Genomic DNA, 231,785 nt, shown 5'->3' on the forward strand with positions numbered 1-231,785 from the left:
AGCTCTGACCGCCCCATCTGGCCCCCGGCCCAGCTCCCCGGAGAGGGGCAGGGGCCCGCACCCGCAGCGCACACTTTCTGCTGAATAAAGTGTTTTAAGGGAGTTGTTGGCTCTGGCTGCTCCTGTGGGGCGGAGGGGCTGCACGAGCAGCAGTTCTGGAGAGCGGCTGCCGGGGCTCCGCTTGCCCCGGGGGGAGCCGGCAGACAGGGGGGAGCCAGGGCCACAGTCACATCTTTATTGGATCCAAATGTACAGTACACACCTGGCCGTACAGGCTCCAGCCAGCCCGGACTCTCCTCCGCCCCTTCCCCAGGCACCCAGCTCCTGTAGGGGATAGGAGGCACCCATGCCCGCCTCGGGTGCCCGCTCCCATGGCACTGGGACTTTGGCCGTAGAGAGAAATCCTGGGGCAGTGGGGGAGGGCCCAGGGGGCATGAGGCGAGGGGCCTGCCCCGGAGCAGCCGTGCAGGGGGAGAGGTGGTGGCTAGCAGGCTGGGGGTCTGAGGCTCACACGCGCAGGAGAACATGCCGGGCGCCAGCCATGGCAGGCTCCGGTTCCAGTGTAATGCTGCAGGCAGCGCCCTCCACGGAACGGGGCTGAGGGCGCTAGGGGTGCGGCTCCTCTGCCCAGCACAAACAGCTACACACACTGTACAGGGGAGGTCGGGGAGAGGCTCCCGGGCAGCACCCCGCTGCCCAGGTAGTGGTTCCTTGGCTGGTGGCGGGTTGGGCCGGGAGAACGGAACGAGGGGCTATGTACAGGGGCCCACGCAGCCACGCGCCGCGGCTGGGGACAGAACCACTGACCGTCTGGGAGTGGCCACAGGGCGGCGCTGCTGCGTGGGGGCGGGGCTGGGGCAGGGGCATAGCCGGAGCCGCGCTCTGCCCCACGCGGGGACACTGGCAGCGTGGGGGGCAGGGGCATAGCCGGAGCCACGCTCTGCCCCACGCGGGGACACTGGCAGCGTGGGGGGCAGGGGCATAGCCGGAGCCACGCTCTGCCCCACGCGGGGACACTGGCAGCGTGGGGGGAGGGGGCACAGCCGGAGCCGCGCTCTGCCCCACGCGGGGACACTGGCAGCGTGGGGGGAGGGGCACAGCCGGAGCCGCGCTCTGCCCCACGCTGGCAGCACGGGGGGCCAGGAATGGCACGTGCTCAGGTCCCGTGGGCAGACTAAGGACACTTGCGCTGGCTGGTCCCCGGCCCCACGTCCTAGCCAGGGGAGCCACCCGCCGGGGGGGCCAGACCTCACAGCTTCTTCTCGCGGGTGGTGATGGTGACCAGCTGCTTGGCGGCCTTGGCGATGTCGTAGGCGCACTGGATGACCTGCTGCGTCAGGAGCTGGTAGTCCACGGGCGCGCCAGGCTCCGGCGGGATGGTCTTGCGGCACTCGCTCTGCAGCCGGTAGGCGCTGGCATTGAGCAGCCGCAGGGAGCCGCGCACCGTCTCCAGGGCTGGCTTCTGCAGCAAGGCAGAGACAGGCCTTTGGGCTCCACTGCCAGGCAGGGGCGCCGGGGGATGGGATGGGGCGCAACCCCAGCCACACGGCCACACCTGGGCACAGAACAGGCGTGGCCGGGGAATCAGGCCCCTCTTACCTTGGGGAAGAGCGAGGCCATCTCGGTGACGGCGGAGTGGATCTTCTCGGAGCAGGGTACGAAGCTGGGGAGAAGGCAGAGCCGTTAGGCCTGGCCCAGCCATGGCACTGCACGAGCCCCACCCCCAGTGGGGCGCCAGGTGGCTCCAGCTCCCGCACCCAACCCCCAGCCAACACCAAGTGGAGGAAATGCCCCTAGCAGCAGCTGGGAGCTGGAGCAGCCTACCCCAACCCCCGGGCACAGCACCTCCCCACAGCAATGCAGCCACTTCTGGGGGATGGGCAGCCTGAGAGAAACTGAGGCAGAGCCCTTAGACCAACCAGAACTGCAGGGGGTCATGGGCTGGCAGGATCCAGTCCCCAGTCTCTCCCCCACCATGAGGAACTTGGGAACCTGGGCAGGAAAGGGGGGCCCAGCTCTCTAGTGCCTATGGCTCTGAACACCCCCAGCCCCAGTTCAGCCCCTGCCTGGCCCTACCTGTCATGCTTGAACTCCTGGGCAGCCCGCAGCAGCTCCTGGATGTTCTTGGTGACCTGCTCGGTCTTCAGGATCACGTCCTCGGTGCTGGGCAGCCCGGGGTCCAGCTCCCCGTCCAGGGCCTCCAGCTCGTGGTGGAACTCGTCGTCCTTCCCCAGGTCCAGGAACCGCTTCCCGTCCATGCTGCAGGGACGGAGCTGGGTCAGGGGCAGCAGGCCACGAACCAGGGCCATGGGAGGCGTTCACTCGCCAGGAGACCTGCCCCAGGCTGCTCCAGGGCCCTTGCGTCGGGGGCTGGGCACCAACACTGGCTGGGATTCCCAGCGCTCTGCCCGCCAGCATGGGCACTGGGCCTGGAGAGCAGCCAAGTGCACCACGGCCCCGCCCCTCCCCACCAGGCTCCGCCCCTGCCCAGAGCAGCAGCTCCCTGGCCCCGCCCCTCCCCACCAGGCCCCGCCCCTGCCCAGAGCAGCAGCTCCCTGGCCCCACCCCTCCCCACCAGGCCCCGCCCCTGCCCAGAGCAGCAGCTCCCTGGCCCCGCCCCTCCCACCAGGCCCCGCCCCTGCCCTGAGCAGCAGCTCCCTGGCTCCACCCCTGACCTGAGCAGCAGGTCCCTGGCCCCGCCCCTCCCCACTAAGCCACGCCCCTCCCCTGAGCAGCAGCTCCCTGGCCCCCCGCCCAGCCATGCCCCTGACCTGAGCAGCGCCTCGCCAGCCTGCGTGTTGTCATAGTCGCTGTCAGTCCCACTGCCGTGCCGGTCTAGCTTGCTGGTCTAGAGGGGAGAAGGGGCAGCGTCAGGTGCAGGCTCCACCCTCGGCTCCCCACGGGGTCCATGACACCCCTTCCCCCCATTGGTAGGCTCCTGGACCCTCCCCCACGAGGCTGGGGAACCCCGCAATGGAAGCCTCGTCATGGGGCTCCCTGTACAGAGCCCTCCCCTGCCCCGCGCATAGGGCTGGGATCTGCCCCAGTGTTGGGCACAGGGACAATGCGCCCACCCAGCATTGAGGGCTTAACCCCCACTCCAGTCTGCCCCAGGGCCGGTCCCTCCCCCCCGGTTCAGAGGGAATACATCACCATGTGGCGGGCGCCGTCCTGCGTGCCGGAGAGCAGCGGGGAGGAGGGGGGGAAGGGCACCGAGGAGGCAGACACCCCCTTCCGGATCTGCAAGAGGACAGGGCGAGTTGGGGCGAGTGGGTACGAAAGGTGCCAGCCCCCCAGAATCACAATTCCAGCCGCTCCCACGGACAGACACCCATTGGCGCACACGAGGCACGGCTGACTCCCAGTCGATGACGAGTTCCCCCCGCTCCACAGCGTCCGTCCCAACCGGCTGCACCAAGGCTCCAGCTGGCAGCAGCCCCTCGGGCCCCGCCCCACTAGGGGGTCCCAAGCTAACCCCCACCCAGTGCGTGACTGGGCTGCCCACGCACACCGTGGCAAGAGGGCACCCCCAGGCCGGGCAGCAGGGCTCGAAGCTAAACAGGGGCTTCCCTGGGGGGAGACACGCGCCGGCAGGGCATGCAGACTGCAATGCACGCTTCTCCAGCGCCACAGGGCCAGTGCCGGGGCCGGGGGGGGGGGCGCTCGCTTCTCCTGACACAGGCACAGGGGGCCGTGTATTGCACGAATAGCAGGGGGAGCACGACCCCCACAGGAAGCCAGTCCCAGGGTCCCTCCAGCCCCCCCGCCCCCTTACCCGGTACACGCTGGCCGGGATGTGCGTGGAGTACACAGCTTCATCCTCCACCTCCTGGTGACACAGCAAACGTTACCCCCAGGCTGGCGCCCAGCGACGCCCCCCAAAGCCCAGGCTGCTGGGCGCTGCCTCACAACAGTGCCCTGCCCCACCACCAGCGGGGCTGCACCAGCCCCCGTGCCCCAGAGTGGTGAGTCGGTCCCACGGGCGCAGAGTCCCCGCAGTCAGCGCCATGCCCAGCACCCCGTCTGGCAGGCAGGCAGAGCACCGAGGTTCAGCCCCCACGTGCCCAGCCTGTCCCCCTCAGATGCCGCCGTGGGGAGTCCAGCTGCCTTGTGGCCACTGACAAGCAGCATCAGCACTCGCTGTGCGGCCCAGCACGGCACAGGCCCCGTTCACACAGAGCTGGGATGAGGACCCAGGAGTCCGGGGGCTGGTCCTTCTGGGCCATGCTGCTGTCAAGAGGGCCCTGATCTCGCAGCTGGGGACCCAGGGGAACCCCTGTTTGGCCCTGCATGCTGGCTGGCTCCCCCCAGGCACCCGGTGGAAGAGACCTGGAGCGGGAGCCTGAGCCACGGAGCAGGGCGGGGGGCTCCGGGCCCCAGGCAGCAGTGCGCAGAGCTGCAATGCCACCCAGGTGAGGAAAGGGGTGCCCGGGGGTGCTGCAGCAAGGGGACACCCTGGGACAGGCGTGGCCCTGACCCCCAGGACTCACGCTGGAGTGGAAGGGCTGCAGGCGGCCGACCAGCTCGTCCACGGGCTGTCCGAAGGGCTTGAGAACAGAGCCCGGCTCGTACATGGAGAAGGCCTGTCGGTCGCGCCGGTGAGCTGCTGCCGTGGCCATGCCATGCCCATGCTCCGAGCGCTCACTGGGGGCCGGCACTGCATGCCCGGGGCCCGGCTGCTGCCGCATCTGCGAGTTCTCCGCCTGCAGCTTGTGGATCTGGAGGGATGGAGGAGCGCATGGTGGAGACGCCGGGACCATGCCCAGACAAAGGCCCCCCGCCCCAGGACCCCACAGACACCCCCCGGCACCGCAGTCATGCCCCTTCCTGCCCCTGGCACCGGGCCCACAGACATGCCCCCTCTCATGGCCCCTGCACCATAGATACACCCCCTCCCCCTGCCCCGGGCCCACAGACATGCCCCCTGCCCCTCCCCCACACACCCCTGGCCCCTGCACCAGGCCCACAGACATGCCCCTCCTGCCTCACTCCCAGCCCCACAGACGCCCTCTCATGGCCCTGGGCCCACAGACTTGCACTCTCCTCCCCTGCCAGCACCAGATCAACAGACACCCCCTCCTTCCCAGCCCAAAGACACGCACCCCCAGCACTGGGCCCAGACACACCCACTCTCCCTGGCTCACAGAAATCCCCCTTCCCCCCCAGGACATCCCCCCTCCTGCCCCAGCACTGGCCCCACAGACACGCTCCCTTAGCGGGATTGACCCCAACTGGGGGTGTCAGGCCGGGGCCACCTTGGCACCTAAGTCCCCGGTAAGCTGCGTGGCCCCCACCTAGCCCAGCCCCCCACCTGCCGTGGCTGGGGCACCCCTCCCCCCAGCCCCAACTCTGCCGTGGCCCAGACCTGCCGAGGCCGGGGTGACCCGGCCTGGCCCCAAGTGTGACAGGCACAGCCCAGCCCAGGCGCTGCAGCACGGAGAGCGCGCCGGGGGGAGCCCTCTCTCCTCGCCGGAGCCCCCTCCTGCCCCCCAAACCCGGAGCCCTCACCCCCGCACCCACTCCGAACCCCTCGGCCCCACCCCCGCCACACACCAAAATTCACTCCGCAGACGGGCGGGAAGCCGGCGGGACGGTGCCCGGCACTAACCTCACGCTGCAGCCGGCTCAGCTCGTCGCTCAGGCTGCTGTTCACCTTCATCAGCTGCTGCACCTTGGCCTCAGAGGCTGCCAGCGCCTTCTTCACCTCCAGGTACTCCTGCAGCGTGAGGGGCCCGTCCGACAGGTCCGAGGAGTCCATGCTCTGCGGGGACAGCGGCTGAGCAGGGGGCCCGCGCCAGCCACCGCCCCCGGCCCGCCCCGGCCTGGCCCCAGCCACTCTGCCCCTCAGCCATGGTGCCCAGTCCTGGCCCTCGCCTTGTGCACCACACTGGCACCGCAGGCCACCTGCCAAATGGGGCCTGTCCAGGAGCAGGGCCATGGCACAGCAGGCACCCACCAGCTCCTCCCCCCAGGACCCGAGCTGCAGTGGCTTTGCCCGCCCCACGGGTATCCTGAGGGCAGCAGGGAGCAGGGTCCCCAGTGCCATCCCTGGCTCCAGGCATCCCGTGCCCGCCCACAGCCCCCTCCAGAGCTCACCACCCAGTGGCCCAGGTCCAGGCAGGAGCCAGGAAGAGAAGAGGCCAGGAACCTGGGCCCAGCCTGACCCGACTCCAGCAGCTGCCCCAGCTCGGACCCACCAGGACACCTAGAGATGACCCAGCTTCCTTTCCCGAGCAGCGGGAAGGAGCCCCTGGGGAGACTGATTCACGGTGTTGATACACTAGCTGGGGCTGCTCGGGGGGGTCGGAGTGGGTGGGGACCCCAGGGCTGGGGTAGCAGGGGGCTGCGGGGGAGTGGGACATTGCACTCCATATGATTCTATGAAAATATGCTAATGAGTGTTAATATGATGTAACTGGAATATGCTTCATGCAAAAAGGTGTCTTGTAAGGAATCATTACAAAGCTTATAATCTACTGAGTGTGGTTATCATATTTGTATGAATGTATCATTCTTGTATCTGAAACTAGAAATATGAAATTTAACTCTGAGGTCCTATTGTAATTATGCAAAGTGTGGGCCATTCATGGTGGTTTGCAATCTTGAGGGCTCCCATCAACCAGGACAATTGACTATGGATGGCTCTGTTTGCTTGCAGGCCTTCCTGTAAGCCAGGCTGGGAAGAATGAAGGCTTGGGGGGTTGCACAGGACATGCGACCATGTCACCTGGTACTGAAATCCATCTTAAACCTGGTGATTTTCCATTTAGGAGGAGGGGTGGGGACCCAGAGAGTCAAAAGATTCCCGCCTTGTGCCAAAGCTATTTTAGGGGTGGAACAGAACAAAGGGGGCTGCAGTCATGAGAAATCCCCTAGCTACCACCTGAGATGAAACAAGGACTGTACCAGGGGGAAGGATTGGACCCAGACTAGAAAGGAGTCTAGTCTGTGAAAGAAGATTATTGGAACATCTCTGAGGGTGAGATTTCATCTGTATTCAGTTTCCTACTGTATTAGGCTTAGACTTGTGTGGTTTTGTTTTATTTTGCTTGGTAATTTACTTTGTTCTGTCTGTTATTACTTGGAACCACTTAAATCCTATTTTTTATACTTAATAAAATCACTTTTTACTTACTAATTAACCCAGAGCAAGTAATTAATACCTGGGTGAGCAAACAGCTGTGCAGATCTCTCTCTCAGTGTTCTAGAGGGCGAACAATTTATGAGTTTACCCTGGATAAGCTTTATACAGAGTAAAACTGATTTATTTGGGGTTTGGACCCCATTGGGAACTGGGTGTCTGGGTGCTGGAGACAGGATCACTTCTTAAGCGGTTTTCAGGTAACGTGCAGCTTTTGGGGGACGTGGTTCAGACCTGGGCTGTGTTTGCAGCAGGCTGGCGTGTCTGGCTCAACAAGACAGGGTACTGCAGTCCCAAGGTGCCAGGGAAAATGGGCTCGGGGTAGTCTCAACACATCAGGTGACAGTACCAAGGGGGTCTCTGCGACCCAACCCGTCACAGGGAGCCCAGGGCTGGGCTCGCAGGGGGCTGCGGGGCGGATGGTAGGGGTGCCCAGGGGGGCAGCGTGGGGGCTCACCCGGGCACGGTTGTTGCGGGCAGCGCTGCGCAGCGGCTCCTGGTCCGTGTCCTCGTCAGAGGCAACACTGTCGTAGTCGTGCTGGTCGTCTGGGTCACTCTGGCTCCGCACCGGGTAGTCGACGGCGTCTGTGGGAAGACGAGGGTCTCGGTGTCTCAGCACCCACAATGCACTGGGGCAGGGAGCCACAGCCAGCCAATGCCAGCCCAGTGCTGGGGCACCACAGTCATGCTGCCCCCCAGCCGGGTTGCCATGGCAAGGAGAAAGCCTCTGCCCAGTCCGCCTCTCCCCCCCGGGCAGCTGGGACGCCACCATCCTCCCTGGCCTCCCCCTCCCCCACTCACCTGTGGGGCTCACCAGGCTCTTGCCCTGCTGCCGTCGCTTGGCCTCGCTGAGGATGTCGATGATGAGGGTGGCAAACTCCCTGGCATTGAACCGGGCAAGCTTCTGCCGCCCCTGGCGGAGGAAGAGTGGGTGAGACGGGCTGCAGCACCTCTGGGGCCTGCCGCTCTGTTGCCCTGGCCAGATGCCCTGCACCGAGCACCCAGGGCAGCCTCAAGCAGGGCTGGTCAGGCTGATCCGGGGGCAAGACAGCGAGCACACCCGCACTGCCTGAAGGGGCTGTGGGTCGGGAGTGAGGGGCACTGCAGAGCTGTGAAAGGGGGAGCCCAGGGCAGGCAGAGGGGGGCACTGCAGAGCTGGGATCATGCAAAGGGGACCCTCTGAGCCCCTTGGCCCAAGGCCTGGGCCCCCAGACCCAGGGGCACGGGGGAGGTGCCAGGCCCTAGGAGTTGGGGTTGGTGTGACCCTTATCCCGGTCAGGGGCAGGGAGCGCCAGCCAGAGCGGGGAGCGGCATACCTGGTTGCGTGTGGCGGAGTACTCGGGGTTGACGGGCAGGAAGGGCACAGCGCTGCGCTCTGTCACCAGCGTGCTGTGATTCTGCGTCGTGAGCCAGACTGCAGGGAGCAGACGGGCAGCGGTTACCGGGCACCTCGATGCCCCTGCCCCCACCCACACTCACCCGGGACGCAGGCCCAGCCCCACGGGAGCTTGACACACTGGACCGCAGCACTGGGGGGAAACAGACCCAGAAAAGGCCCGGACCAGCCCAGGCAGCGAGCCAGGGATAGAGCAGGGTTTGAACCCAGGAGTCCTGGTGACCTCGCTATCTCTCCCGGCACTCCCAGTCCCTCCAGAGAGCCCCGCAGCCAGCCCCAGAGCTGGCCCATCCAGGCTGCTGTCGCGCACCCCCTGGGGTGGGCTCAGGCACCCCCCACCCCCTCCTGCCAACTAGGAGCACCCATGCAGCTGGGGGCATCCCCAGAACGGCAGGAGCCCCCAGCACAGGGAAGGGGAAGCCCCACTGCTGAGTCAGGCAAATGCAAGGCCCCAGTGCCAGGGGCATCTGGAGCCTGGGCCAACTTGCCCAGAGATGGGCTCCCCCCTCTCTGCCTGCAGGGGGCTGGACCCCTCCAAAGAAGCCACTGAGAGCTGGGCTGGGACTCGCCGCACGGCCGGGAAGGAGCCCCAGAGTACAGGCTGCTGGCTCAGCCCCCAGCCACGGCCCAGAGAGGGCAGCGCATGCCCCGCAGCCGCTCGCGGAGCAGAGGGATGAGTGGGCACTCCCGGTAGCCTGGGCACGGCTCCAGTCTGGCACGAGCCATGCAGCGATGTGGCAGCACCATCGGGACAATGCCAAACCCCGAGCGTGAGCTCTGGCCGGCTGCTCCAAGCACGGCCCCATGGCAGCCCAGCCAGGCTGGGGGCTCACTGCACCCCTCTCCCGGACACCCCGCGGCACAGCTCTGCTCAGAGCCCAGCGCCCGTCCGCCCCGGGTGCCTGTGGGCACAGCTGTGCTGTTGGGAAGCTGGGGGTGGGGGGGAGCGCGGCCCAGCCGACAGCCCTGCCCCATGGCAGTCGGCCCTGAGCATAGAGCAGCAGCCAGGGCTCTTCCGCCGAGCGGTGCCAGCAGCCTCCATCCGGGCAATCGCCTGCAGGGCACCCTGTGCAACCCCCCCCAGCCCCGAGGGAGACAGGCTCCCGGGGACCATGCGGGGCAAGGGCAGGGGCTCCGCCCTGGAGAGACCAGCCAGCCGCAAGCCCGAACCCAGAAATGCTCCCAGCCTCCCCCCACCTCCTCACCCCACCAGACACCCGCCCACCCCAGCGGCTGCTCCCAGCCCCCGGCCAGGGCCCTGCCGGCTGGGGCCTCCCGGGGGAAGGATCAGCAGGGGTGCAGCCAGCCACTCCCCGCGTGGGACCCCCCCAGACCCACCTCGAGTGCTGCCCAACGGCTGCCCGGCCCCCGCGGCCCTGCGCAGCCCACGGCCTGCTGAAGGAACTCCAGCAAGGAGCCCCCCTGTCCAGCCCAGCCGGCAGGCGGGCGTCAGCGGCTGCCAAGGAATGAGGAGGGCGGGCCCAGCTCCCGGCTGCGGGGCGGAGGGAGCCAGCTGCTCTGTGTCTGAGCCACATCCCCAGCCAGGCCCCAGCAGCGCCCGCCTCCCCCGCGCCCGGGAAGGGCCGGCCCCACCGCTGCGCAGCAGCGACCCTGGCTGGCTTGTGGCACCCTGCGCCGGGTGCTGGCACCATGGCCTGCCCTATCCAGTTCCGGGCCCTCCAGCGCCCGACCCTGTCACAGCACCCCGGCCAGCTCCCGATCCCCACCGCCGGCTGCTCACACAGCGGAGCTGTCGGCCAGGAGCAGCGCTGGGCTCCCCCACGCAAGCCGGCGGGCACTGGGGGCTGCACGGGGCAGGGATCCCTGTGGACACTTGGTCCTGACGAAGGCATTTTGTACCAGCCTTGCCCTCTCCGGTCACTAGCGCCCAGCCCAGCACCTCTGCCCCCTCCAGTGCACACCAGGCCGGGGAGGGGCGGATGGTCTCTGGGGCCCGTTGGCACCACCTGGGCAGACCGCTCTGTGACGGGGGCCCCGCACTGTGACCCCCAAGCTCGGGGCAGCAGCATCTGTAGCTACATCACAGCTGTAGCCCCCCAAAGCGCCCCCAGCCGAGTGACCCTGGAAGCCGGGGGCAGCACCAGGCCTGGCTGGGCACGTCTTGGGGCTGCGCTGGCAGCATTCCAGGCCAGACTCAGCCGGGCGAAGCCCCGGGCACTGGGATCCTGCTACCCAGACACCGAGGGATCCCCGCCTGCGCCTGGCAGAGCCGCCGACCCCTTGGGAGCCCAACGGCCAGGCAGAGCCGAGGAATCTGCCAGCCGGCCATGCTGTGCCAGGGAGGCGGCCGGGGGAGTGTCTTCTGGTGAATCGAGCCTGGGTCTGTTCCCAGCTCCGCTATGGGGGCACCTGGGGATAGACCCATCCCGATGGACACCTCTGCTCCCCTCTGCCCTGCCAAGCACCGAGTCCAGCACGCGAGAGCGCTGGGGGGCAGCTTTCTCCCCAAGTGCCCAGGGCTGCACCACGCGCAGTAACACGCCCGCCCCCGGGAGATCCCAGAGCCGCACGCCCCCTGCACCAGCCAGCCAGGGACAGCAAGGCCCTGCCCTTGGACAGGAACGACAGGGCTGGGGCTGACAGCCAGACCCAAGCTGGGCTGGGCGTGGGGGGGGGGATGAGGAGTCTGGGCACTCCCTGACACTGGCTTCCATAGGGAGTGGGCACCTCAGCACCCATAGGAGCAGCCCCACACATGGCACCCCAGGGCCCAGGCTACAGCATGGGGGGGCTCCTAGCTGGGAACAGAGCCTGGGCCAAACCCATCCCTGGCTCCCCAAAGCCCCATCCCCCCAAAATGCAGCGCCAGCATCATTCCACCCCCCTTCCCCAGCATTGCCCCACCCCCGGCCTGGCATCGCCTGCCCCCCCAATGCACCGGCATCACCCCCCTCCCCTGGCATCACCCATTTGCTCCCACCCCAGCATCGCCCGCCTTCCCTGATGCACCACCATCGTTCACCCTCTGCCCCCACACTGGCTTCACCCCCCGCCCTGGCATCGCCCATCCCCCAATGCACCGGCATCATCCCCCGCCCTGGCATCACCCGCCACCCCCCCACACACGCACCAGCGTCGTTCTCCCTGCGGTCCACCTCGTCATACACGTCCATGGCCAGCTCCTCGAAGAGGCGGTTGCTGAGCTGGAAGCAGAGATGGGCGGGTCACGGGAGGTGGGGGCAATATGGGGGGGGGTGGAGTCGGAGCAGCCCCTCGGCTTGGCAAGCTCCAGCCCCCTCGGCAGCAGGGCCCCATGGGGGGTGGGGGGTTCCCAGGGGTTGGGATCAGCCCTGTCCCAGGGCAGCTGGTCTGCGAGAGGTGGTGCTGCAGGCCAGGCCAGGCCAGGCCTGCCCCCCAGCCCCACAGCGGGGCCCAGCCCCCAGCCCCACTTACCGCCTGTAACTTCTTCTTCGCCACTTTCGCCAGCTCAGACAGGTCCAGGCTGCACATGGCCGGGGCCGGGGGAGACAAAGCAAGAGGGGTCACTGCTGGGCCGTGCCCCCTGCCAGCCGACGCCCCACAAACCCTCAGGCAATGGGGTGAGCCGCATGGCCATAGATGGCATTCAGCTCACCTAGCCACGACATACCGACCAGGCACCGTGGTGAATGGCTAGTCCTGGGGCACAGGCAGGGCGATGTGGATCAGGAAAGGAATAGCAGGGGGCTGCGGGTCGGAAGTGAGGGGCACCGGCCGGGCTGTGCGTGGGTGGGGGATCCCAGGGTTGGGAGAGCAGAGGGCTTCAGGTCGGGAGAGAGGGTCACCGGCAGGGCTGTGGGTAGGTGTGGGGGGGTCCCAGGACTGGGCTAGCAGGGGGCTGCAGGTCGGGAGAGAGGGTCACCGGCAGGGCTGTGGGTAGGTGTGGGGGGGGTCCCAGGACTGGGCTAGCAGGAGGCTGCAGGTCGGGAGAGAGGGTCACCGGCAGGGCTGTGGGTGGGTGTGGGGGGGTCCCAGGACTGGGCTAGCAGGAGGCTGCAGGTCAGGAGAGAGGGTCACCGGCAGGGCTGTGGGTAGGTGTGGGAGGGTCCCAGGACTGGGCTAGCAGGAGGCTGCAGGTCGGGAGAGAGGGTCACCGGCAGTGCTGTGGGTGGGTGGGGGGGGTCCCAGGACTGGACTAGCAGCGGGCTGTGGGTTGGGAGAGAGGGTCACCGTCAGGGCTGTGGGTGGGTGGGGGGGTCCCAGGACTGGGCTAGCAGGGGGCTGCAGGTCGGGAGAGAGGGTCACCGGCAGGGCTGTGGGTGGGTGGGGGGGTCCCAGGACTGGGCTAGCAGGGGGCTGCAGGTCGGGAGAGAGGGTCACCAGCAGGGCTGTGGGTGGGTGGGGGGGTCCCAGGACTGGGCTAGCAGGGGGCTGTGGGTTGGGAGAGAGGGTCACCGTCAGGGCTGTGGGTAGGTGGGAGGGTCCCTGGACTGGGCTAGCAGGGGGCTGTGGGTTGGGAGTGAGGGGGACCAGCAGGGCTGTGGGTAGGTGTGGGGGGGTCCCAGGGCTGGGCTAGCAGGGGGCTGCAGGTCGGGAGAGAGGGTCACCGGCAGTGCTGTGGGTAGGTGGGAGGGTCCCTGGACTGGGCTAGCAGGGGGCTGTGGGTTGGGAGAGAGGGTCACCGGCAGTGCTGTGGGTGGGTGGGGGGGTCCCAGGACTGGGCTAGCAGGGGGCTGCAGGTCGGGAGAGAGGGTCACCGGCAGTGCTGTGGGTGGGTGTGGGGGGGTCCCAGGGCTGGGCTAGCAGGGGGCTGCAGGTCGGGAGAGAGGGTCACCGGCAGTGCTGTGGGTGGGTGTGGGGGGGGTCCCAGGACTGGGCTAGCAGGGGGCTGTGGGTTGGGAGAGAGGGTCACCGGCAGTGCTGTGGGTGGGTGGGGGGGTCCCAGGACTGGGCTAGCAGGGGGCTGCAGGTCGGGAGAGAGGGTCACCGGCAGGGCTGTGGGTAGGTGGGAGGGTCCCTGGACTGGGCTAGCAGGGGGCTGTGGGTTGGGAGTGAGGGGGACCAGCAGGGCTGTGGGTAGGTGTGGGGGGGTCCCAGGGCTGGGCTAGCAGGGGGCTGCAGGTCGGGAGTGAGGGGGACCGGCAGGGCTGTGGGTGGGTGGGGAGCCCACACCATGCCCCCTGCTCTCCCCCTCTATCAATCCCTTCCTGCCACTATACAGACTGAACCAGCTGGGGGCACGTTAAGGCCAGACCCAGCGGCAGGGGCCGCCCAGCCGGGTCCCAGCGGCTGGGGCGCGTCGCACCCGGACACTAGAGACAAGAGCGGAGGGGACAATACCTCTGCGCCGTGCCCTTGGGGCGCGCCCTGCACTCCGGAGAAGGCAGCGGAGGGGAGAACAGGATAAAGGAGGGCATTAAACGCAGTCAGAGCAGGAGTGGCATGCCACGCCCACAGCCACGCCCACAACAGGCATGGTCACGCCCACATAGGCCACACCCACAACTGTCATAGCCACGCCCACACCAGCCATGCCTGCCCTGCCCCACAGCCCCCAGGCAGCGCTCTCACAGGCAGACACAGGGGCTTACAGCCACCAGTCTGCCCCACGGGCAGCGCCCATGCCAGGGACCACTCAAGAGACACACACAGGGGAGCAGAGTGGCAGGCTTGGCACTGGCCACGGGAACCAGAAAAGGGGGCACTGGGTACGGGGGGCCTGCAGGGGCCCCCTTCTCCTCCAGCGCTCCCTACAGGCGAGTCCAGCGCCTACCCCAGCTGCAGCCCTGCCAGGAGGCCCTGGACCCTCTGCCTCCCCGCGAGGAGGCTCCAGGCCCCAGTCCATGGGGAGCTGGACCGTCCCTGCCACAGTCCAGCACTTGCCAGACCCTAGGCGCTGAGGGGGGGAGGCATGATGCTGCTGCGTCTCCTGTGCACAGGGGCTGGGTCGTTCCGGCAGCATGGGGGTGTTGGCAATGCCCCTTGGCAGGACCCCAGTGGGGCCAAGGCCTGGGGCACCGTGGAGACCGAGTGTCCCCGTGCCAGGGCAGGGCACTCAGGGGCAGGGAAGCCAGGTCCCAGACTGTCGACCCGACCCAGCATGCACCGAAGGTGCGGGCTAGCGGAGGAGGGGAGACCCACGCTGCTGCCCCCTCCCCACCCCGTGCGGCTCAGGCCCCTCGGCGGCTGAGTTGATCAGTGGGAGCAAGGTGCAATTCCGGCAGTGCCCACAGGGTGGCGGAATTTCCACCCTCACATGTGGGGGAGTCTCCCAGCAGCGGGGCAGGCGGGCGCTCACCTGTCTGCCATCTGCGGGATGATGTAGTGCCCGTTCTTGTGGTCTGGAAAAACAACGGGACCGACGGTTAGCTGGGCGCTGCTGGCCCGGAGGCAGAGCCCCCCACTCCCAGCTCCAGCAAGAGCCCCCCATGGGCCCCATGCCAGCCCCACACGCAGCACCCGCCTACCCCACTGCTCACTGTGCCCCAGCGACACCCGACACCCCCCCCCGGCTCGCATCCCTCCCCTTCCTCCCCCTGTTCACATCCTTCCCTGGGGCGTGGCCCCTCCCCTCCAGCTCACCCCCCCCCGCCAGCTCCCTGCCCTCCCCGGGGCGTGGCCCCCTCCCCCCAGCTCTCTGCCCGCCCAGGTCTCCCCCCGGCCCCTGCACTCACCCGGCTTGCGGCCGCACAGGTAGAAAGCAAGCCGGTCCGTCAGCTCGTACTGACACTCCACCAGCCGGTCCGCGAGCTCGTGCTGGGCTGCCTGCCTGCAGGGGGAGGGCAGAAGTCAGACCAGGAGCAGGGCAGCCAAGCGTCCGCAGGTCACCCGCTGCGGGCACTGGCTCAGCTGCTTTGCGCTTGGTGTAAGGCTGTGGCCGGCAGAGGCTCCAGGCTCCAGCAACCCACGCGGACGCCCCTGCACTGCCCTTGGGCTGCTGTAATCACTGGACAGGGTCTGTGCGAAATCTCTCCAGGGCAGCCAGCCGGGGTCCCACTGCCAGGCAGCCCCTGGCACTCACCGGGCGTAGTCGATGGGAGTCCTGCCGTTCACATCGGGTGCCCCAGGGTCGGCACCGTACACCACCAGCAGCTCAGCCTGCAGGATCTGTCCAGCCTTGGCAGCAACGTGCAGTGGGGTGGTGCCCTTCTCCTAGGGCAGGGCAAGGGAGAGTCAGACAAGGGCAACTGGCACATCGCACCAAACCACAAGAAGGGCACCAGGACCGGGCTAGCAGGGGGCTGCGGGTCAGGAGTGAGGGGCAACGGGGCTGGGAATAGCAGGGGGCTGCAGGTTGGGAGTGATGGGCACCGGGGCTGGGAATAGCAGGGGGCTGCGGGTCAGGAGTGAGCTGTCCCATTGCCAATGAAAATGGAAACCACAGGGTGCCTGGCTCTCAGGGCCCCCTCACTGGCCGCTCTCTTTCTAGGGAGCCTCCCCCAGGCCCCACATGGTCACGGGTCTCTGTCCCTCCCGGAGCAGCCATAGCGCTGGGCACTAGCGGGCAGTGCAGCACCGGACTAGAGATTGGCCTGGCCTGGGGCTGGCGTCGGGCCTGAGACGAGGTGCCCCCTGCTGCAACAGTGAACCGGGAACCCAGCACCATGCCAAGCTTCTGCCCCCCTGGCGCCCAGGCCTGCCCTAGCCACCTGGTGGAGGGGTCTCAAACACTCGGCCCACAGGATTATTTCCTGCAGCCCGCCAAGCTCCCCACCCCATGCTCCCCCTCCCCACAGCATGCCATGTCCCCACTCCTCTGCTTACCTCCAGGCGCTTCCTGCAGCCAAACAGCTGTTCGGCGGCACTTAGCACATCCCAGGAGGGAGTGGGGAGGAGCGGGGAGCCCTGCGCTCAGGGGAGGAGGTGAAGAAGAGGCGGGGCCGGGGCAGGGATTTGAGGAAGGAGTTGGAATATGAGCAGGGAGGGGGCGGAGTTGGGGTGGGGACTTTGGGGAAGGGGTTGGAATGGGGACGGGGAAGGAGTGGGAAGAGGCAGGGCAGGGGCTGGGCGGGTCAGTGGTGCAGCCCTCGGGCCGACATACTAGTCCTCACGTGGCCCTCGTGGTGATTCGAGTTTGAGATCCCTTAGTGCCAGCACAGGAACGGAGACCTGGCATCACCACAACCCCCCGGCCAGACCTCTGCTGCCCTCCTGAGCCACCCCGGCCCAGAGCCCGCGCCCCTTCCCCTCCCCGCTGCAGGGCAGAGGCACCCGGCCAGGCCTCACCGGGTGGAAGAAGCTGGGCTGGGCGCCCAGTGAGAGCAGGCGCAGACAGGTCTCCAGGTTCCCCGTCCGCACGCTCGAGTGCAGTTGCTAGAGGAGACACAGCGGAGCGTCAGCTGCCCTCCCATCCCACCGGCCTTCTGGGAACCTGCTGGACCGCCCCGGGGCATGGCACCCACCCCCGCCTGGCCCCAGAGAGGAGCCCTGGGAGGGGCTGGGGTAGGGGAGGGTCTCAGGGCCTGGAACAGCACCTGCTTCGCTTGGAGGGGCAGGGCCGGGCAGCGAATGGCACTTGGGATCCAGGCCCGCTGGTTGCTCCATGCCGAGCCGGGGTGAGGAGAAAACCTGGCACCCCCCAGCCCGCTGACGGGCTGCCCCAGCCCAGGGCCCAGCAGGGCTTGGCTCTGTTCACAGCAGCAGCTGCCCTCGGATGGTCTCAGTGAGGGAAACCCACATGCACAAGGGGGCAGCCCCAGGCACCCTCATAACACTGCATGACTCGAACCTGGGCCCACTGGTGCCCAACGCATGAGTCTCCAGTGCCAGTCCCACCCCAGCGCCCACTGGAGGGCACCGCCCTGCCCCCAATAGTGCCCAGCACGGCGGGCTAGAGGGGTGGACATTTTCCCACCACAGCTGGGCATTCCCCTTTGGGATCCAGCCCCGGTGCTCAGCACTACCCCCCCAGGCCCCCCGGTGCCACGCCTGCTGCTCGGGCCCCTACCTTGCTGAGGTCCTTGGCCGTGACGCCGTCGTCATCACGGCAGGGCAGCTTGTGCACGAAGGCCAGCATCTGGTACTTGGCCCGGATGAACTCGGACTTGGTGGGGCTGGGGAGAGAGGGGACAGGGTGAGACCGCGCCGGGCCAGCCCCTCCCCGCCCCCCCGGGGGGGACACTTACTGCACTTTGTCCTGAGGATTGGCCTTGCGGCGCCCGCTCTGCACCTGTGCCGGGTCCAGCAGCGAGTGCTCCCAGATGGAGTTGGCACCGTTGCTGGCCAGAGTGTGCACCATCTGGGGAGAGACGCACCGGCTCAGCGCCGCTTCCACCACGCACCCCTGGCCCTCAGAGCTGCCGCCGGAGAGCCAGGGCTGGGCTGGCAGGGGCCCCGGGGATGGAGGGAGGGGCGCCAGGGCTGGGCTGGCAGGGGCCGCGGGGCGGGCGTGAGGGGCCCCAGGGCTGGGCTGGCAGGGCGGGAGGGAGGGGCCCCAGGGCTGGGCTAGCAGGGGCTGCGGGGCGGGAGGGAGGGGCCCCAGGGCTGGGCTAGCAGGGGCTGCGGGGCGGGAGGGAGGGGCCCCAGGGCTGGGCTAGCAGGGGCTGCGGGGCGGGAGGGAGGGGCCCCAGGGCTGGGCTAGCAGGGGCCGCGGGGCGGGCGTGAGGGGCACCAGGGCTGGACTGGCAGGGGCCGCGGGGCGGGCATGAGGGGCCCCAGGGCTGGGCTAGCAGGGGCCGCGGGGCGGGAGGGAGGGGCACCAGGGCTGGGCTGGCAGGGGCTGCAGGGCGGGCGTGAGGGGCCCCAGGGCTGGGCTAGCAGGGGCTGCGGGGCGGGCGTGAGGGGCACCAGGGCTGGGCTAGCAGGGGCCGCGGGGCGGGCGTGAGGGGCACCAGGGCTGGGCTGGCAGGGGCCGCGGGGCGGGGCGTGAGGGGCACCAGGGCTGGGCTGGCAGGGGCCGCGGGGCGGGCGTGAGGGGCACCAGGGCTGGGCTGGCAGGGGCCGCGGGGCGGGCGTGAGGGGCACCAGGGCTGGGCTGGCAGGGGCCGCGGGGCGGGCGTGAGGGGCACCAGGGCTGGGCTGGCAGGGGCTGCGGGGCGGGCGTGAGGGGCACCAGGGCTGGGCTAGCAGGGGCTGCGGGGCGGGTGTGAGGGGCACCAGGGCTGGGCTGGCAGGGGCCGCGGGGCGGGCGTGAGGGGCACCAGGGCTGGGCTAGCAGGGGCTGCGGGGCGGGTGTGAGGGGCACCAGGGCTGGGCTAGCAGGGGCTGCGGGGCGGGTGTGAGGGGCACCAGGGCTGGGCTGGCAGGGGCCGCGGGGCGGGCGTGAGGGGCACCAGGGCTGGGCTAGCAGGGGCTGCGGGGCGGGTGTGAGGGGCACCAGGGCTGGGCTAGCAGGGCGGGTTACACAATAAAAATAACGTGAACCAAACCCCAGCAGCGGGAAGGTGGGGGAGGGGCGTTGAGGCCAGCAAGCCATGGGCACGAACCCACTGGCGAGGCAGGGCCGTCCGTCCGGGAGGGGACCAGTCGCGGCTGCTGGAACGCGGAATAATCCCAGCACCAGCCCCACCAACCTGCCGCTCCCAGAGACGCTGCATCAGGCAGCGCACCCACGGGCAGTGCCAGGCAGGGGGAGCCGCACAGACCCCCAGCGCCCCTCCCCCCGCCCATGGGGCTCGGGGTGCCCCCCCCCGGGCGCTGCCCACACCCACCTGCAGCAGCGGGGAGGGCCAGGGGCTGTGGCGCAGATGCTTGACGATGGAGATGTGCCGGCCCAGGCTGCGGTGGATGCTGCAGCATTCGTCGCAGATCAGCACGCCGCGGTTAATGGAGGCCCAGCCAGGGTCTGCAGGGGCAGGAGATGGGTCAGACGCCCCTCCTGCAGGCCTGGCACACGCCAGTACCACGGCCCCCACCGGGGACACCTGCCAAGGGCTCGGTGGCTGGCCCAGCCTGGCAGGAGGGGACCTTCCTCATGAGCGCTTGGGCCCTCGCCCCAAAGGTGAGGAGACCCAGGGTGGGCACTGGGTAAATGCCAGCCGGGCACTCGGCCACAAAGGCCTAGAGCACTCCAGACAAGCTGGTGAGTAAGGGATAAATGCCCTGGCTCTGAGAGGGGGGTGGGTTAGAGCGGGGGGCCTGGGAGCCAGGACTCCTGGGTTCTATCCCAGCTCTGGGGGGGAGCGGGGTCTGGTGGTTAGAGCAGAGGGACTGGGAGCTAGGACTCCTGGGTTCTACCCAGCTCTCACACTGACTCAGTGTGTGACCGGGGACAAGTCCCATCTCAATGTGAGGTTTAATTAGGGTTTGTGAAGCACCAAGGGACTCACAGCAGGCTCCAGATCCCCAGGGTGGGTGGCCAGCAGCCAGAGCAGAGCCCCGACCCCCGGAGCTGGAGCAGGCCCAGGGGGCAGCTGCTTGGGGCGTGTCACTCTGGGGTGGCACAAGTGCAGCGAATGGGCGGGGGGCCCCCAGGGGGCTCCAGCGGACAGAGCGTGGGAGAAGCTGGAGCATATGCCAGCGGGGGAGCACCAACGCCCCTCCCCCACGTGCAGAGCCCAGACAGCCCCAGGCACTGCCCCCCCCACCCCAACCCCCATGCTGCTCTGCTATTCGCCTCCAGGGGCACCTACCCCTCCCACCCTGCTGTCTGGGGGTGTCAGTCACCCGTCCCTGCCCAGAGCTTCCCAGGGCCCATCTGGCTGCTCCCCGCCATCGGCTGCCATGGGGACGGTTGCTAAGGTTTCCCTAGCTACAGCTAAGGGGCTCAGGCGTAGCTAGGGAAACCCTCAGGTTTCCCCTAGCAACCTGGCTCCAGGCCTGGGGCGGCCTGGGAGCAGGGACTGTTCATCCTGCCCAGGGCCCGCTCCCATGCGGGGGCCAAGCTGAGCCATGCCTAGCCCAGCCGGGGGGCAGGGCAGGCACGGAGCCAGGCAGGGAGCAGCGTGGGTCTGCAGGGGCGTCAGGCCCGGGAAAGGGGGGCACTGGCTTGGGTTCTGCAGGCCCGGGGGACGAGCCCTGCACACCCACCAGTGGGCACAGCGGGCACCCACCCATGGCCAAGCCGAGCAGAAGGTGCCAGCCCCAGGGCAGCACTCGGCTGGGGCTCCCCGCTGGCTCAGACAGGCCTTTGGTTTTCCACCATCACTTCCAGGAGCCTCCCTGGAAGGCCGACCCTGCCGGGGCCCCGGGGCTTGTGGGGGGTGCGGTGGAGGGTACAGAGCAGCCCCCGCTGCCCGACCCCAGTGCACAGCCAGGCTCCCCGAGCTGCATGGCCACAGGAATTATATACTCACCAGCCATCCCCGGGGGCACGGAGGGGCTGAGTGCGCATTCAGGGACGTCCACGCAGCCCGCCAGCCACCAAGCAGGAGCAGCCCAGTGCCCCCTGGGCACAGCTGGCACCGCCTGGGACAGGCCCCCCATGCCCACTGTGGCCCATCCCCTCAAACCAGCCACTTGGCTACTGGTGCCTAGTCACAGGCCAGGGCTCAGAGCTGCTTTGCTCGAGCACCTGCCCGAGTTAAATCCAGGGGGCTGCTGCAGTCGCAGCCCCCCAGGAGCTGTGTGCTCTCAGCACCCCCCCCCGCCCAAGCTGCCTGCTTCCCCCTCCCTGCCCCGCCAGGGGGCTCAGGGCAGAGACACAACTGGCTGCAAGGTCGTGGCGGGCACAGGGATTGCTGGGAGCCCCTGCCCCGTTCTCAGGGCCCGTATTCTCCATGGACACACAGGGGTGACCCCCCACTCGGCGCACACGGTACCCCCCGGGGCAGACGAGTGACTCACTGAACTCATGCCCCTCACAGCAGACAGGGGGGAGCGCTCCCAGTCGGGCCTGCACCCCAATCCCAGAGCAGCTCTGCCAGCTCAGAGCACAGCCGGCTTCACGCCCTCCCCCACCCGGCAGCCTCCCACACACAGAGCTATTCCCGGCTCCTCGCCCACGTGTCGCTCCCTCAGGGCCGCGCCAGGTGCCGGGGGGCCCCCAGGCAGCATCAGCATCACAGAGCAGTGTGGGGAGCCCTGGGTGCAGGACGCAGCGCACTGGGGGAGCTCTCAGCAGCTGGAGAGAGGGGATGGCTCCCAGCCCTGTGCTCGGACCCCGGTACCTGCTTTTTGTGGGGAAAGAAACCCGCCTCGCCCCTGCCCCCAGGGAATACACGGGGAGGAACGGGCCAGCAGCCCGGCCCCTGCCCTCTCCCCGGGCCCCTGGGATCAGCTCCACCCCACTGAGCTCTGCCCGGGCGAGCCGATGGCCAGCAGCAGTAGTATTCCCATGTGCCTGGCGCACATGGCACCAGGCTCCCAGCTGTGCCCGACCACCCCCCAGCAGGCCAGCCCCGAGGCCCAGGCTCAGCGCACCTCGGCTGGACAGCCAGGGTAACCCAGTGCCTGGGAGCCAAGCACCCACCGCTCCGCCAGCTGCCAGGGGAGGCCAGCGGGCGGGGGCCACGGAGCAGACAGCCCGCCCCAGGGTGCTGTACCACTGCCCCTTCCCAGGGGAACAGCCCCATTGCCCCCTCCTGCCCCTGCCCCACCCCAGAGCCTTCCCGTGCCACGCTCGCCCCACAGCCCGCATGGGAACACCAGCCCCTCCCCCAGCCCAGCCGGAACGGAGCCCTTTGTCCTGGCACCAGCACTCGGCCCGAGAACAAAAGGCCACTTGAGATGCCGAGCACTGCGGCTCAGAGCCCACTCCCCTGCCCCCGCTCGGAGGGGCACACGGCCCGCGCCACGGGGAGCCCAGCCTGGCTGCAGGGAGCACCCGCCCCAGCTCTCTCACACGCGGCAGGGCCGGGCATCAGCTCCGGCAGGCACCCCCCGGGGCAGGGCAGGGCACGAGCAGGGTGGCCCAGCATGGGCACCGAGCATGCAGCTGCTCCCCCAGGGTCCACGGTGCTGTGCACTGCCCCACTGAGCCAGGCCTAGGGTGGGGGGCACGGAATCCACCCTCCCAGCCCCACAGAGGGGCCCTCTTCGACCACTAAGGGGCACGCAAAGGCTCTGCCGGTGCCCCTCAGTCCCGACCCCCAGCCCAGCTCTGCCGGTGCCCCTCACTCCCGACCCGCAGCCCCTGCTAGCCCAGCCCTAGGCTCCTGACCCCAAGCCCAGCCCTGCCGGTGCCCCTCACTCCCGACCCGCAACCCCTGCTAGCCCAGCCCCGGGCTCCCCCAGCACTGCTGGGGCCCCTCACTCCCGACCCGCAGCCCCTGCTAGCCCAGCCCCAGGCTCCCCACCCCGCCCAGCCCTGCTGGCGCCCCTCACTCCCGACCCGCAGCCCCTGCTAGCCCAGCCCCCGGCTCCCCACCCCGCCCCGCCCTGCCGGTGCCCCTCACTCCCGACCTTTCTTTGGTGTTTATAGGGGGCCTGCCCCATGGTGGGGGCTTTCAGGCACTGTGGGAGGAGGAGACATTTACTCTGCCCCCAGGCAGTTCTGTGCTGGCGGCCGTATGCCAGGCCGGCCCAGCTGTGCCCGGCACGGCCCCTGGAAGCCTCCCGGCTCTGCCGCCCGGCCTTGATTCCTGCAGCCTGCGTCAGCGCCGCCCCCACCCCCGCCAGCCCGCTGCAGCCCCACGTCCAGCGGGGAGCAGAGCAGGTTCCCGGGGGCGTCCCCTGAGCCTCCTGGGAAGGGGGTGGCAGCCAAGGGGAGTCCCTGGCTAGGGTGGCGCCGGGGGCTGCACCCATGGGGGGTCTCCCTAGGACACAGGGCAGGTCACACGGGGACTGTGGGGGGGGGCGGCCACCTCCCTCGGAGCCAGGCCAGGGGTCGCAACAGCTGCGGCAAGGTCCCTGGGAGAACTAGAGCCAGGGCCAGGCCCCGCCTGCCACGGCATGTGCGTGTGCCCTGAACACCGCCAGGGGCCTCCCCCTCATGCTGTCCTGTGCGGGAACCTCCCCCAGCTCTGCCCCTGCCCCCAGAGCCCTGCCCCACGGCCCCTCTATCCCGGCCCTGCCCTACAGTCCCTCCATCCCAGCCCTATCCCCCCCAGCCCCGCCCCACAGCCCCTCTATCCCAGCCCCGCCCCACAGCCCCTCTATCCCAGCCCTGTCCCCCCCCGCCCCACCCTACAGCCCCTCTATCCCAGCCCTGCCCCTCAGCCCTGCCCCCGGAGCCCTGCCCCACGGCCCCTCTATCCCAACCCTGCCCCCCCAGCCCCGCCCCACGGCCCCTCTATCACAGCCCTGTGGCCCCCAGTCCCACCCTACAGCCCCTCTATCTCAGCCCTGCCCCCCCCCAGCCCTGTCTTACGGCCCCTCTATCCTCGCCCTGCCTCTGCCCCCAGCCCTGCCCCTCAATCCCACCCCACAGCCCAGCCCCCACAGTTCTGACAGTGCCCCAAAATCCCAACCCACTACCCCCTCCCACACACACCCAGCTGCTCCAGTCTGCAGGACAGCACCGGTGGAGCCCCCATCTCTGTCCCTTCCCGTGGGGCCCAGTCTGGCCGCCCTCCCCAGGCTCTGGGAGCTGGAGAGACATGTTATGCAAATGCTGCTTGCAAAGTTCAAACCAGCCATTTGCAAAGCAAAGGGGGGTGGTCTGAGCTCAGCCTCTGCCAGGCTGGGGGGCAGAGCAAGAGGAGGTCAAGGTTTCCCGCAGCCCAGCACCCTGCACAGGCAGCCAGCCAGGGACTGAATTGGAGGCAGGAGCTGCCTTAGGCCACACACAGGCTGGGGGGGAGGAGGCCGCGCCCAGGGCTCCCCCACGGCCGGAGAAGCGCAGGTGACGGTGCCCTGCCTGGAACTCTGCTCAGCGGGCGGGTGGCTCCGGCCCCCAGCCAGGCCTGCATCTGCCCCGCGCTGCTGCACAGGAGAGAGTCACAAGCCAAGGGCACAGTGTCCTCGCGAGAGCCAGAGCAAGGGGGAGGCTGCCCTTCCATGGCCCCCCCAAGCCCCGAGCGCAGCCCTTGGGGTCCTGACAGAGCTCTCCGGAGCAGCCCACGGACCCCAGCACATCCAGACAGCCAGGGGCTGCCCCAGTCCAACACGGGAGCCCAGGGGAAAGACCCCAGCCCAGCTCCCGCGCTGCCATCACCCCCCATCCAGCCACACTGCCCACACTGACCCCCGCCTGCCCTTGGCCCCGTCGGCACCTTGCCCAGCGGAAGGCAGCTCCACGCCCCACAACCCAACCCAGCCCAGAACCATGGTGCACCTGCGGCTAGCACGGGCTGGGCACAGGGGAAGCTGCGGCCCCAGCTCAGAGCCCCTTGCTGGGCTCAAATCCCAGTGAGTTGGGCCAGTCAGATACAAGCCACAGGGGCCGTCCGCAGGCTCCCGGCACAGCCACGGGCCCACCCACCGCCGGGCAGGCCCACCAGCCACTGGGGAAGCCGCTTGTTTGGGCACTGGGCCAGAGCCCCCGTGCTCTGCCCCACCCAGCCCAGCCCAGCAATCTGGCCAGGAGCCAGTGCTGGAACCAGGCCCCAATCCTGGCAGAGAGGGAGCTTTGAGAAGGGACTGGCAGGGGTGGCCGTGACAGGCCTGACTAGCCCAGGACAAAGCCTTCGCGGAAGCCCAGCCGGATCCCAGAGCCCGGCCGGCGCTGGGCTGGGGGAAGAGGTTTGATCTGGTCATGGGAAGGAGCTAAATTCTTCATGAAGGAACCTGAGGAGGGAGCAGTGCCAGTGCCAGCCCCCCCCCCCCCCAGCTCTGCAATGCATCCAGACCCACTGGCTTGCGGGAGCGCCCACGGGAGGCTGGCGCCTCCCAAGTGTTTGGGGGAGGCAGGAGCCCACGAGCCAGGCTTCCCCTGGGCACAGGCTGAGCCCCAACCCCCTTCCCGGTGCACCAGCCAGCATGCCACCCAGCCCCCCCGTCGGCAGGGCTCCCCGAACGGGCCGGTCGCAGGGAAAGGGGAGCCCCCCGGGACACAATAACACAGGTGCACACCCAAAGCGGCACAGCCCTGACAGGCAAAGCCAGGAGCCCTTCGCCCTGAGAGAGGGGGATGGGCCCCCGGGGAAGGGCCAGGAGCCCTGCTGCTCCGGGCGGGGTGCCAGACAAAGCCCTGGGATAGTGCAGGGGACATTCCTGCCCCGTCAGTCCCCGCCCCAGGCCAGGTGCTCTGCCAGGCTGGGAACCCCTGTGCTGGGGCCAGTCCGGTCTCTGCCCCCGGAGAGCCATCTGCCCTGCTGCCAAGGGGGTTCAATGCTCATGAGCGCGGGGGCCAGAGGAGCCCACCCGAGTGAGGCAGCTTGGGGTCGCCACTGGCAGAGGGTCCTAGCGATCAGCCTCCGATATGCCTGCGGCTGGGGAGGCTCAAGCCAGGAGGTTGCAGGGCTCAGGCTGCGTGGTCTGGCCAACGTGGGAGATGGCCACTTGGCCGGCTCACCAGTGGGAGAGAGGGGCAGCCCCGCCCAGCCAGACTCACACCAACTCAGCGGGGAGGGACGGCCCACAGAGGCAGCCAGGCCTGGGCCCTCCCAGCCTCACAGCCCTGCAAAGACGCTGTGGGGCAGGCACTGATCATGCAGGGAACCCCCCTGCCAAGCCACACTGGATAACAGGCCGGAACGGGGGCATAGTGGACACTGCAGGACTCCTGGGTTCCACCTCTGGCTCTGCATGGGCTGCCGCCTCTGCCGAATGGGGACGGGGCCTGGCCTGCCGGGGTGCAGGGGGTGACAGGACACCCAGCCCTCCACGAGGCCTGCAGCCGAATGCCAGGGGGTGGGGGGCAATAGCCCAGGCTCTCAGCAGCGCCTCCCCCCAGCCCTGGCACCGGGGCCCAGGGCCGAGTTCCCCTGTTGTCCCTGCAGAGGAAGCTTGGCTGTTGCGGATGGAGCAGGCCCCCCCCATGCTTCCTTCCTGGCTGCACTGGAGAGGAGCCTGGCCCATGGACCGGCCCCAGCTGCGCTGCTGACTCGCCATGCCCGGAGCACCCAGGCAGCATCCCCCAGCCCTGCCCCCAGCCTCTGCCCTGCTCACCGGGGTGGGGGGCAGAGCTGCTGGGCGAGCAGCATGTGGGGGGGTCCCAGAGCTACCTGGAAGGGGTACGGAGGCCCCCGTCAGTATCAGGCAACGGCCAGAGGACGCAGGCCTCTCCTGGCTGTCTGCAGAGGAGGAGCATGAGGGATGAGGCAAATGCCCTGCGCAGCCAGCGTGTCACGCCCCCCCGCAGGACAAGCGTGGGCACCTCGCAGGCATGCAGATGCACAGGAACAAGTGGCCTTGGCAGCAAGACCAGCTGCATCTGTGTCTCTGGGCTCGCGGCCGCCACCGTGAACAGAGCGCGCTGCCATGGGGGACTGCGGCCAGGAGCCCCCGGCCCGGCATGGCCAATCCCACACCTCGCCTGGGATCTCCGCTCGGGCTGCCCAGGCCACAGCGCAGGGGCAGTAGGGACCCCCAGGGGCCAGCAGGCAGCTCCCTCTGCCTGCAGTAGGATCCCGGAGATCACCTCTGCCACCCCGCAGGGGAGACGATGCTGGTCCCATGGTCACCACCCTGAGCCACTGGAAACATGGCCTGGCCGTAGCTGGAGCTCCCTGCCCCAGCCTGCTCACGGTGCTACCCAGCACCAGGACAGCCAGGCAGGCCCTGGGCACCACCTCCTCCTGTCCGGCATGTCCATGACAGTGTAGCCGGAGGAGGAGGAGGAGGTCCCAGCAGGGGGTGTCCTCTTCCCACCTCACCACATCTGGCAGTCGGCAGCGCTGGGCACCTGCTCAGGAGCCCCCAGAGCCCCCCACTCGTGCACACCACAGGCCCGTCCTAGCCAAGCACGTGCTCCACGTAGCACAGAGGAGACAGGGTAGGGCCCCCGCACCCCACATCCCACCTCTGCTGGGGGTACCCAGGCACCAGCAAGCTCATGCTCAGGAGTAAGGTTGGGCCGGGGGTTCAAGTCCTGCTCCCCCAGGGAGTTGCCGTGTGTGTTCCCAGCTGTACGATGGGGTACAAGCCCTGCTTGCCAGGGGGCAGGAGAGATCGCAGGGGACTGTGTAAGTACCAGAGCCAGCAAGGGCCGCAGTATCCCACTGAACTGCAGGGGCCAGCGGGAACATTCAGCACCCCGGGGTGCCCAGAGGGACCCTGCACCTACAGAGGGCAGGGCCTCTGTTGGTGCTTACTGGCCTTTTCCAGCTGCCTCGCCGGGAGGGGAACTGCCTCTGGGAATGGGAGGGGGCAACACACATGCTGTGCTCTAAGTGGGCTGGGAACGCACATGCCACTGTGCCTGGGTGCCAAGCACTCACACAGCTCCTGCCCACCCCGAGGCCAGGCTCACAATGGGCGCACACACCCACCTCCCGCCGGGGACGCGCTGGGCCCCCCTGTCTGCAGGAAGCAGCCCCGCCGGATTTTATAACTCATTTCCTCACGTGGATACGGATTGAAGGAACTGGTTCCCAGTTCCACAGCGAGGAATCCCTGCTGCGCTCGGCCCTGGCGTGAGACACTGGGGCACGACTCCAGGGCCACCCCGTGGTGCTCTGTACCACCAAGCACTGCGGCATGCATCTCCACCCCTTCCCACCCCACACACGCCCTGGCACACGTGAGGCACCATGCTAACGGGAGATCTTCCTTCCCATCCATGCCAGGCCTGAGCTGGCTAGCTGGCGCTCTCGCAGGGCCTAGGACCCTCCTGTAGCGAAGGGAAGGACCCCCAAATCTCCATTGCCATAGGGGACTATGCTTCCAGCTATGCCCCATTGGCAAGGCAGACCCTCTGGCCTGGGGCCTGCGCCGCCGTGGCTTGGAGGCAGCGTCGCAGGAGGGGAGGTACCACTAGCAGCTCCGACCTGGTCTCTCATGACACGCCGCGCTCCGGCCCAACGCCTGGCAGTGCGATGAACGGACAAACGGACACGCTCATTCGGCACGAGGCCTTCGGATACCACAGTCCTTCCGATGACCTCACTGCTGTTCGACTGCCGGGCCCCACAGCAGAGAAATGCACCTTCTCTCCCAGGCCGGGGCCAGCGCGAGGAGCCAGTGTCGGCCTGATTCTGCCCCGCCACGCTCCCCCGACCCAAATCCACGCCGGGGAATCCTGCCTGGGAGACTCCTCGGGGCTGGGGGGCACCGTTCGGTTTGGAAAACACGAACAGGGATCCGCGTCCTGCCCCAGGGAGCCCCTAGGGGTGGAACCCACCAGCCAGCCCAGCTGCTGGCCCACCCTGCAGACGGCACACGGGCAGCAGAGCCCCATCCCGGGGTGGGGCTGCCAGAGGGGCAGGTGCGATGGTGCCCGGGCTCTGCTAGGGCTCCCACCCTGGCCACCCCCTGCAGCCCAGTGTCGGGGGAGCGAGTGCCCAGGACAGCACTGGCAGGGGCATTCACCGGGAGCCCCCTCCCCAGAGACCCCAGCTGCTCTGCACCCGAGCCGAGCCGAGCCAAGGGGGGGCTCCAGGCACCCCCTTGCCCCGCCCCCCGAGAGCCCTGCACCAGTGGGGAGCGGCTTGCGGGGGGGTCTGACACCCTCTGCCCCTAGCGCACAAGCTCCCGCCCCCCCCCCCGCCAGACCGAGCGGGGCCCCCCGCGGGGCCTGCCCCCCGGCTCTGCCCAGCCCCCCGGCGGCGGACGAGCCCGTGCGCGCAGGCCGGGCCGGGGGAGGCCCGGAGCCCTCACCTGGGGCGCTGCAGTCCGCGCACACCTCGGTCCGCGGCGCCTTCCGGGACATCCTCAGCGGCGAGGCGGGCAGGGCCTTCTGGGCCAGCGTGGGGCCGGGCCGGGCTCTCCGGGGTCCCGCCGCTCCCACGGCGCAGCTCCTGCAGGAAGCGGCGCAAGCCCGGCCCCTGCGCAGGGAGGGGTTCGGCGCAGGCTCCCCCCAGGCCCGGCCTGCCGGAGGAAATGGAGCGGCGAGCGCACGGGGGCGCAGCGCCGCGCAGCCACGGCGCGCAGGGGCGGCGGGCAGCGGGCAGCTGCCGGGCTGAGCTTCGCCCTGGCCCGCCCCGGCCGGGCCGCCGGGACTCAGGGGCTGTTCCCAGCTTTGGTGGCAGCGGGGCTAGGAGCCAGGACTCTTCTCGCCTTCGCTTTGCCACTGCCCGGCTCCCTGGCCCGGGGCGAGTCACACCCCAGCTACTTTGTGCCTCAGTTTCCCCATCGCACGCTGGAGGCCATGGCACTGACCTGCCTGCGCAGGGCCTGCTTGCTGGCTCCTCGGCTGCCTCCCTGCAGCAGCCGGCGCTGTCCAGGGTTCTCTCCTCCGGCCTGTCCACTTCCCTTGTTCCCCACCTAGGAGCCTGACCCCCACCGCTCTGTGACCATTTATTTGCTGTCCCCCCTTCAGCGGTTTCCTGGCTCCGTGCCCCCCCCCCCCCCCCGAAGGCGAGTTCTTTGCTCGGGTTGGCCCCGCCCACTCTTCCAGGATTTCGGAGGTGGGGCTGCCTAGCTGGCTGCTCTCCCCCATTGCCCTCCGTGCGTGGGGAAAATCCTCATCCCCATCTGTAAAGATGCCACCTTCTCCTCCTTTACACCCTCTGTGGTGCGACCCACAGACCCCCGATCTAGCACCGGCTGCAATGGGGCTGGCAGGGACTTCTGCACACCACCCCCACCCCACCACCGGGCCTGGCCTCTCTGACACCCGGAGCAGGCGCTTTCTGGGGCAGGAGGGTCTCTGTCACTTGTCACAGCCCCTCGCACAACCGGGCCCTGACCTGGTGTAACGCCGACAGACCTTGGGTGTTGGTGGGTGGGATCGAACCTGGGACCTCTGGAGCTTAGTGCAGGAGCTAAAAGCCAGCTGGCTGTAGAGCAGACTCATAGGCTCTCTGGTCTTGGTGCCACCAGATGGGACAAAACACCACACCCAGGAGGTGTGCGGGTTACCCTGGGGCTTGGTTTTGCAGCAGATGATGAAAGTCACCCAGTCTCTGCCTGGTCCCTGAGCTGAGCTGTCTTCCCCTCCCCCTCGCTCTTATTCTCCCCCCCCCCCCCCCCAATGCCTGGGAGAGCTTCCTAAGTGTCCTCCTCACATTTCCTCATGCTCTCCAGGCCTGGCACCTCACACCCAGGGCTAGTTCTGCTCAGCAGCCGCCTCCAGGTCTGGAATCCAGATAAGATAGTGGAGGAGGAAGCTACACAGGGAAAGCTGAGAGTTAAAGTGGAATTGGGTTTCTCTCCCCCCACCCCACACCGCAATAGCTGGCTGGTCCACCCCGCCGCTCCCAACCCCACTACATTTTGGGAGTCAGGAGCCGTGGCTCCAAACCCAGAAGCCAGCTCTGCAGCTTGGGCCCTGCTCTGAAACATCCAGGGGCTTTGCCTCCAAAGCATCCATCTGTGCCACTTCCCATGCGCAGCGCACAGCCCAGCCTCTGCCCACCTACGCGCCATCAGCGGGGAGAAGCCTGGTCAATACATGGGCCCGGGCTCTACTCTGGGGGAACCCACTCCCCTGCGGCTGGCTCCCAGCCTCATGCCCGGGGGCTGCTCACAGCTGAGCTTTGGTACTTAACCGTCCATTCCCTAGTCTTTAGAATGAGGGGCTGCCCTCTTAGGTGCCAGCCCAAGCCTGGTGGGCAAGGCCCTCGGCCCCTGCGGACGGAGATCATCAGGCAGGGTGCACTGACGCTGCCTTGGGGAGGTGTCTGCGATAAAGGCTTGCTTGCGGCTGGAACAGCATGCAGCCTAGGCACACCGTCACGGAGATCTGTACTGGGCCAGAGCGCAGGGCACCGGGCTGCGAGTCAGGCGGCCTGTGTGTCATTCCCAGCTTCACCACTGTCCTGCTGGGTAACCTTGGGCAAGTCACTTCCCCTCCGCCCCTCCCTCCCCCCGCCCCGTGTCTGCTCTGTACAGCTCTGTGGGGCATGTTCCGCACCCAGCACAATGGGGCCCTGAGCTCAGCTGGTGCTTGAGGCAAATAAGTCTGAAACAGCTGCTCTGGGAGTCACTGGCTGAGAGGCTGTGGCCTGGGTTAGCTACAGAATCATAATGGCTCCTTCTGTCCAGAAAAGCCAGGACCCTAGAACACACATAAATAACACTAGTGAAATCTCTGTGCACGTTCGGAGTGGGAACAATTCAAAGCTCCAGCCTGATTCCGAGCCATGCTGAGCTCACCTCCCTGCAAAGAGATGCGTGACCCTGCTCTTGCCTTTCTCTAGCACCTTGGTGCCAATGGTGAGCTGGCTGTACGTGGGGAAGCCAGTGACAGAGGGCATTCACCGGGGGGGACAGGACAAGTGCCGTTAGCTTCTCCATTATCCCGTCCCCAGGATGAAGGGCGGGGTTGTAGCCTGGGTGCTGAGGCTAAGACAATAAACCAGGACATTTTTGCAGCACTCCAGATTTGATGGGTGTCTACATTACCCTCCATATGTATGTATGTGAAATGCCACCTCACCCTGCCACTTCTGGGGTGGAGCATGGCAGCTGCTGAACAATGCAAAGGAAAACTACATAACAGGGTGAAAAATGCCAACCCCAGCTGGGCGTGCGGGGGCTGTTCTCGGAAGGCTGAATGTCGCATTGTTGTGGCTCTGCGAGTAGCACCCCTGTTGTGCTGGGCTCTGCACGTAGGAAGCTGCAGCCCCTGCCCTGCAGAACTTGCAGACTGGACAGGAAAACAAGGGTGGGAGAAAGGGGTCTGGGGAGCACAGTGAGCTGGGCCCTTGCTAGGAGGGGCGGGTTGAGACTGGAGTTTGGAAGGTCACTCCAAGCACAGGGGAAAGCATGGCATCACCTGCAGGAGAGCAGGGGCCTTTGGCTGCCTGTGGAACAGAAAGCTGCAGCAAGTTACAAGAAATAGGAATGGAGTTGCTGACAAAATCATCAATTACAAGCTGTTACATAAAGAGTTGTAAGTGTGGGATGCGGGAGGGGAAGGCTTAAAGCTGTCACTTCTCTAGATGGCCGTTGTGTAGATGGATAATGTATCTAGGTGTCTGGGAATAGAAATATTCAGCCTTTTTATAGTTTAAACTTTATAGCTGAATTTGTTTATAGTAAATATCTTTTGAGAGACAGAAACACGAAACTCATAGGGATCTGGGGCAAAAATTGGGGATTGGTCCTGCTTTGAGCAGGGGGTTGGACTAGATGATCTCCTGAGGTCCCTTCCAACCCTGATATTCTATGATTCTATGAGAGCCAGAAACGTGTGTCCTACAGACCCTGCTGCTTCCTGTGTCTGTCTGCCCCAGTCCCGTCTGACATCATCCCGACCTGCCACTCCTGCAGATGCCTCCGTAGCCCCTTTGCTGTCTCTGAGTTGCCCCAGAAACGTGGGTGTTCACGCTGCAGAGAGGAATCCCACCACAGGGGCACTCACCTGCAGGAACAGGTAGTGTGGCCCCCCCAGGCCTTTGTCATAAGAACGGCCAGACTGTGTCAGACCAATGGGGCAGCTAGCCCAGTGTCCTGTCCTCTGACGGGGCCAGGGCCAGGTTCTGCAGAGGGAATGAACAGAACAGGGCAACTATCGAGTGATCCAGCCCCTGTTATCCAGTCCCAGCTTCTGACCGTCAGATTTAGGGACACCCAGAGTGTGGGGTTATGTCCCTGCCTAGCCTGGCTAATGGACCATCCTCCATAGACTGATCTAATTCTTTTTTGAACCCAGTTATACTTCTGCCTTCACAGCACCCCCGGCAAGGAGTTCCACAGGTTGACCGTGCGTTTCCTTTCCTTTGTGTTAAACCCATTGCCTATTCATTCCATTGGGTGACCCCTGGTTCTCGTGGTATGTGAAGGGGTAAATAACACTTCCCTAGTCACTTCCTCCACACCAACCATGATTTCATAGACCTCTGTCGTATCCTCCTTAGTTGCCTCTTTTCTAAGCTGAAGTCCCAGGCTTTGTAATCACTCCTCCTATGGAAGCCATTCCAGACCCCTACTCATTTCTTTTGCCCTTCTCTGTCCTTTTTCCAATTCCAAGAGATCTTTTTTTGAGATGGGGTTACCAGACCTGCACATAGTATTCCAGCTGTGGGAGTGTACTATGGATTTATACAGTGGCATTATTCCACTTTATTATCTATCCCTTTCCTAATGGTTCCTAACACTGTTCGCCTTTTTGACGGCTGCTGCACATTGAGCAGACGTTTTCAGAGAACTCTCCACAATGACTCCAAGATCTGTCTTGAGTGTCACAGCTAATTTAGACCCCATCATTTTGTAAGTATAGTTGAGATGATGATTTCCAATGTGCATTACTTTGCATTTATCAACACTGAATTCCATCTGCCCTTGTTGCCCAGTCACCCAATTTTGGGAGATCCTTTTGTAGCTCTTTGAAGCAAAAGAGTAACTGTTTGGAGGTAACCATCCTGAGTAATTTTATATTGATTGCAAATTTTGACACCTCACTGTTCACCCCCTTTTGCAGATCACTAATGAATATGTTGAACAGCACTGGTCCTAGTACAGATTTTTTGGGGACCCCCCTATTTACCTCTCTCCACTGTGAAAACTGACCATTTATTCCTACCCTTTGTTTCCTGTTTTTTAACCCATTACTGATCCATGAAAGGACCTTCCCTCTTCTCCCGTGATGGCTTAGTTCACTTAAGAACCTTTGGTGATGAACTTTGTCAAAGGCTTTCTGAAAATCTAAGTACACTCTATCCACTGGATCCCCCTTGTCCACATGCTTGTTGACCCCCTCAAAGAATTCTATCAGATTGGTGAGGCCTGAATTCCCTTTACACAGTCCATGTTGACTCTTCCCCAACAAATCACGTTCATCTGTGTGTCTCATAATTCTATTCTTTACTATAGTTTCAACCAGTCTGCCTGGTACTGAAGTTAGGTTTACTGGCCTGTAATTGCCGGGATCGTCTCTGGAGCCTTTTTAAAAAATCACTGTTACATTAGCTCTCCGCCAGGCATCTGGTACTGAGGCGCATTTAACCGATAGGTCACATACCACAGTTAGTCGTTCTGTGATTCCATATCTGAGTTCCTTCAGAACTCTTGGGAGATACCACCTGGTTACGGTGACTTATTACTGTTTAATTGATCAATTTGTTCCAAAACCTCCTCTACTGACAGACACCTCAGTCTGGGACAGTTCCTCATTTTTGTCACCTAAAAAGAATAACTCAGGTGTGGGAATCTCCCTCACAACCTCACAGATGCAAAAAATTAATGTAGCTTCTCTGCAACAGCCTTGTCTTCCTTGAGTGCTCCTTTTAGCACCTTGGCTGTCCAGAGGCCCCACTGGCTCTTTGGCAGGTTTCCTGCTTCTGATATACTTCCAGAAAAAATTCCTTTAATTTTTGTGTCTTCTGCTAGTGGCTCCTCAAATTCTTTGTTGGCTTGCCTTTTTATACGTTTACATTTGGTTTGCCAGAGTTTACACTCCTTTCTCTTTTCCTCAGTAGGGTTTCATTTCCATTTCCCCATCAATGTGACCTGCTCTGTCACGCCTGTAGATTTTGTACCCTGACATTACTGTCTCCCACTGATGACTGTCATTCCACCAAGTTTCTGTGATGTCTGTTATTTCAGTATCTCATTTAATACCAGGCCCTCAAATTCACCCATCTTAGTATTTAAACTTCTAGCATTTGTACACAAGCACTTCTAAAATTTGTTAAAATGTAGTTGTCTGCCTTCATGTGATGTAATCGAATGGGACTCTTTTTTGTTTGACTGTTTCTCTTCAGTTCCCACCTCTACTTTATACTTCCATCCTCTCCTCTTAACGAGGATGCAGAGTATCCCCTTTAATAAATCCTCCCTTAATGGATGTCTGGCAAACCATGTGCTCCTCTGCACCTATCGGCTTTCCCCCAGCCCTTAGTTTAAAAACTCCTCTGTGACCTTTTAAATTTTCCATGCCAGCAATCTGGTTCTGCTTTGCTTTAGGTGGAGCCCATCCTTCCTGCATAGGCTCCTCCTTTCCTAAAAGGTTCCCCAGTTCCTAATAAACCCAAATCCCTCCTCCAAACAGCACCGTCTCCTCCCTGCATGGAGACCCTGTATGGAGACAGCTCTGCCTGTCTGTCTGGCCCTGCGCATGGAACTGGAAGTATTTCAGAGAACGCTGCCATGGAGGTCCTGGACTTCAATCTCTTAATCTAGCGGCCACCAGGACCTCTCTCCTACCTACACCCTGCATAGACGTGACCAGTGGCTCCTCCCAGCACTTCTGTCTCAAGAAGTCCACCAGACAGATCTATGTGCAGTGCTGGGGAGGAGCCAGTGGTCGTGGTACAGGGGGGTACCAGTGACATAGTGAGAGGTCCTGGGGGCCACACTGAGATTGCTAGGTCAGGTGAAAGCCCAGGACCTCCATGTGTCTGACAGGAGGAGCGGGTGTGACACAGGGCCCTTAGGCGAGGACATGGGGATGGAACCTAGTGCCCAATGACCCAGCTCTGAGATGGGGCCCCTGGCTGCCACCAGGGCACTGAGGGGATGTTGGCCGGGGGGCACGGTCACTGCAGGCCCAGCCGAGGGGCTGCAGGAGCCAGGGCAGGCAGGGGGCTGGGGCAGGGCCATGGGGCAGGGCAGGGCCATGGGGCAGTACCGGGGAGAAGCCAGCGCAGCCCCCGGCCGAGGTGGGAGGAAGATGAGCCTGGGGCCGGGCTGCCCAGGTCCCGGAGCGCCCCGCAGCGCCGGGGGGCAGAGAGCCCGGGCCTGCCCCCGGCCGGGCGGGGAACTACAGCTCCCATCAGGCCCCGCCGCCAGGCCGCTGCACGGAGCTCGCCAGCCGGCGCCCGGCGGGGCTGGTCCCGGAGCGGGGCGGGGGCCATGCCGGGGCCGGGGGGCCCGCTGGGGCTCGGGGCCCTGGGGCAGCCCGCGCCGGTCCCTGCCGCCGCCGCCGCCGCCTGCGCTCCGGGTGGGCGCTGCGCGGCGCGGCGCGGCCGGGCGCTTCCCTTTGTGTGCGCGGGCGGAGCGCGCAGCGCTGCCCGGGGCCCGGCGCTCGGCGCGGGAGCGCCCCCCTCTCGGGGAGCCCCGGAGCCGGGCCCGGCGCGCCGGAGGTCCCCTCCCAGCCACATGCCTCCGCCCCGCGCCGCCGGCAGCCCTGCGCCCAGCCCCTCGCCCCTGCGCCGCCGGAGCCGGCGTGCCGACAGCATGATCGCCGCCGCCGCCGCCGCCGGGCCGCGGCCGGAGGGCAGGTACCCGCTGCACCGCCTGGTCTGGCACAACCGAGCCCGCGAGCTGGACCGCGAGCTCAGCACCCAGCAGGTGGGTCCAGCCGGCGGGGCGGGGGCAGCGCCGGGCTGGGGGGCACCGAGCCCCCCCCGCGGCTCAGGCCGGGACTGTGCTGGGGGCAACGGGGCTAGTGCTGGGGCCGCGGCGGGGGGGGGGGGGAACTGATGCAACAGAATCGCCGCCCCCCTTAGCAGCAGCATCTCTGGGAACGTGTCTCCATGGCAGGGCTTCCCCGGCTCCCCGGCTGCAGCCGGCAGGGCCCTTGCTGGGCGGCTGCAGGCAGCCTCCCACTGCAGTGGGTCTGGGCGAGGGGGAGCGGGGTCTTTGCCGTGGCGGGCTGGCCCGTGGCCCGCTAGGACTTGGGGTAGGTAACAGCGCAGTGGTGCCAGAAGGGAGGCGAGGAGGGGGCTGGGGATCCTGCTGTATGATTTGACCCTCCCCCAAAAGCCCTTCTCCCCAGAAACTGTCCCTGGCCCCTCACCGGGGCTGGGGGATCCAGGGACTGGCTGTCGTGCCATGGCAGCACCAGCCTGGAAAGCAGCCGGCAGAAATCCCCAAGCAGCAGGCAAAGCACGGCAGGGTGGGTGTCCCAGAGCGCTGGCTTTTTGCACCCTGGGGTGCTGAGTATTTGTAGAGAGGTACGTCCCGGGGCCAGGGTGCTCGAGGCCTAAGGAAAGGGGCGCAGAGCAGGGTGCCAGCTTGGGGCCAATTGGTTCACCTCTATCGGGAGCCCAGCCACTGAGATGGCTCAGCACCTGGCTCATGGCCTGTGGGGGATGGTGGCTACCGTCGGTGATGCTCTGCCACCTTTTTCCATCCAAACGCCCCCTGGGTTTGGGAGCTTGTGACTGCCTAAGGGCTTTGTGCCTGTGCCCATCACCATGGGACCAGAGCAGTTCCCGCGTCAGTCGGCTGGCTCAGCGAGATCCCAGGGCACATACATTCCCTCTGGCCTCAGAGCATGCAATCCCTCCCAAGGATCACCTTGCACCCGAGGCTGCGATTTGCCTGGCCCTACAGGAATCCACACCCAAATCCCAGGGAATTGCAGTGGAAGCTGGTCACCTAATTTCCTTGGACTGGGTTGAAACTTCCAGAGTGGGTGTTAACGACTCATTGAGAGCTGGGGGTGCTAGGAGCAGATGAGCGCTAGGCCGCGGGCCCCTCGTCTTCCTTTCCTCTCCAACCTGGCGTGGGTGGTTTGTTATAGACACTAAATATATGTTTCACCTCACAATTAATCTGGAGTAGCTGGAGGTGCAGTTGTCTCTGCTATGGTGAAAACAACACCTGCTAAGAGCAAGGACATGGACTTTGGGAAACGGGCAGTGTGCGTGTCAGGACTGCGTTCCAGCACGGCTTGTCCTGGGCACGCTCTGGTGAACACATTTACACCAGGCAGAGAGTACGAGCTCCTGGGGCTGCTGGCCCTGGCAGATAATTAAGCTGGGTTTCCACAGTGTCAAAATATGAATTTACCAGCTTGGGGGGGGGGGCGGTTCTTTGTCACTGTTATTCAACTAATTAAACCCCCCCTCCCCCAAGCAGTACAAAGCTGTCTCCCTTACAACAATAGTATGGTGTTGTGGGGAAAATGGCAAACCCCAGGCAGTTCTGCATTCGGGCATCCCAACTTCCTCCTTTGCCTGCCCGCCCTGTGCCAGGGCACAACTCCCTGTGGCTGAAGTTGTGTGAAGTGTGTGACGATGCCTGAGTTTGCAGACCCTGCTGGTGCCCAGGAACCGTGAGCCAAGAGCGCTCAGCACCTTGCAGGATCAGGTCCTTCGTTGTTTTTACAATGAGACGTACAACCGCCTCTGACGCATCTTCTTCCGGCTGGGATATTTGCTATGGCTGCAAGGCTTTTCTTTACCTTGGCTGGCTGGTGCCACACCCGTCTGTATTGTAGCAGGCAGCTGTGGAGAGATCCTGGCCTAATTGTGATTTGCATGGAAATGGAGCGGCCACGTATGAGCTCCTGTTTTCTCCACTTTCCTGATCGGAGCAGCCTGTGGGGGAATCTCCTGCGTTTTATTTCTCTTGTAATTCAGGGTCATTTTTAGCAGCAGCTCGGGGAGGCGGAGATCTCGGCTAAATTGACAAAGTGTGTGCTGGCCATTTCCCCGTGCCCAGAACGGACCGGACGAGCGTAGAAATAGGAAGGGGGATTTTTATGCCCCGCTTGGTAACTTATGTCTTTGGAACATCTCGGTGGCTTTTCCTCTGAAGGAAAAATTCTCCAAGATGCACGAGGTCTCTCCCCATTGTCTGAGATGTGGCTGGAAGAGGCAGCAGTAAAACCAGGTTTGGTTGGTAGGAGCTGCCTGGGCTGGAGGTTGGCTTAAATGCCCTGCCCCTGGTGCCCACGAGAGCCCTGTGAAGTGCCTTGCTGGAGGGCTCGGGGTGCAGCTCTCAGGCCCAGGCAGCCCACGGCTCTAAGCCGGGTAGCACCAGCGGCAGGTCCGAGCAGGGTCTCTGGTCCACGGCGGCTCTTGTGATCACCCTGTCTGACCTCCTCCACGTGCAGGGCAGAGACCCTTGCCCAGTGTTGCCTGCATCCTGTCCAGAACGTCGGGCTGTGCCTCCCCTGTCGAGACATCTGGCCTCTCCCAAAGCACAGCCCACCGTACAGCCCCCCGGCCTCACTCCAATCGCTCAAGGGCAAGTGGTCCTTCCCGTACCAGCCTGCCGCAGGGCAACCTGCCTGCTCCGTATCTGGCACTTCGCTGGGCTCCTCCAGGAGGCTACAGCCTGCATGCCGGTAGCGAGCATTACCGCCAGCAGGGAGGGTGCAGGGTGGGGCCCACGGAGCAGTTGTTTGGGGCAGGGGCTGCGTCAGCTGAGTCCTGGCTGCACCCCCGGCGAGCTGCATTTTGTCAGGTTAGGGCTACCTTAAATAGGAGCAGCCCAGACCCTGCCTAGGCAAAGGTCCCTCTGGAAAGGAGCCCCAGACATTGTGGGGGGCAGGGAGGCAGCTCACACAGACCGGCCCCTGGAAAGGGGCTGCCATGGGCATTGCACTTCGCAGTCCGGCAGGAAGAGGAGAGCGTGGTGTGCTGCCCGCGGGAACTCTCTGGTTCTCAGGTTCTGCACAGGTCATTCCTGGTGTCGCAGTCAGCGGCGAGAGTTGTGGGCTGACTCCATCCCCTCCTAGCCAGGCCCCAGAGACCCCCCTCCCCCAATACAGAGGGAAGGCCAGTGCTGGCTGCTGGAGCCTAGCTTGGCTACAAAGCCAGAGCCAGACCCAGCCCAGGGCAGTAACCGAGATCTGAGCCCCAGTGTGCCGGGCAGACAGTGAGATCCGGTCCCAGCCCCAAGGAGCTTGCAATCTAATGTATCACACTAGCAATGAAAGGCCCCAGCCAGCCAGCCGGGTGAGCCCAAGGGATGATTAGCACCCACTCCTTGGGGGTGGGGGGGCTGAGGCCCAGACAGATCCAGCCCAGATTCCAAGAGCTCAAGGTCCGAGAGATGTGGCTGAGGTCACACACGTGGACCTGGCATCACGGTGGTGTCACTGGCAGCACAGACAGAGTGCTGGCATCTCACCCCCTGTGCCCTCTGCCCAGCTCTGAGTGCAGCGGTGAACACCCGGCTCGGGGCAGCCAGGGCCCTGGGATGGTGCCTGGGCATCACCGCAGCCAGGCTGAGCTGGGTCCGGGAGGCTCAGGGCAGAAGATACTCACCAGCGGGGATGAGCCACGCCAAGTCTCTGCCCCAAGCCTCCTTCCAGCTCACCCATGTTTGGGCCCTGGCCCCCCGCAAATGGGACATAGCCGTCTTGGCCCTGGCTGCCCCTCTCCGCGGTCGCTGGCAGGGCTCACCTCAGAATTCGCAGCTCCCCGATTGCTCTGTGCCAAGCCCCGGGTCAGGGGGACTGTTCACACTCTCCTGCTGCCAGCATGGAGCCAGGACTGGGAGGGGTCTGGGGCAGCAGCAAGGGAATCCCCTCTCCATTGCTCCGGAGAGCCCTGCTGCCTCTTGGCTATGGCAAAGCCAAAGGATCCGGGTGGCTGCTTGCAAGACCAGCCCTGGCATTCCTGTCCCACGGATTCCCTGCCCCAAGGCAAGCCCGCCCCCTGGGAAATCCCACAAGGCGTCTGGAGCATGTTTCAGACCCCGATACGTGGCAAGGCACCAAGGGGTGGGGAAGGGAGCAGAACATGGAGCTGAGCCGAGGGCACATTCAACTCTTGCTTGGACGGGTCAGCCAGTGGGGTCGGCCCTGGAGCCTGAGTTCCCCGGGCACAAGCAGCAGCGAGCCAGGCCTGCACTGGAAGAGCCCTGCTCTGTCAGCTCCAGGGAGACGTCACGGGGCTACACCCGCACCCTGGGCAGAGCTTCTCTTGGCCAGCTGAGGGGTGGGGACCAGGGGCGCAGCTCGACTCACCAGCGGCAGGTTCTGGCTGGCACTGAGGGATGGGCTGGGCTGGAGCCGGCTGGCACGGCCACTCCAATTGGGTGGAGCCAGGCAGCGCCTGTGGATTGAACAGTAGGAATCACAAACAGTTCCTCTTCCCCCCTTGGCACTGCCCAGCTGGCACCAGGGCAGCTCCGAGCGCCCATCAATGGAAACTGGCATCTCAGGCTGCAGGATGAACTCTGTAGTAACCCCTCCCCATGCCCTGGTCAGCACTCTTCCTTTTTCCTGGTGGGCACGATGATTGGTGCCCTCTGAAGCCAGCTGCCCGTTGGCAAAGTCTGGCCCTTAGCAGCCCTGCAGGAAGGCAGAGTTGGTTCAGCGTGCGTAGGGGGGTCAGCGGGGAACTGCATCCCAGCCCCAGGGCCCTGGGGTGGGCAGGGCAGTGGTGTCTGGGCTCATGGCTCTGGACAGAGCCCCCGGCTCTCAGGGTGATGGGGCTGTTATGACCATCTGGGACAAACAGCAGCCCCCCCGAGGAACCCTGGCCCGGAGGTGCAGTGAGTTGTTATGAACAGTCCCAGCTCCCCCATTCTGCTGTCTGCCCAGCTGGGCAGTTGGGCTCCTCCAGCAGCCCCTCGCCCTGCAGCCCCGCGGGCGTGTGGGGAGCCAGCAGCTAATGCCCGATGAACAAGTCACTGCCAGGCTTGGGCCAAGCCAAACGCAGCCACGGACGAAGGAGGCAGGCTGGCCGTGCAGGGCGTGTAACTCCCCCCCGCCCTCTCTCCGCGGCCATGGCCTGCTGAGACCACCCTTGTGCAGCGCCTTCTCCCCTGCAGCCAAGATTGCCGACCCTATCTGGCCACGCCAACCTGCTTTGCCGAGTGCCATCCTCCTGGTGCCTGGGCGAGAGACGCTGCCACTCGCCAGCCACGAGCAGGGTCAGGAGCCATGCAGCTGCCTCAAGGCCTCACCCCTCCCCCTCCCAGGCAATGGGAGCTGGGTGCTGCACAGAGCCCCAGCCTGGGGACCAGGCAGCAGCACTTGGGGCTGGCCGCCCAGGTCCCGAAGGCCTAAGCGGGGTCCTCAGCAAACAGGCTGAACGCAGCAGCAGTGGGAGCAGGGTAGTCATGGGCGGCGCTGGGTGGGGGAAGTGCCGGGCCATGCATGCAGGTGGGGGCTGCTGCAGGGAAGTGGGGATGGCCTGGGAGCGGAGAGCTGGCTGGGTGGGAAGCCTGGGCATTAGCTTGTGCTTCCAGCCAGTCACATCCTGATCGGTCACCCTGGTGTAAATGGGGTGACTCTGGATTGACACCCAAGGCACCAAGAGCCAGCTTTGGTTCCTGGTCCACAGTGAGGGGCCCGTGTCCCATCCCTTCCCTGGGGCAGCACCCCACTGGACCCAGCCCCCAGGAAAGCCCGGCTCCCGCAGCCAGGGGTGGGGGGAAGCTGCATTAACCAGCTCCCAGCTGGAGGGCTGGGGTGTGTGTGTTTTCTTTAATTAGTTAGAGCCCTTTTCATCAGAGCAATTAAGAGCCAGCAAGCGATCACCTTGGAGAGCGTTTAATTAACACGTCAGCTCCTGCTACACTGGAGGTGCTGCTTCCAGAAGCGGTTTTGTTTCTGGGGCACTCCCTGGCAATGCCTGGGTCTCAGTACTGCGGGCCAGGCCAAGGGGCAGCATGCGCTGTGCCCCTCCGGCGGGACAGCTACATTTGCCAGGCCTCTGCCATCCAAGACGGGCAGGGTGGAGGGGAGGCCATGGCTGGGCCAGGATTGGCTCTGGGAGCTAGGGCTCTGGCACCAGAGCTGGGCTGGGAGGGACAGTGTGGGTTTGGGGGGCTCACAGGAGCAGCACCTGGGGGTGTTAACAGCTGGATCCAGCTGGCATGTGAATGGGAAGCACCGAGGCAGGAACCAGGGCATGGGGAAGTCAGACCTGAGCATCGGAGAGCCCGGCTGCCCAGGCGGGGCGAGGCTGAGACCCCTTGCGGGCTCCTCCCTCCCCCGTGTTGTGATTGGGGCACCCCCCGAGGTGCATGGCAGGGGATGGCTGAGCTCTGCTCCCTGGGCAGGATTGTGAGAGACGCCCCAGCGTGGCTGGCAGCGAGGCTGGGGCAGCTGCTGAGGATGGGGAGGGAGGGGTTTGTGCCAGTCCTCAGTCCCTGGCACTGAGCTGGGGGCTCCTCTCCTGACACAGCCCCCCAGAGTGCCAGGGCACGGGGGCAGGGCAGCCTGGCAGAAGTGCAGCTGCCCCCCCCACCCCCCCGGGGGTTACAGTTTCTCTCAGCAACAAGAATCGGCCCCTGGGAGCTAGTGTCTGGCAAACGAGTGTGGGGCAATTAGCTCTGGTGGGGGAGGGGTTCCAGGGAGAGTCGTCTCCAAGCAACCTGGTCCCGCCCCCCAATGCTCCTAGGGAGCCTCCCTGTGGCAGAGCTGCCAGGAAAAGTGGGGCCCCACTCACCCAAGTCAGGGACTTGGCTCCCCCCCGCCAATGCTCCTCATTCCAACCCACAACCCCCCGCTGCTCCCGGGGGCGGGGGGGGGACTCCCACACTCCAGGCCTCCTCTCAGGGCCCCTGTGCCTCTAGCCAGGGGGGCTGGAGGAGACGGTGGCCCAGAGCCGCTAACTGCCACCTCCAGACATTCACCCCCATCACATCCAGCCTGGGCCCAACCCAGCACAGAGCGGGGCCCTGGCCGGCTCCTGCTGCAGACCCAGCTGGGCCTCCCTTCCCACTCCCCACAGGCTGCAGACCCAGCCCAGCGGGCAGGGCACGCTCAGGAAATAGCTGGCACCTGGGAGCCCGGCCATCTCTAGCCAATGGGCTCCCGGCAGCTCACCTGGCCTGGCCCAGAGCCCTGCAGGCCAGAAGCCATTAACCCTTTCAGCACCGCACAACACCATTGTGCCCGTGCCTCGGGGCGGGCAGCAGAGATGGGCCCGGAACCCGCAAGCTCCAGGCAGCGGGGGGCTGGGGTTGCCGTCGGGCCCATCTCTCTGCAGCGGCTGGAGGGGTAAAGGCAGGGCTGCCCCGTGAGCAGGGCTTGCTGTGCCTGCAAGTGGGGGTGTTGCTGGGCCCCCCTTCACCCCGGGGCCAGGCTCTGCAGGGAGTGGGGCTCCCCCCCCCCCCGGCTCTCACAGGACCCCCTCTCCTGTGCCTCCTAGCCCTGTGGCCTGGCACCCCACCCCATCCCTAGCATGGCTTCTGGCATGGCACTCACAAGAGCTGCCGTTCTCTCCCCCCACCAGGGCTTGGACGCCAGCCCAGCTGCCCCTTGACCCGGCAAACCCAGCTTGTCATCTCCTCAGCTTGGCATGTGCCTTTCATGCATGGCCTCCTCGGCAGCCGGGCGGGAAGTGGATGTGACAGGCACTCCCCTGGGTTGCCGCTGGGCTTTCAGCGGGAAGGGCTGGGGGGGGGCAGCGGGGGATGGGAACGGAGCTGCCCGCAGAGTGGGAGCCTTGTGCTCGCGGGCACAGCGGGCGGTGGGACGCAGGGCAGAGATGGGGATGTGTGCAGGAGGAGCCCCTGGCTGTCCCCATGCTCCAGGCCTTCAGCCACAGCCTGGGGCATGCGCTGAGCTCCCAGCCAGTCCCAGCGGCAGGGCCCATGGTGCAGAGCTGGGCGGTGAGTCCAGCCAGGCACCTCTGCCAGGAGTGGGGGCTGGGCCTCAGGGGGTAGGTCGGATCCCACTTGCCCCTGCCGCACGCCCTCAGAGCAGGAGGGGAAGCACACATGGCCTGAGGTGTGGTGATTGGCACGTCTGGCTGGGCCTGACGTGATGCATACCACAGCTGGAAATAACACGCAAGGGGGCACGTGAGGGCAGGGTAGAGCATGCTGGGCACACAGGGACGTGAGCTGCCGGGCAGCAGTGCCGGGGTGACACGGGGCAGGACCGGGGATGCGACACAGAGCCACAGTCTCATTGGTCACAGATAAAGGCCGGTGGATTTACTGAGGGAGGCCGGGGGCAGTGACAGGCTGCATTGGCTCAAGTGCATGGCTCAGACTCACTAGCTTGTCTCTCCCCAGCAGAAGCTGGGCCAATAAATGCTATTAACCCTTCCACCTCGCTCCTGTCCTGGGCCCAGCACAGCTGGACGCCCTCCCCAGCTCGCTACCTAACTGAGGGGACATCAGCTCGGTGCTTGGGCCAGGTGTGTGTGTGTGGGGGGGATGGAGCCCCTCCAGCAGGGTGCTGGCTCGAATCCTGCCCTGCAGCCCACCTCCAAGGAACTCAGGGGCTGCTAGCCCAGTGCTGTCCTTCATGCCCCGGAGCTGCCAGCATGACCAGTCCCTCCTTGGCTGACCCAGCCAGGGCCGAGGAGGCTGAGTGCCCTTCTCCGCTGGAGGCAGGGGGAGATGTGCTTTGCGGGGGCACCCCACCCCCAATATCTCTAGCTGTGCCCCACAGAGCTCAGCTTTTCCCCACCTGGCTGGGCTGCCTGGGGGTCATGGGGATAAAGGCCGGTGGCCCCCTCACTCTGAGCCCCAGAGATCACACTCCCCTGGCCTCGCTGGGCATGGGGAGAGAACAGGCTCATCTGGGCAGCTGCTCCCAGGATGGCGCTGCTGGCACGGACTGGAGCATTCACTCCCTGCCCCAGCAAGGTGCCCCGTTGTCAGTCCTCCCGCCCGCTGTCGGGATTCCCCCGCCACGTCCCCCTGCAGTGCAGGAGGGAGCCCCCAGGGCCCAGGCCAGAGCCGGAGCTGGGGAAGGCCTTTGGGCCCAGGGGGGTCACTCACCCCCAGCCCTATGGGCTGCACTTGTGGGCCTGAAGCCTCTCTCCCCTGACTTTCACCAGCACAGGCTGCAGCTGCCCGGGGGCTGGTCAGGTCCCAGCTCAAAGTCAGGCCCTGGGGGGAGGTGGGGATCGGGGGCTCAAATTTCACGCATTCCAGGGCTGCCTTTGAATGGGCTCGGGCTCAAACCGCTTGGCTCCTGGAGGCAGAACTGGGGGGATGTCCATGGGGCCTGGGTTGTAGCCCGTTTACCAGGCCCGGTGCTGTGTTGGCCAGAGAAGCAGCCAGCCCAGGGCACCGGGGTCTCACACTGGCTCATCTGCATGGGGCTCCCCCCACAAAGAACAAACGGCACCAATGGGCGGATGGCTGGCCCTGGCCAGAGGAGCCTGCGCCCCGAATTCCCAGGCCAGGGCCTCTCGCCAGCCTTCCTTGGGCAGCTATATGCCCTCCCCCACCAGACCCAGCAGGGCCTACACCCCTCCCCCCCGGAGCACTGAGACTCCAGGGGCCCCAGGTCCCAGCACCCCACAGAGATGATGACGGCTGGGAGCAGCCCCATCCGGAGCAGCAGCCAGGCCTGCTGGGGCTGCTCCCCCGAACCCTGTCCCAGGATCACCCCCAGCTAAGCCCCTCTCTGGGCTCTCCTGGCAGGTGGACATTGAGCAGCTGGACCCGCGGGGCCGCACGCCCCTGCACCTCGCCACCACACTGGGCCACCTGGACTGCGCCAGGGTCCTGCTCCAGCACGGCGCTGATGTGGGCAAGGAGAACCGCAGCGGCTGGACAGGTGGGCAGGCGGCTCTGGGACGCCGGGGGGAGGCTGACAGCCAGGGCCTGCAGCAGCCCCACCTCTCCTGCGCCGGGGGGCTGGCACCTGGGGACACTGCCGTTTCTAGGCACCAGAGCCAGTTCTGCAGTGGCTGGCACTTAACAGGCAACAGATACCAGTGAGACCAGCTCCATTGCACGGGGGGGTGGGGGGGTGACAGAGCAACCAGGCGCCTGGTGTGAGCTCATGGAGGTCACTGTGCAGTGCAGGTGGGGGCTGAAGAGCGGGAGCACTTGGGCACCCTGCCCTTAGCCGCCTCTGCTGAGCCCCTAGCCCACCCTGGCTTCCCCAGCTCCGCTGGTGCCCCTCACTCCTGACCTGCAACCCCCTGCTAGCCCGCCTGGCTCCCCCAGCTCTGCCGGTGCCCCTCACTCCCGACCCACAGTCCCCTGCTAGCCCGCCTGGCTCCCCCAGCTTCGCCAGTGCCCCTCACTCCTGACTTGCAACCCCCTGCTAGCCCGCCTGTCTCCCCCAGCTCCGCCGGTGCCCCTCACTCCCGACCCACAGTCCCCTGCTAGCCCGCCTGTCTCCCCCAGCTCCGCCGGTGCCCCTCACTCCCGACCCACAGTCCCCTGCTAGCCCGCCTGGCTCCCCCAGCTCTGCCGGTGCCCCCTATCCCAAGCTAAGTTCCCTGTAAGCTGCGCAGCTGTGCAACAGGCTATCAAGGGCCGCACATGCGGGGAGAGGCGTCCCTCCCCCAGCCTAGCCCAGCCCTGCTAGGCCTCTCTCCCCACCGCTGCCCCAGGGCAGCCTGCACCCCAATCCCCTCATCCCTGGCCCCACCCCAGAGTTCTCACCCCCTGCACACCAACCCTGTGCCCCAGCCCTAAGCCCCCTCCCACACCCCAATCCCCTCGGTCCCACCCCCGCCACACATCACCTCCATATTGGTGCACAGAACAAAATTCATTCCGCACATGAATGTAAAAAATTATAGGGAACATTGATCCCAACCCCCAGCCCCTGCTAGCCCAGCCCCTTGTCCGTCCCCCCAGCTCTGCTGGTGCCCCCCAATCCCATTGCACAGCCCCTCTGCTGGAGCCCCTCAGTACCATCCCCACCCAACACAGCAGCCCCAGGGCTCCTGGCAGACATTGGGGAGGTGCTGTATAGGCCTGCAGTGTCCGTTCCCAGCACCTTCCCCCGCGCGTGCAGGTAGCCAGCCTGTGCTCCTGCAGTGGCTCAGGGCAGGTGGGAGGGGGCAGCCCCAGGGGGACCCTAATGGCCGATGCTGTTGCCCCCCTGGCTGAAGCAAACCCGCGGGCCTCACAGAGCTGCAGGAGTCCAGCTCTGCCCAGGGGCACTGCCAGGGGACCAGGCCAGGCGCCTCCCTGGTCTGGGACAGGGACCCTGGCCAGGTGCTGCCCTCCCTGGTGCAGGCTGGGGCAGGGCTGGCTCTCCTGGTCACGTGGGCAGAGGGGACCCTGCCCGCTGCCCCTGATACCCCCCTCTGACCCCCCAGTGCTCCAAGAGGCAGTGAGCACCCGTGACCTGGAGCTGGTGCAGCTGGTCCTGCGGTACCGTGATTATCAGCGAGCCGTCAAGCGCCTGGCCGGGATCCCCATCTTGCTGGAGAAGCTACGCAAGGTACAGCCCCTGCCTGCACCCTCTTCTTGCCCTGGGCCACCGCAAGGAGCCAGTGCTTCCCGGGCCATGGGTCCCCTGCCCGGCCCTGCCCAGCGGGCTTCATATGCCCAGAGCCAGCCCCATGTAGGGGGAAGCTGGCAGGGTTTGCACATGGTCACACCAAGGACTCCTGGCTCCCTGTCCCTGCAGCTGCTGGGTGCGAGGGGATCCCGTGGGTGGCACTGGGTGCCCTCAACCCCGGCCTCTCTCTCCTCTCCCCAGGCCCAGGATTTCTACGTGGAGATGAAATGGGAATTCACCAGCTGGGGTAAGTTCTGGGGCCACCAGGAGGAGGCTGGGCCCAGCCCTTTCCCCCTATTGCTGCCCCCCCCCAAGCCCATAGACGCCCTTCGCAACACCCCAGACCCCCGGTGCTCACCCACCCCCGGTGCTCACCCACACCCTCTCATCCAAGGGCTGCCTGCCTCCTCCCTGTTGGGGACCCCTCCCTGCTGGGGACCCCACTGCCTCTCCCCTCACCTGCTGGGCCCCCCACCCTGCTCCCCCCGAGTGGAGAGCTCTGGCCATGTGGTGGTTTGGGGAATTTTATCTCCTGTCCAAACCTGGCCCCTGGGACCCTGGAGCAATGGGTCCCAGGCCAGCGGGATGCCCCTGCTCACCACCCCACGAGGCAGCGTGACAGGGGTTGAGGGGTGGCTCTAGCCATGGGGGACTTGCCCCTAACATTGCCCTCCCCACAGTGCCCTTGGTCTCCAAGATCTGCCCCAGCGACACCTACAAGGTGTGGAAGAGCGGCCAGAACCTGCGTGTGGACACGACGCTGCTTGGCTTCGACCACATGACCTGGCAGCGGGGAAACCGCAGCTTCGTCTTCCGGGGACAAGGTCGGCGTGGCCCCCGGCACAGCGCGGTGCCGGAAGGCTCTGGGAGCAGCAGGGCCGCAGCCCCCAGCCCTGCCCGAGGCAGCCCGTGGGCACCGGCTGTTGACCATGCACACGCCCATCTCGCTGCAGCGGGGCCATGCTGGCCACTCAGTGCACTCCGCCCCCCAACCTGCCCGCAGCTGGGTGTGCCACCTCTCCCCCTGCACCGCAGCCGGTCGCTGGGCTGAGCCCGTGCGGGAGGTGCCGGGGCGCGTGGTGGGGGAGCCCGCTGGCTGGGCAGTGCTCTGGAAAGGCCCAGCTTAGCCCTGCGGGCCTGGGGCGGGTGCTCTATGCCCTGGCTGCTGCCCGCTCCCCTGGCACGAGGGTCGCAGAGGTCTCATCCTGCTGGCTGGGCGGAGGAGTGAAAAGCCCCGTCTAGACACCAGGTGGCACGAGGGAGACGCCTCCCTGCCGGCTGGCAGCCTGAAGCTGGCAAGCAGACGCAGCAGCGTGGAGGGGGAGCGTGGGGTTCGTGCAGCCAGAGGGGCAGTTATGGATGGGGGAGGTGCTGATGTCTGGGGGCGGGGCAGCCCACCTGGCCCCCTGCTCGCTGCCAGGGAGGGTGGCTCTGCCACACCTGGAGATCCAGCATGGGCACACTCAGGCAGGCCCCTGGCACATGCTTGCACGGCCCTCCTGCACTCCCCCATGCCCCCAGCCCGCACCCCCCACGCCGCTCTGGAGCCCCCCCCAGAGCTGCAGCCCCTGGGGGCAGGTGCTGACGTGGCCTCCTCCCGGCAGACACCAGCGCGGTGGTGCTGGAGATCGACCACGACCGGCAGGTGGTGTACTCCGAGACGCTGGCCCTGGCCAGCCACGACCGCGAGGGCCTGCTGGCTGCCGTGCAGCCCACTGAGGAGCAGGTGATGGGCCGGCTCACCGCACCCGTCGTCACCACACAGCTCGACACCAAGAACATCGCCTTTGAGAGGTGGGCACGCGCCGCGCAGGGGAAGGCTCCGGGAGGGGGCTGGGAGGCAGGCGACTTCTGCTGCAGCCCAGGGGTGCCCCGGGTCGCTGGTTCTGGGCAGGGCCTGGCAGATGGGGGGGGCTGAGTGTGAATCCCCCGTGGGTCTGTCACTCACGGCTGCCTTGTCGCCGTCAGGAACAAGACGGGGCTTCTGGGCTGGCGGAGCGAGAAGACAGAGGTGGTGAACGGGTACGAGGCCAAGGTGAGGGGCAGGGCGGCCTTGCCACTGGCCATGGGCAGGGGGGCGCAGGGCAGCAGGCAGGGGAAGGCAAGTGCTCCCTCCCCAGCTCTGGGAGGGGCAGGGGAAGCCATGTCGGGACCCGACTCAGCACAAAGGCAGGGTCACGCCTTGGCCTCCTCGCCAGCAGGGCTCACCTGGCCCCAGCCAAGGCTCCTTGGTGGACGCAGAGCCACAATGCCCCACGTTTGGCTGCCAACGTTTGGCTGCAGTGGGGCCTGAGCTCCCAACCAGGGCCCCAGTGGCAGGGAGAGCAGCCTGAGGAGCCCTGGTCACAGCGCCCACGTGGGGGGCTGGAGCCACTGCCCCCTCCTGCCAGCCCAGCCCCTGGCGGGGGCACATCTCTGGGGGGCCTGTCAGGCAGAGAGAGCTGCAGCCTCTGGCATTCGGGCTCCTCCCTGCAGGTTTACGGTGCGTCCAACGTGGAGCTGATCACACGGACGCGGACGGAGCACCTCTCCGACCAGCACAAGGGCAAGAGCAAAGGTAAGGGCCGGCTTCAGGGGATGGGCCCTGTTTCTTCCCTAGCAGCCCCATAACGTTCCCATCCGCCTTTGGCTGGGGGAGGCAGGCAGGCCCCGGCGCTGCCCCAGCTGGGGAGCCACTGGTGTCACAGCCCCATGCTTTGTCCCCGTCTCTCTGCAGGCAGCAAGACCCCGCTGCAATCCTTCCTGGGGATCGCCGAGCAGCATGTGGGGCCCAGCAATGGGGTGAGTAGCGGGCTGAGCTGGGAGCGGCTCTGGGACCAGCACAGCCCCAGTAGCTGAGGGAGGCGAGGGGACCGTGTTTGAGCAGAGCAGCCCCAGCCTGGCTGTGCTAACGAGGCCTCTGCTCGTCCCGGCGCAGACGCTGATCACGCAGACCCGGAGCCCCACCAACCCCACGGCCATCACCCCCGAGGAGTACTTCGACCCCAGCTTCGAGCTAGGCAGCAGAGACATGGGGCGCCCCATGGAGCTCACCACCAAGACGCAGAAGTAAGGAGGGGCCCCCGTCAAGAGAGGGAAGGCTGGGGATAGGTGGAACTCACTGCTGCAGGAGATTGGGGCGGAGAGAGCAGGAGCGGGCCGGAGGCTGATCTGGGAGAGAATAGCTGGGCAGAGGCATGGCCAGGGCCCCCCCGAATCTGCCCGGGGTCTGCCTGGGGCTCCCCACATGAGACTGCGGTGCAGGCTTCCCAGACTGTGAGGAGTATGGGCTGTCCCGTGGGGCAGAGGGCAGCACCTGCCCAGTGAGCTCTCGTGGGCAGCCCATGATCTGCAAGGCTCTGTGCTGGGGGACCCTCTAGCTGGGCACAGTGCCGGAGGGGCAGCGCCAGGTAGGGGCCCGTGCTCTTGTGGGCATCTCTTCCCGCTGCAGGTTCAAGGCCAAGCTGTGGCTGTGTGAGGATCACCCGCTGTCCCTGTGCGAGCAGGTGGGGCCGATCATCGACCTCATGGCCATAAGCAACGCGCTGTTCGCCAAGCTCCGGGATTTCATCACGCTCCGCCTCCCGCCTGGCTTCCCCGTCAAGATAGGTGAGGCCGCGCTGCCCCTGCCCTGCCCCAATCTGGCCGCCGGGGGCTCCGTGCACCAGGCCCGGGCCGGTGCCCTCACCCCATGACCAGGGGCTCCCTGGGGCCTGTGCCTGTAGAGCCCAGGTATGACTCTGGCTGCTCTCCTGGCCCTGGCCCTGGAGCTGCCAGCCCCGGATCCCCATGGGGCAGGGGGGGGTGTGGGGCAGGTAGGCATGTGCTGGTCTCCTGGCCCTGGAGCTGCCAGCCCCAGGCCCAGCAGGTGGCACCTCCCTCACTGCGCCCGCTCTCTCCCCCTCCCAGAAATCCCCATCTTCCACATCCTCAACGCCCGCATCACCTTCGGGAACCTCAACGGCTGCGACGAGCCCGTCAGCTCTGTGCGCCGCAGCTCCGGCAGCGAGGCGCCCTCGCCTAGCAGCGACTCCTCCAGCGTCAGCAGCTCCAGCTCCCTGGGTACGCGGCACCTGCCCCGGGGAGGGACCCTGAGGGGACGGGCAAGGCGCCGGGGTCTGCAGTCGGCCCTTAGCACCCCCACATCCAGAGCTAGCTGCGCACCAGCCCCCTGGTCCCCCTCTCCGGCTTTATAAGGGAGGGGGAGTTGGGCTTGTGCACATTAGCAGCCCCCCCCTTTGGCCTGGCTTGGCCCCCCTGTTGGCGACCAGCCAGGAGGCCAGTAGCCGCAGCGCCCCGTCCTGCTGGCACCTGCCCTCCCCTTCCCTAGGGAGGCCGGGCTGTGGGGCCTGCAGCTCCCAGCATGCATTGTGGCACGAGCGGTGTAGATGCAGGTGTAGTCTGCAGGGGATGCATGCTGCGCCATGTCCCCCCCCGGCAGTGACAGGGACATCTGGTCCCCGCAGCCTCCTGCCGGGCCTGTGAGATGGACCTGTCCCTGTTCGAGGCCCCGCCCGGGTACAGCGTGCTGGGCAGCCAGCGGGACGCCATGCGCGAGGAGGACGACGACCTGCTGCAGTTCGCCATCCAACAGAGCCTGCTGGAGGCGGGCACCGAGTACGACCAGGTGGGCTCTGCGCTCCCCCTGCTGGGCGCTGCCGAGAACTGCCCCGGGGCCCGCCAGGTGTCACGGGATGGGAACGGCCTCATCCCAGCGCATGGCTCCTGGGGCTGCCCCTCCTGCCGCAGGGCGCGGTGAGCACCCAGCCTCGGGCGCTGCAGGGGACCAGCTCTCACCTTAGTTCTGTCCCAGCCCCACAGCACTAGAAGAGCAGCACAGCCCCCCTGAGCCCCACTCTGCCTGCCAGCGTGGCCCGGGGCAGCCCCACGCTGCCACCCGCAGCTCATGGCGGATCCTCCCCTGCCCCTCCTTGCCGCTGGCACACACATAGGGCAGCAGCGCCAGCAAGGGGAACAGAGGCCCAGGGGTGCTGCAGCTGGGCTGGTGTTGGGGGCCCTGTGCCCACTGGGATAAATGTCTCCTCTGCTCTCTCTGGCCACGCCCTGGGCTTGGCCTAACCCTCAGCCAGGCCCCGGGAAGCGCCAGCCAGGCTGGGGAGTGGGAGGGGAGGTGGCAGGCGAAGGGTTAATGCACTGCGGCTTCCCCTGCAGGTGACCATTTGGGAAGCTTTGACCAACAGCAAGCCGGGCACACACCCCATGTCCCAGGAGGGCCGGCGAGGAGACAGGTTGGTAAGGTCTGGCTAGTCCTATCCAGGGTCAGGGCTCACAGGGCCTGGTGTTGGAGCCGGGAGGGGGTCGGTCTGTCCTGCACGGCCCATTGGCCCCACGCAGCCTAGCCCCGTGGCTCCGTTCCACAGCTATATTCAGCCCAGCCTGGCAAGGGGACCCTAGCTCTCTCCCAGCGACCTGCCCGGGCCGTGCCTCAGTTTCCCCAGCTGTAACGACGCTGGCCACACTCCAGCTCCCTGGGGACGCCACCAGGGTCATCACACTGGGGCCTTCTGCTCGCCGGAGGCAGGCGCGACCGACAGGGCTCTAGCGTCCCAGCTGGGGGCGGGGAGCTGCTGTGCTCGCTCGCCCACCCGGGGCACTTAGCGCCCGGTGTCCAGGCGCTGGGCCCCGCAGCAGCCTCGGCTCAGCCTTGGCACCCGCATTCCCGGGACCCCCACTCATCTTTGCTCTGTTCCCTGCCCCCCTAGGTCACCCCAGCACACACCTCCCCCGCGGCAGGCCGGCCCCCAGCAGCAAGGCGGGGGCAGCGGTGGGCCCAGCCCCCTGTTCCGCAGCTACGACGAGCAGCTGCGCCTGGCCATGGAGCTGTCGGCGCGGGAGCAGGCAGAGGCGGAGCAGCGCCGGCGGCAGGAGGAGGAGGAGCTGCGGCGCATCCTGCAGCTCTCGCTGACCGAGCAGTAGCCCGGCGCCTGCGACGGGCCCTGCAGCTCTTGCCCAGCTCGCGCTGAGCCGGGGCCCGGCCTGTGGCCGGCGTGGGCCTTCCCTGGGCCGCGGCGGGGTGGCAGGTGCCACGTGAGCAGAGAGGTGCTGGCCCGCCGCAGATGCCATCGAACGGAGCCGTTCAGAGACCATGCCAAGAACACTGCCGGGGGGCACAGGGCTGCCCCGCCAGGAGGAGACTCTGCTGCGTCAGAGGGAGGTGGGAGCCCCGGTGGTGCCGCTTACGGTGCCCTGCGCCCCAGAGGGAGTGGGCTGGCTCCCCATGCCCCCCGGCCTCCTCATTAACCCTCGCCTGCCCTGGGCAGCCCCAATGACCCAGGCCCGGCCAGTGAGGGGCAGAGATTGTGGGCCTGGGGTGGAGTTTACAGAATGGGGAGAGGGCACTGCTCCTGTGGGGGAGGAGAGGACGGGGCTGCGGTGGCAGGAGGTGACCTGCTGCGAGGCAGGGGGCACACCGAGGCCCCTTACTCACGCCCCAGTCCCAGTGGGTGGGTACTCACCAGCTACAGCCAGCTGTAGGGGCTGGCAGAGCAGGGGGTGGAGAGCCCAGGGCTGGGCTAGCAAGAGGCTGTGGGTCAGGAGTGAGGGGCACCAGCAGAGCTGGGGGGCAGGGGGACAGCAGGGGGCTGTGGGTCAGGAAGGGAGGGTGCTAACTAAGCAGTGTGGGGCCCAGAGGCAGGGCCGGATGGGGTGAGCTGCGCAGGGAAGCAGGAACGCTGCTGCATGGTGATACCAGGAGCTGCTTCCCCCCCCACCTCGTGCTGCCTGGACTAGGCCCCTTACCCTGCCCCTCCCCTCCCCTGGCAGCTGAGCCTGTCTGAGCCTCCCGCCCCCTGTGACCCACAGCAAGGGCAGGGCCCTGCTGCACACACTCTCGCCCCCACTGTGGGCTCACAGAGGCCCCCAAGTCTTCTGTGACCCAGGGACACTGCCCAACTCCCCCAGGCCTGGTGCCCAGAGCCCCTCCCCTACTGCCTGGCTGCATGGGGCTTTGGCACTGCCAGCGGCCGGCCCTGACACATTCACACCTATGCCATGTGTGAGGCTGCTGGTGCCAGGCCCTGCCTTCCTGCCTCGCCCCAGGGCTGCCCCCAGGAGCTGGGCCGGGGAACGAGCAGGGCCAGAGATGTGGGAGGCTAGCACCCAGGGAGCCCCTAGGGAGGTGGGCACAGAGCAGGTAACCTCTGCCCTCCATGCTGAACCCACGCCGGCTGTAGGCACCAGCTCCGTCTGCTGCCCTCGCAGCACGCGCCAGTCCCAGGGCTCCGTGGCACCGATACAGCATCAAGTGCACTTAGCCAGGAGCCAGGCCAGGCCTGTGGGCTGCCAGCCGCTTTGCCACTAACCACGGAGCCCCACCGGCCCGGCCCTGCCAGAGGCCACCCGCCCCGCCAGGGCCGTGCCCAGAGCCCGCACCCTCCCCAGCCCCGTGGGGGTGCTGCCCAGGCAGGCCCTTGCCAGCACACTTAGGGTGGGCATTTACCAAAGCCTGCTAGTGGGGGGAGGGGGCAGGGCAGGTGCTGCAGCCCCCACCCCATGCCCAGGAGCCATTCCCCGGAGGAAGCACTGCCCACCCGCTGACAGCCCAGCCCTGGGGCAGCCCACACACCGGGATCCTTTGAGGTGCCCGGCTGGAGCTGACTCCTGAACTATGGGGAGTGGGGGCAGGTTTCTCTGCCTGGACAGCACCTGCACCCCAGGCCGGGGGGTGTCTGCCAACACCATCATTAGGATGGGGAGCCCCCTCCCCACTTTCCCTGGGACAGCCCAGCATAGCATGACTGCCCCCTGCTGGCCCTCCAGCTCTCAAGTGAGCCCACTGAGGGGGGTTGGGGGGGGAGTCAGGAGCACCCCCTGAGCCAGCCATAGGTTCCTGCTGCCAGGCCCTCCCAGCCCACACGCTGCAGCCCCATGGCCTGGGCGGAGGGGTTCCCTAGCACCCCCCGCAGCCCACACTCCTCACACAGGGTCCAAAACCCCAGAGAAACCTTACGTCAAATGGTGCTAAGTCCCCGTGTCCCCCTGCCCCCGAGAACACAGCAGCCCTGTGCTGAGATGGGGCCCAGGCCTTTGCTTGGTTTGCACAGAGGACAGACCTTCTGGCATGCCAGCGCAGGGGCGTGGCCCCGTGTACCCGGCTGGCAGGTCACCCCCCGCCTGAGGGGACCCACCGCCCAGCGAGGAGCCATCTCACTGAAACCGGGGCAGCAGCGGGCGCGTGGCTCCCTCCCGAAGCTGTGACAGGGCAGGGACCTTTTCTTAGTCGCCCACGGCACCTCCCCACACCAACTGTACAGCAGGGGCTGGGGCACGTGGCCGGGGCACGTGGCCACGGCCTGGCGGGTGGGCCCGGCCCACAGGCTGCAATCACGGTGGACGCCAATAAAAGTCTTTAACATTTGTCTCTTAGCAGATGCGGGCTCCATGGGGAAGGGGGCCCCAAGCCAGGGTCCAGCTCCAGCCTGGCTCAGTCCCTGGGGGTGGGACACAGCTGGGCACACGGGTTTGACTTGATTGAAGGCAACCCAGCAGCCACCAGAGCCTTGGCTAACCCCCCCCACCCCATCCCCAGAGACATCTGGTGCAGTTACTGCAGTGCCAGCCCCACTGGGGGTGCACTGCCCACGCAGTGTGCCAGCCACTCAGGAGGAAGGGGACACTGACCGCTGGGCTTACCCCAAATCCCCCTGCTAAATCCCATTTCCCCTGCACACCAAGGTGCCCTCCAGCCCCACAGGCAGATTGGCACAACCCCAGCCCCCTTTGTGCCATGGCAAAGTGCCCTCCTTGGGGTGGGCATTGCTGGGGCCCGTCCCAGCTCTCCCAGAACAGGCCCTGGGAAAGCTGCAGCCGGGGAGTGACGTGCCCCCTCTGGCTGGTGCACGGCAGGAGCAGCCCCCATTGCTCTGCGGGAGGGTGAGCACTCGGGGGCAGGGGGGCTTACTCCTGGGAGCCCCCGAAGAGCATCGTCTGTGCCTCCCGCTCACTAGCCGAGAGGTCATGTGGGTTAGTGGTTAGAGCACGACACTGCTGGGTTCCAGGGGCCTTGCACAACCCCTATCCCTGGGCCTCAGCTGCTGCCTAGGGGGTGGTGGCGGTGGGGACATCCAGGGGGGCTGGCTGCATGCACATCCCCATCTGGCCAGCCATCTCCCCACTGCAGGCAGCTCGGGGGGGTGCTGGGCTAGACCCCGCCCCGAGAGTCACCCACTAGCAAGCTGGCACACAGCCTGGCATGTAGAGCAGGGCTCAGTGCTGGTGGGGTGGCTGGTGCTGTGCTGGGATCCCTGGGGTCACCCGGCTCCCCAATGCTCACACTCCCCACACCAGGGTAGGAGAATGCAGCCATTTATTGCTGAGGGACAGGTACAATACCAGGGGGCCAGGAACCTGCAGGCAACACCCAGCCCCCAGGGCCAAGAAAATCCTGGTTCATTAGCTGGCCTGCCCCATCAGCGGGGAGAGCGGAGTCAGGGCCAGGCTGCTGCTTATGGGCACCTCACCAACGGGGACCCAGGCTGACCCATACATGTAACCCTGGCGGGGCTGGGCAGGGTGCAGCTCCCCAGGTGCCCTGCATGGATGGGGCAGGCTAGGCTGGGGGGGCCTTCTGCAGCCCTCCTGTCCCCTCTGCTTTGAGGCCTTCCAGTTCAGTACCCGCCGGTCCAGGGCTGGGGGGGATTCCCTGAACCCATTGTGTGCTGCACCCCATGGCAGCAGGCCTGAGCGATGCCCTCCCAAGAGCCCAGCCTTGCCCTGGCACCCCGACCATTCAGTGTGCACTGGGAGGGGCCAGCTGCCAGGGCTCAGGGAAAGGGTGGACCAAGGAAAGGGGCCCTCATGCCAACTGCCTGGGCTCCTGTCCCATGCGGTGCCCATCGCCTGGCGTGATTCCCCACTGCACACGCGCCAGGGCCGTGTGCTGAGGCTGTTGGCTGGAAAGGTGCCCACAACTTTCCCACTAACGCGGCTGAGTGGGAAGATGGCGGCTCGCCACAAACAGCCCTCTAGGCTACAGACCAGCTCCCCAGGCCAGGCGGGCCCAGGGGGAGGAGGACCAGCCAAAAGAGGGCAGGGCAGGGGGCCTAGGGGATGGGGGCCCGGCCGGGGAGGGCCAGGCAGCAGGCCTGGGGGAGGACATCCAGGCAGGGGGCCTGGCAGAGGAGGGGCAGGCAGGGCCGACCTGCAGGCCCCATGCCCAGCAAGCCCCCACAGTGCAAGTGATGAGGGTTTGCCCATAAGGCTGGGCTCTGCTGAGCTAGCCACAGAACCCCCTCTCTAACCCACGTAACCACCTGCTGCCACCCCCTTGACCTGGCTGGGGAAGGGGCAGAGATAGCACATTCCAAACACATTCCAGGCCTCCCCCTCCCCTGGAGCATGGGGTCTGTCCCCTCTGCCCCCATGGCCCCAGCCCGGCAGGAGGCTTCCCCACACAAGGAATCAGTGACAGCCAGGGAGGGAGAGGGGGGTCAGTGTCTCTTGCCAGCAGAGGCCCCAGGGAGCAGCCCCTAGAGCCGCGCAATCCACCGCCACCACCAGCTGGGTTCCTCTGCAGACTGCCCCTGGGGCCGGGGGCTGAGGCCTGCTGCGGGGGAGCCTGCCCGCAGCTCTGGGGCCAGGGTAAAAAACACGTCTCCCAGCTCCTCCTCTGGGGGGTTGGTTTTAATCCTTTAAGTAAGGCTGGGTCCGCTGGGGGCTGGCGCCCTGCCCGCCCAGCCCGGTGTGACGGCCATGGCACAGGGGCCGCTAGGCCGTGCCGTTGGTGAATTTGCAGAGTTTGTTCTCCAGGTCAGAGATGCGCTTCTCCTGCGCTTGTACGGTGTGTCGCAGGGATCGGATCTCCTCCAGCAGATCCTCCAGACTGGGCCGCTGCAAGGGGACGAGCAGGGGCAAGGGTCAGAGGTGGGGCCGCTGGGGGGACCCCGGTCCTTCTCTCCCACCCCCAGCCAGTTACCACAATCTCATCCTAATCTGAGCTGCGCAGATGGGCATCGCGGCCCCTTCCCCAGGGCTCCAGAGCCGCCCGAGCCCCAAGCCAAGCTGCCAGGCCCATGGCAGTGCCCCCACGGCTCCCCACTCCGGCAAGGAGGGTCCCAGAGAGGGGCCGTCACCAGGCGAAAGAAAAATTCCATGGCAAACCCCCGCCCATCCAGCTAAACGAGGCAAGAAGCAGCGGCTGTGTCACATCCCACGCAGCGCAGAAGAGACGCTCCTGGCCCTGCACCAACCAGGGTGCAACTGCCCTGCTCGGTCCCTGGCGGGGCAGGAACCTGAGCCCCAGCCTTAAGCAGTGACTGCAGCAGCCAGCAGCTATAGTAGACTCTTATCCCCCTGTGCAGTTCAGATGCTAGAGGGAAGCCAAGACCCCCCGCTGCCCTAGTGTGTGCCTGGCTCTGCAGCAGCAGAGTGCAAGGGACCCGGGCCAGGCCTGCCTTGCCCCCTCCCGCCCGAGCCAGGAGGGGTCAGAAGGAGCGTCCCTGGGGGAGGCTGGCAGCTGGGCACCTGCCTGCAGTCCCGGGTGAGCCTGGCAGGGGGTTGGCAGGCCCTAGGGCAGGGGCGCTCGGGCACTCACCGAGAAATTGGCGTCGCAGGTGGAGTGGCTGCGGCGTGGCCCCACGGGAGGTTTGTTGTCCAGGATGTTCTTCCTGGTGACCTTGAGCTCGCGGTTTTTGACAGGCGTGTAGCCGTCCCGCAGCGAGACGAGGATGGGCGCCGCGTCCTTCCCCGCCAGCCACTCGGCCGCCTCCAGAGCCGGCTCGGGGCCGGGCGTGTCGGGGTACAGGTCGTCCTGGAACAGGTCTGACTGTGGGGAGCGGAGGGGCCCGGTGAGGGGCCGTGGCACGGAGCGCCCAGGTCTTGGGCTGCCTCCCCGCGCCCCCTCGACCCCGCCCCACAGCCTAGCGCCAGAGCTACCCTGCCCTCCCTGCGCCCCACCTATCCTGCCCCACAGCTACCCTGCCCTCCCTGCGCCCCATCTACCCTGCCCCACAGCTACCCTGCCCTCCCTGCGCCCCATCTACCCTGCCCCACAGCTACCCTGCCCTCCCTGCGCCCCACCTATCCTGCCCCACAGCTACCCTGCCCTCCCTGCGCCCCATCTACCCTGCCCCACGGCCTAGCGCCACAGCTACCCTGCCCTCCCTGCGCCCCATCTACCCTGCCCCACAGCTACCCTGCCCTCCCTGCGCCCCATCTACCCTGCCCCACAGCTACCCTGCCCTCCCTGTGCCCCACCTATCCTGCCCCACAGCTACCCTGCACTGCCTGCGCCCCCTCGACCCCGCCCCACAGCCTAGCGCCACAGCTACCCTGCCCTCCCTGCGCCCCACCTATCCTGCCCCACAGCTACCCTGCCCTCCCTGCGCCCCATCTACCCTGCCCCACAGCTACCCTGCCCTCCCTGCGCCCCATCTACCCTGCCCCACAGCTACCCTGCCCTCCCTGTGCCCCATCTACCCTGCCCCACGGCCTAGCGCCACAGCTACCCTGCCCTCCCTGCGCCCCATCTACCCTGCCCCACAGCTACCCTGCCCTCCCTGCGCCCCATCTACCCTGCCCCACAGCTACCCTGCCCTCCCTGCGCCCCATCTACCCTGCCCCACAGCTACCCTGCCCTCCCTGTGCCCCACCTATCCTGCCCCACAGCTACCCTGCCCTCCCTGTGCCCCACCTATCCTGCCCCACAGCTACCCTGCACTGCCTGCGCCCCCTCGACCCCGCCCCACAGCCTAGCGCCACAGCTACCCTGCCCTCCCTGCGCCCCATCTACCCTGCCCCACAGCTACCCTGCCCTCCCTGCGCCCCATCTACCCTGCCCCACAGCTACCCTGCCCTCCCTGCGCCCCACCTATCCTGCCCCACAGCTACCCTGCCCTCCCTGCGCCCCATCTACCCTGCCCCACAGCTACCCTGCCCTCCCTGCGCCCCATCTACCCTGCCCCACAGCTACCCTGCCCTCCCTGCGCCCCATCTACCCTGCCCCACAGCTACCCTGCCCTCCCTGCGCCCCACCTATCCTGCCCCACAGCTACCCTGCCCTCCCTTCGCCCCACCTATCCTGCCCCACAGCTACCCTGCCCTCCCTGCGCCCCATCTACCCTGCCCCACAGCTACCCTGCCCTCCCTGCGCCCCATCTACCCTGCCCCACGGCCTAGCGCCACAGCTACCCTGCCCTCCCTGTGCCCCACCTATCCTGCCCCACAGCTACCCTGCCCTCCCTGTGCCCCACCTATCCTGCCCCACAGCTACCCTGCACTGCCTGCGCCCCCTCGACCCCGCCCCACAGCCTAGCGCCACAGCTACCCTGCCCTCCCTGCGCCCCATCTACCCTGCCCCACAGCTACCCTGCCCTCCCTGCGCCCCATCTACCCTGCCCCACAGCTACCCTGCCCTCCCTGCGCCCCATCTACCCTGCCCCACAGCTACCCTGCCCTCCCTGCGCCCCATCTACCCTGCCCTCCCTGCGCCCCATCTACCCTGCCCCACAGCTACCCTGCCCTCCCTGTGCCCCACATACCCTGCCCCACGGCCTAACGCCACAGCTACCCTGCCCTGCCTGCGCCCCCTCGACCCCGCCCCACAGCCTAGCGCCACAGCTACCCTGCCCTCCCGCGCCCCATCTACCCTGCCCCACAGCTACCCTGCCCTCCCTGTGCCCCACCTACCCTGCCCCATGGCCTAACGCCACAGCTACCCTGCCCTGCCTGCGCCCCCTTGACCCGCCCCATAGCCTAGCGCCACAGCTATCCCACTCCTCCCTGCGCCCCATCTACCTGCCCTGCCCCATAGCCTAGCGCCACATTTTCCCTGCCCCTCCCTGCACCCCATCTACCCCGCCCCATAGCCTAGCTCCCCTCTACCCTGCCCCTTCCCCAGTCCAGGGCTCCAGGAGCCCCATGTCCCAGGAGTCCCGGCCACTAGGGCGCAGCCCCCAGGGAAACAGGGGCTGGGGCCAGGGGTTCCCCCAGGACTCACCTTCCGCGGCACTGTCATGACGATGGGCTCGCACTTCCGCTCGTGCAGCTTGAAGAACCTGGATAAATGGGGCATGTGGTTACAGGCCTGGCCTGGACCCCCTCACCTTCCCATGGCCCAGCCCCCACTCCCTTGCAATGGCCCGGCCTCCCCTCCAGAGCCCCCCAAGGCCCAGCCCCCTGCCCCATGGCAGGGAGCAGTGACTGGCCCTCCCACAGCGAGGCCCACCACCCACTCCCTCAAGTCTGTGCCATGGCCCAGCCCCCACCCCCGCCAGCAGGGCCCCTCGGGGTTATGGGCAGGGCATGGAGGCACCCCCAGGAGCTGAGGGCCCCCACGAGCTGCCCTGGGCCTGTGGGAGGGATCCAAGGACTTGTGGGCAGTAGCTACAGGGGTGTCTGGGCCCCGGCAGCCCCACGTGCCATGGGGGCTAGGGCAAGCCGTGCCCGGCACCCCCTCACCTGGCAATCTCGCACTTGCTGACGTCCAGGCCCCGCTTGGGCATGAAGCCCATGCCGCGCTGCGGCTCCTTGCTGCCGTAGGTACTCAGATAGTGCACGTAGGGCGCCTCGGCCGTGATCTCGAAGTAGCGGATGCTGCTGTCGCCCTGTGAGCGGGCACAGGCAGGGGCATCAGCACTCGGAGAGGGGGCTCAGCCGCAGAGGAGGAAAAGGGACCCGATGGCGCCGGGGAGGGGTAATGCCCTGCGTGCTGGCAGCGCACTGGGTGCGGGATCTGCCCAGGGTACCCGCCCCGATCCCGCCCCCAACCCCCCCGGCCACTCGGGGCACCGCGATCCCGCCCCCAACCCCCCCAGCCTCTCGGGGCACCGGGATCCCGCTCCCAACCCCTCCCGGCCATTGGGATCCCGCCCCCGGCCACTCAGGGCACCAGGATCCCGCCCCCAACCCCCCCAGCCACTCGGGGCAACGGGATCCCGCCCCCAACCCCCCCCCCCGGATCCTGCCCCAACCCCCGGCCACTCAGGGCACCGGGATCCCTGCCCCCAACCCCCCCACCACCACTCAGGGCACCGGGATCCCGCCCCAACCCCCGGCCACTCAGGGCACCGGGATCCCGCCCCCAACCCCCCCCCCCGCCACTCAGGGCACTGGGATCCCGCCCCCAACCCCCCCCCCCCCGGGATCCCGCCCCAACCCCCGGCCACTCAGGGCACCGGGCTGTGTCAGGGCCCAGCCTGGCGCAGTATTACCTTGCCGCACAGGTAGACGATGCTGGAGTCGGGGTCATAGAAGGGGAGCAGCACCCCATTGCTGGTGTCCATCTCCTGCAGCGCAATCGGCTCCTCGAAGTTCTTCTGCAGGGGCGGAGGGAGCGCGGGTGAGGGGGGGACAGGGCGGCCCGAGCTGGTTAGCCACCCACACACACACACGTTAGTGACCCAGGCCCAGGACAGGCCCACCCCCTTCGGGCCCCTGGCACCAAGCAGGGGACAGCTCTGACTCTTGGGCGCTGGCCCGGTTCTCCCTTCATCTCTCCCCAGCCATGAAAGAGGGCAGCCAGTGGGGCCAGCCAGCATTGGGGCCAGCCCGCTCTGCCCTCCCTGGCCTGCCTCTGCTATTCACCCTCCTGCCCCTCAGCCCTGCCCCACAGAGCTGTGTCCCAGTGCCCCCCTCCACAGCAGCAGGGCAGCCCAGTGCCCCACAGGACAGGCCCTGCCCTCCCTCCCCTGCCCCAGAGCATCTGTGCCCCGACCCCTGGCCTGACCAAGCCGTCTCTGCTCACCCGCCTCCCAGGAGCATCTGCCCCCCAGCCCACGCCTGGACAGTCGTGCCCCCACACTCCCAGCATGCACTGCAGTTCTAGCCCCCTCCACTCTCCCCCCATCCCATGCAAATTCACATCACTCCAAGCCCTGGGAAGTTGGCATCATCCTGATGGGACAGCTGTGCCCCCGCTGCGCCCATGACTTGGGGGCATGGTGCCCTGCTCCAAACGGATGCCGCCCGATGAGCATCCTCCCCCGCCGCCACGGGCCCCCTGGCACTCGGAGCAGCCCTGCTGCCTCCCAAGGCCCCCGGGTTTGCGTCCCCAACCCCACAGCTCTGACCCCTGGCCTTGCGGAAGAGCTGGGCCTGCCCTGAGCAGAGCTGCCAGCTGCTGAAACCAATCTGCCGGGAGGGCTCAGTGTGGGGGTGGGACGGGGGGCGCCAGCCCCTCCCCCGGGAACCCAGAAGGCCGCTGACAGGGGATGCAGGAACCTTACCCGTGGCAGGCCCTGAGCTCTGCCCACACTGAGTCCCAGGTGTGGCACTCACAGGGTTAATGACTAGCCCCCTCCGTCCTGCAGAGAATGGGCCTCCTGCCCCCTCCTGCCCCGCGCGCAGAGGCCAGCTGCCATGGCTCTGGGGCATGGGCACTGCCCACGGGGCAGCACAGGGCATGCGTGTGCGGGGCGATGATGCCCAAGTCCCGGACGAGCATCCCATGCAGCCGTGTTACCGGGTCCCACAAGCCCAGCTCCCGCTGACTCATGCGGGTAAAGCCCGTGGTAAAGATGTGTCCTTCCCGCGTGAAGACAGCCCGCATGGGCCTCATTCCTTCGTGGGGGGCAAACCTCTCCTGGGGAAGACAGGCAGCGTGTTACCGGGGGGGGGGCCCAGCTCCACCGCCCTTGGGACCGCAGCGCGGGGGCGAGAGAGAGCCAGGCGCGGTGCATGGGGAGCCCACGCCCAGCAGGACCAGAGGCAGGCTGCGGTGCAGTGTCCAGCAGGGACAGCCCCTTTACCCCAGCCACTAGGGTGCGCTGTAGCAGAGCTGGCAAGGGAGTCGGCCCCGGCCACAGAAATAGAACCCAGGAGTCCAGAGTCCTAGCACCCTCTCCTCTGACCATTAGACCCCACTCCCCTGTCTGAGCCCCCCTCTCATTCTAGCCCTCCCCAGCACTGCAGCATCTGGGGCTGTCCCTGCAGGGCCTGGACCGTTTGAAATGGGGCCAAGGCCCGGAGCGGGGTGCAGTTTCTAAGGCGCCGGGGAGCCCCCCAGGGGAGCTTGGGGCATTTCCTGTTCACACCAGCCAAGGCCTCCCTCTGTCACGCTGAGCAACGGGTCCCAGGCTCCGTGCCGAGCTGTCTCCACCACGCACAGACACTCGCTGGCAGAGCACCGGCTCGCCGCCCCGACAGGCACGCTAGACAAGAGCGGCGGGCAAGGCCTGGGGCGCGCAGCAATCGCCTTCTCCTACCAGGTCCCAGAGCGCCAGCTGCCGCTCACTCATCTTGCTGAAGCCTGTGGTGAAGATCTTGCCATCGGCCATGAAGATGGCTCTGATGGGGCGGGCACCTTCATGCGGCTTGACTTTCTCCTGGCACCGGCGGTTAGAGGGTTACAACCAAAACACAGGCACACACCAAGCTGTTAGTCCGAGGTGAGCCCCCGCATGCAGGGAGCGTGGCACGGCCTTCCCCCCACCCCCTCAGCCCAAATGGAGCAGACACTGAACAAACCCCAGCCATGAGCTGGGCAGTGGGTCCTGCTGGGGTGGCAGGACTGGATGGGCTCTAATCCCCACAGAGGGCACGGACAAGGCAGTGGCAGGGGGATCTTTGCCACCTGGTCCTGCCCTCTACGACAAGAGGGGTCTCCGTGCTCTGCCTCTGGGCTGAGCCTGCCAGCTGTGGGCATCCATCCTGCCCCCTGCAAGTCATCAGCCAGTAGCAGCCGGGAGCTGGTGCCCTGCTCTTGAGCCCCGAGACCAGCCGGTCCAAGATGCCCTCGGCCATGGGGCTCAGGGCCAGTGCTCCGGCTGTGCAGGGCTTGGGTGCGATCATGCAGAGCCGGTGCCATGCACAGTTACAGGCGGGCACAGCTGGGCGTTAGCACTCAGCGCCAAGGGAGGGAGGGAGCTGTGGGCAAGGCGTGGAGCCAGCCTGCTGGGACATGGAGTAACCGCACGGCACAGCCATGCTCCCCTGGGGAGAGGGGCACTGAGGGGGGAAGCTGAGACACCAGGACAGCAGGCCGGCTCCAGCTCCCAGAGGAGAACACGTGGGGCGGGCAAGGAGGGGAGAGGCACAGGTTGCTCAGAGCGTGGGGCGCCCCATGGACACGGTGTTGCTCCTAGCAGCAGCAGCGGGCGAGGGGCCCGGCTCCATGCCCGCCGCCCGGGGCCGGCCCAGGGCCGGAGGCGCTGAGGACTCACCGCCACCACCTGCTGCTTGCGGGGGTCGATGATGCGCACGTGCTTGTCCTTGCAGGTGGTGACGAGCAGGCTGCCGGTGCGGTTCCAGCCCACGTTGTAGATGAGGTCGCCGTGCATGTCGTCCAGCGTCAGCAGCATCTCGCCCGTGCCCACGTTCCACAGGATCAGCAGGTTGTCTCCGCCTGGGGACGGGCGGGACGGGCGTCACTTGGGGGCTGCGCCCAGCCCGAGGGCTGCAGCCCGGGCACCCTGGGGGCCTTACCTGCGCTGAGCAGCACATTGCGAGCCGTGGGGTGCCACGTGATGATGCCCACTCTCTTGGAGTGCCCCTCCAGTGTGACGATGGGCTCCGTGATGTTCCGCATGGGCACGTAGTCGGGGATCTGCCAGACCTGGGGAGCAGGGAGAGCGAGTGGCGGTGAGGCTGCCCTCTCTGCGGGGGTCAGAGCCAGATGCAGGTGCGGGGAGGGGCACCCAGGGGCCTGCGGGGGTCAACGATGCTATGACATTTATGGGCTCAGGAGCCGTAAGCGGCTAAGAGCCCCAGAGCCAATTAACTTCTCCCTTAATCCTCTGGCATGTCACCCTGCCCCGGGCAGCTGTGGAGAGAGGGAACCATGCCTGAGGCTCTCCGGGCCCCTAAAGACACTGGCCTGGGGCCCCCACAACCTGCCCTTCGTCCTCCCCCTCCCTCCCTCGCTGTGAAAGGGAACAGGAGCACATGGGGTAGGAAACCAGGGACCGGCCTTGCTGCACACTGCAGGGGGGGGCAGGCCCCCCAGGGACAGCCCCTCACTAGCATTGCCCTGGGGTGTTGGGGCGATAAGGGCTGGATCCCAGCCTGGCCTGTCTGAGGAGCCCGTGGGTCTCCCATTTCCGGCTGCCCCTGCCACCCCCATGCAACCAGACGCCCCCAGGAACGGCTGGCTGCACTAGGAGGTCTTCTGCCACCCCCGCGGCCGCCTGCTAGAGACAAGGGGGAGCCACAGCCCCCCGAGCAGCGGGTGCTGCACTGGCCCCCCCCCCGGATCTTCTCCCTGCCCCAGCACGGCCTCCCATGTGGCTATTCTTAGGTGCTGAGTCAGGCAGGGAGCGCCGCATCCCCCACACCGGCAGGCACCAGCCAGCCACGTGCCACCTGACTAAAAATAGCCCCCACACTTCCAGTGATTTCAAAAGGAACAGCGCTGAGCCGGAGCACTGCCCCCCCAGCCACCTGGCCCCACTGCAGCCCCCCATCCCCCCTAGTTGCAGCCCCCGCAGCCACCTGGCCCTCGCTGCAGGCCCCCAGCCCTCCTTGCTGCAGCCCCTCCCAGCCACCTGGCCCTCGCTGCAGGCCCCAAGCCCCCCTTGCTGCAGCCCCCCCAGCCACCTGGCCCTTGCTGCAGGCCCCCAGCCCCCCTTGCTGCAGCCCCCCCAGCCACCTGGCCCTCGCTGCAGCCCCCCAACCCCCCTTTCTGCAGCCCCTCCCAGCCACCTGGCCCCCAATGCAGCCCCCCCACGGCAGCAGCCTCACATGCACATTTCTGCAGCAACTCTCCAATGCATTCACCCCTCAGCCCCCGAAATCAACCTTGTCACCCCCCACAGCACCCTCCCCTCCCCTCCAGTACCGTCCCCGCAGCCCATGCTCCCCATTTCCCCCCAAGCCCCCCACCCCGTGAGAGGCCCTGAGCTCAGCCCCCGGCCCCCATACCATGACCGTGGTGTCCTCGGAGGCACTGGCGATGACGTTGTCATTGTGAGGGCACCAGTCGATGTCCAGCACAGGTGCCGTGTGCCCGGTCACCAGGGGATGGTTCTTATCCACGCGCCCTGTCTGGAACACACAGGCAGGGCAGTGAGCTGGGGCCAGCTGGCAGCGCCCTGTGCCTCCCGCCCCTGCCCCACAGCCAGTGCCCCATCGCGCTCTGCCCCGCCCGTGAGGAGCACCGAGCTTCCCGGCCCCCCAGCTGCCGGTACCTGGGGCCACGTCTATGGGCAGCCAGCGCTGGGCAGAGGAACCTGACGGCGGGTGGGCGGAGCACAGCCTCCTCCCCATGCCAGGATACCGGCTGCAGTACCTTGGCCCCTCTCACCATGCCCTGGGCCGGCTCCTGGACTCGCCGAGGGGAGGGGGGCTCCAGTGACTGAGCTGGGGGGTGTCAACACAGATCCCAGTGGGACAGGTGCCCACATCCCCACACAACTAGTGTCCTCGGCACTAACCACCCCTCCCTGGTAGCGCCCTCAGCAGAGGGGCCAGGGCCTGGCTGGGCCCCGCAGCCTGAGTCTCCCTCTTCCCCAGGGCCAGGCAGAGCACAAGGAGGGCTCACCCCCGGGCAGGCTGAGACCGGCAGTGCCCTGCACCCCTCTGGCTTCCCTCCCGCAGTGCCCAGTTGACTCTAGACAACTGCTGTCAGCAGGAGCGTCTGACACACACCCCAGGCCCTACCTCCCTGGGGAGCAGCTAGCGGGTGGCATGGGCACTGGGCAGAGACCACACTGGGAGGCAGGACTCCTGGGTCCCCTTCTCAGCCCCGCGCCCGCTCGCATGCAGGGACCGGGCAGAGCGTGGGGAGATGGCGATGGGCGCACGAGGGCGGGCGGGGTCTAGTCCCGGGCCAGCCTCACCCCAGCGCCAGTCACCCCGTGGCAGGGGCAGGGCGGAGAGGGGACACAGGGCCCTGGAGAGGCGGGCAGCGGAGTGCCACTCTGCAGAGTCCAAATCGCTGCGGCCTAGGCAGAGTGAACGGATCCGGCCTGATTCGGCTCCAGCAGCTCTGACGTCACATGACCCCGAGAGCGTCGGCGGAGCTGCTCCCCGCCGTGCCAGCGGAACGTGCGGGCAGGAGGGGGTGGGGTCAATTTGACACACACCCCTGTGCCATCCTCTCTCAGGCTCTCTCCCACCAGGGCCTGGGGTGGGTGCAGGCGCCTAGCTGGGAGAGGCTCTCATGCATGCTCCAAAAAAGCCAAGGACCCCACCCCAGCTCCCCAGCGCCCCTCCCGCCAGCCAGCCAAGCTGCACTGGGTCAGTAACATCACCCTCTGTGCGGGGGAGGGGGAGACCTGCAGGGCCCTCCCTTAGCATCTCCTATACACTCACCAACCCCCAATTCCCTCGCCCCCGGGCGCTGACCCCAGGCAGACGGGGGCACCCAGCTCCCACAGGGCAGGCCCAGGTTTGTCACTCAGAGCCAGCCCCCATCTTGCCTGGCCACAGCTCCTTCTCAGCCCGTAGATCTCAGAGCGCTGCTTGAAGCAGCATCACTCCCACTGCACAGAGGGGAAACTGAGGCACGAGGCAGGGGACAGGTCTTCCCCAAGGCCCTGCAGTGAGTCAGTAGCAGAACTGGAAATGGAACCCAGAGGTCTGGACTGACAGTCCCCAGCAGGCCACACCTCCTCCCATGGAACAGCCCTACAGTGCCTTCTCCGGTCAGAGCGGGCGGAGGTTTGGACTCAGGACTCCTGGGTTCTAAGCCCAGCTCTGGCACTGACTCACCATGTCCTGTCCCCTCACTAAGCCTTAGGAAGGAGCCCCCCACAAGCCGGCTCTGACCCGCCTGCCCCTTCCTGTGCCCCCCCTCTGCTGTAGGGCACAGCCCCAGCCCCTCCCCTGGCCAGTGAGCTGCACACACCAGGGCAGCGCTGTCCAGCTGGAAACTCGAGCTGTGGAAAGAGTGACCCCGTGGTTTCCTGCTGTCCGCTCGATTGTTCCTGGTATGAGTCACACGTTATTGTGAGCACAGCCTCCCCGCGCCGGACAACTGCTCCAATCCATCTCTGCCCGGAGCCCGCCTGGCCATGGGCAGCCCGGTGTGGGTGGGGGGAGCCCGGTCAAGGTCACGACCTGCGGGTGCTGGTGAATGGAATCCCCGATGCCCAGAAAGGCTGGTGAGCACAGGAGGGGGCGGAGGGGAGTGGGCCCAGAGGCAGGGGACAGGCAGGTGGATGGGGCCGTGCTGGGGACCAGACAGGACAGAGTGAGAGAGGATGATGGCCAGAGCCCAGGAGCTGAGAGAAGCTTGTAGCCCGGGGAGGCGGGGGGCAGCAGGAGCAGGACAATGATCTTACCAGAGTAAAATATCCCAGAACTGCTGGGACAGACCCCGACGCTCAGGGCCAGGGCAGGATTGGGCCCCGTTCTATACCCCCACTGCTTAGCCTGATGCCCACTCCCAGCAGTAGCTCACCCACCTGCCCCACTGACAGGCCCTGTTGCAGTCTGGCTGCCCCCAGCATTGCTCGAGGGCTAGCAGGAGCTGGGCGGGGGGCCCAAAGTCCTGCCCCACCCTCTCTGCTCCTCCTCCTGTCTCCCAGCCAGGCTTCCGGGCTGCTCCCCCCGGCCCCCCAGGAGGAAGGCAGCACGGGATGCACCTCCCCAGCCCTCTTGACTCACCGGCAGCTCCTGCCTGCTCGCTCGTGGTGCCCGAACCGGGGCTGGCTATGAGAGCCATGGAGCTTTCGGACCCTGGGCCGGGAGGCACCCCCGTCCCAGGGCAGGTCACACACACCTCCCTCTACAGCTGCAGAACAAGCCAGTCCCCAGAGCCCTGATGGATTCCCTGAGCAGCCCCTGGCGCTGTGTGCCAGTCACCCAGCCCTCCTGCTGCTACCCACTCCAGCGCCCATTCACGCCCCCGGGGCAGCATGCCCTGCCGGGGCCAGTCACTCTCCAACGGCCGAGTCTGCACCCAGAGGTGCGGGGCCCGAGCCCACCGGCAAGGCACGAGGGGTTCAGAGTGGCTGGCTGGGAAAGGGCACCGTGCTCTTCGAGGGGGCCTACAGGCGCCCCACAGCATGGCAGCTCTTGCCTGCTGGCTCCTCGAGAGCTGCCCCATGTGCTGTGGGGAGGCGGGGGGTTCCCTCGCTAACAAACCCCGCTTGCGGCAGCTGCTGCCTGAAAGGAGCTGCCCTCGGGCAGCGTGGCCAGGCTGTCCCCAGCATCAGAGCCAGGTGCCCGGTTGCTAACTCCCCTCTGCCTGCGAGCTCGTGCCACAGGGGTGAGGGTAGAACCCACCCACGGGCCGCGTAGAGAAAACCCCACAGCCAGGCTCTGCTGCGGGCCCCTAACGAGCCCCATGCACGGCACATCAACCCGGCCCAGTCCTGGCAACGTGGGGCTGGGAGCTGGGCTGTGCTCTCCCGGCCATGGCCCCACAGCCCCAGGCCCCCGGGACAGGGTCCAGGAGTCACCAAGTTTCCTGAGCCTGCCCAGCTCCCTGCCCGGCCGGCTGCCCCGTGCCAGCGCTTGGGGGAGGCCGGGGCAGGACGGCCGGAGAAGCGGGCAGCCCACGATGGGGACTCAGACCAACCCAGCCCCATCGCCATGGCAACGCGCAAGGATGCTCCCAGCTCCAGGCCCGAGACTGCAACAAAGGCCTGGCAGCTGCTCCCGCGTGCCGGCCTGGGGGAGGGGCTGGCAGATGCCCCCCAAACCCGGCACCGCCCCCAGCCAGGCCAGCTGGACTCACGAGCCCGGCTGCCATGCAGAAAGGGAACTCACCGCTCCCTTCTCCCTGCCCTGCTGCTGCTGCTTGGCTCTGCCAGCCAGGGGCCACCACGCAGGCTGGGGCTCTGCACAGGAAACACGTCCCGCCTGGGGCAGCCCCCCCGGCCTGCCCCCCACGGGCCCTGGCGGCTGCCGTGCCCCTCCCCCCAGCAGCCCAGAGCATTTTACACAGCACCCAGCCTTCTCCACCAGCGCCCCACTGCGGGGAGCCCAGCAAGCCGGCGGGTGAGCCCATCCCCTGCCCACTCCTGGCCTGGCCACACCAGCCACTCACTCACCTTGGCCAAGGGCAGCACCATGAAGGCCCCTCCGCCGCCGGACTCCACGATGATGGCCACGAACTTGGGGTTGACAGCGCAGAAGGAGCTGTCCCATGTCACCTTGGACACCCGGATGTCCTCGTACATCTGGTCGGCCTTCACCGGCTGCCCGAAGACATGCCGGAACTTACTCTGGCGCACCACCCTGCGGCTCATGGCTGGCGGGAGATGGGGGGATCAGCGAGGGAGCAGGCCCCCAGCACCATCACTCCCCTCCCTGTCTGGCCTCCCCAGCCATCCACCGGCCTCGAGTCCCCAGGACACAGCAGGCCCCTGCGGGCTCCAGCCCAGCAGAGCTGTGGGGGAGCCCAGGGCCGGACTAGCAGGGGAGCTGGTTTGGGGCCCATGAGAGGAGCTCTCTCTGAATGTGGATTCCAACCTCTCCCCTCCCCAGGCACCTCAGAGGGTCTGGCTGGTGACAGCAAGTGAGCGGGGTGAAGAGGCTGCTTGGTGTCTGTGCCCCATGCCAGGGCCCACCCCACAGAGCAGGTGCTGGGAAGCAGCCTGCAGCAGGGAGTTCCCATAGTGCCAGCCCCCCATCCCAGCTGCAGCAGGAGCTCTGCAAGAACCCTTAGCTGCAGCACCGCGCCTCCATTAGAAGACCAGCAGAGGCAACACCTGGAACTGAGAGAGATGCTGGGGAGCCAGGCAAAAGGGAGCAGGGAGCATCCCTCCTCAGGCTTGCGGAGCTCTGCTTCCCCTGACCCCATCCTCTCTCCTAGGACAGAGCAGAGGGACGGAGCCCAGCCCAGAGAGCAGGTGCAGCCCCATGGGCCTACAGGGCTCTGGATCCCTACTGCCCTGGGTCAGCCCATCGCCCCCATGGTCCCACGGCCACTGCCCTGACCATACCCCAGTCCTGGTCAGGCAATTCCATTCAGACTCCCTACCACCAGGCCCCCCACAGCCTGTTGGATCAGAGATTTTGCATCACTTCCTTCCCCAAACTGCTGGCAGCATTGCTGTGTAGGTATTAAACAGCCACCACATTAGCCTTCAGAGGTGGCTGCATGTGAGTGGTGGGTAGATGGTTTCCCACCCCAACAGTTCTCGTCCGGAAAGCCCAGGGACATGGCCGGGGGGGGCCTCCCTTGTCTGGGTGGATGCAGCCGCAGAGCATCACCGCCATCCTGGCAACTGTGAAAGTGACAATGCTGCCCCCCCAGCCATTCCCTGGGGGTCCCCAACGGTGCCCCCTGGTGGGAAGCGTCAGCAGCACCGTGGTGTTGGAAGGCACCGTGGTGTTGGAAGACAGCATGTCTCCTCAGCAACACCAGCTGCTGCAAGCGCATGGTCCTGCGCTCTGCGCTGGCCTCCTCGGGGCTGGAGCACCCAAGGAAACAAAGTACTGGGTGCTCAGCACCCACCAGCCGGACTTGGGGGAGGGCGGAGAGCAGCGAGCGGGTGAGGGCCTCGGGGAGGGAAAGGAGTGAGGGCAGGACTGAGGGGGAGGGAAGAGGTGGAACAAGGGTGGGGCCTTGGAGGAAGGGGTGGAGTGGGGGCAGGGCCTCAGGGTGGAGCACCCGTGGGGAAAAGTAGAGGCTGGCCCCTATGGCTGGCCTCCCATAGAATTGAGTCAAGGGCAGGGTCTCGGGCCCGATTTCGAGGTGCTCCGCGGCCTGGGCTCAGCGTACCTAGAAGGGCCTATGGCTCCGGGCTGGGCACTGAGGTCCGTAACTCCAGCCCTCAGGCCCGTGGAACTTTCTACCACCGGGGCACAGCCCGGCTGGGCAGCAAACAGAGCGTCCTGCGGGGCCGGTCCCAGACCGCGGAACAACCCCCCAGGAACTCAGGGCCACCCCAAACCTCCCCAGGGGCTCTGCTCCCACCGGCCTTCTCTGACACAAACCCAGAGCAGGGGGGCCGTACGGGAGAGGAGGAACAGGCTGCTCCGCCACTCACACAGCTCTCTCCCTGGGGAGAAGAAGAGAAAGAAGGAACCACGGGCTGTCACTGGACAGCGCTCGGACACTGTGGTGATGAGGGTGAGCCCTGCAGAGCAGGGCAGGGGGCACCTGAGATATGCAGTGGCCTGGGGCTACAGAGGCCACTGGCTCCCATGGTGGGGGGCTGAAAGGGCTGGGAAGGTGGCCACTCGCCTGTAAGCTGTCTGGGCTGTGTTCGTACCGCGCCTGGCACAGGCGGTCTCCGGGTGCGACCGCCACGTAACCAAACACAACAGGGACTGCCAGGGGCGGAAGATGGTACAAAACGGGGGGAGGGCAACCTAAGGGGTGGTCTTTCTGCGTGAGTCTGCCTTGGCGTGCCAGCGTGCTCGCCCGCCTGGCCCTCCTCGTGGCCTGCCATGGCTTTGCCAGGCCTGGCTGCTTAGCCACATCCCATCCCCGAGGGAAGGAGGGAACCAGGATTCCCTGGAAGCCATCTGCTGCCAGGCTGCTGCTGGGCTCCGTGGAAAGCTGGCATACCCAGTCCGGCATGGCCCCACACGGGGCAGTGTCCATCCACCTGCCCCTCTGAACGCTGCTTCCTCTGGGGGGCTGATGTTCTCCGCCAAGACTAATCCATGCAGCAGGCCGAACCCCGGGCTAGGGGCAGCCATGAAATCGGACATTGCTCTCAGCCCCTGGCCTGTCACGCTGCACTGGGGCTCTCTGCCCAGCCCCCTTCCCATACCCTGCACTCCACTCAGGGCCCAGAGGAATAAACCTCCCAGGGACGCTGAGCCACGTTAGACCAGATAATGAACACTCAGCCTTCCGCAAGCTCCTAGTGCCAGCGCGTTGCCCCACGTCACCCCCACTTCGCAGGTGGGGAAACTGAGGCAAGGGAAGGGACGCGACTTGCCCAAGGTCACCCATCAGGCCAGTGGCAGGGCCAGGAATTAAACCCAGGTCCCAGCTGCACGTGCCCTTTGGCCCAGCGGTTCATTCATTCTCCTGTCAGCACTGGGGCGAGTGGCCTGCACAGGCCTGGGCCAGGGGGAATCATGCCCATCTTTACCCCAGGCTCGGCCCCCCCGGACCTAGGCTGAAGGGGCACCTCACCCTACGCAAGGCTGGGGCTGCAGAGCTGTGGGGGGCTCTGCTCTGCCCCCCCAGTGCAGCGTGCGGGACTCTGGGGTCACCCCCAGCTCGCAGCCCAGCCAGCCTCCCTCCCTCCGCACTGAGCACAGGACCCAAGGGCCACACTGGCCGCATGGCACCCGGGGGCCGCGCCTGCCCACGCGCCGACATCCTACAGACACCGCTGGGGGGGGGCACAGTCCCAGCACCAGCCACCCCCCCGCCAGCCCTGCGCCCCTGGCATCCCCACCACACACAGCACCTCCTGCGTCCGCCCCCGCGGGGCCCGGCAGGATCGGGGGGCATGTCGGTGATTATCTGCCCTGCTCCCAATTCAGTCCCGACGGCAAAGCCCCGCCTGCCCCCAGGAAAGGGGCCCTGGGCAGCTCCGCAGCCCGGGGTCCCGCGCCCTCCCCGCGCCCCGGGGACCCTCTGCGGGCCCCGCTCAGCCCGGACGCCGCAGCAGCTGGAGGAGGAGACGCTGCGGCGGGGGACGAGCCAGGGTCACTGTCCTAATATAGACACGTCTCCGCCAGCCCGGGCCTGCGGGGGGGGGCCCGGACCGTCCGCACGGGGACCCCGCGAGCCGCGCCGGGCCGGGCCGAGCCGAGTCGAGCCGGGCCCCCCACCCAGCCGGGCTGCCCGGGTACCGGCTGGCAGCCCCCCCACCCCCAGCCCAGCAGCAGCTGCCCGGCCCCATGGGGCGGGCGCGGGCCGGGGCCCCTCTCACCTGCTCCGGGGCGGCGCGGTGCGGGGCGAGCTCGGCTGCAGCCCGCCGGGGCGGCTCGTCTCGGGCTCCGGGCGGAAATGGACGAAGCGCTTCGTGCGGCTCCAGCCGGCCCAGCCCGCGGCAGCTGCTGCCAGCCACGTGCGGCCGCGCTCGGGGAGCCGACAGCTGCGGGGCTGGCGCGGGGGGGCCGGGCAGAGCCCCGGCGGGGAGGGGCCGGCTGGGCACCAGCTGCTGCCCCAGGGAAAGGGCTGCTCCCCACCGAGCCCCAGGGAAAGGGCTCCCCCCTCCAGCTCCCCCCCCGAGCCCCCCCAGCTGCCCCCCAACTCTGCCCTCCAGCCCCAGGGAAAGAGCTGTCCCCCAGACTCTCCCCAAGCCCCAGGGAAAGGGTTGACCCCCAGTGATCCCTCCCTGCAGCCCTAGGCAGAGACACAGTGGGATGCCCCCCTTCTGGCGGGCAGTGCCCAGCAGCTATGGGGTGTAGGGGGACAGGCTCCTGTCGGGGGGGGGCTCAGGAGGACGGAAGGGGGTGGTCCTTTGGAACCAGAAGGCCCCTGCCTGGCTGGGTCCGCTCAGAGGGTTTGGGTGTCATCCAAACAATCCACTGGACAAACCTAAGAGCAAATTGCTGGTCCCCCCCACTCCCGCTTGTCTGAGTGGGGCCAGCCATGGGGGGGGCAGTGAAATCGTTATAAGAGCCAGCAGATGGGCTGTGGCTTGTGGGCTACAGCCCCGGTGTTGACTGCCGGGACCCCCACTGACAGCTGGAGCTCATGGGGCGGGAGGCTGGATGGGCAGACGGGTGGCAGCAAGCTCTCAGCTCGGCCCCAGAGCAGACAGCCACGAGGGGCCAACGCACCAGACCGTAACGACTTTCCCCTCCCACCTCCATCACGCCAAGGGAAATGGAGGCACAGGGAGCAGGGGAGTGTGACAGGGTCACGGGGGAGCCAGGGGCTGGCAGGAATAGAGCCCCAGAGCCCCACCTCCCCATCTCTGCTCCAACCACCAGGGATGCCACTCGTGCGGGCACATGACCCGAGTTGCATCCCCTGCTGGCTCCAGCAAGCTGAGCACCCAGAGGGGAAGGGGCAGCATCGGGGGCCTGCACCACCAGCCAAGCAGGATTTTGACCCTGCAGGGATGCGTCCCAAGCCCCAGTGGAGGGAAGAGGGGATTGCTGTGGGAGCAGAGGGCAGGGATATGGGGAGCAGCCACTCACCCCTTCCCCGAGCAGCGTTGGGGTCACCGCAGCAGCTACAAAGAAGGACGGTTGCTGGTTGCAGCAGCTCCTCACAGGGAGGGGTGGAGGACACAGCCCAGCACTGACTGGCTGTCAACACCTGTGATGGGCCAACTCACCCATGGGTCCCACCCCAGCAGCCAAGCCCCCCACAAGGCACTGGAGAAAGTGCAAACCCTCCCAGCCAGCCCACAGCCCAAGCATGGCCTGTGAGACCCCATCAGGGCAGCTCCTAGAGCCCCCGAGGCTGGCGACTCTCAGGCCCTGACAGACAAGGCCAAGGTGTGGGGAGCAAATGGAGGTTCAGAGCAGAGCCAGGAGAGAACCCAGGTGTCCTGCTCCCAGGGCCTCTCCCTGGCAGTGCTGCCCTGCACGGGGCTGGGCACTGGTGGGGGATAAGCCAGGGCTCAAAACGTGCCGGGAAGCACTACTCCGGGTCAGAGGGGCCAGGGGGAAGGAACAGGCCCAGGTCCCCTGCTGGGCACAGCACAGCCAGAGCCCTTGGCCAGGGTCCTGGTGCCAAATGGCACCAGCGCAAGGCATTCTGGGAGAGCCCGATGCTACTGGGGCGCTGTCTGCTTGGCTGCAGGCCAGGAGCAAAGCCGCAGGCAACAGCGTTCCCGGCACGCCAGCAAACCCTCAGCCCGGCAGCCGCCCCGGGGGATTAAGGGGATTGTGGGGCTCAGGCCAGCCAACGAGGGAAGCGATGCCCTGGCTACGAGAGTGGCAAGGGCCCTACAAGGGCACCGAACACAGCTGCATGAGCATTGGCCGAGCTGCACAGACCCAGACCTTTGGGGACTGGGTGAGTGGGAACGAGACAGGACGGGCATGCCCCTAAACTCTCCCACTCCCAGCACCTGGCCCGGGCCGGCACTGCTGGCGGAGGGCAGGGTCACCTCAGGAGCTGCGCCAGCCCCCGAGGGATAAGGGCAGAGACCCTGGCCCTCTGCTCAGTAGGGGCAAGGGGACTATGGCATGGAGGCAGCACCTGGGCCTGCCCTTTGCTCTCTCTGCTGACCCTGCAGCAGGTGGCTACTGCAGAGGTGCCCCCCAGGCCAGCAGGGACATGAGGGCCCTGGCTGCACAGGAACCGCCCTTCTCCTGTCTCCCACCTGGCTCCCAGATTGTCCGTGCGGACACCTGTGCTCTGAGAAAAGCCTGATGGCGCCCAGTGCGTGGGTTTCAGCCTCCTCTGGCTCTTGCTGGCCCAGGCAGGCCGCACAGCCGCCAGGGCTGCAGGAAGGCCAGACCTCATGTCCCAGGGTCAGCACAGCATGGGGGAGGTAGGAATGTTCCCCTGATGCCAGCCTGGCATTCAGGGAGCAGGTGAGAGGACAGGGCCATGGGAAAGCCCTGACCACAGCCCCTCTGCCACAGGCACAAGGGAGTGAGTTTGGAGCCAGCTCAGCCCAGCCACCCCCTTCCATCCCACTGCTCTCCTCTGCGCCACCTGTTTGCCAGCCGCTGCAGCAACTCTGGCCCTGGCATTAGCACCGGGTGAGCCAGTGAGAGGGGAGCTGGCCCTAGGGCAGGGGCTCGGGATCTGCCACAAGGGGGCAGCAGGCAGAAGAGACTATGCTGGGTAAAGGGATTTGCTGAGGAAGCTGGACCATGCAGGGTTGTGGGCAGGGAGCCTGGCTGTGAGGGGCCCAGAGTGGCAGGCTGGCCAGGGGCCAGCAGTTTGGGTGGCTGGGGAAGGGGTCTGGCCCTGCAGCTGAGGACCCGGCCCTCACCTGTGGACCCATTGGAAGGAAGCACGGCAGCGGCCAAGGGGAGGGTGAAGGCTGATGCTGGAGGGCAGCCAGTGAGAGGAGGGGCTGATGCCCATTGGGGTGTCGGGGGGGTTGTTGGAAACCTTTTTGCCATGCTAGTGATTTAGTTTGGGGCCCAGGGTGAGGATTGGATGCTGCTTTCTAGTGTAGTGGATTTGTTCTGGTGGACGTTACTTTATATTATTGGCCCCGCCACCGTCCTGAGTTTTTCCTTGCTAACATTGGAAGGTTTTCTCCATGGGGCTGGGGTGCCTCCGTCTCCCCCCACAGGCAGAGCCCTCCAAGGCCTGGGCGACTGCACAGCTGCTTGGCCCACTGTGCCTGCCTGGTACCAAAGGCAGTGACCTGGGAGCAGCCCGCCAGGGAGTTACCCAGCAGCCTAGGGCAGAGAGGGGACGGGAGAGAAGGACCGAGGAACAGCCACTTGGGCAGGAGCCGTTCCACGCCTCCTGGGCAGACCTACGCCAAGAGATTTCACAGAGGGCACCAACGAGCCATCAGGCACCTTGGGGCTGCTGCCCTGGGCCAGATGGGAATGGACTGTTGGGGGGGAGGGGAGGGAGGGAGATCCTTGCTCCGCAGCCACCTGGCTGCGGGGGACACAGGTGCCAAACACAAGGCAGTGGAATCCTCCCAGCTGCCCAGGGTAAAGCTGACAGCAAGGGCCCAAACAGCAGCAGTACCTGGGGGTTAAGGAGGTACCAATGCACCATCCCTCTAAGCTGGCAGCTCACCCCTCTTGCAGCAATGCTGCTTGCCACAGTGCCCCAGCCTTCCTGGGGTGGCAGAGCCCAGGCCAGAGGTACGGGCCTGGGGCATTGCATGAGCCTTGCCCCAAGAGTAAGGCAGGAATTCTCACTGATCTCCCTCCCCAACCCGCTCACCCTTGGTCTTTCTGCCTGCAGCCTGCGCCATCCCGGCTGGAGAGCTCCCGGCCCAAGCAGGCCGGCTTTCCTGGCGTTTCCTTTGTTTCCATGGCAGCACGGGCTGCATTAGCGCTGTGTGGCGGAGGCTCCTTGGGGTGGGTAACAGGGACCTGCCTTTGCCCCCTGCCCTGCCGGAGGGACTTGTCCAAAACCAGAAACAGGCTGACACCCAATGCTCGGGGGTGGGAGGAGAAGCTGCTTCCTGCCCTTGCACAGCTCTTGCTCCACACGGGAGCAGTTCTTTCCCAGCAGCGTCCTCTCGCCTAGGCCAGCTGGTATCGAGCCCACCGTCCTCGCACAGCCGCAGGGGAGGCTGGTCCACGGCGGTGTTCTAGGCCACGTACAGCAGGGAATAGAGCCGGGGCAGCACCCCGGACACACTTCAGGGGGGAGGGGGGGCACAGGCTTAGAGGAGGCCAGGCCAGGCGCTTTGGGTTAAGCGAATCCCCACCAACTCCTTTTCTGGGATGTTTTGTGTGGGAGGCTGGTGTGTGTCCTCAGCCCAACAGGGCCGCCATAGTGCAATCAGCCTGTAGGGCACCTGGAGGACAAACATGAGGACAGAGGCCAGTGCCCAGCGACAAAGGAAAGGAGTAAGAAGGGGAAGGTCGCCCACGTGTGATTTGCTGGGGATGCATTTTGCTCTTACAGCTAGAATCCCAGTCCTTCTCCTTGGTATGCAAGTCCAGACCCCACCAGGCCCCTAACAGGGGCCCTGCAACACCTCAGTGCTTCTTAAGCCTTTGCGTTTAACAGTTTGGTTTAACCACTGTTCCCTTCAGTTCCCTCCTCTTCCCCTTTGATCCACTAGCCCAGTCGCTGCCTTTGGACAAGCTGCAGAAGCCAGACCCCTCCGTGGGCGGCTCCGAGTGCCAGCCGTACCCCAGCTAACAAGGGAATCCTAACGCGGCTGGATCGATGCCTCATCCCTGCAGGATGGATCAGGAAATCAGGGCGGGAGGAGGCAGTGATCCTTTCTTAATTAAACCCAAAGCATGCAAGATAGCTGCCTTGTGCATTTCCTCTGCCAGATCCCCAAGCACGCAGCTCAGCCCTGTGCAGATCCCACCCCTCCCTGACGTGCAGCTGGCTGCCAGGCTAGCAGCGCTGCCCAGAGCTCCCCGGGAAGGAAAGGAACTCACCCGGCTGCAGGAGAAATGTGCATGTCGTGATAGCCAGGGCATCCTGGCCCTTTCCGTGACAAGCTCTCCAGCGCAGCTTGGGGGATGTTAGTTCGGTGTTGGATTGAGAGGAGCGTGCCACGGACTGAAATCACCATCCCCGCCAACTGCTTCTTGGGCGCCTCCCATCCCAGCAGGGACCAGGCCTACCTCTGCTTAGCTCTGAGCTCTGCTAGGGGTGTCAGCTGCAAAGCAATGCAGTGAGGGACAGGAGTTTGGCTGGAACAGTTCCTGTGCTGACTTCTCTAGGGCACCTCCCCCCTAGGCCTAGGTAAGGGCAGTCAGGACTGACGGCAGAGGGCCAGGATTCTCCTCCTTGGTGCACGGGTTACACCCAAGGATTTCCCAGGTGGTGGTGAGGGGAGATGGGGGTAAGGGCATGTTTCAAAGCACTTCACACTGGCCTGCCCCTGCTCCCAGGACTCCTGCCAGTCACAGCCGGTCAAGGTGCTACAGACCCCCACCCCCAGCTCAACCATGCTCTCATGGGGCCACGTGATCTTTTGCACTTCCCCACAGCAGAGGGCAAGGAACCCATGGAGCAAGCTGCCAAGGGAACTGGCGGAGCCCCCATCTCTTGCTGTCTTCACATCAAGACAGGATGCCCTCTCCTGAGAGATCTGCTTTAGCCAGTGCAGGTCACATGAGCTCAACACAGGAGAAACCGGATGAAATTCCACAGCCTGTGTTAGCTGGGAGGTGAGATTAACACGGGCCGTCACGTAACAGAGGCCAGCCTGCCAGTGCCTGGCTAACAGCACCCTGCTCATGCTCACCACCCCTGCCCACCCTGTGAGCAAGATGGCTCATGTTTAAGTCCCATGAATCCCCACGGTACCAGCCCCCCCCCCCCCGGAAACTGAGGCACCCACACATGCTTCATCCTGAAAATAAAAATTTATTCAGTAACAAGAACATTGAATCTGCACGTCCGTGCAAGAGTTCACATTTCCAAACAGCCAAGCACGTGGGTACAAGTCTGGGACCAGGGAAACATCCCAGTGGCGGTGGAAGATCAGGGGAGGGTACAAGACGAAGCGCTGTCCCCCACACCCCAAAGTCCAGAACTCTGTTTCCAGCTGTCTCCGAGCACCTTCCTGGGGCCCCTGCAGGGGAGTCAGCCTGGCTGTGAATTCTGGAGCAAGAATGGTTCCTACAAACCCATGCACGTAAGTCACATTTGTAGGAAAAAAAACAACCAAAAGGCACTGGCACCTGCATCAGTGCCAACCAAGGATCTGGCTGTGCATGGGCTGAGCCCCTCGCTGCCATCCAAAGGCAAACTTGGCTGCTCTAGCCTCCACCCCAGCACCAGCCTCCCAGCTGCAAGAGAGGTAAAGCCTCGGCACCCTTCCTGTCTCCTGCACCAGCCAGGCTCCTGCAGGTTCTCCTTCAGGAAAGGGACGTGGCATTCTTTTGAGCTGGGTCACCCCACATCTTGGGAGCATGTCACTCACTATAAGGGGTAGCGTCACGCGCCCCCCTCCCAGAGAGGCTGCGCAATGTAAGGAACCTGAAACTGTATGCTGAGGCGTGGTTCCTGCCCCCGGGCACGTGCATGGGGGGCGGGGGTCAGATTCCCTGGCACAGCCTGACGGGCGGGGCTCAGGCTCTAGACAAGCGTGTACCAGCTTAAAACCCACATCCTGATCTCGGCTGTAGTCTGGAAGGAAGCCTGAGGTGTCCCAGGAACAGAGCTAAATCCCACCCTGCTGAGAACCAGAACCAGGGCCAACCTCAGCACTCGGATGAATGCCTGGAATATGCCAACACGACTGAGGAGAAGGGGATTTTTTTTCTTTTTTACACGTTTTCTTGAGTGGCTCAAAGAAAGCTATGCATCAATGAGTGCAACAGACCCGTTCACTTTTCACCCACATGCACACACGATCCAGGAGGACTGAACACCAGGGCACCCTCCATGCAAGGCTCGCCTGGCTGGAGCTCAGGGGCAGACGGAATGGCTGAGATATTGTCCAGAAATCAGGGGCACACTGTAAACAACTTATCCTCCAAGAGCTTTGCAAGAGATCAGCGGAACGGCTGCTTTGTAGAGAAATGCCCATCATTGTTTATTAAACATTTGGATCACAACCCCGCTCATCAGTTACGCTGCTCAGCGATGGGGGACTGGAAATGCTGCGTCCCCTCAGCCAGGAAGGCACCTGCTCTGCCCCAACCTTTGTTAGTTCCCAGACAGATCACCTGGGGTATCTTGGCTAGGCCAAGCTGTAACCAAGACAGGCTCCCAGCTCCCATCCTCCAGCCAGAGGCCACCAGTGGGCGGAGAAGCCACTACTCAGTCAGGCTGCGCTGGGCTAGAGTGATGGGTGGGTGGATTCTGGCCTAGCATCCCGGTGCTGTGAACAGGCTGACGGCTTCACGTGGCCCAGCCAGAATAGCTGGGCCCGCGCTTGAGCCATGGGTGCCCAGCACCCCAACAGACCACGGGGAAGGGGCAGGTGCCAGCTCTGTGAAGAAGCCGAGCCCTGCGGCAAGATTCTCTTCAAATGCCCCATTCCCTCCTCCCGCGGGGACGCTTCCTGCAAGCCAGCTGCTGGTTTGTTGGCAGGCTGTGTGCTTGGGATGGCAAATGCAGCTCTGTACGTTTGCCATCCGGCCCTGGGCTGTGGAGAGTGCAAACAGGGCATTTCCCACGGTCGTCCTCACAGAGCAGCCACAGACCCTTCCCAGTGCTCCACGGCACATGGTCTGCATGGGCCGGCGTTTCAGCCACAGCCCCTTGGAAGTTCTGGGCTCCTCTCGGCCACCTGCTTCAACAGGACAATCGCTGCTGCTCCGCGATGAACTCTGCGCAGACCCTGGTGCTGCAGGACTGGCCCTGCTGCCAGGCGCGAGTCCTGGCAGGACCCAACTGAGCTCTGCTCTCAGCGGCTGCAGCTCTCCATGAGTCATGGTCACTGCACATTTCACATCACCCTCAAAACTAGTGTGCGCACAGCACCTTCGATCCCATAACGGTGCCTGGGCAGGGCTCAGCCCCCCCGCGACGAGTGGCTGCTAAGAACACCCAGTGGTTTTGCTAGTTACTTCGGTTCTGGCAGGATGCGTAGCCAGCGAGGTTAACAGAATGCCATCCCCCACCAACAGCCCCCTGGAGGCACCGCCAGGACTGCAGGACGGCGAGTCAGTCCTGTCGCTCTTCTACAAAGAGCAAACTAGTTGTAATTTGCTAGAGGGAACATTTGTGAAATGCGCTGCTATGGCCCACTGGAAACCAGCCGCCAAGGATCAGCTCAGCCCTGCCCTGTGCTCACACTCTAGCAAAACTGGCTGAACCTCAGAATTGGCTCTGAAATACAATCCTGCCATTCTGCAGTGGAAGAGGGTAGGTAATGTTCTCCTGCAACAGGGGCTCTTGCAAGACGGACACATCATTTGGCAGAAGCGGGCAACGGGCTCTCACTTGCTGAGAGGGAAGACCGCTTACAAAGGGAAACCCACTCAAGCATTTGTGCAGAGGCCAATGAACACCACTCAGATGGATTCCGGTGGTTTTGTTTTCCAGTTTACAGAATGTCCTTTCAAGAAAACAATGTAAGAAATAACAAAAGTTATCTAGATAAATACTGTATGTACACAATTTAGGGGGAAAAAGGGAACTTTCAGACAAATCACTGCTCCAGGTTAAGTGTTAAGGTGAGAGCAGAAAGAGGGGAAACTTCATGTAACAATTAAATCAGCCTTCCCGTTTGAGAGCCAGCTGAGTGTGTACGTGAGTGTGGGGAGAATACCTCAGGGAGCACTAGGAAAAGAACAGCCCTGGGTGGGGGAGAGAATGGTGAACAGATGATATGGCCATTAATGCAAAAGGCCCACAGCAGTATTCAAGTAATGAAAGGGTTAAAACCCTACAGAATTGTTTGTTTTAAAAGAACACACGTCAGTTCCCCCGCTCCCCCACATTGCTGCTGTTAAAACGGGTTCTTTTAGATTATGAAATTCAAATGAATTTGGCGGCCCCAGGGTCGGAGCAAAGAAGAGGCTGGCTCTGGGAGGGATTGCTGTTTGAAGTCTCTAACCACACTGGTCACGATCAAGACACCTTGTACATTTTGGGTTTTTTTGTTTGTTTGTTTGTTTTTAATCACATTGGAGCCACTCCCTGGAAACAAACCATGCAATTTTGGGCAAGTTTGTGTTCCATAGTTGGAGCCACAGCGAGAGACTGAAAAGTGCAGCCCAGCCATCAGCTGCCTTTGGGCTACAGACACAAGCCAACCAGACGGGTTTGCGCTGAGGCAGGTTCAGAAGCAATTTGTCACTGTTGGGGAGTTCTAGTTAGCTTGAAGTGGATCAAAAAAAGCCACAAAGAGATCTTGGCACAACCTTCATATTTACACCAGCTGCCACAGCTAGCACCAATTTGTGTGTGTGTGTGTGTGTGTGTGTTCGTTCAAGTTATTTGTGACTTGGTTCCAATCTAATCTAACCCTCAAGATTTCACCACAGAGAGATGAGCCAACTGCCAACAGCAATTGTCACTTACGAAAGGTGTTCTTTGAAAACAAAGAATATTTGAGGTTATTTGAGTTAAAAATAATTAAAAAAAAATAACAAATGGTCTTGCAGTCAGCGTCCCACACAAAAATACAACCCAAATCTACATGCGCCAGGAACAGTAAAATGACAAAATATATAAAATTAACGAATAAAGTGCATGTTCCTTACATATTACACCTGCCCCTTGTATGAACATCAGAGGTTTTGTTTAAAAAGAAGTCCCAGCTGAGGGCTTAGGATCACATGGTATTATAGAACGAATTGCTTGTCCGCTTTTTGTCGTTCGCCTTTTTTAGTCTCCTCAGAGGGTGAGTTCTACCGTGTTGATGTCTAGGTGCTACAGCCAGTCTTTGAGCCGGGAGCCAAGAGTCTAGTACCTTCGTCTGTAGCAGCGAAAGACCCTCTTCAGAGCTAGTCAATCTAGGATCTGTGCTGGGACACAAACTCTGCGGAGCTGAGCCGAACTCTTTGGCATACTGCACCGGCAGCCTCTCCACTGGCTGGCTCTGGGCAATGCACTCAGTTGTTTTAAGCTGCTCTACAAAATGCTCGGTGGGCTTTGGATCCTGGCGAATACGGGGAGAGGAGGCACAAGGCTTTTCAGGTAGGCCTTCCAAGCCATGCTCTGGCAATGCCCCACGCTTGCCTTGGCCAGTCCTGGGGGAGGCGGGCAGCAAGTCAGACCGGGTCAGGCCGGCATGGGAAGAGGCTGACTCCCTTTCGGATAAGTCATCTTGAGAGAGTTCCAGGCAGCCCAGCTTGGCTAAAGATGCCGAGCGTTTCATCTGGGACGGCGTGGTAAGCCCCGCTTGCCGTACCTGGGCCTCAAGTTCCTTCGCACGCTGCTTCACTGAGCCGGGAGTCTCACTCATGTCTTTGATGCTGGGGCTGCTGGAGCTGTGGGGGAGGCCGCAGGGGGGGAAAGAGATGCCCATGGCGTCAGTGTGGTTACTGAGGAAATCTAAGTCCTCGTTGCTCAGCTCCATGAAGGCACCATCACTCGCCCCGCACAGGACGTGCCCGTTCCTTGAGAGGCTGCTCGGTGCCGCTGGCTCATCGTCCGTGCTCGTGCTGTGCTCCATAACGCCCTCCAGATGAACTACGCGTTGGTGAGAAAGGTAATCGAGGCCTGCTAAAGGCGAGTGTGTCACCTGGCCAACGAACGAAGAGGTATCCAGGTTAATCAGTGCTGCTCCGTACTCTTCCTCGGGACTGCCCAAGGTGAAGGTGGCCCGCCCGAGCTCCTTGTGCTCTAGTACTGAAGGGTTAAGCAAAGGCAGAGCATCTGGATGTATAGGTGCCATCTCAGTGCACACCGAAGGGTTCAGGTTTTCATCTACTGGAAGTAACACCGCTGCGTTCTCCAGCACGCCCTGCTCACAGCTGCTGTCACGCTCATGGAGATCAGGTGGCGTGCCCACGTGGGAGTACTCGATAATTTCTAGTCTCCTGGGGAGGTGACCAGGAAGGGCTGGCTCCCCGGAGCCATCCAATGACACCACTGTCCTGCGCACATCCTGCTTGGCACCAGGCTCTGCCAGCAGAGACTCCTGAGCAGGCTGCACAGGGCGAGGAGTGAGTGGTGGCGACAGGTGCGTGTCAGCCGGCGGTTCAGGGCCATGAGGCAGTGCACCCTCGGCTGCTGGGCTCTTGTCACTCTCGTTCTCTCTACGGGCAGGATCCAGCTCCCAGGACAGTTCCTCGGTTTTTCCCTTTGGTGCAAGCTCGGCAGCTGCAGAATCATTCTTGGAATTCTTGCGAGTAGGTAGCAAGCACGTGGGGGGAACGTGCTGGTGTTCTTGCTCCTGTCTCAAGCGCTCCTCGAATTCCAAGGTGGCACGTTTAACAGACCCCGGACACCACTTCGACCCAGGGTTCAGACCCTGCACTCGAGGCTCCTGCTGGTCTTCTGCGGGATCGCTTTCTTCCACATCCGACACACAGGTAGGTGGCTGGAAGGTGGGAGCACCTTCCTGGTCTGGTTTTGGAAGGTCTTTTGCTGTTTCCTGCTGTGCCATGCAAGCTCCTTTGCTCTGTTCAGCCTTGCCAGGGTTATTTTCAGATGCCCAGACCACCTCTACAGGCAACTCATGGGCTGTATTCCTCTTTGGTGCTTGGGCATGGTTGGCTGAGCCCTCCATCTTCTGCTGGCACGGTCCTACGCTCTGGTTGATGGATTCAATTTCAGTTATGATTTCTTTCACAGAGATTGCATTTTCCGAGTGGGATCTTGTGAGAGGGCCCATGATGGTCAGTTCGGAGATGTCCTGCAAACACAGAGAGACTTATTACAAAATGCAGGCAGCCTTGCCAACAACACACCTGCAGTCAGACAGCCTGAACCGCAGTGAACACACATACAAGAAAAAGAAAAAGCCCCCAGTGCTAATGCAGAGTAGTGGGCACCAAGATCTCACTCCAAGCAGAAACGACTGGGGTGCTCACGACTGGAGCTGTTCCAGAGGCGCTCAGGTCTCAATAAAACTTTCCAGCCAGGATTTGCCACTAGCCTAAGGCATTTAGATGCCAAACTAGCTGAAATGCCAGGAGATTTAGGCACCCAACTTCCATGTGCTTATTACTTAACACGCGTTCGAAGGCAAAACTCAGGTCATTTAAAAAGAAAATAAGGATAAGAGTGAGAGTTCTCACCCTGTACAGAACAGGAATGAAGATGACGATGGATTGCTTCAAATCCAGCCGCCAGGATATGTATGCTAAAGGCCCTTGTTGGAGTCTAAACGTTCCACAATTTCCACTGGAGAGTAGCTCGGGATGCTAGAGCAGAGACAGAGCTACCAGTACGCTGTCAATTGTGCCTTGCAGGTACTGGACTGAAATATGAGGCAGAACCAAAGAGGCTCAGACCAATATGGAAAGGAGGCAACCAGTGCTGTACTAACCAGAAGAGAAAACTATTTAAGTAAAACCATTTCCCAGGAAAAAGCAGGTCTCGGACTAACCTAGATCACAGTTAGAACTGCCAGCGGGGTCTGACTGGAGAGAGAACTAGGGCTGATTTCCAGGACCTGCTTTCACTTAGCCCAGCAGAGAAAGGGAGCAGGAATTCAGAATGTTGGGAGTTAAACTACGCCAGCCACATGTCTCCTGGGGTGCACCACCGAGCGTCATGTTTATCACACTCTGATATCTCACAAGGGACAAATTCAACGGCCATTAGTAGCAACTCTTTAAGTGAAAGGTGAGCAGAGAAAATCAGCAGCCATAATAGCCAGCCCTTCAGCTGCTTCGGTAAGAGAGTCTAGATCCCATTCAAGATCTCAACAATTTACATATAAAAAGTGTTCTCTTGGACATAACCCCCTCGAGCTTGCTAAGGACACGGGCTACCCTTCGGCCAGCGAGCTGCAGTCCGAGACGTGAGTGGAGAACTGTCTGCAGCACTTACTACATTTAAAAAATCCTCACTGGAAGATAGAAAATCGAATAAAACTAACAGCTGACGAGAGCGAGCATGCTCTGGAAGAAGCGGCCAGAACGCCACTGCTGATCAGCCACAGCCCATGAAGACACAAGATGATTAGGTCTAAAGGGCTCTAGCTTCCTATCAGAGGGCACCTAACTGCAGTGTCCTGTTAGCCCACCTGTGTCTTGGCCCCCTGAGCAGATGCACTATCGTGCAGACATTACATTCATTTTTTTGGGGAGGGGGTTCATTTACTCATGAAAACGAACCACCGATAGCACTAGTCACCCAATCCTGACCTGCAGCTCCCCTCACTTGTATTCCAGCGCTGGGCTCCGCGCACACAGCTCTGCCAATGCCTTTCAGTCCTGCCCTGCTGCTCCCCCGCCCCCCCAGCTACTCCGAGTCTGGAGACCCCTTCACACACCTCTGCTGGGGCAACTCAGCCCTGACCCGCAGCCCCTCTTCAGTTCTGTTCCAAGTTTTGGATTCGCAGCCTGTAGTTCTGCCCAGGCTCTTCAATGCTGACCTAGGGCTGAAGCCCCTCCCTGCTTTGCTAGCCCAACCATCACTCCCACAGCTCTACCATCATCCCGACCTGCTACCCCAAGCCTGGAGCTTCCCACCCGAGAACGTTGCCGATCGGGTCAGGCAGTTTGGTGGTGTTTATGATGAGGACAAAGAACTGCCCCAGATGCGATTCCCAGGCTAGGGGCACGTGCTCGGAGTTGAGAAGCTCACAGTAGTTGTACTACCACCAGCTTGCTGGTCTCCTTATGCAAAGCTTTACATCGGAGAGTTTATCAATGCAATTGACACATTAACTGGAAGGCCAGAATGTTGCCCGTCTTTCCACTGCATTAACCATACAGCAAGAGAACCATACAGCCATCAGGAACGTTCAAACAGCAGTCCATAGGAAAGCAGCAAGCCGTGGTTACCTCTGGTTGTTCCTCATCTGTGGAAGACTCTTCCGGTGCTGCAGGGGAGTTGCCTGCAGAGCTATGCCTCTGGGTATCTACAGCAGTCTCTGCTGGCAGCGCCTCCGGCACAGACATCTTGGAGACCCCGTTCCTCCCGCCTCCCTGCTCGTCCATCCTCGAGTGGGAACAGGTGTGAGACCGGCTCTCTTGGGACAGCTCCTCAAACTTCTCTAGGGCACTGAGGAAATCAATCCTGTCTGTGGTTTCAGGCTGGGAACTGAGCTGTGGGCTTGGAGAATTCTGATCAGGCGACCCAGGAAGGTCTTTTAAACAAGCCGTGAATTCCTCCATGGGTACCAAATGCACGTTCAGGTCAGTTTTAAGGGCATCTGTCTCTAGATCATCCACGGTCAGATCAGGGAATGCTGTAGCCATCTCCAAAGGCTCTGCAAGTTGCATCAAGGTCTCAGAAGAATGGCAATTATCCAAGGGAAATTCCGACTCATCCAAGCAGCACCCTGCCGGACACCCGTTGATGTTATTCAGGTTCAATTCGTCCTCTATTTGTTCAGCGCGGAAGCCTCTGGCTGTGAACTCCAAATGGATCCTCCTCTCTTTGGCACAAAGCTCCTCGATCGTGTCCGTGTCCTGCTGGAGCAGACGGTCCACGAGTGGCCCCACGGAGAAGACGGGAGATGCAGGCTGGTGGTTGTCATTTGCCGTGGGCTCAGAGAGCTGCTCTGCGGAAGTGGTGATCTCCTTTTTGTTCAGCTCCATCCCGGACTTGCAGATCGGCTGGTGGTGCTCCGAGAGGTCGCTGTCTGAGTGCGACCGCCACAGTTTGTTATGCCGCTGTTTGCTGCGGGAGAAGAGAAACGTTTTAGTCACTGTCAGAAACCACCTGCGGATCACACATGCTTAAAATACAACCCTGGGCCAAACCCAGGTTGGCTTAAGTGGGGGGGCTGCTGCCATGGTAGCCTCTGGGCCAGATGCAGCGGCGACAACCAGTCCCTTCCATTAAACGTGGTCAAAGTTGGTCAGAAAATGAATCCACAGGGGCTGAAGTGGCCTGGTTAGTGCAGTCGGCACTACTCCAGCATTGCGGGCGAGCTGGTGACTGCAGCACGGTAGGAAAACCAACCAATAGGAAGGGGTAATACAAAGCAGGCCTCTGCCCTCTGAACTTTCTGCTCCCCACACCCCCCAACGCCTGCAGCGGCAAACTCTGGCCTGCAGGGAGTGGGTGCCGTTGCAATGGACTTCAGAATATCCATCTGTGTAAATGAGCACAGGGGTGTAAGCCATTTACATGCACGGGCCCCCGTGATTTGTGCGGGCCTCATGGAACTCTGCTGAACTTGGTCCTTTCTTTGACCCTAGATGATGGATAGGTTGGAAGGGGAGAACAAGCTGCAGGGCACCAGCCGGGGGACACTCAGTGGGGTACGTGGTGGGCCTGGAACAAAAGGATGCCTGATTTCCCCTCTAGGCTCCAACACCCCTGGGGCATGCTCTGGTAAATAACTGAGCTATGGAAACCAGAGAACGGTGTGGGGGCTGGGACATCCTGCATGGTTACAGGAGGCCAAAAATAGCATCTTGTTTGCAGGACCGAGGCCCAGGACAGCCACCCCCTCACTGCTGGAAAACATCCTTGGGAGGGTCCCAGCAGTCACACGCTCGAGCGAACGTCAACTGTTGCTGTTCCATCAGCAGCACCTGTTCTGAGACCTGTTGTGTCCGGGGCCCTCACAATGGGGCGATTTCTCCGAAGTGGAACCAGATCAATGAAAACACACAACCAGCCCTGCGCTGCGCTTTAGAGATTTCCCTTCCTCCACTTGCTGCACTTTCACCGGCTCCCCCTAGGAGGAGAGCACACACTGCACCACGCTCAGCTCCCAAGGACGCTGCAGGCAGCCAGCCAAGTCTGTGGATGCCCTACTGCAATCCCACCTCCCAGTCGCCTGCTTGTGTGCAGAGATCCCAGCGAGCGCGGTTTGGCTGCTGAGCAGAGGTACACTGGTTAGCTAAAACAGCAGCAAAGGCCTAACAAGGCTGCACGTTGCTGGTGGGGAATGCCCTACGGCTAGGGGGCCTCACAAAATGACCCAGTGCAGAGTTAGACTGCAGACCCAGCAGTCAGGCACCAAGAGTCAGTGTGTGTGAAATGGGCCAGGACCGGATCCCCTGGGACGGTGGGGAGGGCTACGAAGGGCCTGTGTAGGGCCCCAGTACGGCTGTAAGATACACGCTCTTGGTTCCCGCTGGGCACTGACCCAACAAGCATAACCTGGAGACGGAGAGTATTTTATCTGCAAATATTCGTTAGTGCAATGAAGTAAAGCAGTGACTACCGCTCCTGGCGGTCACCATGTATTCCTTCTGTTTATGAAGGATGTTGGGATCACGGCATGAGCTGGGTCTCAGGAGGTCAGAGCTCCATGGAGGGCTCCCTGCCCGGATGTCCTTGGGCACACTGCTTTGTCTCTGTGCCCCAGTTTCTGTAAAATCCTTCTCAGGCACACTGCCTGTCTGGTTACATGCAAACGCTTTAGGGCCTGGACTGTTTCTCACTATCTTCCCGTGTGCAGTCCAACGCCCAGCACAATGAGCCCTGCTTGTGACTGGACCTTGTCTAGACACTACTGTCACACACATCGGGCAGAGCTTTCTGGGCAGTTCATGCCCCGCCTCTCTAGTGACTGTGTGATGAACTCTGCGCGTGTTTTATTTTGAAATTCAAATCACCTGTTTGCAAGAGCAAACTGGATTTGCCGAGTGTTTTATCTGCCTCCAGCAGAGCCCGAGCCCAGGCAACAGCAATTCTGGGGCACGGTCAGGGTCGAGCAGAGCAAGCGGGTGTGGGCACTCAGGTGGGATCGCTGGGAGCAGCTGCAGTGAAAGTCTCTCATTCCCCGACCTGTGTCTTGGGCTGGAGCTGGGCAGCGTGAAAGGAGCTCTCTCAGGCCCTGAGGGTCAGTCACTTTCTCGGGTAGCTGGTCCCCCGGCCGGTGGCCCCAGGTGGTTTGGTAAAAGGAACGTTCAAGCTGCACAAGGCACAGCACGGCCCTCGGGCTCGGCCCCTGCCGGAACGCACGCTGTGGCAGCGCGGTGCCCAGGCTTGCTAGGAGGGAGAGGAGAGTTTAATGCGGTGAAGGAAAGGCTCTGGCCCTGCTGCTAATGGCTGACAGCTCCAAGGAGCTAAACTTCCCTGCTGCTGTGACAAAAGGAGCTATGGGGCTCCGTGTTTACGGCTGGAATGCAATATCCCGCTTACCACGCCCCCTTCACCTTCCCAACAACCTCGCCAGACAGTCCAAGCACAGGGCTCTCCTCACAAGCCCTCGACTCCACCATCTGAGCGCACTCAGAGAAGTACAGATCTGCTTGTTACCTGCCTTGGGGTAACACAGCAAACAGGCCTGGGGGCAGCTCGAGGGGAGAGCCCAAAGCTGCAACGAAAGAGGGCAGAGAAGCCTTCTGGAGCTGTGAAAGCAGAGAGCAGGTGAGGAGTGCGTGGTGCCCCGGGGTTCTGCCTGCCACTCTGCCCAGCATGGCACTTAGCTTGCCCCAGACTGGTTAGCCTCGTGCACTGAAAGGCCTCACTGATAACCCAATTCACGTCGTTATGCTGGGGACTTGTCCAGAGTGGGCAGAGGCTCGGCAGTTGCATGCCCGGGGTGAGGGTGAGCCACGCGCTGCAGGAGTGAAGGTGGCATTCCCATATTGGTTACGAATAAACTTGTCCATGTCTAGCACAGAGAGAGCAAAGAAGAAGAAATCAAGACTCATCACGCAGAAGTTTCCAGGTGTGCTAGCGGCTGCCAGACAAGCTCACTCGGTCACCTAGATTCGTAGAGGACCTGAGGAGGAGAAGTACTAGCCACACACCAAGCACGATTGGTTTTTAAAGTCTTCTGTTCACCCACGCGCTGCGACGGGAGGGAGCAGCCACATGGCAAACCCTAGAGACACAGCGTGTACGTCCGGGTTCCTCTTTACGGAGCGGGACAGGCCAAACATCTCACAGCTGGATCAGTGTGGTGCTCTGCTCATCTGACACCACCACGCACATTTCCAGGCTTGCTTCATCTTGCTCCGGCCTGAGCTGCACACTGACAATGCTGAGAAAGCTGATGATGTCCTAACGCACTGATAACTGCCCAGGGATTTCATCTGCAACCACCTACCAACAGCCGGTAGCAGAGGAGGGTTCCAGCACCAATACTGCAGCCTGGCAGAACACCAAGTATCTTTTCCTTCCAGCAGGTCAAGTCAGGACATTGTTTAACACCTCCTTTATGGGGACGTCCAGAAAACATGCATTACTGAGGTCTTTTTACTCCTCAGCTGACAGGCCTTGTGTTACAAAATCCCCTGCCATACCTTACCTCCCAGCTGAGCTGAAAATGTCATCCAGGAATAAACACTTGATGTTTAGAGTACAGAGGAAAGGGGCTCCCCCCACTGACTGCAGCAACCATTCCTCAACAAAACGGCCCTGAAGCCAAGCCAGATGTTGGGCAAGCATGTTTCTAAAAGGCAATGGTGATGCTGAGATGATTGGGCCGTATTTCGTAGATGGCAGAGAGGGGGACTGGTTTCCTACTTAGCCATGCTGTAAAAGCTAGTGGAATCATTTGGTTCTGTTGGTGCCTAGCTCAGAGTTTGGAATTGAGTTCTGGGACACTTTTGGCTTAGAACCAGCGTTGGACCAAGCCTCGCCCTAGAGCCCTTATTATGCCACTGGCTGTTCAGACTGATTACTCAGCTCCCCCACCCCCACGGGGAGCTTCAGGGGACTGGCTAAGGCTCCCCATACAAATGGAGCACTCTTCCCAACCCCGCTCCTAAGGTAATGATGAATTTGCGCACCGATGAAGGGGAAGCACTGAATTAATCCAGTGGAGCCACTCATGTGCCTGTGCCTTATTTTATACTATAAGTAAGGTTAAGATTTTGGCATGGGGATTTTTATTAAAATTCACGGGCAGGACATGGGCAATAAACCATAAATCACTGAAGCCCAATGCCCGCACAGGAATGGGGGGGAGGGCAGCCCGAGCCCCGCACAAGGATGGGGGCTGGCAGCCTGAGCCCCCCATGAGGGTGGGAGGGAAGCGGGGGTGGCAGCCAGTGGGGCTGAAGCAGAAGTCACGAGTTCTGTTAAAGGCATGGAATCCATGACCAGATTGTATTCCCCTTTATAGCAGAGTGGAAGCATGTCAGAGACAGCATTCTCAAGCACACACTAATTCTGAATGAGGCAGGAACACAAGCACCTGCCTGCAAATCTGCTGGGCCGGCCACGTGGTCAAGTCAGACAAACGCTCAGGGGCTCTTGAAACACACTGACGGCAGAAAACAAACATAATTAAACCAAGGCCCCGAACCCCAGCGCACATGGTACAAAAACAGGATCAAGGCTGAATGTCAGCGACCACAACACGCAGTCCGGGACTACACCCTGCTGTCAGCACAGCTGTCTGTGGCTTCGTACAGATGGGAAGCAGCTGAGGTTTCTGACGTGTGAGAGCAGCAACACCCAGCTTCCCACACTCCTCTCTGCAGCACCCATACCGAAGGAGGTCCAATCCGCTTGGGTTCAGACCCTTTCCGGTTCTCCTTTCAAGATAAGCCTGGGCCAGAGTGGGCTGGGGAATGATTTTGTGTTTAGGAAACACAGGGCAGGAGACAGATTTGTGCTCGAAATCTTACGGCCAGTTCCTTCCCTGCCCCCGGAGCTCACCTCGCCAGCAGAATCCCTTGGTACTCCTCCAGCTGCCTCATGAAGCTTGGGTTGGGCTTGGTGACCGTGCGGCGCTCCTTCACGTGGTCATACGCTCGGTCCAGGTTCCAGCCGTACTCCTTCATGGCATATGCAATCACTGTGGAGGCCGACCGGCTGACTCCCATCTTACAGTGCACCAGGCATTTTGACCCGTTCTTCCTAGGGCGGGGGAATGGAAAAGGACGATTTAAAAGCCTCCTCTGAACAGCTTAGGAGAGGCAGACACTGTAGGGGGGAGCTCCAAGTTACTACACAGCTCCTTCTAAGCAAGCACTTCCATTCTCAAGGAAAAAGCCTTCTGGAGAACACGTAATAAAAACAATGAACAGATGTAAACAAAATATATCAGGAGTTGCCCATCAGCCTTGGGGGGCCCTAGAACAGGGGTTCTCAGAACAATTGTTTTGGATGGCCTCAAAGTGGGGCCAACCAACCCTTGCTGGTGGCTGTTCTGAAAATTTTTGCAAACCCGAGTCCCTTCGCCCCGGGCTGAAGCCCAGAGCTGGAGCCAGCTGAGCACCCACACTGGCCCCACGTGTCTGCAGAGGTGCTGCCTGGAGCCCCCAGGAGGCTGCATGGTGCAGGCTGCTGATCCCCTGCTGGCAATGCCAGCAAACACCAAGGCAGCTGGGAGCAACAGCTGGCCACATCTGAGAAAAGCTGCCCTAGTAGGTCCTTCCAGCCCTTCAGCGGGATTGGACAAAGATCAAGTCCAAAAGCCACGAGTGTTTCAACTCAGCCCTTTTGTACCAAAAGCCCCTGTCGGCCTCTGACAAACCCAGGTTGAGTGAGTCTATGCAAACCTCCTGGGGTGGTCTGTCTCTGGAGGCGTTTACGGTCTCAGCAACTAGCCCTCATCACCCCCACTGTTATTAGCCCCTGGGAGAGGCGTGGTAACCCTCCCCCAGAGCAGATCATCATTCATAAATTGAATAAAAGGGTCCCCCAAGATACCACATGGGGTCGCAGTATCTGTCGCACCGGGCTATGTACCAGGCAGCTCAGGACAAAGGTGGTTTTGTTTTTCACCCCCTAGCTCTTGTTCGGCGCACAGAGCAGTCTTGGTACAGAGCTGGCCATGAAGAGTTTGCTCCGGCTTGAGAAGGGCTTGCTCCATTGCCAGGAACGCAGGGTTCTGGCTTCAGGCGAAGTGTGAGCGGCAAGCAAGGGCGCACAGGCGGTGATTTGCCTTGTCCAGCACGGACTTCAGCCGTACAGCTTTCAGCGCTCAGATCTGCCCCCGTATTCTTTGCAAAACTTGCATCCTGAAAGGAGGATATTTCTGACACGGACAAGTTTCCAAGGTTATTGCACCAAGGAGCTCGATGTGCTTTAGAAGTATATCTATATATACGCTCGGGTAAATCAGAGAGGCTTAATGATTTGTTGGAGAAGCAGCCATTGTCAATCGGGTCATCATCTCTGGGGCACGGGCAGGAGACAGATACAAACCCCCGCCACAAGAGGGTTAAAGGCAGTCCCTTGTTTGGAAATCCATCCCAGACTTGATGGCAATGCATGCCAATTGCTTCTGTGACCAGCGTCTTCCTGAATCAGATGGCTGCTGGATTTATTATAGACAACCTAGAGAAGTGTTGGCAACCCACTGGCCTCCAGCTACCAGACTAGAAGTGGCCATTCAGATAGGAGGCCTAGCAAGCATCTCGTAGTGCTAATGGATAAGGGTTTTATTCAGAGCAATGTCTGCCTGCTTTGTACGCAGGGAACGATTTGGATTTTGTTCACAGTTATGTTGCTTTCCAGTGTCTGCTGAGCTCTGCTTGTTCCCTTGTCCTCCCAACCCGCCCCACCTGTTTCGCCCACGTGTCAACAAGGCAAAAGAACTCTCTCCAGGAGCGACTAGCTTCTTTGTTACCTGTCTGCCTGGCACCTAGCACAATGGAGTGTTTGGGTTTCCTCGATGCTCTCATAATGTAAACCCCAAGGCTGTGTAACAAGTAACTCCATTCCCCTTTGGCATTAACAGCTGTGTTTGTATGGTTTTATGTCCCCTGACATTTTACAGAAGTTTAACACTTCAGGTGGTTCTTAGTTTCTGAAGCTCCGGAAGCAGCCCTAAGGCACTACAAATACAGGGCAGCCAAGGGGATGACTACACAGCAGCGTTTTTCCATCTTACTACCATGTGCGATTTTTGTAATTCAGACAGAAAGGCCCATTGCACACAGCAACAGCAGGAACTGAGAATGCAGATGCCTTGGTCCTAATGCAGGACAAAGGGTAGTTGGAAAGAGAGAATGGCCAGAAGGAAACATTGCATTACTAGGAGCTTGCTGTATTGTGTTCGTTCTTTAAGTGCAGACTTACTTGGCTTTGGAGATGAATTTGTAAGTGTCGTTCCAATATGCCAGCAGATCTGTAGCCTCCTCATCGTACACCCGGATGTTATGGTACTCGAAGACGCCTGGGAAGAAGTTATCTATTTCTCGAGTGACATTCAGAATGTACCGCACCCTGTGTGGAAACAGAGGGCAGATAAGATTGGACAGTCTCTGCAAGGAAATGGGTTTGCCTTGTTTTGAATTTGTTTGGAGCCAAGCAGTCAGAGTTACAAGACTACAACACAGAGCAAGCCGATTTGGGAGTTAAACTTCAATGCAGGGAGGAAGGGATTGATTGCGAGGCCAGGCTAAGGGTTTGCTGTGGAATTTCTAACTTAGTTTCTGTGGAAGGGACTTTGGTCTGCTATGAATGAAAACCAAACCAAACCAAGACTGGCCGGCCAGCCTGCCCATTCAGCTGCTCTGTATTGCACAGAAGGGCCAGTGGTGGTCACTTGGCATATGCTACAATACAGCTTCATCTCTTCCTGCCAGCTGGAAACCATCCCCCTGGGAGACGCACAATCCCCTTTCCAATCTCCATTCCTATTGGGCCAGTTACCACCAGTGTTGGGAGACTAGGCTGTAAGGGCATTAGCCTGAAGATCCGTGCTCTCGACAACATGGGACCCTCCTAACACACTTCTCTCCGGGGTCTAAACAGGAGTAGCCGCCTTCTTTCTGGGATTTGCACCAGGCCCTTCACTTTAATCCAAGACACCAGACTAGTCTCAGAATTAAGACCACAGCGAGCCAACTCCTGATTGGACCCTCTTGTATTCTGCAGCTGCCCAGAACCCAGAGAAACTAGAAGAGCATTGCCTGTGGTTGGGACAGATTTGGTTCTTCTCCCCAGCACAGACCGTTCTGAGCAGTAAATGGCTGAGGGAAGCACATGGTATTCACATGTTAGACACCCCGAGCCCCTAAACTCATGAGAGATCTGCAGCCTCCATGTCTTAGCAGACAGCAGCAGAGTTTCCAGGGGAAAATGCCCTTTGTCAGGCTAGGAGCAGGTGTCAGGTGGGGAGGACTGAAAAGCGATCAGCTCAGGATGAGGAGAGATTGGTGTAGTAACCTAGCCAAGTGAGAAAGCCAGTGGTTTCCCTGCATGGTCCATCTGGATCGATGTGGCCTTAACCCCAAACCTTACAGAAACGAAGGAGGAACGTTACCCCTTTGAGCTGCAAGATGCTCAGTGCAGCCCCTGCTCTCAGGCAGCGATGGCTGCTTTGACACACACTTGTCGCTTTCTTGCCACCGTGCAGCTGTCTGCCCTGGTTGTGAGGAGTGCCTCCGAGCAGCGCATGCAGGGTTTCCTCCCACCCCAGGAGTGCAGCACGCTGAGCCCAAAGAAAGGCCCCCCAGAGAGCCAGCTCTGTGCTGTCTATTTGGCAAGGGAACTGCAGATCTCGGTTTCCCGTTGCTATGTGACTGTCAGCTGCCTGCACTTGTCGGTGGGATTTCAGTCAAGGTCAGGGCCTCCGAAGCCTTTCCTTCCCTGTCTTTGTATGGGGGATTTGGGGGCTGGGGTGCTACTTTCCAGTTCACTGTTACCATGCCTGGTTTGCAAGCCCTCATTAGCACACAGCAGCAGGAGGTATGGGATGGAAATTTGGTTGTGCAGCGACTTAGGTAAGGCAAGCCTTCCTATCCGTGCCCAGCAGCTTGCATGCAGGGGCCTGCTACACAGCTCAAAGCTGCTTACCCTCTGTTCTGTAAATCTTCCAAATTGGAGGCATTCCACTCAGAACCCTGTGCAAAAAATAAAAAAGGGAGCATCAGAAGGAGCGTACACCACCGGGAGGGACGGCCCCCGCGAGCCGGGTGCGAGCTGCAGGGAGCCAGCGAGCTGTGCAGGGAGGTAGCTGGCCAATCCAGTGCTGTAAACTGGTAAAAGGGAAAAAAATAGTGCTCCTGTCTCACAGCGCAGCCACTTATCTCACTTTACAATCAGACCCACCCTGAATCAACAGGAAGCCCTGCAAGCCAGAGCCAGGTAGAGCCCTAGCTAGCTTCCTGCAAGCCACTGAGAAACCTAGTTCAGAAAAATAAAGACAGGCCTCTTCCCACACAAGCCCCTGCCTCTGACTCTCCTCCATGAAAGAGAACCAGTCTGCAGAGAGAGAGAGAGAACCTCTGAGCCCCTCTCTACATGGGCTCCCACATCAAAGACAGGAGGACAGTTTTTTTCCTCTTGCCTATGTGAGCAGAGAAACCAGCCAGGGAAGCATGTTTTCGCTTCGCTATCTAAGCGGCTTCTCCCTACAGCGCAGACAGGGCCTCCAAGCCAAACTGAGTGTCCACTATCCAAACACTACAGCTTGCGTGGGAAAGAGGACGAAGGCCACCTTGGGAGCCAGTTGCCAAGAGGAGCCAAGGGAGGTGGAAACCTCAGCTGCCCACTTCCCCTGCCTCCTCCTGCAAAGTGGTTTCTGAACTGAAAGGTGGGGAGGGCTAAGTGATGGGCAGGGGGCAGCAGGGGAGGAGAGGAGAGGCAAACGAAGCCAGCATGAAGGAGATGGATGAGCAGCTGCCTCAGAAGCCCAGACACTCTGCAGTCCAGGATAAGAGAGGAGCAGCAAGGTTCCAACCCCTAAAGCATGGGCGGCTGCGTGATTGTGTGCCCAGCCCGAAGAGATGGACATCCCTCCCGTGGCGCAAGCTGCTTGTGCAGTGGGAGCTGAATGGAGCAGAACTGTAACCTGGCCCTGGTGGAAAACAGCCCCACTTGAGGCAGGGTCAGCGGTGCCTGTACCGAGCCATGGTGGTAACTCTGATGTGCCCAGACATTCTTCCATTCAAGACAATGCTGTGCAAATGAAACCCTTCCCAGCACATCCAGCTCGCAGCAAGGCTCATCTATTCCCACTGGGATAGGGTCCTCTGACCTCTCCTGCACGTGATGTAGAAACCTTGGGGAGGTCATTTTTAAACACATCAGTTCAGCTGATTCTCTCCCCAAATGGACATGCACCGTTAAAACGATGACAGCGTCATCACCCGGGGCCAAGGCCAGGCCACTGCGCTGAACAGCATGCTAGGAAGACGAGCGTCTCCCCACAAAGCCCCACGCTTTGGTGCCTGGGACTGGGGATAAAACTAGTAGCACCTGAGCTAACGCCAGGGAGGTCACAAGCCCCATGAGGCGTCAATGAAAAGCTGTGGCTTGCCAGCCCACAGGCTCTCTGCTCTGCCCAAGCCGGCGAAGAGAGTCAGCCTGCCAGCTGCAGCAGAGTCATGGGAACCACGTGGCCCACGGTTTGCTCCGCTTAACAGTAACTGCCTTGTCTGGGTCTCAGATTTCCTCATCCCTCGCTGGGTTCTAACATGGCTCCCTCCTGCTAGTGAGGTGCACCACGCCTTCCAGAGAGTTCACTGCACAGACCTGGCCTCTTCGCTGTATTGTGCTCATGAATGAAATTGCTGGCTGAACCCAACCTTATTGTCCTTTGCAAACCCTGCTACTTCGCTTCCGCCCCTGGGTGCCGCGAGCCATAGAGACTGACTTTGCTGAGTGCTGCCTGGGAGCCTTTCCTGCATGGGCTTGTTTGCATCCAATCCCCACAGCTGTCTGAAGTTGCCTGGATTACATCTGACTACTCTGATGAGCTTGTACGAACTTCTCACTGGAAACCACCCGGGCAAAGCAAGTCCTTAGCCGGAGACACTTTTGCTGCTTAACTGTGGCTGCCTCCCCTCCACCCGCCCACCTTCTCGGAAGCGCTCCCGTTTCAACACACTCGGCCTCCTGAGCTGCTGAAAGAAACTAGCTTCAGAAGGGTGGGAGACGTGGCCTCCTTACTTGGGCCAGACTGGCTCGTTCAAGGAGTGGCGGCTCTGTGTAAAAAACGAGCAGACCTCACGCTAAGCCAACAAAGCTGGGTCCATCCCTTGGGGTTGGGAAATCAAGGGGGGGGCTGGGAAATCAAGGGGAGGGCTGGGAAATCAAGGGGGGGGCTGGGAAATCAAGGGGGGGGCTGGGAAATCAAGGGGATGTGGTAAGTAGCCAGGCCCTGGCAGCGATGAAAGGCAGTGATCTAAGCACAACATTAAAAGCAAAATGTTTACGTGGCCTTAAGTGGATAATCTGCAGGGTGGTTCTTTGTTAGGCTCCTCTGTTCCTGGCTGAGAAATGAGTTCAAAAGATCTCTGCTGTTACAGGAAGTGTAATTCCACCTGTGACTTACACAACCCTTCCCTGCCTGGGTTCCAGTTTGCTTTTTTTGTCACTGCTGTGTCCTCCCAAGGAGAGGTACACCCCGGTGATCTCATACACAGACTCTGGTATGGGATTAGGGATTTGACTGTTACGTGCCAGTAGAAATTGGGAGCGAATTCAGGTTTGCGCGCGGAAATACAGAGCTGAGGTTTGCTTCCCTCACCTGAAAGCTGTGGAAGGGAGCTTCAGCAAGGCTGGATTGATCACATTGTGGACAGTGCGTCCAAGACACCAGCCAGCTCTCAGCCAATAGTACCTCGCTTTATGCATCTGTGAATGCGTGAGCTCTAGGAGCAGCTACTGTTCCACTGATGGGAATGTGACTTCGCACAGAGATCAGCCCACTTAAGGTAAGAGGCATTATTTGCAATTACAGGCCTGTTCTCAGTCACACAGACATCTTGTGATTACCAACGGATTCTACCTTGCAGAGCCATGGTCTTAAGGGCTTACCAGAAAGACATGGTCAAATATCTGCGTGGGACTGTCCATCTGCCCAAGGATCACAATCATTTCATTGTCGATGAACTCCTTGAACTCCCGCAGATTGCACACCATCTGCATCTCCAGCTCCGTGCGGATCTGAGGAGGAGAAGAAAGCTGGGTGAGTTCTTTTTCCGTTTCCCCGGGCAGAATAAAGGGACAATGCTCGTGTTGTGCAGTGCCCTCCATGCTCCCGGTAGCCACCCTCCTCACCCGCAGCGTTCTCCCGCAACCTAGTCCCAGCATGGGCAATGGCAGGCTCCCTGCTCACCTCTTTGGATGTGATGTTCTCCAAGTCTTTCTGCATCATGATCTCCCTTAATTTGGTTTTAATTAACCGCTCTGTACGCTCACGCTCCGTGGGGCTAGGAGAAGGAAGCAACAGCCATTTACTGCTAGGTTGGATAGAGTTGATTCACAGTGGTTTTTAACTGGTTAATGATGCTATGCAGATGCACCGAGAGTGAGACACTGCTGAGAAGATCCCCACCTGGGAGGAATCTAACGCTTTACCTCTGGATCCCCTTAAACCCAGATCAGGTTCACAGCCACACTTTATATGGAACAAACACCGTAGGATGGATCCAGTACTTTAATGGCACGCCATAAAAATCTCTCCAGTATTTTGCAGTTTCAGTGGCTTCAGGCAGCGTATTACCCCTCTGCTAGTCTCCCAGCGTCCCCCTTACCTTTCTTGGAAAGGTAACAGCTCCACACCTCCTTACATGGAGACAGAGTGCAGCTAAGCCTGTGTACATTCCACCAGCCTCTGCTGCCTGTCGCCTTATCGCTGGTTGCAAAAATAGCTTTACTAATCAACCAGGATGGTGGCAGTTGTACTGTAGCTCTGGTGCTCCGAGCTGGCTCACCCAGCATCCAGAGATGGGGCCCAGCGGTGACATCTCACACCTATTCTCGCCGTCTGCAACGCTGCCAAGACAACAAATGCATGGAGGCTTCTGCTTTAGGAGCAACTAGAATTCCTCTCCAGCTGGTGGTTTAGGAGTAAAAGAATTACAAAAAATACCGGTCCTTTTAATCACAGAGCCCTGCCAGGGACTCCATAGGCCCACAGCCTGAGATTTTTCAGTGGAGAAAGGGTGGGTTTTTGAAAACATGAACAAATCATGGCAGACTATTATGCTGGCAGCCTGCCAGAGTCTTGCAGCTCACTTCCCTGTATGTTAAAAACAATCAGGTGTGAAGACTCATTGGCAGCTGAAATGCTCCACATGATTATCCGCTCACTGCTCTGCTAAGACAACTTGAGCCCTGCATGCTGTAACGAAATCTATGGGAATGAACAAAGCGGGCAAGCAGCCTGTGATGGCAAAAAGGCACGTCCTCCGTTCTCCTTGGGGGGAGCGTGGGGACTATAGCAGGAAGGAGCTCTTGAGGTAATGCCATTGCTCTTAGTGCTGCAAGGAGAGGCTACACAATTACTGACAACTGGTTGGGAGCTATTTGTAAGCAGGCAGCTTAGAAACCTGGCCCCACTACCAGCATGGCTATCTCAGTCACTGTCCTGACGCGCGCCACCAGCTAGTGTCCGAGCATGATGCATCTTCCCACCCCGTTCCTCAAGGAGATAAACGCACTCGTCTCTACCCCACATTTAATCATTAGACACCTCGACTGGATCAGCTGCTTGAGGCTTCCCAGCTAAGAGGCCTGAAAGTCTCTGGGCCACGCAGCAAGAACAAAATAAAAACCCAGTTTATGATAAATCAGCAACATGCCCATGTAAGCTCCTGAGCTGGTCTGGAGTTGGAGACAAGCTCCTGGGTTCTACTCCCAACTCTGCCACCAACTCCCTCTGGGGCCTTGAGCAAGTCACTTCACCTTCCCCATCTGTCAAAGGGGATAGTATTGCCCAGACTGAGGGACAGACAGAGCTCTGGAAGTGCAGGGAAAATGCTGAGAATCAGCACTGAAAAGGACACAACAGGGTCCCCATTAGCTAGTTTTCCAGCCTTGATGTTTATTTAATCCAGGATCCACCTATGAATTTGCAATGATTCCTGTTGACAAGGCATGAAACCTGATTCTATGGGGCTGCGTCTCCTCCAGTGGAGGTTTGGTGCTGCACACGGCAGAGCCTCGCTGCCCAGCAGAGATGGGTTTGCTTACACATCCGTGAAGAGGGTGGGGGAGTCGGGCCGATGCGATTGCACATCCTGCATGGTGTTCCATTCGTTGACTGAAGACTGGTCAGAGTTGATGTGGCTCTCATAGTAACTGACCCAGGTGAGGAAGAGGCTCCCTGGGTAGTAGTTGTGACTTCGGGCCACCTCACAGGCCTTGTGTAAACTCTGCAGGGCAGACCTGGAAGAAGCCCCCACACATCAGCATCTCCCCTGAGGACGAAGAACAAACTCCAGAGTCCCACCATTCCCATTCACTACGGCTGGCTGGGCTGTGGGGCAGCACGTCCTGCCTCTGTCACTTAGGACGCAGGTCTGAACCTGGATGCAGTGGTACCCTCGGCCTACAGTTGCCTGGAAAGGTTACTGCTTAATGCAGGGCCTGACTGTAAAGTCAGCTCTGGACTCACACACACAGCAAGGGTCTCCGGTTCTGATTCAAAAGAACCCTGCAAAATGGCAGCTCACGCTCTGACTGCCCTTTGCAACACGTCACAGGAATCATTCTGAAACCTGGTACCGGCCTTTGGAGAGCCACCTCAGCCCTGCCTGTCACGTCACTCACTGCACACACGAGGCTACATGCCCCCTAGAGCTGAAGAAATGGTCGTCTTGATGTTACAGACTCCACCTGCAGTTACTGTACCCATGCAGCACAGCTCCCTGGGTGTCTGAGCAGGCGCCTGGGTCTCGCAAGACACGGGTGACACACAGCAGCACCTGCTTTGTGAAAGCAGAAGCATGTAAAATGCCTTGGCTAAAGGAGCCTTGAGACAGAGGACAGAAAGTCCTTACCACATCGCTTGAACAGACACCGGCTTGAACACATGCACCCTGTTGTCCGTTGATACGCTGAACCCACTGGTGAAAGAAAAACATTGACCCATTAAGAATGACACTTATCATGGAGTCTTTTTTCAGCCAACCACCATTAACGTGTAAGCAGCCAGGACAGAAAAGGGAGAATCCAGGACACAGATCTGTTTGGCCAGTTTCAGCTAGAGGACTGATGCAAATAGCATGGGACAGCTCTGGGCAGGCTCATTTTTAGTGGCGGCTGTTCAGCAATGAAGCCAGGACGCTGGCTGAAATAAAGGCGTTGGTCAGCCACAGAAGCAGCAGTGCCCAGGTGAGCAGTTTACCCAGGCTACATTCAAGTTCAAAGCCAGAAATGGAAACTACACGGTACAGCTGAGCGAGGCAACAAAAGCTGCAAAGGTCATTCATTCTCTGGGCAGTCCGTACAGCTGGCACCGAGAGGAGTTTACAATCCAGGAGGACACTGGGCAATGAAGACATCACACTTGCATTTACACTTAGCAGAATATGGTTGTCCCTACAGGTGCTACACAGCAACACTTGATAGGATCCCTTTTCAGAAGCTTTCACCCCCGTCCCCTCCCCACATAGAGTGAAAGCTTCTTAACAGCAGCTTATGCGCACACATATGTGTAAGCTGCTGCCTAACTGCAAGGCAATTGGTTGTTGTCTCCCACAACAACTGTGATTTGAAGGACAGCCTGAGCTGCCCCTATTGACAATAATTTGAATGCAATTCTACACACTATCCTCTGTGTGCAGCATAATGAACAGAACACAGAACCCCTCTGCTTCCCAGCCAGAATATACAAGAGACACTTACCCGTCCCCATCCAAGTGAATAAGGGTGTCGCTCCACAGAGGCAGGACCAAGCCCATTGTGCAAGTGCTACTGTAATAAGAAACAGAAAGTCAGCCGTTGTGCCATCCGCTTACTCTGCTACTCTTCAGATTTGTACAGCAATGGTTGCAAACCCATTCATATTGATCTGAAATACTGACCAGACCCCCCTCTAACCTGAGTCTTGTTCTCTACAGATGTCCTTGGAAGTGCAAACGCTGTTTGATATGGGCTGTTAACCAAAGCGGTGGTATGCTCGTCCCCCTGCAGCAAGCTTGTCATGTTAGTGTATTCCCAGGGTGAATTCAGAGCAGCTGGCTCTATGCAGGAGGGCAGAGGCCAAGCCACCCAATTTTCAGTCAACTCAAGGTTTTTACACTTTAACAAAAGGAACCGTCCTGATTTCTTTCAGGTTTGTCAGCACAAGTGGCTCATGTCTAGTTGCGATTTTGGAATCCAGGGTTCTCTGTTTTTATTGGTCGTTCAGCCACAGCTGCTAGGAACTCAGGCGAGTGTAATTTCATGCTAGTCCGAATGTCAGCAATGGGAAGGAAGGTACGGTAGGATGTGCACTGCAGCACGCCACCCCCATCTGCAGATTTCCCTGTGTCCCCCACCATGGCTAAGCACAGGCTGCCACAAGAGACACTTATGGGAAATGTCTTTGTTCTTCCAATAGCTGCTATGTCTTTTCCCTCATTTGACTAGCATGCCATGTTTGATCACATGGAAATGCTTTGTCCTCTCTGAAAGAAAAGGGAAACCCTGGGATAAAAGCAGAAAAAGTGATGGAAGAACTGACGGGAAAAAAAACCTGTACGTGTCAGGTTGCCAAGGGGAAAAGCCCAACCCAAATTAGGAGGAAATTGCCAGGTGATCAAAGCAGGTGCTTTCAGGGAGCATCAGAGTCTATTGTCCTGCTCTCCAGTTCTTCACACTGGGTGACTGGAGCGCAGGGGAGGCAAACAGAGACTCAGACTGGACTGCGGACATGCACGCTCACTGCACGTGCGGACGAGGAATGGCCGCAATGCCTGGTCCCCGGAGACAGTCACAGGCAACTATTTCTGTTGACTAAATGAGATGAGCTCATGGAAAAAGGAGTTTTTAAAAGGCTCCCCAAGGTGGCCAGGGTATTTTTAGTGATACTTTTCAGCGAGCATTTACCAGGGGCCTTAGCAACAAGTCTGTATTGAGTTATAAATAGCAAGTGGGCGGGGGGGAGAGGGGGGAGGGACAGCATGACAGTCTAGAACCCAAATAATAGCAAAAAGCTAAAAAAGCCTGCGCCGTGTTTATCTGCGCGTCTGAGACGGGGGGACAGCGAGCCCTCACTTGTCTGCATTCCAGAGGGCAGCACTGGTATGCCAGACCCAAGAGCAAATTCCCCGCTCACAGAATTCTGTGCAAGACCATAATAATTGTGCTAGTGGACCCATGACACGCACCGGGTTTGATTTTCAACCCTGCTGCACACAGCACCAGCTGCGCACGGGCCCCAGTTCTTTTGTCCCCAGTTGCTTCTGAGCCAAGCTTCCCAAGCACCGCTAAAAATTAAGCACAGTGGCTGCTGAGATATCTAAATGACAACCAGGAAGGCGGTGTCAAAGGCGAATGGTTTCAGCCAGCCATGTGATGGCCCCAAGGACTGGTTCCGTGTAACAACTCTGGAGGAATTTTTCTGACATGCATCGCACATAACTCTAAGGTTGGCAACATTCATTCCCATGTGGTTCTATTCAGATGTTCTGGGGCTGATGCACACTCGCTGTTTCCACTGATAACTTCACAGGAAATTAACAGGAGGGCTTAGGACCTGGGTTCCTATTCTCTCCCCTCTTAGCTAAGACTCAGATTGGTTTGTGATGCTTTAGGGTTCATGTCCTCCCACTCCACCCCCTATAAAGAGCCCAGAGTCCTAAGTTTCACCTTTAGGAAGTCTCCGCCCTACAGCAGCTGGCAGGCCTCTCCGTGGCTTCTGGTTACACAGACAGCAAAGACTACTTAGTGGACACATTTTGCAACTGGTCGGAGAGGTCAGCCACAATTTACATAAATAAAGTGAAAGCACTACACCGTGCTGACACACAAATGGCGGGAGAGCGCACACACTGAGTAACCTCTGCCACCAGAGCACCTGGCATTTCCTTCGGGCCCTTTGTTCCCCCACCACAACCGAGCCTCCTCCAGGCGTCGGGGTCTGAGTGCTCCGCCTGACCTGGGAAAAGCATCTATTGTTACAGCTTTTTGTTGTACAGACTCTAGGGAAATCAGACAAGTTGCGGATAAGCAGGGCTTTGGGTCTTGCTGCTTGCTGCATTCAAAACTCCTGCAGCTGCATGGGAGACTGGTTACGCTATTTTTCGGGAGTTCCGAATGCTGCACATCCTCTGTCCCTCCTAACTCTGAGCTGCTTCTCCCTGTCCCAAGTCCCATAGCCCAGGCTCTGCGTTTCAGAGATGCACCAAGCCTCCAGACTCCCCACCATATCCTTTCAAGATATTAGAAGGGAATCTGGGGGCTGGAGAAAGAAAGCGAGTCTAGAGGTTGAAGCAATCTGCCTAGATACCTGTCGTTGGAAGAGAAATCCATTCCGAGGACAATGCTTTCCTCAGTGTCTTGTCTGCCATTGGTTGAAACTACCACCATGTATCTAGTGCGGTTCTGGTACGTACTTTCCAGTCTTACTGCCTAAAGGTCAAGTAGACAAAACAAAAGGTCAGCAGCAAAGCCAGTGAAATGTACAGCTGTGACTTTACAAAGCATCATTCCATGCTGATGTTTGGCACAACAAGCAGCAAGGCCTTTTGCACCAGCACAGAAGACCAGAGCCTCTATGCTGGGTATGCAGTACTGCCGCAAAGAGAGAAATGAGAATCATTCTCTCAGCTCTCTCGGACGTCAGGATCTGCTCCTTACACCCACCAAGCACTTGCCTGCAGACGTGCCCTGTTCATCCAGGTTGCATTCAAACACTATTGCCAGCAGTATCTGGGGATAGCTGCCACAGTCCTCTGAGCAAGTTGGCATAGTTAGTCCTAGGAGGTGCTGCGTGCTCTGAAACTGATGGCACAGAGGGGGCTCAGCACCACGCAGAAGTTAAGTAGCACTTCAGAGAAATGGGTCCTTCCCTGAAGCTATCCTCACTGAATTATGGTAGTTCCGAAAAGCCTCTCGACCAACTTCACAGACAGGTGGGCAGATCCCAGGAGTCTAAATCAATCCATGGTCCCTTGCTGGGCTTCTGAGCCCACACAACTCTGTAACTGTACCCTTCCCTGTGCAGAAATAATGCTCATTTCCTAGAGCTGCGGGGAAAAGCTTGTTTCCGAACTCCACATCCACAGACCAGCGAGGCTGGATGCCATTATGTCTAATTGCTCCCGCCCCCTTCCAGGCATAACCCTTTTTGAGCACAGGGACCCACAAATATACCAAGAGGAACGGACTGGTATCTTATTTAAATCATTTCTTTAAACGATTGACTGACTAGTTGATTCTGTCCCTAAACCCAGCACAGCTGGTGAAACTCAGGCAGCAGCCTTCCCGCGTGCTTTTGACAAGAGCTGACCACGAGAGAGGCAAGTCGGCAAGATCCAGGAAGGCTGCATCACAGAGCCCGGTACAGTAACAAGAAACCAAGAGGAACTACATTCAAATGACCTATGCAAGTCTCCGTAAGATCAGAAGTTGATTAGCTGTGGCGTGCCAAGGGGACGGCACGCAGACAGAGTGCATTTGGCTAGGCCAGGTTCACCTATATGGATCTGTGGGAGGCAGTTCCTTTTGCTTTTAGTGCTTTTGGACTCGGTCCCAAGACATCTGCAGTTATTTTAGTCACAGAAACCCAATTAAAGATAGACTGGGATGCCATTAGGGAGGAGATGTCTTAATTATGATCTATTGGGTGGTGTGTTTGCTTTGGGCAGTCTAATCTCGCCCAGAGTCTGAATGTTTACATTTGCACTGTTACACCGCTTCCTGAACTTTTCAGTGAGCCATGGGGAGCCAATGAGGATGAGAAAAGCCTTGTCTACATGAGCAGCATCAGGGAAGCCTCCCACTGTTGTAGCAGGGGCAACAGCTGGCACAGAGGCATGACTGGCATTTCAGCCACCACTAGACCAGACCTATCCAACACTACAGCAGACTAGAACCACGACAAGGCACCCAGCTTGCAGTGTGACGGGGTGCAGGCAGATTGGAAGACACACTGCATGGAGGGAGAGGTGCTCTCACCCCACTCTACTCGGAAGGAGTCACACCAGAGCCAGCCTGATTTGCCTTCTCATTCCTTAAGAAGGAGGGACATGAGTTTGCATTTCTGCAGGCCAGCCCTTCCAGACGGGATTGCAGCCAAAGGGGGTGACTTCTAGGACTAGCAGTTGACAGCAGATTGCAGAGGAAACAGTTGATTCTGACCCCAAAGAGCAGAGGACAACCAGGGTCTTGGTGGTTCAATTTTTTCCACCCACACTAGGACACAAACCCCATAGGATAAAACAGAGAGAACTGCCTGAAAGTGGAGTGAGCAAGCAATGAATAGCACAATAACCACCCTGTACCCAGGGACCTGTCAGAGGCTCCCGAGGCTTGTCTGCAGCCAGAGGATTAGTGTAATCTAATTTACTTCACTAAACCAATCTAGGTAGCTGTAATTAGCTGTATGGCTTTAATGTAAGACCCTTTAGAGCAGGGCTGACCAAGCAGGTGCCAAAGGTCACATGGCCTCAAGTTGCTGAGACAGGATTTTCATAGGAATGATTATGAGAAACTGACTTTTGAGGATCAGCATTTAATACCCCCGCTCCCGCTGACAGCCAGTGTGGGTGCAACTAGGAGGCAATCTGTTTCGATAAATTGACTGGAATAATCAATAATTAGCTCTGCACTTCTAAACCAGGTGACACCAGAGGATCTCAAAGCAATTCACAAACAATCAGAGTCTCAACTTGCTTGTGAGGGAGCTGCAATTCCCAATCTCCTCCTCCAAACCGGGAGCTCATTCTCGACCAATGGCAGTGATGCCATGATGAAGCACGACAGAATCAGTTGCATCAATTACTACGCACCCCACCGACATGGCTGTCCTAGCAATAGTGGGTTACGCAGAGTCACTGGGACCTCTCACCAGCCGATCCATGCGAGAGGATGTTCTCTTCTCAAATTGAGAAACTGACCTACGTACTGGTAATATAAAATCTATGGCAGCTCTTCCTGTAACCAGGGTCTGTCTTTAGACAACATGTTGTGATTACAACACAGCTTTCCCCTCACCTGCAAGCTTTTTTGACCACAAATGACATCATGCAGTATTTAGCCACCCACATGGAAGCACATTATGGAGGTCCAAAGCCAATACAGAGGCCTTACCCATCACCTGGATAGAGAGTAAAGAAACTTGTAATGCCTACGACAGGACTGTGGGAATTTATAAGCTAGAAATTTGGTTTGGATACAGAACAAGTTTAAAAGCTAGCTGCCCAATTTCTACATTCTTCCACATACTAGAAGGTTCTTGTACAACTTAACCCCTTGCCTTCGTACTACTGGTCTTACACTGGTCTATTAAAGGGCCCAATCCTGCTCCCCTTGAAGCCCCTGAGAAGTCTGCCAATTGCTCCAACAGGACCAAACGCAGACGCTTCAGCTGTCCTCTAAAAAGTAATGCTGCCCCTCCAAAGAGCAGCAGCCAACACACAAGAAGAGAAGTGGGGTTTTATGCTCTTTACATGACAAGTCTCAGCTGAATGTACTATTTTAATGAGTCTCTTACAGCTCTGTGCACCCTTCATTTGTCAGGAATCAATTCAATTCAGATGGACTTCTGACCTCAGCCTCAGGCAAGACACTAGCATTCCGAAGGGAACGCCACACAAAAGGCTGTGTGTGTTCTTAGCCTACCGTCCTTATTCGGCTGTTAACAGGGCAAACTGGTCCCACAGTGCAGAGAGCAGCCAGCAGTACTGCTGAGGAACGCATGCTCAATAGCCACAAGCATTCTGACTTTGGGCCCCAAGCTGCAAGGTGCCAAGGGCCCTCTGGGATGTGAGTGTTCTGCATGCTCATGGCCTTCTGCACCAGGCCTCTGGCTTGTTTGGGCTGGGTTATTCCACATGCAATTGCAAAGTACTTGCCAGTCTCCTTTTTAAACTGAATGTGCTTTGCAGTCACATCAGCTGCTTTCCTGTCACGTGTGTAAGGAAAATCCAGGAGGAAACTACAAACTAGCAGTGCTGGAACATCTCTCCTGGTGCTTGGCTAGCCCTGAGCGGGAATAAACTGCTGTGGCAGATTCAAGAGATGAACCCAGGCAACACAAGAGAGCCCATCAATGCTAATGTATGACAAGAGAGCCAATGAAGATCTTTGAAATGTTTAGATATTGCCAGCCCCTCCGGCCACCACTCTTCTGTTTCTGGAGGCATCCAGGACAAAGTTACTAATGCCCCCACTTCAGTTCCATAGCATCTTTCAACTGAGGATCTCAATGTGCTAACTAACCAACAAGTCTTTGCTTATAACACCACGGCAATATAGGCAAGAGCCATACAGGGATTACTTCCCCCACTAAGGAAATGCAGTCACATCTGGGGTAGTACATGGTAGCTGTTCAACAGCCCACAGTAACACCATGCAATGATGTAGAAAGGGAAGATGAGAACCCCAATGACTACAGGGGGGTATTTCAGGTAGGCTAGATGTAATCAGTAGGGCTCTGTGTCTGTCATGGAGGCTGTAGAAGTCACGGATTCCATGACCTCCGTGACTTCTGCAGCGGCCAGCATGGCTGGCTCTAGGGCAAGCTGCTTGGGCAGCCCTGCTGCCAACGGCAACGGCTGCTGCTGGAGCAGTCCCGGGGACTGCCTGAGCAGTGGCTGGCGCAGCTGGCCCTGGGGACTGCCTGAGCAGCAGTCCCTAGGCGGGCCCCCAGCAGCGGTCCCAGGACGGCCGGAGCAGCTGCTGTGAGCAGCTGGTGCCACTGCCCCCTGTCCCCCCCAGCAATGCTCTCCACACCCAGGCACTCCAACCGCAACAACACCCCACCCCCGCAAAGATTTAGTCACGGGTATTTATAGTACAAGTCATGGACCGTGAATTTTTGTTTATTGCCCATGACCTGTCCATGACTTGTACTAAAAATATCCTTGACTAAATCATAGCCTTAATAATCAGCAATTTAGACACCAGAGTAATGTTCTTAATTCTTATGACAATTGCTACAGGATCTTTAATGACCACAGGTGCTCAGGACATGAGTCACCAAATGTATGCAAAACCCTTGAGTCAAAACATTGTCCAACTCCTTGTCTCACTGGACAAATCAGCGAGCTGACTGCACCTTTCCCTTGTGAACGTCTGGGCTGTAAACAAGTTCCCGGATTTCGATAGCAAAGCCACTGAAATGGATACGTACTGCAGCTTTCATTGGTCACTCTGCAGCACCTTTCAATGGAACCTAGCCACACAGTATCCGTCACAGATTATTTATCATAAATCAAACAGCCAACCTACCAGTCGAATGTTGTCTTCAGGGCGGAGCAGGATGAACATGGCCTGCAGGTGCTGCTGGAGATCCCCTGAAGAAGAGAGGGAAAGGTGAGGACGCACATAAACACTTTTAGTCATGTCCTACCTCCTGGCATCTCAAACATCCCCTGGGCAGATGCTGTCCTGGCTGCCGCTAGCTCCACCTGTCTTTCCACTGAAGTGACTAGCGTCTCTCTCTCTCTCGTCAGCTCTTTCCTCTGTGCCATTACCTGGCCTGATCTTACCAGGCTCTCTGGGTAATGTTTGTCCCTCTCAGCCCTGCTCCAGGACACCTCTGAACACTCCCTTTATGTCCCAGTCCCATTCTAGTCTTGTGGGTCCCACATCTGGGTTGTCCCATTTAGCTCACCCAGCCCCGTGATTGCATTCTGGCTCAGGTAACCCCACAATGTACAATCCACACCTTGCATAGAGCAACCCCCACGCAACAGGTTCCCGGGCTGCCCGCCAGGGATTATCAGGACAGCCATTAATGTTAGCTGGAAATGCGAGCTACTGGTTTATTGGGGGCACTGAGAAAGGATGAAGGCGCTATCCCAGCTGCTCAATACATTAGAAGCTTGTTAATAAGAAAGGAAGTGGAGTAGCACACGTTCCCAAGACAGCAGGCATTCACAAACCAAACCCAGATTAATTCCCGGCCTAAATCTATTCCCTTTGCACTTCCTTGGAGGGAGAATTTGCAGCAGTGCAGCTGCTCAGCACATGGAGAAAGAGGGATGTGTCTCCAGCAAGCACCTCACTCTCTATGAAACATCAGCGAGCAACACAGCCTCCAGAAAGAGACCCTCTCTGCAACAGCCACCTGGAAAAGTCACCTGCAACCCCAGGGAGTGGACCAGCGGCCTGCCAGGGGGCAGCTACCGCAGAGGAACAGGGTTCCATTCTTCCACCCTCTCCTTTCTCACGCAGACGGAAAACTTAGACTAGTTAACCAGCTCCTTAGGGAAGGACAAAGGTTTCAGTGGAGCAAGTGATCAGCATTATAAAGTCTTGTGGACATTAAAGGTTACGGAAACCTTAGTCCAGTGCCTCCTAGTGACAGCATACTGCACTGCCATGCAGGGAATCTGGGGCCCCTAGGTTTCCAAGAAGGCAGGGGCTGGGAGAACTGGAGAAATATTGCAGCTGGTCCTTGGGCGGGTACCTTACACTGCTCCAGAACGGCTCCCCGTCACCCGCAGCGCTGAAGAGATCTAGTGGCAGCATCTGGCCCCCTCCACCAAAAGGGACTTGAATACAAGGGGAAGCTTGGAGCTTGCTCCCAACCTTACAAATTTCAGCATCTGCAGAGTCGGTCCAAGAGCCTGTCCTAGGAAAGTGTTTCACTGGGAAGGAAAGGGGCACTCAGCTGGGCAGGAGAAGCGAGGAGACAGTCACTGGAAGTTTTGAGAGACTGCTGCAGGCAGATTGTTTCCTTAAACAACAAGTAGCCCTGGACACAGATAACAGGGTGAAACTGGCCCATCAATGGGATACACACAACTCTCTGCACCTTCGCCGTTCCTGGGAGATAGATTTCCCTTCGCTCTCAACACTGCAGACTCCTGGCGCTGCCGGTCAGCCATCAGAAATCACACGAACTAGCACAAACTGGTTAAGACGACAGCGTTTTCCCCTTGGGGGAGCTCAGAGTGCCAGCAGTTCTACATCTCCCTTGCTCCAGATGGCTTCTGGAAGGAGCAACGCCTGGAGTCTGATGCCCCTGGCGCACGAGGGCTTCACTCACAATACTCTGTGCCCCAAACCTTTTCCAGATCAGATTAGACAAAACACAGCTACAGCCCCTAGGGTCTTTAACAATCAGCCACTGTTTCATGCTGGAGCTGCAAACTGCACCTAGCAGGTGAAGTCCCTAGGTACCTGATATTGCTAGCTTCCCTCCCAGCTGCTGACTTCAAGGAAAGACAGAGCAAGTTGCCGAGCAGGTTTCTCTCTCTGGGAGACTCTGAGTGGCCACTTGGGGAGAGGTTTTATCCTTCTGATATGGAGGGAGATTTTCTGTATTTCCCCAAATTTCCCTGTTGGCCAACAGCCCACTCAACCCTGGTGGAGGCTTTAAACTTTATGCCAGAGAGAGATACAACATCCCTGGCCAGCTTCACTCCCCTTACATGCCCCATGTGAGCGACGCAAACACCAGCCGTTACACATCCCAAAATGCTGAGCAGGACCTGGGTAGAGGGGTACACCATGTTACCCTGTTATCAGGCCCTGTCGGGCTGGCACCACTGGCATTTCCAGGGCAGCTGCCACATCTCTAACACAACGCCCAGCAGGGCACCGTGGTAACACAGGACTGATTTTGTTTAAACCGGGCTGACAGGTGGGGTACAAGCTACCAGCCAGGATGGGAAATTGGACTTTTCTAACTTTAAGTAGCCACATCACCTTGGGTGTTTACATCTTGGGAAGCCGCACTCACAGAGTCCAAAAGAATACACGTTAGCTCCCTTCACATAGGGGATTTTGCCAGGCACCACCTGGCAGTGTTCAAGAGGGAGCCATCGGCAGAAGCCAAGCGTGGAAGGCTGTTTTCTTAACTGGCCAATCTGCCAACTAGTCAATTTCCCCCTTTTGGGGGTGATGCTACTAAAAAAGCCATGGGGCTAGCATTAAATATTTCCTGTTGTGAAATAATAAATATCTTGTTTGCAGGGACTCCCCCACTCCTGCTTAATGGGGGGGGGAAGAGGTTAGAAAAGCGCTCCTTCTCCATTTCCCTCAGGGCTGGGAAAGAAATCTGCCTGCCAGAATTCTGTGTGCACCAGAGGTTAGCAAGCTCTGGTGTTGAGCCAGGCAAAGGCCAAGAACGGAGATGGAGGTTTTGTTTCCATATACTCCGCTCACCACCAGTGGCTGGTTCACAAATTGGAACCATGTTGTGTCCAAGACTGTACAGCTCAGAGCTGTTCTAACTTGTGCGGTGTAGTTGATTTCACCAGGCAACGATAAAAGCAAGTACTACTTACCTCACAGACATTCTTAACGGTGTGCACAGATATGAAAGGGTATACGTAATACACAGACAGGGAGGAACTGGTTGAGAATTTGAAAGTGGGTGAAAGTGATCATGAAATGATAGCGGAACGGTAGGAGGGAGAACAAAATAAAGAACAGATTTCAAGACGGCAGACTTTAGCAAACTCAGGGAGTTGGTAGGTAAGATCCCACGGGAAGCAAGTCTAAAGGGAAAAACAACTGAAGACAGCTGGCAGTTTTTCAAAGAGACATTATTAAGGGCACAAGAGCAAACTATCCCATGGCGTAGGAAAGATGGGAAGTCTGGCAAGAGACCACCCTGGCTTAACCAGGAGATCTTCACTGATCTAAAAATAAAAACAGGGTCCTACAAAAAGTAGAAACTAGGTCAAATTACAAAGGATGAATATAAACAAACAACACAAGTATGTAGGGACCAGAACAAAACCCAGGTCAACTGACTCCCAATCCAGTGCTCTATCCTATAGGTCACGCTGCCTCCTAGAATACAAAATACAATTGCTGCAAGTGATCTCCCCAAAGCAGGTTTGCCCTTGCAGAAATTTGATCTCTGCAGACTCCATATTCACTGCATGAGTGTTTTCTTACTCAGGCAACTGTACCCCTGACCTAAGACCGCGAACCTTTTGGAAGTCGGCTCTAACACATGGAGTCTGGGCACCAGAGAGCCGTAGTTCTGTTTATGCTGCCACTGCATGATCTAGTTTGGCCAGGATCACACCTGAATTCCATCCAGCTGGGATAAAAGATGATCCTCTCCACACGGTAAAGCTAATAGAGCATATGTCAAGCAGAAACTTGGGCTGTAACTGTGCAGAGTACTTTGGAGAGTGAAAAAAGAGACAGGTCAAGGGATTAGTTCTAAAAGATGCTGGCCCCACTTACATACCACAGACAGAATCACTTAAATCCTCAGCCAGAGAGACTGGCTTTAAACCAACGTTCAGCCCATTATATTTTCTTTCAAAGGCAGGGGTTTCATATGCCCCACCCCAGCCTCCCATAGCTCAGCTACTGCTCCTACGATGGTTTTGGCTGGGGGTGAGGGGAAAGAATTTGCTGACTCCTGACTTCTTCCTTAGAAGTGTTACCATTGGGAGTTGGGGTGTGGTGCATGCGTGGAGACTCTCACCGATCATCTCTTTGGTTCTGCAGGGTGTGCTGCTGGGTGACGTTCTAACAACACGACAGTGCCATGGAAATCGTGGCTGGAACCAACTGAAGTCACCCTTTTGGGTGCTCGTTTTTTTGGCAAGGACAAAGTTGAATCCAGCCTCTCTGGTTTTTGTCTCTGACCCAGAGGAAGTTCAAAGTTCTCAACGTTATATGTCCCCTTGCAGAGATTGTTTAAAGAAAGAAGAAAAAAACCCAGAGACACTGATGCCTGTAAAGTGCCATCCATGAATCAGCACCATGTACGCACTGAGCAACCCTCTTCCCTGCAGCATTTGGGTTTCATTATTCAGAGACTGACTTTTCCAACAAAGGATCAAAACAGAAGACAAATCAAGCTTCAAAGAGGGTGGAATTCTGACTCGCTTCATATTATCATTCGGTACACCAATCTATCTGAATAAAAGACACATTAACATAGACTCCTAATACTTCCCACCACCACTCAGAATTAGAAGGTCTTTATTTTTGCTGTCAGTAAACAAGCTGTTTACAGACCAAGGAGAGCAGTTACTCATCCCAGATAATCCCAGGTTCTGGACGTTATGCACCAATCTTTGCATATGGACCCCAATAAAAAGGTTACTGGATACATTACTAATGCAGGATATCATCCTTTGGGGCAGACATATTTGCACTAATGCACTTTCAATAATGTTACTGGATGGGAAGAGTTTGCATCCTTGGCAATTCAGCTGTTTATGTAGAACCAGTGACCACATCGACGTGCTGTCACAATCGCTTCCCTAAATCACCACTTTGGTGAAAAGAGACTGAGAGCTTTGGATTTTGTTGGGAAGGGATTACTGCACTCAAGTTTATATTACTAAGACCCTCAGGTCTACCAACATGAAGTGTAGCAGCCGTCCGAGATGAAAGCCAAGAGCTGCACTAGCATGGCGCACCATCCCAAAGAGGAGAATTTAAGGGACCAGGCAGTAGGAAAATCCGGGCTGTCAGATGTAAACAGAGGCGGTGTATTTACCTGCATGCTTGTTGCGCCTGTTGTTGATTCTGGGGGTAGACGACCCATTTCCTCGGGGCAGGAAGAGAGCCGCACCCTTCACAGTGAGGAAGCTTTCGCTGATGCTGCAAGGGCAAGAAAACCAATGAGCCAGTAGCAAGGAGAGAAAGCACCATGACAAACAAGGGCCCTGAACAGGGAAGATACTTAAACCCAAACCATTGTGCTGGTGAAGGACAATTAGTTTCTTTCCCCTCTAGAAATACGGCAGGGTTCACAGCATGAACGTAAGTGAGTCATATGTGTAGGGTTATTGAGAGCAATGGTACATAAACAAACTGTAGCATTGCCCTAAGAGGGGTTTTTGATTTGGAAATCTAGACGTCTGGTAGACATTTCCACGTGGCAATATGTATATCAGTGCTTGAAATCCATAATGTAATGGATTTGGTGAATCCTGTGCTTTGTTGTTCAGAGAGATAGCTGATGCCCCATAGCAACAGATGCCTTGCTTTTGTAGTTAGCTGAAGGACCATCAGTCCGTACAACAGATTAATGGACCATAAAACTCTATTGTCTGATGATTCATGATAATTGACTCATGAAGAGACCCAAATAAATTAAAAGCAAAATCATAATGCTGTTACTTTAAGACACCTTTCATTGGCTTGACTTTGCCCTTAAATCAAGTGACATGAAGAATGAAGTGCACTGCTGAAGTAGCTACATAGAGATTGAGACCCTCTTCTGAAAAAGATTTTATGTTACGAAAACTCTGTAAGTAGTCTTCTTTTATAAAACATACATCTGTTATAGTTCATTGAGGAAAACATGATTCTTAGCACCACTCTGCTGGGATTAAGTCATCCTGGTACACAGAGTTTGGGGCACCTGTTTTACTCCGAACTGAAAGGGGAGAAACCCCACAAAAACATTCAAAAGTAGTAAATCCAAAACAACAACGCTAGAGTAACAGGATGAACTATGCACGTTCTAGACAGGATATGAGAGTCCCTGCCATTGTGCACAAAGGCTCCATGCCTTCCATGAGAAACCAGCTTGCTGGGTTCGTTCACGCAAGAGACTAATAGCCTCTTTACGTGCCTTTCTCAAGTTAAATACAACAGTTTGCGATTCTCCTCTCAAAGGCTGGGGTAATGAAATGGAAGTTAAAACAGCACAAAACCCCTCCACATATTTGAAGAAAATGAAAAAAGTTACAAGAAATGGATAAAAGCTAACCCATGCCAAGTTAGCAAGCTTCGCGCATACTTCCTCTTCATAATGGTGGACAGACCAAAGGGCTGTCTTAGCAACCTGATTCATGAAAGCATTTAAGCACATGTGTACAGTTAAGCACATGCTTAAGCCACATTGAGGAAAAAGGCTTTGTAGAGAATTCAGTTGTTATCCAGTGCCAAAGGTCAATGGGACCAGCATGTGCACAAGTGCTTTCCTGAACAGAGGCCTTACTGCTGGATATCCTGACTGCTTTGCAAGAGTAAGTTTCAGTAAATACAAGCCTTCTCATCTCTGCTCTAACGCCACACACTCCCATGGGAAGAGTGGATTGCCCCTGCCCTCGAATGGCACCCGAAGCAGGAACTCTCTTTGTAGAGACATCTCAAGGGAGCACCTGAGCCCAGAGCTCCCTCCACTGTGCTATGCTTTTTCACCCTGGCAGTTGTACACTTCCCCAGGGGCCTTTTCCTTTTAGCCCATGACTTGCCAGCTCTTTAGTGTGCTGGTCCAAAACACCAGAATTTCAAGAGGAAGAAAAATTCTTCCTAGATAAAAAAGAATCAAGAATCATTATTGTGTTAAATTAAAGATGCATCACTGGACATGCAGAACAGATGTTTTCTCATGAAGAAACAGTCCCTCAGATCCTCCCGGGACAAGAATTTTAGTCAACAGCTCTGCTGGCACCATATGACAATTATGTTCTCTACAAAGCCTTTAGGCTACACAATGCCTTGAAGTACACTTTGGACCTACCAAGAAAATATTTAGTTATCTTGAAACCACTTATTTTGTAAAATCCTCCTGCCAGGCCTCACTTCCCCATAACTACATTTTTTCCAGAGTCTGTATTGGCTTCATGCTTCACAGAAGTGTGTTTCTGACTTTGCCACTAGAAGAACAGGTTGCTGAACAAGGCTGCTGACCCACCAGCTAGAGATCATGTGGATAAAGCACAGTTCTCTGCTATGCTGAGCCACTCCATCAAATGAGATTATAGGAGAGCAATAGCTGCTAACGATAAAGGAATTACTTTCCCCCTTCCTCTGCCCACTGCAGCTTCATCTCAAAAGGACTGTCAGACGCGATTGAAGGTTTCCTGCTTCACTAGAAAAAAGTGAAACAGGCACAGACAGTCTTCTCAGCAATCATTTAACCAGCACACCCAGCCACTGATATTGGCCTCCCACTCCACCTGTGCCTGTTTCCCTAGAAGGTTGACTTAACGTGACCATTTATGAAGATACTTTTAGGGGATTAAGACGAACGCACGTGGAAGGCTGGGCAGCTCAAACACTGAATTAAAACCTATTTGCTTATATGATTCAGTCATATCGGTATTAGTCTTCCAGGGACGAGAATGTTCTCCAGCCCTCGTCTATTCTATGGCCCCATGCTCTGTACAGTATGAACAGGGATTCTTGAGGGGAAAAAGGCGGTTGATATTTATCGCTGGGGGGAACAGGCAGAGAAGGAACACACAGTTCAGAATGTTTACTAGATACCATTAAAAAATGGTTTCTGGTATTTCTAGTTCTTACTCCTCTGGGATTGGTGCCTGCCTGAACCAGAGGGGTGCTGCAGAACTACAGGCGTGGAGAGCAGATATGCCATCCTCCTTCAGAGGGTTTGCCACCTTTGCTATTTTTGTGCAGTTTGGGTCAGTGTTTCGGGACAACTCTCAGCCTGCTTAATCGGTGAGAGCTGGAGCGTTAATCCTAGAAGTGCTGCATGGGCCAAGGAGACGTGTGCATGTCTCAGAAGGGAATACAGTCTCCAGTCAGAGAGGCAGAAAGCAGGTTTTTAAGAATGTGGAAAAACAGATTGGTTCTGTGCAGCAGGAAGATCAAGTAACCAGAACCAAGCAGCCGACAGGGCAGGCATCAGTGAAGGTAACAACTCACTCAAAGGCAAGGGGAACTCACAACGATAGAAGCAAATCACATAGTCACTCTATTAAACCATCACATCCCCACCTTTCTCCCTGATTTAATGGCCAGGGAAGAGTTTTTTGCAGCAATCATGCACATCTTATCACAGGTGGCCTTCCACCCAGCCCAATCAATAAATAAAATCATTGATAACTGCCTGCACAAGAGACACAGCTGACACCACCCTACACAGGAGTCAATTTCTAAACAATCCACACAGCTATTGAGGGCAGCAGTGTGACAAAAGGGCAGCTCAGTGTGACCTCATAGGAGGGAGACTCGCTGGTTTCCCAACACTTGCTCTCATTTCATTTGGAACTCTCATTTTTAAAAGGAGAGGCCAGCCCTGACCAATGGCTCGTGAGCTCTCTCCATCCAGTACCATCACATCGCTGCTGAGAATCTCGTTCCTTTCATTTCCTCCCTGACCTCTGTTTAATATTTGTAAGTTAAACCAAGAATGCAGTAAGTTTCTGGAGTCCCATGAGACCAGGACCGTAGTACTGGATGCTACCTTGTTCCACCCTTTTATGGGTCAACAAACGCAGCTCACCAGACCACGATTTGGAGAAAAGTGTCACCAAGACAAGTCACACTTCTGCTTAGAGGCAGAGAATGTGCCCCGTGGGCCAGATTAACAGACTTTTACTTACAGGGCACCAACTGGTCAGTGATTTCCCTTCCCAAAATCCCCCAGAAGGTAAGTGGAAGTAAGGGACCAAAGCACCTTGCATACTTCCTTGTTCGTATTTTAAGGGCTGGCTGTTGGTTACGTTACGAGAATGCTGCTCACTGTGCTTAGAACATGTATTTCACTATGTCGTTGAGGGATTGGCTAAAACTGCACTGTCCTGAAAAGATGATGCTCTGCAAACCAGCCAGCTTAACGAAGGTACTTGGATGCCTTCCCAGGTGCTGGGAGAAACACGCCTGACATTCGTTGGGGTGCTCACGGCACGAAGGAAAAGACGACATGGTCGGGTTAACCAGGCCGCACTCTATTAGTCAAATGGTGTCCAAGGCTCCCGGCAGGGACGGCCCAGGGAAGCCACTCTCACTCTCTGCCAATCCCTGGGGTGCTCCCACCACAGGGGGAGCCAATCACCACACTAGGAGGTTATTGGAGCGCCTCCACTTGCCCATAGGATCCCCCTTTTTTGGGCACCGCCATAAAGCCCATTGGTAGGGCAGTCCCGCTATGGCAGCATCCCTGCCTCTGGTTTCCATTTGTCCCCAGGGGAAAGAAGTGTTGCCCCCCCCATCTGGTCAGGAGATGCCCTCAGGATGTTACCTACTTGGATCCGGAGCCCAAATCAATGACTCCCGGCACTGGAGTAGCCACAAATTGCAACTAAATGACTCACATAGGACCAAGCCGTGCCCTCCGAGGGGGACAATCCTACCCTCCCGGTGCCCTAAACCCAACCCCTAGGTTTCGCTGCAAGGAAGGTGAAAAATTCAGCCTGCCTCAGACAAACCTGGTTGTTTGGAGAAACATCTGTGCCCAGCCACAAGAGTCTGCAGTGACCTAGATAAGGGAGGGAGGGCAGGCGGGCTGACTGCTGGAAACCAGCAAACTGGAAGTGGCCCTGAACACAGGGCTCCAAATCTCATGCCAAATCCCGCAAGAGCTCCAGCTCACCCTGGAATGTGGGGGTGGGAATCTTGAGGGACCTGGCTCGTCCTGGCCTTTTTGCCCTCACCTATCTCGGGAGTCACCAAACTCACCCCTCACCGGGCTTGGGGCCCCCAATGCACAGTTTGTTTTTAAATAGGATGCCAGCCACGCAGCCAGCCACCACTCCCAGGCCATACAAAAACCTACTTCTCCCCACCTGAGATGATGCCCGAGATGCTCGGTGTTATTCATTCGTTACACATGCAAGCTGGCCACAGCTCCAAATACACTGCTAAGGAGAGTCACGTGTTTTCACTGTACTGTGAACAGGTATTTAGTGCTTCCAAAGAACTTTCCATTTCCAAAGCACTTTACCCGCTCTCCTGGCCATCTGACTGGGACACCAAGACAACTCGTACAGCTTCTGCTGCTGCCCCCACTTCCTACTGCATCCCCCCAGCACAAAACAGTGCAAAATGCGTCTTTATGGATGGTGCTTTATAAAGAAGGAAAACAGCTGCTCTAAAGCAAAGCAAGGAAATCAGGGAGGCACCTGGGCTGCTTCTGGCAACATCTAATACCAATAAACCTTAATGAGGCTATTGAGAGTCGGAGGAGAGCTCTCCAGTCAGTTCTGCTTATTCATCAGAGCAGCTTCCTTCCAGCGGGCTTTGTCTGGACCAGCCCTTAGTCAGGCACTTACCAAAGCAGCCCACCTGGCGGGGGACTGAAACAGCCACTATGAAAGGTGCAGCGAGAGGTGGCGGAGGGAAGACTTCCCCTCTCTCCTTATGGCGGCAGGCGCTCTGAACCAAGCTGCTCTGCAAAAGACAAAGCCCCCAGGCTTTGTCAGCTCACTAACCACAAGTGCCGTGGGGCAGTCAGGAAGGGGACCCGCGTGACAGTTTATTGGAAGCAGAGCTTATTGTTCAGAGGTCCTTTTCTAAAAATGGGGATTCCAGATATTTTATATTGGAATACCCTCCCCCACCCTGTGTTTACAGCAAAATGCCAAGTTTCTTTGCTAGTCTATGACATCATTCGCTTGGGCTCTGCAGAAATGGATTGAAAACTGTGGCCAATATGGAGAGCAACTGCCCTGCAAGACAAGAGGCTGCCCTTCTATTTCTGTGCCAAGTCAGGGGTAGCTCTAGGTCACTGTGACAATGGAGTTATGCTGTAACCATGGAGGCCTGTAAGCTGCCGAGCAAGAGAAGATTTCCCTAAAGGCCATCTCTGGGGACACAGCACCGCCTGGCAGAGGAGTCTGGAGGCCAGGGCCGATGAGCGGCCCACGTTGCTGGAGCTGTGCCTGGTACAAGCAGCTATTTCCAGGTAGTTTGTGCTGCAGCTCTCTGCCCCACACACAGGGCTGCCCCTTGCAGCTCCAGAGGGCGGCGGTTAGGATTGTTAGAGAAGGGAGGTAGAAAGCTAGAGGGACTGACAAAGCAAGAGGCGAGTCACAGTGCGTTTACGGCTTTCCCACAAGAAATGAAACAGCCCGCAAGTTAGCATGTATGTTACTGAGTGACAGCATTCAGCAGACAAAGTGCTACGCAGCCCGCAAGTTAGCATGTATGTTACTTAGGGCTAGTCTTCACTGGCAAGCTTTAACGTGGCTTGTGTGGTTGCGGCAGAGCGCTGAGAGAGAGCTCTCCCAGCGTACTAAAAACAACCACCTCCACAAGGGGCGTAGCCAGTGTGTAGCAGACAGGATGGACACAAGGTGGGAAAGGGACGTGGAGGCACTGAGAGAGGAAGGCACTTGACCTAGCATTCTAGGCCACTGGAAAGGTCAGGCAGAGACTTCCAGGTCCCCAGACTCCCAGTCAACTGCCCTAGTACCAGACCACGCTTTCCTCTCAGAAGAGCTACGTCTATTTTGCTACAGTACCTGGCTCTGAACTCACGTGGTGGGCGAGAGTGCATGTGTATTTACTTTAAAATTTACACTCTGCTCTTCCAAGTTCTATTAGGTCTGATCTTTCGACAGATCAATTTCAGTCCTAATGCTCAGGCTCCTTTAATCTACGATTTAAAAAAATCAAGCCGTAAGAGAGGGACTAGCACTCCACCAATGGCTAGGAAGAGCAGCAAGCATCAATCCCAAGCCCCTTCCCAAGGCTGCGGAGCTAGAACGACAGGACAATCCAGGACCACACACAGCAGGATGTTATAATGTACCCGAACGAAGAGAACTGCACGTTGAATGTGTGACACTGCGTGCAGAAGAAATGCAAAGAGAAGCAGGACCAACCAACACGTTTGTCCCCCTGCCCCCAGGTCTCAGTTCCTGTATGGGAAGGGATGAGCCAGTCACAGAGCATTCCCTCCACCTCTGGCTCAACACCAAGCCCATGCAAAGGTGCATTTCCATCACCACTTCAGCACAAAGAGGAAACTATTTTAAAACTAACCGTGGGGGGTGGGAGGCAAGAGAGACAGACGGGAACACGACACCAGAAGTTCTTGGTGTACAGAGGATTAGTCCTGCTCCCAAGGGTATGGCAGTCCCACCAGCTGGCGGGCAAGTTACACCCGCAGGCAGCAGAGGGTCCTTTGTCAGAGCAGCATGGGACAAAGGGCAATATGAGGGTGCATTAATGGCAGTCTGCCCCCGAGGCTACTGCTGTGGTGTGTTCTGCAGGCAACCAGAGCAAGTGCATCAGACTAGAGACAGTGCTCGGCCCACTCACTGCTACACTCCAGACACTCCTATGGCTCCCATCCTAACAGCAGCGAACACCACACCAGCAAGGAGTGTATCCGACAACACAGCTGAGAGGGAGGGGAGGACTATTACCCTCACTGACAGATAGAGAACTGCAGCACAGAGAGAATATGTGACGTGACCAAGCGCACCCAGGATCTGTATGCAGGGAGCTGAACCCATTTCCCACAAGTCCCAGGACAAGGCTGTCCTTCCCCAGGCTCCTGCAACGTCTGAAGGAAGGAAGGAAGGAAATCAGAAACAGACATGGATGTTTTGGAAACAATTCTGCAAGTTTAGGAGATTCCAAACATTGGGCCTCTCATCAGACGTTTGCCAGGACAAAGCAATTTGCTACCCATTTCCCCCTGTTATTGTGGTTTATTTGTTTTTCAGCAACCTTTCCTTCCTGCCCCTCTGTGCTGTGCCCGTCTTTTGAAGCCTCAGGTTTCGGTCACCACCAGAGGAAAGTGACTGCACTAGTGAGTCATTTCGTAGAGCTATTCTTGCGTTCCAGTTGAAGTTTTGCTTGTGGCTCCTTGTCACAGGCACTAGGGGATTTCACGCAAACTGCCAGGCTCCTAGGGCTGTATAAAGCAGAGATAACGCTACGAGGCCCACAGGCTACAAGTGCTTATTAAAACTCACTGATCAAAAGCTGGCATGACAGCAGGCGGAACCACACGAGACTAGAAAATGTGTCCAGGCAGCCCAGCGGGGTTAGTTGACACTATGCGCCTGTATGCTCTAACCCCAGGAACAGAAAACAGACCAAGTGCCGAGCAGCAGACAGGGTGTGGCTTACCGAAAGGGCACTGTGACACGTCTGTGAAAATGGCAACACTAAGGCTGAGGGGAGAACAGGGAAGTGGTATTCTGACAGAAGTCAAGCACTTGCCATTCTGCACTTCTGCAACTTGAGAAACAGCATGGGGGAAAACCAAACCAAGCGTGGGAACCGAGCTCCGACTCACAGATGTTTGACGCAAACTGCTTTTTTAGCAACATCTGCACTAGTACAAAGCTTGAAAACAAAGGAGTTGTCAACAGGCATTTCCTCTGCTGGGAGGTGGGGCTCTCTCCAGGGAGTGAGCGGTGATGAAACAGGCAGACACCACACACTCCAGCGGTGTATACATGGTGGAACAGCATTGCCTGCCCCCTACTCCACCTCAATTAAGTCCTTTTCTACCTCGACATCTTGGCTAACATGGAGGGTATCTGCAGAAGCTGCTCATGGGCCACCAAGCACTCACATACCCTGGTGATGAGATGCCATATGAACTGGAATGGACTGGAAGGGCTCGGCTGGTTTGCGTTAGATTCCCCCTGCAGACCAAAGAACGTTTACAGCAGGAGCAGCCTAGGAGAACTCTCCTCTCATGCATATGTAACAACCCTCCCCAGACAGGGAAAGCGACTGGCCCAAGATCATGATGCAAGCCAACGGCAGAGCTGGTGACAGAAGCTAGGAGCCCTCATTCCCAGGCTTGGGCTTGCACAATTAGCTCGTTCTTAGCCATCTCCTGGGTCTACAGCTGACAAATCCAATACATCACATATCCCTGAGTTCGTTGGCATCTGTCCTTCGCTTCCCTTTTGCAAGCGCAATTGGCTCTGCTGTTTTTCAAAACACAGTCATTGTGAAAAGTGCAGCGCCAACGCTCCCTCCAGCAATCCCTCTCATGAGAGGGAAGCGAAGGGCAGATGTCAAACGGAATCGAGGCCATTAAGTCCTCGGAGGAAATGCTACCAGCCTTCTGGGCCCATCGCCAGAGCAGCAGGGCTGGTGCAGGCCATGCCAATGAAGCACCAGCCACAGGGGCCCTACAACGGGAGCTAGATATTTACCCCTCATGCTCCAGTCCCCCACGGAGCAGCGCACAAGCCCAGTGGTGATGAGTTCTCTGGGGAACCCAGGTGTCTTTCCTTGTATCCTGGCTCTGGCTGGGCCACGTGGCAGATCCCTCATACTCCATGTTTAACAGGAAAGCCAGGTTATTCCCGAACTCCCTCTGTGCTGACACAGATCCGCTCCAGACAAGCTGCTCTCTCTCTTCCACAGGACTCAGTCCCCCATCATGTACAGGCCAGAGAAGTTTTGGGGAGAGGGATCAAGTGACTCTGGAGGGGCCGAGTTCGACACAACACTGCAGCTGCAGAGAACAGGAGAAGCTACACCGGAGGCTAAGCAAAGGGCTCTCATCTCATCAGCACTATCAGAGCTGCTGCCAACAAGGGTGTGCGTGGCAACACCCTTCATTGTTCTACAGCCAGTACTTCAGCCCACGCAGACGCAACAGGTCTCAGCACTGTCCTGCGGACAGCCGCAGCACCCGGCGCATTCCTCCTCCTTTTCACAGTGCCCTGAAATCAGCTGGGTCGCAAGCATGCAGACCCCCGTCAGGTTCATTCCCTTGCAGGCACACATGGAACGTATTCATTAAAGGAACAATAAAGATGGCTTCTTTTAAAACCAGACTCCAGAGAAAGGAGTCAAACTCACTGTCAAATTTCAGCAGCTAGTGCAGATGACGTCAAAGCCTGTACACTTCCCCTTTACCTTGCCTGCCCTCTCCAAGGCTCCTATGAACGAACGAGCCCAGCAATACACCGCCCGCCCCTCCTAGCTCAAGGAAGCAACATAGCAAGTCCCTTCACGTGGGCACAGATTCCTGCTTTGACTCTACAAGGCAGAGAAAAGGTCTGTAAGCCCAAACTCAAAAAAAAAATACAGCTCGCCCACCCTAAATATCTAGAGACATAATACCCTGACCCCCAAGCTGGTGTACAAGAGCTCACTCCTGAACTGGTGGCCAGCAGCTGAGCTGCAATCACATCGAGAAACTTATGGATTTTACATGCGATTCTCCCTCACATCCTCTCACTATCAAACCGTCTGTTGCGTTTCCTGTCAGCCAATGACCTCAAGGTCAAAGAGGAGCAGCTGAGAAAGCGAACAAACTTCCTGACTCTCTCTCACACATTTCCCATGTAGCTCATGGCTTGGCAAGAAGCACTCTAGGAAAAGCCAGGGTTAATACCTTGAACCAGAATTGTGACTGTTGTTTTAGGTGAAATTAGCACCTTGATTATCCTCTTGTCACGGGGGACTTGATGTAAATTCAGATAACAGAATCTCCAATGTAATTAATACATTTCAGGGGATGCGACCTTGCTGTGTAGAATAGGCGGTTTTGTCCAATTCTGCTGTGACATGGTATGAAGTAGAGTATTCAGTAGGCGGCAATATAAGCAACAGGTAATTCAGAAGATGGATGCAAGCTCCCAGAGAGACCAGGCCTGTGCTACAGACTATACTGGTAGAACTACATTGCTCAGGGGTGTGAAAAACCCATCAACGCAGCTACCACCTCTCAGGGAGGTGGGTTAACTACGCCAATAGGAAACATTCTCCGGTCGGCGTCGGAGCATCCTCACTTGCGCCGATGCAGCGTTTTACGTGTAAGCTCAATCTATGGGAAGGCCGACAGGATTCCTTACACAGTGCAAACAACTAGCCATAATAATAACAAAGAAAGGTTTTGGGTTCATAATATTAAAGCCTAAGAGAACCTGGCTTCAAGATAGCAACAATCACATGACTCTGGTCAAAAGTCACTTAATTTGCTTCAGTTTACCCATCTGGAAAATTGAAACCAGTTGTCTGTAAAGTGCCTTGAAAGGCTTGAGAGAGGCACAAAAGCATTGCTCTGACAGCACTCCCAACTCAAATGATTCTTTAGAAAAGGGGTGGATAAAGCAATATACAGCTGACACTGAGAAACTCTGGTATTAAATATTTACAGCAGATGTACAATACCATGCATTTTTTAAAGTAGTGATACGGACTGGAAATGAGGAAGCAAAAGGCGCTTGGTTTATATGATACCATCTCCAAAGACTCTTAGGTCTCCAAGTCAAGAGATTCCCAGACTAAATCCCTACATGATATATTCTTCTAGCTCTATATATTGTTTAAATATCTATGGACTTCTAATATACATACTCAGCCTTGCTAAGCAGAAAAGTTATACCCAAAGGAGTGCTTCTAAGAGTTATTACCATATGCTCCGTGCTTATTTAAATACTTGGTTATGTCCAAGACTAGCTGGCTTTCATTCTCTAAGCAAAGAGATAAGATGTCCCTTCGGTGAGAGTTCGAATGCACTTTAACCAACTTGGAAAAATCTCAAACAGCAGAATTTATTCTTCATGTCAAGGATCAAAAAAGGCTAAACAAACTGCCAGTTTAGTTTTCTTAAAATTAATCCCCATTTTACAATGTATCTTCTCCCTTTCAGGATTAACACAGACAGTCCTGGAGGGCATTCTTTGAATTGTATCTTCATTTCCCTGGTCACTAAAGGTTGAAAGCACAGTTTCCCCACGCAAAGTTTGTTAAAGTTTAACCATCCCTGAGCAGTTTGGTACAATACCTCTGACCAAAACCCATTACTATCACCTCTGCTCCAAATACATTTAATTTTTAAAAATTTGGGCACAAACTTCTCTCTACAAGCGTGTAGCTGCGTGAGATTCCCGGCTCCCCCAGACCTAACCACGTCTGGTCTGGCTAGCAGAGCCCCATAACTTTAAACAAAAGAGACACTGTCGCTTTAAATATTATTGTAACAGAAGTCAAGTGAGACACACTGAGGTCAACATACTGTCCCTCTCCATATTAGTTCAGTCCAGGGCCATCTATATTTAGCCAAAGCATGCCCAACATGACAAGGATGGGAAAAGAACGGAGACCACTGACTCTCCTGAATCAGAGTACTGGCTGCATCCCCTGTGAAAGGGATGATCTGGACATCAGCAAAGCAAGCCCACACAATCCTCCCCTTGCTGGCACAGAGCTGTATTTGTATCTTGTCTTGATTCACACCCTCCCTAAAATCTACACTAGTCCCTAACCCTACCGCACACAAATCTGGCCTTGCACCAACTGATACCATTCAATGGGTGTGATTCAGAACAGGCAGGTTGAGGATCACCGGGACAGTGACGGCTGCTTGAGTCAGAGTTGAAACGTTCAGTCTGTTGGGAATGCAAATAAAGAAGTTTACTGCCTGGGCACCCCTGCTGCATTGGTAGCGGCTTTGGTTACAGCTGCCAGACTGAGTGCTAACAAAGATGTGAGTTGGACGATGCTAGGCAGCAGCAAGGAAAACCAATACGGATGTGGGTCCAAGGAATAAAGTACAGTAAAGTTAGATGTTGGTTTTGGGTTATTTGAATTTAAAAGGGAATCTTGTAAACGCTGCATTTGGGGCCAGTGCAGACCAGACACGCAGCTGAGATGCAGTAGAGGTAGCCTTGTCTGAACTGTTCCCGCCCTTTCACCTTAACTAGCTGCAGCAACAATGGGAGCTCAAGCATGGGTAAGGTCCAGGCAGCCACCAGCACTGTGAACATGGTCATGTAGACCTCCTTCAGCAGGTACGGACAGCATGGTGCTTGTGTTCGTGACAACCTGGCGGTCCATCTGTATGAGTGCTCTCACCATCACTAACATGGGTGCAACTGACCCAGTGGCAGCAATGGTGGGAAAGTTTAGGGGACAGGGAAGCTACTGCACCTTGAGGAAGTGCTATGCCAGAGCCCCAACATGAATTCCCTGAGCTGCTGGGAACGCGGGATAGATTGTAGGAACGACATTTTGCAATGCAGCTGCTGGGAAGACAGGCTGCCTCGGATTACGGCCTCCAAAGAACCTTGCTGGTAAAAACAGAAGTCATGGAGTACTGTAAAAAGGTCACAAAAGTCTGTCCATCTCCACTCAAAGTGATCAAAGTTGCAATTTTAAGGCTTTCCTTTGCAGTGAAGAGAAGCAGACGCTTAGTTACATTTCTAGGATTTTTTTTGGGGGGGGGGGGGGGAAGGAGGAGAGAAAGCGTGTGAGTATGTGTATGTGTAGAAGAGGCTCATGTACTCCGATTCATGAAGTAGCAGGAATTTCATTGTTCAGTGGTTTACCTGTTGCAACGTTTATACTCCCACTGCATTTTCTGTTCTCCACATCCAGCTGGTGCTCACCTGGCCCTACAGCTGAGGCAACCTTTCCCATGGAAACAAGTCAGTTTGGAACTTAACAGCCCATCTGATTACCAAACAGGGAACTACTGATAATCAATATTAATTTACAGTAGATTAAAAAAAGGTGTTAAACAGATTTTCAGGGAGAACGGTCATTTGCCAGACTTCTCTCAGCAGCTCCTGGTTCGAAACTGGGAGTCACCAGGACCTTTGAATGGTCTGGTGATGTAGCCTGTAACCAAGCTACTGGTTTGTTCACCTTCTACGCTGTCATGGAGGGTACTCCAGCTTTGCAAATCTGAGAGTGACTTCACTTTGTGCAACAGCAGATTCCAGTGAAGGGAAACACTTCAAACAAAAATGTTTCTCTTTTAATGTGATTAAAAATAATGCCCTGAAATTATCATTAATTAGCAAAGACAAAACAACGGAAGACTTTCCTTTATTAATGAAGCAAACATTTATTTTATATGTGAAATCCCTACACGGAGACTGTCACTTCACTTTGGTGTCTTAAATTGAAAGACAGCATTTCCTTTGTATTCTTTAGGTCAACACATCTGACCTTTCTGTGTCAAGCAGCAACACGGGTTTATTGTGGATTTAGGAGAGTCTTTGCTCAGTAATTTGTCACTTTCAAATACTAATAGTTTAATCTATTGGATCACGATCAAAAAATAAAAACTAGCCAGGACATTAAAAATCAATGTTCACTGGACTGCCAGAGAGTAGAAAGCAGTAGAGAAAAGGGACTGATAAGCTGTATTTGATAGTACATTGCTATTATTAGGTAGGCAGGTCACTTCTGTTCCCAAAGACCTCATCCCAAGGACTTCTCTGCCCTAAGGAAGTTCGTAAGAATTTTCTCTGCATAGTCCCATGGTGCTAGATGCAGCACAGAGAGGTGGGAAGGATTTTTTAGCTACTGCGGTGTCTAACTGCACTCTGCGTACAAGCAGCGGGCACCACTGGCAACAGCACATCATATCATTAGGGTAGCTAAGCCCGCCAACATTCTCCCAGTGTAGACGCACCCTGTGTGATAACTATTAGGATCCAGAAATCCGTGAGTAAACCTCCCAGTCAGAGGCTGAGATGTACCAGAGATCTGTTTTAAAATGCAAATTCAGCATTGCTTCCCATGCCCCTCCAAGTCTGCATGGCAAGTTTTTCTTGGCAGCAATATTGCCAATTTTCTCTTGGCTCCTTGGCTACGGATCAACTTACCAAGACTACTTCATTCCCGAAATAACTTCCATCACTCACTCACCATGCACCCTTTAAACCAAAGCTGACAGACTGTGGGGTGAATCGCATCGCTGCTGTATTTCGAGTCTCATTAAAGGAGGCTCATGCTGGGATTAGAAAGGGGCTGGAAGGAAGAGGGGATTTCTCCAGAAGAGAAAATGAGGGACCTTCGCCTGGCTCCCAAGCATTGGCCAATGGGTGTGATAAAGATTTAAACTAAAGAAAGTCATTTGCCACAAGGAAGCAAAACAACAAGCATTCCTGTGATTTTCCCCAGAATGCAAAAGAGAAACCCAACGTCTCCCGCCGCCAAAGGTGTAAATAAAGAATCCAGAGAGGAACCTGGGTAATTGTTAGACGCTCCCCTGCAGTTCTATATTCACAATGCGATGGCACAGCTGTAAACTAACTTACTGTTGTGGTCCCCCATAGAATCATCGAAAAGCACGGCTGGAAGAGACTTTAAGATGCCATCAAGTCCAGGCCCTGTGCTGAGGCAGGACCACCTAAACCTAGCCCATCCCTGACAGGAGTTTGTCAGACCTGTTTTTAAAAACCTCCGGCGACGGGATTCCATGACCTCCCTTGGCAGCCTGTTCCAGAGCTTCACTACCCTGAGAGTTAGAAAGTATTTTCCTAATATCTAACCCGAAGCTCCCTTGTGACAGATTAAGCCCATTACTTCTTGTCCTACCATCAGTGGACACAGAGAACAATTGATCACTGTCCTCTTTATAGTAGCCCTTAGCATATTTGAAGACTTATCAGATCCTCCCTCAGTCTTCTTGTCTCAAGACTAAACATGCCAAGTTTTTAACCTTTCATCATAGGTCAGGGTTTCTAAAGCTTTTATCATTTTTGTTGCTCTCCTCCGGACTCTCTCCAATTTGTCTACATCCTTCCTAAAGTGTGGTGCTCAGAACTGTACACAGTGCTCCAGCTGAGGCCTCACCAGTGCTGAGTAGAGCAGGACAGTTATCTCCTGGATCTTACTTATGCCACGCCTGTTAATACACCCCCAGAATGATATCTGCCTTTTTCGCAGCTGCATTACATTGACTCCAATTCAATGTGTGATCCACTATAACCACCAGATCCTTTTTAGCAGTACTGCTGCCTGGCCAGTTATTCCCCATTTTATAGTGGTGCATTTGATTTTTCGCTCCTATGTGAAGTACTTTGCACTTGTCCTTATTGAAGTTCATCTTGTTGAATTCAGACCAATTCTCCAAGGTTGTTCTGAATTCTAACCCTGCCCTCAAAAGTGCTTGCAACCACTCTTAGCTTACCCAAGTCATTAATGAAAACACTGCCAAGTACCAGACCCAGGACTGACCTCTGCAGTAGCCCACAAAATACGCCCTCTCAGTGTGACAGTGAACCACTGGTAAGTACTCACGGAGTATGGTTTTTCAATCAGTTGAGCACCTACCATTCCATTTAGACCCCATTTCCTTAGTCCCCATGACACTCCAGTTAAGGCAGTGGTGCACAAACTTCTCCAGTCACGCCCCCCCTTGCTATTAACAGAATCTGTCCAGCCCCCCCCCCCCCCACCATTACTGCACAGCCAAGGCTTCTTCAGCAGCAGAGCTTGGGCTGGGGCCAGAGCTGGGCTAGGGTTAGAGGGGGAATGAGGGCTGAGCTGAGGCGGAGCGGAGCTGGGTCTGCGAGTGGAGTGGGGTTGGCAGGGGATCTCGCCTGGAGGCAGAGCAGGACTGGGGTTGAATGGGGATGGTGGAGAAGCTGGTCTGGTGGGTGAAGTGGGGCTGGAATCATGGTGCTCCCTCTCCGCCCCCCAAGAGATCTGGCCTGGGCCCTGCACCCCACAGTTTGGGGACCACTGAGTTAAAGACACATCAGCACTTTGATTACAAACCCATTTTTAGGCGTTTCTAGCTCAGCTTAAAAAAACTCCACAATACAGCAAAGCTTAGCTGACAAGGCCTCAGTCATGAAACACTTAACACACATTTTAAGTCTTTTAAAAAGCCTTTGACAAAATCCCTCACCAAAGCCTCTTAAGCAACCCAAACAGTCATGGGATAAATGGGAAGGTCCTCTCATGGATCAGTAACTGGTTAAAAGATAGGAAATAAATGGTAAGTATGGTCAGTTTTCACATAGCAGGGTCCCCCAAGGATTGTTATTGGGACCTGTACTGTTCAACATATTCATAAATGATCTGGAAAAAGGGGGTGAACAGTGAGGTGGCAAAATTTGCATATGATACAAAATTACTGAAGATAGTTGAGTCCAAAGTTCACAGCAAAGAGTTACAAAAGGATCTCTCAAAACTGGGTGACTGGGCAACAAAATGGCAGATGAAATTCAATGTTGGTAAGTGTAAAGTAACACACATTGAAAAAATAATCCCAACTATACATACAAAATAAGATCTAAATTTGCTACCACCACTCAGGAAAGATCTTGCAGTCATTGTGGAGAGTTCTCTGAAAACATCCACTCAATGTGCAGCGGCAGTCAAAAAAAGTGAACAGAATGTTAGGAACTATTAGGAAAGGGATAGATAATAAGACAGAAAATAATATAATGACACTATATAAATCCAGGGTTTGCCCACACCTTGAATACGGAGTGCAGTTCTAGGAGCCGCCGCCCCTCTATATATACACAAGAACAAAAGGTGCAGAGAAGGGCAACAAAAATGACCAGGGGTATGGAATAGCTTCTAGATAAGGAAAGATTGACAAGACTGGGACTGTTCATCTTAGAAAAGAGATGACTAAGAGGGGGGATATGATAGAGATAAAACCATGAATGGTGTGGAGAAGGTGAAGAGGATAATATTATTTCTCCCTTCATATAACACAAGAACCAGGAGTCACCTGATCAAATTAATAAGCAGCAGGTTTAAAACAAATGTAAGGAAGTATTTCTTCACACAACGCACAGTCAACCTGCGGAACTCATTGGCAGGGGATGTTGTGATGGCCAAAACTATAACTGGATTCAAAAAAGAACTAAACTGGTTCCTGAAGGATAGGTGCATCAGTGGCTATCTGCAAAGATGGTCAGAGATGCCACTGCATGCTCCCTTTGGTTGTCTCTAAGCCTGACTGCCAGAAGCTGGGACTGGATGACAGGCGATGGATCACTCGATAATTGCCCTGTTCTCTTCATTCCCTCCAAAGTATCTGGCACCAACCACCGCTGGAAGACAGGACACTGGAAAAGGCTCATTAGTCTGATCCAGAATAACCACTCTTATCTAAGTTTTATGTTACAAGAGTGCTCAGAACTCTGAATTTACAGATTTCCCGATGTTTTTACACCCCCACAAAGCTCAGATGGTAACTTCTGATTTAGGTGCTCTTTGTCTTTTTGAGAAATACAAGGACTTGAGTGAAGAACATTTGAAAATTAGCTATCAGACAGACTCATTTCAAACCACACATTAGAAGTGGAAGGATCAATACAATACTGGATGCAGCTGTGTACTACAGACCTGAAGAGAGCCTCTCTCCCCACCTAGCAGGAACAGAGCATGCCATTAGGAACAGGTCTCCTAAGCAGAAATTCAATTGATTTGAAGCCCCTGAAGACCCATGCAACACGTTTTATAATCTGACACAAGGAGGAAATTAAAGAAATTACTATTGCAATCATGAAATGCTACCAAGAGCTCGGCAATTCAAAGTGAAAACTTGCCCCCTACCCATTGCTAACTTTGGTGTACCTTTCCTTCCAAAGACCCCACCGCCTGATGCAAATTGCTTGGCTTCTTTAACAATCTTGACATTTAAAGAGATATTTTAGCAATACACACCAACACATCCAGACACGCACTTGTCGTACATACTAATAGACTTCACAGCACATACTCACTCTCTGCTCGCATTACCCCCCTAATTAGTGAAGTACATGAGTCTGCATATTCTCAATTTGCTTTCTTGTTTTCCCCATTGCAGAGAAGTGGTAGGAGGGTTAAAGGCGATACTAACAAATGATTTGCTTCCATCACATCTAATTGGTTTTCAATCCTGAAACACACAGAGGAACCCAGAAGTTCTGATTCATCTTTGTTTTCAGATTTTCCCACCTGCTCTCTCATACCAAGAAGGGCAGCAACCCATGCCAGCTAAACAGCCATTTGGGTGCACTCATCACCCCACAATCATGTTTAATTAGCTCAACTACTTTTAAAGAGGGTTTTTTTCCCCTTCCATCATAAAGCCTGGGACTGGCGAAGGGATTAGTTTAATTCTGACCACTCCTGAAAACTGGGCCAACAAATAGCTACTCCTGCTTGTTACTTGCCCATTGAATTTCACAGAGGGCAACTGTTTTGTTTTTTCAATGATAGGGCAAAGGTGACTCTCGTTTTTGCAAAGTCGGAATGATCTACCCCAGTCCCATCTGACCCAAAAATAGTCTCACTGGTTCCCCTGAGACTCCAGCAGTGTTTTACAGTTAGACTACTCACATCAATGCATTGGTGAGCTGCTACATATTCAAGGTGAACATGGACAGTGAACGATATAATCTAAGGAGAGATGATGTCTTTCTGAACTTCTGTTTAAAGCACACATGTAGTCTGCTCTCCTCTCAAGCAATATTTACAATTGCTATGTGTAGGCGGGTGGGACTCACCCTTGTGGTGCCTCCTGCTGGTCGTCCTTGGAAATTAGCTCACCAGCCTCCAGAGCACACTCTGCAGGCCGGTGTCCCGCCTGTCACTGGCCCCCATGTCCCTCCCGGACCCGGTGCCCTTGCCTTGGGTGCTGCCCCCCTGACAGTACCCCCACTCTCTGGGTCTCCCCACCCAGGGGAACCCTCACCCACTATCCCCACCTCACCTCAGTCTTTGGCTACTGACCAGTCACTCTCTAGTCCCCGCTCACTGAGGCTGACTGCAGTACATAAGCCACTTATCACAGGCAAGGGGGGGTTTGGACCTGCTGCCTCTGCCTACCTGTGGGGCCTGTTTAGGCCCCGCACAAGGCCCTGCAGCCTGGGGGATTTCCAGGTGGGAGCTCCCCAGCACCTCTCACCTTCCCCCAGCATACCCCACCTCAGGTTCCCAGGTATGCTCCCCAGCAGCCAGGCCCTTCTCCCTCTAAAGGCAGAGAGAGAGGCCACTCCTGGCTGCCCTGGCCTTCTTATACAGGCCAGCTGCAGCCTGACTGGGGCATGGCCCAGCTGAGGCCACTTCCCCAATCAGCCCAACTTCTAGCCCACAGCCCCAGCCCTCTCCAAGGGCTGGCTTTTCAGCCCTTCAGGGCAGAAGCAGGTGACCACCCTGCTACACTATGCAAAAACCAGAAGGCTTATACAAATCTGATCACTGAAAAGTATGCATCCGATGAAGTGAGCTGTAGCTCATGAAAGCTTATGCTCAAATAAATTGGTTAGCCTCTAAGGTGCCACAAGTCCTCCTTTTCTTTTTGCGAATACAGACTAACACGGCTGTTGCTCTGAAAACTGAAAAGAGTGTTCTACTTAGAAATAATTTTGTACATACACTGAACACACCTCATATTTCTTTTCCCATTTCTTTTCCCACAAAGAGCCTTGGTAGTAAAGATGGGCACTTGCTCCTCTAAGAGCTTATTTTCTACTGCTAACTCCCCATCAGAGATCAGCCTTCTGGTGTGACCAATAGTTCCACAGCAAACAACTATGATGTAAGAAGATGGCGGCGACATCATATGATGAACAGTAGGCTCAGATGGACTCAAGCAAAGATGCTCTATTCAACTTGCAATATTAAAAAAGGAAGATACAGGAGAGTTTGTGTGTGATAGCACAGAAGGATTTCTAAATAGAATATTTTACAAAAAGTCTGCAACAGGATGACCTGATGTGGAGCTTTCAAGACACCTGAATACTTAAGTACAGACAATAGCTTTAGGTGTGACCGAAGGTCTGCAAAGCTTTGTAAATATAAGGTTTTGGAGGTGTCACAGCAATCTAGCAATCCCCAGCTCTCAGAACGCCCTGAGGCTGCGCTGGATCAAAAGATGACGCTGAACTTAATTTGACTTGTCTTCTTCCCACAAGCCATGTCACAAACTTTAAAACAGAGGGATAGGCAGATATGCTGTATTTGCACTTAAAAAAGAAATGTCTGCCTCGAGTTTTAGCCAAGTGTAAACAAAACCCAGAAAAGAGAAGGGTTACTGGGGAGATCAGAGACCAGAAGCACACGATGATGGGACAACACGGATCGTATCAAACCATCATTACAAAATACATATGCAAATGCACGGTTTTCAACATTGACTACTCAAAGGACACAAACATTTGCTTAGAGAAAGAATAAATGATTTGTGGGTTTAGCCTACTAGGCAACTAGAGAGGTTTCAAGAGAAAGCACAAATCTTAACTGGTTAATAATCATCATAAATAAATGAACGTGCCACATGCATTCAGATACTCTGGTGATGAGGATCAGCTAAGTACCTGCACAGACAGAAAGATGCACTGAAGTAGGAGAATGCTGCTGTTAGACACTTCGAAAACTAAACCAATTCATTACTTTCTTATGTCAAGATTGTTAGTTCACACATGTGCCCTACCTCAGAGAATGCTACTGAATTTCCTAGAAATGTACTTTCACCACTGTGCCATCTTACTTAGTCCTCCGCATTTCACAAGGAGATATAGAGACACACACACACGATCTGCTAAGTGCTGCAAGGTTCGTTTCTTGAATTCAAAACTTACAAATGAAAGGAGTGCAGATCCTGTGCTGGGGTCTTAGAGACTGGGCCCCTTTACTACTCCCAATTCGAATGAACCTCTCAGGTGCAATACAAATTCAGAGATTTTAAGGCCAGAAGGGATCATTAGATCATCCAGTCTGAGCTCCTTGATAAGGCAGAACAGAATTTCACCCACTTACCTGTTTATTCAGCCCAGTAACGTGTGTTTGACTAAAGTAAAACAACAAACAAAATAGGATGTACTTCCCACTAATCGCTCCCTGACCAGCGAAACTGTTTTCTGGACTTGGTTACGCCTTTCTTATGCTCTTTATTCCTAATATAAAACCTCTACTTTGGAACAGAGGAGTTGCTCTACACCAGAGCAGATCAGTGGTCCAACCAGTTCCATCTCCCCTAGCTCATCCCAGCGCTGCCAGCCCCAGCTACTCCAAAGGTAAAGCACAATGAATAAACTGCCCAGAGAGTACGTTCTGGTTAGTGACTGGCTTATGACATGAAAGTTTCTCTCTCTCATGAAATGTTTTTTTAATCCTACATGATAACTGGGTGTTTTTATTAGACTCCAAGACCAACTATTCCCAGTTAGCTGTAATTGTTGAATGAAAGCTACAGTACCTATGCGTGTACACACACGTACAGTGCAAAGCTGCCTTTAAACAAACAAATTATGCCATGTTATGACAATAATAAGCCCACAAAAGAAAGGAAATTCAAAGTTAAGGGTGCAGGGTTGACTTAATACCTCTGTGTGGAAAGAGGGTTTTCTGAATATCAGGCTGACTTCACATAAGACTCTGGTTGAAGATGGAATGTCAGACAACTCTGAATTTCTGACTTTGCTCAATGCATAGGTAAGGTGGGGAATGGCCTGCTGAACTAGTTTTAAACCAGTTCAGGTGAATATGGTTCACATGCTGTTGGGTCAGGCCAGCGTGGACGGACAATAATTCTTTCATAACTACCATAGGCTAGGACACAGGATTCTGAACTAACTGACTCTGTTCAGATTGGCCAGATAATCAGCATTTCAACAAAATTAGTCTGAAATTGTTTAAATCCCTTCCAGGAAATACTATTTTAGCCTGAGGTTCTATAATAAAGGTCCAAAGAGGTGCAGTGCTGGGATAGAAGCAGGCAGCCTAAATATTAGCTGGCCCCAAAGGGCCATTCTCTATTGATGGGCTCTTGTCTCTAGAGAAGCAGGGCTAGAATGATAATCTCTACAAGAAAACCAAGTTTTCCTTGGGAGTGAACATTTACACAGCAGCCCGAACAGACCCCAGCATCTCAGAAGCAACTGGCATGGTTCATAGCCCTTCCAAATGTGAATCCGTCTGGGCAGCTAAATATTTAAAGCTAACTATTTACTGCTTGAAAATTAGTTACCCCAGGATCACGGATTTCTTGCTCAAGTCTTGATCCTATTTCAGGGACCCCTTCTGCCTCCCAATGTAAGAACGGCCATAATGGGTCAGACCAATGGTTCATCTAGCCCAGTATCCACTCTCTGACAGTGTCCCACAAAAGATCAGTGAAATTTAAATACACTTCACCTCCAGGAAAATAGACAGGAAGTCCAAGCAGGAAGGCTAGACATGGATAACATCGCCTCTGCCTGAGTTAATGATCAACAGAGTTCTCAGCAGTGTGCTAAAACACACCTATGCAAACGCACTGAGGTAATCGGAAAAAAATATCATGGGGAGAAACACTGGGGAGTGACAGGCCTTTCCCATGCTCTATTTGACACATTAGGATGAGTTATTTATTTGAGCTCATGCTCAAATAAATTGGTTAGTCTCTAAGGTGCCACAAGGACTCCTTTTCTTTTTGCGAATACAGACTAACACGGCTGTTACTCTGAAACCTGTCATTAGGATGAGTGAAAAAGGAAGGAAAAAAGGGAAGAAATTTCACTCAGCTCAGCTGGTATAATCAGAAACAGGCTGATCGTTCTAAGATGCTAGGTAGAGAGCAGCATGGAAATGATGCTCAGTTCACAACTTCTTGCCATGGAGGATGGAGCAGAGAATTATATTGTTGCCCAAGCATCCAGGGAAATATAGTTTGCATGCCGGGAAAGTAATATCGATATTCAGTGCTGATCAAAAGTCTCTACTGAGCTTTTAAATGGGAAAAGATCTAACCAGTCTATTTTGGTTTTCAAACATCCAAAACTACAAGTGACCCTTAGTTCACAAAATGAATTCAACTGCAATTGAAAGCAGCAATTTGAGCTACTCCCTGGAACTCCCTTTCCCTTGAATCTCCATTTGTCTGCAGCTCCCTCTTTAAATCCGAGGTGTCAGCAATTCTCACTATAATGGTAAAATATTTACAAAGATAGAAAAGCAATTAAAGATCTTCAATAGAACTCCACATTTCCCGAGATACAGAAAAGCCTCCAGGATACAGAAAAGCAGCATCCACCTATTTCATGGCTGAACACATGCCTCAACACAAGGAATTACACTGAAGATTAAACTTTACACTACAAAGTTAGATTTCTAGATAAAGGCTTCCTCTTAAGGCAATGGGGAAAGAAAATGAACACAGGATAGGGCCTAAAGTGAGGAGTGGTAGGAAGAAATGAGTCAATAAAATGAGTATTAATTACATTGTGTACAAAATCAAAAGCCCTATTAACAATTTGTAACATCCCTTGTATGTTACACAAATTCTGAAGGAAGCTGGTTACTTTTAAGGGGTAGCACTATCCTGTGTATTCCAATTCTGCAAAGACACTTCATGACTAGGTTTAACCCTTTGCTGAAAGGAATTCTACCGAGAGTTTTAGTTGCCTTTTTCTTTTAAAGCAGAGGTTCTCAACCTGCAGCCCAATCAGCGCACAGCTGTGGCCCATGTGACATCCTCAGGGCCATACAGGTAGTATACATATTGTGTTGGATGTGGCCCACATATCACAGAGAGCTGTATATGCGGCCCACAATGGTAAATAGGTTGAGAACCATACTGTAAAGGATTCCAAAACTCACATAAAACATTTTTGGAGAAACTGGTAGTTCTACATTCCTCCTTTTAGTCTGAAACACAGTCTCTTCAACACAGAGAGTTTAGCTCCCATAACTGGGAACAGGCCAGCATTGAAAATAAAAGTATCATTGAAGATCTTTCTCAGTTTACAAAATAGCAAATACAACATATGTATAAATATTTCCGTATTGTTAAAATGCTTTTATTAGCGCTCTAGCTAGTACTCGTGTCCCCCCTTACCATAGTATCTGGGTAAGGTTTAATCTTTGTCACAGACCCCATGAGGTGGGAAAGTGCTCTTAAGCCAATTTTGCAGATGGAGAACTGAGGCACAAAGACGAAGGGACAGATTTTTCAAAGATACTCAGTTGTCTAAAGCTACAGCTAGGCTCCAAATGGGATTTTCAAAAGCACCCAAGTGCCAAGGGGAGTTAGATGCATCGATAGGCATCTAAATACCTTTGACAATCTGGCCCTAAGTAACTTGCCACTGGAAGTCTGTGGTAGAGCAGGGAACACCCTGACCACTGGACCAGACTTCCTCTCTAAAAAAACAGAAGGCAGAGAAAGAGACCTGGCAGTAAAATTAAGGACAGTTTGCTACCTTCTCAGGGCTGAGTAACATATTTCAAGGACTAATACATGGAATAAGATACCAAAACCTTGTGATTAACCCTAAAGAGTGAGGGCAGACAACAAGTAGAGTGGAGACTGACTTGTGGAGATTACTGTAGGTGTCTTCAGGTAAAAATTCTTGGGCATTTACAGGTCCACCTCATCTACCTTGATATTTCCAATATCTGCTGTGACCACTGGTTGAAATTTTAGGTCCTATACAGGAAAAAGCTAATAACTAAATGTTCCTCCCACTGAGTTCAACAGGAGTAGCAGCTGGCCCTAAATCAAGATACAGTTTTAATGGTGGTATTTTGATAAACAAAAGAGTCTCTTAAATGTTGATTTTAACCTTGTGAATGAGAGATATTCAAGGTCCAGTCCAGCTGACTAAACCACCAACTCAGAGCCTGAACACAGGAATCATTTTTTTGCTGATGCCTGAAAGTCAGAGCCAATTCGCTAACTGCATCTACTTACGAATACACTCACGTAAACGTTCCTGGCATTAGCAATCCAGGTGCTGTCTTTACCATTCCACACAGAGAACAATGTTTTGGTGCAGGAAAACCTTGACGTCTGATTTTGCAGGTAATTGTACAAGGATCTGTGATCTCTAACTGAATTCCTGATTTGCAAAGCAAAACATTTTAATGTAAGAACAATCAGCTGAAAAAACTCCCCACTATCCAATCACAAAAACCACACCATTGTTCCCAGTTTAAAACCCTGTCCCAGATAAATGTGCTAATACAACACTGGGCCCTAGATGAAGGGCCACAAACTCTTTATTGCCGGTTAATCTCAATTTACAGAAGGCTGAGGACAGAGCAAGCTCCTCTGATAACTGAGTTATCACCAACTCCAGGAAAGGAAAGAGTTCGATCCTTCCAAGCAAACTGCAATTGCAGCTGCTCCTGGACACAGCACCCTTGGGCAATCAGACCCTCAGAGACAGGAAAAGTTGAGTTCTCCTTCCCCTCGGCACCATTTTTGCATGCCTCTCTCCATAGATAGTTTCAGATTGTGGGTTAAATATTGGAGTAATGTATATAAATCAAACACATCTATAACCATTGAAATTGTTACCTAGCTACCTAACATAAGCAAGACATTATAAAGTAAATGTTTCAGCAAATACCAGCATTTATCCTGATACAGAAAAACAAAAAACAACAAAAAAAACCCCAACACATTTGCTGCCTCAGATCCCCCAAAGCAGACACTATTTACACAGAGACCTTGGATACACTGTTAGATTCCCACATTCACAGACACAAATGGGAGAGCTGTGATGTTTACAAGCAAAGTTATCAATTAAACAGAATAACTAATTACAAACATCTCAGTGACAAGGATGGAAGGCTTAGAAGGACCTCATTAAACAGACGAAGCTAACAAATACATAGCACCAATTGTTTAGTCTTAAACACAAGGGAGATGCAACAGTGGCCAGTGACCAATTTCTATGACAAATCTAAGAGAGAATACTCATCAAGCTTTATCTCAAATGCAAAGTGTCCAGATTTCTGGTGGAAGCTCTTCACGATAGGAACACTACACCAGCTGGGTTCATGCCAACATTTTATCTAACTATTCTCAAGCTTGTCTTGGTCTCTTCAGAAGATAAAACAGCAGCTGATTTCTTGAAAGAACCACCATGCATGATTATACCACTACCAGTGTCTACCTTGAGACTTGATCCTCCCCTACTACCAACTCCCCCAAAGCCACTATTAATTAATTATTAATTAATAATGCCTATTTGTAGGTGCATTTAAATCAGTATGTACCGCTGGAGGGACTGGTTATTCAAGAAGCTTAGCAATGGGACATGGAGCCTTTCAGTTTGAAACTGGCCAAAACTGGTAGTGACTTGTAATCCCTATCCACCCACGGCTCTTCAACCATAGCACCATCTACTGCTGCAATGGACAAATCTTGCTTCTTAGGGCAGTACACAAGCTAGACTCCAGCTTATGCATTCGAAAAAGAGAGCAGGGGATCTTCAGAGAGGAGGACAGCAGGTGCAAGGGTTGACAGTTCGTATCCCCACACAACTTGCTAGCCATTGGAAAGCAGAGTTTTGGAGGGTGCCACTCCATTTTTTGTAGCATCAGTTGTCCATTATCCTGAACAGAAAGGAGCTAGGACACTGACTATGAATGGATGAAGATTTGGAACAGAAATCTGAGGGGGACACCAAAACATTTACCAAAACCCCAGGTTGTCACAGTGTTGCCATGCATTCCCTTAACTTTATGTATGTTGATGGACTCCTAGCATTAACCAAGTAAGAGTCTGTACTATCAGCATGCAACTAAGAGTTTATCCCAAAGTTTCAAGTTTCCAGGCTGTCCTTGCAGAAAACAGAAGAGCAGCTATAGCCTGGCAACAAAAGTACGCAATCCCTCCTCCCGCTCCTCAACCCACACTTTATAAGAGAACACTCTCGGGTCTCAGAGCCTGGGGTGGTGTGGGGGAGAAGAAAGTTTACAGAAAGGTGAAATTGGAGGTTGATAAATTGTTGCAGTCTAGTAAAGCATGGTAGAAGATAGTAATGAAAAGGCTAATTTGCTGACTGAAAATCCTCTATGGCTATTTTCATAGCATTCCCCGATATCTGATACCCAAGCCTGAAGTACTACAGGAATTTCAGTCTCAGACTTTAAGAGGACAACTCCTTTCTAAAGCTTCTGCTGATACAGGCAAAGACTTTCACCAGTGACTAGTGATTTTGGATGTCCATGTTATAAAGAATCTGATCTTCAGAAAAAGCTGAACACCTACCCTCTGAAAAACCCAGGAGCTTGAGGGAATCTCAAGTTGGGCACCAAAACAGGAGCTACTCAAAGTCACTTGTGAAAAGCTTGGCCATGGTGTAGACTAGACTCCCCATTGCCCTGGATTACTGGCCCTACGTTAAAGGGGAAGTCAGAATTACTAACCAGAAAAGATGTTTAAAAGAAAAAAGCCATTAAGACAAAAACTGTAGGAGTATTTTCTTGCAAACTGTAGAAGACCCTAATCCAAAAGGCAAAGTGAAGAATTCTCCTCCCACCCCACCCCAGGCAGCTGTCCTGCTGTTCCCAAAGACAAACAACATTCTGCATTTCTGACCAAGCCCCCCCCCAACCACATGATTCAACCCATCTTTGTGCTCCTGGGCAAGTGTTTCATCAGCTCAGTTCCTGGAAGGGCAGATACTGTGAGAACACAGAGTCTCCTCCAGCAGGGAAGTGACACAGGCTGAGTCTGATTAAGAAATTCAGCTAAAGAAGGGTAGATTTTCCCTCCCCGCCCCAGACTCCTCCGTCTTCGAGCCGGATCGCCTGCCTGCTGGGGCTGGCATGGATTTAGCAGCAAGTTAAAGAGCTAGCAGCACAAACAAGCTATAACCCCCTGCTGCCGTTCCCGGCCCAGCCACTGGGCCGCCTCTCCGGAGGGCTCACAGCTGCTGCCTTGCGAGCGGGACAGACTTTCCCTGGCAGCTGAGGCTTGCGGGCAGCCCACGCTCGGTTCAGTGTCACAGTGCAAAACTCTGCCGGCCGGAGCATTACCCGATTACTACCCCCCGCCCCGGGACTGGGGCATGGCTCCCCCCGTGCATTACCACCACCCCCCCGGCGACTGGGGCATGGCTCCCCCCGTGCATTACTACCACCCCGCCGGCGACTGGGGCATGGCTCCCCCCGTGCATTACTACCACCTCCCCACCCCCCACCCCCCGGCGACTGGGGCATGGCTCCCCCCGTGCATTACTACCACCCCCCCACCCCCCCCGGCGACTGGGGCAGGGCTCCCCCCGTGCATTACTACCACCCCCCCCACCCCCCCGGCGACTGGGGCATGGCTCCTCCGTGCATTACTACTACTCCCCCCCCCCCCGGCGACTGGGGCATGGATCCCCCCGTGCATTACTACTACCACCTTCCCCCCCCCCCCCCCGGCGACTGGGGCATGGCTCCCCCCGTGCATTACTACCACCCCCCCCGGCGACTGGGGCATGGCTCCCCCCGTGCATTACTACCACCCCCCCACCCCCCCCGGCGACTGGGGCAGGGCTCCCCCCGTGCATTACTACCACCCCCCCACCCCCCGGCGACTGGGGCATGGCTCCCCCCGTGCATTACTACCACCCCCCCCACCCCCCGGCGACTGGGGCATGGCTCCTCCGTGCATTACTACTACTCCCTCCCCCCCCGGCGACTGGGGCATGGATCCCCCCGTGCATTACTACTACCACCTTCCCCCCCACCCCCCCGGCGACTGGGGCATGGCTCCCCCCGTGCATTACTACCACCCCACCCCCACCCCCCCGGCGACTGGGGCATGGCTCCCCCCGTGCATTACTACCACCCCACCCCCACCCCCCCGGCGACTGGGGCATGGCTCCCCCCGTGCATTACTACCACCCCCCCGGCGACTGGGGCATGGCTCCTCCGTGCATTACTACTACTCCCCCCCCCCCGGCGACTGGGGCATGGCTCCTCCCGTGCATTACTACCACCCCCCCCCGGCGACTGGGACATGGCTCCCCCCGTGCATTACTACCACCCCCCCCGGCGACTGGGACATGGCTCCGCCCGTGCATTACTACCACCCCCCCCGGCGACTGGGACATGGCTCCCCCCGTGCATTACTACCACCCCCCCCCGGCGACTGGGACATGGCTCCCCCCGTGCATTACTACCACCCCCCCCGGCGACTGGGACATGGCTCCCCCCGTGCATTACTACCACCCCACCCCCCCGGCGACTGGGGCATGGCTCCCCCCGTGCATTACTACCACCCCCCCGGCGACTGGGGCATGGCTCCTCCGTGCATTACTACTACTCCCCCCCCCCCCGGCGACTGGGGCATGGCTCCTCCCGTGCATTACTACCACCCCCCCCGGCGACTGGGACATGGCTCCCCCCGTGCATTACTACCACCCCCCCCCGGCGACTGGGGCATGGCTCCCCCCGTGGATTACTACCACCCCCCCCCGGCGACTGGGGCATGGCTCCCCCCGTGCATTACCCCCCGCCGCCGCCCCGGGACTGGGGCATGCCGGCCCCCCCGCACTGGCCCCCGGGACACGGCCCCCCCCCGGGGCCCCGCACTCACAGCTGGTTGATGGCGTTCTGGGAGATCACCGCGTTGTCCGAGAAGTAGGGGATCATCCTGGGGCAGGGGCGGGCGCGGCCCGGGCCGGCCCCGAGCCGGCTGCGGGTCATGGGGAGGCGCTGCGGGGCCCCGCGGGGGCAGCCAGCGGACGCGGCGCAGCCCGGAGCTCGCTCGCTCGCTCGGCTCCTGTGCCCGGGCAGCCACGCGCCGCCCAGCTGTGCGCCGGCTCCCCGCCCCCGGCCGCAGCGCGCAGGCGCGGCCCGGCCCCCCACGTGTCGTCCCCCCCCGGGCCAAGTCACGGGGCTGGGGCGGCGGGTAAAGCGAACCCCGCGTGGCTGCTCGGAGCAGGGCGCCTGAGCAAGGCCCGGCCTGGGCTCCAGCGGGGGCGGGGTGCCCGGCGGCCAGGCCCCCCTGCAGCTGGTGCGGGGCGGCCAGGCCCCCCTGCAGCTGGGGCAGGCGCTGAAGATGCTGGGTGGAGACGTTCAGCTCAAAGGGGAGAGCAGGCCAGTAACGCCCGGGGCTTGGCCTCAGCCCGGAGCTCAAACCTGCTCCCCCCAGGGGCATGCCACTTCACGGCTGGGGAGCGTCCACAGCGGCGGGGGCTAGGGCCCTGGCCCCTCCCTGCGACTGGATACCCCACCCACAAGGGCTGATTCTCCCTTCCCTTAGGCAAGTTTGACAGCAATGGCCCACGCCTGATTAGAGGGGAACTCAATTCTTATCTGGGAGCTAGGCGGTGAAGGGGAATAGAGTTCCCTTGTGGGAAGTTAGAAGAGGCTGTTGCACGGTCGTTGTCTAACTTAATGACATTGCTCCTACAGCAGCTAACTGGTAAACTTAATAGAAGTGTATTATTAAATGCCTGAGCAGGAGGCTCTTCTTTTCCTCCAGCAGAGAATTACACATCTAGGCACGAGATTTGTTCCATCACCCCAGGCTGCTGTAGGGGAAGATGGAAACACAAGCACTGTAAGGAAGAGATGAAGGGAGGGTAGCTAGTCTGGTTGTATTAGCTAAGGTGTGAAAGCAGTTATTTGCATAATACCCTCCATGAACATAAGCAGACATTAGTCAAGCTTTATTAACTTTCTTGTACCAACATAGCCCTTTTCCAAATAATTTTGGCAAGTTTTATTAGTTTCTATCTCACTTAATTTCACCACATGATTAATGTGCACTAGCACAAAAGAGAAGCATTTGGCAAGCAGAAAGCAGGGATATTAAAAGCAATATCCAACCATCATTCTGCTAGGTTTCACACACTGACCTATTCCCATCTCCCTTTAATTAGTGCAGTATCAACTTTAACCAAAAAGTAAAATTTCACATCTACGCCATAATGATGGGCACCAGGAAGTGTGTTCCAAGATGCTTTGGGGATAAATCATCATACAAGATGTTTAGAAAAATAAGTTTAGCTACTACCATGACAAGTGTTACAATCTACTAAAGGAAAAACAGTTTTAAAAGACTACTGAAGAGTTTAGATTTCAGAGTAGCAGCCATGTTAGTCTGTATTCGCAAAAAGAAAAGGAGTACGTGTGGCACCTTAGAAACTAACCAATTTATTTGAGCATGAGCTTTCGTGAGCTACAGCTCACTTCATTCAATGCAACTTCATCAGTTTAGACTCAACCTCAAGGCCAAAAGCTGTTCTATACATACAGCTGTACCAATGCAGCACGTCTAGGGAAGATGCTAGGCCAATGGGCGAGAGTTCTCCTGGGGGCATAAAGAAAACCCACCTCCACACCGGGAGAAGCTCTCCCTCTGACCTCACGCTATGCACACAACCGCTTATGGCGGTGTAACTTGTCTGTTGGGGGGTGGTTTAGTCACACCTCTGAGCGACAGAAGAGGTGTAGGATAGACATAGGCTGTAGTACAGACATAGCTTTAGCCTCCAATGTCTAGCAAGAGCCCTGTAACCAGAGAGGACTTTACAACTCACCACCCCACCTCCACTGCTACACCTCTTATTAGGTTATTTAACACCCAGTTAAGCTGCCAGTCTTGAATCTTCTTCCATGCTACAGTTTATGACACCAGGAGTCAGTCCACAATTCGTATTCCCGTTTGGTTTATGCTCAGGATTTTACACTAGTTCCTATTGTGAAATGGAGGCCACGGAGCTTTGTTTCCCCTCTGAAGACTGCCAATGCTGAGCCAACAAAGCAAGCCTTTTACACTCAGCATGGTAGAAGTACCAACAGCATAAGACTCCTCCAAGAGCTGGCAGTAACATTGCCCTAGTTCTTAGTAAAGGCTGAACATCTGTCACCTCCTCCGGGAGGAAGAGCACATTAAGGAAAATATTTCTCCATACACAAGTAAAATAAAAGATCCACAGCATTCTAACTCCCTTTAATCTTCATCTTTTGCTCCCAAGCCCCTGGTGACAAGGCTCCCAGGAGCAACCCAGGAATTCAGGGATTACTTTAAATTAGATGAGAAACATGCTGTCACTGTGTCATGCTCAAATAAATTTATCTCTAAGGTGCCACAAGTACTCCTTTTATTTTTGCGGATACAGACTAACACGGCTGCTACTCTGAAACATGCTGTGAAGTAAGCAAGTTCCCCGCCTGGCAGGGAGTCAGAGGGGTGGCCATCCTAATTCACAGATTCCAAGGTTGGCAGGGAGCACTGCGACCATCTAGTCTGACCTCTTGTATAACAGACCATAGAGCTTCCCCAAAATAATCCCTAGAGCAGACATAGCCAATCTTGATTTGAAAAACTGTCAGTGATGGAGAATCCACCAGGACCCATGATAAACTGTTCCAATGGTTAATTCCCCTCACCATTACAAAGTTTAACTTATTTCCAATCTGAATTTGTCTAGCTTCAGGTTCCAGCTACTGGATCCTGTTAGAAGTCTCTCTGGTAGAATGAAGAGCCCATCATCATTATGTTCCCCATGTATGTTCCTATAGATCAATCAGGTCACCCTTAATCTTCTTTTTGTTAAACTAAAGAGATTGAGCTCTCAGAGTTTAATCACTAGAGGGCATGTTTTCAAATCCTTTCATCATTCTTCCGACTCTTCTCTGAGCCCTCTCCAATTTGTCAACATCCTTCTTGAACTGCAGACACTAGAACTAGACACAGGAATCCAGCAGCGGTCAGATCTGTGCCAATTACAGAGGTAAAATAACCTCTCTACTGCTACTCATGATGCCCCTGTTTATGCATCCAAGGATCACATTTGCCTTTTGGCTACACCAGTATCCCCCTGGGAGCTCATATGCAGCTGATTATCCACCACAACCCAATTAGTTCTATGTATTGGGCAGGGAGAAGAGAATCACCAAGCCTTTTGTCAGGGACAGACTCATGTTATCTTTAACTCTTCAGAGAGCCAGCAGTTTGACAGAAGAACAAAGCAATCGGAAAATCACTTCAGGTACCAGAAATAATTTTTCTATGGGAACTACTCCATGACAGACAAGTAGTATACACAAACTAGGCATATTGTGTCTGCTTACTACACAGCATCAATTATGGGTGTACACTGCAGAGACGCAAGGCACTGACCAGTCACTGCAGTTGAGATGAGCTTATTCTTGGGGGGGCGGGGGAAAAAAGTATGTTGGATAAATTGAATTGTGGACAGAGAGGAGGGATTATAAAAAGTCTTTGTTTTCCTCTTCCTACACTAGAGCAAGGGGCTGGGGGCCATGAGCAGCACTTAACCATTTCAGTATGAGAAAACTGAAAGTGAACAAGTTACTTTTCATCAATAGACACTTAAAAAAATCCATGTGTTAAGATTCTGCTAGCAGTTGAGTGAAGATCCAGAGGAAATAAAGTACACATTCACCCACTGACTCCCCCCAAAACTCTGTCGAATGAAGACAGACTTCCCTCCCCTTTTCTTTTAATGCAAGAAAATGTTAAAAGGTCAAATAAAACTGCATCATAAAAGGCAAGTTATTGGGTTATTTAGAATTTAGAGCATGTAGTAATGCAGATATGCACAAGACAACTTTGGACAGACACTTTGAAGACAAGCAAAGTTCACCTGAAAGGATATTTTTAAAAAGCTGGAGTATGAATAAAAGGAAAATATCTAGTAGGATCTGTCACTGCAAGTCTTTGCTGCAATCTGCATTAACTCATGTGTCTCACTGCACACCCAGGAGCATTTGTATATTAGAGTTTAAGAGTCTTCCAAAGACATTTTAATTTAAGAAGATGCAACACTAGTCAGCTGTCCTCCTGCAAGAGAAGCATTTTGCCAGACTGGAATTAGTCTGTCTTATCGCCAAAGGTATGCAAGTCAGGGCACGAGGGAAGCAGGATCCCGTCAGCTCCTCAGGAGCCTGGTGAGAGGGCCCCATCTAGAGTTAGTACATACCAATGTCCACATACAGAAAACAAACCAGCGCTTCTGTCCCCATGCTAATGAATAATCTACACAGTGCTTGAGTAAGGCTCTTGAGATAATCCATTTAATTTACTAAAATGTCGCCCCAACAGCTGCTAGAAATATCTTAGTATGTTCTGCAAACATTACAAATGCAGTCCCTCCATAGAGTGGAAAAACCAATGTAGTGATTAATCAATCACACTTAACATACGGATAATACATTTCTAAAGGAATTAACCCTGGATTAAAATCAGATATTGCATCCCATATGTGGAGACCAACAATGTAAGAGATGCTTCACCAAGGACATTTCATTCTGAGGATAGTGTAAGGTGTCAGCAGCAATTCTAAAAACTTAAGATTGTACTGAGATCTGCATTACGAACAGATTTCGATGTTATTTCTATGAAAGAAGTTGTATTGTAAAGATTGAAACATCAGCCCCATGGTCAAATCTCTCTCAACATCATGCTACAAGTCAGGACAGTATGCACTATTCAAATAGCCTGTAGGAATTGAAATATGCAGTTCTCATAGCCTACTTTCTTCAGGGTTAGGGAAACAGCCCCACATTTCTTTGCCAAAGTGTTACCCTGGCATTTCAGGGCTCCAAGCAGAAACTGAGATGTCAGCAAGAGATCCTCAGGAGGGGGATGAAAGAAAAGCATCTGAATTTTGATAAACACCATTTTGGTGTTTTTTAAACTTGCAAGACACAGAAGGCTGTTAAAATATATATTAGCGACAGGGTAAAGTTCTTCACTCTAGGTGATGATTCTCAAGTATGCGAAGAGTTAAATGTATTAAAATGCATGGAGTCAAAGCAGTGAGGGGTACTGTTCTAAATCACTAAAATTCTGGAATAAGGTGGGTAAGTATAAGCATCACTGTAAATAGCCCACCCCCCACCCCCCCCGGCAAGGCCAGGATTACATTTTGCAGTTTTAGACGTCTGTGTTTAGCGCTCAATAGCTGGTAACAGGATTATCAGCACACTGCCTGGAGTAATAGGGCTAGGGGCTGTACACAATAGTGGCTCTGGCCTTTTGGCATAACAAACTGCTGATTGTGGCCTCCATATTTATCGGGAATAAATAAAAATAAGAACAACTATAGGCACATACACTTCACAACAAGTGGTTTTGCCCAGCTTACAGAAAGCAGTTCAAGTCTCTCCCACCACTTCCCAAGGCTAGCTCAGACTGGCTTCCATTAGAGTCAGACGGGATTATGAATCTACCATGCAAAGCCTCCGTTAAAAGAATGTTGAGGGAGCCTGGTTAGGCATTCCAAAGTCAGGCAATGCCAGAGTGAGTTGCATGCACATAACACTAAATTGTCTTCTCTCGAAGCAATTCACTATAAAGAGTCCGACCTTATCTTCTATTCTGCAAGTAAAACATGAACCAAATTACAAAATCTCCAAGCATCACGTTCAGTCCTAAATCTGGATTTTGAGGATATCACACTAGAACAAAAAGCCTTTACTCTACCCTCCCTGCACAGTCATAACATACTGAAGCCCCAATCCTGCAAGGAGCTCCATGCAGGCAGACCCTTTGAGTACATGGAGCCAGCAGTCCACCTGTTCGGTGCTCCTTGCATGAGCAAGGCCTCAATTAGTGCACGTGTTAACAGTCAAAATGTTAGGGTTGTTGCCATCAGAAGGAAGATAAATCAGAATGATTAACAAGGATTTAGAGGCATTTGGTGCAGATATAGAGTTTGACACCTTTGAGGTGGAAAAAAGTTTCTTGTGGAGCTGTGGATTCTTGTCAGCGTGAGTGGTCAACATGAGGCATGGGTGTAAACTGATAAAATATTTTCCACCCTTGCCTCGGCCCCTAGTGTGCTGCATATCAGAGCAAACCTCTATTGCACTGTTACGTCCGTGCCCACATTTGTTTGCTGCCTCTCATCAGATGCTAAGATTGCAAGCAGTGTGGGGCACAGACAGGCTTACTACACATGTATACAGTGCTTAGCGCAAGAGGATCCTGCTGGAAGCCCCTCACCCTTTTTTACACTTCTAAGGGATTCTACGGGTGGGTTTTGCAATTAAAACTGCTACTCCTCGCCGTTGCTTTAGAGACAGCTCCTGTGGTAGGGCTCTTCCGCAGGGGGCTCAAGGCTCATGTCCCCTCTGCTGTGCCTGAAGGACTCACTCAGACGTGCTACAAGTAGGCGTGCCGTGGTGTGTGTGCACGGGGGAAGCGGCTGCAGGGAGCCTGCAGTGGCGGGGCAGACGTGAACGGGCTTTGCCTAGTGTAAGAACAAAAGGTGTCTGTGTGGACACCATGCTAGGTTACAGTGAGAGTGGTTCAGTTGTGCAGATCATGTGAAAAGTCTATGGGGGCACCTCTGAACAATAGGAGGGTATGTGCATGAATTTCTGCCCAGGCCTGTTAACAGCAATGTGACAGATAAGGCATTGTAGGACCTAGACTCATTTTTTTTCCACATAAGATGGAATTATGTAAAGTTCTGAAGCTTCTGCTTTACAGAATGCACTCCTCTGCAGAGCCGGGTGAGTTACAGTACGGCCTGTTCCGTCACCTTGAGCATGAGTGTGGAAATATTCCTACGTTGCCACACATCTGTTTCCTGGGTCATTTGTGAGAAGACAAGTTCAAATCAAAACCACCACCATGGCCTAAACGATTAGCTTTGATGTCTAGCAGCAGCACCTCATGCATCAGCATGGCAGGGACGGATACAGAGGCAGCATGTTTGTCTTCTCCATGTTTGTAAGTAAGAGAACGCCAAGTTTTTCTCTGCAGTGAGATTTCAGGAAGGGTACTGACGGCCTTCTAGAAAGAACTGCATGCAGTCCTTACGCACTAGGAGCATGCTTGTTCTCCATGCTGGATTTGAGATAAGAGTAGCGAGTGATGTGAAGGAAGAGGAGCAATGCATCTCTCTGACAACACAACATTGGAACTTAACATTTCTTTTTAAATTGCGCAAAGTATTAATCACACTCCAAACTGTGCATGAAGGACAGCAGTATTTGAGCTGCAGCTCACTTCCCTCCCACCTTCGGCTCAGGTAAAAGGTTTGTTGACTTGTTCCACTGCTTTGTGCCCTAGAGGCCATACAGCTTACAGAGATAAGCAGGGGCTGAAGCTGGGTCTAAGTGAATTAGACACACAAATCAATGACTATCTGGAAAAAGCCTGATGGTAAAGATACAGGAGAATGCAAATAGGCAAAGCCCAATTGTTTAGAGACCCACCTGACAACTTCTGGAGCGGTCCTTCTACCACTCAGGATGGACAAGTCATATGATCAGGCCTATCCATCCCAGGTGTTTACAAACTGTATCTGTATTAAAAACAAAGCCCACAAATGTGACGAGGTTTTCCCTCACCAAAGCCCAAACTGTTTCAGCAGCACAGTGCTCATGAGCCAACCACCGTGTGCAGCGCAGGATGGAGGGAAAGACAGGGCAGGAAGGAAACTCATTCAATTTAAAGCCTTCATTGTGAATCAAAGGCACATGACTCACCGTGGCAATGGTCCTTATCTGTCTATACAGCAGCTATATTACACAGCTAGGGGGACGTAACTCAGTAATTAGTAAGATGTCCTGGTGCATACTGATTAAGAAATAGGTGCTATACAAAACTCCTGTATTTAATCCTGTATCATCTCATTAGGACAGATTCCATTTCTAAGTCTGGTTATCTCAGACGTCAGGAAACATTTACACTTCTGGTTCTTACTCACAATTTTGTAACAGGCAGTCTAAGCCATGCCACTCATCAACACCACTCTAGCTCACTTTGTTTCTAATGGAAGCGTTTTCTATTTGTAATTCAGGAGGTATATTGAAAGCAATGTTCAAGGAAACCTGGTTTCCTGGTTAAAATGACAAAGCCTCCTGGAAACTGCATTCCAAAGCTAAACTCACAGAGATGCCTCCAGCACAGACCTCTCCTGCCCATTCCCTTCAAGGTGGAGAAGGTAGCCTGAGGTTTACATTTTGCTCATTAAGGCAACACCACTGAGAGTTCCATTTTTATTTTCTAAAGTATGTATCTAAGGGAGAGGAATAACCCTAGGGGAATCGTTTCAGTATAGGAAAGGAGAATCACAAATCAGACATCCATAAAGACAAAGGCGAGCATTAAACATCCAGTTTCTCAGTGTCTACTCTAGTATTGAAGTCTCGTATTAAAAGCAGTAGAAGTGAAGATAATGCATTTGGTACTTTTCCTCCAATACAGCTTATTCAAGACAAAGCCACACTCTGCTTTCAGACTCTCCTCTCTCGCGCTCTCCTTTATAAAGGTGTGTTTTTGTTGTCATTAAAAGAAATCCAATACAAAGTCTACGATCACCTGTGTGCACAGAGCCAGAGACGAAGGGGAGACTCATTAGTAAAGCAAGCAGAAACAAGAAGTAATGGTAATAGTAGTATGCGGAGATCTTTAGAAGAAAGCTCCCATATCAGCACAGAGAACTTTATAAGTGTTAAGCAAGTTTCAACACCTCCATATCAGTCAGATAAACACTCCCATACTCCATTTCCAAACAGGCTGCTGCAGCAAAGCGCCTATATGCGGCGGTGGAATTGCAGATGGAGGTACGCTAGCATACATTGGTGTGCGGCGCTCAGGTTTAGTGAGGAGTAGTGTGCAGAATGCAAACACCACTTTCTTTCTGAAACACTCAGTGCCAACTGCCCTGAGTCCTCACCACAGCCTAAGTCACTGCTAGTTACACCCTTTGCTGACTTTAGAGGTGTAATCAGGCCAGAGAGTCATCTTTTGTACCACCACATGAATAAGGATTATTTCTCCAGATCAGCACTTAGCAGGACAAGGGTTTTTTGATTGCTTGTTTGTTTAAATTGGAGCTTCCGTGTCTGCATTTCTAACTCTCAGACCTGATGAAGAGTTAATGGTATATGCACCTTTTGATGTTACCAAATAAAGCATCTTCCTCCAAACAATACATTCTCTTCTGCTGAAGACAGCCTTTCAGACTAGGTTATGTGAATGGGCTATCACCCCACCCTCAGCAATCTTTGTACTGCTATGCTAAATTGTTAGTGTATTCCAAAAAAACAACAAGGAGTCCGGTGGCACCTGAAAGACTAAGGGATTTATTTGGGTAAAAGAAGAAGTGGTTTTTTTACTCACTAAAGCTTATGTCTAGATAAATCTGATAGTCTTTAAGGTGCTACTGGCCTCCTTGTTATTTTTTGTGGGTACAGACTAACACGGCTACCCCGATACTTGACACAGTGTTACCCAAGTACACCATTCCCTGTATCCTCTGAACATTTGTTTCTAATCAGGGATGATTTTTCTTGGGTGGTACCTTTCCCAAATCACAATCCTACACATCAAACCTTTAGGACTAACTCAATCCCTTCTTCTGCCCCATTACAATCCCCACTAACACCCTCATATAAATAAAGCCAGTCTAGATTATAAAAACCCACTTTCCCATGGAACTAAGAGCAAGTGCATGGCAATCATGCCCTGCTTGTGTGTTGGTGCCCATTTCCACCAGCCTGTGTTAGTTTATCTTTTCAGAGTCTAAGCTCTTTGGGGCAAGGACTAAGTCTTTATGAAGCTGAAGAGGAGCTGGCCCTGGGTTTATGTTGCAGCAGTGCCCTCAGAATGGGTATTCTTACGAACAGAGGGCGAGAGAAGTATGGTGCCCCTGTTTCTGCAATGCTACTTCACAAAGCCTTGATTTGGGCTGTGTGTAACGTTCTCTTCTCACCGCTGCATGTAAAGAGAGTGTGATGTGAAACACCTGACAGCAGCACTGCAATCACGGACTCCTCATCCGTAGTTCACGGTCAGGCTGACTATTCATAAAAACAGGACATTATTTACAGGACAAATACATGAAAACTGGATCCTGAATGCAGACACTTGAGTGTTCTATTACATCATGTACCCTACCATTACTTGTAACATCCTCCAATGAGTAAAAATAACTTCCCCAGCTAATTCCATCCCCTTCCCTCCCGCACTCTGCTGCTCAGAATCAAGATGAGCTTGGCTGTTGATTTCTAGTTTGCTGAGACCAAAGTACTGGAAGGCAGTTGCTGGCAGTGTGGTCAATGCTACTACAAAGCCAGGAAGAGCAGCATAAAAGTAGGTGTTCTCACACTGTCCTCACTTTCAATGGTGGCTCATTAAAGTTCATTTTTGGACACTTTTTTTTTTGGGGGGGGGGGGGGGCGGAAGACACGTATGTGAGGGCAGGGGGTGGAAGATGAGCTATTTAAAGCTAAATGGACTTTTTCAGAAGATCAGGCTCAGACGTTGACTATTTAAAAGCTTTCAGTAGGTGTATCTTTAAGGGGTATCCAAAATCAATGCAAGGCTGAAACAAGGTTCCTTGTTTTCTAGCAGCTCAAGCCAATTCTGGACAGAGACATGGACAAGCATCCTGCACTTGGGTTCTGTAAACAGAAACGGTTATTATTAACCCCAACATAAAAATTGATAAGGTAACCAACTGAAATAAGGTTGAGACTTTACTATGAAAGTCTGAATCATTGTAACAGATCAGACTAGTGTTTCCTCTAGTCTAGTACCCAGTCTTCAACAACAGCTGGTGGAAGATGCTTCCAAGGAAGGTCCAAGAAACTTAATTATAGAATAGTCTGCCCATAAGAGAAATTTCTTGCTCCTCCATTAGCTAGAAATTGGCTTATACCCTGAAGCACAGGGGGGTTAGATCTGTTCCAAACATCAGACTTTAAATCTCAACTAATATAAAACTGCAGATATTCTCATTACCCACAAGCTTCCAATCCTTTTTCAAAGCTTGTTAAGATAGGTCATGTTAGCCTCTGACACTCCTGCGGTAATAAGTTCCAGAGGTTACCACTGTCAAGTAAATAAAGCTGACAAAAGGAAATGATTTTGTAAGTTTTCTGGGATCTACACACCTGAAAGGCAATCAGAATAAAATTCAAGGCACCAATTTAGAACCAAAAAAATTTTTTTTTTTTAAATTTTTTTTTTTGGAGTTTTCACAATAGCAGATTTGCAATATCTACAGAAAGGCAAGACTCCATACTACTTAATCAGAATTCTGTCCAGTTTGAGTTTTACATTTTACACCTAGCAAGGAAGTACCCAATTAATTATTAAATAACTGATAGTATTTCACCAGTTGTGTTGCTTAGAGACGATATATTACATCCACAAAATTACAATAGAAGAACGTTAAGGTTGCAAAGGCAAAACTAAACAGTTAGGAAACGCCTTAATTAAGGTTGTCTATGCACCATCCATTTCGTGCACTGAAAGAGGCAGGGGTCCTTTTAAAAAAGGAATGTGATCATATAATTAAAGATCATGTATCATAATGCACACACATGAGGGGGGTCAAATTAAGGTTGTATGGACATCATTGATTCAAGCATTTTTTAAACTCCTAAGTGCTTCACTTTGCACATTTAATGTTCTTTTAACTTAAGACTTTTGGATGTTAAATATTTTATAATTCTATCACCACGGCTCATAGTGAGTTGGATTTCTTCCAGGCATGTAATGTAACAGTGCTTATGAAAAACGGTGCCAGTTTACATATAATCTAACATTAAAAACTAGAGTGCTTCCTAATCTTACCCATCTGGGAGCCCCTGGCAGGTCTCAGCAGCAGAGTCATTAAATTACTCATTTTTGAGGAGTTGCTTTTGTCACTGCCTTTTATCAGGTGGCAGCAGCTCTCCATTCAAGTGTCAGGGACGAGTCTTGCTGGGCTTTGCTTTAGCGCACCCCAATACTCTAGTCACACTCCGCTGTTTCTCTAGACACCCAATTCTTTCCTTTGGCTGCACAGCTTCTCTGCCAAAGGAAGTAGCTCTTGTAGCATCTCCGATCAATCTGTCTTCCATAGAATGGCCAGAAGAAAGCGGACCATCCAGCAATACTTCTAGAGCTTGTTTTTTAAGACACTTTATTGGCTCTTCACACTAACGACTGTTTCTTGGTGAGGTCTCCGAATTGAAAGCTGAAACATTTACATGAAATCTTATGGGAAAATTGGATTAGTTTAAATCGTTTCACTTAAAGTTGCATTTTTCAGGAACATAACTACAATGTTGAGTGAGAAGTTACTGTATTTGCTTTGCAGCCACACAGGAGTTTGCGCTAATCTCCTGGTCGTCACTGCAAAATATATATACAGATAATATTTAGGAGTTACGTATCTATATTGAAAATTGAGCTCTTAAGGGAGAGGACCCCAAACTGTGGGGTGCGCCCCTCTGGGAGGGGAGGGCAGAGGAACATTCAAGGGGATGCAGCTGGGGCCAGGGCCAGCCACCACAGGGGACAGGGAGGGAGTGCCACCCAGCTCCACTCCTGGCCCTGGGACCCCAGCAGCCGGAGTCAGCCCCTAGCTGGGGCCCCAGCCTCAGCCCCCTTACTCCTGTCCACATCTGCCCTCCCGCCCCAAGCCGTGGCCCCACTCCTAGGCCCTAGGGGGGTGGGACATAGACAGAAGTAAGGGGAGCACAACCCTGAAAAGTTTGGGGACCACTGTCTTAAGGACTTGGAGTTGAGGCAGGTCACCAAGAGGCGACACTTTGGAGGCTGAAAGGATCATGCATCTCCCTGTCTGGCCATTGGCCTCGAGCTGTATGACTATTTGCATACCGAGTCAGGTGTGAACGGAGGAACTGTGAAATTTACAAGAAGAAACAAAGGCAAGGGGATGTTCTGTATATGAATAAGAACAAAGGTTTGATCTGGTATATCTTGGAGTGCAAAGAGACACACTGAATCCTTCACCGAGGAGGCAAACTGACAGCGTGCTTGTCTCGTGAAAGGAGGGCCACAGCCAGTCTGGGTGTAAAGGACTAGAAGAACGCAGGGTAAGCAATACTCTACAGGACACAAGAATATGTTGTTCATTAAATCTAGGCTCTAGGGTGCGTGTTCTGATTTTATTTGGCATGGAACCGTTTGTTTCCGATACTTCTACCTGCTACGACCAGAACCTCTGGGCTTTGTTAAATAAACGTATTTCACTATAAACATGTTTAAGTGCTGCGTGTTAAATGCAGTGGTGATCTGAGGTGGGACTGGTAAGTTGCAGAGCCCTGTTTCTTTGGGAGCAGCGAATCTGCGAGCACTGCGAGAGTCCAGTGGAGCAGGGGCTGGGTGCTCCAGGGAGCCACTCAGATGGCTCGAGGGTTGAGATGTGCCTATTGCCAACTTGCAGAGTGACAATGGGGCCTGCAAGGCCTAGAAGGCAGGGCTTGTGTTGGGTGTGGCCAGTAGAGCTAGGGAGCTGACCACAGCAGGTAGACAGGGTTTTCTCCTGTTAAGGGCAGGTGGTAGCAAGGTGCCTCACAACCTGGGTACCCCTGGGCAGCATCCCAGCCTGCTCAGAGGGGAAGACGAAGGCACACGTGCCTGATAAGCTTAGAGACTGAACAGTGCACAGAAAATGAAGATGTTAAATGCATCTCCGTATGTGCTTACTCCCAACATTTAAACTACACCTTGTATAGGTGAAAAATTAAGTGTTTAAAAAAATCCCTGTTAATTACCTAATAGCATTTATTAAAGTAGGAAAGGATTAACTTAATATCTTATTCCTGAAACGGACTTCCTGCTGTAATGAAAATGCTTTCAAGTAGAATTTCCCCACATTTTCATGCTGGAGTCAGTGGGCGATGTTGAGGCATGCTTGGGGCAGAGGACGCTACCGAGGCTGGTGCTATCATGACTTTGCATGAGGTCAGGCAAGGCATGGAATGTTCTTCCTGAAAGAGCTATTTAAATCAAACCCACTGCAGGCGAGGAGTCAGAGATAAAAGCCAGGGCCTGGGCAGGTAAGTTAGAATGATTGCATCAGCTCAGCCTCATCCCAGGAAAGCTGCACCAACTGGGCCCTGCTCAGACAAGCACTCAGAAATTCCATTAATAAAATTAACTCTTTAAAAGGCACCTAAGTACAGCTCCTAATTAAGGCTGGATTTAACTCAGCCCATTTTTAACTGAAAGCTTCCATCTAATACCATTCTGCAGACACGACAGGCTACTTACTGCCACCCAGAAACAGCATTTCAGCTTTCTAAATGGCTTCAGATCTTTATTACGTCTGTCCAAGCAGCTTATTTCCCCTTAGAAAGGGTCTTGGCTAACGTTAGCTTCCCTACTACCAGCAACAGGAAGTCTCGGAGCAGAGGTCACCATGTCAACAGCGGGGTGCCATTTCCTATCCTAGAGAAGTATTTTAAATATGCATAAAATGTGATCATTGAACCCATCTTAAAAAGAAGCCCCTAACTAGGCCACAGCAACTGAGCTGACACAAAAAATCCCACACTGCAGCCAAGCCCAAGTGCATAAGTGAGGCTCCAAAGAGCCATGAGATTTTAATAAATAAATTGGGTTTGTTATTTATGTTAGGCTTTTGAGCCTTCAGGCTTCATGTTTTCAGGCTTTTCTCCACAATCACCAAAGCTATAGACTTCTTAATGAGACTAGAGAGTCTCATGTAGGTGCCCGACTCCAGGAGCTGGTGGTCTACAGGGGGAAAAAGCCACCCACCTCTGCCTGCCTGCAGCTGAAGAGGCAGCCAAAAGCTGGTGGTCTCTCAGAGGTGGAACCATATCTCCCTTGCCCGACTGACCCATGTGGTCCGCCTCCAAGGCCATGCAGAGCAAAGACCTCAATACCATGGAATTGTGGACCTCATAACAAACAAGATAGGATCACAACAGCCAGAAAGAATCACTGTACTTCCTTCCTTTGCAATTCTCTACATAAAAAGCTAACACAAAGGAGAGATCCGACAGAGAGAACATTTCAGTGAGACAGTTCTGTTGCCATTGGACAAGTCACCTAGTTAAAGGAAGCAGCTATTTTCAAAGTAGCTCTCATTGAAATGATCCAATTTTCAGAGTAAAAACAGCTGAAAGTTTTGAAGTTGTGGAAAAGTTACCATTGTTAAGTCTGTGTGGCTGACAAGTCCGAGAGGTCACCAGCTCATAACCCGTGTAATGTGCTTAGCTCTGGTGAGCTGGTTTTGTTTAGGTAAGAGTTTGATGGCAGATACAGTTTTCTGTTTGACATGACTGGACTTGGTATTTACAGGAATTAATACAGACTTCCCATTCTTCTTCTATGGATTATTTTGGGATTACAGCTCCTTTGGCTCTCACTATTCTCGGACAGGAACAGAGGACGATGCCTGGGTAGGTATGAGGACATGTGTGCAAGAGGAACACTCGCCACGTACATACCCAGTGAAATAGGCAGAGGACAAAAAGATACTTTGATACCGCATTACCATGTATTCAATGCTCAAAGTACACTCACCTGCAAAAAAGCTAGCACACCTGTCCAACTTTTTGAATATTAACATTTGAAAGACATGCCCGGTTCGTTAAACGTGTAATCTGATTTCACTCAAATTTAATAAAATCATGGAAAACAGCATCTCATGGGTAGTCAGTGATCCCATATTACAGGGATTAAATGGAGAGATCCGATTACAGTACTGTCTGTTTTTCTAAACAAACACTCCCTGTTGTAATGACTGTTGTCCTCCATGTCTACATGGCAAGGAGTTGTAAACTTGTGAGAACTTCCTAAATAAATCAGCAGTGTAAGTGATGGCTGGGCTTACAGGCATGAAGTAACCCAGTCGCTTCAGCTTTGGGGACAGTTGATCAGCTGCCAGGAGATGTTGCAGGAATATCTAGAGGTGAAGGAGTACGAGAACTGAAGGGTGCTAACGGGAGGATGAAGTCAGATTCTGTGATGCTGTCCCATAAACAGATTAACCTGATCTCACCCAACATTAGTAAGAGGGACGGAGTGGCTGTGGCTCGGGTTTTTACTAGAGGGCCACGGCCAATGGAGCAAGGCCACTGCGCCCTGAAGCTCTCAGTATCCCCGTGTCATGGGTGATGGGCCAATCCTGGGAACCTGAGCAACTGCCACGCCTGGGAGCTGGAAGTGCTCAGCATCACAGGACTTGGCAATGGACGCTTCGCCCACAGCTGCACAGGCTCTTCCCACCTGTTCCCCATGTAGTAGTGGCCAAAGCACCCCTCCCCAGAGCCATGGATTCTTCCCTCCCAGGAAGCCTTGCTGTACCCTTCTGACCCACCACAGAGCCAATTTCCTCTGCTGCAGTGGCCCCTTTGCTGGAGACACTGTCTAGGCTGGGGTTAGCGGACATTAGCTTCCAAGAAAGGTCAAGATGATCCAGCTGTGTTGGACTAGCAAGAGCTAGAAAGTGGGAAGGGGCTGTGGGAGCAGGGGAAGAGACCTGCGCTGCAGTTACCATGGAAACCATCCTTCACTACTGCTGCAAGCGCTAAGTGACACTCTTACCTTCTGGGCTGGGACCGGCACTCTTCCTCCCCACTGTCCGCCTCCTGCATGCACAGAGGAGAGAAAACAGGACCAGTTAAAATACTAACCCATTCATAAAACTTCAGACCATTGCACTTCACTAGCTTGGGCGGTGTCTGTAGGTGGGGGGTTTCTTTTTTATTACCCCTGTACATCTCTCTTTCTGCTGCTGCATATGCACTTACTTTCTGAAAGCCTTTAAATAAACACATGAGAATCATTTTTCAACTGCAGACTTTAACATGCTGCTGCATGGCCTTCCAATGATCTCTGCCAACCAAAGAGCACCAACCGTCAAGCACTTACGTTGCTCCTGGGGGGGAAATCCCAGTGTCTGACAGTGAGAAGCTCAGAATCAAAAAAGAGCAAAAAAGTGAACCCAAAATGGGGCTGGGTAAGTGCAGACTAACTAGAAAGTGGAAATTTGACACAGTCCACGGCTTCTGATGCAAAATTAATCGGCATAATTTTTAACATGCTGTGGAATTTTATTAGGACTTTCTATAATCTCAAGGTGATTAATTCCACTTCATAGCAGATTTAAATGGACATTCACAGGCAGGACTGGGTGAGGGGTGTAGAATTTGCTTTATCAGTGAAAATAATAAAATCAAGTTTGGCCGATGTAGTTCTGTGGTGGCTGGGAAGCATTTTAAAGTACAAGCAACATTCTAAATTGGCACAGAAAGGCCTTCAAGGAAACCAAAGCTCAGCACCTGGTAACAGGAGATATGGGCAACGCTACTCTTTCAAGTTTATGCCCAGGTCACTTGGGGGTTTTAGGCTGTGATTGTACTGACTCATAGAAGCACAGGACTGGAAGGGACTTCAATAGGTCACCTAGTCTGGTCCCCTGCACTCAGGACAGGACTATGTAATAACTAGACCATCCCTGACAGGTGTTTGGAGATTTTTAAGAACAGGTCAGACAATGACAGAGATTCCACAACCTCCCTAGGCAATTTTTTCCAGGGCTTAACTACCCTGAGAGTTTTTCCCTCATGTCCAACCAACCTAAACCACATCTGCTGCAACATTTGCTGTTGCTTCTTGTCCTGTCCTCAGAGGTTAAGGAGAACAATTTTTCCATGTCCAATTCCAAGCAGGGTCACACCTTCCGTTATTTGGGAGGGAGACCTCCAAAGAGCATACAGGTGCTGTAGGTAGTGGTGTTGGCAATTGAATAAGTGGCTCCTCTTTCTTTTAAGCCAGCACTGCCCCAGTGCAGTGCTATGGAGTGTTTCTGCTATCTTTCAGGCAAGAGGTAAAACCCACAGTCCTCCAGGCACTGAAGGTCCCACAGCTTTGTTCTCCAGGGGCTGAGCATTAGCAAGATATACTGACCAAACCCCAGTGCAGACATTTATGTCATTCTCCCATAGATTTTTAAATTAGATCCTGGATTCTTCCTCCCTGTTAGACTGGTGTGTAGTGTTCCAGTCTACTGTCATAACAGCTGCTCCATTCCACCCCAGAGTGGTTGCATTTCTGTGGAGGAGGAAGAGGTATCTAGCACTTGTAAAGGAGCATCCACAGAGGAGCCTATGGGGTGGGAAGAAGGCTATCAGCAGAAAGGGACCAACTTTTGCACAGCTAGAGTGAACAGTCAGAAAGTGCCCATTATATTTCTATAAAGCGCCCATGCTAGGCTTTCCCCTGCAGCATTGCATTACACCTAGATACCTTTGTTAGAATGGCTCCAAAAATGTTCTATCACCACAATTCCTAGTGACCGCACCTGCCGCACGTGGGGAGTTTATCTGAATCCCAAAGACTGTATGCTGCATGCCAGTGAACCTGATACAGAGACCGAGGCTTTGCCAGCTACGGAACTATCCTAGCTTTCCTTCTACATCTTTCATCTGCTATGGCTTTGAAAATGCTCTTGCACCCATCCCTACCAGCCCATTCAGCTGCCACCTGCAAGGCGTACAGGTGGAGACAAATATGGAATGGTTTGGCTAGGACCTATCATGAGGTAGCAGAAGAGTAAGAAATAAGATTGTGGATTGGGTCCGGATCAGCAGAATAACCAGCCATTATGTCTGCTGACCCTCCCGTCCAGCCCCACCAGAGGGCAGGTGCAGACCTGCTGCTCAGGGGCAGGAGAGCAAGGAGTTTTGAAACAGCCAGCAGCACTTGCAGAATTTGCAGAAAGATTCAGATCTGCAATTCTTAAGTCACAGGCTCACGAAGGGTGGAATGGAAATGTCACATTTCACCACCAGGGGATTGTATAACCAGATTTGGTTTCCTGTAACTTCACAGAATGAGAGGCACAGCTCAAGAAAGCCATCAGTGCAGCATTACTTGGGTCCTGTTCGTTATTATGTGCAAAGCTCAAGCCCTTTCTTTATACAAAATGCAAGATACAGATGCGGAACGGCCAGCAGAAATATTTGCATCTCTGCTATCCGAGAGTCTGATCCTGGGAGGTGCTCGCTAGCAGAGTTCCAGGAGCATAGGTGCTCAGCGCCTCTCAGGCTCAGACCCCCGTTAATGCCTAGTAAATGAGGAGACAAATATCAAAACAGACACCTATGGCAACAAATTGGAGCTAAAGCTGCAGGCTACACATGCTGAGGGGAAGCCAGCAGGGCTACCTTCCACACCGCAGGCCGCAGAATTAGCAGGGTCACTCCAGCAGCGTGAGACAGGCATGCCGGCACTCCTCTCCTAACTGAAAACCCCAACCCACTCCATCATCAGGAGAGAACGTGATGCAAATATTAACACTGTCAAACAGGTACAACCACGCAGGGAGAGCATCGGCTGAGCAGCTTTCCAAGCCCTCCCTCCTGCAATGAAGCGGTACAATGTTCAGCCAGCCGCAGGCAGGGACTGGCTCAAAGTGGCTGGATGCTGCAAGCCGCGGCTCGGATAGGCCGCGTGACGGCAGGAGCCTGAAGCTGGTTGCCATTATGTGGGCATCCACAGGGATGGCACAGGCCAGGCTGTTGCACACCATGCTGGCCACAGCTGTACTTGCAACCGGCATCCCAGGTAGCTGAAGACACGAGGCTTTTAGCCTGAGCCTCCCAGCAACTTGTCAAGAGCACCGCATGCAGCTGGCCAGGATGCGGTGCCGTTCTGTGCTGGCTACACTGAAAGCTCTAGGTGACAGGGGCTTTGCTTTCCTAGGTGCCTGCACGGCACTTAGCACAGCACGGCCCTCACCATCATTGGGACCTTTAAACAACAAGCGTTTGTAACAGCCCCTCATCAGCCACCTACCAGCGAGGTCAAATCTAGCATAATCAAGTGACTGACAGTTTCAGGACTAGATGCCTTTCCTGGTTTAGCTATGAAGTCCTAAGTGTATGTGCAATTATCTCCTTACGAACAAATTTCCTTTTAAGGGAAACACCAACGTGGAGTGTAGCTAACTGGTGCAAGTCAAGTGACTTGAAAGAGCTAGATATCCCACCTCCTAAAAACGGATAGATTGGCACATGAGGAACGGGGAACCCGTTGTCAACTTTGCAATCAGATTGCGTTTTCCTGTGTCCGAGTTAATCTGCTGTCAGGTAGGGTAAAAAAATTCTCAAAAGCATGCAGGTCACTCAAGCACTTTGAAAAGTTTGCCCACTGCAGATCTGCACCAAACTATCCTTAGAACCAGTTGGATTCTGCCAGGTCACAAGACACGTGGCCAACACTCCATATGGGTTCCCCAGGAAGGGGACTTACTAGCCTGTCTAATAACAGCAGTCAACAAAGTGAATAGCAGCCATTATGGGTGAGCCAAGAGCTCGAAAGGGTTTGTTCTCTAGTCAAATGCATTCTTCAAGCCCAGGATAAGGTGAAGTAGTGGAGAGAAGCACTTCAGGTCTGCACAACCTCACTCAGTAATCTAAGCTATGCAGACAATGCTGTTTTCGGTCTGGAACGTGCAGCAAGCAACATTACAGCAAGTGGCCAGCTGCACATCCAAAAAAACCCCAGCCATGGCAACTAGCAAGCACCGTGTCCCCTCAGCAAAAACAAACAAACAGAGGGGATGCCCTGAAGCATATAGACCATTTCAATTATCTTGGCTCCACATGGAATTTAAACCTCATGAGCTCTCTGAAAACATGGAGGCAGATAGACAGGACCCCATCAGTTGCCATCTGTCACCGCTGAAGACTTGAGATCTAAACATTATAGACATAAATGCAGCACATTTTAGTGTCAGGAGTTCAGAGCATAGCCACTTACAGCCATATAAACTGGACTATGAACACATGCGATTCTGGTCAGTCTCTAAGATCAAACAGTGCTACCTGCACTCTGCTGTCCAGCTCGGGACATCTGAAAACTCATCTTTAACCTTTAGGATTTATGGCAACATCTGTCTTCCCTATCTGTCTTCACTACCAAGATTCCTGTCCATCGGTCTGCTACCCTCTCCCCTCCAGCCAGTTGGCATCTCATGCATCTGTCTAGGTATGCACGCCCCACCCCCATATCAGCTTTATGGGAGCATCTCATCTTACTTCTGTCCTTCCAGCTTCTTCAGGATCCTGCTCCCCAAAACACTTTCCTCTCTCACCCTGTGACTCTTTCACTGACTTTCCACATCAAGTTCAATCTTTTCTGTCTCCTATTGGAGGCTCTTTGCAACTCCAGCACAGCTTCTCTTATCTGCTTCACACTTCCCAAGCTTCCCTTCTGACTACCCCTTTGCAGCCTCCTCTTGGTGCCACCTTATGGGCTGCTCCTGTTATGCTTAACGGTCTTCCACTTCAAAACACTCCCTTATTCTGCCATGAATTTCTCCTCCACCATGAGCTCGGACCATCACCTGACATGCTGCATATCTGGCTATTGCACTATTTCCTGAGCTAGGCTGTAATCATTCACACGTATTTTTCTATGACCGTAAAGCAGTAAGATCACTAAACATACTGTAAAGACGAGGGGCCGCTCTAAACCTGGAACTACAATTTAATACAAATTCTCCACTAGAGGGCAGGAGAGACATGGCATGGACAAACACTACAAGTTCAGGAGTGACTTGCATCTCCCACATGCTAGTTACTTTTAACTAGAGAGCGTTTTGGAAGATCCTGTTGCCATTTCTCAGTGCGTTCCCAAAGCGTGGGAAGTATTGCTGCAGTGCAGCCAGCTAAGGAGACTACCTAGAATCTATTTAAGCTAGTTTTCCAACTGTGATACAGAAGGCCATTCGGAGATGCATACAGTGGGGCGTCTGTTGAGCTGACAGCCACCAACACTGAAGCGTCTCGCGTGCATCCCTGGAATACAAGCTCTCAAGTGTTTTCAAACTGTACGCTACAGCCAAAACTCAGCGCTGAGTGCCTGGCCAGTAGCTTGTGGTTAGTGCTATGTAGAGGCTCCTAGGGGCTGATTGTTCCATTCTCAAGCCAGCCCCTTGTACCAATGTACAACTCCTAGTTGTTTAGAAGCAGCCTTGACAAGCTCCAAAGGGAGTCATGCCCTGTCTTCCTTGGCCAGAGAAATGGCAGAAACAGGGGGCTCAGGGGAAACAAAAGGAGAGCCATGGCTCTAACGAGGCCGCAGTATTAATGACAGCTTAAAATGAAAGATGAAACTTTCACTCTTTGCACCTTTCAGGCTATGCGGAACAGAATATGCAAAACAAACCCAGTTTTTACTTTGATCTTCTGACACAGTCATTAAAAGGGCAAGGGAGAACAGAGACATTATTTAGCATTCGTCAGGCTTATACAATGGCACTCTCTCCATGTCACATAAGCCACTCTCCTGTCCCTATGAAGCTTCTTTCTTATCTCCATGTGGCAATAAAAAACAGTGCTCATCTGCATTCTGAAATTCAGATGCCAGCTTGTTTGTCTGCATGTAACATGTCTGAGTTCCCTGGCACACACATTTGTTGGATAAGATGTATGATTTCCACCAACTCCTTCCCAAAACTACTGTAGCTAACATTTACTACACTTTCATTAGCCATGGTACATTAGTGAGGCTTCTTGCCACCTACTTGTTTGAACCCTAAAATAAACTCACTTTAGCATACCTGTTTGGTTATATTGCTGAAGCATGTGTCAGAAACTTGTAGAAAACATGCCTCAACTGCTGCTTGCATCCTTTGCAAAGTGAAATGCCAGCTGCTAAACTACTATCAAGAACGCCCTTCTATCAAAACAAGCAGATGAGTTAATCTCTCAATTTGCCAGTGTGAAGCAGTGGTATTAATAGACCACTACATTTTATGCATTCCACCCTCAGTTTGAAGATGCAGCTGTAGTCTAACATGCATGGCAGAGTTTCCCATAGCCAGGCTACATCACCAAACTGGATCTGTACCAGGAGTTAGCTTTTTACCATAAAACTAATTAATACATACATACATACATACATACAAATAATAATTTTAAAGGATTAAAAAAAAAAACAGAGAAAATGGTCTCTTCCATCATAACAGCTAGCAGCATCTTCCTTAGAAAAGATTCCTGTTATCAAAAAGAAATGAAATCTGCTCCCATGACTGTACACACTCAGAAAGCCCCACTTTGAATGGCATTAAAAAGATCACCAGAATTAGTTTGGGGTCAGACTGCTCTAGCTGGACATTTTAATGGAAGATGCTAGATCAATTTATAAATGAAATGCAAAAATACACCTACAAATTCCATCAGCTGCAAGCCTGGTGCATTTACTTATCTTCTCTTCCCTCTCTGAAGAGCGGCTGGGAACACAAGAGCCTAGTGTGACAGTACATTTAGCCAACTTCAGATCTGCCCTTCACCATCCTCCACCCAAAACAACCCCCACCACTGACTGACTTTCTCCAGGGAACTTTAATACACTGACTAAACCAACAAGCCTTTAGAACAACCTACATGGCCAAGAGGCTGGCAATTCAGACAAACTGTTATTCTAACTTGTGTCTAGACTCTCTCTCTCTCTCTCTCTCTCTAGAGCGGAGGCTCTCCTATGCCATGAGTGCAATGACTCCTAGCCACAACTTGTAAGGATACCAGGTATGCCTTCACGTACACTAGTTCAACCCTGCTGAAATCACTAACGTAGGCTTTTGCTCTAACCACAGAGCAGTCAGCCTTGATACCCCAAAAGGCACCAAGCTCCAGAGAGAAAGCCTTGCATTGGTAGTCATCTATGGTCAATTGCCACACCAACTCCAGCGCCTTTGCAACCGTGGACGAAATCCTCAGCTAGTGTGACCAGTCCATTGACTTCTACAGAGAAGACAATTTGCACCAGTTGTCTTTTCATGGAAGGAGATTACGGGTGGTGGGGGTGGGAGATTTCCATTTTCCCCAGCTCAGTTGCCTTCATTTGGCATCTTTGTAGCCAGCTCATTTTCATGGTTTCCCCTATATAAATCAGTTTCTTCCTTTGTTTGCAGGGATCTTTCACACAAGCAGCGGGACGAAGAAAATATAAAATAGTGAAGTGTGGTTGCAAATCCCCAGTCAGCAGGTGGACTCAGGTGTGGATGTAGGGCATCAAGCTATTTTAAATGCCTAGACTTCAAGCTGACAATGCCCCTCCCTTTAAGAAATAAAAGTCCTCCTTTGACAGGGAGCACAAGACCTAATGCCGCTCGGAGACACAAGCATACAGTGGTATCTGCATTTCTAAAACACAGAAAGCTTTCCAGCCTTCCTCCAGGCCAAAACGTACTTTGAGCCCATGAAAGATGGCAACAAACTCACTGATACAGGAGTGAGCTGCCAACAGCAGTAACTAGCCCAACACAGAGGAGACGGTGCAAGGTGGTTAGCATACTGCCAAGGCCAGTTACCTTGCAGGATTAACCTTTGCAAGGGGTCTGATCACCATCATGGATCATTTGACTTTGTTCTGCTACTACTCAAAGCCTCCACACCTCATGAGGCAGGATTGCTTTAGAGTAAACTTTCATTCCCAGCTATAGAGTAGCATCAGGAAATGAACTGAATGGGCTCATGAGAGTAGGAACTGAAGACATCCTTTGCTATAGATCTGATCATTGCTAAGCTGTTGAAGTAAAGGTGTGCTCACTCTACCTACTCTTCCTTGGGTAGAGCCCTGTGCACATACTCAAATTACACTGAAAACCTCTCAGCTGGGCAAGGTCTTTGTGGAGAAGAAGGCAGCTGGTCTAATCAAATCAGGGGCTATGCACCCAAGCATTAATCCGATAGCTAATCCATGCAAATGCTGTTCACGAGCATGTGGGAGAGCATCCTCCGGTCTCCCAGGACATCTTTGCCTTTGCAACAGCTGTCTCATACATTGCAAGCTCTTTGACACAGGCGCTCTTCGGACAGCACTGAGCGCATCAGCATGATAAGCAATCCCTTGCCTAGGCACCTGATCACAAAGCTCCTTCTCTGCCTACGGACCCAACCAGATTAATACTGGCAACTGCCCTCAATCACAGAAGTCACGTGGAGATAATATATTCACCGCACAGACTCCCGAAGTCCAAGGGAGTTTGAGCTGCACAAGGAATGCACGACAAGTACCAGCTGAAGCCCAATAGCGCCAATGACAAACTGTGCATAGGATGCCCTGTTATGGAGCCTGATCCTATGAACTGTGAGCTTAAAAATCACTTACTGGGAGCAAACAAAATTCAGACAGATTCAGTTCAAAACCATCATACGCATGTCTCTCCACTGCACAGCTACGTGACGAAGTTTTTAAAAAACGTTCTCTTAAACATAAACCCCACATATGCTGTGTTTACAGCAAGGCCCGAGTGCCAGCAACAACAGACTGGTACAAAGAAACAAGGACAGACTTGAAACCCTGGGCTGAATCTTTTGAAAGACCCAAGGTTGCACATGAATTAACTCTAGCTTGAATTTCTGAAACACCACAATTTTGAGTTCCATGCTTGGACTTTGCTCAGGAGTTGTTTGATGCCAAGGAGGACGTTTTAACCACAGAAAGTGGGCAGCCAGAGGATCAAACTGCACACTGACTTCATTCTCGTCCATGCCACAGCTGAGAAGATTACTAGCAGTTTATGGAAATATTTTCTGAATATTAAGTAACAGATTTTGAACTGAGTTGATTCTAGATACCATTTCCCTGGCAGTGATGTGAACGCACCTATACATGGTGTGTGTATGGTCCATAAAGCTCAACGCAGAACTAATTAATTCTACAAGCCCCTCAAGCTGCCCTGGAAGAGATAAACCCTAATTAGTTTCATATCCTTTCATACACATTATAAAAAGGTTACCTGATATAGTCCAAGGAGCTTGAAGATGAAACAAGCAGTCACCATGCCTGTGAGATCAGCACAGGAGTGAGTGGTACATGGGTAAAAATACAGAGCACAGCAGAGAGCTACACTGAAGCAAATACATTTCCTTGTTATGCATTTGAATGACAAAGGCACCAATCAGAAAGGCTTGTATAGGACCTGGAACCACAAGTACAATTAAAATAGGCCACAAGAAAGATAGAGAGAGCGTGCGTGTAAATCTCTGCATGCAATCGCTCTTCCTGATCTTTCCAAAGCAGGGGCCAAGAGGTATCATTCAGCCAGTCAGCACTGGTCTTTTCACTGTGATAGCTCTGGGATCTATTAATGTTTTTAGCCCGTTCCTATTGCCTCCCTGGATAAGATAACACCTTGCTTTAAACACATGAAAGCCACCCAAGACCCTGAGACAAGCACCACAATTACATGGGGAAGTTTCAGGCGCAAAAGTATACTAGAAATTCTTTCTGACAGCGACACCTGCACCTCAGATGTGGGACAGCAACAGTCAAGGTAGGGTAGTATTTCACACCACGTCTCCCTCCCCTTTTCCACTTCAGACTTAGCATGGCAAAACAGACCACTGACAATGTGATCCAGAGACATCATGCACAACATTTCTGCTAGAGGAGAAAAAACAGCTTCCCTCATCATCATCAGAGCAGAAACCCACTGAAGAGATGGGGTGCAAGCAGACTGGCTGTCCCTGCCAGGATGCAAGGAAGGGAGGGAGTCCCTTCCACTTCCAAGTCTGATAGGGTAGCGAGGCACCAAGCAAGACAACAAATCACTTGAAAGCTGCAATTCCACTGCAGGCATTGGGAAGTAGAAATGCAAGTTCCACCCCCTGAAGACGACACCCCCCATTCCTGGACCAACTGTCAAAAAGTTTCTCTGTTCGTTTCAGGCATAAGAATAAACAGAGAGGCTCTGATGAATTTGTGGACAGTCCAAATTCAGATAGTACTTAGAAACATAAGAATAAGAATGGCCACACGGGGTCAGGCCAATGGTCCATCTGGCCCAGTATCCTGTCTTCCAACAGCAGCCAATGCCAGATGCTGCTGAAGGAATGTACAGAACGGGGCAGTTATCAAGTTATCTTCGCAGTCTGCTTTGGACTTAACTATCCTGAGTAATTTTGTATCATCTGCAAATTTTGCCACTTCCCCGGTTACCCCTTTTTCTAGATCATTTATGAATATGTAGACCAGATCCCAGATCTAGTGCCATGATATTTACCTCTCTCCATTCTGAGAATTGACCATTTATTCCTACCTTTTGTTTCCTGTCTTTTAACCAGTTACTGATCCATGAGAGGACCTTCCTTCTTATCCTATGACTGCTTACTATTACCAAAAACCCACAGAATCCTTCCAGTTGATTTAGTCTTCTTTATCTGAAAGAGAATTGGTCTATGAAACACAGGCACACAGGTCTAGTGTTCCATCCAGTAGGTGGTCAGAGGTGACAGACACTAGGATAGACAAGACATGATGGGATTTTAATTGGTGAGCAACTGCAAAACCTAGAACTAACAACAAGAAGCATTGGAGAGAACTTGGTGGAAGATTCATTCCCACCACTTTTTTGCACATACATATGGGTTGTGGAGGAAGGCAGCCTATGCTAACTCTATCAGCAGCCAAGTTCTCGTCAGATGTTAGCATCTCTTTGGTATTGTTCTCTGTAACACACTGCTGTGTCAGGAATTGGCATATTTAGGTCAAAGACACTGTGCTTCTGCTCTCAAAAAGAAAAAAGCTAGCTCCTAATGGAGCCTTTCATCTTTTCTGCTGGAGATAAGTGATCTATGCAAATCCTGTTTAAATTTGGTTACCACTGGAACAAGATAAATAAAAACCTTTCAGATCTTAAAAGCAAAAATCTAAAATTCTTCAACTGGTAGCACAAGAGTCAGGATGTGAAATACAGTGCGACATCACCTACTGCAGTACACCACAAGAGGAGATTAAAAACAGAAGAGATTACTGTCAATTGAATTTCTACATTAAATGAAATAGTCTTGCGTGCCGGGAGTACAACAGCTTTTGCTTTAATCAAGGAGACTTGCCTTAGAGGAATGGCATGAGCAGCGTACATATATATTCCTATTAAACACATTGCATTAAAGGAGCATTAATAATGTGACTTCTCTTGAAAGAATGACAGCATAGAGCAAAGGATCAATTTTCAACACCTAGACAGCCACACGGAACTTTAAGGATACAGCCCTATTATAACCAAACACTGCTCTCTAGCCTCCAGGAGACTTGTGCGTGTGCTACTGGACATTTTGGACAAAGGACAGAGAGGAAGGTAGAGATATGAAATGATCTGAGATTATTTAGGCTGTATATAATTTTCTAGAACTTCAAGCTTTGAAGATTTGTGTCACCTCCCTGTAGGCAAGTGTTAGGGAGTCCTGCACTAGGCTCCTTGTAACTGACAAGCATTCTTCATTTTCTCTGCAGCACTAACTTAAATGCCAGTTCCCCCCACCCCATTCCAATGTGACATGTGTGACCAAAACAGCTCTTTGCATGAGCATGACCATGTGTGGCTCCAGCTTTCATACCAAGAATTGTTGCCAATGTCAGAGGCAAAACGGAGTTGGAGACCAAGTGAAAATATATGTTTACACATACACATGGGTGAATCTCAGGGCATGGACTTCTTGGAGCCATTTTACACATATGGATAAGAAATGACCTGTGATTAAAAGAAAATCCCTTCCTGCACAGCAGCGGCAGGGATATCAGCAGTGAATGGATGTCAGCTGTCCATGCAAATCTTAATAGCCCTTATGCAAATAAGAGGGAGGCGTGTCCTATTTGTCTAATCTAATACAGTCACCAGTACTTTTTAAATTATACGTATAAAGAGCAAACAAACCTAACCAGCCCTATCAAGTGCTTTCCACAAGAGCACAATCAAGTAGTCAAAACCTTGCTTAGGACTGGCTCTATATTTCCAGAACAGACAGGCTCCAGAAGTGCAGAATATAAAAGATACCTTGAGCCAGATGGCACTGGAAAAACTCGTAATGGAATCTCTAGCCAATAAACAGCTGTACAGAGGATAAAGAGTGGGGAATTCAGATTGCTGTAGATCAGTCCTTCATAATTCATGAACATTAATACCACATTACATGCAATAATGACAAAGATCAACATAGCAGAAGCAGTGCCAATTTTTAGTCTTCCTCCCCACCTTTTTTAAAATGAAAATTCCCACAGAACAGATTTCCCACTCTGTACATTGACTAGAGATTCACTATATATGCTAAGCATATAGGTTCTCTTCCTATACGAGGAAGTTTTACAGATGCTAAGGGGTTATTTCTGGTGGGGGAAGGAAGGGAGGTATGCTGCAAGGGGAAGGAAGGGGCCGATCATAAAACAAAAGACATCTTCCTGTCACCATATAGGTTATTTATAGTTATTTCTGGGCCCCCAGCAGTCAAGGCTGTAGATGTATATTGTTTGTATCACTAATGCAGTTATTTACATTAATAAAAATATTAAATCTTCACACACAGCATGAAGAGTAAGTTACATATTCTAAGGCCTTGTATACACATGCAAGTTGTGCCATTTAAACTATAACAGTACAGTCAACCTAGTGCAGACACGGTTACACTGGTGTAAGTATGCTCATAGTGGAAGGCAGAATATGCTTTCCTGATAGAAAGCATCTTTACACTGACACCCACATGAGGAGCTGTGCCAAGATGCACTATCCCACCCCTACTTGACAGTTACACAGGTACAAAAACCCTGTGCAGACCAGCCTTAAGAGAGCTGACATTTAGGCAGTGGACCATTATGGGGTGGTGGAGAAGTTACACCTACAGATGCAGATTTAAATTTCAAGTTTCCTTCTTAAAAAAGCATCATGCTCCGGAACTGTTTTAAACAAGTTTTAAGCAGAGAAAGACACTTCCAACAGATTCTCACCCACTCAGCTGCAGTGAACCTGGTGCGTCCCACCCTCTCTCAGCACGAGTGCTGGATGCAATGGCTGAAGTAGCAGAAGCGCAGATGTAAGAGTTAAACAGCCAGACCACGCAGGACCCATGGTGCCGAAGAGGTCAGGAACTGACCTCTTCAGGTATGTCTACATGGTGATAAAAGACCCAGCACGGCTGTGCCTGCCAGGGTTAGCTGACTCAGGCTCTAACATTGCAGTGTAGACATTTGGGCTTGAGCTGGAGCCTGGGCTCAGAGACTCCCACGAGTGGGGGTGAGTCTCAGAGCCCAGGTTCCAGCCCAAGCCTGAATTTTTTGGAGCCCTGCAGCCCAAGCCAGCTGACCCAGGCTCTGAGATGCGGGGCTGTGGTGGGGGGGGCCGAGTTGGGGGGGCGGGTTGGGGGGGGGGGGTCAGTGCAGTGCAGTGCAGTCATATCCTTATTTTTTGGTAAAAACTCCTTGGAGAAGCGGAAGTCACTTATTGCTGCTTTAAAGAGCTTAGGTGGAGAAGAGGGAACAGCAGCATTCAGAACCTTGTCCAGTGCTGTGATATTGTACTTCCGAGGGGAGCGGTTAGCCTTGCTCAGCCTGGATCTGTGCTCAAGAGTGCAATTACAAGTAGCAAGTTGTTACCTGGCATGTGTGGGTCACAGCAGAGGCAGGTATCTGAGCATCCTATAGAGCTGTCTGGGATCTGCAGCAGCCTAGCAAACAGCAACTAAGTGCGGTTGTAGAACGCTATTTGAAGCCAGGCCTAGCCAGGAAGCCTCTACTCCATTTGAAAGAGCTCTATGTCCAGAATGCAAATGCCTGGGAGACATCACAGTCTAATGGTTAGAGCAAGGATTTGTCCCCACTGCTGGTGCTGACTTGTGACAAGAATAAGTCGCTTGACCTCTGTTTTGGTTTCACCTTCTGTCAAGTGCAGATAAGGATCCTGACCTACCTGGCAGGGGGCTGGTAAGGCTTTTATTCAAGGCATGTTTGAAAAGGGTTTGAGATCCCTGGATGGAAAGCATTAGGAGGGCACTAACCATCACTGCAAAAAGCGAGGGATAGCTCAGGGGTCTTGAGGCTAGTCAGAGACTGCAGTTCTGTCTCACTGCTCAGATAGCATGCAGTCATTTGGACATGAGCTTAAGCAGCAATTGCTAGAGCACTTTCTTGCACACACGTTACATGAAGTACAGAACATGATCTGACCTGTGTTGCACTAGGCTGGATCTTTGACGGGAGATCCAAGTATTACAGCCCACAGCAAACTAAACCGCTGTGTGTCACAGGCAGAGAACAGGAGGGACCGAGGTGCACCAACATCTTAGGCTCCACAATGGCAGAGAAGGGATTACATGAGATACCCTCAGATAATCCTGACAAGTGACCCTCACCCCCGTGCCAACCTGAGCAGGGGAGAATTCCTTCCTGGCCCCACACATGGCCATCAGTTAGCCCTGACCATGTGAGCACGAGCAGGCCAGCCAAGCCCTAGAGAGAGACAGAGAGACACTGCTTGGTGCTACCTCGGTGCCCTGGCCCTCCCCACCCAATGTCCCATCTCCAGCCATGACCAATCCTGATGCTTCAGAGGAAGCAGATCAAACCCCCATATATCTTTTGTTTGCACCAGAACATCATTCATTCAGGCGGTGACAAAAAACCAGCAGACTAAGGCAGCTGCTCTGTCTCAGTCCTCCCCACCCTTGAAGGCGGCTACCCTCAGGTTTGTACATCCAAGCAGCTCTGGCTCCCAAGCTGTGTTTAAGGGAGTAGCTTTGGTGCAGCCTGCAAGACCCTGCAAGCAGGAGAAAACAAGTGACTGTTCTACTGTTCTTCCTTCCATCCTCCTGACAAGGGTAAGTCACTGACACTTGCAGATGAAGTCACTGGCGTCTGTGGTATTGCATTTTCAATTGTCGCCCAGTCATCTCTAATCAAATCTCTAGTCATTTTTCAGTATTCCAATACTGGCTGTCAAGGAGCCTATTTTGTGAAAAGCAAAGATCTCTGGTCTACCATGAGCTGCAGTTCCGTCACCCCTTGGACCAAGTTTTCTTCCTCATAGGGGATGAAGCACGTCATCTTGCACAGACTGACCTGGACGGCAGCAAAAGAACAAACTGGTACTGCAGAGCTCCTCTCTGCCTAGTTACCGAATAAAAGGGTCACCACCAACACATTGTCCCTCCTGGGGCATTCTTAATTCATTGGACATAAAAATTAACAGAGGCTGGCAACACAGGGCACTGTATTCAGAACTTGTGTTTCGAAAGTGTCGGAGGTCTCACCTAACTTCCTTCATGGGCTGCAAGGAAAAACATACGCCTTTTTCTAATGAAACCCCCAACAGCAAATCAGTGAACGCTGATTCATTGGAAATGGAGGAATTAACAAGGAAAAACGTGGAATAGCCAAATTGTGTACGTCATGGACACGAGAGAGAAGCAAGCTGAAGACAGGTTTCCTTTTATTTTCACAATATACAAGCTGTCAACTGCATGCCAGCTCCCCCTTTCAGATAATATGGAAAATGAAACTTTGGCTCTGATCAGAAAATGGAGCTAGTTATGGTGCATGTGCCTTCATGGCAGCTGTATCACGGTTTGAACTGCCCACAAGGAAAGAGGAAAGAGCTGGTTTGCCTGACAAGAAAAAAAAAAAAAAAAAAAGTCTATTGTCATTCTTGCCACAGAACAGGATTTATTTGACCCCTGAAAGGTCACCAGACCCACCACTCTTGCTGCCCTGCAGTTGCTATGTAGTAACCGCCCATATAATCCTGGTCTCCTTTGTGCCATCTGTTTCCCTTTGGCAGACTGGCCACTAGTGACAAAATACAACAACTCATATCTCCTTAGTAACAGATCTCCCCCCCCCCCCCCCCAGTCTTTCTACCAATCCTGTAATCTACACAGGGTTTGATTCTCTGCAGGGGCGGCATGACGACATTTGTGCAAAATACTTGGTAGGAACAGCAGGAAAGATTTTTTTGGGGGTGGTGGGGAGGAGAAGAAAAATCATCGAAACCATCCTTCCTCAAACCTTACACAATACTTACGTCACAATTTTAGAAATGCTCTGACCCACATTATAGGTGTAAAAAGGGCTTGATTTCCAATCCAGAGATTGGCTTCTCCACCACAGGCTTTTAATCAGCAACTGCATGCTGCCTTTGGTTTCTTAATCCTTAAATCCCTGTACTTTCTCCTTCCTCTTAATCTGGTTAAAAGCCTCCCCTTCTCCTCCTTTGCTATAAATGTGAACAGTGACCACCCGAAGAGCACTACCGCAGTAGCGGATACCTGCAAGATGTGCTGACTCCATGGCAGAGCAAGGTCTTGTTCAAAATTAAGTATACACGCCATAACTGGTTAGATACCACAGTGACAGGCACTAGCGAGAACCCTAAAATAGATTAAGATTAGATAGATTTCTTAAGGAGAGTCCTTGCATCTAAGGAACCTATTACATCAGCACTCAGCATGTCTGAGCATACAGCCTGTTAAGAGCCAAACTTCAAAAAACACCCAGGTTTGGAAATTTTGGCCACACTTACAGCTGTATTCTGTCCTAAGGAATTCAGCATGAACAGCTGCCAAGCTGGAGGTCATCTGAAAATCTAACAGACTTTCAGAGCTACAACTAGGAGTTGTGTGGCTAAAACCCCATCTAAAAGGGTCTGAAACTGCAACTGAGTTTCTATGCTCATGAAACTGAGGGACTAGCCACCCGACTGAAGTCACGCATGACCCAGACAGATGGGTTTTTACACAAGCCTCCCCCACGCAGCTCTGCCTGACTGCTCGTAGCCTGATCTGAGCAGGCATCAGTGGTGCCAACAGTGGGGTGCTTCTCCTATGGGGAACACCGATTGCTCTGACAGCGTAACTCCCTTACATGCTACTGCTTCTCCAGGACTGCACTCAGAGGCTGACTGCATAAGGAGTAACTAAACTCTACCAAATGCGACCACTATTTAATCTCCAGGATCCCATATCATTTCTCCTCTAGCTATGGACCAGACATTGCATTTACTGTGTGTCACATTCACACAATAAATCGTCCCAGCAAACCCCTGCTGAAAATAAAACCCAACACACCCCATTTCAACAGGGAACATGGATTTAAACTTAAACTTAATAGGAGCGATTTTGGTAATGAAAGAGGAGAGACTGTTTAGTAGTGGTACCATAAAGATCTCTACAGAAAACGCATCTTAAAATTAGCATAAACTGACAAGACAGTGAGGGAATCTGAAGAGGCAGGTATCAACTGTTTTTTGTCCAAGAAGGAAAAATGAACTGATGAAGATACAAGTCTGCAGTACACTGGCATTTGCACAGCTTCTGGCTGTGCCTGGATTATTCCATGCATGTGCTGGCAGACAGGATAACACTGCGAAAGGAGATACAGCTACAGCTCTTGATGGTGTCACCCTGTCCATAGGGCTAAAGCAGGAACATACTACATATCTGACTTCCTTATTGAAGTGTAATTTTTTCATCATGCATTCATGGAAGTTCAAGCCACCAAGCACCGAAACATACAAACTGCCCACATGAGCTGTTGACTTCTAGCCAACCCCAGTGAGAAATTTAATGGGAGACATTCAGAGAGCATAAAACTTTCTTACAAACCATTGTGCTTACTGGGACTGTTACTTCTTGTAGAAAGGGAGCCTGGGTACTTAGACCAGGTGCTTTTTTACCCTATATAAGGAGTATTTAGCTTTGTCTAGGTGAGAAGTTTCCACCAGTTTAAATCAGTTGTTAAAATGATGCAACCCTTGCATGAACACTCTTATTTTGGTTTACAAATGGCTTTTTGTGCTTTAGCTGAAGTCCCCTGGGAATGAAATAAGCCACTCACCCCAAAAAGGAGAGAGACAGCCCACCCAAGGTCTGCACTAGTTTAAACCAATATCAGTTTAAATTCACCTCTGATTATATTAGGACAGCTTTCTCATGTAGAAAAGCTGTCAGAAGCCACATTGTATTGAGAAAGCAAGATTTCTCTTCCACAATGCAGTAATTCTTGCCCTTTCCATAAGTCACCAGGATATGCAAGCACCCACTATATTCTACTTTTATCCTCATAGGACTGAGCAACACTTGACAAGTCACCCGGTAGGCTCCCGGCCAGAAAGCTAGTGCTCAGCCTGCCAACAGACCTCAACACATGTGCAAGGTCTGGAGCATGCAGCAGAGTGATGACTAAGTCCTCATGAAACATCTGGACAGAGCCATGCTGAAGACAAAATGGGCAGAGAGACAGAGGCTATGGAATTAAGCATCCATTGAGATGAACAGAGGCAATTCACACCCTTGTTATGGGGAAAAATAATCCTGCCCTCTCCCTTTTTGGCAGGAGGGTAACTTGTAGCAGAGCTGGTATGGTTCTACTGCACAGCTGGAGGGATGGAAAATGCACACTTTGCACCGCACAAAGCCAGCTCTGCGTTTTCTTCCTGCTGGATTTGGGGTGAAACAGCAGATCTCCTACTACATGGATCCACCAGGCTCTCCCCAGCCACGTAGCAACCCAAGTGCAGTGGAGGCTAGGCTTCCTCAGAGGTCGAGTTACAGAGCAGTTCTGGGGGAGAGTGGGCCTGGGAAGAATGGAGCACTCCCCTGAGATCTTCCCAGTGCACAGCCAGGTTGCGTGCTGGAGACAGGATTTGGGCCACAGCCAGTTGGAAGAACGTCAAGACTGCCTGGGTCCCATACTGAAGGTTTCCTCAGAGCCATAAGGGCTCGAATCAGAGTATGTTCCATTTTAAAATGAAAGCTTAAATGCTGCAGAAAGAGCACTTCACTCCCCGATGCTTCTCACAGGGAGTCAGAGCAACCAGATCCACATAGTCCCATGTCCATTCCCTCAGCCTTGTCTGTGACAATACACATGGGGCCGACGTGAAGACTTGCTGCACAGCATGCAGGGGCTAGTGACATCTCTCCAGCTCTGTCTTTGTAAAGGGCCTCTTTAGTGTCCCTGTCACCACGCCCACCACCAGAGTGAATTTCACCTGGTGACAGTAATGCAACGAAGAGCATAGCTTTGATTTGCCCATGGACAGAAAGGAGTGCTCCTTGGAAGGTGTGTGTCTTCACACTGCACTGCAGTCCTAGCTGAACTCCCAGCTGCACTTTGCAGCTAAGGGGCAGAAAATTTCAAACTAGTCCCAATTTGATAAGGCCAATTCAAAGGATTTCCTATTTTACAGTGCTGGAAGAGAAATCTTGCCATTTGTTGGCCATACACCACACATGAATATACAGACTTACAGCAGAACCTTCTGAACGCTGATGTTTGGATCTCCACCATTATATAAACTCACAGCTACCTAGAGTTCTGCTTTAACCTATGTAACTTTTGAAGAGACTGAAGCTTTAGAAAGCAGAAGTCTCCTTTCCAAGCAAGTTCTTATATCTCCAGATCTGTGCACCATGTGGCTACGGAAGTAGAGCCCCAACTTATTCTTTTCACACTCTGGGGATCAGACATGTCTATTGTATCATTCTACCAGACACGTACCAGGGATACACTATTAATAATTAGTAATAAGCATTGTAAAGAGGTGCATAGGGCTTCACAGCACAGACAAAGGTTGAGGCTCTGCCCTGAGGCTCTTATAAAGTGCGGAAGAGCAGATGAAAAAGGCAAAGACAACACAGTCAGATGGTCAGTACGTGGCTAAAGCACATGCGTGGATTGCTAATGGCTGTTTTAGGAAATTATTTTGGCAGTTTTAGTTTTATTTTTATATAAAATTATATTACTTTGAAAGTCACTTGGAAGCTGTAGGTTTTGAGAAGAACTTAAGAATGGCACAGTGGACTGGGTCAGAAGGGCAGTCCAGGAAGACTGGCAGCCTAGACGTAGGTCCAGGGAAAAAAAGTGTGGGGAGGAGAAAAAAAGGGCATCCAGATGACAGGCTTGTCTGAGCAAAGAAAGCATGGGTCTAAAAGGAGACAAGGTCAGGGAGGTACAGTTATCCAGCGTTTATTTATCTGGACCCCATTTACACAGATTGCCCACCTGTAATCGCTGCTGCATATTTAACACTTTTCCTGGATAGCCTTTTCAGTCAGCAGCATTATACACTTCTGCACTTTTTAAGGGGTTATTTGAAGACTATATTATGCACTTATTAATGGGGACATTGTGCATCTAACTGAGACCAGTGGCAACACTGACACGTTTACCTTGTTAGTCCGAAGAAGTGCTGCAGGTACAGCATATTCAATTAGAGAGAGATGCCACATTTTTCTGAACAGCTTCAAAGGAGGCCACCTGGCCATTTGGGATACATACGTATGGGACAATTCAAATCATGATGCTCTACAGCCAGCCTCCTTTATAGGTTTCAGAGTAGCAGCCGTGTTAGTCTGTATTTGCAAAAAGAAAAGGAGTACTAGTGGCACCTTAGAGACTAACCAATTTATTTGAGCATAAGCTTTCGATGAAGTGATGTTAGTTTCTAAGGTGCCACAAGTACTCCTCCTCCTTTATAGGTTTGTCATATTTGGCCAAGAGACAGGACTACAGTGTGTTTATATTACACCACCTACAATTCTGCAAGAGACTGCTCCAAATTCTCTCTGCCTTCCAGCACCAATTCCCTCATTAGTTTTGTCAATACACTCAGGCTGCTTATCAGTCCAGTGTTAACTGATACACTTAATGAGGAAAGGGCGTAAAGGTGCATGTCAACTTCATTAGAAGCCCCCCATTTTCAAGAGTTTAGAAACACTTTAAAAAAAAATTCATTTTCCAGACTAAAACTTAAACAAGTCTTCGTCCAGGAACAAGTTAAAAACTTTAAGACTCATGTCTTACAACTCCAGAGACCAACAATACATGGCTTTGAAAGGCTGACTTGGTTTATTTTTCCATAGAGAGCTTTTGTTCAGAATTACTTTTAGGCCATTCAGAACTAAAATGTAGTGATTTCGGGGTGAACGAAAAAAGGGAAACATCCCACAAAACACACAATTTTTTAAGAATTATCATATTCAAATGTGTTAAGTATTGACCTTCAAAAAAAATGTACACATGACATTTGCACCAGCATTTCTGCAATTCAGGGCGTAGGAAAAGAATTTCAACATGCTCTGTTACTATGACAAAGCAGTTTTAAAAGCCCATTATCCAGTGTCAGGTAAAATTAAGCCTAGGTCTACCGTACAAGCTCTATGTCCGTACGACTATATCACCTGGGGTGTGGAACTCCACACTCCTGAGTGATGCAGTTATACTGGCCGAACTCTCAGTGTAGACAGCAGTGTGTCGACACGACGTAGCTACTGCCACTTGGGGAAGTAGAGTACCTGCACCAAAGGAGAAGCTCTCCCATTGTCATGGACAGCGTCGCCTAAGCACCACACCAGCACAGCTGCCGTGCTGTAAAGCCATGTCTACACTACAAAATTCTGCCAACTTAACTTTTGTCAGCATCCAGCCACTGGTTATTAAATCACTTGTGTGCGCACACTTGGCTCCTTGTGTCAGCGATGCACGTCCTCACCAGGAGAGCTTGTATCAATTGTGTTATCAGCGTGTGGCACTGTGGGACAGCTCCAGAAGGCCAACAACAGTCAACATAAGCAACGCCGTATCTACGCTGTAACTCAGTCGACCTAGTTACATCGACAGTGACTTTGCTCGGGGAGGCGGTGTTATTAAAATAGACGTAGAGAGGCACTTAGGTCAGTGGGAGCCAAAGTTAAACGAAGACACTTCCACAGCTAGGTCGATGCAAGGCAACTTACAGCAACCTAACTGCATAGTGTGGAGCAGGCCTTAGTGTAGACAAGCCCTTAGACGTTTAAGTCAATGCTACTGATGGGATATTCAAAAGCCATCTAAGAGGCCTTGAACTTCTAAATCCAGATCTGCCCAGCCTCAAGCATTCAAGAGCCACAAAATTTAAAAAATTTTAAATTTTTTTGTATATAAATTAGTTTGGTTTGTCTTCTAGTTTGAGTCTTTACGCAGTACTCAGGTCACATTTTCAAGCTTTTCTCCACAACCAAGATTAAAAACTTCCCTTTTCTTAAACGTGAAAACTGAGATTCTCATGCAATCCAATTCAGTCATTGGGGCCTTCAGGAGACCCCTAATGTTTCAATACTGGTGAGCTGGCAAAACTAAGTCACCTGCCAGTCAATGGGATCTGTGCTCCCATGTCACTTTGGCACCCATATAGATGGTATGATTTTTCTGAAGTGCAGAGCACTTCAGTGCCCACTCTGAAGTCAATAGAAACTGTAAGAGCTCAGCCACTTTTGAAAATAAATCGGGATTTTTTTTTATTTTTATTTTTTTTAAGGCAGCAACATTTAAGAGCCCAATGTTAGCCAGAGTTTGAAAGCCATGACCTTCTGTCCCACCATGAACTATCATTAGATAGAAGGGAGCCTAGAAGGCTGGGGACTTCAGCCTTCTGTGACTTACACTATTACACATGGCATATTTAAGAAATCACATGCAAGAATCATTGGAACAGATGCTTTTAAACATGAATACAATGAATGGAGTAGTTTGGGTCCCATATCCAACACTGCTACCAGCTTTCATTGAGTTCATTGGTATTTTACTATTGCTTAGGTAACAGCACCCTGCTTGCGAGCATGGACAGAACACAGGCAGTTAACGTCACTGAGGAGGAAAGTTTCAGACAGTTAGAAGCAAAGCTTGATCCTTCAATCCCCATCTTTTTGAATATCACAATATACACTAACGCCCAAAGGAAGCATGAGGAGAAGAGGGGAGAGCCAACAAAAGCCATTTAGCTGTACAACTCAAATAAACTTGATTAAAGATTTGAGTTTACTTCAGTCTGCATTTCCCTGTATCCTAGTGCCCTCTGTTTTGGGCAGGCAAAGTCTGCGGTAAAGGAAAGGCAACGCATTTTCTCTGCAGTCCTGTTAAAACAGAGCACTCACTCACTCACACTGCATTAAAGACTAGCACAGTGAAGCCTGAAAGGTGTGTACATGTGGTACCAAATCTTATTAGAACTAGAAGAGGTCAGCCCTCTCTAATACATTTAAGCCTTCAATCCTTCCAATTCTCTTGAGGAAAGCACCTCTGAGCACTGAGTAGATCAAGTGAGAATGATCCCCCAAATCCATGGCTCTCCCAAGCGGAAATAGTATGGAAGCTGTAAGTGTAAAAGGTTAAACTTAAAAAAAAAAAAAAAAGCACAGACACAAGTCAAGTAAAAATGAATCTCACTTAAACCCAGAGGGGCAAGGAGCTCTCAAGTTAAGGCTGAATCTCAGAACCAACATGAAGTCACGCTACTGTGTGGAAAAACAGAGCCATATCAATAATTCTCCCTCCCCTGTGGACAAGAGCTTCATATTCTATCTCCAATAATTCCGCAAGACACTGCTCCAAATGCTCCACTCTCCAGGCACCAATTCCCTCATTATCTTTACTGAAAAACTCTTGCTACTTAGTAAACTGATGAGACTGACAATTTTGAAAATCTCATGCTTTGCTGAGGCCAGCATGGCATTTGCTAATTCAGGCCTAGATAGACTGACAAGTGCTGCTACAACATTGGATTATGATGGGTACCCCTTTGCTGTTCCACTCTCATATACAGATCCCATGCAAAAGGTATCAATTTCACTTAAAATTCTTGAAGCCGCTTTCTAAGCGGATAGAGAAGCAGCTGAGTTGTGAAAGAACTTCTGACTTGTACACCAGTCACACATCAACAGACCCCGGCACTCAAGCCATGCAGTACTGTTAAAGGAGGCAGAGCTCTGCAAGTGCAATGGGAAAACCCGACCCGTGGCATTTTCAGTTTTTAATCCATCTACAGCATTTCCAAGCTTCAAGGAAAAAGGCCTTGAAAACTTCAGACTAAAAATTAGAAGTTATACAAGCAGTGGCCAGCAATTAAAGAAATCTCGATGCACCATTATACAGTCAGGATTCCTGAAGTTAAGTAACAGGGAAAACCTCCACATATTATGGGTCAATAACTATTTAAGCCTGATGGATTAGATACACACTTCAGCATACCCAGAAGGGCAGAGTCAAAGCAACTCCACCCATTCAAAGGAATAAAGAGCATATGATGTTTTTTTTATTCTCTCAATCGCGTAACTAATCTTGCTGTAGGCTTCTGCTTTTCATCTTTAGACAGTCAGTGATCAGTGTATTTATCAACAAATTAGCCAAGGGTATTTGCATCTGCATTTGCAGATCCTGACCACCTAGGAAACACAGCATAGGCACTTGCTGCACAGACATTTGTTGTTTACTGCACAAGTTCTAAAACTTACAGATACTCAACATTTTCATCTCTGTTAATTTTTGAGACATTTCTAAGGTTTGGAGATGAAGGCAGCTGGCTTCCAACTGTTCTCTAGTTTATAAGTAACTACTTTTAAAAAACAGTCAAGTTCTAAAAAAAAACTCCACACACTCAAAACAAACCTAAAAGCACGAAAGCTATGTTTTCAAATCCCAAAGCCGTACAAAAACAACAGGTGAGGGGACACATCTCACATACAAACATTCCTAGCAAGTTTTGGGGGAAAGCTTTGAGGAATCCTGGATGCTACCTGGCCAATGAACAAGTGGTTTTATATAAAATTTAACCCAGACTATCTACTGCTGGCAAAAATCACCAGAAATAGCCAACTGGTACCAATATTGCTATTTCTAAAGGAATAACATTCCCAAGGCACTTAATTAACAGGAAGTAAACTAGTCACAAGTCACCGAATTAATCATCTTTGTGCCCTTCTATTCCTCATTAGCTCCTATACACATTTCTAGCCAAAATACTGTGCTCTTCTGAAGTTCTTTAACACTCTGTATTAGAATATTTCAGGGTCAAAAGGCACTGTTTTCACTACCCAGCTCTAAAATCCAAGTGAAAAAAAAATCAAGAAGAGATGATGTAACTTCATATTACTTGGGTCAGAGTCTGCTCCAAAACATGGTTGAAACTATCACACAGAAGCACATTTTTAGGACTCATGAATCACCACTCAACAGCAGAAGTGGCCAATTTAATACGTGTAATTTTAAGCTTCCAGACACCCATAGGCATCACATTTTAAAAAACTTTCTAAACTTCTTATGGGAATGAAGCAGACATACCTTAGACCTGGCCTAACAAAGGTCATTACAGTAACCAGAAAGCCATAATGACGGGCTCAGCATTGTAAGATTTCCAAACATCTACTGTTAAAATCAAGGGCTGTTTTATCAAGGTTTTCAGCTACACACAGTTAGCAACGCTGCTTGTTACACTTCCCCTGCTGCTGTGATTATTAATAAGGAAATGGAGTAAATCTGATTTGAATTTTTCATTTGGTCACTGCTTTTTCCAGCATCCTCACAAGTTTGTGTTCTGGAACACTGAATTTAGAATGTTACTAGGATGGCTAGCGCCACTGGGGTATAAATAATCTGAAAAGATGCCACTTACAGTCAATGAGAGTGGAGTAGTAGTCTCTGAAGAAAGAAAAATTTGGTGATATTGTCTCTTCAGTGCACACATGCACCCTTCCTATTCCCTGTAGTAGGAGTTGTGCATGATCAGAAAGTGGAAGACAAAAACCAGACTCAGCCTGAGATGCTTTGAAACAAGTAGAGTGCGTTCCCACTGGCCCTTTGAAAAGGGCGGATGTTACATGTAGCTGTTATCCCAAGTTGCACAACTGACAATACCATCCCTCCATCACACAGCCAACACATTCACAATACCAGCTGAGATATGCTTATTCACTAAAGGAGAAGACTACAGCTAAAAGCAAACCATAGAAACAAAGTCGACGGTTCTGTTTTAAATAAAGTCACTCTGGAAATGGGTTGAGCACATTGAAGGTCTGTGTTGACTTATGTCCTGGGACAATATTCTATTTTAAGAGTTCATGCAAGATGATTCATGTGGGAAAGCATTTTTTAAAAGCTATTCAAATTTCCATTTTCAACATGATGTACCAGAAACTGGCCCAACGCGCTAAACATAGGAGAGACCTTTCAAGGGTAACATTTATTTGAGCATGAGCTTTCGTGAGCTACATAAAGCTTATGCTCAAATAAATTTGTTAGTCTAAGGTGCCACAAGTCCTCCTTTTCTTTTTGCGAATACAGAGTAACATGGCTGCTACTCTGAAACCTTTCAAGGTTACTATCTGGAAAAGCAGTAAAGAACGCGTCTTCTATATTACCATATTGGTAACTGTAGACTCATCCCTGGGATTCATAGGATGCAGGGCAATGGAGAATTGAGCCCCATGTAGTTATTTACCAAGCATGAGTGAATTGCTACCTTTCTGATTTGGTATGTCTGCATGCCAGCTGCCTGGGGCTCAGGCTGAAGGACTGTTTCATTGCTATGTAGACTGCCGGGCTCCAGAACTGGTCCAGACTCTGGGACCTGCCCAGAATTTTATTAGCCAGCCTCATGGGCTTCTGGCCTACAAAGAAAATCCAGTTGGCCCCCTGGAGGATCCAAAGAAGCAGCCAAGAGGCCAGCATTCTCTTTCTATGGACTTGCTCCAACACACCTCTTGTAATCCAGCTCATCTTCTCTTTCATCCACGCAACTCCATGGGGTTACACTTTTCACTTCCTCTTCTCTAGATCAAGGCTCTTTATGAAGCCTGGTAGCATTCTATAGTACCCTTCAAAACACCAGACTACAGATCATTATTCTAGCACAGTTTTTAGTTACTCATAAACCTTGCTAGGTTCTAAGTTGCTTTAACAGCTCAAGAAAAAGACCACCACAGCAACATTATGGACAGCTCAGTGAATAGCTCTTCTCAATGTGCAGCTACAGTATTTAAAAAAAAAAAAAAAAAAAAGCCCAGTTCTTCAGACACATTAGGAATGGGATGTAGAACACTGAAAATATTACACCACCATGACAGAAGTCTACAAAAAATGCCTCCTCTGGAATTCTGTGTGCAGTACTGATCCCCACTTCCCAGAAAGGAGATACCAGAAACAGAGGGGGTTCAAAGACAAGCAATCTGAATGACAAGGGACATGGAAAACTACAAAGGGTAGGGACTACTAAATATTGCCAGTTTAGAGAGAAGCCACATATACCAAGTTCATGGAAAAACATGCCAGCCTGGAGTCTGTTACCCTGATGGCATGGACACCAGCAAGACATTTGTGCCGGGCAGGAGAGAAAGAAGCCCTGTAATTAATGCAAAGAATTCTGATTTGTGAGAGAAAGTAGCACAACAATACCATCCACAAAGCAACAAACCTCCAGCGTCGCTTTGCCAGGACTCACTCTCATTTAGGTCATGACTAGTCACTCCAACTAGGATGTCAGTTCAGATTCAAAATGAAACAGTGTCCAGACTCCAGGGAAGGGAAATGGTTGTGTCATTATTACAGTAGTTTGAGCCAAATAAGGATCCACAGTGAGGAAGCAGAGCAAGCTCTACTGACAGGTTTAGAGAGACAAATGTTTTACCCTTCATTTGAAAAAGGGACTTATATAAGCCTTAACACCCATACTGAGCAAGAGATCAGTCCTTCACATACAGTGATAAGTGGCATGGAGAGGTGAAGCATCTCGTGGGTCATTCAGCAAGTTCATGGCAGAGCGGGAGGGAAAGAGATGTACTCTGCACAGTTCAGTTCCCAGTGCTCCTACTCTGTCACTGCCTCGCACTACACATTAGTGGTGCAGGAGGTGGCCATAGTGTGCCTTTGGGCTATTTAGTAAAGCCTGGAGCACTTCCCCTTTACCTCTCTGGCACTAGAGCAACTGGACAAACACTTGAGCTTCAAAGAAGTCTTTCAAGAACTTCAGCTAGAAGTGGGCCAAGGCCCATCTTGTAAAATTAATGGAAGCACAAGTAACCATGAAGTCAAGTTACCCAACCTTTTGTTATACCAGCACACAGAAGTGGTGTTGAATGAGGTCAGTTTTGGAGACCATTCAATGATTACTTCTAGGTCTGATGTCAGTGTCACATGTTTGAAGGGAACAGTCTGCAGCTGGATATTTTAATGTTCTCTATTAATGAGGAGTACAGAAAAGCCAGTTGATTATAAATTCAACACAACTGGCTAATGAATTGGTACGTTAGGTCATAGTAACAATCGCCAGACCCAAGAGCTGATATTTCCATGATGAAGTTTGACCATTTAAAAAAAAAATTTTTTTTTTTCTTTTAGCTATTAGGAACAACAGTTTTATAGAAAAAACACTGCCTTATCGGGGTATCAGTTTCATTACCACAGTGTTCCACTATTTCCTAGTTTCTTAGGAAGAGATTTTCCCTGTTCACATGTTGCCCTCCAGCTAGCATAGAGTGAGTGAAAACTAAGCTCAGCAATTGTACTGAAAATTTGACAGCAACTAGTGTTGGGGAGTGCTGGAACACAAGCGCTTCGTAAGGTAACACAACCACATCATTGGAGTAGCCAATCCTGTGGTTAAAGCCATTCCCTCAGAGATTTCAGTTGCCAAGTTTGTATTTCCTTTTTTAATATAATAACAGCAACATCCAACAGAAGTTCAGTCATGAGCATTTATGCTCAGTTACCACCAAACATTTTTGGAAAGCTTCTGCACACTGCCAAACCTTCCTGCTTGTACCCTGGAATTCTAGCAAGCAGGCATCATTTTGCATTATTCAAATGTATACTTTCATTAAAAATGAAATGTATACATTTCATTTAGCTACTGTGTGAAGCTTAAGGAAGGGGAAAGTGACAAAACATATGACACATTCCATGCATTTGAATAAGCCATTCACTTTTCTGGGGGACATGCACTAGGAGTGGATTTTCCAAAGCACCGAGCACTGGCTTAACTCTCCTCCACACCTCATAGTCAATGGTAAAACTCTCAAGGTCACCCTTTGGCAGACAATTAAGTGTGCATCTAACTCAAGCTATTGTCCATATCCCACAGTTATTACAAGCAGAAAGAAATGAGATTTTTAGCCACTTTAGAGGCTAGGAGTGTCACCACTTTGACATGGGAGGCAGGTTCTACACTTCCAGCTCTGCCTCTTCACTGCTGCATGACTTTAGACAAGTCCCCCTTTCACCTCACTGTGCCTCGGTTTCCCCCTCTCTCAAAGAGGATTAATATTTTCCAGCTCTGACAGGGTTTACTACAGCTGGATTTACTCCCGAGAATCTAGCATGACAAGCATTTTAAATGTTATGTTTATTACCATGATGGCAAAATTCACGGAAAATAGCTGGGTTTAATCAAGAGCAGCTACAGAAAACCCTCCACAACCCATTACATTTATTGAGACGGGCTAATTAAGTTACCACAAAGTTCAGAAACAAAGCAAACCCAAAGCTGAAATGTGAGGGTGATTTGGTTTGTGTAACTGACAAATACTGAAGTATTTCTAGATTTGTCTAGGTGCTGCAAAAAGGATCCAAGCCAGGAAGCAATGAACATGTGGCGAGGAGGAGTCTGTGTTGGGAGAGCAAAGCAAAGGAGTTCAGATACGCTCTGGGCCTCTGGCAGGATGACCAGGCCATGGAACTCTGCGATGTTGAGCCCAACACCACATGTGTGCAGCACGAAGGTGAAGATCTATCCCAGAGCCTGCAGACTGTTGCAGGAGGCAGACATTACTTGGTGCTAGATTCAAACCATGTCTACACCACAGACACTAAGTGGCACAGCCCCAGTACTGCTACTATAGCACTGTAGCATAGACTTTTCCTACAGCAACGGAAGGGATTTTTCTGGTCACTGTAGGAAATCCACATCCCTGAGCCCCTGTAGCTGTACCGATGGAAGCATTCTTCCATCGATCTAGCTGCATCTACACCAAAAACTTAGGTCGGCATAATCATGGCACTTCTAGACGTAGGACAGTACAGTACAATTACCATAAGCCACCTCACCAGCATTCCCCATTCTCTAGATAATTTCCTTAGCCCTAAGACACACGGCAAAATATAGTCTGCATACATGTAGTTGCAATTTCCACTCCAAATGCTACTCAAATTACAAGAAGCTAAGCAGTTAAACTTGTATGCTCAGTAAGACAGTCATCATTTACCTACCCCTGACTCAGCATGAAATATCCCTTTACTTTACCAAACACCTTAGGTTCATAGAAGTTTGAAGCCTCATCTAAACCATAAGAATTAATCCTTAATTCCAACCCGTTCCCATTTTAAGACAAAACTCCTCTGAAAACCATCATCCTTTCAAAGGTTTATAACTACTTGGCTGCATATAACTGCCTAAAACAAGTCTGTACATTTTTTTTAAAAAAATTTTAGACTTCATGTAGCATGTACTTTCAGAGAGGTTTACAATGCAGCCTTTTGTAGTTAACTTGCTCACAACTGGGCCACTGCCAGGTTGTCATCAATGACATTGTAAAGCAGATGAATGAAGTTCTTATGTGTGGTGACAAGCAGAGTTCTGATATGGCGCATGCATGAACTGAAAGAAGAGTTTGCTATTAATTTGTCAGGTTAATAAATATGATGATTCAGTGAATAAAAAAGTCTAAACATCCAGAAGTAATATTTGTAGAGCTTTAGTGGTTCAGTGCTCCCTTGAAAAACAAAAAATTACAGACAAGCCAAAAAACAAAAACCCTGGAATAAAAAGACTCCCGCGCATAGCGTCCCACTCCCTAAGCTCTTCTCACACATCGGAGAAGGTACAGCTCTGCCGTTCAGCCTGCCATCTCCAGACTTATGGCTACTCCTGACAGAAATACACACCTTACCATGCAACACCTCCAAACTGGTTGTCATAGAGCAAATATGAGAGATTATATGCTTAAGAAAGATCATGCTACGAAATAACAGAGCTGGAACCAGCAGCAGCACTTGTGGGAAGAATTCCACATCTTCATTCCAATAAAAAGAAGAATACACTTGGAAATGTTACACGTTAGCAATGCACTGTGAGACATTCAGTGTCAAGACACATCAAGCCAAAGACAGTGAAACTATTTCAAATAAGTTTGCATTCACTGTTTTGCCACGTGGGAGAAACACCCCCCCCCCCCAAAACAAACAAACAAACAAAAAACAAAAAAAAAAACAGTGCTCTCAACATTTAAACAGACTCCAGAACCATTGCGGATGGTCTCAACATGGCCCACGTAAAGAAATATGGCAACCCTGGATGGGTAGGACACAGAGACCAATCAATATGTTCAAGATCTGGCTGCTTTATCATCATTAAGCTTCTTGCCCCAGAAGACTGAATTCACAGAAACAGATTAGTCAACAGCGTTGCCATGGGGTATGACTATTTCTAGTAGAACAGAGATCATCATAATATATATGGCCTAAGCATTTGGCATGTCCTACCTTTTTAGTTCTCTTACTGAGTATCTTCCCACCTGAGACTGACTTGACTAGTTCAGCCATATGCTAATAGTGAGAAGCAGTCAGGTCTAGTCACCAAGGCAGTGGACTGGGAGTCAGGAGAACTGTTTTATACCCAGCTCCACAAATGACCTTCAGCGTGGCATTAGGCAAGTCACTTTCTCTCTCTGTGCCACCACTTTCCTTCCTCACCATTTGCCTTGTCTATTTCAATTGCAGCCTCTTTGGACCAGGTACTGTCTCGCGCTAAGTGTATGTACAGCACCTGGCATAATGAGCCCTCCAGGCCACATCATAATACAGTGCTAACGAATTAATTATTGTGCTATACCCAGACTGTCTTTTACACACTCTGGAATCATCATATCAAGTTTAATCTGTGTTTTAAAGCTAGGTACTAGTTTACACCAGACAAACTAAAAAAGCAAAACACACTTGGGTTTTAAAATGGTATGCTCTAATCTAATCCAATCCATCCATTTTCCAGATTTTTTACTCTTCGAGCATTTCACTGCAGTATCCAAATTCCTGAAGCCAGTAAATTTATCTGATCTATTGTTTCAAGCCAGGCACAGATAGTTAGAGTATTAGTTTCCCCTTTTACACAGATGATTATTTTTGCCTATGTACAAAGGTAAAACATAGGAACATGGACCATGGTCTCAGAAAAAGCTCTCAAACCATACAAACTTACTCAGGGAACCATATCTGCAGGACTTTAGCAGAATACAATGCTTACTTCCATGCGGACATTGACCAGTGAGAAAGAAGATGCCATTCTTGGCACAGGACAAGCAATTGCAGGTCAGCTTTCACTACTGAACTGCCTTTTGTAGGAAAGCTGTACAGCAAATAGCCTAGAGACCGACCTCCTTGTTTTCAGAGGCTCTGTACACACACCACACAAGGTGGATTTCAGAGTCAAGGAATAGGTGTACTAGAGGCTACCAGCATTCAGGTTTCTGAATTCTATTGCACTTTTTATTTGCATATGGAGGAAGCACAACTTTGGTACCTACTTCAGTTTCCATTAGTTGACAGCAAATCTACAATACAGTCTGTGCTATCCTCATATGACCCCTATCTATTCACTTGGAATGAGCTGGAAGAGCCAGACAGGAGAAACCTTGCTCATTGGCCCTTAAACTGGATCACGGCTATGTTAATTTCTCAGATTTCTTTCCAAGTGGAAGACTGACAGTAAATTCATATGGTTTCTTTCCTCAAAGTTATCCTCCCCCAAATCCCATGCGTGCGGAATGCCCTTACAACAGTTTTATCCTAAATGGGAACTTGACAACTCAGCCATTTTTTAAAAGCCAAAGAATTTAATTTTCAGTCACGTGCAACTAGAATATTAAAATGAGTTTTCATGAGATGTAAACAGTAGCTGAAAAAGAAATTGAAAGTCAGAAGGTCTTATCAGTTAACGCAAACTGCTTTCCAACTGTCTCTAAATAACCCCAGTCACCTTGTGACCACCCTATCTTTTCCAGTTACGCCCAGCCCTGTTAAAATGGTACCCTGGAAAAGAAAGAGCGTGACTTAACACAAGTTATTTTTTGGGAGCTGAACCAGAGTGAATTTTCATCAGATTAATGACAAACAAATTTAGAAGCTAAATGAGTCAAACACATAGCCATTAATCAATCTCTCTACATTTAACCACTGACTGCTGTCTGAGCTTTGCTATTCTGGCCAGTGCTAAACCACATCTCTAAAAGCAAAACCAAATCAGATGCTGTCAGTGTTTGAAATCTACAGTAGTCTTTGGCATCAGACCAACGTGGACAGTAGACAAAAAGATTAAGCTGAAGCCTGAGCCAATGGAACATGGATTGGGGTACAGGATCTAAACAAAAGACCTCTGCAATTGCAGGGTTTTCAGAGACATCTCACATTGGGCCATTGCCCCAACCCAACTCCCAGTCTCATGGACTTCATTTCAGACTGTGTTTGCACAGCACCTTTGAAAATCAGGCCCAAGCATATTACTGCTGGCATGTTAGAGTAGATGGCAACACTAAAAGTAGCTACATGGATGGAACAAACCCAGAGAGAGACTGGGCAGTCATTTTAAGATACCTCTGTGATTGAGATAAGACAAAAACAGATTCCTGCTAGTGGGAAGGGAGACACATATAGAGATAGGTTTCAGAGTAACAGCCGTGTTAGTCTGTCTTTGCAAAAAGAAAAGGAGTACTTGTGGCACCTTAGAGACTAACCAATTTATTTGAGCATGAGCTTTTGTGAGCTACAGCTCACTTCATCGGATGCATACCGTGGAAACTGCAGTAGACATTATATACACACAGAGACCATATAGACTACTTTAGGTTTTTAAGGTGCTCAGATAACACAGTTGTAAGAGCAATGTCTAAAAGGCACAAGGAAGGAGTTTTATAAAGAATACTTGATTGAATGTGACATTTACAATACTATTAAGTTAATTTAGGGGACCTAAAGAGACTGGATGTTTAGCTTAACAGAAACACAGCTGGGAAATGCCCCTGAAGTAGAGAACAAAAAGACCAATGAAATCAAAGCCATCCTGACCTACGCTTTATCCAATAAGGCCAACCATAATAGGCATTCAAGCAAAATATATACCTCTAAATAAAAAAAGTAAAAGGACCAAAAAAATGCCACCATGTCTCAGAGTAAAAGAGGCAGTTGAAAGCAAAAAACGTGTCCTTTAAAAATTGGAAATCAAATCTTACTGATGAACATAGAAAGAAAAATATTGCAAGTATAAACAGGCAGGCCAAACAAGAATTTGAAGAGCAACTAGCAAAAACTCCCCCCACCCCCTTTTTTTTTTATTAAAGTATATCAGAAGCAGGAACTAACATAACATTGATTTTTAGAAAAGGCTCCAGATGAGATCCTTGTCATCAGAGGCTAGTAAAGTCTAAATTATAGTACCAGACATATTGATTGAAACTAGAAGAATTATCAGATACATAAATAAACATGATATGTTGGAAGAGTCAACACAGCTTTTATAAAGGGAAATCATGCCTCACCAATCTATTAGAATTCTTTAAGGGGGTCAAACAGCCATGTGGTCAAGGGTGATCCAGTGGATATAGTGCACTTGGACTTTAGAAAGCCTCAAACAAAGTCCCTCAACAAAGGCTCTTACACAAACTAAGCAGTCATGGGATAAAAAGATCAGTAACTAGTTAATAGACAAGAAGCAAAAGCATAAGAATAAATGGTTAGTTTTTGCAATGGAGAGAGGTAAATTGCAGGGTTCCCCCCAAAATCTGTATTGAGACCTGGGCTGTTCAACATTCATAAATGATCCGGGAGAAGGGGTAAACAGGGCAGTGGCAAAATTTGCCGACAATACAAAATTACTCAGGATAGTTAAGTCCAAAGCAGACTGCAAAGAGTTACAAAAGGGATCTCACAAAACTGGGTGACTGGGCAACAAAATGGCAGATGAAATTCAGTGGTGATAAATGCAAAGTTATGCACATTGGAAATAATCATCCCAACACTTCATACAAAATGATGGAGTAAATTAGCTGCTACCACTCAAGAAAGATCTTGGAGTCATTGTGGAGAGTTCCCTGAAGACTCGGCATGCAGTGGCAGTCAAAAAAGCAGACAATGTTAGGAATCAATAGGAAAGGGACAGATAAGAGAGTAAATAGCATAATGCCACTATATAAATCCATTGTACACCATCAACTTGAATACTGTGTGCAGTTCTGGTCACCCGGTCTCAAAAAAGATATTAGAATTGGAAAGAATACAGAGAAGGGCAACAAAAATGATTAAGGGTATAGAACAGCTTCCATACAAGCAAAGATTTAAAAAAGACTAGTATTGTTCAGCTTAGAAAAAAAGAGACAACTAAGGAATGATAGGATAGAGGTCTATAAAATCATGAATGGTGTGAAGAAAGTGAACACTGAAGTGTTACTTACCCATTCACATAACACAAGAACCAGGGATCACCCAGTGAAATTAAAAGGAAGCAGGCTTTAGATGAATGTAAGGAAGTTCTCTCTTCACACATCACAGACAATCTGCGGAACTCATTGCCAGGGGATATTGAAGGCCAAAAAGTATAACTGGGTTCAAAACTAATTAGATAAGTTCATGGAGGATAGGTCCATCAATGGCTATTAGCCAAAATGGTAAGGGATGCAACCCTGTGCTCTGGGTATCCCTACACCTCTGACTGCCAGAAGCTGGAAGTGGACAACAGAGAATGGATCATTTGATAACTGCCTGTTCTGTTCATTCCCTCTCAAACATCTAGCACTGGCAACAGTCAGAAGACAGGATACTAGAACACTGGTTTGGTGCAGCTCTTTGCGGAGCTGCATGGGTGAGTTACAGCTATGGAGTGTACTAATGTAGATATACGGCTTTAAAGTCTTCCCAATGGAATGGACAGACATTAAATAAGAGTATCTTTAAAGTCCAAAAGTGAAGAAATCCAATTTTATAAAGTGAAGAAATCCAATTAACAAAAGCACAATCTTCTAGACCAAACAAAAAGCTAGATACTACAATGCTGGACATCCAAGACACCAGAAGGGAAACAGCATCCAAATACTGTAACTGTTTTCAAGTACCATGGCAGATCATTTGGTGTTTAAGTACATCTTCTTGTGGTGGGGCAGAGCTACATAAGGCAGCCACATTTTGCAAGAGAAAGCAGTTGAGTCATAGAATCATAAAAGATTAGGGTTGAAGAGGCCTCAGGAGGTCATCTAGTCCAACCCTCTGCTCAAAGCAGGACCAACCCCAACTAAATCATCCCAGCCAGGGCTTTGTCAATCTGGGCCTTAAAAACCTCTAAGGATGGAGATTCCACTAGAATCAGTCCAATCAGAAGCCTTCAGTAAACTAGCTCAGCTTCCACATCAGAAGAAGAGAAGACTGAAGTAGTGCCAGAACACTCCAACTGTCCAGCAGCAGGTCTGATGCTTTCTCTTTCAGAAAAGCCAGGCAGTAATGGGGAGCAGTTAGTCCAGTGACTCTTAACATGTGTCCGGACTTGAGTGAATACTGACCACACAGGAACTGCTGGACTTAAACTTCTGCTTTCTGTACTCAGGATGCAGTTCTGAATAAAGCTTTTCTCCAGACCAGCCCTCACAGTTTCTGTTTTGCATGGGAAACAGTTTACAGCCTCAGAAACCAGCTTGCAAAAGATTCTAGTACAGTCTTTGTGCTTCACTTTGTGAGGACACCAACATGAAGAAATGAAATTAGAGAACCCAAAGTGTATAAGCATACACAGTACCAAACAATAACTAATTTCACCCACTTGAGACTGAGCAGCTTCAATTTAAGCCATGCTAACAACTCCAGCATGGTATTTTGTACAAAGCCTTTTTTGCCCAACTTTTTTGGTGGTGTTGAAGAGCAACTATATTTATAGTTTTGCCACAGTCACCTTTTCCATTCAGGATCTAGGTAACAAGTTTAACTAAGCACATAACGAGTACACTGGACCACGGATGAAACTCTGCCTCTCCGACAAGACGTTATATCAATGGTCGCTGGCCACCCCCTAGCAGTTTGAGAAGCAGTACAATCGCCTAACAGTAAGGGGAAAGAGGAGTCACAAGGAGTTAATTTTCCATGTTCAATTGTATGAAATCTTTTCATCAAAAGAAATCAAATAAAAACAAAACCTAAGCCACCCTGCTGAAGAGCAAGCTTCTGGGCAGTGCGTTAGTGTTTGTGAAGTTCAACATTAGAATGCAGAAGACTAATAACTGTAGCCTAACAAGAATACCCGCTAGAAGGGAGAACTGTCAAAATAGCCAGATCCGGTGATAAGTTTCAAGTAACGCATTAAAACCACATCATGCTTCCTCTCCCTGCCCAGGCAGAACTCAAGTGAAACAAAATGAACAAAAAAAGAGAACCCCCCTGATAAGAAGTAATACAGCTAGCCTGATGTTACTTGTTTATGTAGTCTGGAAGGTCAGTAAAGGGTGTTATCACCTCTTCACACACTTTGAAAGGTTAAAGTTAAGTTGCATTAGTGTACATTTTATTTTGCACAGAAGGATGCCTGTATGTGGGAGGGCCTTCTTTGTTTAACTGCTAGGCCTGCACTATGCTGGGGAAGACTAGGTTGTATTTACCTTTTTGTATCATTAACCAAAATTATATTGACAGGTTTCAGAGTAGCAGCCATGTTAGTCTGTATTCGCAAAAAGAAAAGGGAGTACTTGTGGCATCTTAGAGACCAACATTAATTTGAGCATAAGCTTTCGTGAGCTACAGCTCACTTCATCGGATGCATTCAGTGGAAAATACAGTGAGGAGATTTATACACAGAGAGAACATGAAACAATTGGTGTTACCATACACACTGTAACCAGAGTGATCACTTAAGGTGAGCTATTACCAGCGGGGGGAGGGGGCGGGGGGGGACACCTTTTGTAGTGATAATCAAGGTGGCCCATTTCTAGCAGTTGATAAGAACGTCTCAGGAACAGTGGGGGGGTGGGGGATAAACATGGGGAAATAGTTTTACTTTGTGTAATGACCCATCCACTCCCAGTCTCTATTCAAGCCTAAGTTAATTGTATCCAGACTGCAAATTAATTCCAATTCAGCAGTCTCTCGTTGGAGTCTGTTTTTGAAGTTTTTTTGTTGAAGAATTGCAACTTTTAGGTCTGTAATCAAGGGACCAGAGGGACTGAAGTGTTCTCCAAATGGTTTATGAATGTTATAATTCTTGACGTCTGATTTGTGTTCATTTATTCTTTTACGTAGACACTGTCCAGTTTGACCAATGTACATGGCAGAGGGGCATTGCTGGCACATGATGGCATAGATCACATTGGTAGATGTGCAGGTGAACGAGCCTCCGATAGTGTGGCTGATGTGATTAGGCCCTCTAATGGTGTCCCCTGAATAGATATCTGGACACAGTTGGCAACGGGCTTTGTTGCAAGGATAGGTTCCTGGGTTAGTGGTTCTGTTGTGTGGTGTGTGGTTGCTGGTGAGTATTTGTTTCAGGTTGGGGGGCTGTCTGTAAGCAAGAACTGGCCTGTCTCCCAAGATCTGAGAGAGTGATGGGTCATCATTCAGGATAGGCTGTAGATCCTTGATGATGAGCTAGAGAGGTTTTAGTTGCGGGCTGAAGGTGACGGCTAGTGGTGTTCTGTTATTTTCTTTGTTGAGCCTGTCCTGTAGTAGGTGACTTCTGGGTACTCTCCTGGCTCTGTCAATCTGTTTCTTCACTTCAGCAGATGGGTATTGTAGTTGTAAGAATGCTTGATAGAGATCTTGTAGGTGTTTGTCTCTGTCTGAGGGGTTGGAGCAAATGTGGGTGTATCATAGAGCTTGGCTGTAGACAATGGATCATGTGGTGTGGTCTGGGTGAAAGCTGGAGGCATGTAGGTAGGAACAGCGATCAGTAGGTTTCTGGTATAGGGTGGGGTTTATGTGACCATCGCTTATTAGGACCGTAGTGTCCAGGAAGTGGATCTCTTGGGTGGACTGGACCAGGCTGAGGTTGATGGTGGGATGGAAATTGTTGAAATCATGGTGGAATTCCTCAAGGGCTTCTTTTCCTTGGGTCCAGATGATGAAAACGCCATCAATGTAGCGTAAGTAGAGTATGGGCATTAAGGGACGAGAGCTGAGGAAGCGTTGTTCTAAGTCAGCCATAAAAATGTTGGCATACTGTGGGGCCATGTGGGTACCCATAGCAGTGCCGCTGATCTGAAGGTATACATTGTCCCCAAATGTGAAATAGTTATGGGTGAGGACAAAGTCACAAACTTCAGCCACCAGGTTTGCCGTGACATCATCAGGGATACTGTTCCTGACGGCTTGTAGTCCATCTTTGTGTGGAAAGTTGGTGTAGATGGCTTCTACATCCATAGTGGCCAGGATGGTGTTATCAGGAAGATCACCGATGGATTGTAGTTTCCTCAGGAAGTCAGTGGTGTCTCAAAGATAGCTGGGAGTGCTAGTAGCATAGGGCCTGAGGAGGGAGTCTACATAGCCAGACAATCCTGCTGTCAGGGTGCCAATGCCTGAGACGATGGGGCGTCCAGGATTTCCAGGTTTCTGGATCTTGGGTAGCAGACAGAATACCCCAGGTCAGGGCTCCAGGGGTGTGTCTGAGGATTTGTTCTTGTGCTTTTTCAGAGAGTTTCTCTGGCAAATGGTATAGTTTCTTTTGGTGACAAGACTTCATCATCAACCCAGAAGACCAGCGTATTCAGAGTTACTACGGCCCAGACTTCTTTCATTGAGCTGCTGCTTGCTTAGCTATTGAGGACGCCCCTATAATATTTATTTCACAGATGAGTTAGATGTGTCTATTTTAGGTGTTTCTGGAGTGTCTATTCTTGAAGTTAGCCCTTGTATCTAGGTTACACACAGTATCTAGGTTACACACAGTCACTTTCTTGTCTACCTCAGATTTAGTCATGAGCTGCTACCTTTCAGCATGCCACCCCAGTTTCTTCTCAGGTGCTTTGGAAATGCTATAGTGAAAAGGTGGGATTTACAGCTGCCCTGACAACTCCAACTGAAATCTGTGTTCCCCTTGGGAGAGTGCCCCCCAGCAACAGGCACCACTTCAGAGCAGGACCCTGCAAACTTGAAAGGGGAGAAGCATCAGGCTTTTGTTAACAGATTCAACAGTCAGATAAGCACAGCTGCAGCAATGATTCTCAGAGATAGCTGCTGGGCCTATTCCACCCAAAGATTAGCATTTAGCTCAGGAAGATTTTATTTTTTACTGAAACACACAGTAAGAGAGGATAGTTAACTTAACAGATCTGGCTATATTCTCTTTGCAGGTTGCTAGTCCTCGAAGTAGCTTGTACTAGAAAGGGTATCAAGCCTATAACTGTAGTAGTGCTAACTGACACCACTGTAACACCTGTTGACAATATACATATATATAAAAAATTAAGTGCATCATTCTGCTTCAGAGAGAACTCTGTGAATACATGCCATGTCCATAATTTCCAACTAGCTATAAATATTCAGTGGTTGTTCAATCAAGTACCAAATTCTGTCACGGCTTTGTCTACTTTGACAGATAACACACCTACACTGCAGCTTCACCACAAGTGTGAAGAATAGATAAGACCAACGTGCGAAGAGGTTTTTTTAATTTTAATTACAGTTTATTGCCATGACTGCAAAGCCTGGCCATATTTTTGCTGAGAAAATGTTACTAGGGAAAAACCCATCACAAATACCTCAGATAGACCAATAGCAATGCAGATACACACTTTGTGCAGAAATACAATTCAGCAGCTTTTGTCCCTCCAATGGTCAAGAGTATTCATCACCATCTCCCTGGATATCAAGTGCTAAACACCCTCAACTTCCAGCAAGGTAGGCTGTATCATAAAACTGGAAGAAACCTTGAGAGATCATCTAGTCCAGTCCCCTGCACTCATGGCAAGACTAAGTATTATCCCTGACAAGTGTTTGTCCAACCTGCTCTTAAAAATCTCCAATGATGGAGCTTCCACAACCTCCCTCGGCAGTTTATTCCAGTGCTTCACCACCCTGACAGTTAGGAAGTTTTTCCTAATGTCCAACCTAAACCTCCCTTGCTGCAATTTAAGCCCATTGCTTCTTGTCCTATCCTCAGAGGTTAAGGACAACAATTCTTCTCCCTCCTCCTTGTAACAGCCTTTTATGTACTTGAAAACTTATGTCCCTCCTCAGTCTTCTCTTCTCCAGACTGAACAAACCCAGTTTTTTCAATCTTCCCTCATAAGTCATGTTTTCTAGACCTTTGGTCATTTTTGTTCCTCTTCTCTGGATTTTCTCTAATTTTTCCATATCTTTCCTGAAATAGGGCACCCAGAAATGGACACAATACTCCAGTTGAGGCCTAATCATCGTGGAGTAGAACAGAATTACTCCTTGTGTCTTGCTTACAACACTCCTGCAAATACATCCCAGAATGATGTTTACTTTTTTTGTGACAGTGTTAGACTGTTGACTCTCATTTAGTTTGTTGTCACTATCTTGCAGGATCAGCCCCTGGGTCCAGTTTCTAGTTAGATCATGGCTATAAATGTACCACAAAGACATCTGTTGTGCAAACAAAGGATTTTTCACCTGTAGGGCACATGGTAACTTCCTTTCATATAAAGGGGAAGGGAGCAGCAAGTATCATTTCAGCTTTACAACTTCGGAGTAACTTGAGTTTGCTGACTCCTGACTAAAACTGCAACACTATGCACGTTACTACTGCCCACTTTGGTACATACAGAAAAAATGGGGGACTTTATGGAGCCCACAGCATTCTCAGAGAGTGGTGGCTGCTGACTGAGGGCCCAGCTCTGCAGGCAGTAGCACAGAAGTGAGGATGGCATGCTATGGCATTGCTGTCACTCATTCCAGACCCATTCTGTGGAGGACTTTAGTGTCCAACACTGCTGAACTACCACCCTTTGCAAGCATTGCACTCTTCTGGAAGTCAGATGGAAAGGAGAAGTCTGCAGCACCAGGAGGATGTGGTTTGTTGTGACTGAAGGAGGCCTTCAGCTGCAGACTGAGATCAGGCAGCGATCAGCCCCAGGGTTACTTTTTGCTAGTTTCCAAGACAACCAAGTGCTGCAGGTGAAGGCCTGACAACTGAAAAGTTGCTAAGCCATACTTGACACTGCAGGCAAACTTATGTGTCCCCTGCTTAACTAAGCTGGTCATTGCAGAGAAGAGCATCACAATATCTAGGACAAATGTGTATGCAGAAGGTAAAGTTCTTCTTCGCAAGTCAAAAAGCCTTGTCTTGGGCAGCAGGTTAAAACCCAGTTTTAGATACTTAAAAAAGTAAACCTCAACCCTTTTATTATGCAGCAAAATATGAAACAGGATACGGGTCTCTGGTATTTTCTTGTAGATCTGGAAAGTAAACAAAAATTCAAAGGCCTGATCTACAACCAGGTTTTTATCCCACCATCATAGTCCCACTTTGTTTGCCAGACCCTGCCACTTGAGGATGCCGAAGGTCTGGTGTATGTTGAGTCTGGCTCTCACCTATTGTCTCTGAAAGATTTAGTATGAAAGAGCTGTGCACACATCTGAAAGGCTTTAGAACTCCCCCTTCTCCTCTGTCCCTCATCTCAGAATGAAGTGATGGCAGTTACCTCAGAGATTTCTAGGACTGGCACATGTTAAAGAAGAAAAAAAAACCATGGCTTTATCAGCACATCTTGATAAGAACTAGTGATCGCTCATGTAACTGATTAATGCAACTCCAGAGATAGACTGCCACTCTGATAAATACTGCAGAGGAGAGGAGAGATTTTTAAAAGGTAGTAATAAATGTGATCAGTTTAAAGAGTTGTTTCCAGTGTTGTTGCAGCCACTTTGGGCTAAGAGGTCAATTAGTGTTTGCCTAGCAATTATATTGTTAAGACTACTACTAATGAAAGCCCTGAAAGCACTATTAAAATAAAGAAAACAGAGAAAGGTTATATTTAGTTTCTTAAACTACTGAGGAAAATATTTCCTGTATGTTCTACTAGCAAGGAACTTGAAGACAGAAAATGACAAAAGGTTTCCAAACGTATTTGCAGGGTTCTGCTTCCCCCTTTAGCTAACCTCCTGGGATCAAGAGGGAAGCTGACTGGCTGAAGGTTTGTTGTTTTAAGTTGTGAATTTTATAACAATGAAAACAGCAACTCCTCTTTCTGGGTCAGTTGTCTTCCCTACCCTTAGGGAAACAGTATGCTCTCTTACTGGAAAGGAGTCCGGGCCCGATTGCCTGCCCAGATCCTTCACTTCTCAAGAAAGGGTCAGACAGGATTATTTTGCTTTTCCTCTGTGTAGGGGTCTTTCAAAAAAATTAATGAAAGAGTTACTAATAGTCAATGAGTAGAGACAGTTCTATAGTAATAGTTTCAGAAAATGCCAGCATCCTGCAACATCGGGCCACTTTCCTTTGTTCACCTCATCATGTTAACAGGGATCCCACTGTAAGCTTTTTGGTAAGGTCACCTCTAACATCCTTCAATGCCTTAAACTGTAAATCCGATGCAGAGACTTTTACACCAGGTATATATGGTATCAACTATGTTCTTGCTACCAGATCAAACACACACCCCAGACTTCCATTCTGCATGACATCAACTAGTTTTCCTCCAATATTTTAGGTTAGTGTATATGGGGATGGAAGCAATAGAATTGATAAGACCACCATAGAAGGGGAAAGTAGTAAATAACTGGACACAATTGGTCAAAGCAGATTTAGAGCCTAATCAACTGGGCTGTCACATTTCCATCTCATGATCAAAACTTCAGATCAACGGGACACATTTAAGAAAATTGTACCTCCCCTGCACCCAAAAAAATAAAAAAGCAGATATTAACCATGAGGAGCCAGAGATCAGGGCAAGCCTAAGTCCTGGAACTTTTAGAGAACAGCAGAAGACCTTTGGCACAATGCCTCAACATCTCTCCTGAGACAACAGCACTTAGGAGACAGTATAAAAGGGAGAAGGGTGACAATCTGGTTCTTGTTCAGACAGGAAGGAAACTATTTTTAATTTAATAATGGTGCCTACGTACTGCGGACTTTGGCACGTTTGAAATGCTTACATACGCTAACCATCAAGGACCAACTCTATACAGTGCATTTTATGTGTGGTAGTGAAGAATTCTGCGTTTATGGAATTAACAGATAAACGATTAAATCAGGACAAGTCTTTTTTGAATGATCAGTTTCTGTGTGACACAGGAAAAAGCAGGAAGGTTAGGAGACAGATTCAGAGAAATCTCATTTAGCACCTAACTGTCAGCAAAAGTTAATTTGCTGTGGACATATACTGCACAGACAGAGACCATCTGGAAAAGACTTGTGCTGCTTTCCAATGCTCCTCCACAGCCAGACTTTGCCATGCAAACTTCCAGCTCTTCGTTTTATAAGTGAAGTCTTGGAAAGCATGGTTGAGCCACCACCACAATTTTTGAAGACAGAATGGGAGAGAGGATTTTTTCCCACGGGAGAGGAAAAGGTTGCTTGGAACCAAACACACAGGAGAAGTTCATAGATTTCCATTTGTCTTAGACTAGCCGGAGAGTAGACGAGCCGGTGAATTGTGCAAGAACTCACTCCACCTTTAACAAATCCTGAAGAGTCCTCCAGCTCAAATCTTCATTACGTCTTGGAACAAGGCTTGATTGAACCTTGACAAATTGCAAGCCAGATGGCGGAGTTATTGGGAACAGACTATGGCAAGGTTGTGGAAGACATACAGCAAAGCAGAACGTGGCAGTGCTTTCTCTGGCATTGTCCAAATTCAGACAGCAGGTTTCCATACAGCCTGCCGGATCTGCCTGCATATGAGTCCAGCTGATGTCAGTTTACATATTATTCCACTGAAATGAGGCCACTGGGGGGTGGAGTGGGGAAGTGAAAAGAACTTTGCAAAGCCAGATTCCCAGGATCCTCTTTGACAGATATTCGCAACTAGGGAGACAGTCTCCAGGAAGGAAGGATACCACGGCCCTGGATCCTTTAAATTTCCCTACTAGAGATCTGGCCCCAAGCTTCTCTCACTCCTACAGCTAAATGTGCTACAGCAATGGACAAGGTTTTTCCTCTCTCTGTAGGAACTCCACCTCCCTGAGTGACAACAGCTAGGACTTTGGAAGCATTCTTTGGTCACCCTAACTGTGTCCACACCAGGCAATAGGTCAGCTTAGCTATGACACTCAAGAGCGGGGGGCCAACCTGTGGCTCCAGAGTCACATGTGGCTCTTCAGAAGTTAATATGCGGCTCCTTGTACAGGCATCAACTCCAGGGCTGGAGCTACAGGCTCCAACTCTCCAATGTGCCAGGGAATGTTCACTGCTCAACCCCTGGCTCTGCCACAGGTCCTGCCCCACTCCACCCCTCCCTTGAGCCTGCCATGCCCTCATTCCTCCTCCTGCACGCCACGGAACAGCTGATCGGGAAGTGTGGGGAAGGAGGGGGAGGCGCTGATCGGTGGGGCTGCCAGTGGGTGGGAGGGAGGTGCTGGGAACAGGGTGGAGGAGCTGAAGGGGGGCTGCTGATGTATTCCTGTGGCTCTTTGGCCATGTACATTGGTAAATTCTGGCTCCTTCTCAGGCTCAGGTTAGCCACCCCTGCTCAAGAGTGTGGGTCTTCCACACTGAGCTAAGTTTTAAATGTAAGCCAGGCCTAATTCTATTCCTGTAAGCACTGTTTCCAGCTGTAGGTTATAAACAGGGAAGCCTCCAAGGCAAGTATTTGAGACTAGATCTGCATTCACTTTTAGGTTTACATGTAAAATGTTTGCAGCATCGCAATTTTTTGTGGCATGAGGCAGCAAGCTCCACACAAAGAGAAAAGGAGTCCTTGTGGCACCTTAGAGACTAACCTATTTATTTGAGCATAAGCTTTCGTGAGCTACAGCTCACTTCATCAGATATGAAGTGAGCTGTAGCTCACGAAAGCTTATGCTCAAATAAATAGGTTAGTCTCTAAGGTGCCACAAGGACTCCTTTTCTCTTTGCGAATACAGACTAACACGGCTGTTACTCTGAAAGCTCCACACGTGCCATGTCGCCACAAACACAGTTCCAGAGGAGTGTGGGGATTCAGATAGGGAGAAGAGGGACAGTCTTTGCTGTAGTTAAGGGAAAAAAAGACTGATAAAAAGGCATCTTTTACTCTTAAAACATGAGCTAGGCTTTTGCCAAAAAAGCAAACACCCAATATTCCAGAAGAGAAACTGGAAATCTTTACAAGGTTCAAATCCTTCAGCTCTTAAGCAACGGCTGCTGTGTTGATGAAGGTATCCACTCTCTAACTCCCACAATAACCACGTACTCCACCTTGATGAAATCGCCACTGGACCCATACGACACTTCTGCTTATTCCAGCTACTGCTTCTGGTAGAAAGAAATGTTTTGTAGGATGCAGCACAGAGGTCTCTCTTTTTTGATAAGAGTGCCAGCATAGTCAAAAGCCAAACTACAACTGGAAACTCAGACAGACAATTAAGAGATCATGCTTTATAAGTAACCAGGTGAAATACTGCAGATCTAAAACAACCTGGTCAAATCACAGTATGAAACACTCCTCTACAACACAATAAATATTTGTGAGGTGCTCAAATTCTATGGCAATGAGGACAAAAATCCAGAAATAAAACCAATCAATTTCAAACTGATTTGAATCATCTATTCCCCTGAATCCAGGGAAGCCAATTATAATACTTTTGCAGCACACAATGCAGAAGTCCCCTGTGGTTCAAGGACATTGACGCTGCACTATTTGAACCTCCTCTTCTTGTCTAGGGAGTCTACTTCTAACAGAAGAGCATCAAGCAATTTATAAGGGACTCTGTCCTCAAAGTCCTTCAGTGACCTAGAAATGAAATTCGTTCCTCCATTTGGTCACCCGTTGAAGCATACACAAGTGTAACACTTTCTCCTTACTCCCAGTTTGAGATGGCAAAGCAGCAGTCTGAGAATTTTTATGTCAAGACATGAAAACATCAAGCTACGTCAGACCTCTACACTCTGTGGGGGACTAATTTATCAGATTTAACTTGACCTCATCCCCATGTTACCTAGAGAAGGAACAAAAAGTTGGGGTTTACATTTAACTCTAGATGATTGGTATAATGTGTTGGTGTCCACACAGAAAATATCCATATGTAACAAAAACAAAAAACCCAACGGTTCGATTTGTCTATTAGAACATTACAGCAGCCAGTCTTATTTTTTATAGAAAACTATCAACCTATGATCCTGTGCACATAGAGAAAGGATTAAAGCACGGTTTGACCAAACATCTTGCTAAATTATGCAGAAATTTTCCCACAAAATTGCAGGCCCCGATCTTACAAGGGACTTTATGAGCAGACTCCTGCAGTTGTCCAGAACCCTGTTGAAATCAACAGGGCTCTCCCTAGGCAGAGGGGACCTCCCATAGTCAATTTCAGCATAAAGATCTTAAGGAGGATTAACAAGGTGATAGACTTGCCAGAAGCACAAGCCTTCAGCATTTCATTTGGGACCACCACCTGAAATTCTTGGGCCATCTCACCAGGAAATTTTCAGTCCAACCTTCTCACACAGGTACCTAGTGGCACTGAGCTGTAAAGGTCAATGGAATTCTGACAAGAGCTGGATATTAGCCAAACGACAGTCTCCACTACAGTGTGGCTTGGGAATTCTTGTGGCACTCAATGGACAAAGATTGGAGACTTAACTCCAGTGACTATTTAAGCTTGGTGGCATATCTAATATATTGAAACCAAATGCTATACTTTGCTTAACACTGAAGAAAGTTTAGCAGCAGATATGCAGATGAGCTGAAATAGTATATATTTTTTCTGAAGCTCCTTTCATCCTAAAAGATCATAAAGGACTTTTACAATTTTATATTATTATTATTAGTAGTAGTAGTAATAATTATACACATGCTTCAACCACTAGGGAAATGCAGAAGGCATTTGAAGAGTTCACAAAAACCCCATTACAACTGTTTAGGGCAGAAAGTGAAAAATACCATTTCCACTTGAGACTGCAAGGAGAGTTTTAGGTAGGCGGAAAGTAATTACTAAAGTTAAAGTCTGGTCAGGACACTAGAGCCCACACACTTACTCTTGACAGGTTTCAGAGTAGCAGCCGTGTTAGTCTGTATTTGCAAAAAGAAAAGGAGGACTTGTGGCACCTTGGAGACTAACAAATTTATTTGAGCATAAGCTTTCGTGAGCTACAGCTCGGATGCAACCGGAACGAAAACGAAAGCTTATGTTCAAATAAATGTTAGTCTCTAAGGTGCCACAAGTCCTCCTTTTCTTTTTGCGAATACAGACTAACACGGCTGTTACTCTGAAATCTTTCCTAACTGTTCAGAGTGATCCAAATCCAAAGCAACTTTTTTGGTAACCTAGAAGGGAAACAGGCTGGTTAGCTCCACCAAACAGGGCAGCCTTGCAAAGTGATTATCACGACAAGTTTAAATGGAAGGAGCTATTTGAGACTAGGCATCAGTTGGGATGTATGAATTACATTAAAAAATATATATATATCAGTCTTGTCACCAACCCAAGAGTTCCTACCCGAAAGAGGCAACAGGCTAACTGCTGAAGTGTTTTACACATGGAGGAAGTTAGAAGCAGCTAAGCCCAGACTGTTACCCCATGCATGGTTGTGAAAACAACATATGATGAAGTAACAGAGTTAATCAATATTTATAGCAAAGTAACACAAGTGGAGTTAATCTGCACTGCTAATAAAACAGGCATGTCTTAGCAAGACAGGGAAAAAAAAAAGAACATAGGTGTTAATACCCTTGTATTCAAAATAACATTTGATGTGATACTATCAAACAGTTAATCCACAATTTAGATCAAAAGAGATTTTACCCAACCCAAGAAATATTTTCGGAGCGGTTTTTATTTTAGCCAAAACAACTGGGATTTCAACATTCCCCTGAAGCAGTTGCAACCTAAACATAATGTGAGTGTGATAATACATGAGACTTTCAAAGTGAAGCCAACTGGAAACTGAATAGAAACGAAGTGAAAACGACTTTGCAGTTTTCACTGCCATCCTCAGTTAACTGCTGGTAACAAACTATATCAATTGTAAGTAGTAATTTAGATGCTTCACGTTCAGTTCCTCCCCCCTTTTAAAACAAAACATGATTTTGAATATGACAGCATCCCTTTCACAACCTGCCACACTCCCTGATTTGGGATTAATTTCTGGTAGTTTTGAAGACTCCTTTAATGAGAGCTTTCACTGCCATGGAGAGATTTAAAATCTTCTTGTTTCAAATACTGTCTCAGTTTGATACAGCCTTTTGAAGATTACATGCAGCACTGAGAAGGAAAATCTAGTCGCTTTTTCTGAAAGAAAGCTCATGCATGGAAGATGCCTAAAGGCAAATACCAGGTTAAATCATTTTTAGAATACAGTTCTGTAGGGGAGGAATTTAACATGGTCACTTATTAGAACCCCAGTTTCCTTTTAACCAATGATTTTTACATTTCTTGCACAATGGAAGCGAAGACCAGCCAGTTTATTTATAGTCCATTTCACTTTCTGGTGGTTCTCATTCATCTTTACACCCTGAACTGTGTTGGGTGACAAACACGACAGGGCAGCATTTAAACCCAGAAACAAATGGTTTCCACTGAAACGTCATTTCACTGCAACATTTTACTTCTGAAGTTGGGTAAAACATGCCATCCATGAGATCCATATTTTTAAGACTCCCCTGACCTGATCAGCTTGCTTTCAATAAGTTAAAAGCCAACCACCACCAAACAGAAACCCACACACTCTCTAGAGACATGGCCCAAGAGAGAACCCCCTTCCCCAGGCTATTTCTTTGCAGCAGAGCAATAAAGATGGGCCAGAACCACATAGGGAAGCAGTATGTAAGTGACCCAGACATAGATTCACTTAATCGTTTTGCAAGCACACTATAAAAGCTATAATGACATTTTTGCAAAAGGCAAAGGGGGAAAAAAGCAAGAGCGATCCTGCTTATCCCCTCCCCGCTGCCCAGGACGGGTCCAGGCTTGGTGCCTGCCCGGAGCCTGCAGCCAGCCTGAGCATCCCTGGGGCTGCCCTGCTCGCGCTCAGCTGTCAGGCCCGAGAGAAGGGGGGGCGGGGAGGCGGCACGGCGCGCGCATGCGCGCACACACCAGCCGGACCCTATGTGGCAGCTAACTGCCTTTCCCTCCGCCTCAGCGAGGGAGCGCCGGGCGGGAGGCGGCGGCCGGGCGGGGAGACTCACCGAGGCGCAGGGGCTGGAGGTGGCGCTGGGGGTAGGCGAGCGCTGCACCGTTACCAGAGCCATCGAGGCGCGGCGGGGGGCCCCGTCCGGCCGCGGGAGGGGGCCTTACTCCATGGCGGGGCCCCGGAGCCGGGCGGGAGGCGGGGGCGGCACCGCGGTGACCGCCGGGGGCAGCAGCTCAGCATTCACCAACGGCCCCTCGCCGACTGAGCGAGGCGCGGCGGGGCTGGGCCGGCCGGGCACAATAAGGCGCCAACGCGCATGCGCCACCTGTCAGCCCAGCCACGCCCGCGCCCTGCTGCAACAGCCGTTAACCCCTGCTCTGCTGGCCCCTAGCGAAACCCACCTCCTCGCTGCTGGGGCTGCTGCAGAGCCCCTTCCTGCTCCACTCCCTTCGGGAAACGGGCGCAGGACTGGGCTCCAAGGGGCTCGCCCCTTCCCTTCCCCCGGTTGAAAGGATTCCCAAGAGGAACCCTGCAGGGTGCATCACTAGGGCAGCTACCCTCAAAGTGTTCAAAAAATCATGCCTCCAGAATCATGAGATCGGTTTACAATGATGAGATTTAAATAATAATGAATAACTGCTGGTTACCTTCTGGTTTTTGAGTCTTTAGGGAGCACTGGGATGACGTTGCTGCTGCTTCTTCTTGTTCTTTTTTGAGGGTGGAAATGAAAGCTGAGGTGGAATCCCATGGTTCCCGGAGCTAGGGCTTTAAGAACTACTTCCTGTGACTCTCATGATAAAATTACTTGAGTTGGCAACACAGATGATATCTTTGTAATTCCCCAACATTCCAGCCATCCGCTACAGAAAACAGCATCCAATCTCCTTTTGGGATTCTCTGGGAGATTCGCTGACTAAATCCATGGAGGCCTAGATACCTAGAAAGTGATGGGTCTGTGATGTGCGCACACAAATTTAAGCCATAAAATGCCCCCAGAATTCAAAGTGTGGAAGTCTGGGAGCAGGGATGGGGGCGAGAGGGGGGCAGCAATACGGTTATGTTAACAGCTTGAGCAAAACTTATTTGTTTTGGGGGTTCAGCAGTTAGGGCCATTAATGGGAGTTTTGCCATTTAAGTTAATGGGATGAAGAATCAGCCTTTTGTCGGCATCTAATGAGATTATTAATTGTGATTACCAGAGACCATAATACATATCAAACAGAAAGCAAGCACTCTTCTTCTCCAACAGCTTGCATTAACCCATCAATTCCTCTTAGGCACTCAGTGCATTTCACTCTCATCTCCTCCTTCAGGTTGACAGAACTGTCACGAAAGCTTTGGGCCCTTTAAATCTAAGCACAAGAAAAGCCCTCAGTGCTAGTTCTTTGGTCTATCCCCCACTGCCCTGCAGTCAAAATAATTGTCAGGCAGGCTCTGCAAACTGTACAGCAGTTATCCTTTACCACGGTACAAAAGTTAAGCTCACTAATGAGCGTTTGCCTCCTAGTGGATGAAGGAGGATGAAAAACGGACTCAAAATAAAACTGAGTTTAGAAAGTGATTTTTGTGGGAATGCTTCACTCAGGGTTATGCAGAAAGTGAGAACTTTAAACATACAGAATCCACAAAAATGCACCTGTTTGAGGGATCAGATTAGAAGGCGAGAATAAGCAAAGAAACATACATAAAGCAAGTAAAGAGACAAGGTGGGTGAGATATCTCATTGGACTATCTTCTGTCTCTCTGATATCCTGGGACCAACATGGCTATAACAACACTGCCTACATAAAGAAAGTGTCATTGAACTGCTTGTAACAACCATCAGATTATTATTTTGAAACATAGTTTTTATGGAAAGCATGTTAGCACTGCTATGTGATTTATAGGGAGTGATCAGGAAAATTACCTCCAGCCCCTTTATAAGCTATCCTCCCCCTCACTCTACATATTCCATAGCTTCCCAAGCAGAAGGTGTTTTTACTTTTACTTTTTTTGTATATTTATGCTTTGCATGATCATATACTATGACAAGCTTTTTATGACAGTCTCTAGCTTTGAACCTTTGGGTGGCTTCGCCACTTCTATTAGCTAGATTTTATTTTCAGCAGGTTTCAGAGTAGCAGCCATGTCAGTCTGTATTCGCAAAAAGAAAAGGAGTACTTGTGGCACCTTGGAGACTAACATTTATTTGAGCATAAGCTTTCGTGAGCTACAGCTCACTTCATCGGATGCATTCAGTGGAAAATACAGTGGGGAGATTTATATACAGAGAGAACATGAAACAATGAGTGTTACCATACACACTGTAACCAGGGTGATCACGTAAGGTGAGCTATTACCAGCAGGAGAGGAGGGGGGGCATGTACATGGCGGAGGGTCATTGCTGGCACATGATGGCATATATCATATTGGTAGACGTGTCCACATATCTATTCAGGGGACACCATCATAGGGCCTAATCACATCAGCCACACTATCGGAGGCTCGTTCACCTGCACGTCTACCAATGTGATCTATGCCATCATGTGCCAGCAATGACCCTCTGCCATGTACATTGATCAAACTGGACAGTCTCTACGTAAAAGAATAAATGGACACAAATCAGACGTCAAGAATTATAACATTAAAAAACCAGTCGGAGAACACTTCAATCTCTCTGGTCACTCGATTACAGACCTAAAAGTGGCAATACTTCAACAAAAAAACTTCAAAAACAGACTCCAACGAGAGACTGCTGAATTGGAATTAATTTGCAGACTGGATACAATTAACTTAGACTTGAATAGAGACTGGGAGTGGATGGGTCATTACACAAAGTAAAACTATTTCCCCATGTTTATCCCCCACCCCCACCCCCCACTGTTCCTCAGGCGTTCTTGTCAACTGCTGGAAATGGGCCACCTTGATTATCACTACAAAAGGTCCCTCCCCCCCCACTCTCCTGCTGGTAATAGCTCACCTTAAGTGATCACTCTGGTTTCAGTGGGTATGGTAACACCCATTGTTTCATGTTCTCTATGTATATAAATCTCCCCACTGTATTTTCCACTGAATGCATCCGATGAAGTGAGCTGTAGCTCACGAAAGCTTATGCTCAAATAAATTTGTTAGTCTCTAAGGTGCCTCAAGTACTCCTTTTCTTTTATTTTCAGCAGTGTACTCCATTCTGTATAACCAGGGATAGAGTATAGATATGGTTGTTCAGGAGATCAGTATTTCTGGTTTCACCTGCATTTTAAGAGAGAGAAAAGAACACTCCTTTTTGTGTTGTGATCCTCTATGTGACCTAGTTTTGTAACTGGATTGCTTTTTTCCACTCCAGTGCATTCCCTTCACTTCCTTATCGACCCCTGTAACAGACTCATTATCTTTTTTTTATTTTAATCCTTTAATTTTAAAAGAAGTTACAACCCTCTGGATTTGTGTAGGATTGCAGGATTGGGCCCTTTCAACATTTGACATTGGAGAACTCGAGTGGAGAAGAAATCTCATTTTAAAATGCTTTCAGTTGCCTGATCATTAAACATTTGCTCTTGGGGATAGCACTTACTAACATAAAGTCAGCATAACTGTCTCATAAAAAATATCAAGTTAGTTTGACAAGATCTATTTTCCATAAACCCAAGTTGATTGGCATTAATTACATTACCCCTTTAATTCTTTATTAATCAAGTCCCATATCATCTGTTCCATTATCTTCCCCAGGATGAATGTCAGGTGGACAGGACTATAATTACCCGGATCATCCCGTTTACCCTTTTTAAAAATTGGCACAACATTAATTTTCTTCCAGTCTTCTGGAAGTTCCCCAGTGTGCTAAGATTTAGTGAAATCAACATTAATAGTCCAGTGAGCTCCTCAGCCAGATCTTTTAAAACTCTTGGGTACAAGTTATCTGGACCTGCTGATTTAAAAATGTGTAACTTTAATAGTTTCTCATTAACATCCTCCTGAGATATTAGTGTAATGGAAAGAAGGTTAACACGATATAATAACACTATCATCTTTTCCCCCCCAAATACAGAACAGAAATATTTATTGAACACTTCTGCCTATTCTACATTATTATTGATAACTTTACCATTTCCATCTGTAGTAGAGCAATACCATTGTCAGGATTCTTTTTGTTCCTAATATATTGAAAAAACCACTTTCTTATGATTCTTAACTCTGCTGACCAAAGATTTCTCCTTGTGTCTCTTTGCTTCCCTTATCAATGTTCTATAATTCCTAACTTCTGATTTATATTCATTGCTATCTACTTTCCCATTCCTCCATGTGTTATATATTATTCTTTTATTTTTATCGCTGCCTTCACTTCCCCTCTAAACTATGTCATTTTTTAAATCAGCACAGCCTTCTTCCTCAATTGTGGGATTGTGGCTTTTGGGTCTTAACCACAAGGCCATCCTTCTTCTCTAGCTTTGCTTGTAAGCACTGTGGCTCCAATTCATCACTGTGGTCCCAATTCAGCAAACCACTGCAGCATGTACTTAACTAAAAAATTACATATTAAAATGTCATGGATGAACACAATTTCGTTGGGCAGAGTGGGATACCGTTTTGTTTTTAATAACTTTAAAATATACATAAGGTTGCTTGTATCTTCATCATCTGCATGTTTAAATTGTATTTTATATTTGCATAATGTGTATTTTTTGGATTGTTTCAGTGAAACAGAAATCTCTGGGCAGAGTGGACCAGTCCCTCAGGTAAAAAACAGTCTGTTTACATTTCTTTAATATTTGAATGCAAATAAAAATGTTCAGTTCAGATTTGTCATCTAAGTTTCAGGGCCTAATGTTGCACTTCACATTGACTGCTTTGGGATTTTTGCCTTGGACACTGATTCTGCAATGCAGATCCCTGCACAGGGCTCAATGCAGGATTAGTCCTTTAGCAAGGAGTTCAGGATTGGGCCTCTAGTGTTCCTGGCATTTTATTTATCCCAGGGTTTCATAGGGGTAAGGATAAAATCAGGGAGAAGAGAGATCAGACTGCTGGAGCCCAGCTAAGGGACACAGGGAAAATAGGAGGTGTGAGGAGTTCTTTAATGGTTTCCTGATTCATCTCTTCCAATTTAAACCATGTACTATAATTTAAGAAACTGGAGCTCAGGTCTATGAAATGAAGTTATACTTAGATCTGAAACGAGAAATGTGCCTTATAATGAGCAATAACTGTAATGTCTGCTTGGACATGGGAGCAATTCTTCATTCCTAGTACACCCAAACCTCCTATTGCAGGAGCTTTGGGGACACAAGAAGTGTAGGATCAGATGTTATGTGTTCCCTGGCATTTGGACAAAGAAGCTTAGCAGAAAAGGAGATGCTTTCACAGGCAGAGTGTTGAACTGACAGTCAACTCATGGTCCATGCTCCCATGAGATTTCTGCCATTATCTTCAATGAAAGCAGAAGGAGGCCTCACATTTGAGGATGTGAAGGACTTTTACCCCATCACTTATGACAGGGATCTTGTTGTTTTTTGCCTTTCTGTGTGAAGTATTGTGCTTGGTGTATTGATTAATTCCAATGGATGGTTTCCTGCAGGCATGGGGGTGATCACTGGTGGATGTCACCTGTATCCTCAATTTGCATATCTCTGTAGTACAATCAGGTGTAAACAGTGTGCAGGTTAGGAGTTCCCAGTGCCTTCCAGCGATCCTCTCAGATGGGATTGGGGTTTCATTTTGAATAGATTTGGAAAAGTGGAAGTCCTGGGATTTCCCTCAGGAGTAATTAGAGAAATACTTATCTGAACTGGCCTCCCAAAGAGACAGTTCTCTGGCTTTCACCTATTCATTGGCACTTCTAGGAATATTTATACAGCAAACACTTGTAAAAAGTCATTCCTAACAAGTAAATAACCAAGTTGTTTTCTATAGTCAGCTAAAGGTCTAATAAATCCGTTGTTAACTAAAATAACCACAGATATCCAGGGGATTGAAGGCCATTAGAAAGCTATAATTTGCATGTGGAGTAGTTTTCAGCAGCAAAATTTAAGTGTAGAGGAGGAAGCTATAAGGGAAATGTATTCTGATTTAAAAGAACAATTAGAATGCAGCCTGTGGTAATGACAGCCAATTACATGGATCATAAGTTTGTGTCCATATCTTGCAAGTTGCTGTGGGTACCATGCTCAGCAGGACTGGCCCCAGAGATCTTTTAACACACCCAAACCACGAGTTATTTTTGTCTTCAGTAAATATGAAAATAGTTCCCTTGCTGACACACCTTTTATTTTATTTTCAGTATTACCAAACATCAACGATTATAGCATAGTCCCGCTATGAAGTGTAAAAGGGCACAGAATGCCCCCAGACTGCATCTTGTGTACAAAACAAAAAATAACATATAATAAGAGTTACCCCAGCAAAACATCTGTGATGACATATTCAGCACATTATTTTGTCAACAGCACAGCACAAGTATTTGATGGCAGAAGGATATGCTTTGATTTGAGGAAACATTAAGATATAACATCTGAGTTAAATGGGGTGTGATTACTGTTTTGCCACAGTATTTAAATTTCAGAGAAATAAAAATAGAGCCATTTAGATCACTCCTGCCAGTTTTTTTCCCCGCCTGTTCTCATTTGGTGGTTTAACAGCAGCTTTGAGGAAAATTAGAGTATTTTTACAATTGATAGTTTTCTTTTTTAGAAAGATTTATAGATTGACCACAACAACATTTTGAATTCCACCAGGGAATGAAAAGACAAACAGGAATTAATCATGCAGAACCTGATTTGAAGTGAATAGAATTAGAATCCATTTTAAAGCCACATTTTAGATTATTCTAACAATTCCATGCCCAAAGCTTCAGATGCATTTTATTACAGTAATCTAGGGTTTACTTCAACACATTTTGCAAATACACTAAAATAAGTGTCTATTCCCTAGTCATCTGTTTTGCTAATTATAATAGTAACAAAAATTTACAATTAATTTCAGTGTATTTTCCCCATGAAAGCTGATTTAGATGATTTTTGTTTCATGCTCCCTGCCTGAAAACAAATGCTATATACTAAAATGAAGTTAGTATTATAGTGAGGACAGAAGGGTGCCTTAGTTGGACAAATGGGTATTTGAGTGTATTCAGGAGAATATTGTTTATGTAGAAGGATATTAAATATGCAGAATAGATGGCCGAAGGCCTAAATTACAACCATGCAGACCTTTGAAAGAGTATTTATAGGAGCACACACAGGAAAATAAAACATCTCAGGGTACTGTTTCAGGGCTATGCCTACCCTGTAGCACCCCCTGCTGACCTAGTGTGGCACCGCAGCACTTCCTGCCTCAGTTTCCCTTCTCTCAGGGTCCCTTAAGAACTCTACACAGTCCAAAAGTTTGTAAGACAAAATTCCCCTGCTGTGGTTCTACTTCATTAAATATAAATACACTTGAAATAAAGTCTTTTCCTTTGGCTCAGGCCTTGCACAGCCCTTGTCATTGGGACCTGTGGTCTCCGGTAGCTCCTCTCACTTCAAAGAGCTTCTCTCTCTGAGGACCTCCCTACAAATGAGCCCAGATGGCATTTTGTCAGGCCAAGTTGCTTGTTATTCAGTTAACTGCCTAGAAATACTCATTCCCCTTAAAATAGCTTGTCTTGGGTAGCCTGGGCCTGGACTCCCTTAATGGGCCCAGCTAACCCTGTGACAGGGACAACACGAAGTTAGGTACATGGGCCCCAGGGGTTCTCACAACAATTTTTTGGGTGGTCTCAGAGTGTGGCCACCAGCAAACACTCTGACAATTTTTCCTAAAATACTTAATTAACTTTAGGAAAAACAAATAAATATGCACATATACATGTCCAAATCATTGTAATTTATGTAGGACCCACATGAGGCTTATGCACCATTTAAGCTCCAGTTCAGCTCTTTGGAACAAATTTTATTTCAAGAATTTAAGTGGGATGTAAGTGGTGTTGTGACCTTGGGTAGACCTCTGCACAGGGGGAATTTTACCTGTAGTTCTTTTCATCTTCAGGGGCCTTTACAGATATATTAACACTCATGTCCCTCTTTGGGAAACTGAGGCAAAAAGGTTAAGTGACTTTCACAGAGTAAGCCAGATCTGGAATTTAGTACTCAGTTGTTCCCAAATTAGACAGACAATATTGTTTGTTACAGAGTGCTGGGCTGGGACTCCTGAGCCAGCGTTCTGTTACGCCAGCTCAAATTAAGGAAGGTAAATTGGAGCTGGCTAGAGAAACCTGTGCCTGACTGGTGAAGGGGAAACAGCTGCCAGCCTAATTAGCCTGGGGTTATAGACAGGCCCAGAGGAAGGAACCAAGGGGAAGTTGGAGAGAGGAAGGAGAGTGTTAGTGCTTCCCTCCTGGTTGTAGAGATTGAGACGCTCTTAAGGCTGAAACCTCTAAGCTGTAGACGGTGAGAAGGTGGTGGCATTGAACCCTGCAAATAAACTCCACCAGTGATTGCTGAACCTGAGGGTCTCTGAGTGGTTTTTGGAGCAGAGGCAGGAGCAAAGGGGGCCCTGCTATACCCTGTTACACTGTTCAAACAAATAATGCACCAGATTTTGGAAAACAATCATACTTTTAACCTTTGTTTTGGTAGATTAAAGTTGATAAGGTTAACGTTTTATGACAGTCTCTGATATCCCATGAAATGAGCAATCATAAACCTGTACTGCAGGATAGAGTACAGTGCCATAGTCCCACAGATAAGTAGCATGCAGAAGTCATAGTCCAGAGTTCTTGTGCATGTGGAGATTAGTCAATCCACATGGTCATGCATCTTAAAAAGCAAAAAGTATAGAGACATTGCAGAAAGAATAGCATAAGATAAATACAATTTACTGGAAAAGTCAGCCATTCCAGAAGTGCTAGTTTGTAATTCAATCAATAAAGACATTGGGAGAAATTCTACTCTGAATTACACCAGTGTAATTCCATTGAAGCCACTGGCGTGCCTCTCTATTTACACCAGGGTGAATGAGAACAGAATTAGTCTCATGCAGACCACTTTTCTTTCCCTCCTCCTTTTCATCCTGTGGAACGGGTTCTCCATTATATGGAAGAATAAGAGAAATAATGATAGATCCTAATCATGCAGATTCCAGTCTAAATCTGTTCTTAAAGAACAGCGTGCTTAAAGACCCCCTTCTGTTCACTGTAGCTGGCTTACTCCACAGGCCACTCCAAAGTTTCTTCATTCTAAATGAAAAGAAGAACCCAGTAATGTGTATTTCAGTTTGGCCTGTAATTCATTTCTGTTTATGCTCTCAGGTTCTCACATCTGTTTGGTACAATCCTCAGCTCGGCCTAAAATCTCTTCATTTCTGTTCCTAGTGAATGAGGCAGGGCTGGAATTCATGATCCCTGACTCTGAAGGTCAGCCTACTGTCCCTAGGCACGGATGGATGTTCTCCTGGGCAGCACTGAAATTTAGTGCTATATGTGTTGCCATTCTTTAGACCCTTTTTTCCCCGGTCATATGACACAATGATGTAAGTTAAGGAAGAATTTATATTGAACTGCCAACAGCAGTGGACAATCTACTGCAGTTCTGAGTAGTAGATGAGACATAGCAACCTTTGGATTTATTGCTTAGCAACCTCAAACACACACCCAGGAGTAAAACTCACAGCCTGGCTCCACAGCAGGACTGAGAAATCCCTAATTCACTTGTAAGTTTTCTAATGGCTGGGAACTGATGGGTATATATTAAATTCTCATTCATCTGTAATGCCTCTCTGAAAGCAGGAGGAAACATTTCTGGTTTGATACCTGCCCGGAAGGTAAGAAAAACAGTTCTTCAGTAGAGTTCCAGGAAGCGAAATCACAGTCGTTTTAAAGGTTGATTTTAACCAGGACTTAAAAAAAGAAAAAATACTCCAAATATGTTAGGCACAATCGCATCGATCCTCAAAGGTACGTAGGTGCCTAAATACACTGGAGGATTTGGGCCATTGTGATGAATCAGATAAAACTTCATCTGAAGCTCTTTGGGGAAAGACAATTATTTTTTGAGCAATGGCAGGGCTAAACAAATTCCCAGACTGGCCTCTTCTTTTGAAAGCACTTCAATAACTCAGAAATTCCCTAAATAATCACTTGGAAATTTTTTTACAATAAATAAATAAATAAATCTCTAGTGAAACCTATCTTGATTATGAGCGGATTTTTATCGTAGTGATAATATCCTGAATGCAGAGAGGTAATCAAATTGTACTTGTGTGTTGCTATCGAGCAAAAATGTTTGCTACACAGAAAAGGAGCCAGGAAAATGGTATCCTAGTGAAAGGCTTGTCTTGCTTTCACTTTGAACAGTATGAAGAGCCTTTATATCAATTTTTGAGTTTCACTGGTGTTCAAAACTAGCTTGTCTTTGTACATTATGCTCGTTACCACCAGGGAAGATTGTACTTGGGAATAGTCTAAGCATTTGAGAGCTGTGTGAATTATGGGCCAGATTATCTGCTGGTGTAAATCAGCATAGTTGCATCAAAATCAATGAAGCTATGGTAATTCATATTAACTGAGAATTTGGCCCTGTAACTCTTCACAGATGCAAGGTTTGGAGTATGATCCTGACACTTTGGGGGTGAATGTTGCTAATATTGTAATAATTATTGACTGTTCTCATGTTCCTCCTTCTCCTAGTTTGCTAATGGTTCTGGTTCCCTGTTTCCTCACCGCAGTTTTGGAGTTATACCACTGGCTTAATGGAATAGAGAATCAAACCCATTGATTATTTGCGTTTCTGTAGTGTCTTTCACTCTGTGTAAAGGCACCTTACAAACATGAATTAATCCTCACAATCACCCTGGGAGGTAAATGTGGGATATGTAGGGATCGCATCAGTCGTCACTGAAATGCGATTACCTCTAGAGTGGAATGCAGCAACTGTTTCAAAGCACAGAAACACTGCACAACACTGTAATGAAATGAAGAAAAATATCATAACCAGTTGAAATTGCAACGGTAGTTTATGTAGGCACAACATAACTACTTCATTTAAAATTTGGCCAGGACATTGGCTTAACCCCCCGATGTCTTACCAATGTTCCAAAGGAGCTTGGTTTTACATGTTACTGAAAGAAACTCACCTAACCAATGGCAATCCAATGGGGTTGACAAGTTCCCTTCTTGCCTGTCTAACTCCGTGCTCCTTTACAGTTATATCTGCTAACGGGAAAGAACGTTCTCATTTTTATAACCCATTTCTTGGGCCAGGCAAGCACCCTGACATATAAATCCATCCTCCCCAACCCCCCAGGCAGATAATCACCACCCTGCACAAATGACTAGAGGGTGCCACCAGACCTATCAGAAAGCCGACCCAGAAATTTACCGCTAGGGATCATCATACCCATTTCAGGCAATATTTGGACTCAAACCCTGGCTAGGAACCAGAAGGTCAACATGCTAGTAATTACACTAGTGTGCCAAGATGGCCGTATATCATTTTTGTGCATTTCCTGAAAAGCTCAACTCTTCAGAGCAGCTACAAGTATTTAGGAATGAAGTGGAAATAGCAAAATATATCAAAAACAGTGCTACTGATATGGCTACTGAAAGGCCATAATCAGCCAGAAACCCCTTTAAAGGATGCCTGTATTCAGGACGGTGCACGTTCAGGGCAGAGTTGCAGCCTTAACTTGGAATTACCTTGCTTTGGTCAAACTGTCTCAGAGACATTACTGATATTGAGATTATCCTTGCTATTGTTTAGCCCTGGGTTAGGGGTGTTTTGCAGGATGGTGATGGTGTTTTGGTCTCTGAATTGGCTAGTAAAGTCAGATTCTGCCTGCATTCCCTGTGTTCAATTCCCATAGAGGCAGATGAGAGCTGTATGTATGAAGGGTTACAGAAGTAGCTTTCAAACTGTGACTCATGCACCACCTCAGGACCACACTGTCCTTCCTGGTGCTCCACAGAATGAACATTATGAGAGACCAAGATGAAGGAAGATAGGGTCTCTGAGATTAGGGTCTGTCTACACTTGAAAGTTAACGGGGATTAAGGTGGGATGTAAATTTAAAGCACAATAGCTATTCCTGAATAACTCCATGTGTGAACACTCTGTTAGCTTAACCCACTTTCAAAGTGACCCACAGAATGAAATGCTGGAGAACAACTCAGCCTCAGGATCCAGTTTAATGTCTCATCATCTTCCTAACACAGAGCTCCCTGTCCCATAGCAGGGGTGGCAGATCCCAACCCCATAGAGAAACATTCCACACTGGAAAATGGGCAGAGGACAAACATTTGCAAAAAATCATAGAATCATAGAATCATAGAATATCAGGGTTGGAAGGGACCCCTGAAGGTCATCTAGTCCAACCCCCTGCTTGAAGCAGGACCAATTCCCAGTTAAATCATCCCAGCCAGGGCTTTGTCAAGCCTGACCTTAAAAACTTCCAAGGAAGGAGATTCCACCACCTCCCTAGGCAACGCATTCCAGTGTTTCACCACCCTCTTAGTGAAAAAGTTTTTCCTAATATCCAATCTAAACCTCCCCCACTGCAACTTGAGACCATTACTCCTCGTTCTGTCATCTGCTACCATTGAGAACAGTCTAGAGCCATCCTCTTTGGAACCCCCTTTCAGGTAGTTGAAAGCAGCTATCAAATCCCCCCTCATTCTTCTCTTCTGCAGGCTAAACAATCCCAGCTCCCTCAGCCTCTCCTCATAAGTCATGTGTTCTAGACCCCTAATCATTTTTGTTGCCCTTCGCTGGACTCTCTCCAATTTATCCACATCCTTCTTGTAGTGTGGGGCCCAAAACTGGACACAGTACTCCAGATGAGGCCTCACCAATGTCGAATAGAGGGGGACGATCACGTCCCTCGATCTGCTCGCTATGCCCCTACGTATACATCCCAAAATGCCATTGGCCTTCTTGGCAACAAGGGCACACTGCTGACTCATATCCAGCTTCTCGTCCACTGTCACCCCTAGGTCCTTTTCCGCAGAACTGCTGCCTAGCCATTCGGTCCCTAGTCTGTAGCGGTGCATTGGATTCTTCCGTCCTAAGTGCAGGACCCTGCACTTATCCTTATTGAACCTCATGTGATTTCTTTTGGCCCAATCCTCCAATTTGTCTAGGTCCTTCTGTATCCTATCCCTCCCCTCCAGCGTATCTACCACTCCTCCCAGTTTAGTATCGTCCGCAAATTTGCTGAGAGTGCAATCCACACCATCCTCCAGATCATTTATGAAGATATTGAACAAAACCGGCCCCAGGACCGACCCCTGGGGCACTCCACTTGACACCGGCTGCCAACTAGACATGGAGCCATTGATCACTACCCGTTGAGCCCGACAATCTAGCCAGCTTTCTACCCACCCTATAGTGCATTCATCCAGCCCATACTTCCTTAACTTGCTGACAAGAATACTGTGGGAGACCGTGTCAAAAGCTTTGCTAAAGTCAAGAAACAATACATCCACTGCTTTCCCTTCATCCACAGAACCAGTAATCTCATCATAAAAGGTGATTAGATTAGTCAGGCATGACCTTCCCTTGGTGAATCCATGCTGGCTGTTCCTGATCACTTTCCTCTCATGCAAGTACTTCAAGATTGATTCTTTGAGGACCTGCTCCATGATTTTTCCAGGGACTGAGGTGAGGCTGACTGGCCTGTAGTTCCCAGGATCCTCCTTCTTCCCTTTTTTAAAGATTGGCACTACATTAGCCTTTTTCCAGTCATCCGGGACTTCCCCGGTTCGCCACGAGTTTTCAAAGATAATGGCCAATGGCTCTGCAATCACAGCCGCCAATTCCTTCAGCACTCTCGGATGCAACTCGTCCGGCCCCATGGACTTGTGCACGTCCAGCTTTTCTAAATAGTCCCTAACCACCTCTATCTCCACAGAGGGCTGGCCATCTCTTCCCCATTTTGTGATGCCCAGCGTAGCAGTCTGGGAGCTGACCTTGTTAGTGAAAACAGAGGCAAAAAAAGCATTGAGTACATTAGCTTTTTCCACATCCTCTGTCACTAGGTTGCCTCCCTCATTCAGTAAGGGGCCCACACTTTCCTTGGCTTTCTTCTTGTTGCCAACATACCTGAAGAAACCCTTCTTGTTACTCTTGACATCTCTCGCTAGCTGCAGCTCCAGGTGCGATTTGGCCCTCCTGATTTCATTCCTACATGCCCGAGCAATATTTTTATACTCTTCCCTGGTCATATGTCCAACCTTCCACTTCTTGTAAGCTTCTTTTTTATGTTTAAGATCCGCTAGGATTTCACCGTTAAGCCAAGCCGGTCGCCTGCCATATTTACTATTCTTTCGACTCATCGGGATGGTTTGTCCCTGTAACCTCAACAGGGATTCCTTGAAATACAGCCAGCTCTCCTGGACTCCTTTCCCCTTCAAGTTAGTCCCCCAGGGGATCCTGGCCATCCGTTCCCTGAGGGAGTCGAAGTCTGCTTTCCTGAAGTCCAGGGTCCGTATCCTGCTGCTTACCTTTCTTCCCTGCGTCAGGATCCTGAACTCAACCAACTCATGGTCACTGCCTCCCAGATTCCCATCCACTTTTGCTTCCCCCACTAATTCTACCCAGTTTGTGAGCAGCAGGTCAAGAAAAGCGCCCCCCCTAGTTGGCTCCTCTAGCACTTGCACCAGGAAATTGTCCCCTACGCTTTCCAAAAACTTCCTGGATTGTCTATGCACCGCAGTATTGCTTTCCCAGCAGATATCAGGAAAATTAAAGTCACCCATGAGAATCAGGGCATGCGATCTAGTAGCTTCCGTGAGCTGCCGGAAGAAAGCCTCATCCACCTCATCCCCCTGGTCCGGTGGTCTATAGCAGACTCCCACCACTACATCACTCTTGTTGCACACACTTCTAAACTTAATCCAGAGACACTCAGGTTTTTCTATAGTTTCGTACCGGAGCTCTGAGCAGTCATACTGCTCCCTTACATACAGTGCTACTCCCCCACCTTTTCTGCCCTGCCTGTCCTTCCTGAACAGTTTATAACCATCCATGACAGTACTCCAGTCATGTGAGTTATCCCACCAAGTCTCTGTGATTCCAATCACATCATAGTTCCTTGACATCACCAGGACCTCCAGTTCTCCCTGCTTGTTTCCAAGGCTTTGTGCATTCGTATATAAGCACTTGAGATAACCTGTTGATCGCCCCTCATTCCCAGTATGAGGCAGGAGCCCTCCCCTCACAGACATTTCTGCCTGTGCTTCCTCCCGGTATCCCTCTTTCCCACTTACCTCAGGGCTTTGGTCTCCTTCCCCCGGTGAACCTAGTTTAAAGCCCTCCTCACTAGGTTAGCCAGCCTGCTGGCAAAGATGCTCTTCCCTCTCTTCGTAAGATGGAGCCCGTCTCTGCCCAGCACTCCTCCTTCATGGAACACCATCCCATGGTCAAAGAATCCAAAGCCTTCTCTCCGACACCACCTGCGTAGCCATTCGTTGACTTCCACGATTCGACGGTCCCTACCCAGGCCTTTTCCTTCCACGGGGAGGATGGACGAGAACACCACTTGCGCCTCAAACTCCTTTATCCTTCTTCCCAGAGCCACGTAGTCCGCAGTGATCCGCTCAAGGTCATTCTTGGCAGTATCATTGGTGCCCACGTGGAGAA

The 231,785-nt window shown here is 53.5% G+C and overlaps 4 protein-coding genes across 6 annotated transcripts; 1 reads left to right on the forward strand and 3 right to left on the reverse strand.

Moving 5' to 3' along the window:
• Positions 1-221: 221 nt before the first annotated feature.
• On the reverse strand, positions 222-29,100 carry GIT1 (GIT ArfGAP 1). Of its 2 annotated transcripts, XM_077836422.1 has the most exons (21): positions 28,995-29,100; positions 19,127-19,260; positions 17,603-17,715; positions 17,425-17,530; positions 16,704-16,790; positions 15,499-15,629; positions 15,152-15,246; positions 14,776-14,818; positions 11,952-12,000; positions 11,629-11,701; positions 8,458-8,555; positions 7,943-8,054; positions 7,599-7,726; positions 5,609-5,761; positions 4,491-4,718; positions 3,776-3,829; positions 3,154-3,240; positions 2,772-2,848; positions 2,077-2,259; positions 1,600-1,663; positions 222-1,462 (listed from the first exon to the last, which is right to left on the reverse strand). In XM_077836422.1, exons 1-21 carry the CDS (start codon positions 29,044-29,046, stop codon positions 1,250-1,252), a joined length of 2,280 nt encoding a protein of 759 aa, XP_077692548.1. In that variant the 5' UTR covers positions 29,047-29,100; the 3' UTR covers positions 222-1,249. The 2 variants fall into 2 exon arrangements, with proteins under 2 accessions (XP_077692548.1, XP_077692549.1); XM_077836423.1 differs by lacking the exon at positions 3,776-3,829.
• A 7,298-nt stretch (positions 29,101-36,398) lies between these two features.
• Positions 36,399-53,985, forward strand: ANKRD13B (ankyrin repeat domain 13B). The gene is given in 15 exon segments (XM_077836640.1): positions 36,399-36,512; positions 46,245-46,380; positions 47,885-48,009; positions 48,271-48,316; positions 48,750-48,893; positions 49,674-49,863; positions 50,038-50,104; positions 50,545-50,626; positions 50,786-50,850; positions 50,987-51,117; positions 51,500-51,657; positions 51,958-52,110; positions 52,515-52,675; positions 53,221-53,327; positions 53,772-53,985. Coding segments are annotated over 15 exon segments (1,893 nt in total).
• A 4,788-nt stretch (positions 53,986-58,773) lies between these two features.
• CORO6 (coronin 6) lies at positions 58,774-72,137 on the reverse strand. Its single transcript, XM_077836540.1, has 10 exons — positions 71,940-72,137; positions 67,861-67,983; positions 66,427-66,556; positions 66,165-66,346; positions 64,466-64,585; positions 63,216-63,320; positions 62,464-62,609; positions 62,003-62,060; positions 59,600-59,830; positions 58,774-58,896 (listed from the first exon to the last, which is right to left on the reverse strand). Exons 1-10 carry the CDS (start codon positions 72,135-72,137, stop codon positions 58,774-58,776), a joined length of 1,416 nt encoding a protein of 471 aa, XP_077692666.1.
• Positions 72,138-81,734: 9,597 nt separating this feature from the next.
• On the reverse strand, positions 81,735-216,455 carry SSH2 (slingshot protein phosphatase 2). Of its 2 annotated transcripts, XM_077836337.1 has the most exons (15): positions 216,260-216,455; positions 165,981-166,024; positions 119,091-119,194; positions 113,894-113,958; positions 108,948-109,069; positions 106,361-106,429; positions 105,514-105,579; positions 104,705-104,899; positions 102,846-102,939; positions 102,545-102,673; positions 99,578-99,624; positions 97,856-98,002; positions 95,486-95,686; positions 89,749-90,589; positions 81,735-87,647 (listed from the first exon to the last, which is right to left on the reverse strand). In XM_077836337.1, the coding sequence occupies exons 1-15, from the start codon at positions 216,320-216,322 to the stop codon at positions 85,620-85,622; spliced, it is 4,215 nt and encodes a 1,404-aa protein (XP_077692463.1). In that variant the 5' UTR covers positions 216,323-216,455; the 3' UTR covers positions 81,735-85,619. The 2 variants fall into 2 exon arrangements, with proteins under 2 accessions (XP_077692463.1, XP_077692464.1); XM_077836338.1 differs by lacking the exons at positions 165,981-166,024; positions 216,260-216,455 and adding an exon at positions 149,271-149,369.
• Positions 216,456-231,785: the final 15,330 nt, after the last annotated feature.

The sequence above is a fragment of the Eretmochelys imbricata genome, chromosome 17 (assembly GCF_965152235.1).
Source record: "Eretmochelys imbricata isolate rEreImb1 chromosome 17, rEreImb1.hap1, whole genome shotgun sequence".
Taxonomy (NCBI): Eukaryota; Metazoa; Chordata; order Testudines; family Cheloniidae; genus Eretmochelys; species Eretmochelys imbricata.

What these genes read in the sequence shown, in the direction of transcription:
- GIT1 (XM_077836422.1), bottom strand. Translation starts at nt 29,046, where the DNA reads ATGTCCCGGAAGGCGCCGCGGACCGAGGTGTGCGCGGACTGCAGCGCC. An exon ending in ATCCCGCAGATGGCAGACAG is followed by an intron (nt 12,001 to 14,775) that starts GTGAGCGCCCGC and finishes GGCCATGTGCAG; the next exon opens with CCTGGACCTGTCTGAGCTGG. An exon ending in ACTCCGCCACACGCAACCAG is followed by an intron (nt 8,055 to 8,457) that starts GTATGCCGCTCC and finishes TTCCTCCGCCAG; the next exon opens with GGGCGGCAGAAGCTTGCCCG.
- CORO6 (XM_077836540.1), bottom strand. Translation starts at nt 72,137, where the DNA reads ATGAGCCGCAGGGTGGTGCGCCAGAGTAAGTTCCGGCATGTCTTCGGG. An exon ending in TGGTGCTGCCCTTGGCCAAG is followed by an intron (nt 67,984 to 71,939) that starts GTGAGTGAGTGG and finishes TGTGTGTTCCAG; the next exon opens with ACAGGGCGCGTGGATAAGAA. An exon ending in AGCAAGTGCGAGATTGCCAG is followed by an intron (nt 62,061 to 62,463) that starts GTGAGGGGGTGC and finishes CCATTTATCCAG; the next exon opens with GTTCTTCAAGCTGCACGAGC.
- SSH2 (XM_077836337.1), bottom strand. Translation starts at nt 216,322, where the DNA reads ATGGCTCTGGTAACGGTGCAGCGCTCGCCTACCCCCAGCGCCACCTCC. An exon ending in TGCCGGTCCCAGCCCAGAAG is followed by an intron (nt 119,195 to 165,980) that starts GTAAGAGTGTCA and finishes TTGCCCTTGCAG; the next exon opens with CATCAGCGAAAGCTTCCTCA. An exon ending in CTGAAGACAACATTCGACTG is followed by an intron (nt 109,070 to 113,893) that starts GTAGGTTGGCTG and finishes CTTGACCTTTAG; the next exon opens with GCAGTAAGACTGGAAAGTAC.